The sequence below is a fragment of the Homarus americanus genome, unplaced genomic scaffold (assembly GCF_018991925.1).
Source record: "Homarus americanus isolate GMGI-L3 unplaced genomic scaffold, GMGI_Hamer_2.0 scaffold34921, whole genome shotgun sequence".
NCBI lineage: Eukaryota > Metazoa > Arthropoda > Malacostraca > Decapoda > Nephropidae > Homarus > Homarus americanus.
Genome location: NW_024741901.1, coordinates 11167492 through 11372673, shown reverse-complemented (window position 1 = coordinate 11372673; position 205182 = coordinate 11167492). Strand labels below are relative to the sequence as shown.

The following is a 205182-nucleotide window of genomic DNA, read 5'->3' as shown; positions in this document are numbered from 1 at the left end:
GATTTTATGTCTTTACTAAGTTAACTATGCATTGGATGAATATGATTCCATGCTTTAGAGATATGGTATAACGTGAATTTGGGGAACTGCAAATATCTACCAATCTACCTATGCATGAAATTTGTGATTTTATGATATTTATCATATTCTATTCTGCAATTCAGGCTTTCAGTTTCAGTTATTAAAATAAAGAGTGGCAAAGGAATATGACTTTAAGTGGAGCTGCTAAGCGCAAAGCCAGAAAACAAAAACAACAACAGTATTCTGCTGAACTTAAAAAAAATAAGAAAAGTTACTTATTTTTAAAAATATAAACCAAAGTGAGGAAAAAGACTTGCCACACTGTAGTACCTCGTATGCTGATGTTACACCTACAACTGACCAACTAAAGGAAGAGGACTTACCTGGCTGTAGTACCTCGCCTGCTGATGTTACACCTACAACTGACCAACTAAAGGAAGAGGACTTACCTGGCTGTAGTACCTCGTCTGCTGATGTTACACCTACAACTGACCAACTAAAGGAAGAGGACTTACCTGGCTGTAGTACCTCGTCTGCTACAGGTACAACTGACCAATAAAAGAAAATTGATGAAATTAAACTGTATGATATTCAGTACATTGAAACTGATCCTGGGAAATGGAGTAGACCAATATCACAGGAACTTCAAATTTACTGGTCAAAGGCTGGGCCAGATACTTTTCTGTATCATGACTCTGAGTTTAAAGGAACATTAAGAACGTATGGTTCAGGTGAGCATCAGAAATGCCGTTTCCTCTCTTAAGTCTGTATTCTTCAGAACTCTGAGTAATGGCGAATCGGTAAAGAGAGAATGGTCACTCTTCTCTAAATCACAAGGTAAACTCTACTGTTTCACATGTTTGCTCTTCTCTAGTACATCTACAAGCTCACCATTTGTGCATGGTTTCAATGACTGGGCACACACCAGCAGAGCTCTTGGGGAACACGAATGTTCATTCGGTCACAGAAAAACAACTCTAGCCTGTGCACAGCGATATAAAATCGGTAATTGTATTGGCAGTGGACTCCGTCATCAAATTGAAAATGAGAGGAAATATTGGCATTCATTACTTTACGTTTGGGAGAAGCAATACAGTTTTTGAGTGAGCGTGGATTAGCGTTCAGAGGATCTGATCAAGTCATAGGACCACCCCATAATGGTAACTTCCTAGATATTCTTAAACTAATAAGCAAGTTTGATCCAATAGTGGCTGATCACATTTCACGGTTTGGAAATAAAGGCAAAGGAAATCCAAGTTACCTGAGCTCCACTATTTGTGATGAACTCATTTTGGCAATAGGAAAAAAGGTTTTGTCAATTGTTTGCAAAGAGATTCAGAGTGCAAAATACTACTCCTTATGTTTAGATTCTACACCCGATACTTCAAGAACTGACCAACTTGCATTCACTGTTCGGTATGTTTCTTCGTCTGGTGAACCAGTGGATTGTGTTTTGCTTTACCTTCCCATCAGTAATCACACAGGAGAAAATATGTGTGATAAGGTTCTGGACACATTAAATGAATTGGACATAGATATTCACAATTGTCGTGGACAATCGTACGATAATGCTTCCAATATGTCTGGGAAATATGAAGGTCTCCAAAGAAAAATCAATGACGTAAATAATCTCATTGATTGTGTACCTTGTGCTGCCCATTCACTGAACCTGGTAGGAGTCCATAGTGTTAGTTGTTGTTTGGAAGCCATAAAATTTTTTGGTTTGCTGAACAAACTTTATGCTTTCTGCACAGGATCAACACATTGTTGGACTATCTTGACAAAGGGTTTCACTCCAAACGAAAACAAGATTTTAACTTTAAAACGCTTGTCAACTACGCGATGGTCTTCCCATGCTGAGGCTACAAAAACATTGTGCCTGAACTACAAAAGCCTATATGAAAACCTGAATGACTTTGTGGCTAACGATGATGAACCTGAATCTGTGAGGTCAGAGGCAAATGGATTAATTGCTGGCCTAGAAAAGCTTGAAACAGGTTTCATGGCAAAAATGTGGAAATGAATACTTATTTGGTTCAATAAAGTGAGCCTAACTCTGCAAAAGGAAAGTGTGCATTGCTGTTAGCCACATCATTGCTTGAGTCTTTAGAGGAGTTCACTGAGAAACTGCGTGGACAAATTTGACGAGATTGAAGATGATGCAAAGAATACCATGCCATGCAAAAGCCAACATTATCAATATGCGGAAAAACGTCAGAGAAAACGAAAGAGATATTTTGATGAAAGTAAATCACCAGATGGAATCCCCAGGTCAGATGTTCAGAGTGCAAACCTTTACTCTAATCACAGATAAACTGCGGGCTTGTCTTGCACAACGTAAAGTAGCTTATCGAGGACTAACAGATGATTTTGCATTTCTAAAATGTTTCTCAGATCAAAACAAAGAGCATTTGGCAGCTAGAGTAATCCATCTCACATCAAAATACAGAGATGATTTTGATTATGATTGTGCTGATGAATTTGAACATTTCTATAATTCTATGGTCAGATTGAAAGAGAAACATTCACCACTGTCGATGCTCAAGTTCATAAAATATCAGAATTTGGAAGCAACTTTTCCAAATGTCAGCATAGCTTCGAGAATATTTCTGTCATTGAATGTCACAGTGTGTGAAACAGAGCGCAGCTTCTCAAAAATGAAACTGGTGAAAAGTGAAAGGCGTGCTACAATGAGCCAAGATAAGCTGAACTGCCTTGCCATCATGTCCATTGAAAGCGATCTAACACGTGTGATTGACTTTGAAGATGTGGTTTCCCAGTTTGCTGCTATGAAAGCTCGAAACGCTAACTTTTAGTTAAACATCTATAAAGTACTTCATCTAGATACAATTGTTTCTTCCAAAACATGAATTAAATTCAGAAATTCTGATTACTACAATTTTGTCATGTTATTTTATTGAAAGGTAAATTTTTGTTTCTGAGTAATCTAAGTACGACTGCTGGTAATGAATGTATGCAACTTAAAACTTAAAGAGAAAACACTTGAAATGGCCTTATAGTTTATTATTTTATAAGTTGAATTCACCCCCCCCCCACCCAAAGAAAAAAAAATAATTATAAAAATAAAATAAACTACCTTTAGTTGAAATTTACAATGTCTTTCTTTTTCCTGAAAAAAAGTAGGGGGATGGGATAAAGTGGCCGGGGCCCGAGATTTTCTTAATGCAGCCCTGAAATTACATCTTGTTTTACCATTTAGTACGATCCTCATCACTCATTTGACCATTAAGGCTAGGTCACCCCAGTCTAAATTTTCTCTTCCTTCTCAGTTTCAGTATTCTCAGTTCCTTTTAGGATTGTGTGACCTAGAATTTAATTTTCAACACACACACACACACACACACACACACACACACATTTCATGCTTGCAGCCGTAGACAAGGATGTCATAAACAGATGCCCATTAGGACCATCACCTCCACTAGAAAACCAGAGAAACTCACTCTTGACAGACCGTACCAATACACTGAAGTTCCCCAAATATGGTACGGTCTTCCCTCCTCACTGCTCTCCAACGTCACTTCCTTAGCTAATAAATTTTATGAACTGGTAACCGCAGTCCGATCAGTCGCTGCCAACGTCGTTGCCATATGCGAAGCTTGGCAAATTGTTCCTGAAATGTACCACATGATGGATATCAACTCTTTCATCACCTTCGTTCACATGGACACAGAGGGGGTGTTATCCTCTTCTGTCAAGATGACCTACGCCCGTCACGCCTGGATGTTCAAGTCCCAGCTGATTTAGAGGCATTATTGGTACGTATTGTGCCACGTGCCCACCCACGCCACACTGTTTCTATCATATACTGTGTGGCATACCATCCACCTCGCTCACCCACCAGAGACACTCTTATTAATCACCTCATTACCACCTCAGATCACCTCTGAGTTAGGTACCCATGTGCCAAGCTAGATATCCAGGACCAGCTGCTACTATCACAAGTTGTGAACTTCCCTACACACGGTCAAAATACCCTTGACTTCATCTTAACTAAATCAGCGGACCAGTACCAACCACCTCAACCAATGCCTCCTATCGGGTGTAGCACACACCTATTAGTGTTCTGGTCTCCGGTCCCCACTACCAGCTAAGTGCAGAGACCCTACATCAAGACCTACAGGCTGATTACTGTCTCTGCAATGCGTCTCTTCGGGCAGTGAATAGTTCACCATCCCTGGACTGAAGTACTTAGTGTGGATGACGTGGACACCAAATGGATAAATTATACCAACACCACCACGGAAGCTCACCACCACTTCTTCCCCGAGGAGTCCGTCAGATCACACCCAGCTGACTTGCCCTGGATCACACCTCGGACTAAAAGACTTATGTAAAAGAGAGACAGCGCCTTTAACCTCAATGACCACAGCCGCTACAGGTCACTTCGCAGCCAAGTCATCCGTGAAATACACACTGCAAAGAAGTCCCACTACCCATCCAAGTTGCAACACCTGACGCAGACCAACATCAGTCAGTGGTATGGTAAGCTTAAAGAACTCTGTGGATTAAATAATAAGAACCCCCCCCCTTCCTTAGCCATCTCACTAATGTTGACGCAGCTGAGCAATCAAACAACCGTTTCGCAACTATATGCCAGACGCTCCCCCGGCTTGACACAACCAGTCTCCCTGATTACCTACCAACCCCCTTTCCCACTGACTTAGTAGAAGAATTTGAAGTTGCAAAACGTCTGGACAAACTGAAGTTACAGTGCTCCACCACCCACATTCACTTACCGATGAAACTCTACAAGGAGTTCTCTCCAGAACTAGCTAAACCCCACTGCTCCATCATCAATGCTTCCCTCAGCCAAGCAGGATACCCAGTTGACTGGAAGACCTCATATGTGTCACCAGTGCTTAAATGAGCTATAACCCATTGCCATCACCCCAAAACCCAGCTTAATCTGCAAACATCTCGTGATTGACTTGGCTTATGATGATATTGCAGGGGCCATAGATCCTCAGCAATTTGGCAATATGACAACTTCCTCCACCACTCACAGTCTTGTCAGCTTTCTCGACCACATATACCGTCATCTGGAAAAAAAAACGAAAGACATCTATGGCTGTTGCCTGTATGTCTTGGATGTTCTTGACAAGTGTTTCTGCTTGCAGGTGCCTGATGACCTCGCTTGCCTCATGCGACATTCTCCAAGACATTTGACCTAGTTGATCACAATTTAATCATCAACAAAGCTGTCGATCTCCGGGTTCGAAGAAGTCTTATACCATGGCTTACAGACTTCCTTAGTGACCAACGCCAAGCCGAACGCTTCCGAGAGGCTGTCTCCACTTTTCAGTCACTCACCTGTGGCGTCCCCCAAGGCACCAAGATGGGACCGCTCTGCTTTTTTTTTGTGCTTATCGATGATGCCCTAAGAGAAAATCCTGCTCGCTGGAAATATGTCGACAACTTCACCATTGGAATCAGTATCAACAACTCGGCTCCCGACTACACCGCCCTCCAGGATTTATTGAACAGTCTCCAAAATTGGGTCACCAACAACCACGTCACCATCAACCATACCAAGACCAGGGTTATGCAGGGTTATATCAACCTCTCCTCCGATCTTGTCACACTTCCCTCCATTACTTTGGGCCCCACCACACTCCAGGTTGTGGACTCCACTAAGCTCCTCGGCATCACTATAGATACCAGATTAGATTGGAAAACACGTGTCAGTACAGACGTCAAATCCCCCAGTTTTCGTCCATCTCCTTCGATGACTCAAGTCCCTCGAAGTTCCTGCGCCCGAGCTCCTCAGTGTTTACTCAACATTCATACTTCCCAAACTCACCTATGCCTCCCCTCTATGTTTGTCTTTGGTACCCCCAAAATGTTCTACACTACTGAGGGTATACACAAACATTTGTTATCTTGAAAATAGGTTCTTATTCTCGTACGGGAGATGTACAGAGGGACTAATAAGACAGAGCGCTTCCACACCTTAAGGACTGGTGATCTCCACTCTCTGTATCATTCCGCGCTGGCATGTACAGATGCCAGCACTCACAAGCTGAATACATAAAATGTAAATATGATAATTCACATACATAACATGGTGCATAATAAATGGAAATATTACATAGGATTAATACATGTTCTGTAATACTTTACTGTACATAATTAATAGAGTAATATAAGAATACACAGCTTAAGGTACTACTTCGTGTCCATATTATACATCCCCTGCCTGGTCTTCTTCCCTAAATGCCACACAACGTAAACACCTAGAAAAATTGCAAAAGAGGGCATGCAAGATTATTCTCTCCCCTTCCTACTCCACATACCAAGAAGCGCTCAACACACTGACCCTCTCGGCTCTCTCTGACCATCACCATGACCTCATCTGCAAATTTGGTGAGAAGCTTCTGCACCATCCTCGTCACCCGTGATCCCTCCCTCGTCCGCGAATTGCTGTTCGACACCACAACCTATATGAGCATGTACTGATCGCTATAAGAACAGCCCAGTCCCAGCCATTGTAAAAATTATCAACAACTCGTAATCAACCAGTGTATTCACTCCCAGTCAAACTTATCTTTTTGCACTGTCTCTATGTTGAAATGCCCTGTAGTATGACCTTCTCCCCACCTAGTTATTATATATCATATTTGTATCAATTAGGTTACTTGTATACTATTTGCCAATCAAGTGACTCATTCCCCAATTATTTAACTGTATATTTTCAGCCTTCCGGCTGCTATGCTCTTTCAATAAACCGCTAATTATTATTTTTATTATTATTACACACACACACATTACTACTGCTACTTTGCTGTCAATCGGAATCGAGTATGACGATCATCCAGCTATAATTCAAAGATATGGGTTATTAAGGGTGTCACTTTCGTTGGTGAACTCTGAGGTGACTCGAGAGGCCGATACGAGACCGGCAGGGCCGTCCACAGATGTTGCATATGTGGAGGGCTACATCTAGTGCGGGAAGGGCAGCGGCAGCGTCCTTTTGGCGCTGGCACTTGTCTGCTTTGGTATGCAGTCGGGCTAACTCGAAAGTATTGACACCTCCTCCAAGCGTTATGATATGGAGTGATCGTATCCCAGGTGAGGGATTCGATTTGGCATTTTACCAGGTTTGTCTTAAGACTATTCTTATATATTTTCTGTTGCCCGCCAGTGTTACGTTTACCATTCATTAGGTGACTGTAAAGTAGCTGTTTTGGTAGCCTACTGACGTCCATGCGGGTAACATGGCCAGTCCAACGTAGTTGCTCATGGCTGCTCCTACAGTTGGTGTCGGGGAGAATACTGGCATTTGTTCTCTTGTCTTCCCATTGAACTGTGTGGATGGAATATAGACTACGTTAGTGAAAGGTTTCAAGTGCCTTGAGGTGCCTCCTGTATGTGACCCATGTCTCACTGCCATACAGAAGGGTTGGAAGGACCCCTCCTGGATATATGGGCAACTTTGTAGATATTTTTAGCTCCCTACAGCTGAAGACAGGGGATACGGAGTCTGCCAAAGGTTTGAGATGCACATCTCATCTGATGTTGAATCTCTTCATCGATGTCCGTGGTGGTGGACGGGTGGGAGACGACATACTAAAAGTGGGTAACATTAGAGAGGGTAGTACCGTTAAGATGGATGGATGGTAGAGGTGTGGTTGAACCAGGGGCAGGCTGAAAGAGATTTTGAGTCCTACGCACATTCACCTCAAGGCCGAAGTTTGCAGACGCATCTGTGTAGATGTTCACGATCTCCTGTAGGTCGCGTTCGATGTCAGCAATGAGAGTGAGGTCGTCTGCATACTGAACTTCAGTGATGGAGGCGGCCGACACCTTGGTTCTTCCCTAGAGTCGGCTTACGTTGAAAAGTCCACAAGTAAGGAAGGCAACCAAGAAAATGGAAAAGAAAATTTCTAGAACACATCCTTATTTTACCCCCGTTTGGACGGGGAAGAATTCAGACTGGGTGCCATTGTGCAGGACACTGCCGTTCATGCCATCGTGGAGTTGTCACTCAATGGCGATGAATTTTGGTGGGGAGTCAAAATGGCTGAGGGTCCGCTAGAGGGCTTCTTTGTTGACCAAGGCGAAGGGCTTGGTAAGGTCGATGGAGGCCATAAACAAGTCACAACGCAGTTCTCTGCACCTTTACTGTGTCTGGTGGGCAGCAAATATCATTTCAATGGTGCCAAATGATTGTCTAAAGCCACATTAAGATTCTGGGAGGATGTTTTCCGCCTCAGGAAGAAGTCTGTTTAGGAGGACTCGGGCAATAATATTGCCAGCTATGGACAGTAGCGAGATACCGAGGTAGTTGCCACAGTTCTTATGAATATTGATGATGGAGGTGTCTTTAAAATCTTGGGAAATTTCCTCCTTCTCCCATATATTCTCCAGGAGAGAGTGGAGGCGGCTGGTAAGAAGTCCTCTTGCTTTAAACATCTCGGTTGGGAATCCATCAGGCCCTGTGGACTTGTTACTTTTCATTTGTTTGATGGCAGTAGCTACCTCATCACGGGATGGAGGATAGCCAAGATGAGTCTGCTCTGGGTGCTAAGGGACCTGCTGGTTAGTCAGGACATTCACATCGGTGTTTCGGTTGAGCAGGGAATGGTAGTGTTCTTTCCAGCGTTGACGGATGATTTTTTCGTCTTTAATTAGTGAGTTACCCTCGGATGAGCTGGGGCAGGAGGAATTGGGCCACAGATTGTTTTAATGGAATTTAAAAAATCACACATCTTTTGTTAATCCACCTTTCTTTTGCGTTGCACACGGTATATTTTTCCACCAATTTTCCTTGAGATTGCGAAGTTTGCACTGGGCTATCGCTTTCTTCTGGAAGAAGGTATCAGCTTTGGTCCGAGATTGGGGGTTGTTTACCATTGACGAGTGCGTCGATTTCCTGCTTATTTTCTTTTAACCAATCCTGGTGTTTTCTTTTGATCTGATCGTAGGTCTTGCTGCAGTATTTTGTGATGACAGCATTGAGCATACTTCATTCAGCACTTGGATTTAGGTTATTTGTTGTTGGGTTGTTAATCAGCCCATCGTCGAGCTGCTGTCTGAAAGCATATTCTATCGCTTGATATTCCAGTCGCTTGGTGTTAAAATCTCTTCTGAAGGCTTGTTTTCTTTGCTGTTTTTCGGCGACGTGAAGGGAGAGTTTGGCTCTGATAAGCAGATGATCTGAGTTATCTGAGCCATGCATGACTTGGGTGATGAGGACATCTCGGCGATCTCTTTCTCTGACAATCGCGTAGTCAATGAGATGCCAATGTTTGGATCTTGGGCGTTGCCAAGAACCCTTAAACTTGTCGACCTGCCTAAACAAGGTGTTGGTGATAGTGAGGCTGTGTTCAGTATACTTGCTGAGGAGGAGTAGACCGTTGAGATTACACTTGCCCACTCCCTTTCTCCCTATGGATCATTGTCATAAATCAGCATCTCTGCCAACTCTGGCATTATAATCACCATGGAGCACAACATTTTCTTCTCTGAGGATAGAGGTTAGCACTCTGTCAAGGGCGGTGTAAAAGGCCCGCTTGCTGTCATCCTCCACATCCAGTGTTGGGACGTATGCGCGTGAGTAATTCAGAGGGACTCTGAGCGTCATGAGGGGCTCGTTGATCCCAACAGGCATTTCAGTTAGCCTATGTGAGATGGTTTGGCGAATGACAAAGCCAACTCCACAAATGTGGTTTCTCTGCAGCAGGCTTATCCTTCCAGACGGAGGAATAGCCGGACCCTGTTTTGTGAGTCGACCCTCGCCTGGGAGCCGGGACTCACAAATGGTTGCCACAAGGGTGATTCTTATTTCAGGATGCTCATTTGTGACAGTATCTAGAAGCGTCCTGACATTCCATGCAGCGACCATAACAAGTTGTATAATTTGTTTTTATTTTAATCTATGGTTATGTTATTGACTTCATTAGGGTAACTTTACTGGGTGCAGTTGCCAAGTCATGTTTTTTTTTTTTTTTTTTTTTTTTTAGGCAGGCTATGCTTGGGCACCTTTTCTAGCTCCCTCCCCATGTTGGGTGAGCAGAGGGGCTCATGGAATGGGCTGCTTACTCGCACAGACAGAACCGGATTGCACTGCTGCTTATATCCCAGTAAATAAACGACCATCTTATCTATGCCGCCCATGTACGGAGATGTGACCAGAGACTCCCAGCAGTCACCTCTGGCTGTCCGCGTTGCCACTCCTCTGTCGCCATAAGACTTTTGGGGCTCAGGAATTCTGATGATAATAGAAAGTATGATGAGCTGGATGATGGCTGTACGTGAGCTAATTTTTGTGATGAGGCAGGAGCACAGGCTTCAAACATACACCTTGGCTCTCTCTTTTCCTGCTCCAGTGTTGCAGGTAGCTGCAACAGCTGGAGAAAGGGAGAGCTGCAATGGACTGCCGATAGCACAGTTTGCTGGGTTTCGTCTTCGTCGCCCGTCCATCTTGCATTGCCTTCATCTGCCGGTGTAGTCGTTGGGTTCCAGTGTTGGTCACCTCTTCCACCTATTCTGTCGTTGGCGTCTTGCTGGAGCTCTGTAAACATGTCTGCCTGATGCGGAGTTCCACCACAGAATTTTCGCTCGGGGTTGGTAGGCGACAGGGCGTGTCCATATGCCAGTGGGCCTTTGCGCCGTCCCTCTGGGGCCACTGCTGCTCCGAGATCCCCTACTGGTTTAGCCTTGGCCCACGAGGCACCTAGTTACCGTGTGTTGCCACGAGGAGGCACAGCAGGAGTCTTGATGGTGAAGAGGCTGTGTACTGGCAGGGGAAGACTTACGCAAGGGTGTTTCCCTGTTCTCCACCAGGGCTTGCCAGCGGTGGTGGCTGAAAGCGAGAGAAGAAGGCAAGCAATGCCTGCACCTTAACACTAATATAATGCTGCCACCCCGTGGAGAAAGCACACACACACAATATCCTTCTTACCTGTGGATGACAACGTTGAGGTGTAAGATGTGAGAGAGGCGTAACACGTCCTCCACCACACCATCTGTCACCACCAACACCAGCTGGCTTTTCACAGCTGGTTGCTTCCCCACACTCTCCAACAATCTGTAATTAAGATCTAAACTTGCTTCTATTTCTCTCATCATCATCATCGTCTTTATTACAAAACACACACACACACACACATACTGTAGATAAAAAGACATATATAAAAACAGATACATAGACATATACAAAGATTTACATATACATGTATATATAATCAATAAACTCGTCAATAACCCTCGCTGATATCAGGACCAGAGGTTGTTTAGTATGTGGCAACATGCCGTGTTTCCACTCCTCCCTGGAAACTGTAGTATTTAACAACCTTCACCACGGGTACTCTACATTTAATATTTTATTTTACTAAAGACTGACGCTGTTATTTAGCACAGAGACGACCCCATACACAAGGGGTTAAAGAGACAGAAGCACACCCTTCGTATAGACAGTCTTTCACTGGTCACAGAGACAAGCACATCTCACGGGAATTCATAACCATGCTTCCAGTAAAGATCAATACTGGTCTTCGGTGAGAACACACAGTTTCTCACCCTGGGAGCACATAACCATTGTTTCCCATAAATAACTATTTACCTGTAAATATGATATAGTAAAGAGTTACCACAAATAAAATACAAACACTAAACTATGTGGTTAAAGAAAATCAATGCCGCTTAAAAAGTGTATACAAGTAAATAACATCGACTGAAATAAGATACATAAACAGATAGACGGATGCATAGATATATAGACAGATACACAGACTGATAGAAACATGAATGTATAGACCTATACATATATACATAAATAAAGATGTACATAAACAGATAAGAACATAAGAACATAAGAATGGAGGAAACTGCAGCGGGCCTATTGACCCATGCTGGGCAGTCCCGTTTATACCCAACCCCTATTGCTCATATAAGCATCCAACCTATGTTTGAAGCTATCCAGCGTATTAGAGTTAATGATGATATTTGGTAACTTGTTCCATTCATCCACTACTCTGTTTCCAAACCAGTGTTTACCTATTTCACGCCGTAAAACAGGACCAGGGAAGGGTAGGTTTAAATGTATACTATACAAACAGTAGGAGCGTTAGAAATAAAATAGACTTGCTGAGAGCGGTTGTATGTACCGAGAATGTAGACGTCATAGCAATCACCGAAACTTGGATGAATCTGGCGAGAAAAATTTTGTTATCAGAGTACCACATAGAAGGGTAAAACCTTTTTCACAAGGACAGGGAAGGTAGGAAGGGGGGAGGGGTCGCACTCTTCGTCAAGGATACATTAAAATGTTGTATTAATAATTCAATAAAGGGTGAAATAGGAACCGAGTCTGTATGGGTAGAAATCACGGAAGGAAGAGAAAAACTAATTATGGGAGTGATTTACAGGCCCCCCAAGTCTTGGGAAAGAAGCAGCTCAACCTATATGGCAGGAAATGAGTAGGGCAGCAAAATATAACAACCTGTGCATTATGGGGGATTTCAACTTCAGAAATATTGACTGGGACAACATTGTAAGTGACTATGAATCTGAAGACTTCCTAGACGCAGTACAGGACAATTTTTTGAAACAACTAATTACAGAACCGACTAGAGGTGACAATATATTAGACCTAGTATTAACAAATAAAGAAAATATTATCAGAGATATCACAGTAGGGGAAGAACTAGGTAACTGTGATCACAGAGAAATCAGGTTCACCCTAAATTGGGAAACAAAAAACAATGACAATATGGTCAGAGTCCCAAACTTTCGGCTGGCGGATTATCAGGGGTTAAGAAGGTACCTAGGTGAGGTCACCTGGGAACAGTCATGTCAGTCCCCAGTAGGAAGGGGTGAGGTCATAGATGACACAACAAATGATCATGACTATAATATATTCACCAGTATACTACATAAAGCACAAGAACAAAATAGACCATACAGAAAAATTAGGTCAAATAAGAATGAGCCAAGGTGGATGACAAGAAAACTTAAACATGACATAGGAATAAAGAAAGGAATTTATAAGAAATTAAAGGGAGGGGAGGAGCAGCTCAGAAATAGGTATAATGAACTATCTATGAATGTTAAGAAAAATGTAAGGAAAGCAAAGAGAGAGACTATGACATCAAAATAGCAAGTGAATCCAAGGCGAATCCCAAGGGATTTTCCAGGTATATAAAACAAAAGTCAAGGACAAAGTTGGGCCTTTAAAGTCAGGGAGGGGAGAAGTGATACATGGCAGTGAAGAAATAAGCAAAGCATTGAACAACTACTTCTTATCAGTTTTCACAGAAGAAATTTGCGAGGAAATTCCAGAGATGGAACTGATATTTAAGGGAAAGGAAGAAGAGAAATTAAAGAATATCACTATCAGAAAAGAGGATGTTCTTAAGAGGATAAATAAAATAAAGAAGACAAAATCCCCAGGGCCAGACGAAATTTTCCCTCGAGTCTTGAAAGAGTGTAGGGAACAGATTAGCGGACCCCTTGTAAATTTATTTACAAAATCATTAGACACGGGAGTTGTGCCAGACTTCTGGAAACAGGCAAATGTAGTACCCATATTCAAAAAGGGAGACAGAGCATCAGCGTCAAATTACCGGCCAATCAGTTTGACGTCAGTAGTGGGGAAATTTCTTGAATCAATTATAGCAGATAGCATCAGATCGCATCTAGAGAAAAGAAAATTAATCTACGACTCTCAACATGGGTTTACAAAGGGAAAATCTTGTCTAACAAAACTAGTGACGTTTTATAGGAAAGTCTTCGATGTAATAGGCCCCTGTCTCATCAACAGAATGTATTATATAAATGGGTCAATACATCTGATATTATATTCAGATTCACCACCCTGTAACTTTCCACTGTCTATGAGTAAGACATGAGATGGACACGTGAGCGGGCAACTTACCCAAGAGGGCGAGACCCATAGCTCAGCATTCCTGTAAGCACGCACTGCGATGCCCCTAAGCTTCAGTAGCTCACCTCAAGTCATATCGTAAGGACGTGACCTAACGTTTATCATACATAAACGCCGTCCCTTTCTCATTCACTCCTAGACAGTGAGACTTACGGTTGATATACACTCAGGAATTATATATACAACCTTTTATAATAAAACAAAGGAACTACCGTTTGGGTTTCGTTACTTAAAACCCAAATATAAATATGTGTGAACGGACTGGTTAATTGGACAAGCAGCCGATTCATATAGGTGGCAAGCGGTGTGTACGGATTCTTCAAACTGGTAGTCGTATCATCCGTCTGTGTCTTGTGAAAAACAAGAAACCACACAGCAGTGACGCGTTACATAATCCGAGTGTTTAAAACTATATCCCGTATTGAGACGATATGTAGTGAGCGCTCCTTATCTCTGTCACATACAAATACGTGCAGAATTCGTAATATACAAATATTACAGCCTGTTGGTACATATCCAGATTGAGCCGGTTGAGATAGACTCCACTCAGCATTCCCTAGACATTACAGTGTTGCAGTGTTGAACAACAGTTTCGTAACCTGGAATTCAATTGGTATTTCACTAGCAGCTGAGCAGTATTGTTGTGTCGTCAGCGCGAATTACGAATTCCGGTGTCATCATACAGATCTCCATATATACGTGGACTGTGAAAGAATTGGCACACGGCAGTTTTCGCCAGCGAACGACGAGTGTGATAACCAATCATCTGTTTTCTGATCGCCGGAGGAGGAACTCACCTAAATCAAGTGGACTCGTCTCTCACCAAAGCAGAAGCGTCATCTCGTTGCCAAGGAAACCAGCAGCAGCGCGCGCATCCTAGGGAGAGGCAACGCCCACACCCCACCCACCACTCCACTCAGAACTTTTGAAGGATTCACATTTTCTATACAGACGTACTACTCTGTATAAATAGGTATTTAAATTACATAGTTTTACACACATGAACACGTTCGAGAGATATCTTCACACCCATAGGTTCGTCGGATAGGATTATTTCAATGATAAAGTGTCGAATGTAAGATTAATGTATTGAAATCCTATAATTTACAGTAGTTTGTAAGTGTCTGTCTTCTTATTGATAGTTTAAAATTAACTACAATTAATATTCATTTGTCTTGTAAATGAGAGGCAAGTGATCTACTTACTGTTAAGTATTCATTGACCCAAGGGGGCTAATAGATAATTTCTAAGTTTCCCATGTCTAATGTAGATGAAATCGAACGCCTAGCGCAACTATTTGCTGATAACCAACTCATCAATGATCAAGCCCAGACTGACATAGATTTTGAGTATGGAACACAGTTAAATGAGTCGGTAGGAAGTAGTGAGAAAGTTATAGACGAATCATTTGACGACTTAAACCGTCGTACCCTACGGTCTGGTAATCACTATAGTACCTCACCTAAGTATACTAAAGCAGTTACCCCTGTTACAGGTGATAGTGTGTCTGTTGCTAAATCGGTAACAACCTTATTAACCCAGCCTTCTGTTAAGAGTAAGAATACTAACTCGCTTAATAACACTAAAATGGCATCTTCTAACCCTCACACCCTACTAACACACCTACAGCTGATACTGTTATTAATATCATGCAGCGCGGCGAATGTTCGAAATTTCACGGGACAAGACGATTATAGGGTCGCACATTTTATTCGTGCATGTGAAGATAGCATGGGCAATGGTCACATAACGACTGACGAAGATAAGAAAGCATATGTACGTTCCCATATAACGCAGGGTTCCTATGCAGGCAGTCGTTTAAATGCGTTTGGTTTACAAAGCCCTGACTATGAAAAGTTCAAGCGAACGCTAATTGGGCTTTTTGGGGGTAGGTCACAGCTGGGCCAACTGCAATGGATCTTCAGATGGTTGGATCGCTGTATTCCAGGTATACGAAACGAAACACCCGTTGACGCTGTTGACATTGCGGGCGAGGTTCGCCAGGACATGCAAGCGACCTTCCGGTCATCAGGCTGGTACAACTCACAGGGTGATATGCCGCCAGAAAACGTGGAAACGTTGATAGAACTAATAAGTTTTCTTCTTTCCGTCCGTGTTCCCTTATATAGCCGGGCACAGGAAGTACAGTATGAACCACCCTTGGATATGGTGGAATACGCAAACAAGCTCTGTCCCCAGGCTACGGGCCCCTTACTGGCGCAACCCTCAGTGACGTCACCACAACCCCAGCAGTCTCAGATGCCTCAGATGCCTCACTCCCAGACTCCTTACGCGACACACTTAGCTCCGATCGCTCCTCCCCGCCGAACATATAAACAGAAAACATCGTTACGATGCGCACATTGTAATAAACGTGGCCACGTAATGGAAGATTGTTTTCAGCTCCGAGGTAATAGTGCAAATAAAGCCACACCCGGTGCAAAGCCATTCTCAAGGTCAAACAGAGAGGTAGCAAAAGCAGCACCTCCTCCTCCTACCCAGACAGCGCGCAAATGGTGCGCTCTTCACAAATCGACATCTCATAGTTCACATGAGTGCGATATACTAATAAAAGCTAGGGGAGTGGACCTAAGTGAAACGGAGGTGTCGTATAGGCGCAAGCAGAAACGTCCCCAGGACAAGTCATCGGGGGAAGACCAGCGCACACCACAGCACGGAGAGGGATAGATAGGGTAATTCCCTCCCCTCCTCACAGCACTTCTATAGCGGCCTCATTAATAGCGGCGCTTAGCAAAGTGGAAGTGTTGTCAGTACCGGTGAGAGTGGATAATACCAGATTGGCTCTTGATATAGACACAGGTGCTTGCGCTAATGTATTGGCCTTGACATCATATCACGAGTTACAACGTAAATTCCCTCACCGCAAATTCAAATGGAGGCCTAGTAACGCTGAGCTCGAAGGAGTTTCAGGTACTCAGCTGAGCATCAAAGGAATGGTGACGTTACCACTCAGATTCTCAAGACGTGGTACGCCCTTCTACGCGGACTTTTATATAGTTCAGCAGTTCAATTTGCCAGCTGACGGGTTACTTGGTCTACCAACTCTTCGAAAGAACATGATAGATGTTCATCCACGTAATAATAGTGTTACGTTTAAAGGTGTTTCCTACACAGCAATGAGTCATTCTGAACCTATGCTCACCGCTAGGACGAAAGTGTTGTCTACCAATCCTATTAAGAGGAAGGCGGATCATGCGTCAGAGATATATCTCGACCTCAACCACACACCTTCCCAGCGTGATTACAGCAGCAAGAGTTGGAAGATAGTACCTGCAATGTTGAAGAGTACTCTCCATTACCAGAATGAGGAATTCACCAACGCAAAAATCCTGTGAGCTAAAGTGAACATTAGTTTCTGCAAATGATTCGTTCACTGCCCAGGGTGTGACAGGACGTGACTGCAGTTGTTGTGACTGCTCATCAATCAACATCCTGTCAACAAAATTCTTTCGTATGGCGTGAACAACCCCCAGTTACCAGCACCCAGCACCCACCCTAGTGATGATGACACATCCGGTCTGAGAGATGGTCTCAGCATTCTGAGGTATGGTGTTGTGGATGACGTTGTGTAACAATTAGCGGCGGTTTGCTGTACTCAGGATTTTTGTGAGCATTGACCCAATCACCGGACCTTGGAATCAGCTGTGTCTACTGTGACACACACACACAAGTCTACGGGATTGCGGGAGCAATTTCACATTATCAAGAAATTAAATATAGGATGTTATGTGTGTGATTTTATAGATATCACAGCAATGTCGAAGTGCAACCAAATAAATTCCTAATTCGAGGTATTGTTGCGAATTGCCAACAGACTCGACTGGCCAGGATAGATCAAATAGCACCACATGTTAAGGTGATCGATCATCCTCAGGGCAAGACACGCCTGTTAGAGCTGCTTGCCGACTACAGATAGTAGCCTTGCCAGGGGAAACGCTAGGTCAGACAGATGTAACATCCCATCATATAGCGTTAAAGGAAGGAACCAACCCTATTTACATACCAGCTTATAGACTACCTCATAGCCAGCGCGCTGTAGTGCAAGATATGGTACAGGGTATGTTAGATGAGAATGTCATTAGACACTCAAAATCCCCCTTTAATAGCCCATTATTCCTCGTCCCGAAAAAGGATGGTGGATGGCGCCCTGTTATAGATTTCAGGCGCGTAAATGATCAACACCCTGTTTGCCGGACTAATTGGTAACACAGTCTGCGCTTATTTGGATGATCTAATAGTAGTCAGTAAGGACGCCGATTCCCATCTGATAAAACTGCGTGAAGTTTTGGCCAAACTTTCCACAGCAGGACTCAAAATAAAACTCTCAAAGTGCGAGTTTTTAAAATCCAGAATCCATTTCCTTGGTCATGTAGTTGACGGTGAGGGCATACACACAGTTAATGATAAAGTCAAAGCTGTATCTCAGTTCCCGCGTCCTACCTCAAATGATCATGTGCGTAGCCTTCTCGGATTATCTGGTTATAATCGTTCCTTTATCAAGGACTATGCAACATTAGCATCGCCCCGAACGAGGTTGCTCAAAAAAGATGCAGTGTTTATATAGGATGCTGAACACGAGGAACGTATTACGGCATTGAAGACAGCGCTAACCAATGCCCCGGTTCTAGCATTCCCAGACTACACTCAACCTTTCACTCTCTGTACTGACGCTCCCGGAATTGGAGTCGGAGCAGTGCTCATGCAAGAGGACACGCGTGGGAAGTTTAGAGTGATAGCATTTGCAAGTCGCAAACTAATCGATGCTGAAACACGTTATTCGGCGACGCATTTAGAAACGTTAGCCGTTGTGTGGGCACTTAAGAAGTTCAAGGACATTATCTTTGGCTACAAGATAACTGTTTTTACTGATCATGCGGCAGTCACCGAACTGTTCCATGGCAGAAACATATCAGGCAGATTAGCACGCTGGTATCTGACAATTCAAGAGTTTGACCCCGAATTTAGGTATTTACCTGGGAGGGCGAATGTTGTCGCCGACGCTCTGTCAAGAAATATAGCACCAGTTATGCCTGTATCATCATTCACTCTTTCGCAGCTGGAAGATGAGCAACGACGCGACCCATATTGGTCAGCTGTTATTTTTGCTCTCGAATCGGGCGAGGATGTTAAACTCCCCAAGTTATTTCTTCCCTTAAGTCAGTTTGAATTACGACATAACATACTCAATAGGACGAGAAAATCTCCTGAGGGTAATGTGTCTCAAATAGTCGTACCTGACACGTTGCGCAAAGCAGTAATGACATTGTTCCACGATGTCCCACAAGCAGGTCACCAAGGTCGTGATAAATGCTTAGCGGATTTACGAAAGAAGTATTTCTGGAACACTATGAAGAAAGACATAGAATTACACATAGCTAATTGTTTGGCATGTGCTCAACATAAAAGATCGACAGGATCACCTGCCCCGATTCTACAATATCCTACACCAGACCGTCCGTTTGACACAGTCGCTGTTGATGTGTTACAACTCCCAATGAGTCATCAGGGATCAGGATACGTCTTAGTGTGTGTGGATCATTTTTCCAGGTTCGTGGTCTTGGTCCCACTAAAAAGCAAAACGGCCGAAGCAGTAGCCTATGCATTAGTGATGAATCTCATATGTCCATATACTACGCCTAAAGTTCTACTCTCTGATAATGGAACAGAGTTCAAGAATGAGCTAATAGAGCATATATGTTTACAATATGGAATTAAACAAACTTTTGTGACAGCTTATCATCCACAGGCTAATGGCCTTGTTGAAAGAACCAATCGTAAAATCCTAGAAATACTGCGTCCAATCGTTAATGGTTTTCAATACGCATGGGAGGATTGGTTACCGCAGGTTGCAGCGTCGATTAATGGGTCAGTTAATAGCTCTACGGGCAAAACACCCTACTATATTGTCTATGGTACAGATAAACGTCTGCCTTACGACATCCTTACAGAGGCGCCATACCCGGTATATAACACGGATGATTTTGCGGCAAAACAAATTCGTGTCTTTACAGAAATTCATAACCAAGTACGATCACAGCTAGCGGCGTCACGCGCCGAAATGATCATCAAACAGCATAAACATGCTAAACCTATCGCACTGAACGTTGGGGACGCTGTTATGTTACAGGTACCTGAAAGGAACTCCAAACTTTCGGCGAAATTTTCTGGTACATTCCGCATAATCTCAAAAGAAGCAGGCAACGAATTCAAAATATGGAAGCCTAATGCACAGATCGCAGATGTCGTGCACGCAGATCGTCTGAAGAAGACCCAGATAAATGTCTTACCTCAAGTTGATGATAATGTGATTGATACATCCTTACAGACTGTTCAGAAGCAAAATGTCCCAAATGACTATTGTATGAAACTACGTTCTGCGAGTAGAAGTTAACTCGTACTTTCGCGTCAGATGGAAAACGTCGACGGCCAACTACAATCAGCATTGGACATTCTTCATGGTCTCAGCACAGCTTCGATGAATTCGACAATAGTTTCATGAACGTTGTCGTTCAAGCTGTATCTCAACAGAATCGTGTTATTTCTCAAACCTTTCACGCGATTACTGCTCTAGAATCAAAGGTTAATGCAATCATAATGGAGTCTAACCAAGTTTCGAGGATTGTTACTAGGTTACAGAAAGCAATCCCGACGTTAGAATGGCTCCTTTACTTCACAGAATATTTGCATGCTGCTGAAATTTCAGTTCATAAAATTGTAACCTCTAAAAATGAACTAATAGACAGCATTGTAGATGCCGGGATAGGACGTGTGGACGCGAAGCTTGTGCCTGTGCAGACGCTTCTTGAAGCTTTAAAAATAGCCAAGTTGCAGTATCATTTAACTCCGATTTTCAATGACAATGAGGTTCAATATCATTACCCACTGTTGGAGTCAACCCTCACGCACAATGCAATTCTGATCCACATTCCTATGCGAGGGCAACATGAGTTTAATGCATGGCATTTAGAACCCTTCCCCTGGTTTGTGAACGACACACTGTATACCCTAGATAGGCCTAAAGAACTTTTCTTAGTAGATGAAGAATATTCATTGTTATCAATATAGGATTCTGAGGTACTGTCACGGTGTAAGTCGTCTTATCTACACCTACACGTATGTCCAGCCTACATTGTTTGCATTTATTCCTGCTGCAGATGGAATATGTGAATTGGCAGTCATACAACCAAATGTACGCACAGCGTTAGCACAATGCAGTTATAGGCCAGTTAGTCTAAAGACTGTGTTCCACGCTCACCTTCACAATGTGCAGTATTTGTTCTTTCCAAATCTCACTACTGTAATTTTAAAATGCCAAAATGGTGTTAAGTAGCTAGTTGTGAAAGGGCATTACAAGGCTCCTGATTTTTGTGAAATCACTTGTAGTACATTACGGACCTTGCCTACTCATCAGCATTTTGCGTTAATTCGAAAACTCAAGTCTGCTTTAATTCCACTTCCTATAATGAATTTCACTATCAAGGATATTCAAATAGTATCAGAGAAATTAAAAGTGTTAGCTTTCTTGAACGAGACACATTTTGCTGATTTGAATAATAACTTGCCATTTTACCTGTCACGGGAATTTGCACTACCAAGTCTTACGATTCCCTCTATTCTGTTAATTCTGGCAATAATGTTCCTGTTCTGTTATTACCGGGCAGTATCATCCAAATTCAACATTGTTCATAACATACTAACCCGTACGACACAAAAGTCTAGGTCCCCTGGAGTAGAGAATACCCCTACAGTAATTTCCCCAGCTTAGTGTCTACATATCTGTTTATAACATGGTTAGGGTTGTCTAGGATGTACTGTACTCTGTGAGTTATTTAGGCCTCACGGAGCTCGGCTGGTAGGTGACCGAGCGATGTAATAGGCCCCTGTCTCATCAACAGAATGTATTATATAAATGGGTCAATACATCTGATATTATATTCAGATTCACCACCCTGTAACTTTCCACTGTCTATGAGTAAGACATGAGATGGACACGTGAGCGGGCAACTTACCCAAGAGGGCGAGACCCATAGCTCAGCATTCCTGTAAGCACGCACTGCGATGCCCCTAAGCTTCAGTAGCTCACCTCAAGTCATATCGTAAGGACGTGACCTAACGTTTATCATACATAAACGCCGTCCCTTTCTCATTCACTCCTAGACAGTGAGACTTACGGTTGATATACACTCAGGAATTATATATACAACCTTTTATAATAAAACAAAGGAACTACCGTTTGGGTTTCGTTACTTAAAACCCAAATATAAATATGTGTGAACGGACTGGTTAATTGGACAAGCAGCCGATTCATCGAGGTAGTAGATAATGACGAAAATTACGATGTTATTTATTTAGACTTTAGCAAAGCATTTGACAGAGTACCGCATCAGAGGCTTCTGAGAAAAATTAAGGCTCATGGTATCGAGGGGAAAGTTTTAAATTGGATAAAATCATGGCTCACCGATAGAACGCAGAGGGTCAGCGTAGATGGTGTTAAATCTGAGTGGGGCCGTGTAACCAGTGGGGTTCCCCAGGGGTCAGTACTAGGCCCACTCTTGTTCATAATCTACATAAACGATCTAGATACTGGGATCAGCAGTGACATAAGCAAGTTTACGGATGACACCAAAATAGGGCGGCAGATTAATTCAGGGCAGGATGCAAATGCATTACAGGAGGATCTAAATAAACTGCAGGGGTGGTCTGAAAAATGGCAAATGAAATTCATCACCAGCAAGTGCAGCGTACTTAATATTGGAAGAACAAATACTGACAATGTATACAGCCTCAACAACATCAACCTAGAGAAGTCGACTAGTGAAAGAGACCTAGGGGTACTTGTAAGCCCGGACCTACAGCCTAGAAAACAGTGCGTTAATGTTCGAAATAAGGCAAACAGAGTATTGGGTTTTATATCTAGAAGTGTAAGTAATAAGAGTGCAGAGGTCTTATTGCAACTATATCTTGCGCTAGTCAGGCCTCACCTCGATTATGCGGTTCAGTTCTGGTGCCTTTATTATAGAATGGATATTAATTCACTAGAGTCAGTGCCGCGAAGAATGACAAAAATGATTCCGGGACTTAGAAACCTTCCATATAAGGATAGGTTAAAGAAACTTAACTTGCATTCTCTAGAAAGACGAAGAGTGCGGGGAGATATGATAGAAGTATTTAAGTGGGTGAAAGGAATCAATAAAGGGGATATAGATAAAGTTCTTATAATATCCGAGCAGGACAGGACTCGGAGCAACGGTTTTAAGTTGGGTGAGTTTAGGTTTAGGAGGGAAATAGGAAGGAACTGGTTCACAAATAGGGTGGTGGACGATTGGAACAAGCTTAGCAAGTTTGTAGTAAGTGCTGGAACTCTGGAAAGTTTCAAAAGGAGGCTAGATAGATTCATGGATGATAGAATGGTAGTAACTCGACAGGAGCTGCCATGCACAGGCCAACCGGCCTATTGCAGACTCCTTATGTTCTTATGTTCTTATAGACACATAGACTGATAGACACATGGGCAGATCTAGACATTAACACATTAATGGACATAAAGACAGACAGAAACACAGAGTAACAAACATATAGAGAGATGGAAAGAGAAAGCTATAGACAGACATAAGAAGATGGCACTGGTCGCATTGTTTCTACCACACTTGTAAATATAATAGGTTGTGCTTCACTTACCTGTAGAAATAACGGGTCATGTCTTACCAGTAGAAATAGCGGGTCATGTCTTACCTGTAAAAATATCGGGTCCTGTTACCAGCCATAATGATGATGGGGATGTCTTCTCTCCAATATGGCTGAGGAATACATACAACATTCATTATTAAACCATAAACTCACAAACGAAAGACACGAAATTCTTCCCAGACAGTTTACGAATCTAACTTCTAAATGTAAACAAACATAGAAACATTCACGACCTGACCTCATGTACATAAGCTCTCTCTCAGTCTTTGTAATTCAGTTGCCTCTGAAGATGTCTTGAATAAAGACGAAAGCTAAGGTGCTCCATGGTTTCCTTTTTCCGTGTGATTTTATCAATATACACACATATATATATATATATATATATATATATATATATATATATATATATATATATATATATATATATATATATATATATATATATATATATATATATATATATATATATATATATATATTTCATGTAGATCCACATTACGTGGATAAGATAAATCTTGATAAAATCACACGGGAAAAGGGAAACAACGGAGCACCTTAGCTTTCGTCTTTATTCAAGACATCTTTATTCAACATATGTATATCTTGATAAAATCACACGGGAAAAGATGTCTTGAATAAAGACGAAACTTAAGGTGCTACGTTGTTTCCCTTTTCCCGTGTGATTTTATCAAGTTTTATCTTATCCACGTTTTCATTGTGGATCTACATGAAATATATATATAAATATATATATATATATATATATATATATATATATATATATATATATATATATATATATATATATATATATATATATATATATATATATATAGTGTAGGGAACAGATTAGCGGGTCCCTCGTAAACTTATTTACAAAATCATTAGACACTGGAGTTGTGCCAGACTTGTGGAAACAGGCAAATGTATACCCATATTCAAAAAGGGAGACAGAGCATCAGCGTCAAATTACCGGCCGATCAGTTTGACGTCAGTAGTGGGGAAATTTCTTGAATCAATTATAGCAGATAGCATCCGATCGCATCTAGAGAAAAGCAAATTAATCTACGACTCTCAACATGGGTTTACAAAGGAAAATCTTGTCTAACAAATCTGCTAACGTTTTTTAGGAAAGTCTTCGAGGTAGTAGATAATGACGAAAATTACGATGTTATTTACTTAGACTTTAGCAAAGCATTTGACAGAGTACCGCATCAGAGGCTTCTGAGAAAAATTAAGGCTCATGGTATCGAGGGGAAAGTTTTAAATTGGATAAAATCATGGCTCACCGATAGAACACAGAAGGTCAGCGTAGATGGTGTTAAATCTGAGTGGGGCCGTGTAACCAGTGGGGTTCCCCAGGGGTCAGTACTAGGCCCACTCTTGTTCATAATCTACATAAACGATTTAGATACTGGGATCAGCAGTGACATAAGCAAGTTTGCGGATGACATCAAAATAGGGCGGCAAATTAATTCAGGGCAGGATGCAAACGCATTACAGGAGGATCTAAATAAACTGCAGGGGTGGTCTGAAAAATGGCAAATTAAATTCATCACCAGCAAGTGCAGCGTACTTAATATTGGAAGAACAAATACTTATAATGTATACAGCCTTAACAACATCAACCTAGAGAAGTCGACTTGTGAAAGAGACCTAGGGGTACTTGTAAGCCCGGACCTACGGCCTAGAAAACAGTGCGTTAATGTTCGAAATAAGGCAAACAGAGTATTGGGTTTTATATCTAGAAGTGTAAGTAACAAGAGTGCAGAGGTCTTATTGCAACTATATCTTGAGCTAGTCAGGCCGCACCTCAATTATGCGGTTCAGTTCTGGTGCCCCTATTATAGAATGGATATAAATTCACTAGAGTCGGTGCAGCGAAGAATGACAAAAATGATTCCGGGACTTAGAAACCTTCCATATCAGGATAGGTTAAAGAAACTTAACTTGCATTCCCTAGAAAGACGAAGAGTGCGGGGAGATACGATAGAAGTATTTAAGTGGGTGAAAGGAATCAATAAAGGGGATATAAATAAAGTTCTTATAATATCCGAGCAGGGTAGGACTCGGAGCAACGGATTCAAGTTGGATAAGTTTAGGTTTAGGAAGGAGATAGGAAGGAACTGGTTCACAAATAGGGTGGTGGACGAGTGGAACAAGCTTAGCAACTTTGTAGTAAGTGCGGGAACTCTGGAAAGTTTCAAAAGGAGGCTAGATAGATTCATGGATGATAGAGAGTGGTAGTAACTCTCGACAGGAGCTGCCATGCACAGGCCAACCGGCCTATTGCAGACTCCTTATTTTCTTATGTTCTTATATGTTCTCAGCCTTCATAGGGTAAGGACGTGTGTAGTCGGCGCTGCCCGCTCACGCGGCCGTGGTCTCTTGATCATGGAGACAGCTGCCAGCCCGGTGTGTCTGGCCCTCCCGTCCCCCATCTCCTCCTTCCCATCTGGATTTATCAACGTCCTCACACCAACAGTACAGTGCAAAGATTGACGATTAACCCACAAGTAATATACAAAAGTGGCAATTTCAACTCGAAGGAAAAGTACAAAAACACAGCAATACTGATTGTGGCTGGATCTAACCTGACCTCACGGCTTCACCTGACCTAACCTGAAAGATGGAGCACACCTGCATTGCCCCAAGCTACTGTCCTGGCCATGTGGCCACACACCTGCCCAACCGCATCCAGCCCATATGAGCACGAACTGACTGCTACAAGAACAGCGCAGTCCCAACCTTTGTAAAAATTATCAACACCTAATTATTATATATCATATTTGCATCACTTATGTTACTTGTACATCATTTGTAAATCAAGAGAACCATTCCCCAATTACGTAATTGTATATTTTCAGCCTTCCGGCTGCCATGTTCTTTCAATAAACCGTTGATTATTATTATTATTATTATTATTATTATTATTACTACTAGCAGCTGATAGATTTGCCCAGGGCCGGATTCAGGAGTGGGCAAAGTGGGCAGCTGCCCAGGGGCCTCCACATATTACAATATTTTATTTATTTGTTTATGCATTTGGATTATTTTTATTTTCATTCTTTAAAATTCATGTTTATCTTTTCCATCACGTAAAACTATGTTCAGCAAGAAGCGTGATAGAAATTAGGCTATCTCCTCCTTGAAATTCATGAATACCTGGTTTTCCTATGAACCGCATATTTTTAATGAATGCTATTGTTTGTGTTGCTAATAATATATTTAGAATTCCACAAACTGCAGTGAAAGCAGTTGTCCAAGGTTATCTTCCAATCCGTGAAGCACTTGATAAAATAGCTAGAGATGAAAATGAGACGAGCAAAACATGTTATGAAGCCAATGCCATGTTTATGAGAAGGGAAGGGAAATATCAGAAACTGGGGATTATTCACAGACACGCAAGCGTCAACGTAATGTACGACTCAATCCATTGGATTATGGACGATCAGAAGAAGCAGCCCTCTCACAGTCAGACAAATTTCGGGTTCAGAATTTCCTTCCAGCAATTGATCAGTTCCTGAGTTCACTGGATCAACGGTTAAAGGCCTATGAGGAAACGTGCTCACTTTTCGGGTTCTTGTCTAAACTGGAGTCAATGAATTGTGACGAAATTGATGCAGCTGCAGCAAAATTGGTTGCTGAGTACAAAAATGATTTGGATCAAACACTTGGAGTTGAACTTGTGCAGTTTACAGCATTCTTCACTCAATTTCTTGAAGACGAAGATGATGAGAAAGGGAGGGCACATTACCTTTACAAGCTGTTGATAGACAAGAAAGTTGTAGATACATTTCCAAATGTTGAAATAATACTACGGATGTACTTGGTGCTCATGGTCACAAATTGTTCTGGAGAACGTTCTTTCAGTAAAATGAAGTTTATTTAAAACAGACTTCGTACTACAATGTGTCATGATAGGCTCAGCCACCTGGCTTTGATGAGTATCGAATATGACATCCTCAGAGAGATTGACTTCGAAAAGTTGATGAAAAACTTTGCAGTGGCCAGGTCACGTAAAATGCCTGGTCTGTAAATAAAGGTAATGTTTATTGTCTGTTTAATGTTTGTGTTCAATAAATCCATTATCCATGGTCGATGGCAGTTATTTTTATTAAAATTCTTGTTTTTTCCAACATGTTCTTACTTTTGTTATAATTTTATCAAATTCATTAAATTGTTTATTTGTTTTACTATTAGATGCAAAACTTCAATTTTATTTATAGTTGCGTTAATACTTTTTCTGAATCTATCTGACCTTGGACTTAAAGAAGCCTATACATGCATTTTTGGACAGAACCATTATTTGAGTAGAGGTTTATCTGATTAATAATGCAAAGAATCATCTCTCTGTAATAACTAATGATATATTCTTTTCTGTGAAGTCTCTAGAAAATTTTTGACATGTGCGGTAGTAGCTACAGTAGGCTATATCAGGGCTGGTCGACTTGAAACCACATGAATGACTCCAGTCATGTCTCACTTTTGTGTGTGTGTGTGTGTGTTGGGAATTTGTACACTATCAATAAATATACAGTTATTTAAAAATTTCTCAATGTTCTAATTTCCTCAATATAACTGCAAATGGCTTCAAAATTCTCCAAAGAAGTGTTCAAATTTCAAAAATTTCCCGGGGGGCTTACAGCGCCCAGATGTTTAGACTCACTTCACTCGCCACCCCACCCTCTTCGGTAGTTATAATGAGGGGGCCTCCACAAAGAGGCTGCCCATGGGCCTCCACAGGTCTAAATCAGGCACTGGATTTGCCGCGCCTTGGTGTAAAAGGTTGTTGGCAACTCAGCAGTTCGCTCCGTCCCTGTGGCTGCTCCCCTGAGCAGTTAAACAATACATCCAGCCTCTACAAACTGTAGGTAATTGTCTATTGTGCTATATGTTTGGTGTTATTTGTTTGTTTACTTTCTGTTTGCTACAAAACAAAGAAATAATAGATAGGCTTCATCCGAACGCAACTTTTGTCTTTGACTTTGACCGTTTGTTATACATATTTTAAAATTTTTAACATCCTCTTTGATGTGCTAGTGCCTAAAAATCATTTGTATTTTTATTTTCGTAATTTTTAACATTATCATAGAGAATAACAGGTCTGATAATAAATAGTGACCACATTAGTATGAATAAATAGACAGCGAAACGAACATTTGATATGAACCAATCAGCTCCCATATAGAAATGAGGGCGTGGCTTCTGGGCCAAGCTAGTGTAAAGTGAGTTTTTTTAATAGTAACGATGTTAGTAAACAAATAGATAAAGTAAACCCAAATAAGTCACCAGGTCCCGACGAGATATTTGCCAGCATATTAAAGGAATGTAAGGAAGATCTTAGTTACTATGTCCTTAGCAAACTTGTTTAACATGTCATTAAAAACCGGTTTAGTACCAGAATCCTGGAGGATAGCGAATATATCAATTTTCAAGAAGGACGATAGATCGCTATATCCTCTAACTGCTGTCCATTTAGTTTAACATAAATTGTAGGCAACTTACTGGAAGCAGTAATTTCAAACTCATTTCGAAATCACCTCGAGAAACACAAGTTGATCAATGATTCCCAGAATGGCTTCACAAGTGAGAGTTCATATCTGACAAATGACGAGTTGACGTTTCGGGGTAAATACAAGAAATAAACTCTGCCACGTTCGTAGAGTAATACGGTATATACAAGTTGTGCTAAAAGTTTAATGTCCTGCTATAATAGTCGAGATAAGTTTATTTCTCTATAAACAGAGTCGCCAGTTGCAATGAAGTCACCACCTTCCCTACAGCCGACGCAGGGATGGAGATACGAGTCCATTTAGAAGTAATGACATTGTTTTTGAGAATTCCTGATGCTAGGTAAACATGACAACATAGTGCTGCTATTGTTTTGAATATTCACTAATGAACCACTGGGATATATCATCATTTATAATAATTAATAGGTAAAATTTACTTTAACTACCATAAGTATTTGGATGCTTAGATTCGAGATAGGCTATAGAGGGTAAATTTTAAGTTTTGGTCATCCCTGTACTTAGACATGCAGACTGGTTTTTTTTTTCTGATGGTTTGCGATTGGTTATGAACGATTTTGACCTTCATTTCTATCGGAAATCATTAGCTTTGAGTTACTACCCCCCTTACCAATGTGTGTTAAGCTAACCTTATAAATCATCATACCCTAACCTAACATATGACCTGTATTTCCTTATACGATCGATAAATGTTTTTCGACAGAAATCACGCAGAGATAATGTGTTATTGTTTAAAGGACTTAATCCCATAGTTACAGTCGAATCTTAAGGTTCCCCAGATGACCAAAACCAAAATAATACCGATATTGTTTGGAATGTTTAAACTATGAAATTTATAGTATGGGCAGCTAATATCCAGTGAATTAGTTAATGTGCTTAGTGATATTTATATATTCAAAATAGTATTACTGTATTGCATAGTAAAGCACAATCAATTATCTGATAATATTTATTTACAGAGCCGATCAGCAGAGAAGGTTGGACAACTACATCCAGGATTCATTAAGGCAGCTGAAAGAAATTTACCAAAAGTAGATGTCTTTATGATTGTAGAGTATTATCAAGAACTCGGCCATCCAGCTATGAAGCACATTAAATTACATCTGTCATCTGATCATCTCAAACCCATTCCCTGGCCATGGTCGTCCCTAGTCCTTCCACAACATTAAATATTGACATCAGTGACGAAAACTTATATTTTACAGACATGAAATAGAGAACAGTGATGAAAACTTTTATATTGGAGTTATCGGTCTTTTGCATCATTTTGGCACCCAGCAAGTATATACACACCACGATACTTGAGCAGTAATTTATTTTAGTCTAAAAATAAGATATGCCTGTGTATATCAACATTGTACTGCATATGGCCACAAGTCCTGTAATTTTGCTGGTAGCAACACATAATCATGGATATACACCACAGCTGGCTGCCTCTACGCTCCCTTTCTGCAGTTGGGGTGAGTAGCCAGAGCGAGACCGATAGTGATGGAAGCATGAATGGAGAGAATGACCCCCAGACTGCCAACGTGGTCTCTTTAATAACCCCAGGTCTGAAGACTGTCCATGACCCTATACTTTTTCCAGTGTTTAAGGAGGAGGAACTCGCCGGACTGATGAAGGAACCTGTGTATAGAAATACTACTGAAATATGGGCCGTGAGGCGCATTATCAAGAACACCAGAGGTGAAGAATTTGAAATGGTCAACTTATTGGTCAGGTTGATCTATGAAGCCGAAGCGCGACTCTCTATACTAAATTCAAGGTGGGACGAGTAACACGAACGCTTAGGTTCATTTCGTGGAACATCCGGAGTGTTAACCGCAGAATTAATGACCTACAATGGTTTGTTAAAGTTTTTAACATTGATGTAATTGGTTTACAAAAACCTTACACGTCCAACACCCAGAAGAAAGTTGCACCCAGTGTAGGTTATGTATATAAGCTACTGTGCCGAGTAGCAACCCTGTACATAAGCTACTGTGCCGAGTAGCATTTATATATATTATCACGTGGCAACACTGCACGTGTTATGTGGCAATATTGCCCCGAGGCTGCCATATGGCAATGCGCCTCAGTCTGACTGTGTGAGCCGCGCATGGCACACAGCGTCACCACTTGTATTTCTCTCATCCACAATAAATGGACTCAGTGTTTCCCTAGCCATCACTGCATTCTTCAGGGCACACTAGTAACCTTCATGGCGCAGTGTCTAGGATCTGTGGACTTACTAAGTGTGTGAACAATGCCGACAGTTACGTCTGCCGGTGATGCGCGTCGACTCAGTGTGTTGTGTTCGACTCAGTGTGTTGTGTTGTGTTGCTGTGTTTCGCCGCGATGTGCAGTGTTGCTCCGTCACAGTGCGTTTTAGTGACGGTGCCAGTGTTAGTGTCAGTGTATTAGTGTGTGTCTAGAGCTGAGTTGAGCATTGGCCTGTCTTTTTTTTGTGGTACCCACGGAGCACGCAGGCGTACACCCTTCTCGTGCGACATCCGGGGGACACTGACGGTCTTGCCGGACCACGCAGCTGTCCACGCTCCCTCCGCTCTCTCAGACACACACACGCACGCACGCACGCACTCACTCACTCACGGAGAGAACAGTGGACCTGGACCATAAGCGTGATTTTGCGCTGTTTATGTCTTATATATGTGGTTCGAGCTGTTGAGGCGCCACTTTATATATTAAACAGTGCAGTCCACGCACACACAAAGATGGGAGGTAAGAAGGGACGTCAAGATGGGAGACACGACTCCCCACCACCTTCCCCTCCACCGGGCGCAGACTCTCATCCTCCACCTCCAGTGACGGACATCGCCACAGTTCTGAAGTGGATGGACGACCGGGACGAGAGACGCAGAGAGATGGAACTTCAGAGGGAGGAGACACGAAGAGAGGAAGAAAAGTTGCGTTTTGAGGCGCAATTGGCGACCCTGGCGCTAACCCACCCTCCCTCACTCGCAGGTAGCGCGCATCAAGGCGCCAGTACCCTCCCTCCTCCACCACACCAGCGTCCTCCAGGTACTCTTGCTACCCCAACAGCTCCCAAGGCATCTGTTCAACCCCCACCCGCCCTCTCACCAGACGTCACGTTTCAGCTTTTTCGTGAGTGGAGGCGGCGTTGGACAGATTACTCCACGATGGTGGACCTTGACAGCATGCCTCCAAACAAACAGCTCATCCAACTGCGGATGTGTTTGTCGCTGGAGACCCAGAGAGTTTTGGAGCACACGTTGCACGTGCCTCCCGACTCTACCTCTTCAGTGACGGATGTGCTCGACCTTTTACAGGAGCACGTTAAGGGTCGGAACAACGAGGCTTTGCGTCGCCGTGCCTTTACTAGCTGCAAGCAGGCGGAGAACGAATCCTTTGACGACTTTTTTGTACGTTTGAAGAGTTTGTCAAGAGGAGATCGACGTCTGCAAGGCGCACAGCCGGGAATGTGAGGAAGCCTGGATCAAGCACGGGATCTTGACAGGTGTCAGGCACGAAGAGTTGATGCAGCGACTCATCCCCCTGGACGCTTCCTCCACACTCCAGGTGGTAGTGACTGAATGTCGGTCATACGAGGCCACCAAGTCCGCCACCTCTGCCTTACGGGCCCCACCTGCTGTGAGAGCTATCTCACAGTACAAGAAGGATAAGAAGGCGGCCAACAACGTGAAGGCTGCCGCACGTTCTTCCACGCCTCCGCATAGTGCTTCCTGTGGCAGCTGTGGAAAGCAGCACAGCCCCAAGACTTGCCCGGCCGCCGACGCACTGTGTCGTGGATGTGACCGTAAGGGCCACTGGTCTAACACAGACAGGTGCCCTGCACGAGGCCGCAAGTGTCAGGCCTGTGGTCGCTATGGACACTACGACAAGTGCTGCCGCCAACCCAAGCCCAAAAGCCCGAGACGAGGAGGACAGCAGTGCACTTCCCTCAGGGTGGTTCGCACGCAGCCCCCTCCAGATGGCCCACGCAGCCCCAAGCAGCAGCGGAGTCACATCAGGAGGGTGGAATCGACCACACGCCCCAGGGCTACCCCTGCCCAGATCCTGTATGGTCACCCTCTCCGCTCTTGCGTTCCTACACACGCTAAGGCCTTTGCGAAGGACTGGCAGACCAAAGCCGAGAGCTGCTACCGCCGCACCGCTACACGTGCCCAGGACGCCAAGGCTCGGTATGACGACCGTGCCCGCCCTCTTCAGCCGCTGGAGATTGGTGCCCTTGCCCGCGTCCAGAACCCGACGACGACACGTTGGGACAAGGTGGGCATAGTGATGGGCGTCGGCCGGTCGCGGGACTACAAGGTCAGGATGCCGAGTGGCCGTGTCTGGTGGAGGAACCGCCGCTTCCTCCGGCCAGTCCCACCCCCTGCTGCTGGCCCTCTGACCGAAGACGAGTCACCTACACCTCACGAGGATCCGCCCTACAGTGCACCTCGACGCTCGGAGCGACTTAGAACTAAGAAGTCCGCTCAAGACAAAGACTATGAGCGTGAGGGGGGAGGGAGATGTAGGTTATGTATATAAGCTACTGTGCCGAGTAGCAACCCTGTACATAAGCTACTGTGCCGAGTAGCATTTATATATATTATCACGTGGCAACACTGCACGTGTTATGTGGCAACATTGCCCCGAGGCTGCCATATGGCAAGGCGCCTCAGTCTGACTGTGTGAGCCGTGCATGGCACACAGCGTCACCACTTGTATTTCTCTCATCCACAATAAACGGACTCAGTGTTTCCCTAGCCATCACTGCATTCTTCAGGGCACACTAGTAACCTTCACCCAGGATAACTGGGTTTACAGCATATAATAGTGGAGCAGGAAGTGGCCAGCTCACTTATGTAAAGAATGGTCTGGTCTGCAAATAGATCAAAACTCACAATGATGAAAGCACTCACTATCAACAATTTACAGTAAAGACAACAAACAGTCAATTTTCGCTGTATAACATCTATGTTCGGTGTAATTAGCTGCGAGCGGACGTGTTACCAAAGCCATCAGGTAACAATGCTATGCTGTGTATGGGTGACTTTAACTCTCGTCACACTGTCCTCGGTGATGTCCAGTGTAACTCTAATGGTAGAGTGTTCGTGAATTACATCAATAATCATAATATCACTGTATACGACACAGACAACGTGACACATCTGATGGGGGGCAGACTTAATTATGTGATTGGGTATAACCTAGTAGAAGTAATGTCAAGGCTAAGGTCATCTCAGACCACCTAGTCAGTGATCATTATGCAATACTTACTGAATACACTGTTGCTGATGTCAAGTGTGAACCCCATCCTAAGCTCAGAATTAACATCCCAGATAATCTTAAACTGCACTTCACGGCCTACATCCACCACAGATGGTATGCTGGATATATACCTGGGTCAGTGAATGAATTTTGCTGTGATCTTGTAAATGTCATTACCACATATTATACCGCCTGGGCTAAGTCAAGGAGGAAGGGGGGCAGCACTAAATCACCTCTGTGGACACATGACCCCATCCTCACCAAAACAGGAGAGAAGGTAGAACAGCTTGCCAACACTTATAAGCAAAATAAAACTAGTGATAACCTCTTGTCATTCCTCAAAGCTAACAGAGAATTTCGTGAACACACCTATTGGGAACAATTCTTACAGGGGATTAATAGAACAACCACTCTAGCAGAAGTGTGGAACAAAATTAGAGCCATTACCAAGTCACCCACCCCAGTCCAGCTTCATCACAGCCCTGCAGAATATGCTGCCATGCTATTAGACCAATGATCTAGTGTGTCACAAATCACTTCCTGCCTCCTGACATACAGCAATATCTTAAAACCACACACATTAAAAGGGGATTCAATATTGAAATAGCCTGTTCCTCACCAGACCTTATCGACCAGTTTCCTATAACGCACCACGAACTAACAACAGCACTAATGAAAGGCGAGTCATCCTCCCCTGGTGAGGATGGCGTAACCTATAACACCCTGAGATTGTTGAATGAGATCCCTAACCATCCACTGCTTGACCTGTATCAAATGAGCCTCACACAGGGTATTCTGCCTAAGACATGGACTCATGGAAACTAGTACCAATCCCTAAAGCTAATTCTCCAAACTTCAGGCCAATTTCACTCACATCCTGTATGTGTAAAGTCCTTGAAAGAATTGTTCTCAACCGTCTCATGTTTCAAGTCAAAGACAAACTGGACCCTAATCTGTATGGGTTTATGCCCGGGCGTAGCACACAGACATGCTTTGCAGAATATCTTGTTCACTCAAAAGATAAGACACAAACAGCCTTCATAGACCTTAAATCAGCCTTTGATGTAGGTAATAGAGACATAATACTTGAGCAACTAGCTAATTTTGGCGTCCAAGGTAACCTCCTGACATGGGTAAAGGGTTATTTGTCCAACAGGTATGCCAGTGTTCTATTTAGGGGAGTTAAAAGTGCCAGAATGAGATCATTTGAGCTTGGCACGCCTCAGGGAGGAGTGTTAGGTCCTATGCTCTTTAATATACTGATGCACAAGCTTATTGCTGACATTCCAGTTCAGACAAACGAGGCTGTAATATGTTATGCTGATGACATCTGCATAATGACACAGACCAAGCTCAGGTTCCAAGCCTTGCTGGATGTATTTGCTCGGAGTTCTGTGGAATGTGGTCTCATAATATCTGTTGACAAGACGAGGGTCCTCAATACTCGTCCTGCTCACCCTCTGCCTCTTGACTTTAACATTTACAGCATGCCCTTGGAACTATGTAGCTCCTATAAATATCTTGGAATTTGTTTGAATGATGCAAACTTTGTCGGCAACCTTCGTGCCAAACTAATGCAGAGCATTAAACCCCTCAGAACCCTTGTTGGCAAAGGCTATGGAATTAACATCACCTATGCTCGTACTTTCTATCTTCACTTCATTCGTTCTGTAGTTGAATATCATGCTCTCCATCTTGTGACTATTCCGCCTAAACAACTCAACAGCCTTGAGGTAGTGCAAAATGAAGCCATGCGTATCATTCTAGGTTGCCCAAAATCAACCAGAATTGTAAACATGAGGAGAGAGCTCGGACTGCCCTCCCTATCTGAGAGGGTAGCTCTACTTAATACCATGTTTTGTGTCAAAGTTTTGAAGAACAATGTTTCCCATACTACAGCTCAAACTGAGTTGATGTTCTAACTAAGTCATCCAGACTGTCTCGCTAACCTCCCACAAAAGATTCTCTTTGGGGCGTGGCATCATAAAATGTGTTGCAGATCTCTTGAAACTGAATGTCCCAATCACCCCAGACGAACCCATTAATGCCATATCTCCTTGGGTGGATATATCAGTTCCTATTAATTACACTCCTGTTGGTAGTAAGCAAATGTTAAACACCGATGTGATGAGATGTGTCACACTAGAAACTATTAACAGACACATAAAGAGTATTAAATCAAGTGAATCCTATACTTTTACTGATGGTTCTGTGCAGACAAACACAGATAGAACAGGCTGTGCAATTGAAATATATAAAGAAAAAGAGATGATAGTGTCAAACAAGCAAATGCTGAACAACTGAACCAGCACAACACAAACTGAACTAACTGGAATCTACTTAGCCACAGACCACCTTAAAGAAAATAGAGGTGGGGTGATATTCTGTGACTCTCAAAGTGCTTTGAAATCAATGAACAGCCCGTCAGGCTCTATGTCTAAAGTTGTATGTGATATTAAAAGGAATGTGATAACTGCCAATGAGAACAACTTTCGTATCTAATTTGCGTGGATCCCGTCCCAATTTGGAATCAGGTATCATGACCGTGCTGATAGACTGGCCAATAGGGCATGTAAGAAAGAAAATGTTGACCGTGACCTTGGCCTGTCCAATGCTGTAATTAAAACCATTCAAGTCAGAATCATGAACTCTGATCTAGAAGAAGTGAGAAATGCAGAGAAACCTGGCAGTTGTAGCATTAGTAAATATGACAAATTTTGTGACAAGAGGTACAGGTATGGCCAGCATAAGGACAGAACCAGACAATGTGATGTAGTCGTGGCCAGAATTAGGTTAGGATACAGACACATCTGGCAGGTTAGTAAGGCTGTACCCATACCGGAACACTCAGCATGTAAACTTTGTGATAAACCTTTAAAGCATACACTTGAACACTATATTATTGAATGTGACACTGTCAAAGACTTCAGGCCACCTGGCTTATTGTATCTTGAACTTTGTAATTACTACATTGAATCGGGGGTGCTTCAGGACATTCTTGCTGTTTATCCCACACTGATTAGTCTTCAATTAGAATATGACGTCCAATGTATGTGAACCACTGACCTATATATACTGCTAATGAATATGATGTATTTCTTTGTGTACGAACCTCTGTCCTGCATGGCAGTGAACAGTGACATTACCCACATGAATCTGACCTATATACACACACACACACGCATATATATATATATATATATATATATATATATATATATATATATATATATATATATATATATATATATATATATATATATATATATATATATATATATATATAAGTCAACCCTCACTTTACGCGGTTAATGTAACCCACAGGGTACCGCGGAAAGTGAGAAACGTGTAAAGTGAATAACATAACATATGGGATTAAATGAAATAGAGACCAGCTGACCCCCAAACTCCACTTTTTCCAACACAATACCTATGTTCTAGTAAAAATAACATCTTAATTTTATGATGGTACATGCACACAATTAATACTTAAGAGAAATAGAGAAATACAGCCGCCAAGTTTATGTCCATTCAAATAATGGACTCAACTCCCTCCCCCTCTTCTCACACTACACTCGCTGGCTCTTCCCTCTCTGAGAAATTTTGGAGGGAAAACCACTAGATTTTAAGGTATAGTAATAAATAATACCTCAAACTAAAGTTAGGATAATATAATTGACATTGCTGGATTCCTTGTAAGACCAGGAATATTTTGAATATAAATGTCATATATTTTGCACAAAAGATAACATATTTACTCAGAGTAAACATTATATCTAAAATTTGTATGTCTAATGCAAAATCTATGGTGTTTATATTCAAAATGATCATCAAATTGTAAGAATTCAAGCAATGTAAATTATATTCTGGCCAGGTAATTTATATGAATTTTATGAGCTAAAACAAATATCTTCAGTTAATAAAAAAAAATATTCTTCACACCGTGCCAGAAGGTCGGTCGGTCCCTCCCTCCCCCCCACGCCCCACCAACCCTCCCTACCAGATAAATGTGTGGGAAAACCAGACTATTTACCTTTTTAGTAATAAATAATAAATCAGACTAAAGTTAGGATAATGTAATTGACATTGCTGGATTCCTTGTAAGACCAGGAATATTTTGAATATAAATGTCATATATTTTGCACAAAAGATAACATATTTACTCAGAGTAAACATTATATCTAAAATTTGTATGTCTAATGCAAAATCTATGATGTTTATATTCAAAATGATCATCAAATTGTAAGAATTCCAGCAATGTAAATTATATTCTGGCCGGGTAATTTGTATGAATTTTATGAGCTAAATAAAAAAAATATACTTCACCCATGTAAAGGGGTACACGCACCGCGGAATGTGAGCATCCTGGGTTCTGGCAGGGCACCAAACGCGGAATGTGGGACCGCGTAAAGTGAGGGTTGACTATATATATATATATATACACAATCAACACCTCAACCCTGGTGGTCCAGTGGTTAGCATTCCCCGGTCACAGTCATGGGCTGGTGGGCTGTGGGTTCGAATCCTGGCGGGTTGAGGTGTTGATTGTATGTAGAAGTATGCGTGCTTTATTGGGCTAATGAAATATATATATATATATATATATATATATATATATATATATATATATATATATATATATATATATATATATATATATATATATATATATATGCTGATAACCACAAGGAAAGAAGAAAACACGAAGTTCCCAAGCGCTTTCGTGTAATTCACATCTTCAGGGGTGAGTACAGACTAGAGAGAGAAATACAAACCAAGGTGTATATATACAGAGGAGGGTGAGACCAGGTCCACAATGGTCAGGTATTAGGTAATGACCCTACTAATCTTTAAATAGCACACAACGGTTGGTGGTCAGGTCAGATGGTCAGGTGACCCGGCCTTCTCACCTGGTTACAAATCTTCTTAATTACAAAATTGTCCAGCTTGTACATGCCGTTACTCAAATTCATGTTGAATGCTTCGGTATGTTTAATAAGACTAGATTCTATGATGTTCCTACTATCAATTGAATTACATGGTAATATTGAGGAGGCATTATCCCAGTCAATGCAATGCTTGTTATCCCTCAAATGAGCAAACAGAGCATTGGATTCCTGGCCTGTCCTAACACTGTATTTGTGTTGTTTAATTCTAGTTGCAAGATCTTTTCCTGTCTGGCCTAAGTAAAACATATTACATTCCTTGCAAGGAACTTTATAAATGCAACCAATTGTGTTGTTGGGGGAGTTCTTGATTAGCATTTGTTTAGCAGTGCATGAGTTTTTAAATGCCACATTGACGTTCCCAGGTTTTTAGTTGTGAAGGAATGTGTGAGAAATTTTTGTGAAATGGTAATATTAAGATATTCTTATGGTCATGGGTGGGCTTGGGATCAGTTCTATAAAAAGTTTTCTTAGTAATGTTTAGGCATTTGTCTATGAAAGATCTAGGGTATTTAAGGTTTGAGCCAATATTATATATATATTTGTATTCCTCATCGATGAATTCCGGACTGCAAATTCTCAAGGCACGTAAAAACATTGTTGAAAATACTGACTGTTTGACTTTATTATGGTGGGCAGAATAATAATGAATGTATGAACACACATTAGTTGGTTTTCTATAAATACTGAACTTAAAAGTGTTACCTATTCTGTGTATCAGACAGTCTAGGAATGGCAATTTACAGTCTTGCTTTAATTCCACAGTGAATTTGATCGAGGGGGCTAAGTTGTTAAGTTATGACAGGAAAGCTTTTAGGTCCTCATTGCATGGCCAGAGACATAATACATCATCAACATATCTAAACCAGACTGCTGAGGGTGGTAAAATATTACTTAATAGTTTCTTTTCAAAGAATTCCATATATAGGTTGCTTAATACAGGTGAGAGTGGATTACCCATTGCCATACCAAATTTTTGAGCATAATATTCCCCATTGAATTCGAATTTGCAATCCTTAATACATAGTTTGATGAGTTCGATGAAGTCGTCTTTCGAGACGGGCAGTGAAATGTCATCCAGGGAATCTATGAGGAACTCTAGTAAATCATCAACTGGGACCTTTGTAAAGAGTGATGTTACATCAAAACTGACCAGTTTAAAATCATAATTAATGTGTAAGTTATTGAGTTTATCAACCAATTCCATATTATTCTTGATATTAGAGTTAGAAATGTTGCCAACTTAGCATATATATATATATATATATATATATATATATATATATATATATATATATATATATATATATATATATATATATATATATATATATATATATATATATATATATATATATATATATATATATATATATATATATATATATATATATATATATATATATATATATATATATATATATATATAGGTTGGACGGTACACCTTTCAGCTATGAAACATTAAGGCTACGACACATTAAGCTATGGCTCATTTAAGCTACAGCTCATTAAAGCTACGACACCTTTAAGCTACGACACATTAAAGCTACGACTCATTTAAAGCTATGACTTATTAAAGCTATGACACCTTTAAGTTATGACACATTAAAACTACGACTCATTTAACCTACGACACATTTATACCGATTATAACACACATAGTAACACAGGTAGGTAAATAAACAAGACTCTGTAGTAGCACTGACCGGGGCTGTAAGTTGGCGGTGGGCGGGGAAGACGAAGGGGTGGTCACAGTCACACAGGTCGCCATAGCCGTCATGGGTGTCACAAAACACCCGCCTCGCCCGCCACACCTCGCTCCTCCCCCATCCTCTACACTCACCCAAACCTGTCAGGGAGAACGTTCTCAGTCAGTGCTCACATATCCAACGCCACATTCAATATCCATAACGAGATGGAAGACATACCACCCCGGTCATTTCTTCAAGCTGTCGTAATTTTTACATGCAAGGCGTCAGTGTTTGAAATTGGTTAAGCTGTTATGTAAAATAGATGTAAGGAAGTTCTACCTCACTAGATATATAAATAAAGTACAAAATATATAATTATAGTTATTTATTGCAATTATAAGGCCCCATCCATCTTCCACTCTCCCCAGTGGAGGGTTCCCTTGCACCTTTTCTCCCCGAAATATGGAAGGAAAACACTGATTATTTAACTCTTTGGGTTACATCCCCACACAAAGTTTCATCGAAATCCACACTTTTTTATTCGAGTTATCACGTTGATAACATGCCCAGAAGGACACAAACTCCTCTGACAGAGTAGTTTGCAGACGTCGGGTAGAACCTAAGAAATTCAACAGTCATACCAATTTAACATCACATAATACCCCAGTGTCCACGCGCACGCACGCACACACACACACACACACACACACACACACACACACACTCTCTCTCTCTACTCAAACTGAGAAAACGCGATTTAACTCTGCTCTTCACTGTAAGTTTTAACTCCTCTAATATACTGTTCTGGGGTGTTTATTTACACCTTACTTTATCATATCTTCGTTCCCTAACATCTACAATAAATCGACTCTTTACTCACCCGTTAGGTCTTGTTCCAGATTATCCAAGGTGCCATCATCACCCCCTTCATCTTCCTTGACGTGTTCGTCCTCGACTACACCATTAGCTGTAATGTTAAAAATCATCATATCTTCAGTGTCGTTCAATAACCCTTTAGCTGTGGGTATGTTTGTTGTATTCACGATGTCTTGTGCCTCGTTGATAAGTATTTGTTCTTCATTTGTACCTTCAGTTTGGTTTTCCATCTTAGCCGTTGTTTCCTTCGTAATTCCCAACGACTCATTTCTCGCCAGTATATTGACCATCACCCCTTCATTCTCAGGCTTTGCCTCTCCCTGCTGTGTAAGGTTGGTTCCTTCAGGTGGCCACGGGATCTCCACTGTTAGTAGCAAAGGGGAAGCATGGACTTTCGGGGTGCTCAAGTTAGGACTGATCGTCTCCGCCAAGGTCCTGCCGCCTTTGAAGAACACCCACGCCCACGAATCCCTGTAAAGGTAGTGAAACGCCCACTCGGACCCCAGGTTCTGCAGGTCCTGTCGCGCCGTCCCAAGCTGCTGCGATCCATCGTGCTATCAAGACAAAAAAGACAACCGAAGGCTAGAACTGTCTTCTCTTACACTATCTCCATCAACCTGCCACTCTAGGACGAGAGGGGTTGCGCTTGGTCCCGGGCTCTGACGTGATGAGTGACTTCTTATTGTACACAGGTCCAAAAGAATAATAATTGTAGTCAACCACAAGTACTGTCGTCTCTTCTCCTGCTGTTCCACGAGCCCCGAAATTTAGACTTGTGAATCCGAAGCATTTCTACACACAATAATGCGAAAGTGTCTGCTGCTTCGGGTTCACGAGTCTGAATCTCGGGGTTCGTGGAACAGAAAGAGAAACAACAGAACTTCTTTTGTGGATGGCTGTACCATCCTTATGAGGAATGTCAGGCCTATGAACTGTAAACGCACCTTCCCCAAAAGTTATCTAGGTTTGCGGGCTGAAGAGTGTGCCTAAACCATCACTATGACTTCCTTACAAAGATAACTGGTGAAACGTAATATAACTTTTGTATTCTTTTTTAGCCGTTACAGGCGGCTTCTAGCTGCTGAGATGTAACGCAACATCTGCAGATTCACGACCACTTTTTCTTTAATGTTTGATATAAAGATTTATTTTTTCAGGTGAAAACATGGGGAACTAAAAATAGGTAGAGCTAAGTCGATGGGTCACTGTTTACCAAAGAGGCGATGATGACGACTCTGCCTGGCTGGACGAATCCCAGAGTCCACGACAGGTCACGATGAGCGCCGTAGTCACCTGTTGGGAACACCTGGCTAAGGGTGATCTGACTGGTCCAAGGGTTGACCACCAACAGGTGTAGTCCACCCCGCCAAAGGTCGTCCCCGCTCAGGGTGGTTTTGTTGTTCCAGCCCACCTTCAGGAAAACACTCTGATCCTCCCTCTTCGCCTCCTGCACAGATACCTGCAATACCACACCTGCCGCTTAAATATCTGCAACACCATACCTACCTACCATTTTGATATCTATTGTAACACCAAACCTGTCATTTTAATATCTCAAAAAACCACAAGTGCCATTTAAATATCTGCAGCCCCACAACTGTTACTTCAATACTTACAGTATCACACCTTTTACTGTAAATATATGAAACTCCACACTCGTCATGTTAAACATCTCTACCACCACCTCTGTCACTTTAAACATCTATCACACCAACACCTATCACTTTAAAATTAGGAAACGTAGAACTAATAATAATAAAGTAGAGATATGAAGACAAAATGGTGACCTGATTACTGTAATGTGTTGGGTATTGATAATCGGAATGGAAGCTCAAAAGATCACAGGGCTCAGTTCATAAAATTTCGTACGTGGTAACTGGTAACTGAAGAAGTAAGAACGCAAATACAGTTATAGCAAACAAAATAGCATCAAACTTACTTTTGAAACTAGAAACTCTCACTTAGCATCACTTAGGGAATACAATGTACATGCAAAATTACGATGTATTATCCGATGGTAAAGTGGTGTAAGGCTGGAAACAGTGGACAACCTTGAACTGATATATTTATTCAGGACAGTGTGTTCTTTCCTGTGAGGTAAACGAGTACCCCTTTGTAGGTTATGCATCTAAGCTACTGTGCCGAGTAGCAACCTTGTAAATAAGCTACTGTGCCGAGTAGCATTTATATATATAATTACGTGCCAACACTGCACGTGTTATGTGGCAACATTGCCCCGAGGCTGCCATATGGCAAGGCAGCCTCAGTCTGACTGTGTGAGCCGTGCATGGCACACGCTAGTCACCACTTGTATTTCTCTCATCCATAATAAACGGACTTCAGTGTTACCCGGTGTTTCCCTACCCATCACTGCATTCTTCAGGGAACACTTGTAACCATCTTGGCGCAGTGACTAGGATCTGTGGACTTACAAAGTGTGTGAACTATGCCGATGGTTACATCAGCCGGCGATGTGCGCGTCGACTAGTGTGTTTCGCCGCAACGTGCAGTGTTGGGCCGTCACAGTGCATTTTAGTGACGGTGGCAGTGTTAGTGTCAGTGTATTAGTGTGTCTAGAGCTGAGAGTTGAGCATTGGCCTGTTTTTTAGTGGTACCCACGGAGCACGCAGGCGTACACCCTTCTCGTGTGACATCCCGGGAGACACTGACGGTCTCACCCCCCCACCGCGTCTCTAGCCACCGGCATTAAGGCCACCACGAAGTGCATCTGCTGTCTCAGACACACACACACACACGCACGCACGCACTCACTCACGGACAGAACAGTGGACTCTGCGTAATTTCTGCGCTGTTTATGTCATATATATGTGGTTCGAGCTGTTGAGGCGCCACTTTATATACTAAACAGTGCAGTCCACGCACACACAAAGATGGGCGGTAAGAAGGGACAACGTCAAGATGGGAGACACGACTCCCCACCACCTTCCCCTCCACCGGGCGCAGACTCTCATCCTCCACCTCCAGTGACGGACATTGCCACAATTCTGAGGTGGATGGACGACCGGGACGAGAGACACAGAGAGATGGAACTTCAGAGGGAGGAGACACGAAGAGAGGAGGAAAAGTTGCGTTTTGAGGCACTATTGGCGACCCTGGCGCTAACCCACCCTCCCTCACTCACAGGTAGCATGCTTCAAGGCGCCAGTACACTCCCTCCTCCACCACACCAGCGTCCTCCAGGTACTCTTGCCTCCAAACAAACAGCTCCCAAGGCATCTGTTCAACCCCCACCCGCCCTCTCACCAGACGTCACGTTTCAGCTTTTTCGTGAGTGGAGGCGGCGTTGGACAGATTACTCCACGATGGTGGACCTTGACAGCATGCCTCCAAACAAACAGCTCATCCAACTGCGGATGTGTTTGTCGCTGGAGACCCAGAGAATTTTGGAGCACACGTTGCAAGTGCCTCCCGATTCTACATCTTCAGTGACGGATGTGCTCGACTTTTTACAGGAGCACGTTAAAGGTAGGAATAACGAGGCTTTGCGTCGCCGCGCCTTCACCAGCTGCAAGCAGGCAGAGAACGAATCCTTTGACAAATTTTTTGTACGCTTGAAGAGTTTGTCAGAGGAGATCGACGTCTGCAAGGCGCACAGCCGGGAATGTGAGGAAGCCTGGATCAAGCACGGGATCTTGACAGGTGTCAGGCAGGAAGAGTTGGTGCAGCGACTCATCCCCCTGGACGCTTCCTCCACACTCCAGGTGGTAGTGACTGAATGTCGGTCGTACGAGGCCACCAAGTCCGACACCTCTGCCTTACGGGCCCCACCTGCTGTGAGAGCTATCTCACAGTACAAGAAGGGTAAGAAGGCGGCCAACAACGCGAAGGCTGCCACACGTTCTTCCACGCCTCCGCCTAGTGCTTCCTGTGGCAGCTGTGGAAAGCAGCACAGCCCCAAGACATGCCCGGCCGCCGACGCACTGTGTTGTGGATGTGACCGTAAGGGCCACTGGTCTAACACAGACAGGTGCCCTGCACGAGACCGCAAGTGTCAGGCCTGTGGTCGCTATGGACACTACGACAAGTGCTGCCGCCAACCGAAGCCCAAAAGCCCGAGACGAGGAGGAAAGCAGCGCACTTCCCTCGGGGTGGTTCGCACGCAGCCCCCTCCAGATGGCCCATGCAGCCACATCAGGAGGGTGGAATCGACCACACGCCCCAGGCCTACCCCTTCCCCCACCATCCGCGTCGCCGTCACACACGGTGATGTGTCGGGTCACATCGAGGTGATTGGGTTGAAGCACCTCCAGAAACTGGGCCTCACCAAACGCGGCCTGGGACCACCGCCGCAGCTGCAGTACTACAATGCGGACGGTTCCCAGATGCCGGACGCTGTGGGCTCCTTTCAAGCAGAGATCACCTACGGCGACAGGTCGTGTCACGGATGGATCGACATGCAGCTTACTCTCGCTACACCCTTGTTGTCGTGGGAGCACTGCAAGGAGTTAGGCGTGGTGCCCAGAGACTTTCCTGAGCAGATCCCAGCTGCTTGGTACACCGCCAGCAGGGTGCGGGAATCAATGAGCGACGCGCCTGGCGCTGCCGCACAGAGCTGCCCAGAACCCGCGTTCACTCCCGCCCCGCCTCCACCCAAGTCACGGCTGCTTCCTCTTCACAGCGAGACGTCTCCTTCAGCCGCAAGGGCCTACTTCCTGAAAGAGTACTCGGATGTGCTGGTGACGAAGGAGGCCCTACGGACCGCGCCACTGAAGGCTATGGCTGGTCCGCCTATGAGGATACACCTGCAGGAAGATGCACAGCCGTTTGCCATACACACTCCCCGGTTGATTCCTCTCACCTTCAGGGATTCAGTCAAGAAGGAACTGGATTCCATGGTGGCCCAGGGTGTCATCATACCCGTTGGTGACGACCCATCCCCTTGGTGCCACCCTCTAGTCGCTGTGGCTAAGACTAACGGTGGAGTGCGGATTACTACCGACTTGTCTAAGCTTAACAGCCAGGTGTCCCGTCTCGCCCACCCTTCACCCACACCTTTTGCAGCTATACGGAGTGTGGATCCGAAGGTATGGCACTTCTTGACGATGGACGCCCTCTGTGGTTACTGGCAGATCCCACTGAAGAAGGACGATCAGCCACTGACCACTTTCATCACGCCTTACGGACGCTTCCGCTACTGCCGTGGCCCTATGGGATTCGCTGCTACGGGGGACGCCTTCTGTCTCCGTGGTGACATGGCACTTCAAGGCGTGACCAACTGCGTGAAGGTAGTGGATGACGTCCTCCTCTACGACGAGGACTACCTGACGCATCTTCGCCGCATCGACGAGGTACTGACCAGGTGTGGGACGCACGGCATCACTCTGAATGCCGAGAAGTTCGTCTTGGCCGCACCTGCAATGTCTTTCTGCGGCTACCGACTGTCAAGGGATGGCATTGCTGCAGACCCGGAGAAAGTTCGTGCCATAGCGGACTTTGCAAAACCTGCCAACCTTACGGATCTCAGGTCTTTCATGGGCCTGGTGAACCAGCTGGCAGAATTTTCTCCTGACGTCTCCACCGCTGCCGGGCCTCTCCGCCCCCTGATGAGCCCCAAGAGGACTTTCACGTGGACCCCTGACCATGACCTCGCCTTTCAAAAGGTGAAGGAGGCCCTGTCAAGTCCACCTATCCTTGCTACTTTCGACCCAGCGCTCCCCACCGTCCTCCAGACAGACGCCTCGCGCTTGTACGGGGTTGGTTACGCCCTTCTCCAGGATCACGGTGGAGGAAAGTACCAGCTCGTACAGTGTGGCTCTCGCTTCCTCACCGATGCTGAGACCCGCTACGCTACCATCGAGCTGGAGCTGCTGGCAGTGGTATGGGCCTTATCGAAGTGCAAATTTTACTTGATTGGCCTACAGCACTTCGACCTCATCACAGACCACAGGCCCTTGGTCCCCATTCTTAATCACTATTCGCTGGACGCCATCGAGAATCCCCGCCTCCAGCGCCTGAAGGAGAAGATTTTGGCCTTCGTCTTCACCGCGGCTTGGCGCGCAGGTAAGGAGTTGTGCATCCCGGATGCCCTCTCCCGCTCCCCAGTCAGCCGCCCTACACCTGAAGACGAGATGCTCAGCACCGAGGCCGGTTTCTCCGTCAGCAACATCGTCACCTTGCAGGCCGTACAGTCCCTCGCCAGCACCCAGGCCTCAGTGTCGCCACCCGACAGCGATCTGGCCCTTGAGGAACTACGGACCGCGGCACGCGACGACCCCTCCTACACTCAGCTCTTGGAGAGTGTGAGGACTGGGTTCCCTCGCGACCGTTTTGACCTCCACAACGCCCTACGCCCGTATTGGAAGATACGTGAGGACCTCTACGCAGATGGGGACCTCGTCCTGTACGGTGCCCGTGTGGTCGTCCCTGCAGCTCTCCGTCGTCGCGTTATGGCCCGTTTACACGACAGCCATCGTGGAGCAGAGGCCACCAAGCGCCGCGCAAGGCAGGCTGTGTACTGGCCTGGCATTGATGCGGATATCGTCAATACGGTCCGTGCCTGTGAGCCGTGCCAGATCATGCAGCCCAGTCAACAGCAGGAGCCCCTCTTGTGCGACGACGAACCCACCAGGCCCTTCGAGTCCGTGTCGGCTGATTTCTTCAGCACAGCTGGGAAACATTTCCTAGTTGTCGCCGACCGACTCTCTGGCTGGCCTGTGGTGGTAATCTGTGGCTCGGACACGACGTCCGCGGCCACCATTCGCCACTTCCGGCACCTCTTTCGTGACCTGGGCGTCCCCGTACGTCTGCGGACGGACGGTGGGCCACAGTTCACCAGCCGGGACTTCACAGGATTCCTGGAGCGTTGGGGAGTCCGCCACATCGTGTCAACACCCCACTACCCACAGTCAAACGGCCATGCTGAGGCTGCGGTCAAGACAGTCAAGCACCTCATCCTCAAGGTGGCCCCTTCAGGCAACATAGACTGTGAGGCGTTTGACAAAGGACTCCTGGAGTTACGTAATACTCCCACCCACACAGGACGCTCCCCTGCCCAGATCCTGTATGGTCACCCTCTCCGCTCTTGCGTTCCTGCACACGCCAAGGCCTTTGCGAAGGAGTGGCAGACCAGAGCCGAGAGCTGCGACCGCCGCGCCGCTTCACGTGCCCAGGACGCCAAGGCTCGGTATGACGACCGTGCCCGCCCTCTTCAGCCACTGGAGATTGGTGCCCTTGTCCGCGTCCAGGACCCGACGACGACACGTTGGGACAAGGTGGGCATAGTGATGGGCGTCGGCCGGTCGCGGGACTACAAGGTCAGGATGCCGAGCGGCCGTGTCTGGTGGAGGAACCGCCGCTTCCTCCGGCCAGTCCCACCCCCTGCTGCTGGCCCCCTGACCGAGGACGAGTCACCTACACCTCACGAGGATCCACCCCACAGTGCACCTCGACGCTCGGAGCGACTTAGGACTAAGAAGTCCGCTCAAGACAAAGACTATGAGCGTGAGGGGGGAGGGAGATGTAGGTTATGCATCTAAGCTACTGTGCCGAGTAGCAACCTTGTAAATAAGCTACTGTGCCGAGTAGCATTTATATATATTTTACGTGGCAACACTGCACGTGTTATGTGGCAACATTGCCCCGAGGCTGCCATATGGCAAGGCAGTCTCAGTCTGACTGTGTGAGCCGTGCATGGCACACGCTAGTCACCACTTGTATTTCTCTCATCCATAATAAACGGACTTCAGTGTTACCCGGTGTTTCCCTACCCATCACTGCATTCTTTAGGGAACACTTGTAACCATCACCCTTGACGCATGCGTTTGGGCTAGAGAAGCAGGAGAGTTGAACAAGTAAGTGATCCGGCGACACGACGAAATTAGTTACATGCTGTATACAGGGTTGAGCAAAATTAATTTCACAGTTTAAGCATGACCATTGCGGCAGTTCTTTTTACCTATACACTTAAGGACACATTCTGATATTCAATTCAGTTTTTGTGCTATTGTTGTCTTTAAATGATTTATTCAGTATCATGTTATTTTGCTTTAGTTTTCATGTATCAAGAGAAGTACGCAGCTGTATATTGACTTTGGTACCACCCTGTACTATGCCAAGACGCTCTGTGACCTTTCGGCGCAGTCTTATGTGTTATAGTGATCATTGTGGTATACAGAACTGAGATTAGATAGATTGTGCATGTCATCTTGAGAGTGACTTTAGCACCAATATATCACCCAGGTTGAGTTATGGGTCGTGTCGTGGGGTCGTGTGGTGGAGTCGTGTAATGGGGTCGAGTGGTGGGGTCGTGTTGTGGGTCGTGTGATGGGGTTGTGTTGTGGGTCGTATGGTGGGGTCGTCTGATGAAGTCATGTGATGGGGTTGTGTTGAGGGGTCGTGTGATGGGTCGTGTGGTGGAGTTGTGAGGTTATGTTGTGTGGTGGGTTCGTGTGATTGATTTTGTGTGCTGGGTCGTGTGGTGGGTTATGTGATGGGGTCGTGTGGTGGGTCATGTGGTGGGTCGTGTGGTGAGTGTTGTGTGGTGGGGTTCGTGCTGTGGGTCGTGTGGTGGGTCGTGTTGTGGGTCATGTGGTGGGTGTTATGTGGTGGGGTCGTACTCTGGGTCGTGTGGTGGGTTGGGTGATGGGGTCCTGTTGTGGATCGTGTGGTGGGTTGTGTGATGGGGTCGTGTTGTGGGTCGTGTGGTTGTTCGTGTGATGGATTCGTGCTGGTGATCGTGCTGTGGGTCATGTGGTGGGTCGTGTGGTCAGGGTCGTCTCTATCTGCTTACTTAACCACCAAGCTATATACTGTACTGTACTGTACTGTACCTCTACAACGTGAGGTGCTACAGGAGTTCAGACTTGGTATATTCACCATGACAGTCCAGAGAGAATCCAAGCTTTTTGTTGTTATCTGTTCAATGGGACAAATCCATGCATGAGTTGACACCCCTTCTGAGTGCAATTCGGTTTAGGATTCTCAATTTTCATTATCATCATCCTCATTTTACTATCCGGTGATGTTATTCAGCTTTATTGTGGTACTATATCACTATTAATTTTCGTTATTATATTATATCTTTATTCATGTTCATTAGTCTCTTGGTTTCATTAATCTAATGTGTGTGTGTGTGTGTGTGTGTGTGTGTGTGTACAGTACTGGAAAGACAACGACTCATCCATTCAACTTGTCGTGTGAATAAAACATCAACTCACTTCCATTACTTATTTAACACTCACTAGCTGTCTGTGTTCTACATATCAGCTCTTACTGGTTACCTGACCAAAATATCAGCTCCTCTTAGTCTAGGCTAGTTAGGGTGGTTTAGTTAGGTTAGTTTAGGTTTTGGGTGGTTTGGTAGGGTTAGGTTGGATTTATTTGGTTAGGTTTCGGTTTGTTTAGGAAGATTAAATTAGGCAGGTTAAATTGGGCAGGTTAAGTTAGGTTAGACTAGGTTGAATTAGATTAGGCTGGCTTTGTTTGGTTCGGTTATAAGGGTAGGTTAAGTTAGTTTTGTTTGGTTAGATTAGGTTAGCATTATCTGGTTAAGTTAGGTTAGGTTAGGCTAAGTTGTTATTGTTTGGTTAGGTTGGATTAGGTTAGCTCAGGTTAACAGTACACACAGCAGGTGATTTTCTTTAGTAAGTTGGGTTAGGTTAGGTTAACAGCACACAGCAGGTACTAACAGTGTGGTTGTTGGTGGTGACCTCGACTGCTCGAGCCGACACTTTGACGAAAAGCTGTGTCAGTGGTGTGGGTGGTGGCGGCGTCCAGGTCAGTGTCGGGAGAGGAACACTAACAAGCGTAGGGTCATCTGTAAACAGCGTAAACACATGTTAGTCTACAGCAACAATGTGGGATAATTGATAATGAACCTGAAGGATGTTACAGAACAGGGAGAGTACAGTATCTAGATATCCCCGAAGATTATCAATGAGTCATATGTACTTACATTTATACAGATTTACCAAAGTTTAGATACAGATTATGAAAAGATCAAACAACTACAATTATAACTTGGGCTCTTGAACGGCAAGTAAAATATAAAACTTATTTCTGTAAAGCACATATGGCGCCACGAGCGGCAAGACATCAAAGTTAAAAAAATAAAGAATAAAATTAAAAAATGCAAATAAAAAAAAAAAAAAAAAAACGAAATTCTCTTCAGATAACCCAAGAATACAAACAAAGATGGTCCGACTGGGGAAGTGTGGGGTCACCCCCCAATGATTGGTCTCGAGTTGGTCAGGTTGCCAGAAGTTGGTCACAATGTTCTAAAAAATTCAAGGAAATGGTCAAGTACACACACACACACACACACCGTCTTCAGCCTTCTTGGGGTGAGGACATACTCGGCGCTGCCCGCTATGGCGGCCGTTTTCGCCCCCCAGGCCCCGATGTGGGTCAGTGACCTGTGCCCGGGTGGGCTATTCCCCGTAAAAAAAAAGAAAAAAAGAAAAAAAAAGGCCATGGAGACAGCTGCCAGCCTGGTCTGTCGGGTCTTCCCTTTCCCCTTTCCCATCTCCTTCCCACCAGGATTTATCAACATCCTCCCATCAACAGTACAGTGCAAAGTTTGACGATCAACCCACAACTGGTATACAAAAGTGACAATTTCACCTCGAAATAAAGAAACAACTGTTGGAGAGTGACAATCAATACTCAGCGGTGAATGGTGACCTCACGCGTTCCTGAAACACCCAGGGTCCGCCGAAAACTCGTCACCATCAACACTGGGTGAGAAGCCAAGAAAGACTCCAAACTAAATCATGAGAGAAAGGAGGACTCCCTACTCCACCCAGGTGAGGGATTATGAATTCTTAACTACATCACATGAGGAACAAGAACAATCTCCATCGCCCTGTGTGAGCTGAAGGGCCTACCCGGAAGTGGTGGATGTGCTAAACATCTGCAGCTGTACTGAGGGAGCGGCCCTCTGCACCTAGGTACGACGCGACGGCCATCCGAACCGTGGGAAGGACATTGTTGGCGCCAGTATCAGGTCAAAAAGACTGTTTACAAGATCAGCTCCCACACCACCAGATCTATAGTTAATCTATATGTTGACTATGTTTCTAATATTTTTGTACTGAAAGCTTTTGTCAATCAAGTGACCCACTCCCCGATTTCACCGTATGTAACTTATTATCTCTGTTTATTGTATATTTTCAGCTTTCTGGTTGCCATGTTACCTTAAGACGGTTATTGTGAGGCGTTTTCGATGCACGGAATAGCTAACGCATTGGCTATTCTGTATGCAGATGCTGCTTTTGATTTGTGCACATGACACTTTTGCTAACATCTCGATGATGAGTTAGCCTTTTGCAGGTCCCAAACGGCACAAATAGCTATCAACCAATCTGCGATTTCTCCCGGTGAAAATAACGCTGTTCATGGCCGCTTATGGAGAATATTTTTTATTAATATTGAAGAGTTGGAGGCATTTAAGGCAAGAAAAAACTGCGATATAATAATAAAAATAATACTATATCCGGTATTATATTGGATAGGACCTAAAACAAAGCGTAAGGCAGGAAAGAATTGAAAAGGATTGTGCCCTGTTGAAACCTGTTTAGGCTCTGCCGTTTTTACGTGGGTGCTGTCCTATTTCATTAGCCGTTGGTAACTTTGGTGTAACAATATTGATAATTACTCAAATATGATTAAAACTTTAATATCATTACTCATAAGATACTTTAAATAAGGGTGAAAAGTTTATTACATATCTGTAAGTGCAAAAATTAAGACGTAACGAACCTGAAATTCGTCGTATTGCGTGTTTTTGTATGCAAACAGCTGTAAACAATTAAACAGCGAGACAAGAATGTGGTGTGGGGTTTCGTGATGTTGAATCGCACATAGGATGGAGATGAGAAGGGAAACTGAGCTATGGCGGTTTTCTTATATAAATATATTATATACAAAACAGTCTGGTGCTGGGAGGTTGCTGTGCAGGAGCTTCTTTAGAGGCGGGGTTGTGTGTTGCAGAGCTCTAGGTAGAATGGTCTTCAACGGCGAGGCTGGGAGCTTATATACACGTCCAGCCGACGTAGAACCGGAAGTAAGCGTCGCCGGTGTCGACCCCCCTCCCCCCTTAGTCTAGACGTCAAGACTTGTCAGAGAAACTTGGCGCGAGTCTAGGCGGCTAGGCTTGTCAGAGGAACTTCGTCATGGCAGTTGTACGGGAGAGTATCCATTACAGTGGTTTAAAGCTCCCACCCGGGAGTTCCAAGTTTAGAAGCTCCAAAAAGTTGTTGGTAGCGAAAGGCAGAGCGGGAAGATGACAGAGGAAGGAGCAGGAGGTTAGGAAGGGAATTGTAGTGGGAGAGAGTGTGCCGTGGCTTTACACCAATGCGTTTTTTTGGTTAGCGCATAGCGCACGTATTTGATTTTGTCTGTGTTGGGTGTGTGATCCTCGGGTCACAATTCCTCCGGATTGTGTTAGTTCCAAGTTTAGAAGCTCCAACAACTTTCCCTGAATACGAATTCGCAACCTTTCGATTTACAACAGGTACCTACTTTACTGCTAGGTGAACAGGGACCAAGGGGGCTAGGAAGAGTGTCCAAACAACTTCTGCCTGCCCGGGAATCGAACCCGTGACATCTTGCTTGCGAGGCAAGAGCGGTACCGCTTCTACCACAAGCGCCCCCACCCAGGAGTCCTGACCACCAACCTTTATAACGGGCCCAATTTTTTTTTATTCTTATTTATTGTTGACTGATTGACTTTTTTCCTTTTTTTTGTCTTTCTTTCCATGATTTTCTTTATATTTTCTTCACTACTTCTTTCCTTATTGTGTACTAATAACAGTCCTCCTAATTTTTTTGTTTTCTGGAGACTGTGTTGCACAACAGTTATTCCTAAGACGCAGTACAATGTTGTATGTTTTTAATGACAGTCCGGGAAAGCTAACACGTTAGCTATTCCGTGCTTCTTAAAACGTCTTGCAATAAACGCCTTTAATAAACCGTTAATTATTATTATTATTATTTACACACACACACACACACACACACACACACATGTAGACCTGTGAACTGTAAGGCCTGTGAGGAGTGGGACTTGCCAGTAAACCGTCCCACTTAAAAGTAATTTGCTTGTAATTAGTTAGAGTCCTGTTGTGATCAGCACGATGTAGGAGACTAGATAATTGATAAGAACATAAGAAAATATAGAGTCTGCAATAGGCAGGTTGGCCTGTGCATGGCAGTTCCTGTCGAGAGTTACAATCTCTCTATCGTCCATGAAGCTATCTAGCCTCCATTTAAAACTTTCCAGCGTCCCAGCACTTACTACAAAGTTGCTAAGCTTGTTCCACTCGTCTACCACCCAATTTGTGAGCCAGTTCCTTCCTATCTTCTTCCTAAACCTAAACTTATCCACCTTAAATCTGTTGCTATGAGTCCTATCCTGCTCGGATATTATAAGAACTTACCTATATCTCCTATATTGATTCTTTCACCCACTTAAATTCTTCTATCATATCTCCCCGCAGTCTTCGTCTTTCTCGGGAATGCAAGTTTAGTTTCTTTAATCTATCTTGATATGGAAGGTTTCTAAGTCCCGGAATCATTTTCGTCATTCATTGCTGCACTGACTCCAATGAATTGATAACCATTCTATAATAAGGGCACCAGAACTGAACAGCATAATCGACGTGCGGCCTGACTAGCGCAAGATATAGTTTCAATATAACCTCCATACTCTTATTACTTACACTTCTAGATATAAAACCTAATACTCTGTTTGCCTTATTTCAAACATTAACGTACTGTTTTCTAGGCCGTAGGTCCGGGCTTACAAGTTGATGTTGTTAAGGCTGCATACATTGACAGTATTTGTTCTTCCAATATTAGGTACGCTGCACTTACTGGTGTTGAATATCATTTGCTATTTTTCTAACCACTCCTGCAGTTTATTTAAATCCTCCTGTAGTGCATTTGCATCATGTTCTGAATTAATATGCCGCCCTATTTTAGTGTTATCCGTAAACTTGTTTATGTCACTGCTGATCCCAGTATCTAGATCGTTTATGTAGATTATGAACAAGAGCGGGCGCAGTACTGACCCCTGGGGAACCCCACTGGTTACACAGCCCTACTCAGATTTAACACCATCTACGCTGACCCTCTGTGTTCTATCGGTGAGCCATGTTTATATCCAATTTAAAACTTTCCCCTCGATACCATGAGCCTTACCTTTTCTCAGAAGCCTCTGATGCGGTACTCTGTCAAACGCTCTGCTAAAGTCTAAGTAAATAACGTCGTAATCTTCGTCATTATCTACTACCTCGAAGACTTTCCTAAAAACGTCAGCAGATTTGTTAGACAAGATTTTCTCTTTGTAATTCCATGTTGAGAGTCGTTGTTTAATTTGCTTTTCTCTAAATGCGATCGGATGCTATTTGCTAAAATTGATTCAAGAAATTTCCCACTACAGACATCAAACTAATCGGCCGGTAATTTGACGCTGATGATCTGTCTCCCTTTTTTAATCTGTGTACTACATGTACTTGTTTCCACAAGTCTGGCACAACTCCCATGTCTACTTTGGTTTCACATCTTCCATAAAACAGGGTTAGTTATACACAACACTAGTGCGTATATACAGGGTGTATTTACAAACCCAATCTACAGCTGTACAAAGAAATAGGCTGGCCATGTGATCTAGTACTGAGGAGATCCCAGTGCGAGTCCCTCTAGGATTGAGGCAAGCTCTGTGTTAGGCGAGCTCATACTGAGGGGCTTCAGTGGTAGATGTCTACTCTATGGGGTCCAGCCAAAGACAAACTAAGGGCCCGGCGTTTGCCACGCCTGGAGAGAGTAATTCCTACACTCGCCACTAGAGTGATCCATGAGTCAAGCTTCTAGAAGGTGCTCAAAGGAGGAAGTAATCACCACCGTGGAATGTCAAGCCGATCACCAGTCAGCGGTGTTTACGTTACGTTTTATAAATAACTGGCTTGAACTGATCTCATTGACCCAATGAATCATCCTTAACTGGCGGTGCTATTCTCTATATTAATTAGCTAATTAGATATAATACCAGATGCATTGCAATTGTGAAGCAAAGTATGTACTTACCAAATATGAGCAATCAAGTCAGTGTTCAAAGAATTACCTACTACTCAGAGGGTGATTTGCATCATACTGCGACACTCAGCTAAGTCAGAACACTTGCACGACTGAAGCCAGGTGTTATGTCTTACACCAAGCGATATAACTTATGAAAAGCCTCTACCCTCTACAGGTCATAAGAACATAAGAACATAAGAATGGAGGAAGCTGCAGCGGGCCTATTGACCCATACTGGGCAGTCCCGTTTATACCCAACCCCCATTGCTCATATAAGCATCCAACCTATGTTTGAAGCTATCCAACATATTCGAGTTAACGATGATATTTGGTAACTTGTTCCATTCATCCACTACTCTGTTTCCAAACCAGTGTTTACCTATTTCACGCCGAAATCTAAATTTGTCTAATTTAAAACCATTGTTACGAGTTTGCTCCTGGTTGGATAGTTTGAGTACCTTTGTAATGTCCCCTTTGTTTAACCCTGACTTCCATTTATACACCTCTATCATGTCGCCCCTCACTTTACGTCTCTCAAGGGAGTGCAAATTAAGATGCTTTAACCTGTCTCTGTACTCAAGGTTCCTAATGCCCGGGATTAGTCTTGTCATTCTCCTCTGGATTCTTTCCAAGGATTCTATATCCATTCTGTAATACGATGACCAGAACTGAACTGCATAATCCAGGTGAGGTCTCACAAGCGCTAGATATAATTTTAAGATGACCTTGCTAGTCTTGTAACTAACACTCCTTTGTATGAACCCAAGTACTTTATTAGCCTTGTTACGAGCAAAAACACATTGTTTACTTGGCTTAAGATTCCTACTTATCATTACTCCTAAATCTCTCTCGCAGTCGGATTCCACAATGGCATCGTTGTTCTTCTGGTAACTGGTTTCCCTGTTTACATCTCCTATACTGAGTACTTTACATTTGTCCACATTGAATTTCATCTACCATTTTTCCGACCATTCGAAAAATTTGTTTAGATCTTCCTGTAGTTTTGCAGAGTCCTCGTCGGATTTAATTACACGTCCTATTTTAGTGTCATCAGTAAATTTACTTATGTTGCTGTCTATGCAGATATCTATGTCGTTTATGTATATAATAAATAATAATGGTCCAAGTACTGAGCCTTGGGGAACTCCACTAGTGACGTTGCTCCAATGCGATTTAGTGCTGTTTATGCTCACTCGCTGTTTCCTGTCCCGTAACCATGCCCTAATCCATTTAAGGATATTACCTTTGATGCCATGCGCTTCTACCTTTCTAATTAGTCTTTCGTGGGGTACTCTGTCGAGGGCTTTGCTAAAGTCGAGATATACCACATCATAATTGTGCCCCTCGTCCACCGATTCGAAAACTGATGAAAAGAATGTTAATAGATTAGTTAGACATGAACGCCCACTTGTGAAGCCATGTTGGGAATCATTGATTAACTTGTACTTCTCCAGGTGGTTTCGAATAGAGTTTGAAATGATTGATTCTAGTAATTTGCCTACTATTGATGTTAGACTGATTGGGCGGTGGTTAGAGGATAGTGATCTATCCCCCTTCTTGAAAATTGGTATTATATTCGCTATCCTCCAGGATTCTGGTACTACACCTGTTTTTAATGACATGTTAAACAACTTTGCTAAGGGCATACTAAGCTCTTATTACATTCCTTTATACTCTGGCAAATATCTCATCGGGACCAGATGACTTATTAGGCTTCAGTTTGTCTATTTGCTTATTAACATCGTTACTAGTCACTTCTATCTCGCTTAATTTGTTTTCTTCACTATCTCTGAATAGATTCGGTGCCTCGGGTATCATGTTTAAATTTTCGGTGGTGAAAACTGTTGAAAAATATTTATTCAGATTATTGCTCATTTCTCCGTCGTTATCGGTTAGCTCGCCGGTATCTGAACGTATTGGTCCAATCTTATCTCATGGTTTAGTTTGATACATTTCGTAGAATCCTTTGGGGTTTGTCTTCGCCTCCCCTGCTATCTTCAGTTCATAATTTCTCTTTGCTTTTCTTATCTTGGTCTCAACCCTACCGGCCAATACCTTATAATACTCCGGGAGGTAAATTTCGCCACTATTTATCCTTCTACCTATAGCCTTCCTTTGGCCAATAATGTTCTTTAAATAATTATTTATCCATTTAGGGTCATTGTTGTCTGATCTGAATTTTTTGTATGGTATGTTCTGCCTTTGTGCATTAAGTAACTCATTATTTAAATTGTCGTGGAACTCGGCAATCTCAGATCTCGTTATCAGGTCGGTGTCATCTGCCAGGTTCACGCCCAAATGCGACACCCCCTCTCTCAGCTGCCTCTTTAAACTATCAAAGTTTGCCCTTCTGAAATCTGGGACTTTAATGGAATTCTCCTTACGTTTGACCTGAAAATCTAACTGGAATCTAATTTCTTTGTGATCGCTGTTTACAAGTTCGTTCCCTACCTCGACATTGCTAATGAGGTCTTCTCTGTTCGACAGAACTAAATCGAGTATATTATTAACCTTGGTGTGGTTCGGTTCTTTGTTGACTCAGGAAACAGTCCTGGATCGTTTCAAGGAAATCCTCTGATACTGAGTTACCCGTAAGGTCAGTCCAATCTATTTGGCCAAGGTTAAAATCGCCTTCTATACAGACTTTGTTGTGTATGGAAGCACTGCGAATTTCATCCCAGATAAGTCGCTCATTAACTCTATCAAGATTGGGAGGTCTATATATTACTCCTATGATTAATTTTTCCCAACCGTCCATTAATTCTATCCAAATTGTTTCTGTATTCCGCTCAGTTTCTATTTCCTTATTTATTTCACACTTCAGATTATCCTGTCATTGAATAATGAATATTCATAAATTATACATCCATGGTTGTAAGTTATTAATTACATACTTTAAATTATACGGGTTACACACACACACACACATCCTTGACCACAGAAGGGTCAAGACGTACCTGGTGCTCCTCTGTGAGCAGCCAGGTCAACTGTTAAGTTGGCCCATACAACTCCCTCCCCTGAACTCTCCTCCCCGCTGGAATATCAATGAGTTCTCGACAGAAGTTACATTTTCACTTAGGAAAGGAATGGAACCAGTGTTTAACAGAGATGAACAGTGGTGAACAGTGCTTAAGTCAGTGAGAACAACTCAACAGTAACAGCCGAGTCGTACCCAAGTTAACCTTCACACAGTGAGGTCCCAGGTACCCAGTGATAACGGCCCATGAGACCCAACAACAACCAGCGATGTGTTAATCCGTCTATGATAGGAAGGCCTGGGACCACACCTCACTCATATTACACCATCTGTGACGGAATTACTACACCACGTGAGGTCCCTCATAACACCATCTGTGAGGGAATTACTAGACCACGTGAGGTCCCTCATAACACCATCTGTGAGGGAATTACTACACCACGTCAGGTCCCCCATAACACTATCTGTGAGGGAATTACTACACCACGTCAGGTCCCTCATAACACCATCTGTGAGGGAGTTACTACACCACGTGAAGTCCCTCATAACACCATCTGTGAGGGAATTACTACACCACGTGAAGTCCCTCATAACACCATCTGTGAGGGAATTACTACACCACGTGAGGTCCCTCCTAACACCATCTGGAAGGGAGTTACTACACTATGTGTTTGCTGTTCAATACCTACATTAATCTGTATGTTCACTGTATGTACCTTTACCTTTCTTTAACGAAGGCTTTTGTTAAACCACCAATGTATGTAATAAGTCATTTATGTCCAATGTATATTTTCAGCCTTCGGGCTGCAGAACTTTTTCAATAAGCCGTTAATTATTATTATTATTAATATTATTACATACTGGTAGCAAGAGGTAATACAGTGGATTGTGTTTTGAAAGGTTATGATGATGCCAGACTCAGAAAGTTTTATTGATGCCATGAAAAATCTGCCAGAAACCTATCCATCTGAAATACCTGATACTAAATCTATCCGAGTTGAATTAGAAGTGTTCAACATAAATGTTTTTGAATATGTGGAGCAGCATCCTAATGTAGAAAAAAAAATAACATTCGCTCTGCAGCAGAAGGTGCACCGAATGCTCATTTACTTCCTCATGTGGCAAAAGTTTCCAGACTATTCTTGACAACATGACCTTCTGCATGTAAAAGTGAAAGGTCTTTTAGCAAGCTTAAGCTTTTGAAAATAACCCTGCGAAACAGAACCTCAGAAAAACGGTTGCATATTCTTATGCTCATAGCTTGTGAAAACGACATAACTGATCAATTCGATCTTAGAAACGATTGCAGATAATTGGAAGCTTAAAAAACTAGGAGAATTAAAATATAAGTTTAATTTCTATGAATAGGTTAATGCTGCTGATTTTATCCAAGCAGTAAATACAAAATATATTGTAGTGGACGTCTCCCCTACAAACTGCGTATCGCATTCCAATGTGCCGCCTTCCCTAGCAACCAACCAGATGTTACCGTATCTTAGCAACGAAACTATTCACCGGCTACTTCTCGGGTTTTCCCAACATGACTCATAGAGGACTGGCGGCTGCTGCTGGGTGTATATAAGCTCTGTCTCTCCATTGAGATTCATTCTGACCATTCTTCTTGAACAAGCAACACCTCCTCCTCCGCCGCTGCCTGGCGGTCCTCGCTCCCGCCGGCGAGCATGGCGACCCACCAGCTGTCCTTCCCTGAGCTTCCTCACCAACCAACTCTCATTCTGCCCAAATTCCTGAACAAGCAACACCTCCTCCAGCAACTTCCACGCTGTTAACATTTATTTCAACCAGGAGGCCAGCAACAGGCAACATCTTCTCTAACGAAGCTCCTGCACATCTACCTCCTACAACACGCTACTCACCGAACGTCTTCTACTGAGCTGCTCCCCACCACACGGCATCTCCAGCACCAGACTGTCTATCATATAACTTATATTATATAAGAAAACCACATTAGAGTTTCCTTCCATCCTGAGTGCTAGACAACATTAATATCTCGATACCCCTACAATATATTTATTTTCATTATTTCTTTCTATTTGAATAAATATTTTGCTTTATCCATGAACTTACTATGCTTATGTATAATAATTAAACATTCAATAAAGAAAATTTAGTAGTTCGCTTGGTCTTTTTTCTTTTCTTTTTTTAATCCTCATTAGTTGGTCAAATTTGATAGGCTGCGTGGCGAGTTGGTCAAAAAACCACTTCGGGCCATTCCTAGATACAAAGATATCTACAATACTTCTTTGCTCTAAAATTGGTAATTTTTCATAAAACTGCTAACAATTTTGACTAGAATGGTAAGTATATAAGTACAGTTCATACGGACAAGGAACGGACATGTAGGCAATAAAAAAGAGCATCAAGAATAATAGATTGTGGACGAGTCCTTAATTTACTCCATATCCTAATTACCGATATATGTGTGGCAATGGCTATTTCCACATTATGAATCTACCAGTGTTCTTTTAATGGTAGGAAACCGACAAGCATAGTGTAAGAGACGGTACAATAAATGTGGATAGTCTTTATCATGATGTGTGGTGTGAGTGAGGTTGTGTGGTGACAGCAGGGCTGGTCTTCACATAAAATTTGCTCAAGAACCGTCAAAAGTGATTCATACAAACACCAAATATGGTATTAGTCGAATATATTACAGATAAGTCTAATATCAGGTCACCTTGAAGGCGATCTTAAAATAACTTTTTGAAATTTAGCCAAGCTTCATTATACCCACCCAACTCACAATGACATAGCACCTCCAATTCTGAGACAGTCTATAGTCTGGCCAGCCACATACCTGTCATGTAACCAATTTTACCCCTTTACCAAATGTGACTTACGTGACTCAATAGTATCACCAATTATCATTACCTACATATAAATCCCAGCATTCAGCAAATGCAAATAAATAATATAACTCCTATGCAATGTCACATTTGGTCATATCAGGATTGGCAAAAAGTTAGCATGAAGTGTATGAATGTTGTCCACAAAATAAAAAAGACTGGGTGAAATAACGTTTTATTGGCTGATCCAATATTACCTAAAACAACATATAAAATATCAACATTCACAGATTGAGGTCATATTAATAAACATGACAGTAAGTCAGTGCACCGCTCCCCTACCGGGCGAAGAGAAACCCCACCCAACCCCACCCTCCTTCTCCTTATACGTCACAGCACCTCGCCACACTACCACCGTCTACTCTAGCAGGTAACAGATAAGAAGAGCGAATGACGTTCTATTTTGTAACCTACATTAAAACTATAACCATGCAAGAAATTTTTGCATTTAAAGATAGAGGTGGAATGCTTAATTAACTGCATCCTTAGTCTGGCTACAATTACGAGGATCCTTAGGACCATTCCGGGAGTTTTACTGCAGTGTAAACATACACAGAGTGCCATATCGAACAAAACTCACCAACCACTGTAACAGATAAAACTACTATCGACTGTACACACATTAGGCGTAAAAAAAAAAAAACGTAGACGATGTGAACGCAGGCCAGATAGATACCTTCGCCCTGAGCACATTTGTGGCAGAAGGAAGATTTCACCTGTGACTTCTTACCCTGGAAGGACTTAAGAGTGAGGTGGGCCACCGTCTTGGGGTCCAGAAAGTAAGGTTCTTCATTCTCGACGGAGTGGAAGACGAGGATGCTTGAGTCCGTTAGCTGAACCTCCGGCAGTGGAAAGTACCGGCCTTTCACTTTCAGTCGTAGTGGTCGTCCATCACCACCCCCGACCACTTCTCCGCCTGCCAACTGACGCAACACACATCATTTACAGTCTTGTTGTATGCAGTATATATATATATATATATATATATATATATATATATATATATATATATATATATATATATATATATATATATATATATATATATATATATATATATATATATATATATATATATATATTCAATCAACACCTCAACCCGCCAGGATTCGAACCCACGGCCCACTAGCCCATGACTGCGACCGGGGAACGCTAACTGCTGGACCACCAGGATACCAAAAGCAGTCTTAGACTTTGTTATATTTCACACAAAGCCTGTTCAACGAGCTTATGGCGCCGTGAACCTCTAATGGGGACTACCCGTATCACTACCCGTATCACGTAGGTGAACAGGCTTTGTGTGAAATATAACAAAGTCTAGGACTTCTTTTAGTATCCTGGTGGTCCAGCGGTTAGCGTTCCCGGTCACAGTCATGGGCTAGTGGGCCGTAGGTTCGAATCCTGGCGGGTTGAGGTTTTGATTGTATGTAGAAGTCCGCGTGCTATTGGGCTCATGAAATATATATGGATCCTCGTGTTTCGAAGCTGGATTTGGTAAAACGTTACTCTGACCACCTACGTGATACGGGTAATACCCATTAGAGGTTCACGGCGCCATAAGCTCGTTGAACAGGCTTTGTGTGAAATATAACAAAGTCTAAGACTGCTTTTAATATCCTGGTGGTCCAGTGGTTAGCGTTCCCCAGTCATGGGCTAGTGGGCCGTGGGTTCGAATCCTGGCGGGTTGAGGTGTTGATTGTATGTAGAAGTCCTTGGGCTAATGAAATATATATATATATATATATATATATATATATATTTAGAAAATAGTAATGGAAAAAGATCAAGAAAACATCAGGACCCGAAGGAACTCTGGCGTTAGTTTCCCCTACAATCAAGTCTACTTCCCAGTACACTAACAACAGAAATGATCTTGAATTTGAATATGTTATCACATTCTCTGAAAGCTGCCTGTACTGGTCGGACGTGTCAGCCTTGTACTCTGCGACAATATTGCAGATTCTCACAGGCTGCCTAAGCGTTGCACCATGCCTGGGGCAAGTGGTGGGCAGAAACTTGTCAAGGCTTTGCCTAGAGAAGAAAAGATTGCATTACTGAACAGCATAGAAGACGACCTGTGGCTTTCAAGTAGCGATTCGAAAGCTGATGATCCGCGGCCAAAAACAATGGGGGCGACAGTTTTCAAGAGGTAGTTAGTAAGAAAGAAAAGAGGAGGCGAGAGTTGGCGAAGAAAAGTGAAGGAAGTGATAGTGATGAGATCATGAATGACAGGAAGAAGAGGACTGCACACGCAGAAGAAAGCAGAAAGAATTCAACTGGGAATAAAACGTAGCAGGTTGGTCGATTGAATCATCGTGACAGTACCAATGTTACGAGCAACACGGGTGGTGAAAACAGCTCAGGAAGGAGGAGGTTGAACTTTCCAAGTGATTTACACATGTCATTCTATGAGCGTTGCTATGGGCTGCTACACTGGGAAGACAGCATAAAATTTTTGAACCCCTGCTTAAGGAAGGTCGTAATACTTCCTATCTGACTGTAGATGGGGATGAAGCGGTAAAGTTTTCGACGACGCCAGGAATTAAGGAAGTGATACCGACGATGCCTTAGGGCACAGAACACCACAGCAAAGTGATCGTCTTCATGTACCCAGTTATGCTGGATCCTGATTTTTTTCTTGATGATACACGATTCGTATGGGCAAAGTGACACGAAATCTGAGGTGAGAAGAAGAACCAAGTGGTTGCCTTGATGAAGGGAGACGTTCCAGAGAAGATATTAATTTCTTGAATAGGATATAGGAGAATTGCAAAGTTTATTGAACAACCTGTTCTGTGTTACAAGTGCAGCAGGTGGGGCCATATGACCTGAAAATGTCAGAGTAAATGTCGGTGTTGTTACTGCGGAAATAAACTAAAGTCTGGGCAACTTATTGTGCCGTGCTGTTGCAATTGTGGCGGCGAGCATAATGCAGGTTCCTCAAGTTGCAATAAGAAACCACAGATGCGTGGTGCCTGGTGGCAGAGCATGAAGGAAGTGCAGCAGAAAGAGAAGAAGGAAGGACGAAGAGTTGCAGGTGAGACAACTCTACCTTCAAATGACAATGTGTGGAAGAAGAGGATGGAACAGAGTGACACGTTGAAGATAGCTGGATATGGTGCAGAAGCTGCACCAAAAGTTTGGTGATGTGTATGGTGTAGTAGTTCAACTCAGGCAAAAAATTCAGATGCTTAGAAAAAGGTATAGGACAACCAGAAGGTAATTGTCCATTCTTGTGTACATGGGGATATGGATGTTGAAGTTAAAGGAAAGAAGGTTGAAAATAATACAGTAATAAATTCTGACAAACCATCTTTGCTACGGGGGACCGGAAATGTGGACATAAGGGAAGATATAACCCGCATGTGATGTGACAACCCCGAAGTATTACATGATAAGGTATTAGCTCGAGTGAAAGAAGTAATGGAACAGTTTGTGAATGAGAGAATAAGGTTAGTTTCTGTTGTTAATAGGGAAAATGAGGGACACTAGTTTAAGCATACTTTCATTGAATGGAAATATTTGTTGGACAGTATAAGGTGGATGTTATAGCCTTACAAGAGACGGGCACGGAGGATGGTAATTTGATGAGTTTACGTAATTATCAATGTTTCTATTTACCAGCTAATAATAAAAATAATAAAAGAGGTCTGTTAATTTATGTTCGGAAAAATTGTAAACAGAATAGGGTTGAAAGTTTGTGTGTTAAAGTCCACGTATTGTTAACATCAATGTACATCCTCAAAGTTTGGGTATTGATGACGTGCTTGAGTGCTTATATAATGATGCTAGTGTTTGGGTTGGTGATATTAATGATAGACACGAAGTCCTGGGTACTATGGGACCGAGTAACATTAATGGAAGGAGATGGTTACACTTCTTGGAGGAGTTTGATGATATTGAAATATTGGGGAATCATGAGCCAATCCACATACATGGAGGAAGGTTAGATTATGCAGTATATTTTAATACACATGTAATAAGAGCAAATGCTGAGATAGTTAGGGATTTGCTTAGTGATTATTTTGCATTACGAATTACTGTACATGTTAACAAAATACAGAAGCTATTTAAGCGAAAAAATATTGGTTGCCGGAAGACAAAAAAGGGGAGTTGATCACTACTATACTGGGTTAGTACACAGATTATGGACCAAAGGATGTTGATTATTTTTATGATGATTTATTACATATTATTGATTCCGTTTCGACTACAAGTAAGTGTAGTTATAAAGGAGAAATAAATCATGGGAAACGTAATATGTATGTTAATCACAAATTGGTTCAGGGCTGGAGTAAACTCATTAGAAAGGTGCAAAGAGAATGGAGTGCAAATCCAAATGACAATGAAATCAAGCAAGAGGCGCGGAATAAATACTGGGCAGGCTTTTTAGGGAGAATCGCTAAAGGCAAGAGCTTGGGTGACATATGGAAGGAAGTGAATAAAGTGTGATGTGTTTGAAGCAAGGGTAACAGCTACGCTGACCCACAGGGTAGGGCCAGTCAACTTATTAGGAAATGGGCTGAGACTGCTAGTTTTGCCGAATTACCTCAGAGTGTGCAGGCCTCCTTACAAAGTAAAAGTAGACTTAGGCGTGAGTTAGTTCAAAGTCAGCTTACACTGGAGGATGATACATGTGTTCCTATAATGAGAGGCGAGTTATTATTTGCGATTGAAAAGGGAAAGTCTACGGCACCCGGTGATGAAGGAATAACATATGGTATCCTTGACTGTCTCGCTGGTATTAAAGAAGGGCCCCTGTTAGACTTGTTTAATATGTCTTATAATGGAAGTTGTATCCCTATTAAGTGGAAGAAAGCAGCAATTGTACCAATATCAAAGAACAATGGAGATTTTCGCCCCATATCTTCAACCTCTTGTTTTAGTAAAATGATAAAAATAATAGTATTAAAGAGGTTGTTGTATAAAGTGGAAAATCTCTTGGCGCCCAATTTACATAGATTTAGGGAAGGGAGAAGTACTGCAGACTGTGTTGTAAAGTGTTTGAATAACTCCAAGGCTACATGCAGACTTAAAAGGGCCTTTGATAGGGCAAATAAAGAAGTCATGCACGAGGAACTAATTAATTTAGGGGTTTCTGGGAAGTTGTTGAAATGGATTGTGGATTACTTGCGTAACAGAATGGCAAGAGTATGGTTTCAGGGTTGGTACTCAGAGGAAAGAGAGATGGAGTTGGGGACTCCACAGGGAGGTGTTCTTAGCCCCACTCTTTTTAACATATTTATGCACATACTGGCTCGCTACGAATTTCCTGGAGACACACAGGTTATAATATATGCTGATGATATACTTTTACAGTGTAAAGGTATGAGAAACATGCAAGAGGCTTTAGATGCATTGAGTACACTTTGTTGTAGAATGGGTCTTGTAATTAACAATGAATAATTAAACATCAGGTCAGAAATTATGAACAAGGGGATTTATTTTTTAATGGATTAAGGCTAGAAAAAGCTGATGTTTACAAATACTTAGTAAAGTGCGTGAGATGCAAGACCTGGAGAATGCATGTAAAGGACGTTTAAGACCTTTAAAGGCTTTGGCTTGGAAGAGAAATGGCGCAGGTATTCCTATTTTAAGGATGGTTTATATCAGTACTGTACTTTCAGTTATTGACTATGCAGCACCCATCCTTAAAATGTACAGTAAGAAAGTTATTCAAAAGCTTGAAGTGATACAAAACGAGGCTATGAGAATTATTTTAGGTTGTCAACGAAACATTAGAATTGAAATAATGTGTATGGAGTTAGATCTACCAAGGAACTTTTTGTAGCCGCTTCCCTTAGGTCCAATAGGAGAGGAGATAATAGGTTGTCCCGTATAATAATGTGCTTAAGTATGCAAGTATGCAAGGCTACTGTTTAATATTATGATGGAGTATAGTGTAGATAAATATTGCATTTCATTACAAACTTATTTAAGGTTTAGACCATGGTAGGAAGGATGCATTACAGTTGATATTTTACAGCTTGAGGGGAAAAAATAAGATTGGCATCCCAGTTATTTACGATAAGTCTTTTTAGATAAAACAAATAGTTTTACCAGGCAAAACACTATACATATATATTGTGATAGATCAGTATTAAGTAACGGTCAGCGGGATGTGGTGTTTTTATAAGGGAATATTTTATCAATGAGTGTTATGAAGATGAAACAGTTTGTAAAAGAATTAGTAACAATACCTCATCCATGCTGGCTGAGCTACACGCAATATGTGAAGGACTTCAGGTTGCTATAGAGAAATGTAAAAAAAATATACTTTTGTTGATAGTAAAAGTGCATTGGAAGCTTTGCAGAGTAAAAATCCATGTAACTTTCATATTGTTAATATCTGTAAACGACTGGTCATAGTGATGCAAGAAATGGAATGCACTGTGCAGTTTGTATGGATTCCATCACATGTGGGGATTCATTAAATGAAATGGCTGACAAATTGGCCAAAAAAATTGCAGAAAATATGTATATAGATATTGTTAGCAATGTAAGTATTAGACCGATAAGGAGGGAAATTAAAAGAAAAGGAGAGGAATGGGAAAAAGCGAGAGGCGAGTGCCATAATGCCATATTAAGGGGAGTTTCCAGCACTATTTGTATGTTTTACAAAACACCAATGTAACTTATGGGACTAACTTGCCATCTATTGATACTGTTATAATGAGACTAAGATTGGAATACAAATATTACTGGCAGATATGTGGAGGGGCGGGTCAACCTTGTCAACTGTGTCATCTTTGGGATGCACATACACTACAACATTATGTATTAGGATGCGAAAAAATCCAACCATGCAGGAACAGTGGGATCACTTCTTTAAAGAAACAAGTTTGTTGGATGATTAATAATGAAAAGAATAAAATAATTCTTGCAATGTAAGATTACATTATCTGTTCCATTAATGTAGAACGGTGATCATGTCAAGATGAACTATTCCAATGCTGTAAAGATAATTCTTGTATTGTTATAACATTTATAACTTTTTGTAAGCCCCAGAAGGGGATGGCAAAGGTGATGGTGGGAATAGTATACTACCCTGTTCTTTTGACGTAATAATTTTTTATTGTCAATAAAATATTTCAAATTCAATATGTTATCATGCTTGGAGGTGCCCACGAGCTACATTACAATGTGGTAGGAAAGGCGAGTGCTGGGAAAGACTTCCAATATCGTGAGATGATAAATAAAACAGTGTTACAAGGTTACCATGAATATTACAAGGTCACCGTTTCTTCAGTGTGTTGGTGCCTGTGAGCTGAATGGAATGGCTCTAGAGTGTCATCGTGTGAACTGAATAGACTGATGAAAGATTATTGACGTGAGAAGCGATGAGACCGGACGCATATTGTTACGCTCAAAAGCCTGTGCATGCCCGTCACTTGATAATATTGCTAATCCGAAAGCTTCCACTTTTCTTATACAGCACCTAGTAACTTAATAAACTAAACTGACCCAGAGTTCGATTCCGGGGCCCTTCCACTCCACCCAGTTGTAAATATGTAAATAATTATACAGTTGTCTAATTATATAAATTTAACAGAACTTTATAGATTTGGCCGCTATAAAACTTCTCAGTTAGACAAGCGATATACTGTACCTTATAAGAACTGTGTACTTATAAGGGAAAAGTATTGATAGTCGTTAATTGTAGGGAAAATTTGCCAAAGAATTAGAAAGATATTGAGTCACAGTTCCTAAGTACTAGTGGAAGGATGCTCTACAAGTCAAGAGAATTGCTAGGAACTAAGTGTCGCAGTTTTCATGTCTCCATCCCTATGGAACTATGGTGCATTAAGTCGACCTACCGAGTTAAAGTAAGTTAGCTTCCCAAGGGCATGTTAATTGTATCTTCCTAAGAAAATGTTGCTCCCATTCTCATGGGTGTATGTCACATCCTTCAGGGTTTACGTTACGAACTGTACACCATCATAGGTGTGAATTACTCACATCCTCCTGGGTGATTTGCAGCCTCAGCAGATCGTCGCGTCGGATCTCAAGCACGAGGCCTTCGTCGGGTACCCCAGGCGCCGACTTTACCATCACCTTCACCATGTCCTTACCAGATGCCTGTCAAGGAACACCAACGCAACATTTATCATTACGGTTGGCAAAATACACTCATCAGTTCGTATTTTCTGTTGACAAAAGGCCAAATAATTTTCCCTCATGTACCTGGGCAAGGGTAAATAATGATTATGCGTTGAACAAAATGTGTAAAGATAAAAATAAATATTATAACGTAAATAGTGGCTCCATATCTGGTGACGAAATGGGGACTATGAATTTGAAACGCAATTAAAATTTACGTTCATAACGTTGTAAAGGTCTGGGACTTTGGGATATAAATCCCTTGCCAGCCTAATCAGGATCTTATAAAAGGAAAGTCAAGAACCATGGGTTTCCAGGGGTAACAAACAACCGTTAGAGATTGACATCTCTTTACTACGAAAATAAACACAAAAATTGACACCACTCACACAAATATCAAATAAACAATTACGGGAGTCAACAATTAATGGAGTCAAACAATTAATGGATATCAACAATTACGAAAATTAAACAATGTACAGATATGTCCTACGGCGGCGGCCCGGTGGAATGTTCCGTAAAGAGGTGATCCGCTCTCAGGGGGAAGGTCAAGGCAGCTTCCTCACTTGGCGCCGGCGTTGGCGGGCGATGTCTTGCCACACAGGAGAGACGACAGGGCACGGACGGTGGATAGGGCGTGGGGAAAGTGGCGAGGATAGGGCGTGGGGAAAGTGGCGAGGACATGGCAGCTGCGGTAGTAGCTGGGGTAGGTGTTCGGAGATTGACAGCCGAAAAGACAAGATCTGGGGAATCAGCCCAGGAGACTGTTGAGCACACAACCAGAATTTGAATGAACAGAGGGGTGCAAATACAGCTGTGTTAACGGCTGGGTAGTGTCTGGTGTGCGACGAGGCAGCAGCGACGTTCTCACCTCCGTCTTCCCCCCTTAGTGGGGGCCGCGAACAAGCAAACACGCGGCGGACAACCATCCTGACAAACATAGTAGGTAGTAGGCAGCTATCAAACAGGGAGGTACTACCGCCGGAGAAGATATTGGAAGCATAATGTGTTGTCTATGGTATACCCTGCTGCCATATGGCATCACGAAAATTGTGACCAAGTCCCAGGTTGCTGATCTGCCTCTCTGCCTCATTTACACACAATTGCAGGGTCTCATTGTCTCTCTTACTATTGACAACACAACATTATATAACCTTTCTTACTCTTGATCTGTTCTATTCTTTCTACTCTTTTATTTTCCTATGTTATTAGTTGACAATAATATTAAAGCGGGGCATTCTCGGATGGGTCCCAGTGGTTGAGAAGGTTGTGTGCCGCAGGGTCGATCTAACCATCATCAAACTACTGAGGCCTCAACTGACATCACCCCGGTTGTTGGAGGATCGGCTTTTTTCACACTTCATTTTTCCAACATTCGTGGCCTGAAATCCAATTTTCCTTCTGTGGAGCACCATTTATTAACCTCTTCCCCCGAATTCTTACTACTATCTGATCTTCAACTAACCAAAGCCTTCACCCAAAGCTTTTCAAATCTCCAACTACAACCTTTATACCTCTTTCCGTTCTGAGGGAGGTGTATGCGCCTCCTGCAACACACGTACACCTACAGCCCGACTCACGGATCTTGATCTTCTCTTTATGATGTCATCTGACTCAAAATATCTCTACCAACTTTGACTATTTTTTCTTTGTTTCCTATACTGTTCTCCCAACTCTACCAACTTTTTGGAACTCTCTAACTATCTCACTTCTTTTCATGAGTCTTTGCTATCCACACACCCCAACACCGAGAGCCTCTACCTAGGGGATTTCAATGTACATCACAGAGAGTGGCTTACTTAATGATCTGGAACAAGCAATTAAACACCCTTCACGTGTTCCTGATCGTGTCGATCAACTTACTAACATTCTTGATTTGTTTTACCTCTAACCCCTCGCACTATTCATACTCAATTTCTGCCCCCTAAGGGTCTTCTGATCAAAATCTTATTTCTATTAAATCAAACTGGGCATGACTACCTCCTCAACCCCCCTCTAAACGCCAACTATGGCACTATCGGAGGGCAAATTGGCAATCCTTGCGAAAATTCTTTTACCACTTTCCTTGGGATGAATGTTGCTTTTCCACTCGGGACGCCTCGGTAAGTGCTGACAGCATTGCTGGGATTATACAGGGTGGTATGAGTGCATTTATCCCAACTTCTACCAAAACTTTCACTTTACAATCATGGTTTGATCGCTCCTGTTTTCTTGCATGCAGGGCTAGAGATTGGGCGTATCAAGTTATGAAACTATCTTCATCTCCTATTACCCACTCCTCATTAATTACTTCCATGAATCGTTGTAAGGCTATTGTTCGTAGGACCAAGCGGAATTTTGTAAAAAGACCGCTGTCCTGACTAACTCTTCTTCTAGTAAATCCTTCTGGTCCTTAACCAAAAACATCTGTAATGACTTCTGCACTCCCTATTTTCCTCCTCTCGTCCGACCTGATAACTCTATTGCCAACTCTCCCTCTGATAAAGCCAATCTCTTTGGCACCTTATTCTCCTTTAACTCCGCCTAAGACGATTCCAACTCTACCCCTCCTACTCTTGCTCCTCCTACTGAACCTATGCACTTTCCTATAATCTTCACTCGTAGGGTTGCTGGTGTGTTATCCAGGTTGGATGTGAGTGAGGCGCATGGACCGGACGGAATACCCCCTCGTGTTCTGAGGGAGTGTGCTTAAGTTCTGGCCCTTGTGCTTGCTCGCCTCTTTCGCCTTTGCCTCAAAACGCAAACTTTTCCTTCTTCTTGGAAGCATGCCTTGGTTCAGCCCATCCTGAAGAAGGGTGACCATTCTAATCCCTCTAACTATCACCCCATTGCCCTAACTCGGGGGTTCCCAAACCTGGGGTCGCGACCCCAAATGGGGTCGGAAGGCTCATTAGGTAGGGTCGCAAAGAGGTCATGGGGTCGGTGGGGTCGCTGGGGTCCTTTGGGTCTGCCTGCTCAGGTCACATGGGGAGAGGATGGGTGGAGTAACTGACCAGTCCCTCCCACTCTCCCACCACTAACCTAGAACAGTTGAGCTGTGCAGTACCCCGCCCACCTCCACCCCCAGTAAAGGGTGGGGCCGGTCGGTGACTGTCAGGCCAGGTGACAGGCAAGATGCCACAAGATCAAAGGTTGCGACCTATAGGTACCTGGCCTGATACGGTCACCGACCCAGGCCAGGAAACAGGTCGCAACCTTTGCTCTTGCCGACGCTTGTGGATTATCTTCAGCCTCACCAGTTTAATCCTTAGTAAGGACAATCCTTACTATCAGTAGGTTAATGCTATGCCAGTGGACCTGCACTGAGTCTTTCAAACTGACCGGCCACGGCCTGCTTTGTGACACTAAAATTAATTTGCAATATCAGATGAAGGTCAACTCAGCGCTACTTGATTTATTAAGCAAATTTAATTATGTCTTGGTATTTTGTATGCATTCACTTTGTCGTGTATTTTAATTTGTATGCGTATTACCAATTATTTGCCTGTTATAAGCACACTGTATTTTATCTTAAGTGTTTGTAAAATTTAAATATTTTTAGTACTATATGCAATATATTTTCCAGGCATTATGGATAGGTTTTTGAAGACAGCATCGGAGCCAGCCACCAAGAAACGAAAACGCTCTATCAATCCATCATTCCCCGACAAGTATGGTGTAGCTGACGTCAGTGGTAAAGGGATTTGTGTTATGTGTTCTAAAGAACTTGCTGAGGAATCTTTGAAGCCGAACAAACTACAGAGACACATGGAAACTCACACAAATGTTGCTGTACTTTCAGAAGAGGCTCGCAAAAGAATTTTTCATCATCGTCATAAAAATCTAACCAAGTCACAGTCAATTTTAAGCAGAGCACTATCTCACAAGGAAAGGATGGAAATGTTCTCATATAAGACAGCTTTTCTCATTGCTCAGCAAAAACGTCCTTTCACGGAGGGTGAGGCTATCATAAAGCCAACTTTAAGGAACTTTTGCGAAGTATTTGAGGGTGAACCATTTGCCAAAAAGATAACTGAAGCTGTTGATGATGCTACTGTTCAATGTTCTGGGTAATAAGTTCAATATACAGGAGCGAACACAAACACCTGTATAGATTTTGTAGGTTCGATTTACTGGATAAGAGATATGTACACAAGGAGAGTACCGCTCCTCAACCTGTCTGCTCGTCAACTGCTCTATAGACGACGTATGGCAAGTGATACATTAGCAGCTTCCATACGTCGCCAGGCACATTAATTAAGCATGTGGGACATCTTAAATACATTGCCACACACTGCTAGCTAGGCTGAATAAATAGTACATAAATGGAGCACATACATAATATACATACATAATATATAATACAGCATACATAATATACATACACCTCCCTCCCCCCTATACGCTCATAGCAAAGTCTTGAGCGGACCTTTTCTTTTGGATCCGTTCTGAGCGTCGAGGGACTAGATCACTGGGAAGGGTATGGGACTCAACACTGGTGGCGGGGTCAGCGGAAGGCATTGTTACGGCGGGGTCAGCGGAAGGCATTGTTACGGGGCGGAGAAAACGGCGGTTCCTCCACCACACACGACCACTGGGTAACCGCACCTGGTAGTCCCGTGACCTACCGAGACCCATGACTACGCCTACTTTGTCCCAACGTAGGGAGGTCGGGTCCTGAACACGAACTTGGGTGCCGACACTCAACCTGGGGAGAGAACGGGCGTGGTCGTTGTAGCGGGCGACGACGTCCTGAACACGTTCGGCGGCTCGGCGATCACAATCCTCTGTCTTGGCCTGCCACTCCTTGGAGAAGGATTGAGGGTGAGCAGGGACACAAGAACGAAGGGGGCGTCCATACAAAACCTGGGCAGGGGAGCGTCCGGTGTAGTTAGGTGTGTTGCGGAGTTCAAGAAGACCCCGGTCGAAGGCCTCGCAGTCAATGTTCCCAGAAGGGGCCACCTTAAGGATGAGGTGCTTCAGGGATTTGACAGCAGCCTCAGCGTGGCCGTTGGACTGCGGGTAATGGGGCGATGACAACACATGCCGGACTCCCCATCGGTCGAGGAACACAGCAAAGTCCCGGCTGTTGAACTGAGGCCCTCCGTCGGTTCGCAGGCGCACAGGAACGCCCACGTCACGGAAGTACTGGCGGAACTTGCTGATGGTGGCGGCAGACGTCGTGTCATTACCGCACTTGATGACAACCGGCCAACCAGAGAGACGGTCGATGATAACAAGGAAGGACTTTCCTGACACAGAGAAAAAGTCGGCTGACACAGACTCAAAGGGGCGGGTGGGGTTGTCGTCACTCATGAAGGGTTCCTGCTGCTGGCTGGGTTGTAGTACGTGGCGGGGCTTACACACCTGGACAGCATTGGAGATGTCGGGGTCGATGCCAGGCCGGAACACAGTCTGTCTTGCACGCTGTTTGGTGGCCTCGGCTCCACAGTGACTGTCGTGGAGGCGAGCCAAGGGATGGAGACTTGAAGCAGCAGGGACAACTACCGAAGGAGAGGTGTCACTGGCAAGAGGTAGGGGTAGGGCTGCAGCAGGGTCGTTGCTGCTCCCTTTTTGCACCCTGTTGGCGTGTTTTACCTCAAGAATAGGTTTGGGGAAGTCCTGGGAGATGATGGCCAACTCTTGACAATGTCTGTAGGACAGCAAAGGAGTCGGGACACCGTTATGCACATCAATCCAGGCTTGACACGACCTGTTGCCAAAGGTGACTTGTGCATAGAGTGAACCTAGGGCTGGGGCCATCTGTGAACCATCTGCCGTGACGCAGAGGTCCGTGGGAGGCGGTCCTCGATCGCTTGGAGAGAGCCCCAAGCATTGCAAATGCTGGGGACCGATGACTGTAGCATCAGCGCCGGTGTCAGGCAACATCTGAAGACGGGATGACACACTGCCATAGGTCACGATGACACTGATGTACTGGGGAACTTTGGTCCTGGGATGCGAGGAGTACACCCTCCTAATATGGGTCGGGCTTTGTCCAGGGTCGTCGTGCCTCTGATTTGGCGACTGTGGGCGGCCCTCACTGGTAGAAGGGCGCTGAAGCTTCCGCCGACGCTGTCCCTTGGGTTTGTGGGTAGGGCAACACTTGTCATAGTGGCCCAGACGACCGCACACATTGCACTGTACGTACTTAGCTGGGCACCGCACTGTGAGCGACCAGTGGCCCTTACGGTCACAACTGTTGCATGTAGACTCAGCAGCTGGACACACCCGTGTTCCATGCTGCTTACCACAGTTGTTACAAAATGAACCGGGCGTGGACGTGGTGGGCGAAGGCATAGGAGCAGACTTCTTGTCCTTCTTGTACCGGGACACAGCGCGTACAGCTGTAGGGGGAGCTCGGATGGCGGAGGTGGCACACCTGGCAGCCTCATAGGAGCGACATATCGTCAACACATCCTTGAGAGAAGAGGAAGAGTCGAGGGAGGTGAGGCGTTGGACAAGTTCCTCGTCCTTAACACCCATCAGGATCACCTGCTTCAACTGGGTCTCCTGGCACTGCTGGTGGTGGCCTAGACATATATCTACCTCTTCCGAGGCTCTCTTAAGACGTACATAAAAGGCGTCAAAAGTCTCACCCTCCATCTGTCTGCAGCTAAACAATTCCCTCCTGCGCAGAGCTTCATTCTGCTGTCCTTTGATGTGCCGTTGTAGAATGTCCAGTACCTCCTCTACAGACAGCGAAGAGGTCGGAGGTACCTGCAACGTATGTTCTAAGACACGCTGAATTTCCAAGGACAGGCACATACGCAGCTGGATGAGTTGTTTAGGCTGTGACAAACTCTGGAGATCCACCATTGTAGAATAATCAGTCCACCGTCGCCGCCATTCACGAAAAGTCTGGAAATTCACATCAGGCTTCAAGATGGGCGGTGTTTGAGCTGCTGCTTTAGGTGGGGCTGGGGGGCGTGAAGGAAGCATTGATGAGGTATCTGAACCAGTCAGTACCGAGGCAGTGTTAGAGCCAGGGACTTGGTTAACAGTGAGGCGAGTTATCAAAGCTTCAAACCGTGCACTGTCTTCCAATCTCCATTGGTGGTCTCTCTCTGCCTCTGCTTGCCTTCTGTGTTCATCCGCCACACGTCTGTTAGCTTCATCCTCGCGCCTTTCATCTCTCATAAACTTCATTAAAGCAATTATCTCTGGAGACAACGCTGAATATGGAGGTGAAGGGCTGCGCGATGTTGTGGGAGCTGGAGCGTCATGGTCAGCCTGGTCATCCATCTCTGCGGGGCTATCATCCGACTGACTCATCCGGACGCTCACTCCACGGCTACATAAGGCACGAGACATAACTACTTCATCTGTGTACTGTGTCTAAATCAGTGTTGACCGGTCAGCCCGTCGTATCAACAAGATTTCAGACAAAAAATTAATTAAATACACAGATAAGTAGATTATATATATAAAATATATATAAGGAAGCCGCCGCGGTCAGTGAGTGTTAGTACATGTATGTGTGTGTGCGCGCGTCTGGGTGGGAGCAGTCTTCTCGAGCTGTGAGGGGGGTGGAGAAGACGACTAGCGGCAGTTACCCTCCAGGCTTCGCGAGGGGAGGTGTACTGAAGTCTACTCCTTACAAATGCCCAGAACATGCCGTGTACCTTGGGAATCCTTTAGAACAAGGTCACACATGAATGGCACGAAACACACAATGCACTAAACACTTCACAGAAAATCACTGTCACTGACACTGCACAAAGTTGCTAAATTCTTCGAGGAGGGGTGGCGGGCGGCGGTTGACACAGGGCAAGGGGTCCATAAGCCGGCTTTCCACAAACTTTGCACTATCACTCGTAATTATCCAGTAAAAGTACGCACTGCGCCATGTTCAATGTTCTGGGTAATAAGTTCAATATACAGGAGCGAACACCAACACCTGTATAGATTTTGTAGGTTCGATTTACTGGATAAGAGATATGTACACAAGGAGAGTACCACTCCTCAACCTGTCTGCTCGTCAACTGCTCTATAGACGACGTATGGCAAGTGATACATTAGCAGCTTCCATACGTCGCCAGGCACATTAATTAAGCATGTGGGACATCTTAAATACATTGCCACACACTGCTAGCTAGGCTGAATAAATAGTACATAAATGGAGCACATACATAATATACATACATAATATATAATACAGCATACATAATATACATACAGCTACTTTGAGTAATAACACAATGACAAGACGCCTCCAGTGTCTTGCAGCAGAACTGAAAGAGCAAATTTTGGAAGACTTCAGAAATTCCCCATGGACAGCCCTGGCAGCCGCAGCTTCTGATCTTCGGAAGATTTCTTAAGGAATCCTCAATAGCTGAGGAACTGCTTGCTTGTATTTCACTTGAAACTACAACACGAGGCGAGGATATTTTCAGTGCTATAGATAAGTTCTTCACTGAAAGCAACTTGGAATGAAGTAAGGTAACTGAATGCAGCATGGATGGTGCCCCATCAATGATGAGCAAGAACATTGGATTGCGTGGAATTTTGTCAAGAAAACATCCTCACATTAAAACAAACCACTGCATCATCCGTCGCCAGAGTCTGGCATCAAAAGACATGTTTCAGAGCTTCTCTGATGTGATGCAGGTAGTCATTGCAACTGTCAATTACGTGAAGGCTAAGGACCTGAATTCCCGCATGTTCAAACAGTTGTGCATTGCCGAAAATTGTAATCGCCACACACTGCTGATGCATACTGCTGTCAGGTGGCTGTCACGGGGAAAAACCTTGGAAAGGGTTTTCCTCCTTTGCAGTGAACTGGCATCCTTCCTGCAAGATCGGGGTCATAAGAATACTTCAGTGAAATGATTTGGGGTCGCACTGGATAGTTGACAACACTGGATGGGGTCGTGCTAGAAAAAGCTTGGGAACTCCTAACTTCTTCCCTCTCTAAGATTTTCGAAACTATCTTAAACTCTCACTTTCTTCGTCACCTTGAACGCTTTTCTCTTTTGTCGGATCGCCAGTATGGCTTTCGCCAGGCGAGATCTACTGGTGATCTGCTCTCCTACTGCACCCATCTTTGGTCATTCTCTCTTAGGGATTATGGGGAAACTTTCGTCGTGGCCCTCGACATCTCCAAAGTATTTCACATAGTATAGCACAAGTCTTTGCTTTCTAAACTTCCCTCTTATGGTTTCTCTCCCCCGCTTTTTTCTCTAATTTCTAGCTTCCTTGAGAACAGATCCATGGCAGTTGTTGTCGAGGGATCGACCTCTCGCTCTTTCTCTACCAATAGTGGTGTCCCACAGGGTTCTGTTCTTTCACCTCCTCTCTTCCTTCTTTTTATCAATGATTTACTTCACAGTATAACTAATTCTATCCATTCTTATGCCGATGATTCTACTCTTCACTCTTTTTCACATTTTTCCCTTTCCCCTAATTCTCAAACTAGATCTGTTTCTAAAGCTGATATCATTTCATCTATCAATGCAGATCTGATGCAGCATCTCCGAATGGGGAGGTAGAAACTTGGTTAAATTCAATAGTAATAAAACTCAGTATTTACCAATCACACTTTCCAAATTAGATGATCTCCCACGAATCACATTTCAGGACGCAATCATTCTGCCAAGCTCTAAAATAGATATGCTAGGTCTCACCATTTCCTCTAATATTTCATGGAAGCCACACACCCACAACATTGTTAATGCTGCCTCCCGAAAGCTGGGGATGCTGTACAGATGCTGTAGCTACTTCACTCTTGAGCAGTTGCTTCAAGTTTATAAGGGATTCATTTGTCCTAACTTGGAGTACTGCTCTCATATCTTGGGTGGCTCTTCTTCTGTCCAACTGTTAGATAGGGTGGAATCAAAGGCATTTCGTCTTATTAACTCTCCTCCTTTAGTTGATAATCTTTCTTCCCTTTCTTTTCCCCTCAATGTTGCTTTACTCTCTCTCTTTTACAGGTACTTTAACGGGCAATGTTCGGTGGATTAGTTATCCTGTGTACCGCCGGAAAGGCCGTGGGCTCGTTACACTAGCCTTGCGCGCGGTGCCCACAGTTTCTCTGCGGCTGTCGGTCACACTAGAATTACCCGTTATACTACATCCTTCTTTCCTCACACAGCCAAACTCTGGAATGCTCTGCCTTCTTCTGTGTTTCCATACTCTTGCAATCTGTTTCACTTCAAAAAGCTGGTTTTCCTGCATCTTTGTGGTGTAGATTAAAATATATATATTTTTTTTTTTACGGGCTATTCCCCGTAAAAAAATAAAAAATTAAATAAAAACAGTGTTTTAGACTGGGTTAGGGGAAGTATTTCTCGGTCGAATAAAACCTTACCGTTTCTTTTGGTGTTTTGATCTGATAGGTTAGTTTATTACGGGAAATAATTTATCCTGGCTAATCTTAACATCCGTGTTCCTTACCTTTGTCACATGCGTAGAAGCCACTGCCGAGCCCTAGTGCCTATCTTACACTAAATATATTGTGCACACACATCACACACATACAAACAAACATATGAGCGCACTTTTTCTCAAGCATCCATCGACTACATCATGCATTACATCTGTTACATGACAGTGACGTCACGTTAGCAGTGATTCATTTCATCGTCCTTCACACAACTACCAGGGACTTTCCACTCCCGCCAGGAACTTCTCACAACTGCCAAGTCATACACCTGACTTAACAGCATCAGTGTGATTGTAACAGTGATCAACGTACCAGTGAGTTTTCGTCCTCCAAACCTGCTACCCACAAGATCGGCCAGACAACCACCCACCACGCTCTGTATAGATGAACACACCTGTAAGAAGAAGATCATACTTCACACATGACCACACCTGTAGGAAACAGACAGTATCTATCATAATTAAATACACCTGTATGATCTACATAGTGAGCGAGAAGGTATAAGCATCAGTACCAAGTCCCACTGGAGGAAGTGGAAGTACTTTAACCTTTACCTTTGTTATTCTCTGTTGACGGATAAATTCCTTCTATTGCTGCGTCACTCTTATGTTGCACTGTTCGGACACTTTTGGAACCCTGGTTTTAAATTTACAATCGACAAAACAAAAAAAGTCCCACTTGCGGCAAATGAGTGTCCAAACCTACACTACTATGATTAAGCCAAATCTGGTTGATTGACGTTCACTGCTTTCATCTATAAGGCACTGTAAAAATCCAGAATCCATTATTAGACCCACAAACAATGCTACAACCAATCACAGACAGTGCACGGCCATGAGCTAAACAGAGGAGCAGATAACATGTACAATCATACAAATGATCATACAAGCATGAAATTTGGTATGAACATTCAATATGGATTACTTATCAAATCCATCCGATTGGAAATTCAAAATTCCAAGATGGCGGTCATTTTCCAAGATGGCCACCAAATTTGCCGAGCCGAAAACATTTTTCACATATAATGACTATTGTTGGGTAATCAATAAGCATAAGGTGTATATTCCTCTGTCTTAAAGCATACTGGAACAGATTATGACTGCTTAGGAACCCTCAGATATGTCTTTTATGCATAAAATAACGGTTCTGTACATACTTTTACATGTTTTCATAAAAATAAGTATAAGCGATTCTTAGTTAAACAAAGAGAAACATGTTTATAATTTGTTCATATCCTTGGGAGATATTGGTATAAAATTTTTTTCATATTTACAGCTGCTGGCCTGTGCATCCACACAAGACCTGTGCAAGTGAGACCGGAGCAGATACATTTACATCACAGTCTTTCTTGCAAAAATCACTTGGCCGGTGTCAGTGTCTCTAATTTTATCCATAGCATGTTTGATTGTTGCAACAGAATGAGCTTGGTCTCTAATTAAGGGTAAAGGTGATGTAATGCTTACTTCTGTGTTACATGATGGGCTGTCCATGTTATGGAAACAGCATTGTCTATTTCTTCGGTCAGAGAAACCTCCTCAAACCAAGTATACTCATCCATCATCCATTTGTCTTATAGAGTAAAGATCTGGTAATAGCTGTGTTTGGCTTGGTGACGGTGAAGGATTTTTTTTTATGTGTGCTGGAGGAACACTGGTGAAAGAGACAGGAAGTTCAGGAAATTTCTTCACTGGAACTGTTCCTACATGAAGTGGCTCACGTTCCTCACCAAGATCGTCAAAGTTTGGGTGCTGGAAAACAGAGATGCTGGTACCATGGAAAGATGTGTGTGCTGTAGTTGCAGTAGGGTTATGATCAATGTTGTCTATTGCAGATGTTGTAAACAGATGCTTTCTCAAAACAGGTGGGCACACAACCCCATCTTCTACATACTGGGAAACAACAGTATCACCAAGTTGGGCAGATATTTCTAGAATCCTATCATAGGAAATGCATGTCAATAAGCAATCTTTTCCTTGGCTTTGCAAACACAGACAAGGCAATATACACAGCAAAATGGGGTCCCGCGATCCTTAGAGTGTCTGTGAGACTGTGCTCCTTCCTTGTACTTAGCAAAACAGTTGTACTGCAAGAGCTGTACCATAGCAAGAACTGAATTAGATGCTCCAGGCTGAATTTGTGATTTAATGTCTGTTTAACCGCTCATAGGAGCGATTTTTGGTTTGTGCAGGAGAATAAGACCCTTGTCGTTGACGCGATGAGTATAATTCGGTCAAACCCTGTTAAAGAACAATTCACATTTAACAAATGCTGTTATATCAGAACACACAGTATGAATAGCACGATCAATATACAGTACGTAACCTATTAACCTCTTAAATATAACTCACATGTTACAGCTGCTGATACATCAGGAGATAATTTGTATAATATGATCAATATACAGTACATAAATACACTTATTAAAGTTATTTAGAGTTCTTAGAGGATTTAATAGTTCACAATCACACTCCGGTTTTAGGGACTAGGGTTTGATCTAAGAGAACAAATATAATATCCTCCTGGTAGATGTTGGTTGAACGAAAGTTTAAGATGTTGTCTCTACGGTAGAAGCCGATAGACTGTCCTTCAGGCAGTCATACAGCTGCTACCAGCTCCATCTCGTTTAATAAGCTATCCTGAGTTGTCAACAGTTTCTTCAATCAACCTGTGGCCGGCACGTGGTGATAACAGTCTGCGTCATGTTCAATCATACATATTAATTGGAGAAGTGATGAACGAACAGTCTCTTCATTACTTCTATCATCAAGTATGGTTCGGAATCTTAACTTGTGTTTGATCATATCCTACCGTATTATTTATTGTTGCAGCCTTGGCCAAATGAACAGCTTCACTGTATTTGCCAACCTCAGCCAGGATGGAGCCTACATCCTCTTGGAATGCTTGCAAAACATCTCTTCCTTGATTGTGAGCTTCCAGTTGAGGAATATGTGAAACCAATTGGTCCTTAAAAGAAGTTACTCTCATAGAATTTCTCAAACCTTTTCACTCCATTCCCCCCATGAGGAACTCTCAACATCCTCGTGGCCCCCCTTCAGTTATCTCACCAAGCCCCTCACAAATAATGATGAAAATAAACTGTTTTGGTACTCTTCCTTTATTTTAATGTTTACAATTATCAAACAGAATGCATATTTTGTTACAGTTCAATGGGATGGAGGACCGATTCGAGATTGAGTCACTGATAAAGCACATCTCATGTCTGGGTTCACATGTAACCGGTTTTGGTTTTATTCTTCATTTGAAGAAGGGTGGAGAAACCAGATTCACATAAATAAGTAGTAGAAAATGGCAAGAGGACTCGAAGTGCGATCTCACTAACTTTTGAATATGACTGATACATTGAGCACCAGAATACAGTCAGAGATTTTTCTTCATAGAGGTCTCTGGCAGCAGAATCGTTCCTGAGATCAAGGAATTCGTCCTGAACATCGTCGGGCATGGCAGCAATATCAAGAGTGCCAGAGAAAGGATTCCTCACCAATTTCCCTTCTTCCTCCTCGAATTCTGGGAAGTACCTTTTGAGCTTACTTTCCAAGGATTTCAAGTGCTGAATTATTTTATTTTTGAGCGATGGGTCAAGTAAATGATCCTCTTCAATATCGTCAAGAACAGTTGAGAGATTCTCAAACATGGCAACATTTCCTGCACTGACTCTCCTTTGCCAGTTCAGGAGTTTGTCAAGAAATGCACGAATACAATCCGTGTGGTGAAACGCATTTCTTTCCTTGCCTTGTAGCTTGAGATTCAGCCTGTTTAGCTGCCCAAATATGTTTGCCAGGTACGCAAGAGGTGGCTCCCACAACACCTCGTTGAAGTGACTTAGTAGATCATCCTTCCCTTTCATTTCCAGGAACAACTTGAGTTCTCCCCAAAGTTCGAACACTCGATTCACAAAATTACCCATGGAGAGCCATCGCACTTTGGAGTGAAAGAGGAGGATTTCATGCTCTGAATCCATGCCTCTACAGAGGTTCTGGAAAAGGCGAGAGTTCAAATCTCCTGCTTTCACAAAGTTGACGCATTTTAGCACTGCCTCCAGGATCTTGCAAAGGGCATCAGGGAGGGTTTTCGACGCCAGTGCAAAACGATGGATCATACAAAGAACCCCTTTGGCATTCGGAGCTACTTCCTTGACGTGCTTCTTTAACCCCGATTTCGATCCCAGCATCGCCGGAGCCCCATCAGTACAGAGTCCACAAAAATTTTCCCAGGTGATCCCATTAGCTGTGAAGAAAGAAGTCAACTTCTCCATCACATCTAAAGCTGTTGTGGTAGTTTCAAGCTGTGTACAGAACAGATATTCGTCCTTGATGTCACGCAAGAATACATACCTAACAAACACGAGTAGCTGTGCACAAGAGCTCACATCCGTTTCACCGTGTCGTCTGACAAGGAAATCTGCTGAATCTTACATTCACTTGCCTCTCCAAAAACCCGCTTGACCATCTTCAAAGCACACGGCTTAATTAAAGCTTTACCAATCGTGTGGGCCTTCTTCTTTGCTATTTCAGTGGAATCCTCATATGATGCCTCAACTACACTTAAGTTTGTTGTTGGAAGGCACCACTCTTACCCAATCTCTGTTTTCCGGGAAAACAGACCGGATTAAGCTTAATAGGGGCCTGAGTTCATGTTTTATACGCTTCAACTTCGAGAATGTTTGGATTTGGGGCCCCTTAGAGTCGGGGGGCTTGAGGCTAGTGCCTCAAGTGCCTCATGGTTAATCCGGCACTGGTTTTCCCAAACTCCGTTCATGGCGCTTGAAGAAATCGGGGTCTCTCTCCGCATGCTGGGGTAGATTGTCGTCAGATGATGCTTCAGCTTACTGGGCCTCATGGAATCGTTCGCCAGCACTTTGAGACACAACACACACTGAGGTTTCTCGATGCCAACAGCGAGGATTGATGTAAATCCGTAGTTAATGTCATCATTGTACTTCCGCTTCTTAGCACCACTGGTAGCCATCGCAATTCTAAAGAAATTATATAAAAAAAAACGCCAAACAGACAGAAACAGACGAATGATAAAGACTAAAAATTAAAATAATAAAAAAACAGAAATATAAGACAATCATGAATCTCTTGGTTTAACAAAAAATATTTTAATCTCTCTCTCTCTCTCTCTCTCTCTCTCTCTCTCTCTCTCTCTCTCTCTCTAAATGTTGACTAGTTCTTAAAAAAAAAAGAATGTCAGACAGAAACAGACGAAAGATAAAGACTAAAAATTCTAATAATAAAAAACAAAAATGAGACAATAATCGGAATGGCAAACACATAAACATGCATTAAGTACATACATACTGTATGTAAACATACATAAAACATACACATACAGTCCACTCACATATTTTCCTAATGATATCTTGAGCCAGACTGAGAACATTTCGGTCTGATCACTTGTAAAGCGATGACACACAGACTTGTACCGAACATGTGAGATCAGTGACAGTCCAGCGACCTTCACCCTGCTGACAGGAACTACAGTAGAATCGTGCAATCTAAGCTAATCCGTTGGAAATGAAAAACTAGCTGCTGCACCATACTTGTAAATATCAAAACTGTACCGTATGGGTATTATGATTACACACAATGACAATAAAAAACACATACAAAAAGAAAGATTTCTCCCCAAACAAGGCAAAGTAACAAAAAAAAATTGAATCAGCGTTCCACATTGTCTCCAAACATATACCTGTACTACATACACTAGCCTGCCATGGCCCCCAGTTTAAGAAACACCGGGTCACTAGTAGAATGAACTTAAGGTGATTCGACACCAAGTTGTTCGAGTCTTGCTTGTACAGTAAGACTAAGTCTGCCAGTCTAAAGATTTTCGATTAGAACCTTCACATGCAGTTTTTGTCTCGATGATGTTTCACCAATTCAGAGAAAGTCAGTGGATATGCATCTTTTTCGTTAAGGTTTCTTTATGTTTTTCTCATATTCCTTTGCACTAAAACAAGCTCTTTCTCTATTGTACAGTGCAGCTAAGCCAGCACGGTGATATTTCATCTCTTGTGCCACTACATCTCCTGCACTAAATTTAGCAAGGAGTCTTTAGTCATCGAGTGTCTTTGCACATTTATTGATTCTGTCATTGAGTTTTATTGTTATTGCTTGTCTGAGAGCACTCTCTGGTGTTTGCTTGTCACACAAAAAACATTCTGTTGTGGTTTTTGTGTCTCTTGGCTTTGGTTGTACTTTACTTCTGCAACCTTCATCACTGTCAACTACAGAGGTAGTTACTCTTTTGGGAGCTCTCATGATATTTTGCATTATTTTTCCTCAATGTCTCTGCAATACCATCTCCATCATCAAGTGACGGTGATCTATTCTTTCCATGTCAAGCCTTATTGGAAGGCATTGATTGAGTTGAAAAGAGGAATACTCTTGGCTAATTTGCTGTAGCCATCTTCCTCTCTTCTAGTAGGGTTAGTCTTTGGAGATTTAAGTTCTTTCTTCTTATCATCTTGACATAGACAGCACTTGGTCCAGTTTGTTTTCCTTTCAGGATTACTTTTGGGACCAATATTCATCACCATTGTGGTACAGAGCCGAGGGCTTATCCTCTTCCCACTCTGGTTCATATGTACTTTTCTGTATGGGATACAACTAGGATCAAGCAATTGTTTGCCCTACACCTAGCCTGATTATTCATCAAGTAACATTTATGTCCCGTGCGATCTGTACACCACCCAGATACCTTTAACACCATTGTCCTTGGCTCGGCTCTCCTGCGCTGGCATATCCTGTCAATTCAGGTGCGGCTACCTAACCTTATTTGTGGATTAGGTAACATTTGGGACACTAAGTACTTGTATACATATTAATCCTTAGCATGAGTTTCGTAATTAGCTGACACTAAACCCCATGCTGAGTTTCACATCAGTGTTGTCACCAGTGTGCCCTGGTAGTAGATTGACATAAAACTTTTTATAAGCATGTTTCCTTTGAATACTACCCGTTTCAGAGTTTTCAACTCCTAAATTCAGATTTCACATACTCAAAAACATGGAAATCAACCCTGAAATCATCTAAATTTACGAACACAATAATTTTTATGCCAAAAAGGAAAACCTGACATCCACATTTAACGGCCATCTTGGAAAATGATCGCAATCTTGGAATTTTAAAAGCCCAATCAAAACGATTTGATAATTAACTCATATTGAATCTTCATGCCAATTTTCATTCTTGTATCACAATTTGCAAATTCCTTCAAACATTTACACTTAGCCGCACCACTAAAATAAATCATAGTGGGGCAGCTAAATGCCATTTTTCAAGAGAATCGTGCAAATGGTGATACAAGCACCAAATTTGGCATGGTAATTCTCAAGTCTGCCTGATTGGCCATATTAAAATCCAAGATGGGGCCATTTTTCAAGATGGCCGCCATATTGATCTTCAAAGGTTAATTTTCTTATAGAAATTGATGAAGTTGGTCAATCTGAGTGATCTTGGTGTTGATATGTATGTTTTCAAGCATGCTCAGATGATTTTTTATAGTTTTAAGCACATTGTAACATTTTTATCCGCATAAAATAACACTTTTAGTAAAAAATATAACAAAAAAGAACTTACTAAAAAAAAGTACTCACTATTAACACTGGTTCCTGTGACTTCTCCTGACAGTACATCTTTGTTCATTTACTGCTGTTCATATATGCAGCTGCAAAGTGCTGTGCAGGAAAGTCCAGAGCGAAAGCATTTGCATCTCTGGTTGCAGTCTTTCTTACAGGAACATTTGGTCAGCTCCTGTCAGCATGCCTCAATCGGGGGAAGAGTCGTCCAACGTATCTGCCATGCCTCTCCCTTCTGCGTCCATCCCCAGTTGACAGGAGTGCTGGTTTCTAGATTAGAGATTGTTGCCTGGCCCCAGATGACACCAGCCTGGTAGGCATTCCGTCTGAGTGGCTCACGCTCCTCACCAGCCTGCTCAGGGCTTGGATGTTGGAAGATGGACACACTGGTCCCATGGAAGGACGTTTTGGCCGTAGTCGCAGTGGGGTTGTGGTCAATGTTGTCCACTGCTGAAGTCGTAAACAACTGCTTCCTCAAGATTGGTGGACACACCACTCCATCTTCCACGTACTGGCATACAACTGCTTCTCCTAGCTGGGCTGATAAATGTAGAACTCTGTAATATGAAATGCTGACCCCATTTTCATGCAGCATGTCGATGAGCTGCCTCTTTCTTGTCTTAGCAAACACAGACATGCCGACGTAGATAGCAAAAGGTGTCTCATGTCCTTGGAGTGTCTGTGGATTTGTGTTCCTACCTTATATTTGGCAAAGCATTTGTACTGTAAGAGCTGTGACACAGCAAGGTCAGACTTCGATGCGCCATGCTAGAGTTGGGATTTGATATCTGCACCATGTTCGATCATGCATACAAATTGAAGCAGTGATGGTGGAACAGGCTGTTCAATGCATCCTTCATGAAATGTACTGCTGACGTGTGACTTGTGCCAAAGCATGGCTCGTTGTATCATCCCAGCAACCTTGGCCAGATGGATCGCGTCACTGTATTTGCTTGTTTGTGCCAGGATTGAGCCAACATCCTTCTCAAAGGCCAGTAGGATATCTCTTCCTTGGTGATGAGTGTAGGTTATGTATCTAAGCTACTGTGCCGAGTAGCAACCCTGTACATAAGCTACTGTGCCGAGTATCATTTATATATATAATCACGTGGCAACACTGCACGTGTTATGTGGCAACATTGCCCCGAGGCTGCCATATGGCAAGGCAGCTTCAGTCTGACTGTGTGAGCCGTGCATGGCACACGCGAGTCACCACTTGCATTTCTCTCATCCATAATAAACGGACTCAGTGTTACACGGTGTTTCCCAACCCATCACTGCATTCTTCAGGGAACACTAGTAACTTTCATGGCGCAGTGTCTAGGATCTGTGGACTTACAAAGTGTGTGAACTATGCCGAGACAGTTACGTCTGCCGGTGATGCGCGTCATGCGCGTCGACTCATAGTGTGTTGTGTTGTGTTGCGCTGTGTTTCGCCGCGATGTGCAGTGTTGCTCCGTCACAGTGCGTTTTAGTGACGGTGGCAGTGTTAGTGTCAGTGTATTAGTGTGTGTCTAGAGCTGAGAGTTGAGCATTGGCCTGTTTTTTGTGGTACCCACGGAGCACGCAGGCGTACACCCTTCTCGTGCGACATCCGGGGGACACTGACGGTCTTGCCGGACCACGCTCCGCTCTCTCAGACACACACACGCACGCACTCACTCACGGACAGAACAGTGGACCATATGCGTGATTTCTGCGCTGTTTATGTCATATATATGTGGTTCGAGCTGTTGAGGCGCCACTTTATATATTAAACAGTGCAGTCCACGCACACACAAAGATGGGAGGTAAGAAGGGACAACGTCAAGATGGGAGACACGACTCCCCACCACCTTCCCCTCCACCGGGCGCAGACTCTCATCCTCCACCTCCTGTGACGGACATTGCCACAATTCTGAGGTGGATGGATGAACGGGACGAGAGACGCAGAGAGATGGAACTTCAGAGGGAGGAGACACGAAGAGAGGAGGAAAAGTTGCGTTTTGAGGCACTATTGGCGACCCTGGCGCTAACCCACCCTCCCTCACTCGCAGGTAGCGCGCATGAAGGCGCCAATGTCCTCCCTCCTCCACCACACCAGCGTCCTCCAGGTACTCTTGCCTCCAAACAAACAGCTCCCAAGGCATCTGTTCAACCCCCACCCGCCCTCTCACCAGACGTCACGTTTCAGCTTTTTCGTGAGTGGAGGCGGCGTTGGACAGATTACTCCACGATGGTGGACCTGGACAGCATGCCTCCGAACAAAAAGCTCATCCAACTGCGGATGTGTTTGTCGCTGGAGACCCAGAGAGTTTTGGAGCACACGTTGCAAGTGCCTCCCGATTCTACATCTTCAGTGACAGATGTGCTCGACCTTTTACAGGAGCACGTTAAAGGTCGGAATAACGAGGCTTTGCGTCGCCACGCCTTCACCAGCTGCAAGCAGGCGGAGAACGAATCCTTTGACGACTTTTTTGTGCGTTTGAAGAGTTGTCAGAGGAGATCGACGTCTGCAAGGCGCACAGCCGGGAATGTGAGGAAGCCTGGATCAAGCACGGGATCTTGACAGGTGTCAGGCACGAAGAGTTGATGCAGCGACTCATCCCCCTGGACGCTTCCTCCACACTCCAGGTGGTAGTGACTGAATGTCGGTCATACGAGGCCACCAAGTCCGCCACCTCTGCCTTACGGGCCCCACCTGCTGTGAGAGCTATCTCACAATACAAGAAGGATAAGAAGGCGGCCAACAACGCGAAGGCTGCCACACGTTCTTCCACGCCTCCGCCTAGTGCTTCCTGTGGCAGCTGTGGAAAGCAGCACAGCCCCAAGACTTGCCCGGCCGCCGACGCACTGTGTCGTGAATGTGACCGTAAGGGCCACTGGTCTAACACAGACAGGTGCCCTGCACGAGGCCGCAAGTGTCAGGCCTGTGGTCGCTATGGACACTACGACAAGTGCTGCCGCCAACCGAAGCCCAAAAGCCCGAGACGAGGAGGAAAGCAGCGCACTTCCCTCTGGGTGGTTCGCACGCAGCCCCCTCCAGATGGCCCACGCAGCCCCAAGCAGCAGCGGAGTCACATCAGGAGGGTGGACTCGACCACACGCCCCAGGGCTACCCCTTCCCCTACTATCCGCGTCGCCGTCACACACGGTGATGTGTCGGGTCACATCGAAGTGATACCGGACACCGGCGCCGATACTACGGTGATTGGGCTGAAGCACCTCCAGAAACTGGGCCTCACCAAACGTGACCTGGGACCACCGCCGCAGCTGCTGTACCACAATGCGGACGGTTCCCAGATGCCGGACGCTGTTGGCTCCTTTCAAGCAGAGATCACCTGCGGCGACAGGTCATGTCACGGATGGATCGACGTGCGGCCTACTCTCGCTACACCCTTGTTGTCGTGGGAGCACTGCAAGGAGTTAGGCGTGGTGCCCAGAGACTTTCCTGAGCAGATCCCAGCTGCTCGGTACACCGCCAGCAGGGTGCGTGAGTTAACGAGTGACACGCCTGGCACTGCCACACAGAGCTGCCCAGAACCCGCGTCCACTCCCACCCACACAGGACGCTCCCCTGCACAGATCCTGTATGGTCACCCTCTCCGCTCTTGCGTTCCTGCACACGCCAAGGCCTTTGCGAAGGAGTGGCAGACCAGAGCCGAGAGCTGCGACCGCCGCGCCGCTTCACGTGCCTAGGACGCCAAGGCTCGGTATGACGACCGTGCCCGCCCTCTTCAGCCACTGGAGATTGGTGCCCTTGTCCGCGTCCAGGACCCGACGACGACACGTTGGGACAAGGTGGGCATAGTGATGGGCGTCCGCCGGTCGCGGGACTACAAGGTCAGGATGCCGAGCGGCCGTGTCTGGTGGAGGAACCGCCGCTTCCTCCGGCCAGTCCCACCCCCTGCTGCTGGCCCCCTGACCGAGGACGAGTCCCCTACATCTCACGAGGATCCGCCCCACAGTGCACCTCGACGCTCGGAGCGACTTAGGACTAAGAAGTCCGCTCAAGACAAAGACTATGAGCGTGAGGGGGGAGGGAGATGTAGGTTATGTATCTAAGCTACTGTGCCGAGTAGCAACCCTGTACATAAGCTACTGTGCCGAGTAGCATTTATATATATAATCACGTGGCAACACTGCACGTGTTTTGTGGCAACATTGCCCCGAGGCTGCCATATGGCAAGGCAGCTTCAGTCTGACTGTGTGAGCCGTGCATGGCACACGCGAGTCACCACTTGTATTTCTCTCATCCATAATAAACGGACTTCAGTGTTACACAGTGTTTCCCTAGCCATCACTGCATTCTTTGGGGGACACTAGTAACTTTCAATGAGCTTGCAGCTGGGGGATGTGAAAAAGCAGCTGGTCCTTCAGTCGAGTAGCATGAACATCGCGCGATCCAACGCCCAGCTGCTCAAGTCTCTGTCTGTAGAGTGTGACCAGATCAGCAAGTCTGAAAATGGGTGGTTCAGTACCTTCACTAGAAGCTTTCATCTGAGTGATGTAAGTGACCAGTTCAGAGAAATCAGTTGGGTATGCGTCCTTGTTCGGATGAAACTCTTGTGCTTCTTCTTGCCCATGAGCATTTCGGTGTGTTCTTTCTCGGTTGTACAGGTCTGCCAGGCAGCGAGAGTAATACTTCAGTTCTTGTGCCACAACATCTCCTGCACTTAGTTTGGCAAGGAGTTTTCCATCGCTAAGTGTCTTTGCACAATCATTCAATCTTTTATTAAGTTTCATTGTCATTGCATGTCTTATGTCAACTCCCGAAGCTTCTTTCTCACATAGAAAGCATTCTGTTGCTTTGGGGTCTCTGATCATTCGTAGTATCTTACTACTGCTGCTCTCCTCTGTAGCAACTGCAGAGGTTCGCCTTTTCTGAGCTCTATTTAACTTTGTGTTGTTGAACAGAAGTTTGCAACTCTCATGATATTGTGCCTTGTTTCTCCTCAAGGTCTCTTCTACCCCATCATCTTCAACAGGTCTTGCAGGGTCAAGCTTGATTGGCAGTGCATTGGTTGAATAAAAAAGAGGAATATTCATTGCCAAGCTCTTGTAACCGTCAACTCCTTTTTTGGCAGGATTTGCATATGGAGACTTAAGATCTTCCTTCTTATTCTATTGACAAAGACAACACTTTTCCCAGTCAGTGAGGAATGATTTGTTGGTAGACTTTGTGTCTATAACTATTTTTGATCTTCAGGGCCGAAAGTTTATCCTTTTACCACCCTGATGAGCACTTTCTTGTATGGGATACAACTAGGTTCATGCCGTTTGCCCTACACCTAGTCCGATCGTTCATCCAGCGTCATTAGTCCCGTGCGATCTGTACACCATCCAGATAACTAAAACCCCGTTATCCTTGGCTAGGTTCTCCCGCAATGGCACTTCCTGTCAATTCAGGTGCGGCTGCTTAACTGATTTGGGGTTGGTTAAGCAGCATTTGGGACACTAAGCTGTTGCAGTATGACATACTTTTTCTTAGCTGACACTAAACCCCATGCTGGGTTGCACAGCAGTGATGTCACCAGTGTGCCCTGGTAGTGCCCGACAATCACTCCCTCACGTGCAGAGACCCTCTGCATGCTACCCTCACCTAGTTGGAAAAAACATAAAACCAGTACATAAAACCAGTCATAAATAAAACAAATATATATCTGAGAAAACAGAAATAGAAAAAAAGATCATCTAAGCATGCTCGAAAACATACATATCGACATTAAGATCATTTAGAGTAACCATCTACATCAATTTCTATAAAAAAAATCATCTTTCGAAGGTCAATTTGGCAGCCATCTTCAAAAATGGCCGCCATATTGGATTCCCAAATGGCCAATCAGGCAGATTTGACAAGTAGCCCCTAAGGTATAATCATGCCATATTTCATGCTTGTATCACCATTTGCACGATTTTTCCATTATCTGCTCTACTATCATTGGTAATTGTGGAGGAGATGGCTAACACCAGAAGAGATGGCTAACATCAGATGCGTTGTTCAATTCAATTTCGGTATTTTTTTCAACAGATGTTTTTATCAATATAGTAAATACAAGTGATCGTGGGCACTTCATGCCCGGTGTCTAGTCCGGTGGTACAGTTTACCAAAGCTTGAAAGTTCGAACAGGCGCGCAACCGCCAGAAGGCTGGCAGCATACAGCGACACCGTTTTCAAGCATATATAAAATGATTAATTAATGCCTTCCTAAAGAAACCTTCGACCTGAGACCAGGTTTGTTCCACTCTACGAATTGCTTGCGATTTTTCCACCAAGTTTGATGAAAAACGATTGTGCCGTTTCAGCTGCCCAGAACAGACACACACACAGACACACGGCTATTCCTATAGTATATGAGATAATCATGGTCGTGGTTGTTATAATCATGGTCATGGTTGTTATAATCATAGTCGTGGTTGTTATAATCATGGTCGTGGTTGTTATAATCATAGTCGTGGTTGTTATAATCATGGTCGTGGTTGTTATAATCATATTCGTGGTTGTTATAATCATGGTCGTTGGTGTTATAATCATAGTCGTGGTTGTTATAATCAGAGTCGTGGTTTTTATAATCATAATTGTGGTTGTTATAATCATGGTCGTGGTTGTATAATCATGGTCGTGGTTGTGTAATCATGGTCGTGGGTGTATAATCATGGTCGTGGTTGTTATAATCATAGTCGTGGTTGTTATAATCACGGTCGTGGTTAACTATAATCATAGTCGTGGTTGTTATAATCGTTATAATCATGGTCGTTGTTATAATCCTCGTCGTGGTTGTTATAATCGTGGTTGTTATAATCACGGTCACTATAATCATCGTGGTTGTTATAATCATGGTCGTGGTTGTTATAATCATGGTCGTGGTTGTTATAATCATAAGTTGTATAATCATGGTCGTGGTTGTTATAATCATAGTCGTGGTTGTTATAATCACGGTCGTGGTTATTATAATCATGGTCGTGGTTGTTATAATCATGGTCGTGGTTGTTATAATCATGGTCGTGGTTGTTATAATCATGCTCGTGGGTGTATAATCATGGTCGTGGTTGTTATAATCATAGTCGTGGTTGTTATAATCACGGTCGTGGTTGTTATAATCATGGTCGTGGTTGTTATAATCATAGTCGTGGTTGTTATAATCACGGTCGTGGTTGCTATAATCATAGTCGTGGTTGTTATAATCATGGTCGTGGTTGTTATAATCATGGTCGTGGGTGTTATAATCATGGTCGTGGTCGTGATACTTTCGGTGTCTAATATACTATAAGAAGGAATAGAATAAATGTTAGAATAATTAAGTAAAGAAACATTCGCCATAAGGAGAGGTTAAAATCATAAAAAAAAATTATTATGAATTGCCGATGATCATCCCGAGATAAATTATATTATGAAGAGAAGTGACCTTGATTCTGATTATATTAGTCACCATCTGCTTAAGTCATCACCTGTGTTAAGTCATCATAGTCATCATCAATGTTCTTTCCGCACGAGGGTGTTAGTTTTCAATGCGTCTTATTATTTACGGTGGTGGATGTAAGACCTCCTACCCTCACTGACGCAGCTATGGTCAATTTGGTGTTATTCTTGTTTATAAATGCCTTCTAATTTGTCTCAAGTCTATCCGTCCTCTCTATTGCCATCCCAACTGTCTGTTCGTCTGCGTGGTGTTTGACTGTAAGCCCGTCTGTACTCTTTGTGTCGTCAAATCTGTCTGTCTTATCCGTTGCTGGCGTGTGTCTGCCTGTTTGCCGAATGTGAACCAGTCAGTCAGCTGTCTGTCTGTCATGTTAGTTGCCATATTTTCTATTTGTGCATGTATGAGTCTGTCTATTTTTGTCAACCTCCTGTCTGTTTCACTGTCTATATTCACCCTGTGTCTATTGTAGTCATCTTCTCCATGCATTCCTGTTATTATATTTTTATCTCTTCTCCATTTCCATGAGCCACAGGAATAAGTATACACTGTAACTGTAAGGTCGTCTGGTAACATTGAAACTGCGCATCCAGACGCATGATGAAACTCAGCTCCCCCCCACCTGTTATCTCAAATTATTTTCTGTTTCCCCTTCTTTATTTATTCTTCTATTTACTCATCTTCCTTCCTTTACTAATCCAAACAACATTAAAAAAAAGTAGGCTAAGAAAAAAAGTGGGGGGAGGAGGAGGGAGCCGTACGATAACTGCATTCGTGGGCTGACAGCATACATCGAAAGATGGTGCGCAAAGTCCGTAGACTTGCATCATTTTCCAGCGTAAATAAAATGGTTATGTAATGGCTTCCTAAAGAAACCATCGATATGGGACCAGGTTTGTTCCACTCTACGAATTCTTTGCAATTTTTCCACCAAGTTTGATAAAAAACGATTGCGCAGTTTCGGCTGTCCAGAGCGCACACACACACACACACACACACACTTGTCAACCGTCAGTGAGACAAGACGTGCCCCGAAGGCGCTCCCGGTTTTAGCAGCCAGGCCGAGTCTGTTTGGCCCTGCCCACTCCCCCTGCTATACCCCAAGGAAAAGTCAGACAGTGGGCACTTTATAGGTCACCTTTAAAGTGCCAGTGACAAGGACCACCGCGGTGTTTACATATATCGTGAAAACAGTGTCGGCGACCCCAAGCACCAGGGACAAAGACCCACGGTCTTTACGACTGACAAATATTAACAGATGTCTACCAGTGTCAGTGGCCCTCAAAGTGCCGTCAGTGACAAACACTTCCGTCCGCCCACAACAGATCTCAACAGATGGCCACCAATCACTTACTCCCGACGCACTCTGTACCATCTAAAGCGTGGGAACGGTTATCCTGATGGCAGTGTTATCGCGCGACTCAAGTCACTGAACATATTCCACGCGCGGAGCCGTAGACAAGGCCGTCATACACATAAGCCCATTAGAACCGTAACCTCCACTAGGAAACCGGAGAAACCCACCCCTGACAGACCATACCACCACACTGAAGTTCCACGGATATGGTATGATCTCCCGTCTTTACTGCTATCCAACGTCACTTCCCTAGCTAACAAGTTCGACGAGCTGGCAACTACAGTCAGGTCAGCCGCCGCGAGCGTCGTTGCCATATGTGAGGCTTGGCAAATTGTGCCTGAAACGTGTCATATTGAGGGATATCAACTCTTTCATCACCTTCGTTCACATAGACGCGGAGGGGGCGTTGCCCTCTTCTGTCAAGATGACCTACGCCCGTCACGCCTGGATGTTCAAGTCCCAGCAGATGTGGAAGCATTATGGGTATGTGTCGTGCTACGGGCCCACCCGCGCAACACTGCTTCCATCATAATCTGTGTGGCATACCATCCGCCTTGATCACCCACCAGAGACACTCATATCAATCATCTCATCACCACCTCAGACCACCTCAGAGTTAGGTACCCATGCGCCAAGTTAGTATTATGTGGGGATTTTAATGAAATTGACACCACCGATATCCAGGACCAGCTATCACTATCACAAGTTGTGACCTTCCCCACACACGGTCAGAATACCCTTGACCTTATCTTAACTGACTTAGCGGACCAGTACCAACCACCTCAACCAATGCCTCCTATCGGGTGTAGCACACACTTATCAGTGCTCTGGTCCCCAGCTGCCACTCCCACTCAAGTACAGAGACCCTACATCAAGACCTACAGGCCGATTACTCACTCTGCAGTGCGCCTCTTCGGGCAGTGGATAGTTCACCATCCCTGGACTGAAGTACTTAGCGTGGATGACGTGGAAACCAAATGGATAAATTATACCAACACCACCACGGAAGCTCACCACCACTTCTTCCCCGAGAAGTCCGTCAGATCTCACCCAGCTGACTTGCCCTGGATCACACCTCGGATCAAAAGACTTATGCAACAGAGAGACAGAGCCTTTCATCTCAATGACCACATCCGCTACAGGTCCCTTCGCAACCGAGTCATCCGCGAAATACGCACTGCAAAGAAGTCCCACTACCCAACCAAATTACAACACCTGAAGCAGACCAACATCAGTCAATGGTATGGTAAGCTTAAAGAACTCTGTGGACTAAACAATAAGACACACCCCCTCCCCTTCCTTAGCCATCTCACTAATGTTGACGAAGCTGAGCAAACAAATAACCATTTCGCTACTATATGCCAGACGCTCCCACGGCTTGACACAACCACTCTCCCTGCTTACCTACCAGCCCCCCTTCCCACTGACTTAGTAGAAGAATTTGACGTAGCAAAACGCCTGGACAAACTAAAATTAAAACGCTCTACCACCCCCATTGACTTACCAATGAAACTCTTCAAGGAGTTCTCCCCGGAGCTTGCTAAACCCCTCTGCTCCATCATCAATGCTTCTCTCAGTCAAGCCAGATGCCCAGCTGACTGGAAGACCTCTTATGTATCACCAGTGCCCAAGTCAACCAGCCCACAATCCTTAAATCAGCTACGACCTGTTGCAATCACCCCAATACCCAGCCTAATCTGTGAAAGTTTTGTGTTCGACTGGGCTTATGCTGATATTGCAGGAGTCGTAGACCCTCAGCAATTTGGTAACATGAAAACTTCCTCCACCACCACTCTCCGTCTTGTCAGCTTTCGATTACATATACCGCCATCTCGGAGAAACGAAAACGTCTGTAGCTGTCGCCTTCATTGATTACTAAAGCGCTCGACCTAGTCGCACCACAATATAATCATCAACAGTTATTGACCTCGGCTTCGAGAAGTCTTATACCATGGCTTACAGACTTCCTCAGTGACCGACGCCGTTGCACGCTCGAGGGGCTGTTCCACCTTTCAGTCAATACTCACCTGTGGCGTCCCCCAAGGCACCGTGACCACTTGCTTCCTTATGCTCATCAATGATGCCCTAAGAGAAACCCCCCTGCTCGCTGGAAATATGTCGATGATTCCACCATTGGACCAAGGCCACCAATTCTGCTCCCCAACTATACCGCCCTTCATTTATTGAACAGTCTCCAAACTGTACACCACCAACCATGTCACCATCAACCATCACATCTCATGGTTATGCACATCAACCTCCGACATTGTCCCACCTTCTTCCATTACTCTAGGTCCGAACACACTCCAGGTTGTAGATTCCACGAAGCTCCTCGGCGTCACCATAGACAACAAACTAAATTGGAAACCACACGTCAGTGAAGTTGTCAAATCCTCCAGTTTCCGTCTCCACCTCCTCCGCCGACTCAAGTCTCTCGGAGTTCCTGCACACGAGCTCCTCAGTGTTTACACAACATTCATACTTCCCAAGCTCACCTATGCCTCCCCACCTGGTCTTCCTCCCTAAATGCCACACAACGTAAACACCTAGAAAAAGTGCAAAAGAGGGCATGCAAGATTATTCTCTCCCCTTCCTACTCCACATATCAAGAAGCGCTCAACACACTGACCCTTTCGACTCTCACTGACCATCACCACGACCTCATCTGCAAATTTGGTAAGAAGCTTCTACACCATCCCCGACACCGGCTCCTACTACCACCTGAGATCCCTTGTCCGAGAATTGCTGTTCGACACCACAACCGCATCCAGCCCATACGTGCACGAACTGATCGCTATAAGAACAGCCCAGTCCCAACCATTGTAAAAATTATCAATAACTTGTAATAAATCAGTGTATTCACTCCCAGTAAACACTGCTCCTTACACTGTCACTATGTTGAAATGAACTGTAGTTTGAGCTTTTCCACATCTAGTTATTATATGTCTTATTTGTGTCACTTATGTTACTTGTATATCATTTGTAATTCGTAACCCATTCCCCAAATATGTAACTGTATATTTTCAGCCTTCTGGCTGCCAAGCTCTTTCAATAAACCGTTAATTATTATTATTATTATTATTATTATTATTATACACACACACCTAGTCCTATAGTATATTAGATATTAGAGTTTAAAAGAGGAAACAATTACTGAAACCAAATTTAACCTGACCTAACCAACCAAAGAAACTTACCAAACCTTATCTAACGTCCTAGCCAAGGGATGGACCCGCTGTAATAAACAGAAAGCCCTGGTACTAGTGAAAGATACTTTGTTAAGGCATCATGATGTAATTTTACGTTTTTTTTGTGTACATGAGATTACGCTTGGCTCCGACAAGTCAGTTGTAACAAACGCAGATGTGTTTATGATAAATATTTTTTTTTTCACGTGCAAAGCATGTAAAGACACCAAACAAACCTTTAATAATCTTAACTGGTAAATATGTAGAAGTTGCCAACACCTACTTATATACTGAGTCTTAAATAGGGAATAACAGAAAAACACAAAAAATAATTAATTTATTCTATAGCATTTCCGTCGGAAATTTACATTTTCGAGTATTTTAACCGATAAAATTACCAACAATATTACTTATTCAAAGTGGACAGGGCTTTGAAGCAGAGGGAAAATGTGGGGTAAAATACTGTTATGAACCCCTTTCGCCGCTTATCAGTTTCCACCATTGGTTACCAGCGGCCAGGTCGAATATACAGAAGCATTAGATATATCACAAGTGTCATCGAATTACTACTGCTGTCCCGCCAGTCTTTGGTAATTTCCTGACGATTGGTATCAGTGTACAGACAAAACAACAGCCAGGTAGATTTCCACCTGGTCACAGAAACGGTACTCGGAAAAAATGGCACAGGAAAAAATGGCACAGGAAATAATGGCACAGGAAAAAATGGCACAATTTTCATACTAGGAAAAAATGGCACAATAAATTTCACTTCGAGCTCACGAACCACAAACGAACTTATGAACTAACGACCCTGTGTTTGAAGCTATCCAGCGTATTCAAGTTCATGTTAATGTTTGTTAACTTGCTTTATCACCTTTGTTTAGCCCTGACTTCCATTTATACACCTCGATCATATCTCGTGTTTTAGTTTGATACATTTGGAAAAATCCTTTGGGGTTTTGACTTCGCCTCCTTTGCTACCATCAGTTCATTATTCCTCTTTGCTTTCTTATCTCGGTCTTAACCCTACTGGCCAATACTTTATAATAATCTCGGAGGTAAACTTCACCACGATTTATTCTCCTACCTATAGCCTTCCTTTGTCCAATAATATTCTTTAAATAAATGTTTATCCATTTGGGAGTCATTGTTGTTTGATCTGAGTTTTCTACGTGGTATGTTCAGCCTTTGTGCATTAAGTAAATCATTATTGGAACCAGTGTTAAACAGAGGTGAACAGTGGTGAACAGTGCTTAAGTCAGTGAGAACAACTCAACAGTAACAGTCGTACCCAAGTTAACCTTCACACAGTGAGGTCCCAGGTACCCAGTGATAACGGCCAGTGAGACCCAAAAACAACCAGCGATGTGTTAATCCGTCTACGATATGAAGGCCTGGGACCAAACCTCACTCATATAACACCATCTGTGAAGGAATTACTACACCACGTGAGGCCCCCACATAACACCATCTGTGAGGGAATTACTACACCACGTCAGGTCCCTCATAACACCATCTGTGAGGGAATTACTACACCACATCAGGTCCCTCATAACACCATCTGTGAGGGAATTACTACACCACGTGAGGACCCTCATAACACCATCTGTGAAGTAATTACACCACGTGAGGTCCCCCATAACACCATCTGTGAGGGAATTACTACACCACGTGGTCCCTCATAACACCATCTGCGAGGGAATTACTACACCACGTCAGGTCCCTCATAACACCATCTGAGGGAACTCCTACATCACGTGAGGTCCCTCCTAACACCATCTGGGAGTTAGTTACTACACTACGTGTTTGCTGTTCAACACGTACAATCCTACATTAATCTGTATGTTCACTGTATGTTCCTTTACCTTTCTCTAATGAAGGCTTTTGTTAAACCACCAATGTATGTAATAAGTCATTTATGTCCAATGTATATGTTCAGCCTTCGGGCTGCAGAACTTTTTCAATAAACCGTTAATTATTAGTATTATTATTATTATTATTATTTATTATTATTTAAATTTTTGTGGAAATCGTGATCAGGTCATCCTCAACCGTCATATTTTGTGAGGTTATCGTTGTCATGTTCACTTGGTAAAATGAGGTCGTCCTCTGTGGGTACATTGTGTTAAGTCACCTCACGTGAGGTCATGTTTTATGTTATGACGTTGATATAACTCTAAGTAAGTTTCAGTAACAAACGTTATAAAATTTTAGCGAAAACATTTAAATAAAAATTAATGTGCCATTTTTTTCCCAGTCTGATGTGCACAACCTGCGACAGCAGAGCAGAAAACTCACTGCAGCACTACCTCAGAGAGTGCCCTGGAACAAAACTAGCTAGGAGAAACATACAACCCCCTATCACAGCAGAGAAGGTTGCCAAAATGCTAACCACCAACCACTCTCAAGAAACCCAACAGTTTCTTACCGAGCATCCACCCCAACGCTAGTGGTGGAGATGTACAGTTAACTAAAAAGATGCTGGTGTTTTATCCCAGCAGTGGGTGGACCAGCATTTAAGCTTTAGGTCCGCGTAGGTAATATTCCTATAAATCTTAAAAAAAAAAAAATAAAAATAAAAAATAAATACAAAATATCGTCAGATGCCTAGAGGATTCTAGCGACGTCCAGACGATGGAGGTCGGCTTCAGACACGCCTGGAGAATTCTAGAATGATCTAGGCATACAATAATAAGTAAATCATAAAAAAATTATGCAATGCATTCCAGAAAATTCTTCCATAAGTAATACGTCAATATATACACGAAAATCATCCTAAACTTGCCAAAATAACTGTTGCTTGGAATAGTAAATACCGGTAACCATAAAACCTACTTTACAAACAATATACTATAACACCAAATTATGCCTCAACATTACAATACATTTCACCCTGGATGTGTTAAGACTTTCACCCTCTACATCTTTAAAAAGAGCCATAACTTCTATTTTCCTTCTCCCTGGAATTTTCAGTTCTGTTGATATTTAGCTCTGATTTCCTACACACAGTTCAATTTCATTTCACAGAGACAGATGTAGATAGATCCTCCCCCAATAAGACTCAAATGCTCACTGACTCGGTGGACAGTGGACTGCTCAAGTTGTGGCAGGCTGGCAGTTAGTTAGAACCCGTTTAAACGCGTACAGTACCGGTCAATTACTAGCACCACAGTCCAACTCTCCAACATGCACAGAAACACTATTTACAACAGTAATGCTTTACACTATTCTACATTTTTCTCTGTATTATCCTTTTATAATTAGCTCTTAGAGTGGTGAAAAGAATCTTGCTAAGTAAAACAGAACTTAGTTGTATTATGTAAGTACAGTATACAGTAGTTAAAATGTTACTAATTATATTATATATAAGCCAGATTGGCTGAAGGTAGTGTTATAGTTGCTGCAATAAGACTATAAAATAAATTTTTTGCCCCCCAAAAGCACAAAATAAAAACACGTTTTTCTACTCCAGATTTAAAAAAAAAGTTTTAAAAAACGAATGCTTTTTTTTCTTCTTTGGCTTTGCATTACTATTCATGATCGCAAGCAGTGCGTGGCGATTAATGGTACGAAATCGTCTGCGTACCCAGTACCCGTGACAAACAGGGTACCACAGAGCAGTGTATTGGGCCCGTTGTTGTTTGTTTCATAAATGACATACCGGAAATTATACACTCCTCCATACAAATTTTTGCGGACGATGCCAAGTTATTCAGGGAAATTAAGAACCAAACAGACTGTGAAGATCTCGTGAGTTTCAAGAGTGATCGAAGAAATGGCTGCTAAGAATCAATGTCAAGAAGTGTAAGAGGATGCACCTGGGCCGTACCAACGGTAAGGTGGCGTATCATATGTCCCACAGGGACGAAGAGACTGCATTAATAGAGACCGAATGCGAAAAGGACCTGCGTGTGTATGTTGACAATGAACTGAAGTTCTCGGGCCATTGCGAGAAGTTGAATCAAGCAATTTAAATGGTAGGTCTTATAAGAAGGTCGTTCAGATATCTACACCGTCCGTCCATCGTAACGATCTTCAAGAGTGAGGTGCTTCCCTGCCTGGAGTACTGTCTCCCCTTCTGGTCCCTGGGATATGCTATAGACTGACTGTTCATTGAAAATGTCCAAAGGAGGGCCACCAGACTGGTGCCTGCACTACGGCACCTCAGTTATCCAGAGAGATTAGAGCGCCTGCAACTGCCTAGCTTATACTACAGTCGGGCAATGGGTGACGTAATTGAGGTGTGTAAACACCTCAGAGGGCACTACTCAGCTGAGTGTCCGTATCCTTGAGCCGGCGGACGCCCGCCCCACAAGCGGCCACAGCTCAAGGTTGAAGGAGCCACATGTCCAGAAAACTGTGAGGGGCAAACTTTTTCGGAGTGAGAGTTGTGGACTCTTAGAACAACCTGCCAGAGAGTGTTGTGACGGCACCGAGTGTGAGCTGTTTCAAGACCAGACTTGGCCAACACTGGGGCAGGTTCAGATATATTCAGGAACCAGTTCATGTCCAGTACGTGTCAACAGTGCATAACAGAAATGTGACCGACCTCCCAAGCGGCTAACGAGTCGTTCAGTGGCGAGGAGGATAAAAGTAAAAATATAAAAGGCAGTGCCCCCAGAATAAAAACAAAAATTCATGCTGAGATGGTTATTAATTACCAGTGACTTTATCATCTGCTGTTCCAGGTCAAACTAAACCTATTTTTAAAAAGTCATATAATTTATATATATTTTTTTTTATGGATTAAGCTTGGTGTTCAAAATGAAAATGTGTTTGTAACAAATTAACTTTTACCTTCTAGTCCTGTTGTATCATTATTTCTTTCACCGTGCTGCGAACAGTCATTATAAGCCATGTAACGTCGAGGACTACATTGAAAATAAGTATTACGGTGCAAATAATTTATATACTTTTACTTTTATCCTCTTCGCCACTCATCGGCTCATTAGCCGCTTGGGCGATCGGTCACGTCTCTGATTACTCTTCCTTTTCACTTATCCTCTTCACCAAAAGATCGGCTCGCTAGCCGCCCGGGCGATCGGTCACGTCTCTGTCAAGCACTGTTGGCAAATACTGGGTATGCACCGGCTCCTGAATGTTTTTTTTACGGGAATTAGCCCACCCGGGCACAGGTCAAACGAACCACAACGGGGCCTCGGGGGCGAAAAAAAAAAGAACAGAAAGAAATTAAAAAGAGAACAAAAAGGTTATATTGTGTTAATCTATACCACAAAGATGCCGGAAAACCAGCTTTTTAAAGTGAGACAGATTATTTAATTTTGGAAACACAGAAGAAAGCAGAGCATTCCACAGTTTGGCTGTGTAAGGAAAGAAGGGAGTACTATGACGGGTTATTCTCGTGTGACCGACATCCACAGAGAAACAGTAGGCACCGCGGGCAAGAAGTGTGTTACGAGCCCAAAGCCTTGCCGGGGGTACACAGGATGCCAAATCCACCGAACATTGCCCGTTAAAGTACCTGTAAAAGAGAGACTAAAGCAACATTTCGGCGAAGAGCAAGGGAAGAGAGATTGTCGACTAAAGGAGGAGAGTACCTAAACCCGCTCCAGTGTTGGTCAAGTCTTGTCTTGAAAGAGCTCGCACTCAGTGCCGTCACAACACTCTCGTAGATTGTTCCAAGAGTTTACAACCCTCACTCCGAAAAAGTTTGCCCTCACAGTTTTCTGGACTTGTGGCTTCTTCAATCTTGAGCTGTGACCACTTGTGGGGCGAGCGTCCGCCAGCTCCAAGTAAGGACACTCGACTGAGTAGTGCCCCCTAAGATGCTTATACACCTCAACTAGGTCACCCCTTGCATGTCTGTAATATAAGCTAGGCAAGTTCAGGCGCTCCAATCCCTCAGGGTAGCTGAGGTGCCGAAGTGCAGGCACCAGTTTGGTAGCCTCTTTGAAATATTTTCAACCAACTGACAATCCCTAGCATATCTCGGGGACCAGACGGGGTGACAGTTCTCCAGATGGGGAAGCACTTCACTCTTGAAGATCGTTACGAGGGACGGAACGTCTAGATATCTGAACTACCTTCTTATAAGACCCAATAATTTATTTGCCTGGTTTACCTTCTTCTCGAAATGGCCCGAGAACTTCAGCTCATTGTCAACATACACACCTAGGTCCTTCTCACATTCAGTCTCAACTAGTGCAGTTTCTTCATCCCGTTGGGACATATGATACGCCTCCTTACCGTTGGTACGCCCCATGGGCATCCTCTTACACTTCGTGACATTGAATCTCAGCAGCCATTTCTTCGACCATTCCTGTAGCCCACAGAGGTCCTTCTGCAGCTCTTCACAGCTCGCTTGGTTCTTAATTTCCGAAATAATTTGGCGTCATCGGCAAACATTTGTATGGAGGAGTGTACAACGTCAGGCATGATATTTATGAAACAAACAAACAACAGCGGGCCCAATACACTGCCCTGTGGTACCCCACTTGTGACAGGTACGGATGACGATTTCGTGCCATTAATCACCACACACTGCTTGCGGTCATGTAGAAAATCTTCTACCCACGCTAGGACATTTCCCCGAATTCCGTACCCTTCCAGTTTGATTTTCAGCCTTTCATGGGGTACATGTCGAAAGCCTTGGCAAAATCTAGGTATATATTGTCGATATTACCACCCCGTTCCAGAATATGGGTCCAAATATCCAATACCTTGAGCAATTGTGTTAAGCAGCAGCGCCCCGTTAAAAAAACGTGTTGGCAATCCTTTACAAGGTTGTTTCGTATTAGATGTTCCATTGCGGCATCTCTGAAAATACTCTCAAGCACTTTACATATTATGCTGGTCAGGCTCACCGGTCTATAGTTGTTCGTGGAGTGACGATCACCCTTCTTTAAGATAAGACTTAGATAAGCCACTTTCCATTCACTGGGGACCATTTGTTCGTCCAGGCATTTACAAAACAGGATCTTCAGGGGCTCTGCAAGCTCGTTGCACAACTCTCTTAGCACTCTAGGATGCACCATGTCAGGGCCGGGACTCTTATGAACCTTTAGCCTGGACAGTAAATTTCTAATACCCTCTTCTGTGAACACAATGTGGGTCAGTGCTGTGTCGAACCGTCTGTCCTCAAACACAGGAAGGTTAGATGCATCCTCTCTTGTGAACACCGAGGAAAAGAAGCTCTTCAATGCCTCAACTTTATCCTGGTCAGATTCTATGTAACTACCATCCTCAGGCCTCAAGTCTGATACTCCTACTCGTGTTGTCAATTTCGACTTTGCATAGCGGTAAAACGCCTTTGGGTTTGACTTGACCTCGTTTGCAAACAGCTTCTGGAACTCTTTTTCAGCCCTTCTACACTCTATCTTTGCTTGGTTTATGCCTCTTGCATACATCCTCCTGTCTTGCTCATCGTTTGACCTAACCCACGTCTTGAATTTCTGGGTTTTCTTCTTAATTCTGTCGACCGCCGCATGCTTCATGTGTAGGGATCCCCTCGTATTCCTAGAAACACTGGGTTTGGTCATGGGTGTATATTTATCAATCAACTGGGTCACTTTACTAGTTATGATATTCAGCGAAGTGTCTGCGTTCTTGTACCTTAATGAGTCAGGCCTGTTGATACCACTCATTTCTTCCCTCATCCCATTGTAATTTCCCTTGTAATATTTGCACCTTGGCCTGGCCTTATCCTGAACTAGGTACCAGTTAAATCTGAATGACAACACTATATGGGGCAAGGTGTTCCAGTTTGGCCACCATACCCTCCTCGTTTGTTATGATGAGGTCTAGTGGCTTGGGTGTTTGCTCCCCTCTGTAATGTGTCGGGTCTCTAACATGTTAGAATAGAAAATTAACTCTCAGAGTTTCTACAAAATGAGTAGCAGGGTTATTCAAGTCATTTGGGGTGGACTCGTTTCTCCAGTCGATGTCGCCATAGTTAAAGTCCCCCATGATAAGGAGGTGGCTAGGGTTGAGCATCGCCGCGTTGTTTATTAAGGTACTTAAGTTCCTTTAATTTAGTGGGACGCAGTTTGGGGATCTGTAGATACACCCGATGATAAGTAAGTCCCCTCTTTTTAATTTAATTTCACACCACTTGGACTCTTCAAAAACATCCTCTCCTTGTACCCTCGCCTGGTTGCCTGTAAGGTCTTGCCTAGCATAGATAACCACACCCCTCTTGCAAGTTTCTTGAGAAAGGTTCGTAAATGAGTCATATCCAGCAATACTGAACTCACATTCCTCTGGGTCGATTCTCCTATTCTTGTATAACAGTTCTACAACTCCTACAATATCTGGTTGGCGTACTCTTAGTAGTGTTTCAAACTCCTCTCTCTTATCGAGAAACGTGTCAGTATTAGTGTGCATTTCATTCAAGCCAGAATTTGTTCTCGGTAACGTCTCTGCTCTTAGTAGTAACCCCACCCCACCCCATCCCCCACCCCATTCTCAGAAGCTGCAGCATTTGCTAAGTACACTGTATTTTGCAGGGTGTGGTTAGAAATGTCATTGTTTACACGGCGCTCACCTCCTCCTCTCCGGTAGGCGGAGCTGTTCCGCCTCCCGGGAGGGGGGTTGAGTGGGTGGAGGGTGCACTGCTGCTCCCTGGCCCTGTGTCGGCACACTTGCTTCCACTACCCTCCCCCTGAGTATAACCCATGTACACCCGTCCCCGTTCTTCCTTGACTCCTCCCTCTTCTGCTTCAAGTCCTGCAGGAGCTTCTTGTGCTGTTCCCGTGCGATCTGGGTGAATGAATACATCCCGAAATGCCTCGTTCCTTGCTAAGTTTTTTGCCTGCCGAATAATCTGCCATTTCTCTTCCCCGCTCGCTAGTGTGATCCTGAGGGGGCGAGGCTTATCCCCCTGCTTTTGTCCCAGCCTCCTCACATCCTGGCTCTCTGGGACTCCAAAAACGATTCCATTGTTCCTGCGCTGAAGACGTTCCTGGTGTTCCTCCTCTCCCCTAACAGTAGGTCCGTTAATTTTCATTTCTTCGACACACTTCTTCAAAGTCCCAAGCTGCTGTAGAACCTGTTCTGATCCTGCATTACTCCCCGCCCCCTCCCGTAGCCCTGCTAATATGTCAGCATAACTCCTCTTAACAACCACCTCCATTCTATCGGCTACTTCCTCAGTCTTAGCCAGGATCTCTTTCACAACTTGCTCCAGTTTGTCAACCAGCAGGGCTCCAGCGTCATCTATTTTCGTCCCTAGAGAACTCGTTCCCTTATGGCTTGCAATCGCCTCATTCACCTTGACTATGCAGTCAGGGCAATACCAGCAACAGCCATCATGCTTTACGGCAGTTAGTAACTTCCTAAACGTTGCATTAACAGGCCTGTATCCTTCATATCCGACGTCTCCCTGCAGTCATCACATATCAAACTCATGGTTGTTGTGGGGGTGGGGGGGGAGGGGGGTGCAGACTGTGTATAGATCTACACCTATTTTAAAAAAAGTAAAGAGAGAAAAAAGGAAAAGAAAAAAGAACAGTTGTAGTGGATTCCTCCCCTACAAGCACCGAACCTTCTCGAATTCCCCAGCCTACGCCTCCAGCGCCGCCCATGGAGCGGGGGTCAACTATCTACCCACGCCTACCCCCGCCTTATAAGGCCTGACACCGCTGTGATCAGCCTCTCTTTCTACCCAGTGCCACCAGCAAGCAACACCTCCTCCGCGCCAGCTGTGCGGCTGCCGCTCCCGCCAACGACCTTGGCGTCCCTCAAGCCGCGTGCCCTCACTCTGGGCACCCTCACCACCCAGCTCTCTCTACTCAACGCTTATTGTGAGAAGACGGGCCATTGTGAGAAGAAGGTAAATCAGGCAAATAAATTATTGGGTCTTATAAGAAGGTCGTTCAGATATCTAGACGGTCCGTCCCTCGTAACGATCTTCAGGAGTGAAGTGCTTCCCCATCTGGAGTACTGTCACCCCATCTGGTCCCCGAGATATGCTAGGGACTGTCAGTTGGTTGAAAATGTTCAAAGGAGGGCCACCAAACTGGTGCCTGCACTTCGGCACTTCAGCTACCCTGAGAGATTGGAGCGCCTGAACTTGCCTAGCTTATACTACAGACGGGCAAGGGGGGACCTAGTTGAGGTGTATAAGTATCTCAGGGGGCACTACCCAGTTGAGTGTCCTTACTTGGACCTGGCGGAAGCTCGCCCCACAAGGGGTCACAGCTCAAGATTGAAGAAGCCGCAAGTCCAGAAAACCGTGAGGGCAAACTTTTTCGGAGTGAGGGTTGTAAACTCTTGGAACAATCTACCAGAGAGTGTTGTGACGGCACCGAGTGTGAGCTCTTTCAAGAGAAGACTTGACCAACACTGGAGCGGGTTCAGGTACATTCAGGAGCCGGTGCATGCCCAGTATTTGCCAACAGTGCGTGACAGAGACGTGACCGATCGCCCAAGCGGCTAACAAGCCGATCAGTGGCGAAGAGGATAAAAAAAGGAAAAGTATTACCATGCTACCTACCCGGCAACAAGCTGCATTGTACATCCAATACAATATGTATACAGTGAGCACATTGTGAGTTTCCTTTCTCCATCCCATCCTGAGTGTGAACCAATATCCCATAACCCTACACAGTACTTAGCTACTCTCTGTTGCCTATAGAGTTGTCTTCTGCGACTGCGTACACTGTATGGTGTATTCACAGTCCTTTAGAAAGCACACAAACAAAATAAAATTTAAAGTCTCTGTGACACCTATGACACGACTTGGTTTCAGCTAGCACGGTGCCTTTCCAGCTTGCTTGCTAGTTAGTGCTCCCTTTAAGTTATTTACAACTTCCGCGGTCACTGATGACACTATGAACTATCACTGTGTACACTGTATCTCCCTATGAGTGGTGTATTATAAACACAGTTTCAGTCCTTGAGAAAGCACACAAACAAAATAAAATTTAAAGTCTCTGTGGCACCTATGACACGAATAGGCTGGCAGTGGTCCTTACCAGCTTGATTGCCAATATGTATTCACTTTAAGTTATTTACAGCCTTTTCTGCGGTCACTGATAACACTGTGAACTGATTTACCTAAAATCACAGTACTACACGCCCTGGTTGGCATTTATTACAGCCGTGAACACAACTCCTTAAAAAAAAAAAAAAAAGCTTTGTCATATGGCAGCGAGTTGTGGTTGTAGGCTGCTGGCCTCCCGACCTGTGGGCTGTACCTCCAACTCGGTGGAATTTGAGTTTTCAAAAATACAATCGCGTCTACCATTAAAAATCCTACATCGATTTACACTTTCACATCACTTAGACGATCTTGATGATCTTATGTAATCACTGTCCAATTCCTGCCGCTCAACATCGAAGGCCCGAATGCCGAACACGCTTTGTTACAGAGACGCAACACGACCCGACCCGCCCGCGGACAAAGCTTATACTTCGGTAATGGTGTATATACAGTTAATTACGTAAGTATATAGTGTATTGTATTACATAAATCTTTACAAAATGAATTCAAATCAAATCAACCGAACGTAAAAAACTCACTCTAATTACTTACTTCATTGTAGTTGTTGAATAAAGAATCACTTTTGTCATCTGCTATGGTCACCTGCTTGGTTATGCTTCATTTAATTCATTAATGAACGTTTTGTACTAAGTTTCGTGGACCAAAGTAATCATATGCAGTAAATAAATTTGGGTAATACCGAAGTCACTGAATGAGTAAATACTAAAACCATATTTCCTGTGATGTAAGATAAATATTTATTTTATATTTTGGTAATTTCAATCAGACTACGACAAAGCACAGTTGATGTTTAAAATCACTGAATAGCTTAAAACTTAAACTTTACTGTATTTCACGTGATTTACGAAAAAAATCAGTACATCCTGTTAACATCATGCGTCACCTCTCGATAGTTCTTCAAATGTTGTGTACAATTACAGATCTCTGCATACTTTACATGTAATATCACCAGTACACAACCGTAACGGGTGAAGCTCTAGACACACAGGACTGACAATTTCCTCCAGGACAGAGCAATTAGTGAGTACACCTAACAATATCACAAGAACAACTTCTTTCGGGCGAGCACTGACTAATGGTAAAGCGAATACAGGTGAACCCAATTCTGTGGACGTCATACACACCGGGGGCACCGCTACACACACACGCACACACGCTTAACTGGCCAGTTTTCCTGCTTACGTGGAGCGAGTGAGGTTTGCAGTGTGTGCCCAGATGGTCGTTGATACTCAATACCCCTGTATTTCATGCGTAATGTACAGTGGTGCGTTGCGCTGTGCATAGTGAAATATTTTTTTAAACATGTTACCCAATGTAAATATAATTTCGTATAATGATGTGTGACCAAGTCCCAGGTTGCTCATCTGTCTTTCTGCCTCATTTACACACAATTGTAGGGTCTCAATTGTTTCTCGTACATGACAACACAACATACACATAGCGTTTCTCACTATTGATTTTTTCATTCTTGTATTTCTTTGTATTTATAATATTATTATTATTATTATTATTATCGCAGTTATTATTATTATTATTATTATTATTATTAATATTATTATTATTATTATTATTATTACAGTGTTGTTAATATTATTACCATTAATATTTTATTTTACTTTTTATTATAAATTTTATTGACTATGAATTATTATTATTATTACATTTTCGCCCCCCGGGTCCCAATGTGGGTCAGTGACCTGTGCCCGGGTGGGCTAATCCCATAAAAAAATATTTATATATATATATATATATATATATATATATATATATATATATATATATATATATATATATATATATATATATATATATATATATATATATATATATATATATATATATATATATATATATATATATATATATATATATATATATATATTTCATGTAAATCCACAATGGAAACGTTGTCTTTATTCAAGACATCTTCAAAGGCAACTTCAGTTGCCTCTGAATATGTCTTGAATAAAGACGAAAGCTAAGGGTTGTTTCCATTTTCCCGTGTGATTTTATCAAGATATATATATATATATATATATATATATATATATATATATATATATATATATATATATATATATATATATATATATATATATATTGCAGCTTAATGTGGGAGTTGATTAATATTAGTTTTAGGTTTGTAGTTCCCTGGAGTGTGGCACTAGTGTTGCCACTCCTTGGGATTTTCTACTAGAGCTTGGGTTTTTTGCTTCGACCTTGGAGTCTTGGAGTTTTTCCTTAGAATCCAATAAATCTTGGAGTTTTTGTTAAGTGTATCGAAACAAAATATTTTGATGCGTGCACTGCAATAATGTAGTATATCATAAAACGTAATTATACTTAATCAATTGGAAACGAGACAAAAATATACACGGTGATTGTGATTGATGATAAAATATAAGTCATGAACTAGTTTTTCATCATTGAAGTTCAGCAAGGGAGGGCCGGGAGTGGACACATACGGAGTACGACTGTACGGACTCTGGACAGGTTCAGTTCGCGGCCAGTATCTGGCTGGAAGATGTGAAGCTTTGCTACTGAAAGAACCACTTGGGGAAAGTAAAGAAAGGTTCCTTGTTGACTGTCATAAATTTTTAGCAGAACTGTGTGTGCAAATAAGGAAGAGATTTCCCCTAGAAGAAGATAGTGTCCTAGCACAGCTTACTATTATTGATCCAAAAGTTGCTCTGTCTCCGCAACGAAATGTTAAATCAATTGCACAATTGGCTGTTCATTTCCCCACACTCGTGAAAGAGACAGACCTTGATGATTTACAAGACCAGTGGCAAGATCTGTTGCATGCCAAGGCTAGTCTTCAAAATTTGAACTTGTCACCAACCTCTTTTTGGCAAGAATTACTTGAAATAAAAGATGGAAACAATGAAGCAAAATTTTCTACCCTTGCAACATTCATGCGAGAATTATTGGCCTTGCCACATTCATCTGCCGTAATTGAGCGGATGTTTTCTAAGATAAACTTTGTCAAAACCAAGCATTCCAACAGGCTATTAACCGAAACTGTTGCAAACCGTATGCTTGCAAAGCAAGCAGTCGCTCGGCAGGGAGGGTCTTGCTCCAATTGGAACCCATCTAAATCTCTGCTTAGCGACATGAAAAGTGGAAAGTGTCACCAGCGCTATACAGAGAAGTGCTCCAAGTCAGAGGTGGCAACTATGCACCCAGAAGATGCCAGCAGTGATTCGGAAGAACTTCCACTACAATTCTACATGCATTAAATATATGTAAATCCCAGGTAAGACAATTAAAAGTACATATTTTCGAGACCTTAACACAAGGTAAATGTTCGTGTACTGTGAAAATGAACATCTTGGTTATTTTAGGTCAATCATGAAGTTTTCTGAGGTGCAATTTTGGATTTTTTTTAAATTCTGGAGTGGCACACTGGGCACTATACTTACCGTGGAGCCATGTCAGTCATTGGCTGGCCATGGAGGTGGAAGGACGTTTGAATTTGTCAGTGGTGGATACCTTTTCAAATCGGGTTTAGTTGAGTATTAACTATTAAGTGCTGCTCTAGTATTATTTATGGGGGTAAAGTGCAATCAATGGTGATATTACAAAGTAGTTTATTGTTTATTTACTGTGCATATATTAGTGATTAACTCATGATTATGTTGATTTATTCTCTCGATTTAATTTGTGAGCGGCGCTGTTGGTTGGCTGAGGTGAAGGCGGTAACTGGCCAATCACAGCGCAATCCGAAGCGAGGCCCGGTCTGTGGAACTCGCCGCTGGTTGGCTGGTAAGCAGACGGCAAGTGACCAATCAGCAGTTATATGGGAGAGTCCACTACAGCCAAGGTACCTACCTTGACTACAGTGTAGTGGATTTCTCCCCTACAAACGCTGTTTGTCGCTGAGTAGCCGACCCCACCAATTCCCCAGCGTATGCCTCGTGGTCTAGGTCAACCAGCGCCGCCATACATCACGGAGCTGGGGTCAACTACTAAGCCACGCCTACCCCCCGCTATTTAAGACCTGACCTCGTGGTGACCTGTCTCTTTTCTACCTACACCAACCAGCCAGCAACACCTCCTCCGCCTGCCTGGTGGTCCTCGCTCCTCCTCCGCTGCCTGGTGGTCCTCGCTCCCGCCGGCGAGCATGGCGACCCACAAGCTGGTCCTCCTCTGAGCATCCTCACCAACCAGCTCTCTCTACATCACGCTTGTAACCATGCTGCCTTCCCAGCACCAAGCTGCATTGTACATCCAATACAACATGTATATAGAGAGCACATTGTGAGTTTCCTTTCTCCAACCCATCCTGAGTGTGAACCAAATATCCTGGACCCCACAACAGCATTCATTGACAAGTACGAGAACATTTTGCAGCCTCACGTGCTGAAATGATCTGCAAGCAACATAAAAAAGCTGACCCTATAACTCCAGAACTAGGAGACAAAGTAATAATAAAAGCGTTGGAACGCATGTCAAAACTCTCGCCTAAATTCACAGATCCGTACGTGATTAGAGAGAAAGAACATGGAAACAAATTCCAAGTAGTTGAGCCAACGACAAATGTCACATATATAATACATCTAGATAGAATGAAAAAAGTCAGCAGAGACTTAGTAAGGACTCCTAATGTCAGGCAAGTACGTCCTACTTCTACTACAACAGTTGCTCAACAAAATATAACGATAGACAATACATATCGTCAAAAACTACGATCAGCAAACAAAAATCGTTAATTGTCCTGTTGGTCTTGAGCGCGGTAGCAACACCTGCATCCCCAGCAGACGTCGTCAAACCCTGAGCTTTAGTTGCCCCACTGGCAAAGTACTTGTAGTACAAGACGTTGTCACTATCGAGTACTAGCTCCATGATTAAGTACGCATGCCAGTGCACCTGAAGTCAATAGCTATCCACATTGTAATGGCTGTGCAAATTCTGCAAGATCTCCAACAACAATCTACAATCTCTACAACTAGGGTCGGCGCCAGCATATTTGGCGCCCTTAGCAGGACTGCAGCTGGCGCCCCCACCCGCCTCCCACTTCACGATTGGGTTTGCCCACAAAGTAATCAAGGTACCATATTGAAGAAACTGTTTTCCTTACACTGATCTATTTTAATTTGCTAATACATACATTAATTAGCAAATCCTCTTAAACTGTGGAATATCCAAAGAAAAGCACAATACAAGCAATATAAAATAATGGCATGAAAAGTGACTAAAAAACACTCAAAATCAAACTACCATTGTATTTAAACAATAAGCAATTCAATTAACATATGTCATGACATTCTGGATTGCGCCGTTTTCTCCTCTTCGCTACGTGCCTGCTTATAACAGTTATAACTTGACTTCCTGGAAGCGAATTCGTCGATTACATTGTAGGAGTTCGTGGTATAATGTTGTCTAGCACTCAGGATGGATGGAAACTCTAATGTGGTTTTCTTGTATAATATAAGTTATATGATAGACAGTCTGGTGCTGGAGGTGCCGTGTGGTGAGGAGCTGCTCAGTAGAGACGTTCGGTGAGTAGCGTGTTGAAGGAGGTAGATGTGCAGGAGCTTCGTTAGAGAAGATGTTGCCTGTTGCTGGCCTCCTGGTTGAATGAATGCTGACAGCGTGGAGCTTGCTGGAGGAGGTGTTGCTTGTTCAGGAAGATGGGCAGAATGAGAGCTGGTTGGTGAGGAAGCTCAGAGAAGGACAGCTGGTGGGTCGCCATGCTCGCTGGTGGGTCGCCATGCTCGCTGGCGGGAGCGAGGACCGCCAGGCAGGCGAGGAGAAGCAAGGGCCGCCAGGCAGCGGCGGAGGAGGAGGTGTTGCTTGTTCAAGAAGAGAGACCGGAATGAATCTCAATGGAGAGACAGAGCTTATATACCCAGCAGCCGCGAGTCCTCTATGAGTCATGTTGGGAAAACCCGAGAAAGTCGGCGGTCTCTAGTTCCGTTGCTAGGTTACCGTAACATCTGGTGTCGCCGCTCGTTTGGTTGCTAAGGAAGACGTCGCAGGTGGGATGCAGCTACGCAGTTTGTAGGGGAGACGTCCACTACAACATCGTCATACGATAACTCCCTAGACACTGCATGGTTCACACTGATGATGGCCAGCCCACTAAGACGATCCTGTGCCATTGTGGATCGCAAATAAGTTTTTATCAGTTTTAACTTAGAAAAGCTCCGTTTTGCTGCCGACACCGTTACAGGGAAAGTTGCACAGATCCGCAGAGCTACTCACAAGTTCGGGAATACTTCAGTAAGTTTCTCTTCATGCAGGAAGGCGAGAAAATCCATTGTTGTCATTCTCTTGGAAGGCAAATCTGGGACACTGCAGCTCCATGGCCAGTTGCCTTCCATCAATGTCTGAGTGTCCCTCATGAGTAAGCGTGTTGCTGAGAGTTTGGCAGTGATCGTCGATGTCTTTGTCAGACATGTCCGTGAACCATAACAATACCTTGAACTTTTCATTCACCTCGCCCAAGGTCTTGAACCTCTCATCAAGAAAGGAAATCGCAGGGTCCACTACCACATTGAAAAATGTAGTCTCTATCCTCTTGAGTGCATCGCTGACAGGTTCGTCTGCATACTCATAGTTAAAGTGGCATTTTTTAGTTGTTAGTCTCTTCTGTTTCAGCACGGTGTCTACGTTCATCGCTTCACAGATTTCTTTTGCAATAGTTAGTGCATCAGCAAAACCTGTATTTCTGTAGCTGACAATATTATCTCTGGTCTTCTTAAGTAGATCTACAGCCACGCCGAGCTGCATCGTAGTCGACTGCATTAGTTTGCTCACGTGCTGAATTTTGCTGAGTATATCATACAACACAACTGAGCAAATGACAAAACGGTATGATCCTACTTCCTCTGCCAACGATTGAACCTCAACTTTGATGACAGGGTCAGTTGCAAATTCTCTGAGCTCCAAAAGCGCTTGTCTGATTTGCGCAGGTTGATATCTAATTGCCTCCACACGTTTTACTCGGCTTTCCCATCTGACGTCTGACCACGATTTCAGAGTAATATTGACATGTTTTAAAAGAACGTGCCACCTCTGAGGGGAGACTGAAAACAATGTGAATACTTCCGTTAAATATCCGAAGTAACAAGTTGCATCTAGGAAGCTCTTGGCAGCGTCAGCTAATATTAAATTCAAATTATGGGCACCACACGGGACAAACAAGGTCCGAGAATTCTGTTGAAGAAGCCTGGCTTGAACTCCTTTGATGTTTCCTCTCATATTTGCTCCATTGTCGTAAGATTGACCTCGACAATCCTCAAAAGAAATGTTCAGTTGTTTCAGTCTTCCGAAGAGAATGCATGACAAATTTAGCCCTGTAGACTTCTCTACCTAAAGGAACCCCAAGAAATGCTCCTTTATTGTTGGCTTGTCTTCAAGTGCCACTATCCTGATTATGACAGAAAGTTGCTCTTTGTGACTCAAATCAGGGGTGCAGTCTAAAATAATAGAGAAGTATTTCGATGCTTTAATATCGTCCACGAATCTCTCAGTAATCTTTGCACTGATAACGTTTATCAGTTCATTTTGGATCATTTGGCCAAGGTAGTGAGTGTGACTGTGATTGCCTGCATTACTTTCAACCCTAATTAAATGATTCTTCATAACTGGATCAAATTTAGCCAAAAGTTCCACTTCTTGGAAAAAATTACCATTGGATGGACAGTTAAGTTTTTCGGTTGACCCTCTTAGAGCCAAATTTCTTTCAGCTAGAGACTGAATAATCTCCACTAGTCTAGTGAGGACTTGGCGCCACCTGTTCCACTCAACCATTAAACTTTCCATTTCCCGTTGGTCTATCGTCCTTCCTCTTGCAATGTTGACCTCCAGTTCCTTCCATGTTGTCATGTTTTTAGTGTGTTCTATGCTACTTTCATGTGTGCTGAGTAAATGACTGGCATTTTTCCAATCATTGATGCCTTCTTCAGCCATTCTAACATGTTTCGTAGAAAATATTTTACAATAGAAGCAAAAAAGTTTATCCTGTTTCACCGAATAAATTAGCCAACTTCTTTGGATCTTCTCCCCATTTACTAAGATTCGGCGAAAGTAACCACGTTGACATCTCCCATCCTTTTTTGGAAACACATAATTAGGATCAACCTGGTAAGGTCCTCTGCGAACAAGTTCTGCTTTTTCCTGGTTGGAAATTGAGGATGGCCAGTCAGTGGGGTCAACAGGTGCAGCACATTCGAGCTGTGGTGGTGACACTATATCTGTTGGCTGTGAAGAATGGAGCTGTGGTGGTGACACTGTATCTGTTGGCTGTGAAGAATGGGACTGTGGTGGTGACACTGTATCTGTTGGCTGTGAAGAATGGGGCTGTGGTGGTGACACTATCTGTTGGCTGTGAAGAATGGAGCTGTGGTGGTGACACTATATCTGTTGGCTGTGAAGAATGGAGCTGTGGTGGTGACACTGTATCTGTTGGCTGTGAAGAATGGAGCTGTGGTGGTGACACTGTATCTGTTGGCTGTGAAGAATGGGGCTGTGGTGGTGACACTGTATCTGTTGGCTGTGAAGAATGGAGCTGTGGTGGTGACACTGTATCTGTTGGCGCCCTTAGCATTTGCTAATCTCGCCTAATGGAAGCGGCGGCCCTGTCTACAACACTCCAACAGACCATCTCACTTCAGAACGACCGTATGAATAGTCTACTCAAACGAGTGAATCACTTCGAGGGAAAGCTCCCTATTTCTCCTGAAGACATAGGGAAGAATGTACATTCTCAGCGGCATAAAAAACATGGTCTATTTAATTTTGTTGGTTAAATAAATAACACCCTGTTTGGTACGGCAACAGCCGAAGATGTAGCTAATCTAGGGAACAGAATGAATGCAGTTTCAGAAGCGGTTAAGAAACAAAATGGGCCGTTGAACAATCCTACAAGGCAGTACAAACTCTGACCTCTCACATGCATGCTACTGTTGGCGAAACTAATCAACTAACACCCGTTGTTCAGGGATTCACATGGTTAGAATCTACACCGGAATGGCTGCTGTGCTTTACAGAATATATGCTTGCAGCTGAAGCCTCTGTACAAGCTTTCATAGACACTAGCAGTAGGCTCATAGCTGATCTAGTGAATGCAGCGTTAGGTCGTGTTGATGCACAGGTGTTGCCAGTTGGTCAACTTATTGCCGCTTTACATATAGCTGAAACTAAATATCATCTAACTCCTATTTTTCAGGAGCATGAAGTGGAATATTATTACTCCTTATTAGAGGCAACCTCCTTAACACAAAAGGAATTACTAATACACATTCCATTAAAATCACCCCAAAATTTTGATGCATGGCACTTGGAACCATTTCCATTGAAAGCGAATGACGATCTTTTAATTCTGAACAAACAAATTGAACTAATAGTAGTATCAGAATATTTTTTATTAGTTGCTGTGACTAAGCATGAAGTCCTAAATCATTGTAAATCAACATACTTACACTTGCATGTATGTCCTACATATGCTTTAGCATTCACACGGGCTGCAAAAGCTACTGTGAATTAGCTATAGTACAAACTAATGCATCTACAGCCCTACAGCAATGTGAATACACTCCAATACCACATAGATTAGTTTTTCACGCACATGTCAATAATGTGCAATATTTTTATTTCCCAAATCAAACCAGTGTGATACTTATATGCCAGGATGTAGGTAAACATTTAGTAGTGGAGGGTTATCATATAGCACCAGACTATTGTGAAATTAGCAGTAATGCAATCACAACCTTGCTTACTCGCTTCCATTTTGCATTTGTCACAAACATTACTTCTGAACTGGTATCCATACCATTTTTCCTGAATATAAATTTCAACAGTCTTCATATTGGATCTGATAAGCTTAAACTTCTATCTTATATTAATGAAACACAGTTTCCTGACTTACAGGATTCTCTTCCTTTATATTTATCTTCTGGTATAATCCTACCTGGTTTCATTATAGCCTGCCATCATATTTATCAGTTCCTTGATTGTTATGATAATTTGTTCCAGAACGATTTCTTCTAGGGACACAATAATTTCTAAGAGGACTTTTCGGAAGGAATTGCAAAAGCATGTGCAAGAAGAAAAAGTTTAGCTAAAGCACACTTTATTGTAACAAGGTTAGGTACACCTAGGATTTAATCCATGAGGACTCGGTTGGAGGTGGCCAATTGGTGTAACAGCACCATTTGCATAATATAAATATTCACCCAAATGTAAAATACCAAATTATTCACTAAGTTATTCAACAATGACTTAGTACATGTTCATGTTATGCATGCTGAGTCCATCACTTCATCAGGAGTCAGGCGAGGTCAGGCCACTAAGCACAACAGCCTGCCGGCCGGCTCCTCTTCTCACTGTCACATATATCAGACTCTTATCACTAGCTACTCAGTGAACAGTGTTCTCATATATAAGTGCACTCAAGACACTTCCCCTAGTAGAGAAGGCATAATATAGGCCTACTCTCAACCGAACTAAGTACAGTGACCCCTCGTTTAACGAACACCTCGGTTAACGTAATTTCGATTCACGAACTGCCTTCCATAAGGATCTTCAATTCGGTTAACGAAAAAAAATTCGGTTAACGAAGTTCTTACGAACCGACCTCAACATGTTTTCGCTTGCACTGACCGGGCAACCAGCTTTAGTATCAGTCCGCCAATACATTAATCGGTTCTAGGGCTTAAATTCCTTGCTATTTTAGTAAATATCAAGAAGTTTATACTATTCAATAATTTTAAAAGTTTAATATTCAATTTCTTAAGTCATTTTAACAATTATTGAACATAATTGAAGGTAAAGTGACTAGTTTAATGCGCGGCATCCAGCCTCTTAACACAGCAAACAGAAGTTAGTCTCTCTCTGTTTTCACTGGAAGTAACATCTTGCTTGAGACTCTCTTCAACTAAATGCTTTTTTTCTGTGTTTCCAAGCAAATTATTGGTCATTTTGAAATATATTTTACATATTGACAATATATAATGCAGTGCAGTGTTGATTTAAAGAAAATAATCTTGAATTACACCAAGAAAGCTAAAATTTTATGGGTGAAATGGCGCCATGGGGTGACTTCTCTTCCACCCCAATGCCTTCTCTTCTTCCTTCTCCTCCACCCCCCATTCTAAATCCCATCATCATCATCATCATCCAGGAGCCTTCTACACACACACCTCAAAGTAAGTGAACTTTTCTACCATTTTTGTTGAATTTAGGAAATTTTCGGTGAGCTGAAACCAATTACCCAAAAACCCATTGAAACAATGGTTTCGGTTAACGAACTTTTCGGTTTACTTCAGCCCAGCCACTTAAGAATTCCAGCACTAATTTAAAACAATTAATGTAATACCAAAAGAGCTATTACAACGTCACCACCGTCACCACCACATTACTGGCGAGAAGACAAAGAAATGCACGCCTAGGCACCTAAGTATCTACCAAACGAAGTATTTGCACAAGAAATGATCATCATAATCATATCAAAACTCACTGATGAAAATATAGTAAGAAAATAACCATCAAATCCAAACACCTTGGCGAGTCAGTCGTTAATATTAACCAAATATCCATCAAGACTGTTGACAAGGGTGTTGTGGCGCTCTGAATAGGCTTCGCTACAAACAGTCTGTGAATGTCTTTGGGTAGGATTTGGCATGGGACGGTCCTCCGCCTATCTTGATGTTAAACGGATGGCTGAGGTATTTGGCGAGGGAAGATGTTATGCTCTGCCTGCTTTCCATGTACTAACTGGCTGTGATGACACCTCTATCATTTGCAGGAAAGGGTATGGGTACAGTCTGGATTGCTTGGCAAGCTTACAATGAACTGTGTCCTGGCCCAAACTGCATCACCAAATAGCATAGCAGCTATCCTATCATCTATCGAAAGTTGTACTCAATTCTGTAAGTGAGGTTGTTATGCATGAAATGAGTAAATTAATGGAATTTCCAGAACCTTCTTATTCCTTTTATTTGATATTTTTTAACAATCAGTCTTTTTCTGTTGTGATGCATGATGTACAGTATATCATACGATTATGGTTATATGGCTATTAATTGCTATTTATTTTACTCTTACACATTTTAAAACTATGATCATACTATATCAATATGATTTTTGATACTATGTGATATGTGTCCTTGGGTCTGAAAACATGGATAAAGCCACAAAAATCCAAGGTCTAAAACTGCAATAGAAGTTGAGATATGGCACATTTTAATGTGATGCTGTGGCCATTTTGAAAATGGTCACCACGACCACCAGCAGGCTTATACAGATTTCCTCCAATCTTTACAATGACCCACACGGGTCCTAGTATCAGTGTACAAAGTATAATGCTTTAGTAAAAAAAGTGCACGATTTGTCCTTATCCTCTGGACTATACTGTAAGTGTCTCAAAGTGGTCTCAAGTTTCAAAAAAGTGCCATAAAGTTTTCATAAGTATTTTGAAGTGATCATATGTATCACAACATGCTTATAAGTAACATAAAGTGTTTATAAGTGTTGTAAAATGTTTTAATTATGAAGTTTTATAAATGATGTGAAGTATTTGTGTCATGAAGACTAATAAGTGCCACAAGGTATTGTGGACGGCAAAAACACCCATACTATCATACGTGTCATAAGTTTGCTATAAAGTATCATAAAGTGGGATAAAGTGTTAAGAGTACCATAAAATGTCACATTATGTCATAAAGATACGTGCAATATCCAAAAGTTTTATAAAGTGCTTTTAAGTGCCAGTAGGTGAGATAAAGTGTCATTAAGTTTAATAAGTGGTGTAAACAGGGCCGGTGCAAGATGATTTGGCGCCCTAGGCAAGCCTTTAGATGTGCGCCCCCTTGAAAGTTTTGATAAGCTACTGTAGGTACAGTAACCCATTACTACATTGTTTCTAACTCTCAAAACACCACTGGTAACATAATTTTCATCTTGTGGCTTTATTACTTCATCCATGCAAATAACCAATTATTGTTATTACATTAAGTCAATAAATCCTTGACGTAAATGTCAATGAAACAATTTTTAGTTATTTTATTTTATTTTAGGGTAATCTTTAAAAAATAATAACATATCATAAGCATTTAGCTCGCTCCAGCCTCCTGCAAGTTATAACCTACTATTATTACATCATTATTATATACATGTAGTGCAAAATAAGATAAAAATAATAGGACAGTTTCAACTTACTGTTTAGCAGGATAGCCAGCTGTTGAAGTTGTTGCCACTGCACCACACTTTTGGAGATGACTGACTCGGACTGAAGTGGCCTGGTCACTGGTGTCTGTGAGTAGTCTGGACAGCTTGAATCTTGATCTCCAACTAATCAAGTTGTTCCAGGTTACTATTTGCCTGGCGGCTGGCGGCTCTGGCCGCTGGCCAGTCTCAGTGGGATTATGTTATGCGAGGTCAAACTTCAGAGGTCAGGTAACCTTGCCTCATCCCGACAAAGGCAGGGAAGGGGCGGCTCAGCCGCCCTGGCAGTAAGGGAGGGGAGGGGATGGTGGGGTTGGGAGAAGGGTTCCTCAGATGTCAGCCTTCAGGTCACTGCTCGACAGTTCTCCAGGCCGCCAAAGATAAGGACCCGGGTTAGTCCCTCCGGGGGGTTAACGAATAATATTAAAAAAGAAAACACAGTCAGCTACCGTCTACCCCCCCCCCCTTTTAACATCCTGCTCCGACCCTCCACGGCGCCACCACAGTGTCCACCACAGTTTTCCCTTCATTTTTAATTTTATCCAAGTTTGCCCTGAATTTGTGGTGTAGGAATTCGTGGTATAATGTTGTCTAGCACTCAGGATGGATGGAAACTCTAAGGTGGTTTTCTTGTACAATATAAGTTATATGATAGACAGTCTGGTGCTGGAGGTGCCGTGTGGTGAGGAGCTGCTCAGTAGAGACGTTCGGTGAGTAGCGTGATGAAGGAGGTAGAAGTGCAGGAGCTTCGTTAGAGAAGATGTTGCCTGTTGCTGGCCTCCTGGTTGAATGAATGCTGACAGCGTGGAGCTTGCTGGAGGAGGTGTTGCTTGTTCAAGAAGAGAGACCAGAATGAGAACTGGTTGGTGAGGAAGCTCAGAGAAGGACAGCTGGTGGGTTGCCATGCTCGCTGGCGGGAGCGAGGACCGCCAGGCAGGCGGAGGAGAAGCGAGGGCCGCCAGGCAGCGGCGGAGGAGGAGGTGTTGCTTGTTCAAGAAGAGAGACCGGAATGAATCTCAATGGAGAGACAGAGCTTATATACCCAGCAGCCGCGAGTCCTCTATGAGTCATGTTGGGAAAACCCGAGAAAGTCGCCATACCATGCAGTCATGGTATCATTCACATGCTTTATAGGCTATTAGCCAATCGGATTTGTGTTTTGAAGGCGTCATGTCCTCTGCAAAATTCGACAAACAGGTCCCAGTCCTAACTGGTGAAGAACTTAATCATTGGGATTGGAGCTTAGTAAAAAATGAATCCCAATCCCAGTAAGTACTAATTCCAATGGATTCCAATTTTAATGGGCTCCAACCATAATGCCTCAGGGGCGATTAGGATTAAGGTCTATTTGATCTTAAAATTTTCGGTGTTGAGGCTATCACAGCTCAGCATCAGAAACCAATGATTTCAGTGAGTTGGTTCTCCCCCATTTTAGATATGTGAGAGCGCCCTCACACTCATACCTCAGGAACTTCCTCACTCCTCAGGGGGTTTCAAGAACATCAAAGTATTTTTTTATGTACAGTAATTTTTAGGGATGTCACATTTTCCTAAGCTTGCATCGAACACCAATTTTTCTAAGTTTAAGAAGATAGAAAGTTATTAAATTTACTGTATTGGGAGAGCCATTCCTTGATGACCAGTGTTAAATTTCTTTTTTTCAGTATTACTCTTGGATCGAAAGTATAGGGATATATAGCAATGCTGCTGTCCGTGTCTGTTCACCCGTGATAGATTTCATAACCACTCGGTAACTTGCCACAGATGCAATGGATTAATTTCAGTATTAGTGCGAGTACCGGGTATAAATTATGGCAGGATCCTACTGGGCATGTTGATAGTTCATGGCTAAGCATTGACTTTACACCTTGGCTGACCATCGATTAATTTCCTGGTGTGCTTGTGTCTGGACTTGGGGTGGGGGGGTGCACCCAGCAAAGTTGCTGGTTAGGAATTTCGAGGCCACCAGTCTATGTGGCTTATAAGTGGTGTGAACTGTACCTCATACACCTGTAAGATAGCTACCTCAACCATCTGCCAGGTATTTCACACACCTTCCAGGTACATCATATATCTGCCAGAGTGCCAGGTATTGTACAGCTGTCTGATACCTCACACATCTGCTATATACTTCAAGCATTTGCCGGTCATTTCAAATTCATCAAGTACCTCACACATCTGCCAGGCACCTCATATATCTGATAGGTATCATATGCACCTGCCTGGGCTAGTACCTCTCACATCTCCCAGATAACTCACACACCTGTCAGGTATCTTACATGCCTGTCAGGTATCTCATACATTTTCCAAGTACTTCACACATCTGCCAAATATCTTACAAACCAGTCAGGCAAGTTACACATCTGTTAATTATCTCACACATCTGTCAGGTACCTATTTATAACTAGGAAAATGACACACAACTACAAAACATCACAGAGGATGGATGTATACAAGACAACAGTTAGAGGTAAGGTTGGGTTAGACAGAAATGAAAATCTGAAGTATTCTATTATTTTAAATCTACTCTCAGGGAGGATGCATGAATAGAGGCAGAGATATGAAAACAGTGGAAAAAAAAAAGAAAAATGAAATCCATCAGCTGTATGTACATGAAAGGTGTTCTTTGGCACATATCCATGGGCATTATCATCAATGTTCTTCAGCCATTTTCCATATTAGAGTCAGTCAGCGGTGATTACCCGATGGCAGCTGTTGGGTAAAACCAGAAGAGGATGTGCCCACCTACTCACCACTGCAAACCCAGGGCACTCTCCCAGAGACCAGGGGATGAGTACAGCTCTGATTACCTGGTTGTCATCACGACGTTTCTTCATATTCGTCTGCACAAAATAACAGTTGAATTTTTTGTGTTTAAGTATAAATGTCTGTCATGAAGTTCATCATCGTTTTACAGTCATTTTTCCATGCTTATGTGGATCAACTGTAGTTGCATGATGACAGCTCTCTATGCTCTCTGGCAAGGTTATCTCCAAGGTCATTTCTCACAACCTTTCCCCAATGGAATTCTTGGCCAAGCTCTCCTCTCCTCCATATTCACACATACGCATCTCTTGATCAACAGATCTCCTCAATTCTCTCAACTTGCCTAAACTATCTCAGAATACTATCTCAACAATACTGTACTCTTAATACCCAGTTGTAGTCTTGGCTCTGAAAAGGGTTTCCATCTCAACATCAAGTTAAAAATCCATCTCACCATTGTCATTTCAACTCACTCAAGCCTACACATGTCATCCTCTTTACCTTAAATTGTTGTATAATTAATATACAGTACATTCAGTAATATCATGTAACAATGGATTATATGGGCTCCTGGAAAGTTTTTGTTTTAGTGAAATGTTTGCTTGTGGCTAAATTGTACACTCGGAAACCATATTCTCTAGTCCACCTGGGTTGGTGCTGGAGGTTAGTACAGTGTCCTTTCTGGACGGGGGCCCACTCTAACTATCACGAGGCAACACACGCACGAACACACACAGTCATAGTACGGCTGTATAGATGACATTATGTATAAATATTGTATATGGCATTTTATACTCGGCATTATCTTCATTATATATGAACACGAAGAAAATTACCATAGGTTGTAGTTACGAAAGTATGAATGGAAATAAACACTCCCAAACCATACACTTGATATTACAATTTATGTATCCTTCCTGTCCATGATTTACAACAATAACTGTATGTAAAAAGTTACAATATTATACTAATAACACTGTCATGTATTGATACTATTACTAGTTACCAAGATACAGAGCACGATGAACATAACATGATAATGATAGTGAAGCCTGGAAGGGTTCATATCATAACTTGTGTGTTCGTGCGTATGTTGCCCCGTGAGAGTTACCGTGGGCCTCCATGTGCCCAGGTGGGATGGTCAAAGTATTACACTATAAGTGTGTCAAATGAGGAGTGACTGATCCACATGTAATTTAAGGTTTTTGAAATATGTAGTTAAATTAAACACGATTTTTCATATAGTTACGCGAATGATGGGGTGTGGTGGAAGCATCGTGGTCTGGCACACACACAAGCGCTGTAAACGTTGTGTGGACTCACTGGGTGGTTTGGAAGTGTTTATTTCCATTCATACTTTCATAACTACAACCTATGGTAATTTTTCTTCGTGTTCATATATAATGAAGATAATACAGAGTATAAAATGCCATATACAATATTTATACATGTCATCTATACAGCCGTACTATGACTGTGTGTTCGTGTGTGTGTTGCCTAATGATAGTTAGAGTGGGCCCCCGTCCAGAAAGGACACTGTACTAACCTCCAGCACCGACCCAGGTGGGCTAGAGAATTTGGTTCCGAGTGTACATCTGAATATCCAAAATACAATTAAAAATATCACTCTTGTCATCTGAATAATTTATCATCCATTTATTAATTATACTCAGATTACCAACATAATGGGAGAGGAGGGCTTGAGTGAATGGAAAGGGAGCATGAAGATTATCGCTAGGTTGAGATTTGACTACCACAGGAAGAAAACAGTAATAATAATGGTTGTAAATTAAGGTATAAAGTCACACCAAATAAAATTTCTTTGGTTTTTAATACTTCAACTTCTTATCAGTATCACAATAAGGTTTGTATAAAACAGAAGCTCAGAAATCCAGAACTCATCAATTCAAATTTCATAAAACCATTGCTATTTGACCAAATAAAATAAAATACATAAAAGAAAACTCAAGTGCTTGTGGAGAGCAGACTCCTTCAAACATCCCGCCATTTGTACTCTTGAAGTACCGGTAAACAACTACGGTATCAGCAGGCTCCTGAGAGGCAGTGTATTGTCCAATGACCTTGATCAATATTTAGACCTAGAAGTTCAGTACAGTATGTTTAAAATATAGTACAGTAATAAACATATACAGTACTCATGAAATATTAACAATTTAGTTACAAGGGTATACATTATCCATTAAATATTTTATACTGTACAGGTATTGGTATTTGCCGACCTCTAGAACAAATCCACATCATTTGTTTGTTTGCTATCAGATAAAGATTTAAAAGTTCTCTTTACTGCAGAATTGCATTAACAATGGAAGGACTACCTGTACATAAATATAAATAAAAAATAATGTTGCAGGTACTGTATACTGAGAAGGTGACCTAACTGGCAACTTTGTAGAAATAAACAGCTGACACGACCTAACTCCTAAATGAAGCATAAGCTTGTAATCAAATGTTTAAGCATTGTAAAAACATTCAGTTTAAAAGTACTGTACAATACCTCAAAAAATATCTGCCAGGGTGGGTCCGAAGCCTTCTAAAATGCTGCTTGCAACTTGTGATGTCCCGGGAGGGTTGGTATGCATGGTCATAAGGCGAAAAGGCAAAAATAATACATATAAATTCTAAAATGGGTGTCTCTTTTTTCTTCTCAGCATTACGAGAACTCTCATTTTTAAGCTTGCCAGCCATTTTAAAGGGAATTACAAAAAAAAAAAATTGTCAGTGCACAGCGTAATCACTAACGTCGGGACTTGAAAATACGTAATGTGAAAAATATTTTATACGACCATGGCCGTCGTATGTCCGGGTTGTCGTAAGTCGAATATGTTGTAAGTCGAGGAGAGACTGTATATACAACTCGAAGTTTGCACTAAATAAAAAAAAAAAATCCAACCAATGGATATCGATGGTTATCATTGAAGTGAGTCGTTTTAATCATACATGGCAAGATGGTCTAAATTTATAATCATCGTTAAAGCGAAATATCTCATCTTGGGATACTGTAACTCTAGATTTACCTGTATATGTGTTACTTCATGTCTGTCATTCTATCAACCTCTGTACCTCTACAGGACTTTAAAATATACTGCACATATTTGTATTTGTGTATCAATACACACACATAAAAACTCTTGATTATAAATGTTTGTCCTTCCTTCACATGCAAATACCAGTACAGTACAGTTTATTAATTTACTGAAAACACAACTAAGGCACATGCAATTTTTAGTTGGCCAATAGTTTAATTGCATAAGTGAGAACCATTGAACCAAATGGGAGAATGCGCACATGCAATTCAATAGTTGGGCGATGGAAAAGTTTGTAACATGCTACAACATGTGTGCAATGGAACCGTTGGCCAACTCGCTTGTGCATGGAGGTTTCAACATGTGCGAGCGCACTAGCAGTGAACTGTTGGCCGACTCTCACTTATTTTCTTACCTTAAAGTGACAGATTGCCTTTCATCCGGGGGGATGCTATTCCGCCATTTGGTATTTTGACATGAAGGCCCAACAAGGAATAAGAGTTCGTCAAAACTGTTGATGCTCATTCTATAGTAATTAAAAAATTTATTAGAGTAGGCCCGTAAATCTTCATACAATTTGTAAAATTGTCCTTTAATCAGCCGTTGGCTTGTGATTGGATGAACCCAGTACTGTTTTTTACATTTCTTTTTCTTTTGACGAATTATCAACACACAAACACAAGCCGATTTGACGAACTTTATAATACGACTGAAATAAATCAACCAACTGTGAATTGCAAGTGCGCAGGAATTCAAGTTAGCCAACAGTTTTGTCGGCTGGTGCATGCGAAAAACCGAATTGGCCAATAAACAATCGACCAACTAAAAATTCCATGTGTGCGGGAAGCCTAAGAAAAATTAAAAACCCACCATTTGCATCTACAAGCCTTGTCATTTTTAAGTGACCAGTGACTATTAATGACTATTTTCCACACCAAGAAGTCTTATTATTCCAAGTACTGTACAGTATTAAAAGAAAATAATTTACAGAGTTCGTAGCTACCACTGACAAACATACATCCATTAATTTCAATATAGTAAATGAATCCCAACCAGAATCTTAATCATTATTGTTGTGTCCCCTGCTGGGAAAGAAACACCTACCTTCTGGTACTTCTTTCCAGCTTTCTATCTTAAAAATAAATGAGAGGCTATACTACAACTCACATTACAGAGCAGATTATCTGCTTACTGCCTATTCACAATGGACCTTAAACATATTTCTAGGTAGGTATACTTTACTTCGTTGCTTCATTTTGGACCAACAAATATTCTCATTTAAGGTTCTTGAAACAATTCTGTATGCATGTGTTCAAAGAATTTTCAACATCAAGTTCACTGTTCTGTTTCATCATTAATCAAGTTTATTAATGCATTTACATTTTACAGTTCAGTATTTGTATAATGTATCTAATTAACATTTAAGACATCCCAAATTACTGTCATATACTGTATAATGAAGTACTGTATAAGTGATGGTCATGGCTGCACTGCGAGACCACAAGTATCCATCACCAATATATCAGAGAAACAGGAGTGCAATAAAAGCTATTAAAAGTTAAAAAAAAAATAAAAAAATAAAAAAATACAATAGCTCTAGATTTCAACCTTATTCTACCTGGTTTACAAAAGCATACTGTATACTTTTTTTTTTTATACGGGGAATAGCCCACCTGGGAACAGGTCATCGACCCACAGCGGGGCCTGGAGGGCAAAAAAAATATGAGTAAAAAGAAATTAAAAATAGAAGAGAAAAAGACCAAATTAATCTACACCACAAAGATGCCGGAAAACCAGCTTTTTGGAGGTTAAAGATTCAAAGTGAGTGTGACTGCACAAGCCATTAACATCAATGACACTATTAAAATTTATTGTTTCATGAAACACTATTTGTGAGTGACTCCATGCAAGTAAAATCTGAAACGAACAACACTCATTATTTCATGAGTCATTGATAGTCTGTGATTGGTTGTCCCAGCCTCTAACATTAATAACAAACTTAACAATAATAAGAGTAGTTTCAGGAATCGTTGACTATACTAACTTAAAAAAATGAGAATAAACACAGTTAACACTGACTGCATTGGTCTGCAACATCAAGTACAAACTTAACACTTTTATGAATTATAATTGTGTAAGAGTTGAGAATAATTTTGCTCTGGGGTTTGTGTATTTGCTTCAACATTTAACAAGGCATGGGTTGAGGGTGATAAGTAAGGAGAAAGATAAATTATGCAGGATATAATTCAACTACCAATATCTAAGTTTTCTTACTTTTGCTTTGTGCTGATAATAATTGTGTGTATTTATTTGTGAGCATGGCAAACCAATTACTGTACATGCATCTAACAACTGCATTAGTCATTTATGTATTCAATATATCTATTCCCAAAAATATTAAGTCAATTATACCTTTCTCCTTGAAAATCTGTCATTTGTACAACACAATGAAAGATGACATCGTGATGTAAACTAAAAACTGGAAAAATAATAGACAGCAATTGTGTTATATGAAACTAGAATATTATACGTACTGTATCTTGAAATCTTTCCTTCTAAATACTTTAAGTTTCAATTAAATGGTAAATATAGTACTGTAGTATAAAATACTATATGAATACAGTGTATTTACAATATTTGGATTTGAAAAGTAACAATTAAAATTTGATAAAAACTTTTCTACAAAACAGTGAGTCAAACTTGACGTGAACAAAGAATATGGATTGAAAATTCAGTTCTTTCCCCGCCCACTCCTTCATATTCTTACATCTACTCATATTAAATATATAATGTCTTATGAACACGAGATTCATCACTTATAATCATTTAAAATGTATACAACAACTAGGACTAAATATTAACAAGTTTTTCAGCACATCACTCACAGACGAATTCTGAATGAACTGAAAAAAATAGAATGTATATTAGAGCTGTATTTATTCTACTCCTGAGGTCATATCTGTTCATGTTAAGTCAAATTAATGCAAATTGTTGTGCTGTATTATTAAAATCAAACCTTCAAGTAAAATACAATCATTTTAACAAAAGTACCCAGGAAGTCATTACTTACAACATATGAATCACAGTGATAAACATACACAAAGTCCACAAAAGTATTAATTTACAACTTACTTAGCAAAGTCTGGAGATTTAGAGATGACATGTTCAAACTCAGCAAAGGCCAGCATACCATCATCATCTAGGTCAGCCTCCTCTAAAACTCTCGAAACCAGAGCCTTAAAAAATCAGAAAGTGGATCCTTCAGCATGAATATTTACTGTGCCAAGTAGGATTCACTTAACACACTAACATTTATGGATTACTATCTGATATTTAGATGTTTGTCTTCTCTAAAATGACATCTCCCACTAAAATTACTATATAGCATGCCCTTAAAATTTGCGAGGGTTTGGGTCTCAAAATGGTCGCGAATTGGCAAATCGGTGAATGTCATTTGCTGACCATGTGTGTGTGTGTATGCGCGTGTTACATTTTTACTTGTGTGCAAAGAAATGTATATTCCCTTTATGTGTCTGCCCTTAGGACAATTATTTCCTTCACTTTTACTGCAAGTGTGTGTGTGTGCAGGGCCAGATTCAGGAGTGGGCAAAGTGGGCAGCTGCCCAGGGGCCTCCACAATCTGGGGGCCTCCACATATTACAATATTTTATTTACAGTGAACCCTCACTTTACGCGGTTAATTCAACCCACGGTGGCCCACGTAAAGTGAGAAACGCGTAAAGTGAACAACATAACATATGGGATTAATTGAAATAGAGACCGGGCCAACCCCCCAAACTCCACTTTTTCAGACACAATACCTACGTTGTAGTAAAAATAACTTCTTAATTTTATGATGGTATGCACACACAATTAATAATTAAGAGAAATATCAATAATATTAGGTTTTTTAACACTTACATTAGTAGAAAAGATGGCTGGGCACACGGGATGGGGGTTGGTTCCGAGGCAGAGGGCAGATTATTGGCCCTCACCTGTATCACTTGTATCAATTGTATCACTATCCACCACAGAGGCTTGCAGGGCCTCTTTGTCAAACCCCTCAAAGTCCATATCATCACAATCATTATCACTATCACTGACATAGGCCGGCTGTGGTGGGTGGCGGGTGAAGAACTCGGTAATGTTTTGATAACTGGGCGACCTTGTGCGCACCCTGCTCGCGCCGCTTACACAACATGGCGGATGGTGGGAGAGGGCGGGAGAGATGGCGGGAGGTTTGGATCCAAAAATGGTGCGGCTCGCCAGCCGCTCTCCGCGTAAAGGGGTACACGCACCGCGTTAAGTGAGCATTCCGGTTTCGGCAGGGTACCGTGTAAACGCAGAATGTGGGACCGCGTAAAGCGAGGGTTGACTGTATTTGTTTATTCATTTGGATTATTTTTATTTTCATTCTTTAAAATTCATGTTTATCTATTCCATCACGTACAACTATGTTCAGCAAGAAGCGTGATAGAAATTAGGCTAGCTACTCCTGGTTTTCCTATGAACCGCATATTTTTAATGAATGCTATTGTTTGTGTTGCTAATAATATATTTAGAATTCCACAAACATATATTGATTAAAAATGAAATACTGTGCATGGAATAACGAAATTGAGATTAAAAAAAAAAAAAATTTCATTATCACTTCCATTACGAATGGAACCACGACTTGAAACCACATGAATGACTCCAGTCATGTCTCACTTTTGTGTGTGTGTGTGTGTGTGTGTGTGTGTGTGTGTGTGAGTGTGTGTTGGGAATTTGCACACTATCAATAAATGTACAGTAGGCTCTCACCAATAACGTTTAATAGGTGCCTGAAAAACACCGTTATTAGCGAAAACGTTATTTGTGTGACATTAAAAAGGGTTTATTGGTGCCGCCGCCACAAGAATTTCACCCATTTTTTCCCCTTGAAGCCCTCCTAACACTTTTTGTTAGCTGAAATAAAAAGAATTGCTATTCAATTGTCAAAATAAAGAGTTTGAGTAATATAACACTTAGTTTTTGAGGTGCTTGGTGTGATGATTGTTCCGTATCTGAGGGCCGCTAACACTTGCACTGTCTTTCATTCTACAATCTAACCATTCACACAAGAAAATGCTCTGTTATCACTAACAACCTGTTTCTATCACCTTTATCATTCATAGCTCGCCTCGCATTTCCATCACTACTGAAATATTTTCAGCCAGCACAATACTCTTCTTGGTCTCCTCTAAGTTCCTCTTAATATTTCGCACTGTAGACTCAGGACAGTTCAATTTCCTCACTTTAAAAGTTCCCAGTCATTCAGGTGGCAAATCACTCCCTCCACCACCTCCCTTAGCCCCCACAGGCAAAAATGCGGAAGCCATTATTGATCACCGACCCTAATAACCACTGGGCGCAGCGCTGTATTCCACTGAGCGTGAGTGAGAGTGAGGCGGAGTGGACAACTACGTCATCAACATGGCGGCAAACAAATGCTATCATTGATGCGCTCGGACGCTTCCCGCGAAATTTCCGTTATTCAAGAGAATCCAGACGTTATCGAAAATGGGTATCTTTTGTAACTTACCGTTATTGTCGAAAACGTTATTGTGGAAGTCGTTATTGGCGAGAGCCTACTGTACAGTTAATTAAAAATTTCTCAATGTTCTAATTACCTCAATATAACTGCATATGGCTTCAAAATTCTCCAAAGAAGTATTCAAATTTCAAAATTTTCCCGGGGGGGCTTACAGCGCCCCCCGGAACTCCCAGATGTTTAGGCTCGCTTCATTCGCTCCACAAAGAGGCTGCCCATGGGCCTCCACAAAGAGGCTGCCCATGGGCCTCCACAGGTCTAAATCCAGCACTGCACGCACGCACACACACACACACACTTCCTTCAGCCTTCATAGGGGAAGGACTTGTGTAGTCGGTGCTGCCCGCTGACGAGCCCTGGTCTCTTGACCATGGAGACAGCTGCCAGCCCGGTCTGTCAGGCCCTCCCCTTCTCCATCTCCTCCTCCCCATCTGGATTTATCCAACATCTTTCCACCAACAGTACAGTGCAAAGATTGATGATCAATCCACAAGTGATATACAAAAGTGACAATTTTAACTCGAAAGAGAGAAACAACTGTTAAGAGTGACATTAGTGCTTAGCGGTCAGTGTTGACCTGACCCTTGACCTGACGCACCCAGCCCGCGGTACACTCGCCACCACCAACACTGGATGAGAAGCCAAGAAACACTCCAAACTACACCAGGAGAGAAATGAGGCCTCCCTACTCCACCCAGGTGAAGAATTATGATTTATAACTACATCACATGAAGAACAAGAGCCATGTCCAACACCCTGTGTGAGCTGGAGGACCTACCCGGACCACGTGGTGCACCTGCAGCTGTAGTGAGGTAGCGGCTTAGTAGTCAGGTACAATGGCCATCAAGACAGTGGGAAGGACTCTGTTGGCACCGACATCAGGTCACAAGAATGTCTACAAGACCAGCTCTCACAGTACCAATATATAGTTAATCTATATGTTGACTATGTTTCTTATGTTTCTGTATTGAAAGCTTTTATCAATCAAGTGACCCATTCCCCAATTCCACCATATGTAACTTATCTCTGTTCATTGTATATTTTCAGCCTTCGGGCTGCCATGTTATCTTAATAAATCGTTAATTATTATTATTATTATTATTATTATTATTATTATTATTACACAAAACATTTAAAAAAAAACAATAATGGGAAAATCCTCTCAAATAATCATTAACAAAGCAAAATGTTGAGTTGGTTGGGTTACCATATAGCATTTTTTTCCTCATAAAAATTACTGTCTATAGAACGAATGGCATCTGAGCGCCAGCTGGTTTGATACGAAGATCAAACTTTCAGAATTTTTTTCGTAGCCATTTAGCAAACCCAATATGAAGGATGTCAGTAATTGTGGTGTAATATTGTATTTTTTTCACAATATGTATGTAGGGTGGTGTGTGCATGTGACCGAGTAAAAATAAAAGAAGAAAGTTACATATATCTACACGAAAATACAAGTTGAAAATCAACCATAACACCTCACAGCCATAGTTTTCTTAAAATAATATATACAGTACCAGGAAATGTGAGGAATAAATAAAAATAATACCAATAAGTTACAAAAAAAAAAATATTATGGCCAAACCAGTAAATAAAAGCCAAATGAAAGCTTAACACAGTTGCCATTTGCATACATTCCCTGCTCCACCATAGTAACGAAGATCAGCTGGGACACTGACTCGTTAGCAACGCTCCCAACCAGCTACACTCTGCGATCTTATCCCGTTACATGTTTGCCCCTATGACAATAACTTCTTTTACTTTTTTTACTGTCTATTTAGGATGGTGTGTGCATGTAACTGAATAAAAATAAATGGAAAAGTTACGTATATCTCCCTGAAAATAAGAGTTGAAAAAACCATAACACATCACAACTTGGCCCAGTAGCCTGGTGGTTACAATGACGAGCTAACCTAGCTACAATGCCATAATTAATCAATATTAAACACTATTCTATCAGTAAACACTAATAATAACAGTAAATCCAGTGAAATATGGCAGGTAGTGAGGAGAGTTACAACTGCAGACGATGCGCTAACTAGCAGTCACTCCTCCCTTACCCGCTAGCATTGCCAGGCGTAGCCAGGCATATGCATGGGAAAAATACATGACCTTCTTTTATCTCTTCACTCGCTTGGTCACTTTCCCGCGGCTGGATGAAGGTGGTTGAGGGCTTTGAGAGCCATCACAAGCATAAGGAGCACAGTTAATGAGAGAGCAGAGTAGCACACGCTTGAAACAGACAAATGTTTAACCCGGACAGAGGCAGAGTGAGTGCGCATGACCATGCCACCTGGGACAAAAGAGACACTTTGCGGGATGCCATAAACCTCGCGGGCTCCCCGTCCCGACTGCAAAAATTACCCAAACTTTAAAACTACCCGCAGACATTCTTGGGTACATCCAGGGTGTCATCCGCAAACAATCGAAGGCCTCGAATTGTAAGGACATGCTGTACTTATGAAAAGAATCTATCAACAGTGTAATTAATCACCTATGACTGCAGTCTTCTTTTGCTATCCATAAAGTGCACATGATGATCCACATCTACGCTGCAAACACCGTGTCATATTTGTTTATTGTGTATTACTCAATTTCCAATTAACAATAAAAAAAAAGGTACGAGTTTAGTTTTAGTCTGGGCTTATATCACATTTTTGTATATAATGCAATCAATTCAATACTGTACTTTATAAACTACCATGATATAATATGGCTCCTTTATATTTACATATAAATCATATGAATAACATAAAAAAACTATACAGTACCAGATAAGTACAGGTTGACAACCCTTTATCCGAAATTCCGAAAACCGAAAAGCTCTGAAAACCGAAAGTTTTTTGTGGAGCAATTCCTTTTTTTTTTTTTTTTTTTTTCAGGGATTAGCCCACCCAGGCATAGATCACTGACCCACATCGGGGCCTGGTGGGCAAAAATGTAATAGTAATACTTATTATAATAATAATAATTATTCATAGTAAATAAAATTTTTAATAAAAAATACACCAAAATAAAATAATAATAATAACAATAATAATAATAAGAAAATATAATAATAAAATTAATAATAATAATAATAATAATAACAATAATACTGTATTAATAAAATAATAATAATAATAATAAAGAAATACAAGAATAAAAAAAGATAAAAAGTGAGAAACACGACCTAGACCTATGAATTATTATTATTATAATTATTATTATATTTTCGCCCCCCAGGCCCAATGTGGGTCAGTGACTTGTGCCCGGGTGGGCTAAAAAAAAAAAAACATTCTGAAAACCGAAAAATTGAGAAATCCGAAATGCCTCTGGCCCCAAGGATTTCGGATTAGGGATTGTCAACCTGTACCAGTAAATTTCTTCTGGTAAAGTTATGGAATTTCAAACTCTTTGTATTCCCTGGTTCCATTATGAATTCTTTATCCAATTTATTCTTCTAAGTTGCCTACAATGGCAGTAAAGTATATGTACAGGTTGACAACCCTTTATCCGAAATTCCGAAAACCGAAAAGCTCTGAAAACCGAAAGTTTTTTTTGTGGAGCAATTTTATTTTATTAATTTTTTTTAACAGGGATTAGCCCACCCAGGCATAGATCACTGACCCACATCGGGGCCTGAGGGGCAAAAATGTAATAGTAATACTAATTATAATAATAATAATTATAATAATACTAATTATTCATAGTAAATAAAAATTTTAATTAAAAAATATACCAAAATAAAATAATAATGATAACAATAATAATAATAATAAAATTTATAATAATAATAATAACAATAATACTGTATTAATAATAATAAAGAAATATACAAGAATGAAAAAAGATAAAAAGTGAGAAACATGACCTAGACCTATGAATTATTATTATTATTATTATTATTATTATAATTATAATTATAATTTTTATTATATTTTCGCCCCCCAGGCCCCAATGTGGGTCAGTGACTTGTGCCCGGGTGGGCTAATAAAAAGAAGCAGAAAAAAAAAACTAACCATTCTGAAAACCGAAAAATTCCGAAATCCGAAATGCCTCTGGCCCCAAGGATTTCGGATAAGGGATTGTCAACCTGTACAACTAATTCCTACCTTTAAGAGAAGTTATAATTTACAGTAATATTGTTTCCAAATCTAATCAAGCCTCTTGGTGAATGTTTACACTTAATATAACTTAAGATTTGTATTTGCTTTTTTTGTGAAAGTATCATTCCCTTTAAAGCAATTGTTGTAACTCTTGCAAGGCCCTAACTACTATGTTGATGGGTGACCAGAGTCTACTGCAAACATGCACTCTACCCTTATTTACTATACAGTGCCTTCAAGATGTAAGAATGTTACAACATTAAATATGAAAAGAGTAGAACAATTCTTGATTAATTAATGTGAATAAAATACAAATGGTAGGAAAACGTGCAGAGCATTAATACACACCTCCATGTCTCTATCTGAGAAGCGCTGAGGGCTGACAAGCTTTGTAATGGTCTCCTCCAGATCTCCTCGGCCTAAGTAGTCATCACCATCAAAGTCTATAGTCATGATAATAAAACAAAAATTAAATACTGTATGCAAAATTTGAGTTCACTAAACAAACTCCTGTATTAGCTATACAGTAACTTACTAGCCATAAGTACAGTAGTATACAAACATGATCAAGTAAAAAATTCAATTAAATGAAAATTCAATGTCATTTATAGGTTCACATTAAAGGAGAGTACACGAGACATACCAAAAATACGGAAGGCATATTCTGCTTTAACGGACTTTGGAGCAGTTTCACTAAACACCGACATCATGTCCAAGAAATCTTCAAATGTGCAGTCACCATCCTGAAATTCATTACTGTACGTACATAAAAATTTGTCTACATATACAGTACCTGTACTACTGGATCTGTACAACACACCTATATAAAACCTCTTATAGCCTATATTCTAAAGAATATATTTTTTTATTAAGTGATGCTTATTTACCCAATGCACTCACCCACTATCTATATTGCAGAAATTATTATGAAACATTATCATGATATATCAGGGGTCCCAAATTATTTTTTTATATTTACTGAACTGTTATAAATTACAGTAAAGCCTCAAATAACAACAGTAATGTGTCCTCCAATATTGCAGTGTAAGGTGAATCATCGTATCATGAATCATTAATTACCATTAAAATAAAGCAATAATAATGAGATGCATTCCCCAGTGTGACCTTTTCATAACTTTTGTGTGTCTTTTTACCCTCTTTTCCCCCAAAATAATACAATTAATGAAAAATGCAAACTATATTCTTTAAATAATGTTTATGAATGCACCTTATATATTATAAATCAATAATAATAAGACCACATAAGAGGAGATGGGACGCCATTGCTGTTGTCGTGTTTACACCCATAATGTCAGTTATCCATCTGAAACAAGAAAATAAGACCCTGGTTGTTGCTAGAGGAAAATTAATGTAAAAAATTATGTGTTTTAATTAATGTTATTTAATGTACAGTAAAAGTAACCATTGATGTTAAAGAAAAAAAGAGTGATAGTGGAAGGCAAATGTATGCTTGCGCCCTCAAGGAAACAGCGTCATTTATCTTAAGAATACAGTCAACCCTCACTTTATGCGGTTAATGTAACTCGCAGGGTCCCGCGGAAAGTGAGGAACGCGTAAAGTGAATAACGTAACATAGGGGATTAATTGAAATAGAGTCCGGGCCGACCCCCAAACTCCACTTTTTGACGACACACAACTATGTTGTAGTAAAAATTTTATCTTAACTTTATGATGGTATGAAAAAACAAGTAATATAGAAGAGGTTAGGTTAGGAAAAATAAAGGTTAACATAGGAAAAATAAAGGTTAGGTTAGGAAAACTAAAAGTTAGGTGGAACACTTACGTTAGTAGAAGAGATGGGTCGGCGTACGGGGATGGAGGCTGGTTCCGAGGCAGAGGGCAGGCTACTGGCCCTCAGGTGAATCACCATTACTAGGTGCATCACCATCACTGTCACTTACAGTTGTCAGGGCTTCCCTGACAAATCCCTCAAAGTCATCTTCACTGTCACTATCACTGGCTTGGGCTGGCTGTGGTGGGTTGCGGGCGAAGAAATCTGTTATGCTTTGCTGACGGCTGGTGTTGATGTTGTCGTGATACACCTTGATGTAGGGCTCCATAGTCTGCAACAGCTGGGTAGTGAAGATTTCATACCTGTTTGCATCAGGTTCGTCGGAAAGGAGCAGCTTGGCTTTCTCGATACACTCGATGGCACCCCTAACATTACTATGGGATAAGTGTTGTTCTTCTTGGGATGACGCACCACCTGCCTCTTCACTGACGTCGTCATCATCATGTACCATCTCCTCGGTAGTCACATCAGGTTCCATTATCACCTCCATGATGTCGTCGTTGGTGGTCTCGGAGAAACCTGGAACTGTAACAGTCTGCGCAGCTTCTCTGGCAAGGTCCACTGCTACTGCAACAGTCTGAACCTCACCAGTCACAGATTGACTCCTCCTTTCACCTGGTATTCCATGCAACACATGTCTCCATGCGTGACGAATTGTAGCAATAGACAGCTGAACCCATGACTCCACCAAGAAGTCCACAGCTTTCTTGATGTTAAATACTCTCCAGAATTGTTTGAACAGTATTTTTTGCTGTGCCAACTGTTGATCCTCATCTTCTTCGCTCTTGCTATCGGTGGTGGTGTCACTCAGGTTACGCAACTCTTCCCTGGTGTTGGTGTAGTCGTTCAGGAGTTTGAATTTTTTCGTAGAGAATGCAACTTTTACATTACAGATTAACTCTTGGTCCATGGGCTGTAATATAGACGTAGTGTTGGGAGGAAGGAAGACCACTTTTACGTTGGGGTGACGATCTAACAGTAGGGGCGAGTGTCCTGGTGCGTTATCCAGCAGCAACAAAATCTTGAATGGCACATTCTGTCGCTCACAGAATTTCTTTACATTGGGAACAAAACAGTCATCAAACCAGGAGAGGGACAGAGTGGGGCAAATCTAAAAATAGCGTCGCGCCGGACACACTCAACGTAATGGGGTTCACGCACCGCGTAATGTGAGCACGTTAGGTTCTGGCAGGGCACCGCGTTAACGTGGAAACGCGGAATGTGGGACCGCGTAAAGCGAGGGTTGACTGTATGTACAAAAGATTCATTACTGTTTTTCACTGAATAAGTATTTGATTGAATTAATGTTTAGATATGCAAAATGAACAATGCAATTCATTAATAATACATAGAATGTTAAAACACACAAGAGGAGACGAGACGGCATTGTTTTCATTCATGTTTACAACACCTGTGACGAATGACGATGGTTCTACTTCTACATAAGAAACTGAAGAAATAAGACTCTCGTTAGTGCTGTAGTAAAATTAATGTAACAAAATGAATATGTACATATTAAGTAATGTTATTTAATGATAATAAGTGGAACAATAGAAGTAGCTAACCAGTAATGGTAAAGAAAAAACGAAATAGATTGGAACTCCATCGTATGTAAGTGCGTATACAGTGGTCCCTCCATTAACGAGCAGTTCAATTTATAAGATTTCATTTAACGAGTTAACTCTTGGAAGACTTTCAGTTCTATTAACGAGTATAAATTCTATTGACAGCCCTATGAGAAGCACGTTTTGGCGCGCGCATCAGCTGATCAACTAGTCCTTTGTTTCCAGTGGAGTAAACATCGAGAAAGCTGTGCTCTTGAATATTTTTGCATATTTACGTTAAAATTATTGGTTATTCTGAAATTTAGTTAACATATTGATAATATACAGTGCAGAAATACGAAGAAGGCATTAGAACCAATGCACTGTAAAGAATATGGTATGTCATCATCAACTGTGTCTGCAATTAGCTGTTTGCGGTGCCGCTATGTGAACAAAGCAATGGCGGGAATTCCACATACACACCTCAAATTAAGTGTAAAAATATTGTATTGTTTTTCTATTTATTATTGTATAGTACAGTGGTCCCTCGATTAACGAACACAATTCGTTCCAGAAGGTTGTTCATTAACCGAATCCATTGTTTCAATGGGATATTGGATAATTGGTTCCAGCTCACCGAAAAATCCATACAAAGTAAAAAAAAAAATGCAGTAAAAAACACTTACTCTGAGGTGTGTATGTAGAAGGCTCCTGGTTGATGATGATGATGGGAATTAGAAGTGGGGGTGGAGGAGAAGGGAGAAGAGAAGGAAGTGGGGATGGAAGAGAAATCACCACATGCTTGATGCCGTCATGTCACCAATAAAATTTTAAGTTCACCAGGTGTAATTCAAGATTATTTTCTTTAAATTAACACTGCACTGCACTATATATTGTCAATATGTTAAATAAATTTCACAATGACCGATAATTGTACTGTAAAAACGTAAAATTACTGTGTTCAAGAGACCCCACAAGCAAGATGTTTCCTCCAGTGAACAGAGACACAAAATGAAGACTTGGTGGGTGAGTGAAGTGGCTGATGGGCACACCAAAAACTAGTTCCCTGTACTGCAATTATGTTAAATAAGTGTTAAAATGACTAATAATTTTAATATAAAACTTGGAAAATTATTGAATAGCACAACCTTCTTAATATTTACTTCAATTTTAACAAATGTAAGCCCTAGAACCGATTACTGTATTGGCGGACTAATCTTCCAGCTGGTGAGCAAGCTAAAACATGTTGAAACATTTTCGTAAGAATTTCGTAAACCGAAATGAAGATTTTTATGGAAAGTAATTCGTTAACTGAAATTTCGTAAACCGAGGCGTTCGTTAACTGAGGGACCACTGTATACTGTACAGTACAGTTTCTCCTCGACTTACAACGGGGTTCCGCCCCGATGTAAGTCAAAAAGTCGAAAATAATACATAGAAATGGGTGTCTCTTTCTTCTCAGCACCACGAGAACTCTCACTTTTAAGCTTGCCAGCCCTTTTAAAGGGAATTACAAACAAAAATTTTGTCAGTACACAGAGCGATCACTATCGTTGGGACTCGAAAATATGTAAGGTGAAAAATATTTTATACGACCATGGCCGTCGTATGTCCGGGTTGTCGTAAGTCGAGGAGAGATTGTATTGTATTTTGTTTATATTTAATGTTTTGTTAATTCTATTATCGGTATACAGGACTTTGTATGTACGTTTTAATTAATTTTAAGGTAATTCTGTGAGTTGGAACCCATTGAAATAATAGATTCAGTTAACGAGTGACTCTGTGGAACCAATTGTGCTCTTTAGATGAGGGACCACTGTATGTGAAAACATTGTCATTTCTCTAGTACAGTGAGTTCTGCTATAACGCGTGTTTTGATAACGCGAATTTGCTCTAACGCGATTTATGAATTCGGAACAATATTTGTATAACGCGAACGCTTGTTTGCTATAACGCGATTTTTGCTTACTATTTCTCCAATTTTGTGGTATTAACTGTGAATATGGTAAAGAAGAATATCTCCAAAAGGCGTTCTGGTGATAGAATTCCCGGTGATTATCGTAAAAGAAAGGATATAACACTTGAAGAGAAGCTCGATGTTATCAACCTCAAAATCACCCTTCTCCCCCATCAAGTTACATTCATATTTTTTCAAGGTAAAGTGTTAAATTTACTGTATGATTTCATTATTAGATATGAATGTAACATTTATTTAGACTGTGCTATCCTTTGTGTTAGGCTAACTACTAAATTTTTTCGATTTCGAGTAATCTGCACCTAACCCTATTTTCTCCATAAGCCCTGTTATTTCTATTACGCGATTTTCTATAACACGATATTTTACAAGAACACAATTATCGCGTTATAGCAGAACTACCTGTACATGAGAATATGAAAGCAACATCTATTACTGTTCATATATGTTTTAAATAATACTTACTAATATAAAAAAAATTCTACTTACAAATGGTAGTAAAGTCTAAAACATAAGGACAGCCAATGAATATTGTGCGAGTTTTTATTCAGATGATTTTGTCAATCAGGTTCAACTCTGGCTGAAGCTGAAGCTTTCCACAAAGGTATCATAGCTGTTGCTGAAACTGTTACTGAACCTGAAGTTGTTGCTGAAGCTGCTTATGATACTGAATTTGATGGTGCAGCTGAAGTTGGTGGTTTAGGCCTTTGAATAATAAAGCTGTTGAAAGAACCTTTCTCAGCCGCTTTCTTTTCTCATTATAAATCTTTATGTAGAGGTCATATGTGTTTTTCACGTACCTGTTAATTTTAATGCTCCGTTCTGTTAAAGGATCCACTTCAGAAAATAATAATATGTTCATTGCTTCCTCCATATAATAACAACAGACCTCTCACCTTTTCCATATCGTTTTAACACATCTAGTTTCTCGGCTAAGCTTATACACTTTCTTTTAGCTTTTGAACCAGCACTATCATATCTTGCTCTCTTGCTCATATTGAACAGGGATGCAAAAAATGCTGTAAGAAACCTGAGAATGTTTTTCTCTTTTTCCTGTTCAGAAGAGTGAAAACAAAGGGCCCGCCAGCTGCGACTGTTTATACTAGTGATGCTGGTGTCACCCTCACAAGCTCAGCAGCCTCCGTGCGCAAAGCGCGTTTTTTTTTATTTGTATAATTCATATCGGGATTTGGTTATTATTTATATGAAAATGTAATTTTACTTTATCTTATATAATACTTCGTAAATATGGAGAAAATAATGGTGTAAATTGAATTGGGTCCTAAATTAACCAGGGTCTCAAATATGAATCGTCGTTAGTAGCACCGTCGCTATGAGAGGCTTTCCTGTAACTTCATTTTGACATACAGTAAGATCTTGTATTTCGCGAGTAATATACTGGAAAAAAATGCGCCAAATGCAAATACATAAACTACAGTGGGGTATGCTATAACGAACGGATCCTACTACGAATATTCCTATAACGAACGGTTTTACCTATAAAATTGAGAAATGCTATAACGAATGAAACTCCTTCAACGAACACTATTTAAAAAAAAATTTTTTTTTTTTTTTTTACCAATTGTTTTTTTCTTACAAGTATTAATGATAATCTTTATTTCAGCGGTTTAGATGCATATGTATGCACTTTTTTACATTTTTTACAATTTTATATTGTATTTTTCAGTGTTAAGTGGCTGTATTTGGGGGCCTGGAACGGATTAATGCTATAACGAACAAGGTTCTAGAACCAATTAGATTCGTTACAGCATACCCCACTGTAATGGGAAAAATAACAATATAGACTGGCCACTCTACATCAACCTCTGATTTTCCCATTTATAACCTCCAAATGATACAAATTCTGCCTTTATTGACTTGATTGTGCTTTCCAGAAACTAGTCTTTAGGCCTTCCTCAAGTAACTTAATCACACGCTGCTTATCCATCGAGTACTTGGCAAACTTGACTCCCTTGTGATCGTCCCGCTTTTCCTTACTTGACCACTTAGGTGGGTCTGTCCCACCCCCACCAGCACCAGTAGGACCCCCAGCAGAGGTAGAGGCCATTATCTTGACTCGACAGGTGGTAGCACCATCCAAAAAAGCACACAGTAACAGCCTGGACGGTCGCTAGGATGACGCGAGCTACAACGCGATAGTTGCGTTCTTGTAAACCTCTTTTACGTTCACCACCGGGAATTCAATCACCAAAACGCTTCTTGGAAACATTCTTCTTACCTTGTCTTTCCCTATTCATCGCTAACACAACAAAATTGGAGACAATAGCGAAAATCAAGAAGTAATTGACAGAAACCGAGCAATTCAACTTATCACGTGATGTAAACCGTTATTAGTTCTCACTGTGAAACATTCCTTTTACTTACTTTTTTCATGCAGTATTTATGGGTAACAGCTAAATTTGAAAAAAAAAAAAAAAAAAAAAGTACCTCTCAAAAACACAAAACAATTGAGCATGTGATGTCAAACGTGAACAATAAACATTGCATAACCCCGCGCCACGCTTAAAACGTTGAGGATGGAATAAAAACATTGAGGATGGAATCGCACTATAGCCAACATTCGTATGCAAAAGATTGCATTTTACCAACAGAGTTACCCTATTCATCAATCGCGTTGCAACCAATTCGCGTTGACAAAACACGCGTTGTAGCAGAAATGACTAACTGGTACGAGGGTTGTGACGTCAATCAAGACGGTGGCCAGCATTCAGCTTGCTGGATCTCGCGAAATTCACGATATTTTACTCCAAATGTAAGACTTGGTTACATTAGGTAGTGCTCGCGAAATTAAAAAACGCGAAATGAAATCGTGCAAAACATGAGATCTTACTATACAGTACAACAGTATGGGACTGTCTGGTATCTGGAATGCTCCAAAAACTGGCTAAGTTTTTTTTCTCTTCAGATGACTGTACGTATATTAAAATGAGCACCAAAATTAATTCCTGGGCTGAGTGGGAATATTTCCAACCATTCCCCCCCCCCCCGTGAGCTGTATGTTATAGTTATTTTTCAAATTGTACTTTTGGGTAGATATATTTAAATAAAATTTTCTTTACTCTGTTAAATACAAACTCAATCTTACATACAGAAAGGGAAAAAATAAAAAAAATAATTATCATAAAAGATACTGCAAAGCATTTTTCAACTCAGAATTTTGGGTAGATATACATTTTTTTTATTCAGCTACATGCACACACAATCCTACATGCAAAAAGTGGAAAAAGAAATAATTAACATTAGGTCTAAAGTTTTTACATATCTGTGTGCTTCTACCAGCCATCTTCCTGAATGCAAGCTTCAGCCCATTGCAAAAGTGACTGTCGCGCATGTTCGAAGACTCGAGGAGTGTTGCGATGCTTGTGGCACAGTCTTGCACTCAGCGCCACAATTTCTTAGGAGTCGGGACTTCTGTAGTATACACTTTACTTTTAACATGACCCCACAAAATGAACTGGGGCACCATCATGCATGTACAGTAGTACTGTACCACAGTTGTTGACATATCCTAATGGGCACATCCTGAAGCATCACTGGCAAAATGTCTTGAAGAAATGTGTTTATGTTTCACCTGCCAGTTGCTAGGGTAGCAGATGTGGGCCAAAGAAGTGGTCACCAATAATGCCGGCTCAAACACTGACTGTGAATTGTACCTGATGAGATGTGGATTAACAACAGACCCACTCAATTGTTAGTACTTTCTTCAAACAGGGCTTGATATTTTATGTCCATAGACTTGTTGCAATCCTTCCCTTCCCAGGTTTATGGTATAACTCCGGAAACTATGGGGTATTGACACTACAGTATGGTCATGGAGTCATTTATCCTCATGTATTTTAAAACACCCTGTAAAGAGGTCCCTCGGTTAACGAGCACAATTCGTTCTAGAAGGTTGCTCGTTAACCGAAAAATTTGTTAACCAAAACCATTGTTTCAAAGGGTAATTGGTTCCAGATCACTGAAAATTGCCTAAAGTCAACAAAATAGGCAGTAAAGTACACTTACTTTGAGGTGTGTATGTAGAAGGCTCCTGGATGATGATGATGGTAATTAGAATGGGGGTGGAGGAGAAGGGAGAAGAGAAGGCATTGGGGTGGAAGAGAAGTCACCCCATGGCACCATTTCACCCATAAAATTTTAGTTCACTTGGTGTAATTCAAGATTATTTTCTTTAAATCAACACTGCACTGCATTATATATTGTCAATATGTAAAATAAATTTCAAAATGACCAATAATTTGACTGGAAACACAGAAAAAAAGCGTTTATGTTGAAGAGAGTCTGAAGCAAGATGTTACCTCCACTGAAAAGACACAGAGACTGACGCCTGTATGGTGTGTTGACAGGCTGTTTGGCGCGCTAAAACTAGTTTCCCTGTACTTAAATTATGTTAAATAATTGTTAAAATTACTAAAAATTTTAATATAAGACTTTCAAAATTATGTAATAGTACAAACTTCTTGATATTTACTAAAATAGTAAGGAATTTAAGCCCTAGAACCGATTACTGTATTGGCGGACTGATATGACAGCTAGTGTGCAAGCGAAAACATGTTGAGGGGCGCTCATAAGGAATTCATTAATCGAGGGAATGCTCGTTAACTGAAGTTAAGAATCTTATGGGAGGTAATTCGTTAACCGAGGGATCACTGTATAGGGACAGAGGGAACCAGGTGTCATCAGTACCGGGTACATATATTTCAACAGATGTTTATATATAATACAAGCAGATCAGGATGGAGTGGGTGTGACTTGGTTAGGGAACAGATAGGGAAGGGGATTCCTGAGAATTCTACATCTTTGAATGCCCCATTAAGACAAAGTTTCAAAGTTCTACTGTATATTAAGAGAATATTAATTTTGCAACAACACATCTTAAAAAGCAATACCTTTGTCGATGAAAAAATGAGACACATGCGTTCACCAAATGGGTTGGCTCGCAATTCTGGCAGAGTTAGTAACTTGTCCATGGGTAGTTTGGCATTTCGGTTGTGACCCACCTTCTCTAAGGCCAGGTTCTTAAAGCGCTTGTGTGCACTGTAGATAGACAATATTTAATTAAATAAAATTAAAGTTAACAAAGTACAAAGTTAGTAGAAAGTATTTCCAAAGTATAGAGATGGCTCTGTTATGGGGTTCAGGTGAGCTATTATAATCTCTAACTATTCATGAACACGCATATATGATCTTCAATACAGTACAATACTGTACTTATCATAACAATCAAGTGAAATCATATAACTACTGTACTTCACTATCACTTTGGTAATAATCTTCAAAACTGTTCAGTACTTACTGTACTACAATAATTCAGTGACAGTGACTAGCTGTGGTAATTGAACTCTGACTACAGCATCAACTAAAATGAATCAGGGATTAGATTCCCAAAAGATCATATGCTGAATTTACTCTGTACCTGAAAAAATTATAACTCGGTGACTTATAAACAAAAATACTGTCCGAACTGACATAAAAATTAAATGGAATCCCTTAACCCAATTAGAAGACAAAACTAATGTTGATTATTTGTGAATCCTGATCCAAGATCTCACACTTACTAGAGGATCTCCTTTTTGGTGAAGTACGTCAGTTCCTGGAGAAAAAAAAGGACCTTGTGTTATTAAATTGTCATAGTAAATTGCAAAGTACAGGTCAGTTTTAATTACATAATGTTCAGAAAATCTGAAACATATCATATTGGTACAGAACTGTACTGGTATATAAAATGCACTTAAAAATAGGAATATAAAAATAATGCAGTGAATGACCATTGTTTTATACAAAAATGAATACAGTATCCCCTTTTATGGTGATGGTAAATTAAATTGGTTCCCTGTTTTCAACATATACTGACCTGCCAACTGGTACAGACACAGGGAATGATAGCATCTAACTGGTTGAATTATTAATCAAAGTGATGAGAGACAAATAAGATATAGGTGTGCACCTTATTTTCATTCAGATCACTAAAAAAATTATTTAAGATTATAAGTTCATCTGTAGATATTATAATCATATTTAGTAAAATTTCTTCCACAAGTTACCTTACTAGCCATTCAGGTGGTTGGTTTGCTCTTTGTTGCGACCTTCAGTGTCAAATGTTAGTACAGAAGGAAACCTACATGATATTGTGCGATAACACCAGATTATTCAATTAAAACAATTCACATATAGTAAGTTAGTTAGCGACTTCCAACTTCTGATATCCAGGGGTAATTTATCAAAGCAACAAATTGATCATTTTGCAGTAAAAGATAATTATTTGCCTACTTAAGGGAATATACAGTACTCCATTCAGTTCTTCAGTTAGAGCGAAGGTGGTAGCAACAGCTTTACACCATTCAATATGTACAAAAATATTGCAGACAGTTAACCACTGCAGTTTAATGTACTTTTTCTTCACATGGCACCATTTTAGTAATGATACAAAGATCATCACGGTATTTACAAGTTGTACTCTGAAATAATCACAAAATTATTTGTACTGTACTCTTAAAAATTGATGGCAAACAGATTATACAGTATACTGTACACTGTATACACTATGGGCCAATAGGCCCCCCGCTGCAGTTTCCTCCATTCTTAATTCACTATTACACCTCATTCCTTCAAATTGGCTTCTCATATGAAAATAATCCCACAAGCTGCTAACCATTTGTAAGGGGAGGAGGGGATTTAAGTTTTTGTTATTATTTTTAATTTTCATGCTCTTATTAATTATTAGCTACATAATTATGTGTAAGAAGAGATATCTTTTCTTTTATATTATTTTCTATTTATCTTTTCTGTTATATAATATTTAACTTCTATATCACTTTATTTAATTTCTTAGGTTTTGTAGGATATAGAAATACAGTAAAACCTCGATTAACTGACCACTTATGGAGGGGGAAGGGGCCGACGGATAATCCGAAAGGTAGGTTAATAGTACATAAAGTCTACGGAAATAAAACATACATTTTCAAAGTACCTTTCCCTAACCTACCTCATTTAATTCCCTCTATTCATTTTTGTTCATTTCCCATTCATATTTCAATAGAATTTGCTTTAAAACATTAACAACTTTAGTAAATAAATATGAACCAGCACAGAAACCGTGAATTAAAAATGGAAAAGTCAAAGAACATACGGCAATAGGGTGTGTCATAGGAGGGAAGATCAGCTAAAACTAATGGCCCATCACTTTTTTGGTAGATTTTAGTGTATATAAACAGAAAATAATTTCAGTTTCAATATTTTGCAACCTTTTGCTAGGTAAATTTTAGCGTGAAATTTATCGAAAATCTAACGTACAGCTGCATTAGTACATTACAATTAAATAGTGAACATTGCTTTCTGACTTCATTCTTTAACAACCCAACTAATAACATATTTTTTTCTGTTTCAGATTCTGATGCATTTATAAGTTGATAATATTTGCGGAAAACTTGTGTCAGGACGAGGAACCAAAATCCAGCCATCTCAGTCACTATCTTGGGTCTGGGAGAGAGCTCCTGAAGTCGGAGTTGCTACGACATTGAGAGATCCTTTTTGAGATACGGTGTTTTAATCAGGCAAATCAGTGAAAAGAACCAAAAGAACTTACACAAACAAAGACATTGCCAGTGATATGACCAAAAGCTGTCTTAGCACAGTACACTTGGCTAACGCCAGTTCAAGCCTCCAGTCATAACAAGTCAGAAGAAGATTAGTGAGAGACTGCTAGCCAGTTGGGAAAAGGCAAGATATCTCTCTTGGGAGAGGAAAACTTGCAGTTAAGGACAGCTTTGCCAAAGCAACTGACCAGTTATTTGGCACATAATTACTTGCAAGTGCCCAATTGTTCTCTGTCCTGAGTTTGGATGCGATCGTGACTGTAAACCCGAGGCCCACATCTCTGTATTTACTGGCATAGACTGAAGATTCTGTGATCGAACTGGCATTAGTCAAAGCACAGAGAAGACTGGCGGTATAGGGGCTCTCCTGTGATTTCCTAGCCAAAGATATTCCGGAGTCCAAGAGACAGAGAGGCGCCTACAGAGAGAGACAGAAGAGGAGAAGAGTTGCCGGAGAAGAGACTTGAGAAGGCCCAGAGTGAGGGTAAAGGCCCGTTGGAGTCAAGCTGATTCAGGTTTAATGACTTCCCCATGGCTGATCGAAAGCTGACCAGGAGAATGGTGACTTTGTCCCAACCGCGAAATAATGATCCCAAACCTTCCAGGCATAAGATTCAGAAATAGGAAAGATATCCCGGCGTAGCTCTTGCATACACCACACTGGCCTCAGAGAAACTGCAGATAGCAACACATGCCTGGATTGACGTGTTTTGATAACACCTGATGATGTTCTACCTGGTGATAGATCATAACAAAGTAAGAGAGAGCTCAGGAGAAACTTGTCAGTAACCCTAGAAGAGAGTTTGATAAGGGATAGAAAATGGAATCAATTGTTTGTCTTTGATGGGAGAAGGTGACGCACTAAAGTGTTCATGAAAGTTGGAGATTCTGACAAGTTGTTCCCTGCCATGGTGAAGGAGGAACACTACTCCTGCTGCAGTGAACCAGGAGGAAGTATTTTGGCATTTCACCCAGAGAAAGATGACATCAGGGAAACCAGCTGAGATAATGGCAAGATAACGGCAGAACTGACTCAGAAGACAATAGACCAGACCCTGCAGGCCATTGGAGGGGACCAGCACCAACATCAACACAGGGTGGCAAGGGGTCATACAGTGGATAGAGCAGGGAGATTGGGAGGAAGCTGGTCTGGATTGTTTTGTGACCCCACACCAACGAGTTGCCACTCAGACATCTGATCCAGGAGCTGATGGCAAGACTCTTTTCAAACAACAGATGGTCTGGTCCTCTTGGCAAGATGCTGGACTCTGCCACTGAGTTAGAAATAAATCCGAGCTTTGAAAAATCACAGTTGGCCCTCCACTTTCGCTGAGCTTCTGCACATACTCGTCATTGATCTACCCTGAGTACTGGACCAGTACTATGGTTACATGATTTGCAGTGCCATCAAAACTGGGGTCATGCCTGAGACTTGCTTACCTGCAGATAGGTCCAGTCTCACATTCTAGGTGGCTCACAACGGCTCTCAGGTTCTGCAATTTGGGTCGCTCATCATAAACTGAAAGGGAACCAGCTTTCACAACCTGAGACTTATTGTCCAATTCATTGTGAGTGTCTACTGCCAAATTTGGTTCAACACCAAGGTCAAGTCATAGTTCTCCAAGGTCCGAGGCATGTTCTCTTCCAGCTTGAGCTCCTGAGAGTCAGCCAAGGAAGGTTGTTCAGATTGTGGAGCAGACTGTGAGGAGATCTTCCGGTATGCTCCTCATCCAGAGGCAGTTCTGCAGACAATGCTCTGCAATGGGATGAGGAAGAGAGAAGAGTGGCAGTCAAAAGATCTTGGATATGAGACTTATGAGAGATCTGGGCATGACGTAATCAGTTGGTGACGATTCCTTCAGGGTCAGGAAGACTCCTGAAGTCAATCTAGGTGCCAAGACCTCACTGATCTCATAGATCTGGATAACATCCAGGCTGGCAGTGACCCCCCTCTTACCTGCAGCCTCACCAATGTTCAAGTCAGTCAGAGCTTTCCTGGACAACCCCATGCATGTCTTTCGCCTGGCCCTCGCACACCCAGAGTATAGAGCGTTGCTGTGTACACAGCAAGTGAGCGAGGCCAGCAGTCACGTGGCCAGCCAGGAGAGGAGGGAAGGCTACATCCGAGCTCAGGTGGTCAGCAGGGAGGTGAGTAGAAACAGAAGCAAGAAAAGACATGTTTCTATGGTGTGCAGCAACACCGGTCGTAGTAGTAAAACCGTTTTTTGTATTTGATGATTTTGTTTTCTAAAGGAATATTAAATTTAATAAATGTGTCAAGATCATTCGTTTCACTATTCTGGATCATTTTCATCCTAATAAATTAACCTGATACATTTACTTTACTTTAAATAAGCTATTTAGTGGTGTTGGTAAAGGGTGGGAATACTGAATTTTCATAAGATTTCAAGTTTATTTAATCGAGCAAAAATGAAAACTCTTTCAAATCTGAAGATATCACATGATTCTGCACATAGAACTACATCATTAATACCATGGGCCGATTTTTCAAACTCGTACCTGCCTCCCAGATGACACCCTAATATGGCATCACAAAAATTGTGACCAAGCCCCAGGTTGCTGGATCTGACTTTCACCTCATTTACAATACAATTGCAGGGTCTCAATTACTTCTCTTACTATTGACAACACAACATACATTTATTGTTTCTCACTCTTGATTTTTTCTTCATTTTTGCATTTATTTATGGTTCTTTATTACTACAGTATGCTATAACTAACGTAATTGGTTCCAGAACCTCGTTTAGTTATAGCATTCGTATATAGGATTAATCTGTTCCAGGCCCCCAAATACAACCACTTAACACTGAAAAAATTCTGTGAAAATGTAAAAAATGGCACTTTATCTTACCTTAGTGTTGTTCAGCATGCAGGACAGGAGGCAGAGGGGAGGGAGGAGGAGAGAATTATTGAGAAGAGGTGGAAGGAGGAGTCATCCTTCCTAGCCCTCTTTGGTGACTGTCTCACAGGCACTTTGTCTGTATGTTCTTTGTTATCTTTGTAAAGAAGGTATCCAGGTTGGCTGCTTCAACCTTGATTTCTGGACCTTCCAAAAGTAGTTCATAACATTGTCATTGAACACACTGATGGCCTTTTGCACAGAACCAACATCAGGATGATAATCCTCAGCAAGACAGTTTGCTCCAGCAAAGAACGCATCCTGAGATCTTTGGCTGGAATGATGCTTTCCTCCTTGTCCTCCTCCTCCCCTGACTCCTCAGAAGTTAAGCTCCGCTTCAGTGTCTCTGTTTTCCCTCTTTGTGAAGCTCAAGCAGCTCCTCAGTGGACAATTCCTTACTGTGCTTTTCCACCAACTCCTCAACATCATCATCATCCACTTCTAGGCCCATGGAATTGCCCAGAGCCACAATTTCATGAACAACAGCCTCCTTCTTCTGACTCTTGAAGCCTTCAAAGTCTCTTTGAAGGACACATTCAGGCCACAATGGCCTCCAAAGCAACAAAGACACCTCACAGTAACTCTTTCCAGGCTGAAGTAATTAAAATACAGCATCTGCTATATTGAAGTGACTCTTCCAAAATTCCTTCAAGCTAACATCACTGGAAGAAGTGGACGCAAAACATTTTCTAAACAGTGCCTTTGTGTACAGCTCTAAAGTTAGAAATTACCTGTTGATCCATGGGCTGGATGAGAGGTGTTGTGTTGGGTGGCAAGAAGTGCACAGTGATGAAGTTCAACTCCTCTGGCAATTCAACCATCAAATTAGAGGGTGGGCTGGTGCATTGTCCATCACCAACAAAGCTTTTAGTGGAAGATTATTTTCCTGAGGTATTCCCAACACTGGGTCCAAAACACTCAATCACCCACTCAGAGAATAAATTCCTGTCACCCAAGCCTTTGGGTTTGACCGCCACATAACACCAAGGGTCTCCTAGTGTTTTTAAAGCTCTGGGGTTTTGCATGGTACACAAGGAGTGGCTTTATTTTGCAAGTCACCAGAAGCATTAGCACAAAGAAGGAGGGTAAGCCTGTCTTTCATTGGCTTATGGCCAGGGACAGAAGTTTCCTCCTTGGTAATGTATGCAGCGAGGCATTTTTCCAAAATAGTCCAGTTTCATCACAGTTGAATACCTGCTGAGAAACAAAGCCCCTTTTAATAATATTCAAAAAATGTCATGGTGTTCTAGCTGCTTCCTTATCGCACTACAGCATCACCATGTCTCACAACACTATCTATTTTATTTCTCCTTCTGAAACCAGTAAACCACCCCTTGGTACCCATAAACACTGGCACATCACTATCACTTGCACTGGGAGTCTTGGCTTTAAGGTCCTCAAACAATTGTCTGGCCTTCTCACAAATTATAGCTTCACTAATGCTACCACCTGCCATTTCTTTCTCCTTTATCCACACTAAGAGTAAATTTTCCATCTCCTCAATCACATTACACCTTGCTTTGCTAAGTCTAAGATTCCTTAGCCACTTGCACAGTTTTAACTCTCTTTATTCTTTAAAATCGCATATAGTCGATTTAGCCATCCCATATTCATCACTAAGTTTCCAATGCTTTTCCATTCTCACGTTTTTTATGATTTCTTTCTTAGTTTCAAGAGTTATTAGCTTTCTCGCTTTGGACGATTCATTGTCACAATTGTACACTTGTATAACAAAATATTTATACAAATAACTCTATTTCCACATCAAAAGACGAAATTTCAACAATAACAGTGGTGCACTGGCTACACAATGAGACAAGATGGCGCCTGACGCTCTCGTTGTAGGACGCGGTACAACAATATTCATGCACCAGGCGAAATAGTCCGGTATTCATCCGCGTTCGTTGTAGGAGTTGCGTTCATTATAGCATTCTCAATTTTATAGGTAAAACCGTTCGTTATAGGAATATTCATAGTAGGATCCGTTCGTTATAGCATACCCCACTGTACAGGTTGTACCTCTCTAGTCCGGCAACCTCGGGACCTGACCGGTGCCGGACCATGGAAATTCACCCTTTTCATGGATAGATAGTGACTTGTGCTTATGCTTGGAAACACTAGCACCACTTTCTCTGCATCATGGTCTCTTTGAAGACATATTGAAGGGTTAAATGTCGTATAGTAGCTTCTCAAATTTCGCGAGTTTTTAATTGTTAACATATTTTATTGGAACACAAAAAAAATAAATAAATAAGAATTTTGATGGCGAAACTTGAATTTCGACGGGTCTGAACGGCCCGCCAACGTGCATAATCGTGTAAACAGCGTCATTTCTCTTATGTACAAAAGATTCATTATTGTTTATTACTGAATGTCTTTTTTATTGAATTAATGTTTATGTGTGCAAAATGAGCAATACAATTCATTAATTATACGTAGAATATTAAAACACACGAGGAAATGACACAGCATTGTTTTCGTTGATTACAAAACCAGTGACTGCTGGTTCTACATATAAAACTGAAGAAAATAAGACCTTGGCAGTAGCTGTAGTAAAATTAATATGGTTGTTTTAAGTAATCTTATTTAATGTTAAAAAATGGAACAATAGAAGTAGCTAACGATGATGGTAAAGAAAAAAGAGAGATCGCGTATGTAAGTGCGCATGCGCACACGTGAAAACATATCGTCATTACTGTACCCGTACAGGGGTACCTAGTGACAGCACTAGGATCCCGCTTCCTCTATCAAGGAATAAACAATTGAAATTGAAAAAATTGAAATTACTTTACATAAGAATATGAAAGCAACACTTATTTACTGTTCATAAATATTTTAATTAATGTTTCTGAATTTGTTTTTATTGAATTAATGTTTGTGTGTGCAAAATTAACAATACAATTTATTAATAATATGTGGAATATAAGAGACGAGACGGCTGCCGGCATTGTTTATGTTAAAGCTTACAAAACCAGTGACTGATTGGTTCTACATATAAAACTGAAGAAAATTAGACCCTGATTTTAGCTGTAGTAAAATTAATGTAAAAAATTAATATGGTTGTTTGAAGTACCTGTAATGTTATTTAATGTTAATAAATGGAACAATATAAGTAGCTAACCATTAATGGTAAAAAAAAAGTGAGACTGCGCGTATTTAAATGCGCACATGTGAAAACATATCATTACTCTACATAAGAATATGAAAGCAACACTTATTTACTGCTCATATATATTGAAGGGTTAAATGTTGTACTCTGTATAGACAAGCAGAGAGAGAGAGCAGCCGAAGTGCCGGACGTAAACAAACCTTAATTTCCCGCGTTTTTTTTTTTAAGGGAATTAGCCCACCCGGGAATAGGTCACTGACCAACATTGGGGCCTTAAGGCAAAAATTTAATACTCCTATAATAATAATAATGATAAGTAAAAAAAAAAAAAAGCTGCCTATCTACCTATTGGACAAACTAAAATCGTTCCGGACCACAGAATGCCTAACTAGAGAGGTACAACCTGTATTATCATTATTAACATTATTAATATTATTACATTATCGCCCCAGGCCCGATGTGGGTCAGTGGCCTGTGCCCGGCAAAAGCTAATCCCTGTGTAAAAAAAAAAAAAAAATAATAATATTTTTTTTTTTAGGAGTTCGGGATTGACGGTTAATCCGAAAGTCGGTAAATCGAGGGTCGGTAAATCGAGGTTTTACTGTAACTTAGAACACAGTCGACTGTAAAGCTGCATCCCTTTGATCATTCGACGTCACATCGTTCGATAGTCATGTATCACAGTCAGGATCTCGTGATCAGGTAATGCTCAATCGTCATATTTTGTGAGGTTTTTGTTGTCAGGTCTCCAGGCAAAGTTACGTCGCCCTCTGTGTTGGTGTTAGATTTCAGATCAGTCACATTCTGAGTCTTGACCATAATTCTGTGATTATTTCAGAGTTCAAATAAATTTGTGACTTAAGTACCATACTGTAGTGAAGAAAGGGAGATTGTCTTTTGTGACAAGTTATATTTTTGTTTATTCTTGTTTGTGCAATTTCAGAAGTGTTAATGCATATCATGAAACTTTTATTTTGTGCCGATCAGTGAAGAGGATAAAAGTAAAGTAAAGGTAAATACATTGATGTTTACAGACGATGAGTGGGCAGTAAGCATCAGCTGTGTTAAGAGTGTTGGGGACAATGGTTCACTTCTGAGTGTCACCATAATGTACCGAGGTTATGCAGTTTAATGTTTTATTTGGAACAATACCATTTACAGTGGGGTATGCTATAACGAACGGATCCTACTACGAATATTCCTATAACGAACAGTTTTACCTATAAAATTGAGAATGCTATAATGAACGAAACTCCTACAACGAACATTATTTAAAAAAAATTTTATTATATTTTTTTTTTTACTAATTCCTTGTTTTTTTATTACAAGTATTAATGATATTCTTTATTTCAGGGGTTTAGATGCATATTTATGCACTTTTTTAAAATTTTTACAATTTTATATTATATTTTTCAGTGTTAAGTGGTTGTATTTGGGGGCCTGGAACGGATTAATCCTATAACGAACGAATGCTATAACGAACAAGGTTCTAGAACCAATTAGATTCGTTATAGCATACCCCACTGTATTTGAGTTATTTGTTGCGTGAATTTACAGGTATTAGAAAGCATTCAAGTTCTTACTTGATGTAATTTTTTTTACTACTGCATTGAATTTACTGATATAACACGAGTTGAGTGTTATAGATTGTTTTGTGTATGTATGTTATTATTTTTCTTTTTTCTTTGCAAATGATCTTAATTGTGAACTAAAGTGGTGCGAGTAGGTTATCCGAGATGGGCCGAGTAGGAGGTGCACCAAATATTCACCCAAATGAATAACACCAACTTATTCAACAATGACTCAACCTGTTGACGATAATACATGGCTGAGCTTTTAACTATCTCAGAGGTCGAGCGCATGTCAGCTGATTAATCAAACAACCGACTGGCATTCTCACGCCTCTCTCACGCCCAGAACCTTACCACTTGTTCAGGGAAGAGGACGTAACTCAAGAGTTCTCTCAAAGTGTATTCAAAACACTTTCCTGGAGAGAATTCATAATTTATTCTCTCAGAACAGAACTGTGTATATACTTGCTTTGCCAATAAAGGAATAACAGCAAGAAGTGTTTACATCAAGCCCTGCCACTTAAAAAGTTCCAAAACTTAATTAAAACAATTAATGTAATACCAAAACAGCTATCACAGGATTCCCCGATATATTAAATTCATTTGGGTGGGAAACATCATAGAAGAAAAGTACAGTATTACCCCGCCTAACGCGGTTTCACTTAACGCGTTTTTTCATATACGCGGTGCCTCGCCAGAGCTGAACTTTCACTTAACACGGATTTTTTCCACATATACGCGGTGAGTATCCGGCTCGAGACGCTATTTTTAGATTTGCCCCACCCGCCACCCACCACCCTGCCTGACTGCCTGTTTTAGCTCATAAAATTCATACAAATTACCCGGCCAGAATATAATTTACATTGCTGGAATTCTTATAATTTGGTGATCATTTTGAATATAAACATCATATATTTTGCATTAGACATACAAATTTTAGATAAAATGTTTTCTCTAGTAAATATGTTATCTTTTGTGCAAAATATATGACATTTATATTCAAAATATTCCTGGTCTTACAAGGAATCCAGCAATGTCAATTATATTATCCTAACTTTAGTTTGAGGTATTATTTATTAAAATTTAGTGGTTTTCCCACACATCTCCTTGGGACGGTTGGGTGGGGGTGGGGGGGAGGGAGGGACCGACCGACCATCTGTTACCCCGTGTGAAGATTTTTTTTTTTTATTAACTGAAGATATTTGTTTTAGCTCATAAAATTCATACAAATTACCCGGTCAGAATATAATTTACATTGCTGGAATTCTTATAATTTGATGATCATTTTGAATATAAACATCATATATTTTGCATTAGACATACAAATTTTAGATAAAATGTTTTCTCTAGTAAATATGTTATCTTTTGTGCAAAATATATGACATTTATATTCAAAATATTCCTGGTCTTACAAGGAATCCAGCAATGTCAATTATATTATCCTAACTTTAATCTGAGGTATTATTTAATACAAAATGTTAAAATTTATTTTTTTCACCCACTCTTCTCTTGAAGGGAGGATTGGTGGGGGGATAATTATCAGATATGGCCAGTGCTATGTGCGGTCTTGGGTATGAGAGTTTGTTGACCAAACTGGAGTGGTCCATGGGAAAAATTGGCCAAGGCCAATGAAGAAATTGAGAGGGCCACATTGGAGAACCTGAAATTAAAAGAAGAGCTGGCGAAGTTAAAAGGGGAGGCTGGACGAGTAAAGCCAGTGTCTGATGAAAACTCAAGCGAGTGGAAAGTTGTGAGTAATGGGAGGACCAAGCTGGTGGTGAAGAAGTACACCAAGGATACGTCAACAACGACAACAACAGCTAAGTGTACCAACTCGTTCAGTCCCTTGATAGACGAATTGGACGTTAGTACAGTCAGGGACAGGGATGACAAGGAAGGTATAAAAACTTTAATTGTTGGTGACTCACAGGTAAGGTACATGGACAGGGCCTTTTGTGGTAAAAACAAAAATAGGATGAGGGTGTGTTTGCCAGGAGCTGGGGTGGGGGATATAATTGACAGGATGGACAATATCTTGTCTGGTAATGGGAACAAACCCATTATCTGCCTCAGTGCAGGAGGCAATGATATTGGTCGGTGTAGGAGTGAGGAGCTTCTTGATAAGTTCAAGGCAGCTATAGATCGTATTAGGACTAAGGGAGGGATCCCTATCATATGCGGTGTCCTGCCTAGAAGGAGAGTTGGCAGTGAATGGTTGTCAAGGGCGGTTGGTGTCAACGACCGTCTTGACAGATATTGCAAGTCAATATCAGTCCCATTCATTGACAACTGGGACAACTTCTATGGCAGAAGGGACCTTTATGCTAGGGATGGGGTGCACCTGTCTAGGGATGGAGTAGCAACCCTGGCTGGGGCTCTAGAGGGGGCAGTTCAAAAGATATCGAAGTCTTTAAACTGCTAGGAGAACATATGAGCACGGGGGTGGAGGAGACTGCAGTGGGAGCGGGTAAACAAAGTGAAAGATTACAGGGAAATAGTGTTAGGAATGATGACAAAACTGAATTAGACAGGGAGTTTAAAACTAAACGCGGTAAGGGGAGGACTCAGAACACGACTAACTTAAATGTATACTACGCAAACAGTAGAAGTATGAGAAACAAAATGGATGATATTAGGGCCTTGGTATGTACCGAAAAAATCGATATAATTGCATTCACTGAAACATGGATCAACCTAGACACACGTGAGTTACCAGTCGAATACCAAATTGCGGGTTACAAACTGTTCCATACCGATAGGCAGACCAGGAAAGGAGGCGGAGTAGCAATCTATGTTAGGGATAATCTGAAGTGTGAAATAAATAAGGAAATAAAAACTGAGCGGAATACAGAAACAATTTGGATAGAATTAATCGACGGTAGAGAAAAATTAATCACAGGAGTAATATATAGACCTCCCAATCTTGATAGAGTCAAAGAGCGATTTACCTGGGATGAAATGCGCAGGGCTTCCATACACAACAAAGTCTGTATAGTAGGCGACTTTAACCTTGGCCAAATAGATTGGACTGACCTTACAGGAAACTCAGAATCAGAGGATTTTCTCGAGACTATCCAGGACTGTTTTCTAAGTCAACATATAACTGAACCCACACGGGGTAATAATATACTCGATTTAGTTCTGTCAAACAGAGAAAACCTCATTAGCAGGGTCGAGGTAGGGAACGAATTTGCAAACAGCGATCACAAAGAAATTAGATTCCAGTTAGACTTTCAGGGCAGAAAGGAAAATTCCACTAAAGTACCAGATTTCAGAAGGGCGAACTTTGACAGTTTAAAGAGGCAGCTGAGAGAGGGGGTGTCGCGCTTGGCCGTGAACCTGTCAGATGACACCGACCTGATAACGAGATCTGAGATTGCCGAGTTCCACGACAATTTAAATAGTGAGTTACTTAATGCACAAAGGCAGAACATACCATGCAAAAAACTCAGATCAGACAACAATGACCCTAAATGGATTAATAACTATTTAAGGAACACCATTGGCCAAAGGAAGGCTATAGGTAGAAGGATAAATAGTGGCGAAATTCACCTCCGGAACTATTATAGGGTATTGGCGAGTAGGGTTAAAACCGAGATAAGGAAAGTAAAGAGGAATAATGAGGTAAGGATAGCAAGGGAGGCGAAGACAAACCCCAAAGGATTCTACCAAATGTATCAAACTAAAACACGAGAAAAGATTGGACCAATACGGTCAGACACCGGCGAGCTCACTGATAACGACAGAGAAATGAGCAATAATTTGAATAAATATTTTTCAACAGTTTTCACCACCGAAAATTTAAACATGATACCCGAGGCACCGACTCTATTCAGAGATAGTGAAGAAAACAAATTAAGTGAGATAGTAGTGACTAGTAACGATGTTAGTAAGCAAATATACAAACTAAAGCCTAATAAGTCACCTGGTCCCGATGAGATATTTGCCAGAGTATTAAAGGAATGTAAGGAAGAGCTTAGTATGCCCTTAGCAAAGTTGTTTAACATGTCCTTAAAAACAGGTGTAGTACCAGGCAAATTACTGGAAGCAATCATCTCAAACTCTATTCGAAATCACCTGGAGAAGCACAGATTGATCAATGATTCCCAGCATGGCTTCACAAGCGGACGCTCTTGCCTAACTAGTAACTAATCTATTAACATTCTTTTCATCAGTTTTCGAATCGGTGGACGAGGGGCACAATTATGATGTGGTATATCTCGACTTTAGCAAAGCCTTCGACAGAGTCCCCCACGAAAGACTAATTAGAAAGGTAGAAGCACATGGCATCAAAGGTGACATCCTTAAATGGATTAGGGCGTGGTTACAGGACAGGAAACAGCGAGTGAGCATTAACGGCACTAAGTCCCATTGGAGCAACGTCACAAGAAGTTCCCCAAGGCTCAGTACTTGGACCATTATTATTTATTATATACATAAACGACATAGATATCGGCATAGACAGCAACATAAGTAAATTTGCTGATGACACTAAAATAGGACGTGTTATTAAATCTGACGAGGACTCGGCAAAACTACAGGAAGATCTAAACAAATTTTTCGAATGGTCTGAAAAATGGCAGATGAAATTCAACGTCGACAAATGTAAAGTACTCAGTATAGGAGATGTAAACAGGGAAACCAGATACCAGATGAACAACGATGCCATAGAGAAATTCGACAGCAAGAGAGAGATTTAGGAGTAATGATAAGTAGGAACCTTAAACCAAGTAAACAATGTGTTTTTGCTCGTAACAAGGCTAATAAGGTACTTGGGTTCATACAAAGGAGTGTTAGCTACAAGACTAGCGAGGTCATCCTAAAACTGTATCTTGCTCTTGTGAGACCACACCTGGACTTCGCAGTTCAGTTCTGGTCACCGTATTACAGAATGGATATAGAATCCTTGGAAAGAATTCAGAGGAGAATGACAAGACTAATCCCGGGCATTAGAAACCTTGAATATAGAGACAGGCTAAAGCATCTTAATTTGCACTCCCTCGAGAGACGTAGAGCGAGGGGCGACCTGATAGAGGTGTATAAGTGGAAGGCAGGGCTAAACAAAGGGGACATTACAAAGGTACTCAAACTATCCAACCAGGAGCGAACTCGTAACAATGGTTTTAAATTAGATAAATTTAGATTTAGGCGTGAAATCGGTAAACACTGGTTTGGAAACAGAGTAGTGGATGAATGGATCAAGTTACCAAATATCATCATTAACTCGAATACGCTGAATAGCTTCAAACATAGGTTGGATGCTTATATGAGCAATAGGGGTTGGGTGTAAACGGGACTGCCCAGTATGGGCCAATAAGCCCGCTGCAGTTTCCTCCATTCTTATGTTCTTATGTTCTTAAGGTGGGGTACTTTGATTGACAGATAGTGTCCTGAAGAATATTTTTTTTTTTTATTAACTGAAGATATTTGTTTTAGCTCATAAAATTCATACTAATTACCCGGCCAGAATATAATTTACATTGCTGGAATTCTTATAATTTGGTGATCATTTTGAATATAAACATCATATATTTTGCATTAGACATACAAATTTTAGATAAAATGTTTTCTCTAGTAAATATGTTATCTTTTGTGCAAAATATATGACATTTATATTCAAAATATTCCTGGTCTTACAAGGAATCCAGCAATGTCAATTGTATTATCCTAACTTTAGTTTGAGGTATTATTTATTAAAATTTAGTGGTTTTCCCCCAAAAATTTCTCAGAGGGAAGAGCCAGCAGTGTTGTGTGAGAAGAGGGGGAGGGAATTGAGTCCATTATTTGAATGGACATTAACTTGGCGACTGTATTTCTCTATTTCTCTTAAGTATTAATTGTGTGCATGTACCATCATAAAATTAAGATGTTATTTTTACTACAACATAGTTATGTGTCTTCAAAAAGTGGAGTTTGGGGGTCGGGCTGGTTTCTATTGGAATTAATCCCATATGTTCTGTTGTTCACTTAGCGCGGATTTCACTTAACGCGGGACCCTCTGGGTTCTATTGACCGCGTTAAGTGGGGTACAACTGTATCTTAAAATTGTCTAAACCATAGGAAACACACATTGCTCAACTCGAGAGCCATATTGGTTGAAAATGCAAATTTACTAGTGACAAAGCATTTATGTCTAACAGTGACAAGTCCTAAGTCATTTTTCGTTAACCACCCATCACCTTTTTTCACATGAAAAATATATTTTTGGTAAAAGTGTAGAAGAGGGCGACCACCAGAAGGAAATGTCCAAATTGGTTGAAATTTTTGCTTCACACTAATATGATACTGTACTAAACACAAAAATATAACCTGACCTAACATACCCATAGGTTGGGTATGTTAGGTCCGGTTTTATTAGGTTCTATGCATTATTTTGTATTTATTTTTTCTGTATACAGTAATGCTAATGGCATTATATGGAAACGACACTGCATAGAACCTGAAATTTTTTTATTTACTCTCCCGCTTCACAATTCTCCTCTCGGCGCCATTTTTGTTGTTTACCTCGCTGAATCCCTCTTCAAGAGACGTTTCTTAAATGATGAACGCTTCCACGAATTCCTCCTCACCATTGCTGATGTCTATCAACCCCAATATTAAGGTAAGTTGTTTAACACATAAATCAATACGATAATGCATAAAACCTAATAGAACCTGACTTCACAATCCCATAGGTTGGGTATGTTAGGTCAGGTTCTATGCATTGTCGTTTCCATTTTTGTGTTTAGCATCATGGTATTAGTGTGTAAAAAAAATTCAACCAATTCAGACAATGGATAAGTTGACGGTTCTGGGCAAATACAAGAAATACACTCTGCCATGTTCGTAGAGTGATACGGTATATATAATTTGTAATAAAAGTTTAGATCATGCTATAAGAGTCGAGATAAGTTTATTTCTCTAGAAACAGAGCCGCCATTTGCAATGACGTCACTAGTTTCAAACTCATCGCTGCAGTCGGAGGTAGAAGAAAGGGTGGCCTCTTCAGACCCCAAATGCCACGTTCAGGTAAGTTTTAAGGGTGTTATTTTATGGTCAAGTCATGGACATTTCGAAAGCGAAGAAATGTACTGTGAAGAGCAGCTTCAAACATAGGTTGGATGGATATATGAGCGATAGGGGTTGGGTGTAAATGGGACTGCCTAGTACGGGCCAATAGGCCCACTGCAGTTTCCTCCACTCTTATGTTTAGGAAAGTCTTCGAGATAGTAGATAATGATGAAAATTACAATGTTATTTACTTAGACTTCAGCAAAGCGTTTGACAGAGTACCGCATCAGAGGCTTCTGAGAAAAGTTAAGGCTCATGGTATCGGCGGGAAATGTTTTGAATTGGATAAAATCATGGCTCACCGATAGAACACAGAGGGTCAGCGTAGATGGCGTTAAATCTGAGTGGGGTTGTGTAAGCAGTGGGGTTCTCCAGGGGTCAGTACTGGGCCCATGCTTGTCCACAATCTACATAAGCAAGTTTGCAGATGACACCAAAATAGGGCGGCAGATTAATTCAGGGCAGGATGCAAATGCACTACAGGAGGATTTAAATAAACTGCAGGAGTGGTCAGAAAAATGGCAAATGAAATTCAACACCAGCAAGTGCAGCATACTGAATATTGGAAGAACAAATACTGTCAATGTATACAGCCTTAACAACATCAACCTAGAGAAATCGACTTGTGAAAGAGACTTAGGGGTACTTGTAAGCCCGGACCTACGGCCTAGAAAACAGTGTGTTAATGTTTGAAATAAGGCAAACAGAGTACAGGGATCCCCCGCGTTACGGAAGGGTTCCGTTCCTGGAAAATTGACCGTATCACGAAATTCCATAACGCAAAACCTATTTTCCCATTGACTTCCATTATAAAACTGGAGATGCGTTCCTAAGGAATTTTTTCGGCCCCCAAAAAATAATTCAAGCACTTTTATTAATGAAAATAAACATTTATAAACACATACAATACAGTACATTAAATAATTTATGATATACCTTCTTAAAACACCAATTTAGGGGTTAATATTGCATAATATTGCATTATACAGTTATGTGTATGTTTATTTCAGTGCCCCGTCATAGGAGTCCATTTTCTCTCACTTCAGGACGCCTGAGTCGTCCGTTTTCTCTTAATCTTAGAGTGTGCCAGAGACTTTTTTATTTCTAAGTAGTGACACAGAATTTGATATTGCAACTGGGGTTGCAATTGTTGAGGTAACTTAGGTATGTCTGATTACAGTCGGCCCTTAACATACGCGGGGGTTACGTAACAGAGATACCCGTGGATGTTAAAAATCCGCGTATATATGCTGCCCCCCCAAAAAAAAACCTGGTCCCCCCCATGTCCTTATTTACCGTATATACCTGTGTGTAGTTCAAGTTTTTAAGACCAAATTATTTGGCAAAAAATTGGGGGTCGACCTCTAAACGGGTAATAGTTTCGTTAGGTTGAAAAATATTTACCAGTAAACAATGGAAATGCACACCAACACACCACCAGCTGTGAATGTCGGTACAGTTGCTAGGGCAGATCTCTTGCGTCATCATAGCAAGCCCAAAGTAGCCAAATGCATGGTATGGTATGCACAGGACGATGTAAAACATAAAGTATTCATTTTTTAAAGTTTATTTATAGATACTGTACATAAATTTTTGTTCATTACATTCGAAACATCAATCTTTGTTAATTAAATTTGAAACAAAAGAAAACTACGATACCGTATTTCTAAATACCTGGTATTTTCATTAAAATATTACATCACAAGTATATTTTACCTTAACTGTGACTGAATGAATATAGGTACAGTAGAAGTCCAAAAATCCGGACTGCTTGGGGATTGGGTCGGTCCGGATTTTCGGATTTTTTGGATTCTCAGGCAGTACGTTTAAAATTAAAATTTAAGGAGGAATAAAGAAGAGATGAAAAGGTACATTTTGATAGTTTATTCATTAGCAAATATAGCATGCTTCATTTATCAAAATGAGCAGTTTTAAAGAAAAATAAAGTCAACACTAGACAAAAATGTAAACAAACTGTCTAATACCATGATGAGTCTTGAAATTCCTAAGCCATCCAACACTAAATGTGCACTCTGATTCAATGTTCATCTGCTCCTTAAAAGACTTTGCTTTGGCAATAAGCATCGGCCCAGAAATTGCCATACCTTCTGATCGTTTTAACAAAAACCATTCATGCAACACTTTATCAAGATATTCTAATTTGGGCCGATGTAAACTTTTTCTTTCAGCAATTTTAGTGTAAGGCTCAAAAAAGCTGTGAATTCTATAATTTTATTCTTTGCCTTTTTTATATCATAAATTGTAGACTTTCCAATGTCATATGTTTCCATTAGAACAGCATTGCTCACACCACGTTCTAGTTTCTTAATTATTTCAAGTTTGTCACTCAATTTCAATGTGTTCTTCTTTCTCTTCACACAACGAAGTTTATCTACTTTAGGGGCCATTATTATGGGCTTGTACTCTGTACATGGAAAGAGTAGGACTTAAAATTACATACGTTGTCACAGTTTGATTGCTTGTTTTAAAGTGGCGATCGCGTGGTCGTTTGTTGTCGCTGTGCAGCTGTGGCATTCACGCATGCACACATACACACAAAAGATTTATAGTGCCTCAAATTTTACATTTCAGTTCAAGCTAATTACAAAACTAACAAAATTAGCTACCTATAATTTACAATTACTTTTATTATTAGAATTATGTAAATTAATTTTTTAAAGCAACTCCATTCATTCATGTAACCCCCAAAAGCCCGCTAAATTTAAAAAGTTTGAGTTTTCGAAAAGTCCGGATTCTCGGGTGGTCCGGATTCCTGGCATCCGGATTTTTGGACTTTTACTGTATTCTCAGAAATAAATATGGAAATATAATATTTTTGCTGGAATGACGTACATATTACAGTGGAAAGACGAAAACAATGACTTTCGCTTTCTTTCGTTATTCAAAAGATTTTATCGTAATCGCTTTTCGAATGGTTTTCAGTTAAAAAACTGTTGTACTCGCACTGTATTACAATAATATTCTATCCTATCATTGGCCTTATAATCCCACAACTGAAAACCATTCGAAAAGCGATTACGGTAACATCTTTAGAACGAAAGAAAGAGAAAGTCATTGCTTTCATTACAATTTTATCCCACTTTCCACTGTAATACGTACATCATTTCAGCAAAAATATTACATTTCCATGTTCTCAGAAATAAATGATAGTTTTGTTGAAACGTAATGTACAATATTTAATATTAAAATGCAAAAATAGCTATAAAAACAATTAATACACCCGTATTGTACTGGCTGGCATCTCCACTCGTCCCTGCTCCCGCGTCCAAGGTCACCACTCCTCCCAACTCGCTCCCTCAGCTCCCTCCTCTGCCTCTTCCACCCCCTCTGCCTCCTCCCAATCACTACTGCCGACAACGAACACAAATGTTTTGTGAATAACTGCACCTCCACTTCCTATGTACAGTACTGAACTGTACTGTGCTGTGCATTTTTACAAACAAGAAACATGGCAAGAAAAGCTATTAAAAAAAAAAAAAAAAGAGATAAAAATTTCACTTTACTGTACAGTACCTATCCTCGGCGACAGGACGGGGGTCATCGGGCTTATCGTCACTCAATTCCATAACGGGTGGTGAAGTGGGGGCGACGGTGGATTCAGCTGCTTCCTCACTGCCGCCAGTGATTGATGGTGTTAAATCTCTCCTTCGGTGATCAAAGAGCATGGTGGTGGGGAGTTGTCGTCTCTTTCTTTCATTTCTTCCATGATGTTTTTGTATGGAGCGAAAACGTCATCCATCCCTCGCATGAATTTCAGGGCACACACCATGGAGGGGTCCATACTATAGGCCAGGTTTTTCAGTGCCTCAATATTCCTGGTCATCTCCCCCAACTTCTCCAACGTTATTTCTTGGTGCTCTTCCTCATCCTCTTTTCCTTTCGTTTCCTCTTCCTTGCCTGAGTCTACTAACTCCTGTAGATCCTCCTCGGTCAGCTCAGTGTCGTGCTCTTCAATTAGCTCCCTAATCTCGTCCTCTGCCATGTCCCGGAAGACTTCAGCAGCCACTTTCCTTGACAGTGCCAGGGTCTTTCTGAATATTTTCATTAAAATCCATCAAAATCATTTTCCTTGTCATCGTCTTAAGCACCAAACAGCTCCTCCCAGTCTTCTCCTTGAACAGGGCTAGAGGGTACGTATTTTTCGAATCGTTTTCAATTAAAAAAATGTTACAGCACATGTATATTTTACCTAAACTGTGCCTGAATGAATATATTCTCAGAAATAAATAGTAGTTTTGCTGAAACGTGATGTATTTCAATGTAAAATAGGATAAAATACATGACGAAAACAAAAGACTTTACCTAACCTTCTAATGTTCAAGAGATGTTACTCGTTTTTTTAATAGTTTTCGGTTAAAATACTGTTATATTACAATGATATTATATTCATACTGTGCTTGATATACTACATTCAAGAAATGTAATATTTTTGCTGAAATGACGTACGTATTACAGTGGAAAGTGACGAAAACAATGACTTTCGCTTTCTTTCGTTCAAAAGATGTTACCGTAATCGCTTTTCGAATGGTTTTCAGTTAAAAAAACTGTTGCATCACAAGTGAATTAGGATAGAATATTATTGTAATACAACAGTTTTTTAACTGAAAACCATTCGAAAAGCGATTACGGTAACATCTTTTGAACGAAAGAAAGCGAGTCATTGCTTTCGTCACTTTCCACTGTAATACGTACGTCATTTCAGCAAAATATTACATTTCCATATTCTCAGAAATAAATAGTAGTTTTGCTGAAATGTAATGCATTTCAATGTAAATTAGGATAAACTACATGAAAACAAAAGACTTTACCTAGCCCTCCGATGTTCAAGATATGTTACTCGTTTTTTTCGTAGTTTTCGGTTAAAATACTCTTATATTAGTGATATTCTATTCATACTGTGCTTGATATAATACATTCACGGAAATGTAATATTTTTGCAACTACAGGTATAATGCTGATGTCAACACAAGCGTGGTTACAGCGAGACTGACTGAGTGAGGGAGAGCTATGCGTGTGTGTGTGTGTGTGTGTGTGAGGTTGCGGGAGCAGGCAGTGTCCCGTGTTCGGTGCCGCGCGCGATTTGAATGTACAGTCGACCCTCGTTAATTCGGACCCCTTTAATCCGGATTTCGGATAAATCGGACGAAATCTGAACTGTCCATATCAAATTTCTGGTTCTGGGATTGTCCCAGTTGCAATTGGGGTTGCAATTTCAAATTCTGTGTCACTACTAAGAAATAACAAAGTCCCTGGTGCACTCTAAGATTAAGAGAAAATGGACGACTCAGGAGTCCTGAAGTGAGAGAAAACGGACTCCTATGACGGGGCACTCAAATAAAGAGACATGGCTACATGTTTTGTGGACTAGCCATTGTACAGCATCCTTTTCATCACTTTGTAATAAACCTCGTTATGCCTATGTGTTTCTGATAATTATCATAACATTATATATTTATCAGTTGTACAAACACAAGGCCTCACACATGCCATTCAGACTGACAGACTTGACAAGTTTTACCAACCATAAAGACAGTTGAAGCTTTAAGCATCACTCACAATGGATCTTGAATATTCCAACTGTAATCAGACATACCTAAGTTGCCTCAACAATTGCAACCCCAGTTGCAATATCAAATTCTTTGTCACTAGTAAGATATAACAGTCTCAGGTGCACTCTAAGATTAAGAGAAAACGGACAACTCAGGAGTGCTGAAGTGAGAGAAAATGGACTCCTATGACGGGGCACTCAAATAAACATACACATAGCTGTATAATGCAATATTAACCCCTAAATCGGTTAATTCGGACAATCGGCTGAAACGGACACCCTTCCCCCCCTATAAGTCCGTTTTAACGAGGGTCGACTGTACTTCAATTACTTCAATGTACAGAATATTCCTCCGGCGGGGCAATCCGCGTATTTGCAAATCCGTGTATTATAAACCCGCGTATGGTAAGGGCCGACTGTACAGTTGGAATATTCAAGATCCATTGTGAGTGATGTTTAAAGCTTCAACTGTCTTTATGGTTGGTAAAACTTGTCAAGTCTGTCAGTCTGAATGGCATGTGTGAGGCCTTGTGTTTGTTAAAATTTACCCCAATTTCCGAAAGCGCGGATTTACGGGCTGTAACGCGAAATTATTGGTCATAATTTACAAATTCCGTAAGAGCGAAATTCCGTAACCCGGGCTTCCGTAACGCGGGGGATGCCTGTATTAGGTTTTATATCTAGAAGTGTAAGTAATAAGAGTGCAGAGGTCTTATTGCAACTATATCTTGTGCTAGTCAGGCCGCACCTCGATTATGCGGTTCAGTTCTGGTGCCCTTATTATAGAATGGATATCAATTCACTGGAGTCAGTGCAGCGAAGAATGACGAAAATGATTCCGGGACTTAGAAACCTTCCATATCAAGATAGGTTAAAGAAACTAAACTTGCATTCCCTAGAAAGACGAAGAGTGCGGGGAGATACGATAGAAGTATTTAAATGGGTGAAAGGAATCAATAAAGGGGATATAGATAAAGTTCTTATAATATCCGAGCAGGATAGGACTCGTAGCAACGGATTTAAATTGGATAAGTTTAGGTTTAGGAGGGAGATAGGAAGGGACTGGTTCACAAATAGGGTGGTGGACGAGTGGAACAAGCTTAGCAACTTTGTAGTAACTGCTGAAACGCTGGAAAGTTTTAAAAGGAGGCTAGATAGCTTCAGCAGACCGAGTAGATTATGTGGATGACATGGGGCGGCGAAACAACCTCAGGATTGCTGGTATCCCTGAAGACATCCACGAGAACTGGGAGTCATCCCAATGCAAAATTTCAGGCCTGCTGAATGAACATTTTAAACTTCCTGAAGTAAAGTTTGACCGTGTTCAATGCGTCGGGAAACCCAACTCCTCCCGCCCCCGCGACACCATAACAAAATTCTCATCTCCCTCTGACCGTGACAAAGTGTTTTATCAATGCAGTAAACTGAAAGGAACCACTATCTTCGTCAACGAGGATCTCTGCCCAGGTACGACTAAAGCCCGTCTACATCAAATGGACCAGTTTAAAGAAGCCAGGAAACAAGGGAAACACATGACTTTCAGTCATAAAACCCTTGTTGTGAGGGATTGGGCAAGTGGACGCCCGCCCACTCACCCAACCGCTGTACCAATCCCCCCAAGCCCCTCGAGAACCCCCTCCCCACTGAGGGGGAACCAGCCACTGTCGCTATCACCTGAGGAGTTTCTCCCCCTGCCGGCCAACTTGAGTACTGCACGTCTACCCTCTGTGGTGGAAACCAGCAACCCACAAAACCGAGTGACAGGCGCACCTCCCACTCTATCTGGGAATCACCCTCAACAGTAGCGGTCATCCTAATTCTGTTGGTTGTAGCACTTGTGAGTACGTTACCCCCCCACACTATTATAATGTTCTTAGATCTTCCTTTTTCACACCTCAGTGACCCTGAGGTTTTACTGTTCCTTAATCAGTATCAATGTTCCCACAATGATGATGCTAGTGTCATTCCCTTAGATGTGCTAGATCGTATGTGTTACACCCCCTTTACCCATGGTGTCGTGTCAACACAATACTCCCTCATATCGATCCTGATGCCATTCTACAAAACTCACTGGGTTACACCAACCCCAGCTGTAACTATTACTTTCCTGACTCTCCTGAGTTTAGTTCTAGTCTCCTACTACCTCATTCCTTCTCCTTGATTAGCCATAACATCAGCAGTATTCCCCTTCATCTAGATACCTCTTTCGATCAGTGTTTATCTTCTATTGCCCACAAATTTGATGTACTTGGGTTCTGTGAGACCAAACTCACTAACGATAACGATACTTACCATTTGTATAACATTCCTAATTATAATAGACTCTGCGTCAACACGTCACGACACAGTGGTGGTGTCGCCCTATATGTTGATATCAAGTATAACACTTATGTAAGAGATGATTTAAGGGTTCAGGAGGAGTACATGGAGAGTGTTTTCATTGAATTACGTAACGACACACGAAATATCCTAATGTAAGGAATTTTCTTGAAAAATTTTTGGAGCTTATCACTATCATAGGTTCAGAGAGGAAACATTGCTACATTACAGGAGAGTTCAACCATGATCTATTAAAATCAGAAACCGACACCTCAGTATTAGACCTTCTTGCTACCTGTCATTCTAAACTCTTCTTCAACACTATAACCAAACCCACTAGAGTAACTCCCACTGTGTAAGATCATATCTAAACTAACAACACTCCTAACAATCTTGCAAGTGGAATTATTTATAACAATATCTCAGATCACTTCCCAGTTTTTGCCATGTATAAAACAGCCACAAGACCTGAAAGGTCTAGTAGAGTCTCAGTCCAATACAGACTACTTCAATGAATATTTTATTAATGTTGGCAAAAATCTTGCAGAGAGCATCCCTGATCAACATGAGGAATTTAGAGCCTACCTGCAAAACAGACAGCAAAATGAGCTGTTCTTATCCCCTGTCACAGCAGGCGAATTACTGGCAATCATAAAAATATCCAAAGATGCAGCAGCAGGCAAAGACAATATACCAATGAGCATCATTAAGAAAGTAGCCCACTTATTACTACCTGTTCTCCTCCACATTTGTAACTCTTCCTTCACTAGTGGTGTCTTTCCTGATAAACTGAAAATTGCTAAAGTTCACCCGGCATATAAAAAATCTGGGGACAAAGGTCTCTTCAAGAATTACCGCCCCATATCAGTCCTCCCAGCCTTGAGTAAGATACTGGAAAAGCTAGCATGTAATAGACTAAATTCCTTCTGCAATGCCAATAACATCTTTACAGACTCCCAGTTTGGATTTAGAGCTAGAAGGTCGACTGAGAGTGCTCTGCTATCCTTTACTAATGACATCTTAAATTCCTTTGATGACAGTCAGTTCACAGTCGGTATATTCTTGGACCTCTCTAAAGCCTTCGATACTGTCGACCATACCATCCTCCTTTCAAAGCTTGAACATTACGGCATTAGGGGCCTGTCCCACAATTGGTTTACCTCATATCTGTCCAACAGGATGCAGTATGTCTGCTATAATAACCACCAATCTGACTCCTCGCCAATCTTGTATGGAGTCCCCCAAGGTTCCATTCTCGGTCCAGTACTGTTTTTGTTGTACATAAACGACATAGTCCACGCCAGCTCACTCATAAAATACAACTTATTTGCAGACGATAGTAATCTCTATGCCAGCAACTCAGACCTCCATTCCTTGATGAGAACTATGAACACTGAATTAACTAAAGTCGGGACCTGGGTAATACGTAATAAACTGACCTTAAACCTTGAGAAAACCCACTACACGATCTTTCACAGAAGGAAAAACTTACCCCCAGACTTGGAACCCCCTGTACCTTGGCAATATAGTCCTCAAACGCGAACAAAATACTAAATTCCTCGGAGTTATTGTTGATGAGAAACTTAACTGGAGAAACCACATACAAGCCATTCACAGTAAAATCAATAAACAGTGCGGTATCATGTATCACACTCGACAGTCACTCACTCTCACAGCAATGAAAGAAATCTATCATGATCTTGTTTACCAACACCTGATACACTGTCACACACTATGGGGGGCCTCTGGCTCTTCAAAAACACAATCTCTGGTTACTGCACAAAAGAGAGTTGTACGGACAATGACCTACTTGAAAAAAACAGATCACACAAACGAAAAATTTGCTATATTGAAATTTTTTAAAATTCGAAGACATTAACACTACTGCTGTGCCCTCTTTGTTTACAAATCTATCAATCACTTGCTTGACAATAATTATTTCCAGTTCCGGAATAATCAGAGATACAACTTAAGGCACCCAGAGCTACTAAGACCACCCCCCATGCGCTCCTCTCAGTCCCAGACCTCCATAAAATATCATGGTGTGAAGGTGTGGAACAACTTACCCCCACCCATCCGAGCAAGGACTACGCTCCCTTCCTTTAAATCATCTCTTAAAAAATATCTATTGTCGAAGTATTAATATTTCTTGTAACACCTACTATATTTACAGTACCTGCTTTTATTGTACCATCAAAACCGTTTTATCGGAAATTATCATGTAAATAGATAAGTAATTACCATTGCAATAAACATAATTGCCAACTAGACATAATCCTGACAGCTCTGTCCTCTTGTTCAACCTTATTACTGTACAACCCAGGTTGTACTGCTCCCCCATTATACTTATGTTTTTCAATTCCACTGTAATTATATATAGGATGACAACCCTTATCCAAATTCCTTAAAGCTCTGAAAACCGAAAGTTATTTTTGGGCCTTTTTTCTTTTTTTTATACAGGATTAGCCCACCCAGGCATAGATCACTGACCCACATCGGGGCCTGGGGGGCGAAAATGTAATACAATACTAATTATTATAATTTTTATTTTATTTTCGATCCCCCAGGCCCCAATGTGGGTCAGTGATCTATGCCCGGGTGGGCTAATACACATTAAAAAAAAAAACCCTAACCATTCTGAAAACCTCAGAAAACCGAAATGCCTCTGGCCACAAGGATTTCTGATAAAGGATTGTCAACCTGTATATATATATATATATATATATATATATATATATATATATATATATATATATATATATATATATAACATATATATACCCGTATGTTAAAAATCCCGCTGTACCCTATGTCCTTATTTACCACCTGTGTGTAGTTCTTAAGACCAAATTATTTGGCAAAAAATTGGGGGTCGACCTCTAAACGGGTAATAGTTTCGTTAGGTTGAAAAATATTTACCAGTAACTACCAGTAAACAATGGAAACGACGCACCACCAGCTGTGAGTGTCGGTACAGTTGCCAGGGCAGATCTCTTGCGTCATCATAGCAAGCCCAAAGTAGCCAAATGCATGGTATGGTATGCACAGGACGATGTAAAACATAAAGTATTCATTTTTTAAAGTTTATTTATAGATACTGTACATAAATTTTTGTTCATTACATTTGAAACATCAATCTTTGTTAATTAAATTTGAAACAAAAGAAAACTACGATACCGTATTTCTTACCGGGTATTTTCATTAAAATATTACATCACAAGTATATTTTACCTTAACTGTGACTGAATGAATATATTCTCAGAAATAAATATGGAAATGTAATATTTTGGCTGAAATGACGTACATATTACAGTGGAAAGTGGGATAAAATCATGACGAAAACAATGACTTTCGCTTTCTTTCGTTGTTCAAAAGATTTTACCGTAATCGCTTTTCGAATGGTTTTCAGTTAAAAAACTGTTGTATTACAATAATATTCTATCCTAATTCACTTGAATAAATACTACGATACTATATTTCTGAATATTTTCATTAAAATCCATCAAAATCATTTTCCTTGTCATCGTCTTCAGCACCAAACAGCTCCTCCCAGTCTTCTCCTTGAACAGGGCTAGAGGGTACGTGTTTTTCGAATCGTTTTCAGTTAAAAAAACTGTTACACACATGTATATTTTACCTAAACTGCGCCTGAATGAATATATTCTCAGAAATAAATAGTAGTTTTGCTGAAACGTGATGTATTTCAATGTAAAATAGGATAAAATACATGACGAAAACAAAAGACTTTACCTAACCTTCCGATGTTCAAGAGATGTTACTCGTTTTTTTAATAGTTTTCGGTTAAAATACTGTTATATTACAATGATATTCTATTCATACTGTGCTTGATATACTACATTCACGGAAATGTAATATTTTTGCTGAAATGACGTACGTATTACAGTGGAAAGTGGGATAAAATCATGACGAAAACAATGACTTTCGCTTTCTTTCGTTCAAAAGATGTTACCGTAATCGCTTTTCGAATGGTTTTCAGTTAAAAAAACTGTTGCATCACAAGTGAATTAGGATAGAATATTATTGTAATACAACAGTTTTTTAACTGAAAACCATTCGAAAAGCGATTACGGTAACATCTTTTGAACGAAAGAAAGCGAAAGTCATTGCTTTCGTCACTTTCCACTGTAATACGTACGTCATTTCAGCAAAAATATTACATTTCCATATTCTCAGAAATAAATAGTAGTTTTGCTGAAACGTAAATGTATTTCAATGTAAATTAGGATAAACTACATGAAAACAAAAGACTTTACCTAACCTTCCGATGTTCAAGATATGTTACTCGTTTTTTTAATAGTTTTCGGTTAAAATACTGTTATATTAGTGATATTCTATTCATACTGTGCTTGATATAATACATTCACGGAAATGTAATATTTTTGCAACTACAATGCTGATGTCAACACAAGCGTGGTTACAGCGAGACTGACTGAGTGAGGGAGAGCTATGCGTGTGTGTGTGTGAGGTTGCGGGAGCGGGTGGTGTCCCATGTTCGGTGCCGCGCCCGATTTCAATGTACTTCAATGTACAGAATATTCCTCCGGCGGGGCAATCCGCGTATTTGCAAATCTGTGTATTATAAACCCGCGTATGTTAAGGGCCGACTGCATATATATATATATATTATATATATATATATATATATATATATATATATATATATATATATATATATATATATATATATGTTGGGTAAGCAGCGCGAGTAGGTTGCGCAGTGTATGTCTTTGTTGCGTTATCGGTGACGTCATATGACGTATCGGACTGTGATTGGGCCAAGCATCCTTACCTCCCTCCCCAGCTAGCTGTGATTGGTTTAATGTATTATGATGCCCCGCCGTGGGAGCGTTCAAGCCCTTGACCTACCCGCGCCAGTTACACCCCTCAGGCTACACCGTGTATATCGGTATCCATTGTTCCATAAGAATGGCTTCCACTGGACCACCACCACCACAAAGAAACCTTGCATTACCTGGACCCAGCCGCCCTAAGCCAAAGAAGAAACGACGTTCCCTAAGCTACGAAATTAAATACAAATCATCCAAGAGTTGGAGAAAGGAACAAGACAGGTTGATCTCACGCGCCAGCATGGTGTTAACGAATCTACGATCCGGACAATTAAGAAGGGTGCAGCCAAGATAAAGGAGCACATGAGCATCACAAAGTCTACAGGTGCTTCTATGATCAAGTATTGCCACAACCAGGTGCTTCTCAAGACGGAGAAATTACTTGTGAGCTACTTGATTCGTCAGGCACGACGGAACATGGCGGTGGACACGCGCTCAGTTAAGGAGTACGCATGTGAACTGTATGCTGGGTGGATACAAGAGGTTTAAGAAGAGGAACAAGATCACCAACATTAACATTGGTGGTGAAGAAGCTAGTGCTGACTGTGTTGCGGCTAGGGAATTTCTTCCGTTTTTACGTGAGATTATGGAGGAAGGACAGTACACCGACGATCAGGTGTTTAACATGGACGAATCTGGTCTTTTTTGGAAAAAGCTACCTTCCAAGACCTTCGTTGTGAAGAATGCCAGCAAGTGTCGGGGCCGGAAGTTGCAGAAGGAGCGCATCACCGTCCTGTTTACCACCAATGCCTCCGGTACCTGTAAGCTCAAGTTATCGGTGATCCACACAGCACGCAAGCCGCACGCCTACAAGAGCATGGACATGACCAAGCTAAATGTCCACTGGCTGACCGCACGTAAGGTGTGGATGTTCTCTACTCTGTCCCTCTCCTGGTTTGATGACTGTTTCGTTCCCGACGTGAAGAAATTCTGTGAGCAACAGAATGTTCCATTCAAGATTTTGTTGCTGCTTGACAACGCACCAGGACACTCGCCCCTACTGTTGGATCGTCACCCTAACGTAAAAGTGGTCTTCCTTCCTCCCAACACTACGTCATTAATACAGCCCATGGACCAAGAATTGATCTGTAATGTGAAAGCTGCATTCTCTGCAAAGAAGTTTAAGCTCCTGAACGACTATACCAACACCAAGGATGAGTTGCGTAACCTGGGTGACACCGATAGCAAGAGCGAAGAGGACGAGGAACAACAGTTGGCAGAGCAAGAAGTACTTGTGAAACACTTTTGGAGAAAATTCAACGTCAAGAAAGCTGTGGACTTCTTGGTGGAGGCATGGGATCAGCTGTCTGTAGCAACGGTTCGTCACGCATGGAGACATGTGTTGCAAGGTATTCCAGGTGGGAGGCAGAGTCAATCTGTGACTGGTGAGGTTCAGACTGTTGCAGTAGCAGTGGACCTTGCCAGAGAAGCTGCGCAGAGTGTTACAGCTAAAGGCTTCTCCGAGACCACCAACGACGACATTATGGAGGTGATAAGGGATCCTGATGTGACTGCCGACGAGATGTTAGATGATGATGACGTCAGTGAAGAGGCAGGTGGTGCGTCATCCCAAGAAGAACGCAAGTTATCGCATAGTAATGTAAGGGGTGCCATCGAGTGTGTAGAGAAACTCAAGCTCCTCCTTTCCGACGACCCTGACGATAACCAGGTATGAAATCTTCACTACCCAGCTGTTGCAGACTATGGAGCCCTACATCAAGGTTTATCATGACAACATAACACCAGCCGTCAGCAAAGCATAACGAGTTCTTCGCCCGCAACCCACCACAGCCAGCCCAAGCCAGTGATAGTGACAGAGACAGTGATGGTGACTTTGAGGGATTTGTCAGGGAGGCACTGATAAGTGTGGATGACAGTGATGATGACTCACCTGAGGGCCAGTAGCCTGCCCTCTGCCTCGAACCAGCCTCCATTCCCGTACGCCGACCCATCTCTTCTACTAACGTAAGTGTTAAACCTAACCTTGATTTTTTCTAACCTAACCTACAGTATATTATTCTCTTATTGATTGTTCTCTTCTATATTATGTGTGTGTGCATACCATCATAAAGTTAAGATGTTATTTTTACTAAAACGTACGTATTGTGTCGGGAAAAAGTGGAGTTTGGGGGTCGGCCAGTCTCTATTTCAATTAATCCCATATGTTATGTTGTTCACTTTACGCGTTTCTCGCTTTAGCGGGCCTCCATGGGTTCAATTGACCGCGTAAAGCGAGGGTTCACTGTGTGTGTGTGTGTGTGTGTGTGTGTATGTATGTATGTATGTATATATATATGTATATATATATATATGTATATATATATATATATATATATATATATATATATATATATATATATATATATATATATATATATATATATATATATATATATATATATATATATATATATATATATATATATATATATATATATATATATATATATATATATATATATATATATATATGTATGTATGTATGTATGTATGCAAGTAAATCACTGTGGTGTGTGTCTAGGTATATATACACAGTATTACCGCCCTAGCAGTTTCATAGCAGCGTTTTATCATATCTGTGATTTGCATCAAGAGCTGAACTTTTCACTTAACACAGTTTTTCCACATATACGCGGTGAGTGTCCGGCTCGAGACGCTATTTTTAGATTTGCCCCACCCGCCACCCTGCCTGACTGCCTGTTTTAGCTCATAAAATTCATACAAATTAACCGGCCAGAATATAATTTACATTGCTGGAATTCTTATAATTTGGTGATCATTTTGAATATAAACATCATATATTTTGCATTAGACATACAAATTTTTAGATAAAATGTTTTCTCTAGTAAATATGTTATCTTTTGTGCAAAATATATGACATTTATATTCAAAATATTCCTGGTCTTACAAGGAATCCAGCAATGTCAATTATATTATCCTACCTTTAGTTTGAGGTATTATTTATTAAAATTTAGTGGTTTTCCCACACATCTCCTTGGGACGGTTGGTGGGGGGTGGGGGGGGAGGGAGGGACCGACCGACCATCTGTTACCCCGTGAAGAATTTTTTTTTTTTTTTATTAACTGAAGATATTTGTTTTAGCTCATAAAATTCATACAAATTACCCGGTCAGAATATAATTTACATTACTGGAATTCTTATAATTTGATGATCATTTTGAATATAAACATCATATATTTTGCATTAGACATACAAATTTTAGATAAAATGTTTTCTCTAGTAAATATGTTATCTTTTGTGCAAAATATATGACATTTATATTCAAAATATTCCTGGTCTTACAAGGAATCCAGCAATGTCAATTGTATTATCCTAACTTTAGTTTGAGGTATTATTTATTAAAATTTAGTGGTTTTCCCCCAAAAATTTCTCAGAGAGGGAAGAGCCAGCAGTGTAGTGTGAGAAGAGGGGGAGGGAGTTGAGTCCATTATTTGAATGGACATTAACTTGGCGACTGTATTTCTCTATTTCTCTTAAGTATTAATTGTGTGCATGTACCATCATAAAATTAAGATGTTATTTTTACTACAACATAGTTATGTGTCTTCAAAAAGTGGAGTTTGGGGGTCGGGCTGGTTTCTATTGGAATTAATCCCATATGTTCTGTTGTTCACTTAACGCGGATTTCACTTAACACGGGACCCTCTGGGTTCTATTGACCGCGTTAAGTGGGGTCACAACTGTATGTATATATATATATATATATATATATATATATATATATATATATATATATAACATATATATATATATATATATATATATATATATATATATATATATATATATATATATATATATATATATATATATATATATATATATATATATATATATATATATATATATATATATATTGTATATGTATGTATGTATATGCGTACATACATACATCAAAAAATCTTAACTGTAAGCCTTCATTGATTTCACTAAAGATTCGACCTAGTCGACCACAATATAATCATCAACAAAGCTATTGACCTCGGGCTTCGGAGAAGTCTTATACCATGGCTTACAGACTTCCTCAGTGACCCGACGCCAAGCTGTGCGCTTCCGAGGGGCTGTCTCCACCTTTCAGTCACTCACCTGTGGCGTCCCCCAAGGCACCAAGATGGGACCACTCTGCTTCCTTATGCTCATCAATGATGCCCTAAGAGAAACCCCTGCTCGCTGGAAATATGTCGACGACTCCACCATTGGGATCAGCGTCAACAATTCTGCTCCCAACTATACCGCCCTTCAGGATTTATTGAACAGTCTCCAAAACTGGGCCACCAACAACCAAGTCACCATCAACCATACCAAGACCATGGTTATGCACACCAACCTCTCCTCCGACATTGTCCCACCTCCTTCCATTACTCTAGGTCCGAACACAATCCAGGTTGTAGATTCCACGAAGCTCCTCGGCGTCACCATAGACAACAAACTAAATTGGAAACCACATGTCAGTGAAGTTGTCAAATCCTCCAGTTTCCGTCTCCACCTCCTCCACCGACTCAAGTCCCTCGGAGTTCCTGCACACGAGCTCCTCAGTGTTTACACAACATTCATACTTCCCAAGCTCACCTATGCCTCCCCCACCTGGTCTTCCTCCCTAAATGCCACACAACGTAAACACCTAGAAAAAGTGCAAAAGAGGGCATGCAAGATTATTCTCTCCCCTTCCTACTCCACATATCAAGAAGCGCTCAACACACTGACCCTTTCGACTCTCACTGACCATCACCACGACCTCATCTGCAAATTTGGTAAGAAGCTTCTACACCATCCTCGACACCGGCTCCTACTACCACCTGAGATCCCTAGTCCGAGAATTGCTGTTCGACACCACAACCGCATCCAGCCCATACGTGCACGAACTGATCGCTATAAGAACAGCCCAGTCCCAACCATTGTAAAAATTATCAATAACTTGTAATAAACCAGTGTATTCACTCCCAGTAAACACTACTCCTTGCACTGTCACTGTTGAAATGAACTGTAGTTTGAACTTTTCCCCATCTAGTTATTATATGTCTTATTTGTGTCACTTATGTTACTTGTATATTATTTGTAATTCGAAACCCATTCCCCAAATATGTAACTGTATAGTTTCAGCCTTCAGGCTGCCAAGCTCTTATTATAATAATAATAATAATAATAATAATAATAATAATAATTATTATTATTATTATTATATACATACATACATACATACATACATACATACATACACATACATACATACATATATATATATATATATATATATATATATATATATATATATATATATATATATATATATATATATATATATATATATATATATATACCGATAACCACAAGGAAAGAAGAAAACACGAAGTTCCCAGGCGCTTTCGTGTAATTCACATCTTCAGGGGTGAGTACAGACTAAGGAAAAGTACAAAACAAGGTATATATATACAGAGGAGGGTGAGATCAAGTCCACAATGGTCAGGTATTAGGTAATGACCCTACTAATCTTCAAAAAGCACCGCAACAGTCGGTAGTCAGGTCAGAGGGTAAGCTGACCCAACCTTCTCACCTGGTTACAAATCTTGTTAATTACGACATTATCCATTTTGTACATACCATTACTCAAATTCATGTTGACGGATTCGGTATGTTTAATGAGACTAGATTCTATAATGTTCCTACTGTCAATTGAATTACAAGGTAGTAGTGATGAGGCATTATCCCAGTCAATGCAATGCTTATTATCCCTCAAATGAACAAACAGAGCATTGGATTCCTGGCCTGTCCTAACACTATATTTATGTTGTTAAAGTCCAGTTACAAGATCTTTACCTGTCTGGCCTAAGTAAAACATATTACATTCCTTGCAAGGAACCTTATAAATGCAGCCACTTGTATTGTTGGGGGAGTTCTTGATTAACATTTGTTTGACAGTGCTTGAGGTTTTTAATGCCACATTGACATTCCAGGTTTTTAGTTGTAAAGGGATTTGAGAGAACTTTTTATGAAATGTTAATACGAAGAGATTCTTATGGTCATGGGTGGGCTTGGGATCGGTTCTATAGAAAGGTAACACCTTTAAGTTCAATATTTATAGGAAACCTACTAATGTGTGTTCATACATTCATTAATATTCTCCCCACCATAATAAAGTCAAACAGTCAGTATTTTCATCAATGTTTTTACGTGCTTTGAGAATTTGCAGCCCGGAATTCATTGATGAGGAATATAAATATATCCATAATATTGGCTTGAACCTTAAGTACCCTAGATCTTTCATAGACAAATGCCTTAACATAATGTTACCACAGTTATCACTTTAATATTTATTTATTTTATATATTTGTTATTTTTTAATTATATATATATATATATATATATATATATATATATATATATATATATATATATATATATATATATATATATATATATATATATATATATATATATATATATATATATATATATAATAAAAAAATAAACTAAAAAAATAATAAATACAGGTATATAAAAGAAATAAATATTAAAGTGATAACTGTGGTAACATTAAAAGAGTTGTTCTTATTACCACCATACTATTGTATTATTCCAGATGATACTAAATGTTACATAATACTTCCTTGAAATAAATGCATAGTATACAGTTGGGTCTCACATTACGCGGTTAATGTAACCCGGAGGGTACCGCGGAAAGTGAGGAACGCGTAAAGTGAACAACATAACATATGGGATTAATTGAAATGGAGTCCAGGCCGATCCCCAAACTCCACTTTTTGACGACACACAACTATGTTGTAGTAAAAATATTATCTTAACTTTATGATGGCATGCACACACAATTAATAATTAAGAGAAATATCAATAATATTAGGTTTTTTAACACTTACATTAGTAGAAAAGATGGCTGGGCACACGGGGATGGGCGGTTGGTTCCGAGGCAGAGGGCAGATTATTGGCCCTCACCTGTATCACTTGTATCAATTGTATCACTATCCACCACAGAGGCTTGCAGGGCCTCTTTGTCAAACCCCCCAAAGTTCATATAAGTCCATATCCTCACTATAATTATCACTATCACTGACTTGGGCCGGCTGTAGTGGGTGGCGGGTGAAGAACTGGTAATGTTTTGATGACTGGGCGACCTTGTGCGCACCATTTTCGCGCCTCTTACACAACATGGCGGATGGCGGGATGGGGTTCACGACCGCGGAATGTGAGCATGTTAGGTTCCGGCAGGGCACCGCGTTAACGGTGAACCGCGGAATGCGGGACCGCGTAATGTGAGGATTGACTGTATATCAGGTGCCTCAAAGAGAGCTCAGGTTCTCAACTGGCTCAGCCATGTTAATATTGTTATTAGTATCCACTCTGTATCTATTTTTCTGGCTAAATAAACGGTTTCAATTCAATTCAATTCATGGACGATAGAGAGGTTGTAACTTTCGACAGGAGCTGCCAAGCACAGACCAACCGGCCTATTGCAGACTCCTTATTTTCTTATGTTCTCTTGGACATAAAAAACTCCCATGTTCACACCAACCCAGCTGTCATGTACTCTTACCTGGTAGACTTTCTCTTCTTTTTTTTCAGTGCATTTACAGAGTATATCAGTGCTAGATGGAGATACACGTCAATTTAGAAGTAATGACATTATCTGCACTTCGTTTTGAGAATGCCTGGTGCTAGTTAACATGACAACATAGTGCTGTTATTGTTTTGATGGTTCACTCATGAACCACTGGGATATATCATCATTTATATTAATTAATGGATAAAATTTGACTTTAATTACCATAAGTATTTTGATGTTTAGATTCGAGATAGGCTATATTGGGTAAATTTTAAGTTTTGGTCATCCCTGTACTTAGAAAAGCAGACTTATGTTTTTTTTCTGACGGTTTGCAATGTGTTATGAACAATTTAGACCTTCATTTCTATTGGAAATAACTAGTTTTGAGTTACTACCCCCCCCCCCCTTACTGATGTACGTTAAGCTAACCTTATAGCTCATCATACCCTAACCTAACATATGATCTGTATTTTCTTATGCGATCAAAAAATGTTTTGCAACAGAATTCCCGTAGAGATAATGTCTCCTATTGTTTAAAGTACTTAATCCCATAGTTAGAGTCTTAAGGTTCCCCAGATGACCAAAACAATACCAATATTGTTTGGAATGTTTATACTATGAAATTTGTTGTATGGGCAGCTAATATCCATTGAATTAGTTTATGTGCTTAGTAATATTTGTTTTTTCAAAATAGTATTACTGTGTTGCACAATAAAGCACAGTTAATTATCTAATAATTTTTATTTACAGAGCTGATCAGCCGAGAAGGTTGGACAACTACAGCTGGCCATCTCCCGCTGGGAAGCTCTCCCCAACCAGTGACGTCACAACCAATAACAGAGCTTTTTGCAGACACGTGACTTTTTAGCAACTTTAACCTTATTTTTGACACTTTTTGGCCCAATTTATTAAAAAATATCATTACCATAGTGAATTTAAGCTTTTTCTTTACCCATTGACCTGCCATCTTACGAAAAAATTCCGACCGTCAACTCATCCATTCATTCTGGTGGTCACCTCCTTCTACACATTTACCATATTTTTTCGCTAGATTTCTTGCTGTTTTAGATGATTCTGAAATTTATTTTGGGGGAAAACAATTTTTCTTTTTTAGTTAGGTCAGGTTATGTAACCTAACAGACCACGTCCTAACCTAACCTAACCTGACCTAATAAAAAAAGATAAATGTCAGAAAGGTGATGGGTGGTTAACCAAAAATTACCAAGTCATACAGTAGACAGTTAAGCCACACAACTCCTGTAGACTATAACCAAATTTTACATCCTTGGGTTACACACTTAATATTTCCTTTAACAGCTGGGCTACACTACGAAACCAAACCACGAATATTTTGCTGCTACTCAAACATTACGTTGGTTATCCCCACTGATAGAACCCTTAAAACAAAAACATGTATTCTACCGTTAAATCTTAAATGCAGGGTAAACTATTTTCACTGGGTGCGGAGTCTTAACCTAATCACCTACATTCACTAATGGTTAACCTACACTTCCCAAAGCATCAAGCCATTAAAGCGAGGGGTAATATCGCTGCTACTTATATTTTGCCTTACCTAACTCCTTCATATGCACAGTTTCATTTACCTGATACTCCTCAAGTTCAACTTCGGTGAATTGGCTATTTCCTTGACCCATATCTGCTGCAGGAGTGATGATGCAGCCTTCTGGCAGTCATAACAGTCACAGTGAAGCACATCTACGGCTGAACACCAAAAACAAACAAAACACCTCGACACTTTGCGAAAATGAATAATATACTAGCAAAATTCATAGAAAAAACTTTAGTCGTAGCAAATTTCCTGTTTCTTTCAAATAAAGCTGTTATATTTTTTAATCGTCGATGGTAAATATTAGAATTCCGTACTTATAATAAATCCAAAAACAGAAATAAACATTAATTACATATTTTCGTGATTTTGTCCAATCTTGTGATTATCGGTGTTCAGTAGGATCCAGCATTTGTTTACACTGAACTGATGGTATACAGTACTTTTTTCTTTTCTTTTTAGTTTAAGGTGGGGAAAGGATGGAAGGCATGCTGGGGATCAAGGCACGACAGATAGTCGTGGGGGTGTAGTGGATTCCTCCCCTACAAACGCTGTTTGTCGCCGAGTAGCCGACCCCGCAAATTCCCCAGTGTGTGTATGCCTCGTGGTCTAGGTCAACCAGCGCCACCTTACATGACAGAGGTCAACTATTAAGCCACGCCTACCTCCGCTATATAAGACCTGACCTCGTGGTGACCTATCTCTGGTGAAGACTTGCCTCGTCTGCTGCATGTTTGAGCAGTCTGCAACTTCGTTGTAATAGGACACTCAATCCTAGTGATTGTACTTACCCAACATAGCGACGGTGCAATTACCATCTCAGATTGTACGAAACATCCAACTTCTGAAAACATATACCCTGTATTTGGGCTCCCCAAATTTTGACTACTACCCGTGCGTCTACGTCCTGGATTGGCCAATCAGTGGTGCCCCACGGTGGCGTGATACATGCACGTTTACTGCGGTGCTCTGATTGGCTAACCGAACGTGGCGTGGTAGGGAGACTGTCTCCACTTTTTAAGTACTCTTCTTTCCTTTTTTCATCCCCCTCATGCACTCCGTTCCTTGAACGGGAGGCGGGACTTTAGCGATACGGTCGATCCGGCAAGGGAACCTGTGATAGTGCAGGGCACCCCTTGTCCGGGGGTCACCGGTAGGTGGCAACTTTTTAGACATAACTATAGTCACAGGTAACCTGGGCGCAGAAACCTACGAGCCCGACGCCCGTCCAAGAGGGGGGGGGGGTCACTGCTCCCAGGCAGGAGCCCTGTGTTATAGGTAGGATTGGGATGTAATCAAGGAAGATGACTACAAGCATTAGGATTAAACATAGAGATAAGGGACACTCTATTGGAAGAGGAAAAGTGGCAGAAATCACTTACAACAAATTGCAAGTCCCACTAACAAGATATTTAGCACCAACGAAGGTTTCAAAGTAATCTGTAAAGATGACTTTGACTCAGACAAAATCCTCTCAAAAGAAGCCAGAGATGTATTTTACAATGAAGGACTTGTTGTCATGCCACCAAATCAAAAAGCAAAAAGATCAGTTTCCGTTCGTCAAGTCGACCAAGAGATCGGGAGGAAGACATCTGAAGATCTGAAAGATGAACTGGAACGCCAAAACAGTTGGATGAAGATCGAGGAAGTCATCAAGATGAAAGACTACACTCATGTTTTCAAGATTACCTTCGAAGAAGTTTTAATGGCTGAAAAAGTATTGTAGTGGACGTCTCCTCTACAACTGCGTATCGGCGTCACCAGATGCCACAGTATCCTAGCAACCAGCCACCTGCTACGTCTTCCCTAGCAACGGAGTCAAGAAACCGGCGACTTCCCACGGGTTTACTTCCCGCTGCTGTGTATATAAGCTCTGTCTCTCCATTGAGATTGATTCTGGCCTCGGTTCCTGAACACGCAACACCTCCTCCTCCGCCGCTGCCTGGCGGCCCTCGCTTCTCCTCCGCCTGCCTGGCGGTCCTCGCTCCCGCAGGCGAGCATGGCGACCCACCAGCTGTCCTTCTCTGAGCGTCCTCACCAACCAGCTCTCTTATTCTACTCTACGTTCCTGAACACGCAACACCTCCTCCAAGCAAGCTCCTCGCTGTCCAGCTCTCATTCAACCTGGAGGCCAGCAACAGGCAACATCTCCTCTAACGAAGCTCCTGCACATCTACCTCCTTCAGCACGCTACTCACCGAACGTGTCTACTGAGCAGCTCCTCACCACACGGCATCTCCAGCACCAGACTGTCTTTCATATAACTTATATTATATAAGAAAACCACCACCTTAGAGTTTCCATCCATCCATCCTGAGTGCTAGACAACATAATATTACATAACCCTACAAATGGTGACCCCCGGAGATTCGCACTCACACAGGATGGAGGAGAAACTGATCACGCTCCCACCATCAAGCAGCATGGAAGACTGGCTTATCCACACAGAAGCAGCTCTGCTACTCTAAGCAGACACCAGCTCCTCTTCCTGCCCCAAGCACCACATCCTACCGACCCCAGCGCACCCGTCCTGCCTCAGACGCCGACCCCGGCCCAGCAGTAACCCCTGCCGCCCCTGACGCGGCCTCTGTTCCTGAGTGCGGACCCACACACCTCTCTTTTCTCCCTCAGGTACTCCCTGCTAATGTCCTGCACCCTGCTGCTGTCGTGGACCCAGCTGCTGTCACGAGCCCTCATCCGCTTCTGCTGACGCAGCCCCTGCTCCTGACCCAGGCCCACACACCCCAGCAGGCGCATCTGACGACTCTGTACCTGTCATGAGGGAAGCACAACATTCATCGCCTCCACACACCCTTTTTCTCCCTCTCTCCTCCCACAGATAGTGTGTATCTAGACAGTTGTATCCAGCGACAGGCTCATTCACGCCCTCGCCGTTCTTGCTCACATGTGGCATGCACCGCCCGTTCTGCCTCACATGTGCTAAGCAACTCTGCAGACAACAAGTCTCCTACACCGCCTGGAGGGAAGGGGGAGTATTGTAGTGGACGTCTCCCCTACAACTGCGTATCCGCGTCACCAGATGCCACAGTATCCTAGCAACCAGCCACCTGCTACGTCTTCCCTAGCAACGGAGTCAAGAAACTGGCGACTTCCCACGGGTTTACTTCCCGCTGCTGTGTATATAAGCTCTGTCTCTCCATTGAGATTGATTCTGGCCTCGGTTCCTGAACACGCAACACCTCCTCCTCCGCCGCTGCCTGGCGGCCCTCGCTTCTCCTCCGCCTGCCTGGCGGTCCTCGCTCCCGCCGGCGAGCATGGCGACCCACCAGCTGTCCTTCTCTGAGCGTCCTCACCAACCAGCTCTCTTATTCTACTCTATGTTCCTGAACACGCAACATCTCCTCCAAGCAAGCTCCTCGCTGTCCAGCTCTCATTCAACCTGGAGGCCAGCAACAGGCAACATCTCCTCTAACGAAGCTCCTGCACATCTACCTCCTTCAACACGCTACTCACCGAACGTGTCTACTGAGCAGCTCCTCACCACACGGCATCTCCAGCACCAGACTGTCTTTCATATAACTTATATTATATATGAAAACCACCACCTTAGAGTTTCCATCCATCCATCCTGAGTGCTAGACAACATAATATCACGTAACCCTACAGTATTACAACAGGGCTTTCTAATATTTAACATGTCAGTAACACCTCATCAAATAAAGAAGGAAACATTCATCAGTCTGCAAACTTGCTTTTCCTGTTATGAATATGAAGAACACACAACGAGAGACTGTCCAGAAAAAGAGAAAAAGTACTGCTCAGATTGTGCAGGCGACGACCATACCTACACTGAATGTAAGAACACACATGTTGGCTGTCTCAACTGTAAGAGAAACGGGAATGCATATATATAGGACACAGGACGTTAGCAATGGCATGCCCAATAAAAAAACACATGATAAAGTACAAGGAACAAGAAACAAGGAAAAAGGAACAAGAAAAGAAGGATACGACATACGTCGAAATAGCCAAGAGAGCGGTCCAAGAAGCTCACAGACCAGAATCCACCATATTAAACTTAAGTGAACCAATACATGACAAGGTAATGATTAGTATGATCCATGCACATCTGCACAATATCATTGCACCCGGATCATACAATGAGGAGTTAAGGAAAATGTTTAAATTGAATTACCTACCAGAGATGATATTCCCAGAGAATCTAGAATCCGAAAAACTATTTCAGGCTACATACTCAAGCGAACTGAAAGAAAGACTACAGCTAGACAAACAAAGGTTTGAACAAGGAGCAACAGCTGATACACAAGGAACACAAGCGACTGATAGAGATCCCAGACAAATGACTAGAAGTGACAAAGAGAAGATAGAAATAACAAAAGGACAGTCTACAAGACAAAGGATAAGGAGGAGAGAAGATAAGATGGAGACTGATCACAATATACAACCTGAATCTGCTGAAGATATTGGATTAAAAGTTATCACCACAACAAAACATGGAATCCCAACATCGAGGCCAACAGGAGGGACAATAGCAAAAAACTGTGAAGGAGGGATATACAAGTGGACATATCAAGAAAAATACCTAAGTGAAGATTACCTCTGGACACTAATCACTATGGACAAACTAAAGATTACGACCAATGACTTTAAAATACTAGACCCGTCAGAGTTTAGAAGAGTCAGAAGCGGGAAACATGATGATAGGTCTCCACTCCAACTGCCACAATCCAAGTATAAGAAATAATGGACAACAGACAAACAGTACGAACTTTAAGAATAATACAACACAACGTAAGAAACTGGAAGACTGAGAGAATTAACCTAAGTAATATATATCAAGAAATTGACCCTGACATTATACTAATAAACAGTCACGGTGAGACAGACAACAACATAAAACTCTTTAACTATTATGTAAACCAAAGAAATAAATCGGGCGAGAAAAATGACGGAGTAGCGATAGCGGTTAAAAGAAACTTAAATTTTAAACTAATCGATGACTTCCAGGATGAATTTCTAGCAATAAAAATAAATACAACTCAAGGAGACGTAATTATTGCTACTACTTATCTGCCACCGAGACGACCCTACTTACCTATAGAAGACCTATTAAAATTGGCTAACAATAGTCACCCGATGTACATCTTAGGACAGGGTTTCTCAACCAGGGGGGATTTCCTCCCGGGGAATTCAGGTTTTCAAGGGGAAACTGATTCGGGAGCAAGAGATATGTTCGATGAGAAATCAATCACAGAATTTTGGCCCTTGATGTGCGATTCCTACCCAAAAGTGGCAGAAAGAGCTATCCGTGCATTGCTTCCGTTTGTGTCGACATATCTTTGTGAGTCAGGCTTTTCAACTCTGTTGCAAATTAAAACGAAGCAACGTAGTAGATTAGAGGTAGAAAATGACCTGCGTTGTGCCCTTTCAAGCACTCCTCCGCGTATCCCAGAATTGGCGAAGAAAAAACAATCACAGGTTTCTCATTGACTGTAATCTTCATCTGAATAAAATTAATTACAAATTTACAATATCCTGGTATTCTATTGAACTTTTGTTTATTGCATTATGCTTCAGTTTGGTCTGTTAAGTAATTCATTATAAATAAAAAAAAACTATTTTACTTTTATTCAAGTTTTATAAATCCAACAACATTTTCAATTGGCATTTAATTTGTAAAACTCCACTATAAAAATAATCCATGTAAAATTGTAAATGTATATGTACTAATATGGAAAAAATAAAGGATTTTCAGTATTATATGCATATTATTTGGAATGCACTTTTTACTTTTTTTTACTTTTATCCTCTTCGCCACTGATCGGCTTGTTAGCCGCTTGGGCGATCGGTCACGTCTCTTTTCCTTTATATTCTTCACCAAAAGGTCGGCTCGCTAGCCGCCCGGGCGATCGGTCACGTCTCTGTCACGCACTGTTGGCAAATACTGGGCATGCACCGGCTCCTGAATGTACCTGAACCCGCTCTAGTGCTGGTCAAGTCTTCTCTTGAAAGAGCTCACACTCGGTGCCGTCACAACACTCTCTGGTAGATTGTTCCAAGAGTTTACAACCCTCAGGCAGACAATCTTGGAAATGAGGGGGGAATGACATTCTGACATATGGTGAAAGGGGTGCATGGGGCAAACAAGGTTGAGAACCACTGTCTTAGGGGACTTTAACGCCAGACACAGGATTTTCGACAATACAAATAATAACGCCGTGGGAAACGCCCTTAATCAATTAATAAACCTAGGGAAAATCAATCATCTAGGTCCTAACTTTCCAACCTGGAGAAATCACAATACACAATCGACACCCGACAAAATTTTTACCAACAACAAAGCCTTTTTCAATTACCATATAATACAAGGACCTCTTACAGGCAGTGACCATCTACTAATTATACTAACACTGTCAACAAGCCCCATACAGACACCAATAAAAAAGAGACTGAAAATGAGTAAAACAGACTGGGACAGCTTCAAAGACGACTTAGGTAATCACCACTCGATTAACCTACAAGGGAAAACAAGAGAAGACATAGACTCAGAAATGGACAGACTGCACTCAGCAATAAAAACATCTATAACCAAACACACTCCTACTTCACACTTTAGAACATTACCCAACAACAGACTACCGGAAGAAGTTAAATTAATCCAAACCCATTACAATGAAATAAACAGGTATATGGAAAGACACGGCAGTAACAGATGGCTATATACTACGCAGACAGCACTACAGATAAAATTAAGAGACGCATGTAAGGAAGCAAACAATAAAAAATGGAATGATATTATAATGGCGGCTGACAAGACTAAAGACACAAAAACATTTTGGACTTCCATAAACAAGATGATGGGGCACAACAACCAAAAAACACCATACATTAAAGACCAAAATGGAACAAAACTGCACGAGGAAAATGAACAAGAGTCAGCATTCAAAAGGGAATGGGTAAAAGTTTTTAAAATATCAGATGAGGAAAATGAAGATTTTGATAGTGAACACGAAGAAAGGATAGAAGACGAAATGGGAAGACACATACATAGAATCACCCCAAAGCAATATATAAACTAACTTATTATCTAATAATCAAATAATAACCATGGGAGAAATGATGCACTGTCTGAGGAAGTTCAAGGAAAACGCCCCCGGGCTCACAGGTATTACACGAAATATGATCATGAATCTACCTGAAAACATCTTAAAAACACTATTAAATATTTATAACACATGCTTAATAACCGGTTACTTTCCAGACAAACTAAAATATGCTAAAATGATATTTATTCCCAAGGAGGGTGTAGTGGACGTCTCCCCTACAAACTGCGTATCGCATTCCAATGTGCCGCCTTCCCTAGCAACCAACCAGATGTTACCGTATCTTAGCAACGGAACCAGTCACCGGCGACTTTCTGGGTTTTTCCAACATGACTCATAGCGGCTGTTGCTGGGTATATAAGCTCTGTCTCTCCATTGAGATTCATTCTGACCATTCTTCTTGAACAAGCAACACCTCCTCCTCCGCAACTGCCTGGCTGCCTTCGATTTTCCTCGCCTGCCTGGCGGTCCTCGCTCCCGCCAGCGAGCATGGCGACCCACCAGCTGTCCTTCTCTGAGCTTCCTCACCAACCAACTCTCATTCTGCCCATCTTCCTGAACAAGCAACACCTCCTCCAGCAAGCTCCACGCTGTTAACATTTATTTCAACCAGGAGGCCAGCAACAGGCAACATCTTCTCTAACGAAGCTCCTGCACATCTACCTCCTTCAACACGCTATTCACCGAACGTCATCTACTGAACAGCTCCCCACCGCATAGCACCTCCAGCACCAGACTGTCTATCATATAACTTATATTATACAAGAAAACCACATTAGAGTTTCCTTCCATCCTGAGTGCTAGACAACATATATATTATCGATACCCCTACAAGGGTAAGGACAATAAGGAAATATTAAACTACAGGCCAATATCTTTATTAGAAATTACCGGGAAACTACTGGAAAACAATTTAAATTCAAGACTTATAACCTTTTTAACACAACATGGGAAAACTAACAATAGACAACATGGATTTATGCCCAATAGAAATACCCTAACTGCAATAGCTACAATAACGGAAATAATTGCAATAGAAAAAGCAAGGGGAACCAGATCAATATAATTTTAAGGGACGTTTCTAAGGCCTTTGATAAAGTTTGGCATTTAGGCTTATAATATAAAATATTAAAATTGGGACTTAACGAACACTTGCTAAGAATATTGTGTAACTATTTAGATCACTGGTTCCCAAACTGGGGGCCATGGCCCCCCAGCAAAATTTAGGGGGCCATAAGCTGAGGTTATGTACACATAAAAATCCCAAGCCCCACCACACTAGAACAGCCAGTCAGCAGCTGAGCCAGCCAGAGATATGGATTGGGAGAGGGGGGCCATGGATAAGGATCATATATGAAAAGTGGGTAATGATCAGAAAAAGTTTGGGAACCACTGATTATTTTAGATGATAGGAGAGCACAAATTCAAATTGGAAACTTTATGGGAACTATGTTTAATCTTGAGAGTGGAGTACCTCAAGGAGGATGCCTTTCTCCAACACTATACTGTATACAATTTATACCTCAGACACACCTCAACCCACCCTCTTTAGCGAATATGTAATGTTTGCTGATGATATTACTCAAATAGTATCATACCCAGGAAAATCAACCCAATTTATGGCACTCTACACGGTAAGAGCGATAAAAAATATAAATGATTTTGAGAAAAAATGGAAAATCAGGACAAATAAAAACAAATTCAAGATAATACCAATAGCCAAGATCAAAACAAGTCCAGTAATAGTCGACCAGGAACTATACCCATACGACACTGAAGGCAGGATGCTTGGACTAAAACTAACAAAAAGAGGATATATAACATACTTAAAAGATAAAGAACGACAGGCAAGAATAAGATTATCAAAAATAAAACGCTTTAAGAACCTTAGCATTAATAACAAAAGAAAGATTTATATTGCCCTTGTTAAATCAATTATGGACTACCCACCCATCCCATTGAACACTCTTAGTAAAACGAGCATTAAAAGGTTACAAACAGTACAAAATATAGCCCTCAGATTTATATATAACATAAAATATACAGACCACATCAGTAATGAACAGCTACACAAGAGAGCAAACCTCTTAGCAATCAATGTAGAAATACACAACAAAGCTGCAAATATTTGGAAAAAAGTGACTGAACTTAACACAGAAACATACCAAAACTGGATAAATAATATAGACAACGAAGAATTCCAAGAACACAGTTGGTTTAAATCAGCCAGGAAGAAAGTAATTGAACCATCTCCTGCCCCAATATACACATAAAACATTAATAGAGAGAATAAAAGATGAGCGTGACCTACCAGCTCCACTAAGAACCTGGCAGGCCTCTCCATACAGTGTACCTTTAGACTAACACAACTAACACTTAACATTTAACATTGAACTAACATCTTAGAAAAAAAAGAAAAGAAAAAATGTGACTACCCTCCCAGCTACACAAGGACCTGGGCGAGCTCACTAACTCCATCGGGAAAAAAAAAATAATAATAATAATGTGATTACCCTCCCAGCTACCTCAGCCAGGAAGAAGTAATTGAACCACCTCCTGCCCCAATATACATATATACACATAAAACATTAATAGAGAAAATAAAAGATGAGAGTGACCTACCAGCTCCACTAGGAACCTGGCAGGCCTCTCCATACAGTGTACCTTTAGACTAACACAACTAACACTTAACTAACACCCCAGAAAAAAAAATGTGACTACCCTCCCAGTTACACAAGCACCTGGGCGGGCTCACTAACTCCAACAATAAATAAAAATAATAATAATAAGCAGCACTATATAAATAAACCAATATTAATACAAAGGTCTGACGACCCAAGGGAGCAGAACAAAGATAAAACACCAATAGGAAAGATGAAGCGATCTGGTTGAGCCCAGATTCTTTCTCCTCCTACTGTATTTCAGTTTCACTACTTTTTCTTCAACACCTTATAATCTTCTTTCACCTCATAACTAATGACTCCGTACCGTACCCGAAGGTTCCAAGTGTTCCCTGAAGAAGGCAGTGATGGGTAGGGAAACACCGGGTAACACTGAAGTCCACTTATTAATGGATAGAAGAAATACAAGTAGTGACTAGCGTGTACCTTGTACGACCCATAGAGTCAGACTGAGACTGCCTTGCCATATGGCAGCCTCGGGGCAATGTTGCCACACAACACGTGCAGTGTTGCCACGTAATTATATATATAAATGCTACTCGGCACAGTAGCTTATTTACAAGGTTGCTACTCGGCACAGTAGCATAGATACATAACCTACATCTCCTTCCCCCCCTCACGCTCATAGTCTTTGTCTTGAACGGACTTCTTAGTCCTAAGTCGCTCCGAGCGTCGAGGTGCACTGTGGGACGGATCCCCGTGAGGTGTATGGAACTCTTCCTCGGTCAGGGGGCCAGCAGCAGGGGGTGGGACTGGCCGGAAGAAGCGGAGGTTCCTCCACCAGACGTGGCCTCTCGGCATCCTGACCTTGTAGTCCCTCGACCGGCCGACGTCCATCACTATGCCCACCTTGTCCCAACGTTTCGTCGTCGGGTCCTGGACGCGGACAAGGGCACCAATCTCCAGCGGCTGAAGAGGGCGGGCACGGTCGTCATACCGAGCCTTGGCGTCCTGGGCACGTGTAGCGGTGCGGTGGTCGCAGCTCTCGGCTCTCGTCTGCCACTCCTTCGCGAAGGCCTTGGCGTGTGCAGGAACGCAAGAGTGGAGAGGGTAACCATACAGGATCTGGGCAGGGGAGCGTCCTGTGTGGGTGGGAGTATTACATAACTCCAGGAGTCCTTTGTCAAATGCCTCACAGTCTATGTTGCCTGAAGGGGCCACCTTGAGGATGAGGTGCTTGACTGTCTTGACCGCAGCCTCTGCGTGGCCGTTTGACTGTGGGTAGTGGGGTGTTGACACGATGTGGCGAACTCCCCAACGCTCCAGGAATCTTGTGAAGTCCCGGCTGGTAAACTGTGGCCCACCGTCCGTCCACAAACGTACGGGGACGCCCAGGTCACAAAAGAGGTGCCGGAAGTGGCGAATGGTGGGCGCGGACGTCGTGTCCGAGTCACAGATTACTACCACAGGCCAGCCAGAGAGTCGGTCGGCGACAACTAGGAAATGTTTCCCAGCTGTGCTGAAGAAATCAGCCGACACGGACTCGAAGGGCCTGGTGGGTTCGTCGTCACACAAGAGGGGCTCCTGCTGTTGAAGCAGCTGTGACTTGGGTGGAGGCTGGGCGGGAGTGGACACGGGTTCTGGGCAGCTCTGTGCGGCAGCGCCAGGCGTGTCGCTTGTTGGCTCACTCACCCTGCTGGCGGTGTACCGAGCGGCTGGGATCTGCTCGGGAAAGTCTCTGGGCACCACGCCTAACTCCTTGCAGTGCTCCCACGACAACAAGAGTGTAGCGAGAGTAGGCTGCACGTCCATCCATCCATGACACGACCTGTCGAAGTAGGTGATCTCCGCTTGAAAGGAGCCCACAGCGTCCAGCGTCTGGGAACAGTCCGCATTGTAGTACAGCAGCTGCGGCGGTGGCCCCAGGTCGCGTTTGGTGATGCCCAGTTTCTGGAGGTGCCTCAGGCCTATCACCGTAGTATCAGCCCCGGTGTCCGGTATCACCTCGATGCGACCCGACACATCACCGTGTGTGACGGCGACGCGGATGGTAAGGGAAGGGGTAGCCCTGGGGCGTGTGGTCGATTCCACCCTCCTGATGTGACTCAGCTGCTGCTTGGGGCTGCGTGGACCGTCTGAAGGGGGCTGCGTGCGAACCACCCTGAGGGAAGTGCGCTGCGTTCCTCCTCATCTCGGGCATCACTTGTCGTAGTGTCCATAGCGACCGCAGGCCTGACACTTGTGGCCTCGTGCAGGGCACCTGTCTGTGTTAGACCAGTGGCCCTTACGGTCACATCCACGACACAGTGCGTCGGCGGCCGGGCATGTCTTGGGGCCGTGCTGCTTTCCACAGCTGCCACAGGAAGCACTAGGCGGAGGCGTGGAAGAACGTGCGGCAGCCTTCACGTTGTTGGCCGCCTTCTTACACTTCTTGTACTGTGAGATAGCTCTCACAGCAGGTGGGGCCCGTAAGGCAGAGGTGGCGGACTTGGTGGCCTCATATGACCGACATTCAGTCACTACCACCTGGAGTGTGGAGGAAGCGTCCAGGGGGATGAGTCGCTGCACCAACTCTTCTTGCCTGACACCTGTCAAAATCCCGTGCTTGATCCAGGCTTCCTCACATTCCCGGCTGTGCGCCTTGCAGACGTCGATCTCCTCTGACAAACTCTTCAAACGTACAAAAAAGTCGTCAAAGGATTCATTCTCTGCCTGCTTGCAGCTGGTGAAGGCGCGGCGATGCAAAGCCTCGTCATTCCGACCTTTAACATGCTCCTGTAAAAGGTCGAGCACATCCGTCACTGAAGACATAGAATCGGGAGGCACTTGCAATGTGTGCCCCAAAACTCTCTGGGTCTTCAGCGACAAACACATCTGCAGTTGGATGAGCTATTTGTTTGGAGGCATGCTATCAAGGTCCACCATCGTGGAGTAATCTGTCCACCGCAGCCTCCACTCACCAAAAAGCTGAAACGTGACGTCTGGTGAGAGGGCGGGTGGGGGTTGAACAGATGCCTTGGGAGCTGTTGGAGTAGCAAGAGTGCCTGGAGGACGCTGTTGTGGTGGAGGGAGGGAGGGTATTGGTTCCTTGGTGCGCGATACCTGAAAGTGTGGGAGGGTGGGTTAGCGCCAGGGTCGCCAATAGTGCATCAAAACGAGTCTTTTCCTCCTCTCTTTGTATCTCCTCCCTCTGAAATTCCATCTCTCTGCGTCTCTCGTCCCTGTCGTCCATCCACCTCAGAATTGTGGCAATGTGCGTCGCTGGAGGTGAAGGATGAGAGTCTGCGCCCGGTGGAGGGGATGGTGGTGGGGAGTTGTGTCTCCCATCTTGACGTTGTCCCTTCTTACCGCCCATCTTAGTATGCTTGATCTGCGCTGTTTAGTATATAAAGTGGCGCCTCATCAGCTCGAACCACATATATATGACATAAACAGCGCAGAAATAACGCATAGAGTCCACTGTTCTGTCCGTGAGTGCGTGCGTGCGTACGTGTGTGTGTGTGTGTGTGTGTGTCTGAGACACCAGATCGTGGTGGCCTTAATGCAGGTGGCTGGGGCCACAGCGGAGGCAAGAACGGCAGTGTCTCCCCGGATGTCACACGAGAAGGGTGTACGCCTGCGTGCTCCATGGGTACCACAAAAAACCGGCCAATGCTCGACTCTCAGCTCTAGACACACTAATACACTGACACTAACACTGCCACCGTCACCAAAATGCACTGTGACGGCACAACACTGCACGTCGCGGCGAAACACAACGCAACGCAACACAACACAACACACTAGAGTCGACGCGCACATCGCCGGCAGTTGCACATCGTCGGCAGTCGGCATTGTTTCTGCACTTGTAAGTCCAAAAATCCTACTCACTGCGCCATGAAGGTTCCACGTGTTCCCTGAAGAAGGCAGTGATGGGTAGGGAAACACAGGGTAACAATGAAGTCCATTTATTAACGGATAGAAGAAATACAAGTAGTGACTAGCGTGTGCCTTGTACGACCCACAGAGTCAGACTGAGACTGCCTTGCCATATGGCAGCCTCGGGGCAATGTTGCCACATAACATGTGCAGTGTTGCCACGTAATTACATATATAAATGCTACTCGGCACAGAAGCTTATTTACAAGGTTGCTACTCGGCACAGTAGCATAGATACATAACCTACAGTACCGTACCTATCTCTTCCTACCTACAGCCAGTCTTCAAGTAACATTACCTCCTCTACTCCTGCCTGGCGGCCCTCGCTCCCGCCGGCGACCATGGCGACCCACAAGCTGGTCCTCCTCTGAGCACCCTCACCAACCAGCTCTCTCTACATCACACTTGTAACCACGCTGCCACTTCCCAGCACCAAGCTGCACTGTACATCCAATACAATATGTATACAGAGAGCACATTGTGAGTTTCCTTTCTCCATCCCATCCTGAGTGAGAACCAATAACCCGTACCCTACAGGGGGAAAGGCTGGAAAAGATGTTAATGAGTTAAACAGAGGGGGACGACACCCCTGGTTTTATATTTTTTTTAAACGTGGCCTCCAGCCTCCCCCAATAGCCACACCTTCGCCGCCATTTTATTACCTTAATATTAAATATTCTAACACATAAGTAGCTACCCTAGCTTTGTTGAATTAGTTGAGCCGCAGATCTATGCGGCATTCAGTGACTGTACCCTCATAGTCAATTTCTGCAGGTGTTGTCGGCTTTGGGGCCGAAACTCTGGTTCCCCTGAGGCAGAGCAAAGCCGAACGAAGGAGAGAGAAGGACAGTCTACATCTCATCCAGGCTGTAACATAACTTCTGGGCTGTTGCTTCTGTTCGGAGATCACCTCCACGAGTCTGGCGTAGAAACATCTTGCACTTGGTCGCATCCCACCAGAGGTTGTGAACACTAGAGGAGTGAAGCTGCCTTGATCAACATTTTAAATTCTCTCCCCGTATGCCCTTATCTTGTCGTTCTCGTTCCTCCTGTGTGCAGCATCAAGAGCTAAGTTGCGGTAACATGCGGCCATGGGATAAAAAATCCTGATGTCGAAGAAGGCTCACTGTCCCTGCATCCAGAATCCTCGAGCACTGACGTCAACATGGGCTTCGTTGGATGTGTTTGAAGTCCTATGTTGGAAGATCTCACCGTCCAATTGAAGGAGGGTTGGTGCTACCATGACATCACGGCAGATTTCCTTCAACATATTTGCTGTGAGATCCCTTACTTCGTCATGCCTCATGCATATGAAGCCCCCTTTCTTGCAGACCATGGTGTGATCGACGTCATAGGAAGAGCCACACACGCATTGGGAGGGCAGCCCTTCTACTGGCCTACCGTACCTTAGAGCATTGGCATCTCTAAATTCTTGTTTATTGAGACTGAAACCATTTGCCCTTATCGGTAACATAGTTAACCAGTTCGAGGCGCCCACCTCCTGCGCTATAGCTACTTTTTTTTTCAAATTCTCTGGTACTTGCAGCAACAGTTGCTGCAACTTATCACTTTGGCCATGTTGTCGTTCTGTTGCAATGGACCTTCGAATCTTGATTACTTCACTGGTATCCACCTCCCCTGTTGCGT

The 205182-nt window shown here is 42.0% G+C and overlaps 4 protein-coding genes and 1 long non-coding RNA gene across 6 annotated transcripts; all 5 read right to left on the bottom strand.

The window, feature by feature from the left end:
• Positions 1–10953: 10953 nt before the first annotated feature.
• LOC121876298 lies at positions 10954–41170 on the bottom strand. The gene is made up of 3 exons (XR_006090747.1): positions 41063–41170; positions 23684–23748; positions 10954–11074 (listed from the first exon to the last, which is right to left on the bottom strand). It is a non-coding gene; the product is annotated as an uncharacterized LOC121876298 (long non-coding RNA).
• Positions 41171–61127: 19957 nt separating this feature from the next.
• LOC121876110 lies at positions 61128–112823 on the bottom strand. The gene is made up of 5 exons (XM_042381048.1): positions 112306–112823; positions 81579–81660; positions 70763–70882; positions 63534–63726; positions 61128–61147 (listed from the first exon to the last, which is right to left on the bottom strand). The coding sequence occupies exons 1-5, from the start codon at positions 112341–112343 to the stop codon at positions 61128–61130; spliced, it is 453 nt and encodes a 150-aa protein (XP_042236982.1). The 5' UTR covers positions 112344–112823.
• A 5188-nt stretch (positions 112824–118011) lies between these two features.
• LOC121876109 lies at positions 118012–118980 on the bottom strand. The gene has a single exon (XM_042381046.1). It carries the CDS (start codon positions 118978–118980, stop codon positions 118012–118014), a length of 969 nt encoding a protein of 322 aa, XP_042236980.1.
• A 111-nt stretch (positions 118981–119091) lies between these two features.
• LOC121876108 (zinc finger MYM-type protein 1-like) lies at positions 119092–119691 on the bottom strand. The gene has a single exon (XM_042381045.1). The coding sequence runs from the start codon at positions 119689–119691 to the stop codon at positions 119092–119094; it is 600 nt and encodes a 199-aa protein (XP_042236979.1).
• An 11715-nt stretch (positions 119692–131406) lies between these two features.
• On the bottom strand, positions 131407–190820 carry LOC121876098 (calcium and integrin-binding protein 1-like). 2 transcript variants are annotated; one of them, XM_042381035.1, is made up of 7 exons: positions 190703–190820; positions 151326–151360; positions 150657–150804; positions 141058–141157; positions 140763–140857; positions 133887–133990; positions 131407–133657 (listed from the first exon to the last, which is right to left on the bottom strand). In XM_042381035.1, the coding sequence occupies exons 1-7, from the start codon at positions 190763–190765 to the stop codon at positions 133636–133638; spliced, it is 567 nt and encodes a 188-aa protein (XP_042236969.1). In that variant the 5' UTR covers positions 190766–190820; the 3' UTR covers positions 131407–133635. The 2 variants fall into 2 exon arrangements, with proteins under 2 accessions (XP_042236969.1, XP_042236970.1); XM_042381036.1 differs by lacking the exon at positions 190703–190820 and adding an exon at positions 189949–190086.
• Positions 190821–205182: the final 14362 nt, after the last annotated feature.

What these genes read in the sequence shown, in the direction of transcription:
- LOC121876110 (XM_042381048.1), bottom strand. Translation starts at nt 112,343, where the DNA reads ATGACAAAAGTGATTCTTTATTCAACAACTACAATGAA. An exon ending in TATTCAACAACTACAATGAA is followed by an intron (nt 81,661 to 112,305) that starts GTAAGTAATTAG and finishes TTCTTCTTACAG; the next exon opens with GTGTGTTCATCTATACAGAG. An exon ending in CACTCTTAAGTCCTTCCAGG is followed by an intron (nt 61,148 to 63,533) that starts GTAAGAAGTCAC and finishes TCTGTTTCGCAG; the next exon opens with GGTTATTTTCAAAAGCTTAA.
- LOC121876108 (XM_042381045.1), bottom strand. Translation starts at nt 119,691, where the DNA reads ATGGCTGAAGAAGGCATCAATGATTGGAAAAATGCCAGTCATTTACTC.
- LOC121876098 (XM_042381035.1), bottom strand. Translation starts at nt 190,765, where the DNA reads ATGTTTTCAGAAGTTGGATGTTTCGTACAATCTGAGATGGTAATTGCA. An exon ending in ATATGCCTTCCGTATTTTTG is followed by an intron (nt 140,858 to 141,057) that starts GTATGTCTCGTG and finishes TCATGACTATAG; the next exon opens with ACTTTGATGGTGATGACTAC. An exon ending in TCTCAGATAGAGACATGGAG is followed by an intron (nt 133,991 to 140,762) that starts GTGTGTATTAAT and finishes TGATTTTTTAAG; the next exon opens with GCTCTGGTTTCGAGAGTTTT.
- LOC121876109 (XM_042381046.1), bottom strand. Translation starts at nt 118,980, where the DNA reads ATGAGAGGAAACATCAAAGGAGTTCAAGCCAGGCTTCTTCAACAGAAT.